Below are 279874 nucleotides of genomic sequence, written 5' to 3' on the forward strand. Positions count from 1 at the left end.
AGGGCTCGAGTTAAGGCAATGAGTTCGGCTTGCTGAGAGGTAGTGGAGGGGGGCAGAGTAGTGGCCTCAATGACAGATGTGGAAGATACTATAGCATAGCCTGCAGGCCAGGCGCAGGCAGAGGCAGGAGAATTGTTTGAAAGCAGGAGGCAGAGGTTGCAGTGAGCCGAGATCGAGCCATTACACTCAACCTGGGGGATAAGAGTGAGACTTCTCTCTTAAAAACAAAAGAAGGCTTAAATTTTATTTTTCTTTTTTTTTGAGACGGAGTCTCACTCTGTCACCAGGCTAGAGTGCAGTAGCGCCATCTCGGCTCACTGCAACCTCCACCTCCTGGGTTCAGGTGATTCTCCTGCCTCAGACTCCCGAACAGCTGCATGCCACCATGCCCAGCTAATTTGTGTATTTTTAGTAGAGATGGGGTTTCACCATGTTGGCCACGATGGTCTCGATATCTTGACCTCGTGATCCACCCACCTTGGCCTCCCAAAGTGCTGGAATTACAGGCGCAAGCCACCACGCCGAGGCTGGAGTGCAGTGGCGCAATTTCAGCTCACTGCAACCTCTGACTCCCGGGTTCAAGCAATTCTCCTGCCTCAGCCTCCCAAGTAGCTGGGGTTACAGGTGCACGCCACCATGCCCAGCTTATTTTTGTATTTTTAGTAGAGACGGGGATTCACCATGTTGGTCAGGCTGGTCTCAAACTCCTGACCTCATGATCCACCCGCCTTGGCCTCCCAAAGCACTGGGATTACAGGCGTGAGCCACCGCACACGGCCTTAAAATATCTTAAATGGAAAGTACATGTATCTTATCTAGGTAAGCATACAGATTTTTTTCCCTTTCCAAAAAAAAGGTTTTTGTGTGTATGAGTAAATTCTTTAGCTCACTAATTCTCTAATACAATTTCTGAAGGCCTTAGGGACAGAGTGGCAGTATTAGCAATTCTCTTTCTCCTTTACTCTTTTAAGGGTTGAGCTTGTTTGTTTTCTAGAAAGAAATGTTGGTCTCAAATTCTGCATTATCAAGAAACAAAGATTATCAGATATAGGTCTTATACCCTAAATCAAGTTAACCCATATTTCAAATAAAAGAACTAAAACATAATTTTTTTTTCCATGATTCTATGAAGTAAAAAAGTCCCCTGCAAAAGCAACTAGGGGACAAAAGTACACCTACTTTCCCAGTTAGAGGTCTAAACTATTTACACGATTATCTCCCTTTATCTAATGAAGCCAAGGTTTAGTCTTCCTCCACACGGCCCAGAACACAGGCACTTATGGGTCTGTAGAATATATGATGAATGAATCAATGAACAAAAGTATGCTTATTCTTATTTGAAGGACTAACTATGATCTCTGTTACACTTGGGACTCTAATCACCAGGCAAAAGGAAATAAACCTCTTCACAGTGGTTAAAACCTCTTCCACAGAGGTTAAATCTTCAGCCTCAGCTGGACAGGATCCCTTTTAGTCTGAAGGGGTGCGTCAAGGGTCTCACAGATCACCCCTACACTTGGAGATTTTCTAGGACTTACACAACTCAGCATATAGTTGTACTTATGGCTGTAGTAAGAATGTACAAGTCGGTCAGGCAGGGTGGCTCACACCTGTAATCCCAGCACTTTGGGTCAGGAGTCCAAGACCAGCCTGGCCAATATGGTGAAACCCCATCTCTACTAAAAAATACAAAAGTTAGCCAGGTGTGGTGGTATGTGCCTGTAGTCCCAGCTACTCAGGAGGCTGAGGCAGGAGAATTGCTTGAACCCGGCAGGCAGAGGTTGCAGTGAGCCGAGATCACACCACTGCACTCCAGCCTAGGCGCCAGAGTGAGACTCCATCTCAAAAAAAAAAAAAAAAGAAAAAAAAAATGTACATGTCAGGTGCAATAGCTCATGCCTGTAATCCCAGCACTTTCGGAGGCCGAAGCAGGAGGATTCTTTGACCTCAAGAGTTTAAGACTAAGGCCGGGCACGGTGGCTCATGCTTGTAATCCCAGCACTTTGGGAGGCCGAGGCGGGTGGATCACGAGGTCAGGAGATCGAGACCACGGTGAAACCCCGTCTCTACTAAAAATACAAAAAAAAATTAGCCGGGCGTGGTGGCGGGTGCCTGTAGTCCCAGCTACTCGGAGAGGCTGAGGCAGGAGAATGGCGTGAACCCGGGAGGCGGAGCTTGCAGTGAGCCGAGATTGCACCACTGCACTCCAGCCTGGGCGACAGAGCGAGACTCCGTCTCAAAAAAAAAAAAAAAAAAAAAAAAAAAAAAAAAAAAAAAAAAAAAAAAGAGTTTAAGACTAGTCTAGGTAACATAGCAAGACCTCATCTCTACAAAAAAATTTTTAAAAACCAGCCAGGCATGGTGGTACATGCCTGTAGTCCCAGCTACTCAGGAGGCTGGGGTGGGAGAATCACTTGAGCCCAGGAGATCAAGGCTTCAGTGAGCCATGATCGCACCACTGCACTCCAGCCTGAGTGACGGAGCAAGATCTTCTCTCATATATACACACACACACACACACACACACACACAGAGCAGGTCCTAAGGGAAAAATTCACAGGTGGAATCTGGAGGAACCATTTACAGACTTCCTTATGATCTCTCCTTCCCATGAGAGATCACACAGTTACTTTTCCCTTAGCAACAAAAATGCAGCAACATGGCCAGGCGCGGTGGCTCACGCCTGTAATTCTGGCACTTTGGGAGGCCAAGGCGGGCAGATCACGAGGTCAGGAGATTGAGACCATCCTGGCTAACACGGTGAAATCCTGTCTCTACTAAAAATACAAAAAATTAGCCGGACATGGTGGTGGGTGCCTGTAGTCAGTTACTGGGAACACTGTGAGAGCCAAGTTCTCAGATGCCAGCCAATGGCCAATCTTGCAAGCAGACCTTTCTAAGAATAGCTATCTCAGACCTACTATGTTAACTCTTTTCTGCACAGCAAGGTATTTATCTTCTCCAGATCTCAGACTCATGTGTAAAAAGAGAATAATAATAGAAACTATTTCATGGAGACCATAGTACAAGTAATTTGTAATCCTGTACGAAATGACAAGACTTCATGACCTAAAGATCAGTTGATAGTAGTGATGAGGAAGATTACAGAAAGTTACAAACAAGATAAAACAACTCAAAACATAAATTTCAACCCCGCAGCAACTTTTAGAGGACAATAAAACCATAATCATCAGGAATGATCTTGAAAAAGGGTCAGTGGAAGAAACACTGACCCTGTCTTTCCCTCACAAAATATACGGGAGATTTAAAATATTTTATCATATTGGCCAGGGGTGGTGGCTCACACCTGTAATCCTAGCACTATGGGAGGCCGAGGCGGGTGGATCACTTGAGATCAGGAGTTTGAGACCAGCCTGGTCAACATGCTGAAACCCCAACTCTACTAAAAATACAAAAATTAGCCGGGCATAGTGGCTCACACCTGTAATCCCAGCTGCTCCAGACGCTGAGACAGAAGAATGTCTTGAACGCGGGAGGTGGAGGTTGCAGTGAGCTGAGACAGTGCCATTGCACTCCAGCTTGGGCAACAGAGTGAGACTCCATCTCAAAATAAATAAATAAAAGAAAAGAAAAATAAAATTCTAAAGTGAATGCAGTAAGATCTCTCTGTGTGTGTCTCCATGTGTGCATACACACACGTGTGCCTAGATATGTTTAGGAGTGTTTATACCTATGTACATATATTATGTTGCGTATTGTGTATACAGCCAGAAATTCCTTAAGGAATTCTATTCAGATTGGTTTAGATAAGTGAGTGCTTACATAAATTGTTAAAATATATAGGAATTAACCCAAATGCCTTTTTAATTCACATAATTTAAATCTTTGATAAATAAGCTGGTTTTAAATTTGTTGAAATAAAAATAAGAACATCTTCAGAACTGTCAGCATACATTTTTGCCTGGTTTTACTAGTTAGAATTTGTTTCTGTTAAATGTTTTAGGGTGTCATGATTGACACAGGTTACAAAACTATAAAACCAGCCTAAAAACAGAAGTCTTTTATTTGTGAAGCTCTTTGATAAGACTAATTAAATAGTGTTGATTTAATGAAAACAGCTGTATCTTCTGAGTTATCAACAAAATCTCCATACATTTAACTTTAAGGTTCTTTCTTAGGTTAACATGTGATATCCTTAGGCTATGAAAAGGGCGAACAGGAAAGTAACCTGAATGACGACTAGCTTTGTCTAATATCTCAGTTCTCACAAATAGTCCACGTAAAACTGTTAAAAAAAAAAAAAATTATGAGTAGGTCGTGCGTGGTGGCTCACGCCTGTAAACCCAGCACTTTGGGAGGCTGAGGTGGGCGGATCACCTGAGGTTGGGAGTTCAAGACCAGCCTGACCAACATGGAGAAACCCCATCTCTACTAAAAATACAAAATTAGGCCAGGCGCAGTGTAATCCCAGCACTTTGGGAGGCCAAGACAGGTCAATCACAAGGTCAGGAGATCAAGATCATCCTGGCTAACACAGTGAAATCCCAACTCTACTAAAAATACAATAAATTAGCTGGGCGTGATGGTGGACGCCTGTAGTCCCAGCTACTCAAGAGGCTGAGGCAGGAGAATCGCTTGAACCCGGGAGGCAGAGGTTGCAGTGAGCTGAGATCGCGCCACTGCACTCCAGCTGGGGCAACAGAGCAAGACTCTGTCTCAAAAACAAAATTAGCCGGGCATGGTGGCGCATGCCTGTAATCCTGTGGTGAGCCGAGATCGTGCCATTGCACTCCAGCCTGGGCAACAAGAGCGAAACTCTGTCTCAAAAAACAAAAAATTAAAATTAAAAAAAAAACAAATTATGAGCCAGGCACGGTGGCTCACGCCTGAAATCCCAGCACTTTGGGAGGCCGAGGAGGGCAGATCACAAGGTCAGGAGTTCAAGACCAGCGAGTTCAAGACCAGCCTGGCCAACACGGTGAAACCCTATCTCTACTAAACATACAAAAATTAGCTGGTGTGGTGACGGGTGCCTGTAATCCCAGCTACTTGGAAGGTTGAGGAAGGAGAACTGCTTGAACCCAGGAAGTGGAGGTTGCAGTGAGCCAAGATGGTGCCACTGCATTCCAGCCTGGGCGACAGAGCAAGACTCCGTCTCGGAAATAAATAAAGTATGTAAATGCAAATGGGATAAATGTTTATAAATGAACTTTTCACACAATTTGAAATATTAAAATCATGTTAAATTTAGTGATAAATACTCATTAAATGTCCAGATCATTTCCAAATAAGGAAAAATACTGAAACACCAATTGCTGAACATAAATACATTTGTTCTTGCCTTCTTAAATCTTATAGAAAGACTGAATATATTTCAGTCTATTAATACACACAAAATTATGTTATGGAGAATGTTTGTAAAAAATATTTAAAAGTCTAGGCATAGTGGCTCACACCTGCAATCCCAGCACTTTCAAAGGCTGAAATAGGAGGATTACTTAAGGCCAGGAGTCCAAGACTAGCCTGAGCAACATGGCAAGACTCTGTCTCTACAAAAAAAAATTTTAAATTAGCCAGGCATGATAGCACACTCCTGTAATCCCAGCTACTCCAGTGGCTAAGACAGGAAGATCCCTTGACCCCAGAGTTCAAGTTATAGTACGCTATGATCATGTCACTGCACTCTAGGCTGGGCAATAGTGAGAGACCCTAACTCAAAAAATAAAAAAATATACAAAATGATTCTCATCTATAAAATACTGATATATGATAGACAGTTCAAAATTTCTTGCTTTCTAGGTTTTCATTAAAAATCAAGATTACTAAGTTAGAAATTCTAACTAACGTATATAATTCTGTATATGAAGTGTAACAAAAAACATGTGGCTTTGATGAGAAAAATTATGAGAAAAGCATAAGAATGTATTATTCATTGAGAAAAAAGAATAACTAAATTCAGAGGTTATTTAAGGTTATTTCAAAACATAATATTTAGGAAGGAAATAATATAAAAAGGACTCAGTAAGCAGGACAGAGAGATATAAAAAAAGTTATATGTAATTTTGGTGAGGAGGGTTAAAAGGAGAATAACTTTTCAAAATGATAAGGAAAAAAGAAAGTAAACTGTGTCCTAAAGTAAAATAACAGGTTATTTAAGAAAGTATAGGACAAAGCTAAAGGCCCAAGAATGTTGTGGAAGATCTGATTAAGCTGTGGAAGGCTTGTGAAAGATGAATTTATTAAAGAAATTTTGTGTGTCGGCCAGACACAGAGGTTCATGCCTGTAATCCCAGCACTTTGGGAGGCAGAAGCAGCCAGACGACTTGAGCCCAGGAGTTCAAGACCAGCCTGTTCAACACAGTGAAACCCTGTCTCTACAAAAAATACAAAAACTAGCCAGACACACTGGCATGTGCCTGTAGTCTCAGCTACTCAGGAGGCTTAGGTGGGAGGATCACTTGAGCCCGCAAAGTTGAGCCTACAGTGAGGCGTGATCGCAGTGGAGACAGAATGAGTCCCTCTATCAAAAAAAAAAAAAGAAGTAGGAAGGAAGGAGGGAGGGAGAGAAAAGAAAGAGAGAAAAGGAAAGGAAGGAAGGGAGGGAGGGGTGAGAGAGAAGGAGGGAGGGAGGGAGAGAGGCAGAGACAGAGAGAAAGAAAGGAAGGAAGGAAGGAAGGAAGGAAGGAAGGAAGGAAGGAAAAAGAAAGAAAGAAAGAAAAGAGAAAGGAGAGAAAGAAAGAAAGGAAGAAGGAGAAGAAAAAGAAAAAGAAAGAGAAAGCGGGGGGATGGAGGGAGGGAAAGAGAGAAGGAAGGAAGAAAAGAAGGGAGGGAGGGAGGAAGGAAGGAGGAAGGAACGAAGATCTTTCATATGATTAAGTTGGCTATAAATAAAAGAAAATTAGTTGCAAGTCTTTCTAAAAGTTTAGCTTTGGTCAGGCACGGTGGCTCACGCCTGTAGTCCCAGCACTTTGGGAGGCGGAGGCGGGTGGATCACTGAGGTCAGGAGTTCCAGACCAGCCTGGACAACATAGAGAAACACCATCTCTACTAAAAAAAATACAAAAATTAGCTGGGCGTGGTGGCATGCGCCTGTAGTCCCAGCTACTCTGGAGGCTCAGTCAGGAGAATCACTTGAACCTGGGAAGTAGAGATTGCAGTGAGCCAAGACTATGCCACTGCACTCTAGCCTAGGCAACAGAATGAGACCCTGTCTCAAAAACAACAACAAATACCTAAAATTTTGGTCTCCTGTGTTAAAACAAGCTTTTCTTGAAGTCTTGATCTGTTCTTAGTAAAAATTGCAAGAGGTTTTTATGTTTATTTCAGAAATCTGTTTCTTTAAATTTTTAAACATCTTCTGAACTGCAGCTTTACAGTTTAGAGCAATTCTGTATTGGCTTTTCCTGATGTGTCTGAATTGCTCCATTTAACCCAGAATTTCCCATGATTTTACTAAGAGCCATGTATTTCCTGCTCAAGGTACTAGTTTTCTTGTTTACATTTCTCTATAATATGGTGTACACTCATAACCCTGGACACACATTCTTCCTGTGTCAAGTAATTTTTCATCAGGTCCAACTGCCAGATTATCTAAATGGGTTTCCCATTAGGAGAAGCGATCTCATTGCAGGAAGTTTTCTTTGCCTTTTTGTTAACTGGCCCAAGAAACAAATATTTTGCAGTTTATGAAGATAATCCCTGTATTTCATGCTGTCTTTATTAGAGTTTTTGGTTACTTAGGAAAACTGGGCTTTAGAAGGGTTAAGGGTTTTGGTTTTTTGTTTGTTTGTTTCCCATCCATGTAACTTTCTGTATTGCTTTTGAAATCTTTTGATTGTTACTGTGGTTAAATTAATGACTATTATTTCAGTGACCTATGATTCTGTTTTGATCAGGTGATTTACACCTTTTGACATCTTTGGTAAACTTCCCCAGGATGAAGTTCTAAATTAAGTCTTCTGGCTTGGCGCGGTGGCTCATGCCTGTAATCCCAGCACTCTGGGAGGCCGAAGTGGATGGATCACCTGAGGTCAGAGTCCGAGACCAACCTGACCAACATGCAGAAACCCCATCTCTACTTAAAATACAAAATTAGGCCAGGCGCAGTGGCTCACGCCTGTAATCCCAGCTACCCGGGAGGCTGAGGCAGGAGAACCACTTGAATCCCGGAGGCAGAGGTTGCAGTAAGCTGAGATTGCACCACTGCACTCCAGCCTGGGCAACAGAGCAAGACTCCGTCTCAAAAAAATAAAAAATAAATAAGTCTTTCTTGACCTCAAACTAAGGATGTTCCACAAGGCACTGGACCTTCTCAAAGATTTCTGAAACAGAGACACTGAACTAAATCAGGCTTATTTGATATGCTGAATTATATGGAAAGCATTGACAAATAAGTGATTCTAGATCTTCTTTCAGTTACATTTATTTATATGATATTAATATGAATATTCCAAAAGTATATAAAACTCTTGGAAATCTAGTATGTCATCAGTCATAATTCTAGTACATGTTACATGCCACAAAAATAACTGAATTTCTTTGTCAATTGCTGATTATAATGAACTTCATCAGATTTTTAACCATGGCTATTCTAAACCTTCATCATTCACAGTTTTGATTCTTCTCTAAAAACAGGCTGGGCATGGTGGCTCACGCCTATAATCCCAGCACTTTGGAAGGCCGAGACGGGCGGATCAACCAAGGTCAGGTGTTCAAGACCAGCCTGGCCAATATGGCTACTAAAAATACAAAATTTTAGTCTTTAGTCTCTGGTCTTTACTTAAATTTTAGTCTTTGGTCTCTACTAAAAATACAAAAATAAGCCAAGGTAGTGGTATGCGCCTGTAATCCCAGCTGCTTGGGAAGCTGAGACACAAGAATCACTTGAACCCGGGAGGTGGAGGTTGCAGTGAGCCGACATCAGGCCACTGCACTCCAGCCTGGGTGACAGAGTGAAACTCTGTCTCAAAAAATAAATAAATAAAATTTAAAAATAAATAAAAATAAAAATATCTGCAATCAGATTCACGGAAAAGACTTGTACTCTTAAATATACATTTCCAATAACTTTAAGCTCAATGGACTGAAAATTTTCCAGAATTCTAATGAAGAAACTGATTAGTTAGAAAAACTGCTAATTAAGATTAAGCAACACAAAATATGAGATTAGGCTGGGTGCGGTGGCTCACACCTGTAATCCCAGCACTTTGGGAGGCCGAGGCGGGTGGATCACAAGGTCAGGAGATCGAGACCATCCTGGCTAACACGCCTCTACTAAAAATACAAAAAATTAGCTGGGCGTGGTGGTGGGCACCTGTAATCCCAGCTAGTCAGGAGGCTGAGGCAGAAGAATGGCGTGAACCCAGGAGGCAGAGCTTGCAGTGAGCCAAGATGGCACCACTGCACTCCAGCCTGGGCGAGAGTGCGAGACTCCGTCTCAAAAAAATAAAATAAAATAAAATAAAATATGAGACTAAATAATCAATGATGTTTTTATGACTTTTATTTGAAACATTGTTGGTTCTTTACTTAAATGTTCAATTTTCCAGATTTAAGAAAACTTTTTCTCTTAAAGTATCAATCATTTACAGTAATTTGGTAAGATAATACTTACCTCAACAAAAGTGAAAGCATTTACTTTTTCTCCCTACTTGATCCCTCTGCATTAGATATTGGTTAAGTAAAATTCAGAAACTATTCATGAGTCTTCTTATTTTTATGATAATATAGGGTTGTTAGCACAAGTTCATAAAAATTTGCTCTCTTTGTAACAGGATACAGTTAGAAACATTAGTTATATTACCAAGACTTTGACTGGAATATCATATTTAAGAATGCGCACACAACGTCTGGGTTCAGGTGTTCCCATCCCTACAGTGAGAGAATATAATCTGTCACTTCTTGGCCAGCCCAGGAACCTTAAGGCTGTAGGTGAAATCTAATGCCTGCCTCGGTTTGGCTTCCTAGTCTTGAAAGGTTTGTAAATCTGAGATTTCTTTGTGGTCAACAGCTATTCTTGCTGCATTTATGTAAATAATCAGACAAAAAATTAATAAAACTATTTTATAAACAAATTTGTCTTATTCTGATTATCTCTGGTAGAAACTGGCATGACTATAAAAAGTTATGTTTCTAAAGAAAAGCTATACTGTATCTGTTATTAAGACTGTAGCCCTGTACACTGTATTTGAGTTTTTATTATCTACCTGCAAACTAGCCTAGATCCTAAATTATTCTAGGTTCCTCCAATCCAACTTTCTTCCACAGAATTATTAAAACAGAAATTGCTCTGTTCCTGAGGCCCTATAAGCTGAAACTCGATGAATTTTAAGGGACAAGTCTGGTACTCGAAGTCTGAGCCACACAGAAAAGTTCACCAAACTGCCCAATGCCTTAACCAGAGACATTCAAACTGCAAGCCAGGATGAGAAGTCGATGGTTCTGCACTGTAGACAGCTTTTCCCAAGATAACTGAACAAGGGGAGACTCTTACCCCTCTTAAGGCGTAGCTTTTTCACTTGGCAAGATAACGTTGTAACTGAAATTTCATAATCAGTAGCTTCTGCTGGTAACTTGACAGAACTTGACCTAAGAGATCCTTCAGTCCACCTAGTGGGTGACTCTGGCAACATCCCTAAAAAAATTATTCACACTCTGCTTTAATTCAACCCAGTTATGGAATACCAAATGATAACATTGCTCTGCATTCGCTATTGGTTAAGTAAAGAAATGTCTGTGCTATTACTAATACTACATGATTTACCTGGATAAATTCCTTTGAAGAAGTTGAGACTCATATGCAAAATAAGAAAACGGATCACATGGTTACAACAGGTCTGATCTAGTTCTCCATGGTCACTTGGTTTATTCAACTGACTGCCTTTAGGTCTAGCTTCATGGCTCAAAACCATTATGTAAACTGGTATTACATTACTATTAATTTTACTTTGTATTTTCCTTTTTAAACTTTGTACATGTTATTTGTTACATTTCTGTAGAAGTACAGAGCTATACTGACCCAACAGAATTATACTGGGCTGGCCCTAAACCCTGAGATGAAAGCCTACATTTAAGGAACAGACAAAAACTGATCTTAATAATGGATTCCCGGCAGACTTAGCCTGAGAATCACTCCCTCCAAATTTCCTTTGTCGCTCAAATGTGACTGAAAGGGTCCTGACACTGACTCCTAGTTTGACAAGCACTCCCTCCAACATGGGACCATACCAACAACCCAGGACAGGTCCATCCTGGCATCTAAAGATAATTAAAACCTAACTACAAGATGATTGATCAGTGATGCTTCCAAAGAAAGATCCCTTTTGTTTTATTTGTTTTTTTAGAGACAGGGTCTTGCCATGTTGCCCAGGTGGGTCTCAAACTCCTGGGCTCAAGCAATCCTCCTGCCTCTGCCTCTCAAAGCGCCAGGATTACAGGCATGAGCCACTGTGCCTGGGTCCAAAGAAAGATTTTAATCAAAAGGGGGAAAAGTGAAAGTTGTTAGAATTAAAATTGGGTCATTTGTGTTAAAAGCCCTGACAAATGGAGCCAGGGAAGGCCATCAAAGGAGGGTTCTCATGCATGAATAACTGATTAAAAAAAAAATAACTATTGCCCGGGCGTGGTGGCTCACGCCAGTAATCCCAGCACTTTAGGAGGCCGAGACAGGCAGATCACGCTTGTAATCCCAGCACTTTGGGAGGCCAGGGCAGGCAGATCACTTGAGGTCAGGAGTTCGAGACCAACCTGGCCAAAATGGTGAAACCCCATTCCTACTAAAAATACAAAAATTAGCCAGGCGTGGTGGTGCAGGCCTGTAGTCCCAGCTACGTGGAAAGTTGAGGCAGGAGAATCACTTGAACCCAGGAGGCAGAGGTTGCAGCAAGCCGAGATCACACCACTGCACTCCAACCTGGGCAACAGAGCGAGACTACATCTCAAAAAGAAAAAAAAAAAAAAAACTATCACAAAAAAACCCATAAAGGCCATAACCCTACACAAAGGCAATCAGGCAATCGCAGTCTTACACAAAAAAATACTTCTGCAAGGATATCTGCCCAGTAACTTCATGTCCAACCTCAGACTGGCACCACTCTTGTCACTGATCTTCATAGCCAAACACAACTGATTTAAAACAATGATGTAATCTTCCTCATTTTTCCTTTAAAAATCTATGTCTTGGCCGGGCACGGTGGCTCATGCCTGTAATCCCAGCACTTTGGGAGGCTGAGGCGGGCGGATCATGAGGTCAGGAGATCGAGACCATCCTGGCTAACACGGTGAAACCCTGTCTCTACTAAAAATACAAAAAATTAGCTGGGCGTGGTGGCAGGCACCTATAGTCCCAGCTACTCGGGAGGCTGAGGCAGGAGAATGGCATGAACCCGGGAGGCGGAGCTGAGATCTCGCCACTGCACTCCAGCCTGTGCGAAAGAGCGAGACTCCGTTTCAAAAAAAAACTATGTCTTCCTTTACTTCCCTGAATATGCACATAGTTTACTTGAATATGCACATAGTTTACTATGATATGCATATTCCCATTATAATGCCCATTCCTGAATAAATATTGTTTTCTTTCAGAGGGACTGTCTTTTATTTAGGTTGACAGAACAATCTGTATGTAAAAGATGAACTTAGAACCTTATTTCTCACCATACACAGAAATTAATTCAAAATAGCTGATAAAATCTAACTGTTAAGAGTTAAAACTATAAATCTTCTAGAAAGCAGAAAAATCTCAAGATCTTGGATTAGGCAGAGTTCTCACATAAGACAACAAAAATATGATCTACGAAAGAAAAAATTTAGATACCACACTTCATCAAAATTTAAACTAATTACACTTTAAAAGCTCTCAATCACCCTTTTTTTTTTTTTTTTTTTGAGATGGAGTCTCACTCTGTTGCCCAGGCTGGAGTGCAGTGCCGTGATCTCAGCTCACTGCAATGTCTGCCTCCCGGGTTCAAGCGATTCTCCTGCCTCAGCCTCCTAAGTAGTTGGGGCTACAGGTGCACACCATCACACCTGGCTAATTTTTGTATTTTTAGTAGAGATGGGGTTTCACCACGTTGGCCAGGCTGGTCTGGAACGCCTGACCTCAAGATCCGCCCACCTCAGCATCCCAAAGTGCTGGCATTACAGGTGTGAGCCACCACGCCCAGCCACCAATTTTTTAAGCAATGAAAAGACCAGCAACAGACTGTGAAGAAATATTGGCAGATCATATATCTATTAAAGAACTTATATCCAGAATATATTTTAAAAAAAACTTCTTACAACTCAATAAGTCAAACAACCCAATTTTATTATATTTTATTTTATTTTTTTGAGACAGAGCCTTGCTCTGTCGCCCAGGCTGCAGTGCAGTGTTGCAATCTCAGCTCACTGCAACCTCCACCTCCCAGGTTTATGCAATTCTCCTACCTCAGCCTTCTGAGTAGCTGAGATTATAGGCATGTGCCACCATCTCCGGCTAATTTTTGTCTTTTTAGTAGAGACAGGGTTTTGCCATGTTGACCAGGCTGGTCTCGAACTCCTGACCTCAGGTGATCCACACACCTCAGCCTCCCAAAGTGCTGGGGTTACAGGCATGAGCCACCGCACCCAGCCCAAACAACCCAATTTTAAAAGGAGCAAAAGATCTGAATAGCGATATCATCAAAAAAGATGGGTCAGACACGGTGGCTCATGCTTGTAATCCCAGAACTTTGGCAGGCCAATGCAGGAGGACTGCTTGAGCCCAGGGGTTCAAGAGTAGCCTGGGCAATGCAGTGAGACCCCCATCTCTACAAAAATGGCAGGGTTAATAAAAAATTAACCACGCATGGTAGTATGCACCTGCATTCCCCATTCCCAACTACTCAGGAGGCTGAGGCAGGGGGACTGCTTGAGCCCAGGAGGTCAAGGCTACAGTGACCTCTGGTCGCACCACTGCACTCCAGCCAGCCCATTTATGCCAAGTGTTCCATTATTGGAATGCTAAGCTTGTAGGAATTATTAATATCCTACTGCTCAAGGTCATCACCAAGGTCTGATTTTTCACAAAAAAAATTGCAACTTCAGGCATAAATGGGTTAAGAAAAAAGATACATGCAAAGATGCTCAATACTATGAGTCATAAGGAAAATTAAAATTAAAATCACAATGACTCCACTAAACAGTATACAGAGAAAAAAAGAAAAAAAAAAAAAAACAACGAATTAACAAAATCAGGCCGGGCACGGTGGCTCACGCCTGTAATCCTAGCACTTTGGGAGGCCAAGGCGGGAGGATTGCCTGAGCTCAGGATTCAAGACCAGCCTGGGTAACATGGTGAAACCTCATCTCCACTAAAAATACAAAGAATCAGCTGGGTGTAGTTGTGCTCGGCTGTAATCCCAGCTACTCCTGTAATCCCAGCTACTCGGGAGGCTGAGGCATGAGAATTGCTTGAACCCAGGAGGGAGAGGTTGCAGTGAGCTGAGATTGCACCACTGCACTCCAGCCTGGGCGACAGAGTGACTCAAAGACAAACAAACAAATTCATATCCATCAGAACAGCTATAATTTTAAAAAAAGACAATAATAAGTGTTGGCAAAGATGTGAAGAAAACTGGAACTCTCAAACATTGCTGTTAGCAATATAAGATGTTATGGCCACTTTGGGAAACAGTTTGGCAGGGTCCTAAAAAGCTAAACGTATGATCCTGTAATTCTACTCCTGGATAGCTAACCAAGAGAAACAAAACCATATGTCCACATAAAGACTTGTACTCAAATGTTTGAGTATTATTCAAAAGAGTCAAAAACTGGAAATAATCGAAACAGCTATATAAACTGGTCAACAGCTAAAGTGTGTTACAGTAATCTCCCCTTACCTACAGCTTTACTTTCCAGTTTCAGTTACCCACAGTCAAACATGGTCTGAAAATGATAAATGGAAAATTTCAGAAATAAACAATCTATGTTTTAAATTGAGTGCCATTCTGAGCAGCATGATGAAACCTCATACCATGCCCGCCCCTCTGCCTCGGACATGAATCATCCCTTTATCCACCATATTCACGTTGTCTACACTACCTGCTCGTTAGTCACTTAGTGGCCATCTCAGCTATCAGATCAACTAGTATCGTAGTGCTGGTAACCCTTATTTTACTTAATAATGGCTCAAATGCTCAAGAGTAATGAGGATGACAACTGGATATGCCAAAGAAAAGCTGTAAAATACTTTTTAAGTGTAAAAGTGGAAGTTCTCAATTTAATAAGAAAAAAACTTTATGCTGAGTTTGCTAACATCTACAGTAAGAAATCTTCTATGAAATTGTGAATAGCATATTGTTGTAACTATTCTATCGTATTGTTTTTAATCTCTTATTATGCCTGATTAACAAGTTAAACTTTATCACAGGTAATACTACCTGAGATTTCAGGCATCCACTAGGGGTCTTGGAATGTATCCCACACAGATAAGGGGGGGACTATCATATACCTATACAAAGAAATACTATTCCAAAGTAAAAAGGGACAAAAAACTGATAAAAACTACAATATGAATGAATCCCAAAAACATTATGCTAAGTGAAAGAAGCCAGATACAAAAGACTACATATTGTACAATTCCATTTATACAAAATATCCAGTAAAAGCAAATGGATTAAGACAAAACCAATCAGTGATTGGCTGGGGGTGGGAATAAGGGTTAACTGCAAACAGGCTGGAGGGAATTTTGGAGGCAATGGAAATGTTCAAAAACTAGCTCAAGGTGATAGTTTCACAATTCTATATATTTACTAAAAATTATTGAATTACTCAAAATGGATTTTTTTGGTATCAGGTAAGTCAAAAGCTAATTTATTAAGAAGTGTACATACCCAAAGAAATGACAACACATCTAAACAAAAACATGAATATTCATAGCAACATAATAGCCCAAAAAAATAGAAACTTAAATGTCCATCAACTGATGCACAGATAAATAAAATGTAATATATCCATAAATAGAATATTACTCATGAATAAAAAAAAAAGACTATAGGGTGGGTGCAGTGGCTCACACCTGTAGTCCCAGCACTTTGGGAGGCCGAGGCGGGCAGATCATGAGGTCAGGAGATCAAGACCATCCTGGCTAACACGGTGAAATCCCATCTCTACTAAAAATACAAAAAATTAGCCAGACATGGTGGCACGCGCCTGTAGTCCCAGCTACTTGGAAGGCTGAGGCAAGAGAATCGCTTGAATCCGGGAGGCGGAGGTTGCAATGAGCTGAGATCATGCCACTGCACTCCAGCCTGGGCAACAGAGCGAGACTCCGTCTCAAAAAAAAAAAAAAAAAAGACTATAAAAAATTTTTTTAATTAAAAAGGATCAGGTGCAGTGGCTCACGCCTGAAATCCCAGCATTTTGAGAGGACAAAGAGAGAGGATTGCTCGAGCCCAGGAGTTCAAGACTACCCTAGGCAATATGGTGAAATCCCATCTCTATAAAAACTAAAATAGATTAGCCGGGCGCGGTGGCTCACCCCTGTAATCCCAGCACTTTGGGAGGCAGAGGTGGGCAGATCACGAGGTCAGGAGATCGAGACCATCCTGGCTAACATGGTGAAACCCCTTGAGAGGACAAAGAGAGAGGATTGCTCGAGCCCAGGAGTTCAAGACCACCCTAGGCAATATGGTGAAACCCCATCTCTAACAAAAAAAAAAAAAAAAAAAAAAAAACATTAGCCAGGTGTTGTGGCATGCACCTGTGGTCCCAGCTACTCGAGAGGCGAGGCAGGAGAATCGCTTGAACCGGGAGGCAGAGGTTGCAGTGAGCCAGATCGCACCACTGCACTCCAGCCTAGGCGACAGAGCGAGACTCCGTCTAAAAAAAAAAAAGAAAGAAAGGAAATAGATTAAGTTAAAAAAAAAAAAAAAGAAATGAAGTACTGACACATATTACTTTGTCATGGATATACTTTGAAAGCATTAAGCTAAGGGAAAGAAGCCAGTCACAAAAGACCACATATATGGTTTCACTTACATAAAATGTCCAGAACACTCTAATCTATAATGATAGAAAGTCGATCAGTGGTTGCATAGGACTGGGAGTGCTGAGGGAAAATGAAAAGCGACTGTTAATGGATATGGGGCTCTTCTAGGGGATGATTAAAATGCTGTAAAATTGATTATAGTGATGGCTGCACAACTTTGAATATACAGTCGGCCCTCCATACCCGTAAGTTCTGAATCCATGGATTCAATCAATGAGGTACAGAAACTGCTCAAAAAAAAAATTATGTCTGTAAATGAACATGTACAGACTTTTTTCCTGGTCATTATTCCCTAAACAATACACAGTATAACAACTATTTACATAGCATCCACACTGGATTAGGTAGTATGAGTAATCTGGAGATGATTTAAAGCATACAAGAGGATATGCATAGTTTATATGCAAATACTATGTCATTTTTATTCATTTTTCCTAAGAGACAGGATTTTGCTCTGTCACCCAGGCTGGTGTCCAAACTCTGGCCTCGAGAGATCCTCCCACCTCAGCCTCCTGAATAACTGGGATTACAGGTACAAGCCACTGCACCCAGCAACTATGCCATTTTATTTTAGGGACCTGAGCATCCATAGATTCTGGTATCTGAGGAAGGCCCTAGAGCAAATGCCCAACAGATACCGATGGACAATTGTACTAAAAACCACTGAATTGTTCACCTGCAAAATGGAGCAATTTTTTAAAAAATTAATAAACCCACCAAACTCTACACTTTAAACTGAACTGAGTATGTGAACTATATCACAGTGAAGCTGTTACCCCTCCAAAAATGGTATACAACATGAGCAGGTAAAGCCATTAACATTAGCAGACCCTACAGGCCACAGGTACCAATCTGTTTCCTTAGGATAGAAAAATCCCAAAGTTACAAATTGTTTCCAACCATACTCAAGCTATTTTGTAAATGAGTATTTATGTCTGAAATGAGAGGCAATGATAAATCCAATGAGTTAAATCAGTAAACTTAAAAATAGGTTGACATAAATATTCAAATTTCAAATGCCCAGGATATTCCAATTTTCTATTTCATGTGTTTAACTACTAGATATCGTCTCAATAATATTTACATGAATGTACTCTGTAAACTGTAATGCTCTATAAAAAGTTTTATTATTCCTAAATTCCCTTAAATGTAATTTAATGGTTTCCGGTCCTATATAAGTCATTCTACCTTTTGAAGAAACTCTGAAACACAAATATCCAATCCTTTCTTAGTAAAGCATGCATCCTTCCATGATTCTGGCACCAAAGAAAGTGCATAATTTACTTCGGGATAGAGAATCACAGATAAAAAGGAAAACAAACCTGATTATCAAACAGACGATTACTATTCTCTCATCACCGGATTACAATTTAAACCATTAAGCTGAAGTAAATGTTCATGAACACAAGAAAGGGGGGAATTTTTAACAGTTTTACAATGACGTGTCCTCCTCTTCCTCATTTAATGAAGTACTAAGAACTTAAAGGCTATTCTGCAGCGAATCTGACTCCTAGAAAGAGTCCATCCAGGATGCTGGCAGAGGGAAAAGATTAGAAACTGTGCGATCTGGATTATTCTTGGTGTTACCGAATATTTTTTCGGTCCTTTATGGACATGGAGTAAAAATGCCCAAATGGAGCAGGAGAGAGAGCTCGGCTGCCCTGATCACAAAGCTCCTGGGGTAGAGTCAGCATCCAGCCCTGGCAGAGCCCTCCCTGTCCTCCTTCCGCGCCCCTAGACCATCCCGTCGCGCGGTCCCTGAGGGCCAGCTTCGCGAAGATCCAGAAGGCGGTCACTGGACCGTGCGTGTTACGAGCCCGTTTTTGTTTTAAGAAACAGATTCCGATCCGAGCCAAGCCTCCCTACCTCCCGGGGAACACGGGGAGATGGCAGCACGGTGCCGGCGTGGAGAGCGAGAATAAAAGAACTGCCGAGTACAACCTGTAGTGCAAGCTAGCAGCGCCGGGAAGGAAAGGTACGCGGCGGCGATAAGGCACGACAGCGAAGGAAACTGGTGTCCAGCCCCCGCCCCGCCCGCCACCCAGAGCGGCCGGAGCCTCCCAGGTCCCGCCCCGAGCTCGCCGCCCAGCCCCGGCGCCGGCCGCAGACTCCCGCCCTACACAAACCCTCCCAGGACGCGCTTCCTCCGGAGCCGGACCCCCGCCCTGGCCTCCCTGCGGGATGAGGCGGGTCAGTTCAGTCCGCTTCTCGGCAGAGGTGACTCGCGCAGAGATGTAAACACGGCAAGACCAGCTGCGCTCGGCCCATCCCCCCCCGCCGGGGTCTGTAACCTCTTCCCTCAGCCCTGCCCCGCGCCCCCAGCTCCCCGCGGGCAGGCGCGCAGCGCGCCTTCCCCTTTCTCGAAGTCCCGCTCCGCGACCGTTGCCCGGGGACACTCAGCCCCCTTCCCCCAGCCTCCCGCCGGTGTCACCGCCGCAGCCGCCGGAAAACCCCTCCGCAAACCCCGAAGCAAACAACACAAGCGCGGGGCGGGGGCGCGGAGGGAGGCGCCGGCACTCCGGACCGCCAGGCTTTATCGCCGCGCCCTTCGCGCTCCCTCTCACCAGCCTCGGCTGCCCGCGCTCTTACCTGCTCTCCGCGACGCCTGGGAAGACCGCGGCGTCCTTTTCCCTCTCAGCAGGGCCGCGGACTAGCAGCCGCCGCCGCCGCCGTTGGCCGAGCGTCCGGAGGGAGCCGGGGCCTCCCCGGCAGCCAGAGCCGCTCCACAGGGAGAGGAGGAGACAAAACAGAGGCTCGCCGCCCCGCGCAGCGACCCCCGCCCGCGCCGCCCCACCGACCCCCAACCGCCTAGGCGACGGCAGCGACACAGCTCGGCGCGGGGAGCAATGGTGGCCCCCGCCCCGCTCCGCTCCCGGCCCCCTCCCTCCACCCCCCGTCTCGGCTCCTCCCCCTCGGCCTCCTGCCGCCGCCACCAGGACACTGGAGTCCGCCTCCCCCTCCCCGCCAGCTCAGAGTGCTCCTCCCCTCCCCACGCGGCGGGGGGGCGGGGGCGGCACCGCCAGTCACCGCAGCGCCTGTCAAACGCGGGCCGGCTATTTATACCCCGCGGGGCCCCCGCCGCCCTCGGGCCCCCACCAGCCTGCCGAACCTGCCTCTTTTGCTCTCTTGAATCCCGCCCTCCTCTCCTCGCCCAACTTCTCCCAAACCCGCCTTCCCAGGTAAAGACGCTCGTCACTTGTCCGGCTCCCTGCCCAGGGCTCCCCGATCTCGCTCTCCACTCCAGCCCTGGATTGGTGCAGGGGGCTTTGCCACACGGGGCAGGTGTGTGAGGACGACGGGGCCGCGCGTGCACCTGCAGCGCCCGCCGGCTGGGACCGCACGCACACACCCTCGCCACTCAGGGCCCCCGCAGGCCCCACCGTCACCGCATCCCCAACTCAGGACTCTCGCCCTTCTCCGGAGAGGGCCCCATAGTCGGGCAGTCTGACAGTTACGGGGGGGCAAGGTTTTGCAAAAACTCCTAGCCTGGTCCTTCCAGTCCCCACTCCTCAGCCTTGGCTAAGTGAAAGGTGGGGGTTCGGGCAGGAGCGCGACGCCGGCCAGGAGCGCGACGCCGGCCCCGCCCCGGCCGGTGACGCACGTGGCGCACCGCCCCACCAGCCTCGCGCCCCTCGGCGCCGCCAGCTCCTCCTCCCCGCTAGCAAAAGCCTAGCGTAGTACACCCGCGACCCCGCCCCATTCCCAGAAATTACCACCCGCCCAACAGCCCGGCCGCGCGGCGGTTGGTGCTGGCGTTTGCTGGCGGTCGGGTGGCGGGGCCCAGCGCGCAGCTGCGGAGCGCGGCGGGCGGCCCCTTGGCGCTGCCCGGGGAGCTGCGGGCACCCGCACCGAGCCATTGTCGCTCTTTGCGCGGTCCGCAACGGAGAAGTAACTCAAGTCTGAGTGTTGTTGGTGCGAGAATGAGAGAGTGTTTTGGTGTGGGAGTATTTTGGCCCAAGTGCCTGCGAATTCGAAAACGAAAACCCAGCAGTGGCTGCACGCTTCTGGTTTCCACACTTTCACACAAAGGGGAGCCTTCGAGCGGGGCACTCTCACGCGCCTTCAAGTGCACAAAAGCCAATGACACGGTGCCGTGGGTTGCCCTGTGTAGAAGCGTCTCTTTAATGGGCTTTCTTAGGCACAGTTAATGCATACAAACGCCTCAGTCTATTCCTTCATCCCCACCATTCCCCGCTGCGGCGTTTTCTGTATTTGTTTAACAAAGAGCACAGCCTGTCCGGTGCGCGCGGGGCTGATATTGCTCCCCTCCCGGGCTCCTGCAGCCTCGCCGCGATGGACCTGGCACCTGGCGCGGTATTCACCAGCTGATTTCTGGGCTCCAGCGTTACCCTTTTTACGGCTTCACAAACCAGTCTGGAGCAAAGAAGAAACACTGAGGAATATAGGTGATAGCTGTTTTCTTGAAAGGGACGTGGGAACCGTGGAAATCACCCTAGAGTAAGGCTCAAATGTCAGAAAGCTGCAGGAGGCTCCAGATTTAAATCCCTGAAGAGCCTGAGAATGTAACGATCTCTTTCTTTTGTTAATACTGTTGTTGCCTCTATTTTCTTGGGGGTGAGTCTTCTCTTCCTTTCTTAAAAAGCAACTCTGGGCCGGGCGCAGTGTTTCATGCCTGTAATCCCAGCACTTTGGTAGGCCCTGAAGGGTGAATTAAGAGGTCAGGAGTTCGAGACCAGCCTGCCTAACATGGTGAAACCCCGTCTCTACTAAAAATACAAAAATTAGCCGGGCGTGGTGGCACACGCCTGTAGTCCCAGCTACTCGGGAGGCAGGAGAATCGCTTGAACCCAGGTGGCAGAGGTTGCAGTGAGCCAAGATCGCAACACTACACTCCAGCCTGGGCGACAGAGCAAGACTCCTCAAAAAAAAAAAAAAAGAAGACCGGGCGCGGTGGCTCACGCCTGTAATCCCAGAACTCTGAAAGGCCGAGGCGGGCAGATCACCTGAGGTCAGAAGTTCAAGACCATCCTGGCTAACACGGTGAAACCCCGTCTCTACGAAAAATACAAAAAATTAGCCGGGCGTGGTGGTTTGCGCCTGTAATCCCAGCTACTCGGGAGGCCGAGGCAGGAGAATCGCTTGAACCCGAGAGGCGGAGGTTGCAGTGAGCCCAGATCGCGCCATTGCACTCTATCCTGGGCAACAAGAGCGAAACTCCGTCTCAAAAAAAAAAAAAAAAAAAAAAGCAACTCTGAGGGCTCCTATTCTTGTTTAAGAAATTTTTGCTCTTGAACACAGAGGAAACCTGGAGACCATGATTGTTAATCAAAGATCCTCTTAACTCTTGACAAAGTTTTCTGGATTCCTGAGTTTTAAATCATGGGACTATTGACACCCTTTTGAACTAAAGAATTTGTAAAGCTTTGGTAACATTCAAATCTTTAATACACAATAAAAAGGATTCTGCAAACAGAGCACCCTAAGGGAGTCTTTTTATCTCACTTCTTGTAAAATAACTTACCACTTATGGGAACCATTGCCCACTTTGATATTTGTAAGGAATTAATTAATAATAATATTGTATCTTCATAACATAACATAACATAGCATACTAAGGAGCTGGCAAAGACAAAGCCTGATTCCTGTTGTTAGGGACAGATATCACCTGCCAAGTCATATAGTTTCTGTTGTCAGCCACGTTGAGAAGAAATTCTCTCCCACTGCCAATTGGCAGTAAGCTGGAAAGTCCCAGGTGGATAACAGTGGTAGATAACATTACTGTTCTCAATTTTTCACTACTCCATGCATGCATGCCCTTTGAAATACGGGCATGCATCCCTTTGTAGTTCTCTCAGTAGAGATAGGATGTTTCTCCACCCTGTTCCTGTTGGGCTTAGATCAGTCGATTTGCTTTTGGCCGAAGGAAGATAGGCAGAAGTGACAGTGTGACAGTTCTGAGCCTGGCCTCAAGAGGTATTTCATTTTCTCCTTCCCTCTCTGGCACTCTTGTTTTTCACAATGTAAAGAACATACCTGGCTAGTTTGCTGGTCGAAGAAGTATGAAGCAGGTCTGAAGCCAGTCCCAGCGTGGGGTCAGCAACCCAAAGAATAAAGGATTTTTTTTCAAGCCATGTTTTGGAGTAATAGCGTTTTGGAGTAATAGCGTTTTGGAGTAATAGTGTTTTGGAGTAGTTGGTTCCCGGAATTAGTGTTGTGATAGCTGACTGAAACAACAGCAGAGAGAGCAATCTGCTTCCTTCGTATTGGCCTGCAAGGTGCCTAATTTGATGTCTCTCAGGCAGGTCTTTGGCTATGGTTCTTAGACACATCCCTTATGGAGGCCAGCGGAGTAAGGAACCCAGAAATTTTACATCAAGCTTGTCCAACCCAGGGCCTGCAGGCTGCATGCGGCCCTGGACAGCTTTGAATGCAGCCCAACACAAATTTGTAAACTTTCTTAAAATACTTTTTTGTGATTTTTTTTTAAGCTCATCAGCCATCATTAGTGTTAGTGTATTTAATGTGTGGCCCAAGATAATAATTCTTCCAGTGTGGCCCTGGAAAGCCAAAAGATTGGACACCCCTGGTTTACAGCAAAGCATTCTAGAGAACAGGGGTCAGAAGGAAAAGTCTAGTGTGGCCAGTAGTCCTAGTAGCAAGCTAATGATCATGGAATAGGAAATCTCTGTGTTGTAACTAGATTGCTTTTGCTTTTGTTTTTTATGTTATATAGTTTATTTTTTAATTATACAAGTGATTCATTAATACATTCTCATCATCAATTTTCAAATAATTCAAAATAAACTTTTTAAAACCCAAGTTCCCCTTCCCTCTCCATTTCCCTTCCCACTCCTTACTTAGCCTTCACACTTACCCAGCCATCCCCTACCTCTACTTTTCCACAGATAACCATAAATGAAAATTTAGCCTTTAAGCTTCTAGACCTTTTTCTGTGCATGTATATACATATACATATATTTATATATTAAATATAAATATGATTATATGTGTATTAGGTATAATGCTTTTATACTTCTTTTCTCTGTGTTATTTCTCCCTTTGTTTTCTTCAATATATAGGAAAGTGGTTGTTTTTTTTTTAATTATTTCATCCTTGGCTGGGTGCTGTGGCTACATCTGTAATCCCAGCACTTTGAAAGGCCAAGGTGGGAGGATCACTTGAGCCCAGAAGTTCGAGACCAGCATGGGCAGGAGGATCACATAGTTTGAGACCCCATCTCTACAAAGAAAATAAAATAAAGTTAGCCAGGTGTGGTGGTATGGATCTGTAGTCCCACCTACTGGGGAGGCTGAGGCAGAAGGATCACATGAGCTCAGGAGTTTGAGGTTGCAGCGTGCTGTGCTCACACCACCCCACTGCAGCCTGGGTGACAGAATGAGATCCTGTCTCAAAAATAAATAAGTAAAATAAAACAAATAAAATTTCATTCTGCCTTCAGTATAATAGACTAACCAAAGGAAGAGATTTTCCTGCTTTTATATCAGAATATTAAATGGTAGGAGGACACTTTAGGGCTCAGTATGGGGGTGGCAGTGACGATCAACATGAGGAACAGAAGAGAAAACAAAATTCTGAGTAGTGGCCAGTAAGTCATTTCCCTCTCCCAACCTTTCAACTTCACATTCTCAGGCAATCCTTGGAAGTACTGAGTTATGTTTGATTAAATGAGGTAATTGTCCCTTATGACATTCCAAGTCCAAGAGAATATAGTGGAAGCTATGCTGCCTTTTCTGACCTAACCTCTGGAGTCACATACCATCACTTCTGTTGTATTCTCTTGGTCACACAGATTGATCCTAATTCAGTGTGGGAGAGTACTACACAAGGACACTCATACCAGGAGATGAGGATCATTGAGGGACATGTTGGAAGCTGGTGGCCACAAGGGCATTCACTCAGTAGTGAATTTTGAGTGATTGACACAATCTTTAAACAGATTCCCTCATCACAGGTCAGCAGATTCCCTGGTTAACAACTACTAGGTAGATTTTAGAGGAACAGCCAGAAAAATCTCTTCTTTGCCTCTCCTTAAGGAAAGAGAAGTTCTGGACAGCTATCCAACAGCAATATTTTGTCGTTAACCTATCTTATTTGTGAAACACTATATCCAACCCTCCATACAAAGATTATTCATACCTCTCCCATACTATGGGTCTGCAAAGTAATCTAGTCCCCCAAACTCACTTTTTCTTTTAGATATTGTTTTGCCTTTTAAAAATCAGAATCTTTTAAACATTGTATATTAAATAAGTTATAAGAGGGCTGCCTTAGAATAACCAAACCCAAAATAATTTGGAGGGCATGGGTTAAGTTTCCGGAATCCAATGAAGTAATTTTGAGGATGAAATTTGAAGCATCCAAAAAATAAATAGAAATTTGTATCATCGGCCGGGCGCGGTGGCTCACGCTTGTAATCCCAGCACTTTGGGAGGCCGAGGCGGGCGGATCACGAGGTCAGGAGATCGAGACCACGGTGAAACCCCGTCTCTACCAAAAATACAAAAAATTAGCCGGGCGTGGTGGCGGGCGCCTGTAGTCCCAGTTACTTGGAGAGGCTGAGGCAGGAGAATGGCGTGAACCCGGGAGGCGGAGGTTGCAGTGAGCCGAGATCGCGCCACTGCACTCCAGCCTGGGCGACAGAGCAAGACTCCGTCTCAAAAAAAAAAAAAAAAAAAAAAAGAAATTTGTATCATCGAATGCAATCAGATAGATAAGCAGAAAGTATAAACTTTTGAATATAGAAGGAAGTTAAATCCTCATGAGTTGCATCTGTAACTTCATCCTGTAATGTTTTCTAGTAAAATAAGTACTTAAAACCATTTCATAATTTCAGTTTTTGATATATTTTAAAAGCAACGTTCTCTTTAAAATAGTGCCTTAGTTGGAAGAATTCTATTAATTCTGTCTACAAATTTATTACTTTTAAAGGATATTTTATTGCTTTATTAAAATATTTGAAATGTTTAAGATGAATTACACTTTAGTTAGACTTTTTAATGTTTTTGATGTTAAAACCAACTTTTGTTAGCAGATTTCACTTTCATATCTTTATTATAAGTTTAAAAGTCAAAATTAAATGAACATCAAGACATTTTACTAGTGATTTAAGATCATGTTAATCTTTTTTTTTTTTTTCCAAGGCAGTTTTGCTCTTGTCATCCAGGCTGGAGTGCAGTGGCACAATCTCGGCTAACTGCAACCTCTGCCTCCTGGGTTCAAGCAGTTCTGCCTCAGCCTCCCGAGTAGCTGGGATTAAGGTGCCTGCCTCCACACCTGGATAATTTTTGTATTTTTAGTAGACACGGGGTTTCACTATGTTGGCCAGGCTGGTCTCGAACTCCTGACCTCGTGATCTGCCTGCCTCGGCCTCCCAAAATGCTGGGATTACAGGCGTGAGCCACTGCACCTGGCCGATCAGATTAATCTTTACAGTTTCTGAATAAAATAGTTTACTTAATAAAATTCAGGATAAATGCTATATTAGCTAATTAAAGCACAAATATAAATATCTTCCATGGGAAACTACTTGAAACAAACTTTCATATTTGTGCCACATAATTTTTAAAGGCATTTAACTGGCCGGGTGCAGTGGCTCACGCCTGTAATCCCAGCACTTTGGGAGGCGGAGGCAGGCGGATCACCTGAGGTCAAGAGTTTGAGGCCTCTACTAAAAATACAAAAATTAGCCAGGCACGGTGGCGGGTGCCTGTAATCCCAGTTACTCGGGCAACTGAGGCAAGAGAATTGCTTGAACCCGGGAGGCAGAGGTTGCAGTGAGTCAAGATCATGCCATTGTATTCCAGCCCGGGCGACAGAGAGAAACTCGGTCTCAAAAAAAAAAAAAAAAAAAATTAATAAATAAATAAGGCATTTAACCCTGACTCTCTCACGCTTCTAAGTTAAAATGAGTTAATAGAAATGTGTCTTTCCATTCACTTTCAGATCACCCTAAAAAAAAGAAAAACCAAAAGGCTTTCCCATTATTTATTTGCTTTCTTTTCTAGGGGTTTTGCCTGTTTGTCAGCTAACTACTGTAGGTAGCATTATTTTAATAAGAGTAAATAATAATGACAGTAACACAATAATATTGACCCTCTATTCATATACTGCTAGGTTTTCTGTGTTTATTCATCTTACGAGTATTATCACCATTTCATAGTTGATGCTGAAACTGAGAGAGGTTAAGTCACTTGTTCAAAGTTATACAGTAGGTGGCAGGGTTGGATATTGAATCCATCTCCAGAGCCTGTACTCTTAACCACTAGTACAGCATATTATTAAAATACTGTTTTCATTTTCTTTTCTTTTTCTTTTTTCTTTTGTTTTTTTTTAGATAGGGCCTATCTCTGTTGCCCATGCTGGAGTGCGCTGGCTTCACCCTCCAGAATGGCTGAGACTACAGGTCATCATGCTCAGCTAATTTGTATGTATGTATGTATGTATGAATTTATTTATTTATTTATTTTAGAGACAGGTTGGTAGTCAAACTCATGGCTTCAAAAGATCTTCCTGCCTCATCCTCCCAAAGTGCTAGGATTACAGGTGTGAAGCATGGCACCCAGCCTAAAGTGTTTTTTTGACACATGTAGGGCAGTCCTGTTATAACTGTTCATGTCCAAACATAGAGAATGAAAAGCATTGGCCGGGCGCAGTGGCTCACGCTTGTAATCCCAGCACTTTGGGAGGCCAAGGCGGGCGGATCAGGAAGTCAGGAGATTGAGACCACGGTGAAACCCCGTCTCTACTAAAAATACAAAAAATTAGCCGGGCGTGGTGGCGGGCACCTGTGGTTCCAGCTACTCGGAGAGGCTGAGGCAGGAGAATGGCGTGAACCTGGGAGGCGGAGCTTGCAGTGAGCTGAGATCGTGCCACTGCACTCCAGCCTGGGTGACAGAGCGAGACTCCGTCTCAAAAAAAAAAAAAAAAAAAAAAGAGAATGAAAAGCATTGCTCTCTGTTTCGCCTCTTGTCCTATTCCCCCAAATTTATAGGGGGCTGCTGTCACCTCGTATTCTGACTCACTTGTTTGGCTTTTTTTTTTTTTCCTTGAGACAGGATCTGTCTGTCACTGTCACCCAGGCTGCAGTGCAGTGGTGCAATCACGGTTCACTGCACCCTCGGCTTCCCAGCCTCAGGTGATCCTCTCACCTCAGCCTCCCAAGTAGCTGGGACCACAGGCACCTGCTACCATGCCCAACTAATTTTTGTATTTTTTGTAGAGACAGGGTTTTGCCATGTTGCCCAGGCTGGTCCTGAACTCCTGGGCTCAAGTGACCTTCCCACCTTGGCCTCCCAAAGTACAGGCAAGAGCCACCATGCCAGGTGTGTTTGGCCTTTATGTTCTGCCTAACATGCCAGGCACTGCCAAAGTGCTTGGGTGCTTCTGACCATGTTCCTTATATCCCACTCTCCAGACATTCCCTTCACTAGTAGATGCCAACTAATTCCCTCTACTCCAGCCTGTGGCTTCTGTATGCTGCTCTCCCTGCTTCCCTTCTTGTCTGCCACTTTAAGTTTGAGCAGACCTTCCATATCTGCTGGTGACACTGACTACTAAGCAAAAGAGAAAGAGAGAAATTTAAAGCCAGGACAAGAAACCAATCAATATGGAAGGTAAAAGGGCCATGGAAGGACCATTATTAAAATGTGAATACCAGCCAGGCGGTGGAGGCCCACCTGCAGGCTCAGCTACTCAGGAGGCTGAGGCAATAGGATCGCTTATGCCCAGGAGTTCTGGGCTGTAGTGTGCTATGCCCATCAGGTGTCTGCACTAAGTTCAGCATCAATATGGTGACCTCCCAGGAGCAGGGGACCACCAGGTTTCCTAAGGAGGAGTAAACCAACCTAGGTCAGAAACAGAGCAGGTCAAAACTCCCATGCTGAGCAGTAGTGGGATCACACCTGTGAATGACTAGTGCTAAAGTGCTCTCCAGTCTGGGCAACATAGTGAGACAACTCCCCGTAAATAATTTTTTTTTTTCTTAATTCAGACAGAGTCTTGCTCTGTCACCCAGGCTAGAGTGCAATGGCGTGATCTCAGCTCACTGCAACTTCTGCCTCTTAGATTCAAGCAATTCTCCCACCTCAGCCTCCTGAGTAGCTGAGAATACAGACATATGCCACCACGCCCAGCTTTTTTTTTTTTTTTTTTAGTAGAAGCAGGGTTTTGCCATGTTGGCCAGATTAGTCTCGAACTCCTGACCTCAAGTGATCCGCCCATCTCAGCCTCCCAAAATGCTGGGATTACAGGCATAAGCCACTTCACTTAGCCTCTCATAAACAAATATTTTAAAATGTGAATACCAGAAAGTGGAGGATGGAAGGCTGGGCATGGTGGCTCACACCTATAATCCCAGTACTGTGGAAGGTTGAGGTGGGTGGATAGCTTTTGCCTAGGAGTTCGAGACCAGCCTGGGCAACATGGCGAAACCCATCTCTACAAAAAATACAAAAATTAGCCAGTGTGGTGGCATGCACCTGTAGTTGCAGGTACTCGGAAGGCTGAGAAGACAGAATCACCTGAGTTAGGAAGTGGAGGCTGCAGTGAGCTGTGATCGTGCCACTGCATTCCAGCATGGGCAACAGAGCAAGACCCTGTATCAAAACAAAATTTTCTAATTAAAATAGAAAAGGAGGACAGGCGCAGTGGCTCACATCTGTAATCCCAACACTTTGGGAGGCCGAGGTGGGTGGATCATTTGAGGTCAGGAGTTCAAGACCAGCCTGGCCAACATGGTGAAACCCTGTCTCTACTAAAAATACAAAAATTAGGCCAGGCACAGTGGCTCATGCCTGTAATCCCAGCATTTTGGGAGGCCAAGGCAGGCAGATCACGAGATCAGGAGATGGAGATCATCCTGGCCAACATGGTGAAACCCTATCTCTACTAAAAAAATTAGCTGGGTGTGGTGCAGACGCCTGTAATCCCAGCTACTTGGGAGGCTGAGGCACAAGAATCACTTGAACCCAGGAGGCAGAGGTTGCAATGAGCCGAGATCGTGCCACTGCACTCCAGCCTGGAGATAGAGTGAGACTCCATCTCAAAAAAAAAAAAAAAAAAAAAAAAATATATATATATATATATATATATGTATATATATATATACACACACAAAAATTAGCCAGGCGGTAGTGGTACACACTTGTAATCCCAGCTACTTGAGAGGCTGAGGCAGGAGAATCGCTTGAGCCTGGGAGATGGAGGTTGTTGTGAGCCAAGATCACGCCGCTGCACTCCAGTCTGGGTGACAGAGTAAGACCCTGTCTCAAAAAGAAAAAAAAGAAAGAAAGGAAAGGGGCCGGGTGCAGTGGTGCACGCCTGTAATTCCAGCTCTTTGGGAGGCCAAAGAAGGTGGATCACCTGAGGTCAGGAGTTCGAGATCAGCCTGGCCAACATGGTGAAACCTCATCTCTACTGAAAATACAAAAATTAGCCAGGCATGGTGGCGGACACCTATAATCCCAGCTACTCAGGAGGCTGAGGCAGGAGAATTGCTTGAACCAGGAGGTGGAGGCTGCAGTGAGCAGAGATCGCACCATGCACTCCAGCCTGTGTGACAGAGCTCCATCTCAAAAAAAGAAAAGAAAGAAAGAAAGAAAGAAAGAAAGAAAGAAAGAAAGAAAGAAAGAAAGAAAGAAAGAAAGAAAGAAAGAAAGAAAGAAAGAAAGAAAGAAAAGGATGGAATAAATGGGAAGAGGAGAGGAGATGAGAATTTAAAAATACTGTAAATCCACATACAGACTGGAAACTCCCATAATAGAAAGGAAAATGGGAAATGAAAATTGGTTTATGGTTAAAATTAATATCTAAGAGCTCATGAATAGGTATAGGTTGGGCGCGGCGGCTCACACCTGTAATCCCAGCACTTTGGGAGGCCGAGTCGGGTGGATCACCTGAGGTCAGGAGTTTGAGACCAGCCTGACTAACATAGTGAAACCCTGTCTCTACTAAAAATACAAAAATTAGCTGGGCGTGATGTCGCATGCCTGTAATCCCAGCTACTCGGGAGGGCGAGACAGGAGAATCGCTTGAACCTGGGAGGCGGAGTTTGCAGCCAGCCGAGAGATCACGCTATTGCACTCCAGCCTGGGCAACAAGAGCAAAACTCTGTCTCAAAAAAATAAATAAAATAAAAATAAAAAATGAATAGGTATAGTAATTGATAATATCTATAATTATATGTGGTCAGAGGCCTAAATGCCAATGAAATACTTTTGAAATTTAGCATCTTCTTAAAAAGTTCCTTTTCTTTCGTATTACAGATTTTGGTGGGTGAGACAGAGTTTTGCTCTTGTTGCCCAGGCTGAAGTGCAGTGGCGTGATCTCGGCTCACTGCAACCTCTGCCTCCCAGGTTCAAGCGATGCCCCTGTCTCAGCCTCCCGAGTCGCTGGGATTACAGACATGTGCCACCATGCCCAGCTAATTCTGTATTTTTTAGTAGAGATGGGGTTTCTTCATGTTGGTCAGGCTGGTCTCAAACTCCCAACTTCAGGTGATCCTCCCGCCTTTGCCTCCCAAAGTGCTGGGATTACAGGCGTGAGCCACCGGCGGTGCAGTGGCGTGATCTTGGCTCACTGAAAGCTCTGCCTCCCAGGTTCACGCCGTTCTCCTGCCTCAGCCTCCTGAGTAGCTGGGACTACAGGCGCCCACCAGCCACCACGCCCGGCTAATGTTTTGTATTTTTAGTAGAGACGGGGTTTCACCGTGTTAGCCAGGATGGTCTGGATCTCCTGACCTCGTGATCCACGTGCCTCAGCCTCCCAAGGTGCTGGGATTACAGGCGTGAGCCACCGCGCCCGGCCATGCACTTTCTTTTAATCCTCACAATCACCCAATCAGGAAGATATTATAGTATTATATTTTAGATTATGAAACTGACCTGGCTAGGTATGGTGGCTCATGGCTGGGCACGGTGGCTCTTGCCTGTAATCCTAGCACTTTGGGAGGCTGAGGCAGGCAGATCACTTGAGGTCAGGAGTTCAAGACCAGCCTGGCCAACATGGTGAAACCTTGTCTTTACTAAAAATTCAAAAATTAGCCGGGTGTGGTGGCACGGGCCTGTAATCCCAGCTGTTCATGATGCTGAAGCAGGAGGTTCGCTTGAACCTGTGAAGAGGAGGTTGTAGTGAGCTGAGATCGCACTACTGCACTCCAGCCTAGGTGAAACAGCAAGATGCCATCTCAAAAAAGAAAGAAAGAAAAAGAAAAGAAAAAGAAACTGACTTTTCCCAGGATCACCAGTAAGTGAGCAGGGGAAACTAGCTGACTCCAGGCTCCAAGTTCTTAACAGTCTGCCCATCCTCCTCCTCCTCCTCCTCCTCCTCCTCTTCACATCCCCAGGGCGTCAGGCCAGCTTCTCCCTATAGTGTGGTCTCCTATGGATAGATAATACCTCTGCCTAATACAGCTGAGCAAAAATGGAATTTGAATCCAGTTTTTCTTATTTTCACAGGCTCCCTTTTTGAGGTCACTGAAGTGAAAAGTGGGAAAGAGGAAGGTCCTTAGGTGATGCCCTTGAGCCTAGAGGAAGGGATTTAGCAATAACAGGCTCTCTTTAATTAACTTGCTGAGTCAGGGCAGGAGGCAAGCAAACTAGCGAAGCTGAGGGGAAGAGAGGAAGTCAAGAATAGATTGACAGAGGCAGGCTTGGATCTAGTGAGGCAGGGAGAGATTAGGGAAATTAGGAAGCTAAGGAAAATAGGAAAGAGCTAAAATTCATTAGCCAACAGTGGACTTGAATGTGGACAATTATCTACTTTATAACTTGGGGGTTTTTTGATTTGGTCTGATTTGGTTTGGTTTTGTTGATAGAGTCTCACTCTGCCACCCAGGCTGGAGTTCAGTGGTACGATCATGGCTCACTGCAGCCTGGATCTCCTGTGCTCAAGCAATCCTCCCACCTCAGCCTCCCAAGTAGCTGGAACTGCAGGTGCATGCCACTATCCCTGGCTAATTTTTTATTTTTTGTGGAGACAGGGGTCTCACTATGTTGCCCAGGCTTGTCTTGAACTCCTGGACTCAAGGGATCCTCCTGCCTCGGATTCCCAAAGTGCTGGGATTGCAGGCATGAGACACCACACCCAGCCTACTTTATAATTTTGACTATAGCTAGCCGTGTCTGTATGTTCAAAATTATTTTGCTTTTCAGTTTTTCCTCAGGATGTCTTGTGTATTTTTATATGGTAGTTGACATTTACTATTAGCCAATTTTGGTATTTTTCTAATATTTATGTGATAGAAAATTTAATTATTTTTATATTATTTATTAAAAATTTCAGTCTTTAATATTTTTTATTTATCATTAGCCCAAAGAGCCCTTCAATCATTAATGTAATACTTGTTAAATTAGGCAGGAACTAGATATTAGGGTGTGCCTGTAACATCATTCCCAAATATCCAGATTAGATAAACTATTAGTGCCTCTCAGGCCCTAATATACTGAACTCCTAAATGCCAGTATGCTAAGAACAGCAGCAGAAAAAGTTTTACAGAAGATGCACATGTGGTTATCAGCAACAAGTGAATAGCCCTGAGCTTTTTTTTTTTTTTTTTTTTTTTCTATTTGAGATGTAGTCTTGCTCTACCCCCAGGCTGGAGTGCAGTGGCATGATCTCTGCTCACTGCAACCTCCACCTCCCAGGTTCAAGCGATTCTCCTGCCTCAGTCTCCCGAGTAGCTGGGACTACAGGCACGCACCACAACGCCCAGCTAATTTTTGTATTTTTAGTAGAGACAGGTTTCACCACGTTGGCCAGGATGGTCTCGATCTCTTGACCTCGTGCTCCACCCACCTTGGCCTCCCAAAGTGCTGAGATTACAGGCATTGAGCCACCGCGCCCAGCCAGCACTGAGCTTTTTGAGTGTAGAGTTTTCAGATGACACAGAAGGTTTTGGTCTAAATGGTCTAGATACCTTGAAATGAGATTAAGAAGTAGTATCACGGACTGTAATATAAGTGACTGAATTTGTGGAATTCTCTTCCCACTGCAACATCTTTACAGTGATCCTGTTTTCTACAATCAGATTTTTGGGATGAAATGAATGGAGTGAAAGGATGAAAAAGTAAGACAAAAAAGCAAGACTTTTTTGTATATTCCAGGTATTCTAGCTGTTTTTATTTTTGTAGGATAAACATTTCAAAGATGTGATCAGAGGAAAAAAAGAGAAGACAGATTACAATAAACATGCATATATTTACCAGGGCTTAAGGCCATTTAGTCTACCAGGTAACAAACATTTTTTTTTAAACTTTAGAACTTACAAAGTTCACATCAGTCTGAAATGATAGCATTATAAGGGTAGCATATGAAAAATCTCCTTTATAAAATTTTATTTATTTATTTTTTATAGAGATGTTGGGGTCTCACTATGTTGCCCAGGGTGGTCATTGAATTTTTTTTACTTTAAAGAACCAAACGGGCTGGATGCAGTGGCTCATGCCTGTAATCCCAACACTGGGAGGCCGAGGCGGGCAGATCACGAGGTCAAGAGATTGAGACCATCCTGGCTAACACGGTGAAACCCCATGTCTACTAAAAATACAAAAAATTAGCCAGGCGTGGTGGCACACACCTGTAGTCCCAGCTACTCGGGAGGCTGAGGCACGAGAATCACTTGAACTTGGGAGGTGGAGGTTGCAGTGAGCCGAGATTGTGCCACTGCACTCCAGCCTAGGCGACAAAGCGAGACTCCAACTCAAAAAACAAAAAAAAAAAAAAAGAAAGAAAAAAAAGAACAGAAAAAAGAACCAAACTTGCAGTGAGCTGTTATTATGTCACTGTACTCCAATCTGGGTGACAGAGTTGAGACCGTGTCTCTAAAAAGAAAAAAAAACAAACCAAACCACGGGACAGGCAAGGACAACTGTAATAAAACCTTTCATTTTCGGGATGCTCCCTCCGCATTGTCCTCTGCTTCTCTTGATAGCTTCAGTTTCTTCTCTCAACCTAGCTTGCTACATAAGAGATGTTAAACCTTGGCTGGTCGAAAGGTAGTGTAGTTATTAATATCTCAACTGATTGTTCAGAGGCAGTTATAGATCGAACTTCTTGTTCTCCTCTCTCCCTCCTTCTCACTACTACACTTGACTAGTCTTGAAGTTTAAAAAGAGATGTTACAGTCCTCAGACCCACATCCTCACATGGACCTTGTGGATAGAGTGAGAGTGGATCAATTCTCACCAAAAACAGGAGTGTTATTTTTAGAAGAAAAGAAAAATGTAGAGAGGGAAAAAAAATGTTCAATAAAGTTTGTTCCTTGGCTGCACGCCCCCCTCCACCATCACCCACACTCATAGACATACACTTTATCCCATACATACAGTTTCAAAACTTCCTTGTCTAGCCACTATGTGGCCACCCATATTCTTGTCCCAGCTCCAGAATCTTTATGTCATGTCAATTCATGGTCAAGATGGATGAATTTCCTTACTTCCTTACAATCTACAAATAAACAATAAATCTGAATATTCTCAATGCACCAATATATACAATGGTGGAGAAAAAAATAAGCATTACTTCAAAAGGAATGTCCAAAAGGGGAAAACGGAAAACTACACTGAGAGCGTAGACCACTTCTTTCTGGAAAGGGATAGCATGTATTTTGTAGACTCACTTAGACTATCTAACCTTGGAGAGAGTTTTGTAGAGGATACAGTTAAGGTTCTAAATGTCTACAGATATCCTAGTTCGATGGGAAGAATCACAAATTTATAGATAGGTTACAGTTGCCGCAGTTTACGTGTGGTGACTTTTTGAATCCCAAATTTTTCAGAGGCTGCTTGGACATTACTGAATCCAGTGGCATTTAAATTAAATGGAGATTAGAAAAGCAAAGGAAAAAAATGAAGGAAAGAAAGAAGAAAGGAAGAAAAGACGGGCCCAAAAAAAGGAAACAATGACTTGTTATCTTTTACAATGATGGGCATCTTAACTTGATTTTTTTAACAACACATTATTATATTGTATGCAAGACTTTAGGCAGATTGACGTACAGGGCAAAGAAACTTCTATTTTATTTATTTATTTATTTATTTTTAAAATGTTCTTTGTTCAAATGGAGTCTCAGTCTGTTGCCCAGGCTGCTCTGGAATCCCTAGGCTCAAACAATCCTCCCACCTCAGCCTTGCAAAGTGCTGGGATTACAAGCATGAGCCACTGCATCCGGCCTAAAGAAACTTCTAAAAGAAAAATAGGAAATCCTTCTTTTCATCAAAGAAATTCTTTCGTGTTCCTTCTTTATTTTTATGAAGTAACAAATTTAAAAAATTGTTGGTCAGTATGAATATTGACCAAAAAAAAGGCAAATCCATGAAATGGCCATTATCAAAAGAGCATCTTGAAAAAAAAGAGACATGTTAAGGTGGCAGCAAAGGCAAGCAGATGAACAGTACAGTGAAGTATTTATTTCTAGATTGACCCCTTTGGTTTTTAGATGTAAGTTCAATGAGTTCATTTCAAGCCAGAGCAACCAGCTAAAGGGGTACTGGACCATATTTAACCCAGAGATTCCTGCTATTAGAGAAGTATCTGTCCAAACTAAAGGATTAGGGTGGAGGGAGGGGAATGGAAACAAGCATGTTGAGTAATTTCTTACTTAGAATTTTAGGGTCAATGGATTAATAAATCATAGTAACCTGCACAGAGCATCACGAGATGGCAAAACTTATTACACACAATTCAAAAATATCAAAATTTTATGAAAGTTAAGTTTATACAACTCAGAAAACATGTTTTTCAAATAAAGTTGACTACTACATTATTCACATATAATTCATTCAATTTGGCCAGGCACATTGGCTCACACCTGTAATCCTAGCACTGTGGGAGGCCGAGGCGGGCAGATCACCTGAGGTCAGGGGTTCGAGACCAGCCTGGCCAACATGGCTAAACCCTGTCTCTACTAAAAACACAAATATTAGCTGTGCGTGGTGGTGTGCACCTGTAATCCCAGCTACTTGAGAGGCTGAGGCAGGAGAATCACTGGAACCCAGGAGGCAGAGGTTGCAGTGAGCTGAGATTATGCACTGCGCTCCAGCCTGGGTGACAGAGTGAGACTCCATCTCAAAAAATAATAATTCATTCAATTCTAAGCATAAAATTGTAGTTAAAATTAAAAATAGAATTGGATTTATAAAAAAAAAAGGTTAACTGGATTATTGGTGCCAAATTTTAAAACTCTGACTATTGTAGCCTCATTTGTATTTATTTAAGAAGAGAAGAATGTAACCAAATGCAAGTCGGTTGCTCACCACTTGTACATACATGAGAAGTAAGATGTAGTGAAAGGAGGCCAGGCACGGTGGCTCATGCCTGTAATCCCAGCACTTTGGGAGGCCGAAGTGGGCAGATCACCTGAGGTCAGGAGTTTGAGACCAGCCTCAACATGGAGAAACCCCGTCTCTACTCAAAATACAAAAAAAAATTAACCGGGCATGGTGGTGCATGCCTGTAATCCCAGCTCCTCGGGAGGCTGAGGCAGGAGAATTGCTTGAACCTGGGAGGCAGAGGTTGAGGTGAGCTGAGATCACGCCATTGCACTCCAGCCTGGGCAACAAGAGTGAAACTCAGTCTCAAAAAAAAAAAAAAAAAAAAAGATGTAGTGAAAGGAAAGCAGCTTTATTATCCAAATGCTAGCAGATGAGAAATGGCAAGGCTGATGCCTCCAAATGACCGTTTCAAGTGTTAGGCTGAGGGAAGGGATTAAAAAAGCAAGCCTTTATATGGGAAACATTCGAGAGTAACACAGGATACAGATCTGCATGTCTTGTTCTAACAGCTATCCTGAGTTGTGGTCTACCTGGAGCATAGGCTAGTGCCATCTCCATGTGGCCAGGCTGCAGATTACCCATTTTGAGGCAGTCTCTAAGTGGGAGCAAATTCTGCAGCTGGGTTTTCGTGCTGGGTTCATTTTAAAATTAGCCCCTGGAATTTCTTAACAAGCATACAGTTAGATAAGTGTACACAGTGCAAGGGAGTGTATGCTGGCAAAGGGAGACAGATGGAACTTAAAGTACACTTAGTGGCTATATATATATATAGATAAATAGGAGAATAGGGTAGTTTTTTCTTTTTGTTTCCTTTGAGACAGAGTCTTGTTCTGTCACCCAGGCTAGAATGCAGTGTTGTGATCTCCACTCAATACAACCTCCCCTTCCTGGGTTCAAGTGATTTTTTTTTTTTTTTTTTTTTTGAGACGGAGTCTCGCTCTGTCGCCCAGGCTGGAGTGCAGTGGCGCAATCTCGCCCGGGTTCACGCCATTCTCCTGCCTCAGCCTCTCCGAGTAGCTGGGACTACAGGCGCCCGCCACCACGCCCGGCTAATTTTTTATATTTTTAGTAGAGACGGGGTTTCACCGTGGTCTCGATCTCCTGACCTCATGATCCGCCCGCCTCGGCCTCCCAAAGTGCTGGGATTACAAGCGTGAGCCACTGCGCCTGGCCGGGTTCAAGTGATTCTCCTGCCTCAGCCTCCTGAGTAGCTGGGATTACAGGAGTGTGCCACCATGCCTGGCTGACTTTTGTATTTTTAGTAGAGACAGGGTTTTATGTAGGCCAGGCTGGTCTTGAACTCCTGACCTCGAATGATGCTCCTGCCTTAGCCTCCCAAAGTGCTGGGATTACAGGCATGAGCCACTGCACCTGGCTTTTTTCTTTTGTCTTTTTTGATATAGAGTCTTGCTCTGTCACCCAGCTGGAGTGCAGTGGAGCGATCTCAGCTTACTGCAACCTCGGCCTCCCAGGCTCAAGCAATTCTCATGCCTCAGCCTCCGGAGTAGCTGGGATTACAGACGTGCACCACCACATCTGGCTAATTTTTGTATTTTTAGCAGAGACAGGGTTTCATCATGTTGGCCAGGCTAGTCTCGAAGTCCTGGCCTCAAGTGATCCACCCAACTCGGCCTCCCAAAGTGCTGGGATTGCAGGCATGAACCACTGCACCTAGCCTTCATGGCTGTATTTTAAGACTAAGGAAAAAAAATTTCCGTAGTTTGCTTCAAGGTTACATCTTGAGACTAGAGAGAAAGGAAAAAATAATTTTAAATGCATTTTGAAGCTATGCTACTAAGTTACTAGAATAGAGAAACTGTAGCAGTTAAAAGAAAAATTGCGACATTATGTTGATCTGTATGGAGAAATGTGCATAACAGCATTGTCACTATAAAATATAATTTCAATATTTACAAAAGTAATGTAAATCACTTAAATTTTTTTTCCTGTACTTCTGTTTTTAGGCTATAAAACAACTGCTATTCCTCAGACACCAGCCTCTCAGATGTGCTTTTGAATATTGTCTTTGCAATTATTAAAGACAGTGTGCAAATGACTTCCCTGATCCCCGAATACATATATCAAAAGTAGTTTAATGACTTTGTTGGAAATGAAAATAAAATTACTTTCACATTGAAACTTTCCTTTCTTATTCTTATATCCAAAGGCAGGTGGCGGGGGAAGGAATCTGTAAACATTTGGAGTGAAAAGGATATTCAGTAATTTTAGTAACTGTTAATAAATTATTGTAAAAGTTAACATAAAATTGGGCTTATTTAAATTAGGTGGCTGTGCATCTTAGACACATTATTAAATTTGCCACTTAACTGATTGGTTGCATATTTTTCCATGACCAAAAAATATGTTCTGGACGTATGATGTCCACTAGCAACTTAGCCATATGTGGCTTTTGAGCAGTTTTAATGTAGCTTGTCCAAATTGAGATGTGCTATAAGAGTAAAATACTCCATATTTCAAAGACTTAGTACTAAAAAAAGAAGGTAAAATAGGTTATTAATAACTGTTCATTGATGACTTGATGTCAGGTAATATTTTGAATTTCTGAGTAAAGTAAAATATACTTTAAAAATTAATTTCATCTCTTTCTTTTTACTTTTTAAAAAATGTAGGCCAGGTGCGTTGGTTCATGCCTGTAATCCCAGCACTTTGGGAGGCCGAGGAGGGCAGATCACGAGGTCAGGAGTTCGAGACCAGCCTGGCCAACATAGTGAAATCCCATCTCTACTAAAAATACAAAAAATTGACTGGGCATGGTGGCAGGCACCTGTAATCCCAGCTGCTTGGGAGGCTGAGGCAGGAGAATCGCTTGAACCCGGGAGGTGGAGGTTGCAGTGAGCCGAGATTGTGCTGTTGCACTCCAGCCTGGGTGACAGTGCAAGACTCCATCTCAAAAAATAAATAAATAAATAAATAAATAAATAATTTAAAATGTGACTACTAAAACATTAAAAATTACCCACAGAGTTGGCATTCCATTTCTGCTGGACAGTGCTGCTCTGAACAGGCTTTCTTACAGCAGGAAGAGCTTAGCCCTTGTTCAAATGTCCTGCAGTGGGGAACAGTATGGGCAGTTCTCTCGGAGAAGGAAAATCTCAGATGTAAAAATCAAGAAATTATTCTTACAATGGGATATTGAAATATTTGTTTTGAACTGTATGACCCTAAAATTTGTTCTATCATGTTATGAAGTTTTACTTTATTGATTTAACCAGGAAAAACTAAATTCCCTGACCCTCCTCCCAATAATTTACCTACAACATTTGAAAAGTAATTTTCCAATGTAGAAAAAAAGCATAAACTATGATATTTTTCCTTCTAGAATAGAATTTTATAAAATTTGTTGAAAGACTTTCATGTTAAAAAAATTAAAATGGAAGGAAATGTCAGTAAGACCAAAACTATTTGCTTCTTCATGGTCCAGGCTTTTTTGTCCATTTCTCTAGAAAATGAAACACAGAGCTGGGCACAGTGGCTCATGCCTGTAATCCCAGCACTTTGGGAGGCCAAGGCAGGTGGATCACTTGAGGTCAGGAGTTCCAGACCAGCTTGGCCAACACGGTGAAACCCCGTCTCTACTAAAAATACAAAAATTAGCCGGAGGTGGTGGTGCACGCCTGTAATCCCAGCTACTCAGGAGGCTGAGGCAGGAGAATCACTTGAACCCGGGAGGTGGAGGTTGTATTCAGCAGAGATCACACCACTGCACTCCAGCCTGGGTGGCACAGCAAGACTCCATCTCAAAAAAAAAAAAGAAAAGAAAAGAAAAGAAAATGAATAAAAGAAAAGAAACACAGAAAGGACCTTTTCAATTACTTGTTTCCTTTGTTTACGCTTGGCACTTATATTTTGTGTGCAGTCTACCTCTTTCAGTCCTCTCAAATCCACCCCTCCTTTGCAACATCATTCACAAATTCTACCTTATGCACCAAATCCCAGTTGCTTTCCAGCATGGAAAGAGAAATCACACAAATATTCACTTCCTTCCTGACTTGCAGTTTTCCTTTACAAATTGCAATTGGGTTTAATTATAAATCCCCATCCACCAATTGTCCCTCTATCTTTCTGCTTCAGTTTTCTCCCTCTCCCTCCCCTTCATGCCATCTTCTCTCTCCTTCTCCCCTCCCTCTGGTGAGCATGGTGTTTGAAGCTCTCTGACTTGGTGCCCTCTTCTGTTTAAATCTTTCAGTACACACCTAGGCAAGTTATTCTCAAGCAGCCTGAAAGAGCTTTAAACTGTTGGAAACAAAACTAGTAGAATTCAAAAGGACTTCATTTGTATTACCCTGACAACAGCATGTCTGAAAATTAGATTTGTCTCAGCCAGGCGTGGTGGCTCACGCCTGTAATCCTAGCATTTTGGGAGGCCGAGGTGGGTGGATTGCCTGAGCTCAGGAGTTCGAGACCAGCCTGGGCAACACGGTGAAACCCTGTCTCTACTAAAATACAAAACATTAGCTGGGCACGGCAGCATGTGCCTGTAGTCCCAGCTACACAGGAGGCTGAGGCAGGAGAATTGCTTGAACCCAGGAGGCGGAGGTTGCAGTGAGCTAAGATTGCGCCACTGCACTCCAGCCTGGGTGACAGAATGAGACTCCGTTTCAAAAAAAAAAAAAAAGATTTGTGTCATTTTCCTTTTTCAATATCTTTTAAATTCCTAATATTTCTGATTTAGTGACTGTCAACAGTCTTTTATAGGTCAACAAAACCAAGTTTGCTTGCTTTCTCCTGAGACAGGGTATACTACCTATCTTGTTACATCAATGTTGAAATTTCTTAAAGTTGTTCTGACAAGAGAATGCTTGTTTAAATTTGTACCATGTCTTTTTGATGACAGTCCCATTGCCTCCTGTCTTTATTTGCTGCAGTGGTGGAGGGGAACAGAAGAAAACATATTTCTTTCTAATCGGACTATAACTGGGTAGGAAGGGGTAAAAATGCTAGTTCAGAAGCATGTGGGGCAGAGACACTCATAAAATAGAGAACGGAAGTGCTGTCAAGGACACTCTGTGAATGGCCACTCAGAGTTCCTTCCTCAGCATGCCCTTGACTTCACTTCTGTCCTCCATGACCCAAACTCACATGGACAAAGCAGACTCCCAGAACTGACAATCTGCACTGTGAGAAGTGAAGGTAAATTAGCCATCACTTTACAGGTTTCAGTTTGTAAAGTGTCCTTGACACTTGACCAAATTTAACTATGTTGTCAACAGTGGAACCAAGGTGTCTTGGTTATGTCTTAAACCCAAAAAGTGGTAATTCCTATAGATAATGTCAACCTAAATAAACACAGAGAGGCTCTCTAAAAGAAAATGATGTTTATTCAGGAATAGGACATTGCAGTGGGAATATGCATGCCATAGTAAACAATATGCATATTCATGGAAGTAAAGTGTATTAGGGTTCTCCAGAGGGGCAGAACCAATAGGATACATATATGTAAAAACAGGAGTTTATTAGGGAGAATTGGCTCACACAATTAAAAGGCAAAGTCCCACAATAGGCCACAATAGGCCCTCTGTAAGCTGGGGAAAGAGAAAAGCTGGTAGTGTGGCTCAGTCCAAGTCTGAAAGCCTCAAAACCGGGAAAGCCAAGAGTGCAGCTCTCAGCCTGAGGCCAAAGGCCCAAGAGCCCCTGCAACGCCACTGGTGCAAGTCCCAGAGTCTAAAGGCGAAGATCTTGGAGTCTGATGTCCAAGGGCAGGAGGAAAGGAAGCAAATATCTGGTATGTGAAAGGAGAATGAGAGAGAGAGAGAGAGAGAGCTCAGCAAGCTGAACATCCCTTCTCCCGCCTGCTTTGCTCTAGCCGCTCTGGCAGCAGATTGGAAGGTGCCCACCCACATTGAGGGTGGGTGGGTGGGTGTGCATCACCCTCTCCCAGTCCACTGACTCACATGTCAATCTCCTCTGAAAACACCCTTCAGAAATAATGCTTCACCAGCCATCTAGGCATTTCTCAATCCAGTCAAGTTGACACCTAATATTAACCATCACATAAAGAAAGACAAAGGTTTTTAAAGAAAACGTGATAAGGATTACATAATTGTTTTGAGATAATTATCCTTGGTTACAAAGATCAATAACAAGGGTGATGTCAATCCAAGTTTGGAGAGGCACTTGCTGAGCAGATGTCCTCACAGAACATCTGCATGATGGCCTTTGTGCAAGACTGTGGTTTTTGCAGAGTCTTTTGTAATAGTTTCTGTCATCCAGCATTTATTCATGAGAAAACACTTCCTTCATGGCCTTTCCTAGCCCTCTTTGTCAGGGTTTGGTTTTTTGGGGTTTGTTGTTGTTGTTGTTGTTTTCTTTCTTTTTTTTTTTAACAAAAGCGACTCCATTTTGATTCTGACAGTTTTCACAATAGGATTCTCATGGTTAAGAGATAAGTTTGCTTTCTTTTTTTTTTTTTTTTTAACAGAGTCTCACTTTGTCACACAGTAGCATGATCAGGGCTTGCTGCAGCTTTGCTTCCACCATCCGGGCTCAAGCATTCCTCCATCCTCAGCCTCCCAAGTAGCTGGGACTACAGGGGTGCACCACTATACTTGGCTAATTTTTTTTTTTTTTTTGGTAGAGACAAGGTCCCACTATGTTGCCCAGGCTTGTCTTGAACTCCTGTCCTCAAGCAATCTTCCTGCTTCATCCTCCCAAAGTGTCAGGAGCTCTACCACTGTGAAAGTAATAAGTATAGTACACAATGGTTAACATCATTTTAGCAATCTTAAAGTGTGTATTTTGGTAAAAGCCACAATTTCATAAGAAAGCAGTCAGGCATAGTGGCTCACACCTATAAATCCAGCACTTTGGAAGGCTGAGGCAGGAAAATCACTTGAGCCCAGTAGTTCAAGACCAGCCTGGGCAACACAGTGAGACTCTTTCTCTACAAAAATTTTTTTTAAAAATTAGCCAGGCACAGTGGCTCAAACTTATGGTCCCAGCTACTTGGGAGGCTGAGGTGGAAGGATTGTTTGAGCCCAAGAGATCAAGGTTGCAGTGAGCCGTGATCCCATCACTGCACTCCAGCCTGGGGAACAGAGCAAGACCCAGTCTCAAAAAATAAAATAAAATAAAAATAAATATGAATAATTTAAATGTTTTAAATTATGGTAAAAAAATAGATAATATAAAATTTACCATCCTAACCACTTTTAAGTGTTAATCAGTTCAGTAGGGCTAAGTAGGTTCACACTGTTGTACAACAGATATTCAGAACTTATTTAACTTACGAAACTGAAACTCTGTACCCATTAAACAGTAACTCCCCATTCCCTCCTCCCCCTAGCCTCTGGCAGCCACCCTCTACTTTCTGCCTCTATGAATTTTACTATTCTAGATACCTCATATAAGTGGAATCATACACCAATTGTCTTTTCGTAACTGGCTTATTTTACCTAGCATAGTGTCCTCAAGACTTATCCATGTCGTAACACGTGACATAATTTTCTTCCTTTTTAAGGCTGAATAATATTCCATTGTATATACACATATGTGTATGTATATATGTATATATGTATATATGTATATATGTACATATATATGTGTATATATGTGTGTATATATATACACACACATGTATATATATACATATATATATACCACATTTTATTTATCCATTCATCCATTGATGCACATTTGGGTTGCTTTCACCTGGTCTATGTAAGATTTTTTTGTTGTTGTTTTGGTTTTTTGTTGTTGTTGGTTTTTGAGACAGTGTCTTGCTGTCACCCAGGCTCAAGTGCAGTGGCATGATCATGGCTCACTGCAGCCTCAACCTCCCAGGCTCAAGTGATCCCTCTGCCTCAGCCCCCCAAGTAGCTGGGACTATAGGCGTGTGCCACCATACCCGGCTAGTTTTTGTATTTTTTGCAAAGATGGAGTTTCGTCATGTTGCCCAGACTTGTCTCGAACTCATGAGCTCAAGCAATCTGCCCACCTCTGGCTTTCCAAAGTGCTGGGATTACAGGCGTGAGGTACCATGCCTGCCTGGCTATAACATTTTTTGTTATAGCAATATTATTAGTATGTTCTGAATTAGCTAGCTTGTTTAAGATTGAAGGAACACATACATGGGTTATCATCAATGACAGAGTGTATTGCAAGGATATATAAGGATTTGGGGTTTCAAGAAAGGCAGGTAGCTCTGGAAATTGCCTCATCCAGCTGCCTTATATTTCATGAGATTGTGCAAAAGGTACTACAGGAACCAGGATCTTTATTCATAACAACAATCTTATCTAAAACTATTCATCTTCTTCGTGGTATATCTAGTATTTACATTTCCCAAAAGAGATGTTTTATTTGAGTGGACTTGTCATCATTTATTGCAGAGTATCATCCTTGGACAAGAGTGCCTGCCAGACTGCTGCAAAGCCAGCTGGCCCTCATCATGCTTTATGCTACTGCCTTCAGCCTGTGCTTCAGTCCTTAATCCCATTTGCTATGACTAGGAGAGTGGAGATGGTTTTTCTTTTTTTCTTTCTTTCTTTCTTTTTTTTTTTTTTGAGACATGAGTTTCACTCTGTTGCCCAGGCTGGAATGCAATGGCACGATTTCACTCACTGCAACCTCCACCTCCCAGGTTCAAGCAATTCTCCTGCCTCAGCCTCCCAAGTAGCTGGGATTATAGGCATGTGCCACCATGCCCAGCTGATTTTGTTTTTTTTTTTTTAATTAGAGATGAGGTTTCACCATGTTGGACAGGCTGGTCTCAAACTCCTGACCTCAAGTGATCTACCCGTCTCAGCCTCCCAAAGTGTTGGGATTACAGGCGTGAGCCATCGTGCCCAGCCTAGGGCATGGCTTTTCTTAAAGAGCATACCATAAGCCAAAGTAGCTCAGACAGGAAGCAACCATTTAGTCTCTACTTTAGGATGGAGCTCTAAATTTGTGTGCCTATACCTTATAGAATATATACACACACACACACACACACACACACACACAAATTTGAGTCTTGTGTTTCCCCCATTCTTCCCCTTAGCACCTAACATTTATTTATTTATTCATTTATTCACCCATTTTATTTGTACTGACATTGAACAAAAATATGTCAAGTCCTCTGGTGTTCAGTGCACTTTATTAACCTCCTCCCACCCATGCTCTCAGAGACCCTGGGAGGCAGGTAGTATTCATGCTGTCAACCTAGTCAGGATGTTTTTCCACATCAAAAATCAGAGATTTGGCTGGGCACAGTGGCTCACACCTGTAATCCCAGCACTTTGAGAGGCCAAGGTGGGCGGATCACCTGAAGTCAGGAGTTCCAGACCAACCTGGCCAACATGGCGAAACCCCGTCTCTACCAAAAACACAAAAATTAGCTGGGTGTGGTGGCACATGCCTGTAATCCCAACTACTTGGGAGGCTGAGGCAGGAGAATCACTTGAACCTGGAGGTCAGAGGTTGCAGTGAGCCGGAGATCGCACCACTGCACTCCAGCCTGGGTGGCATAAGACTCCATCTCAAAAAAAAAAAAAAAAAAAAAATCAGAGGTTCTATGCTTCAATCCTTCAGAGTGCTGATTTCTTAATTAACTAATTAACACATTAATTAATGTGATAAAATGTGAATGTGTTAACTAGTATATTATTAACATGGTATGTTTTCCAGGTAAATTATTTGCTCTTAAAATAAGGTCCTTCTGGGCCGGACGCGGTGGCTCACGCCTGTAATCCCAGCACTTTGGGAGGTCAAGGCGGGTGGATCACCTGAGGTCAGGAGTTTCAGACCAGCCCGGCCAACATGGCGAAACTCGGTCTCTACTAAAAATAGAAAAAAATTAGCCAGGTGTGGTGGCAGGTGCCTGTAATCCCAGCTACTTGGGAGGCTGAGGCAGGAGAATCGCTTGAAACCAGGAGGCGGAGGTTGCAGTGAGCTGAGATCACACCATTGCACTCCAGCCTGGGTGACAAATCGAGACTCTTTCTCAAAAAAAAAAAAAAAAAGACCCTTCTGAAGACAATGCTTTCACCCAAAAGACTGGCTACATAATTTATGGCACCTAAGGCAAAATGAAATGCAGGGCCCCTTGTGTACTAACTCAAAAATTATTAAGAATTTTAAGATGTTGGCCAGGCACGGTGGCTCACACCTGTAATCTCAGCACTTTGAGAGGCTGAGGCGGGTGGATCATAAGGTCAGGAGATCAAGACCATCCTGGCTAACACGGTGAAACTCCATCTCTACTAAAAATACAAAAAAAAAAAAAAAAAAAAAAAAAAAAAAAAAAAACAACTTATAAAACTGTGTTTACCAGGGTAAAGAAAAGAGTAAAACTCTCTGGAGATCACTACAATGTATGGTGAAAGAAGAATCAAGCAATAATAGAACACAGAGAGGTTAACTTGCCCAAAGTTACATATTCATTATTCAATATATGTATTCATTATTCATTATGTATTTGAGCTAAGACTACAGAAACCCTGTTCACTTCTCTCCATCTCCTGACTGCCTCGAGCACTACAGTGTCCACAAAGCTTGGAAATACAAGGAAAATAGTATATTTATTTTGGTTTGCTCTGATTAACGTTTGGACCCATTGCTTTAAATGTAGAGGTCCTTTACCTGAAATGGTATCTGGAGGTTGAAAAAATATATTGAGAATATTATTTGAAAATGTAAATTACCTGCTGTCTAAAAATAAGTTTATCTTGGTAGTGATAATTGCACATTATGAATGTACTTAATGAACTGTTTGCCTAAAAATGGCTAAAAAGGCAAACCTTAGGTTATGAATATTTTACCATAATTTTTTAAATAAAATAAATTTATCCCAGATTTTCCAACTTTTTAAACACCCAGTACACGTTTGACATTGAAAGACATCTAATATATGTTATTGAGTGAAGAACCATATTATTCCACACTATAGATAGGTTGTATCTTTTTTTTTTTGAGATGGAGTTTCATTCTGTTGCCCAGGCTGGAGTGCAGTGGTGCGATCTCGGCTCACTGCAACCTCCACGCTCCAGGTTCAAGTAATTCTCCTGCCTCAGCCTCCTGAGTAGCTGGAATTATAGGCACCCACCAACACACCTGGCTAATTTTTGCATTTTCAGTAGTGACAGGGTTTCACCATGTTGGCTGGGCTGGTCTTGGACTCCTGACCTCAAGTGATCCGCCCGCCTCAGACTCCCAAAGTTCTGGGATTACAGGTGTGAGCCACTGCGCCCAGCCAGGATGTATCACTTTTATGTAAGAATACCGAAACAGAGAGTAGACAGGAGCAGACAGTCTTTTTAGTTCACATACTTTTGCATTATTCTAATTGTTTATAGGGTGCATATATACTGCTTTAAAAATCATTTTTGACAAGATATTTCTGTTTGGGGGGATGGAAAAAATGAAGAAACAAATACAGAAGAAACAGTCCTCATAGTTAGGAGTTAGAGAGAGCCTTGATCTGCGGGTGTCTGGCTGCCTCATGGGCCGCTGTTGGCCACTCTGAGATCCACTTCATTACTGTGAACACAGACCAAGGTCCTGCATTCAGAGCACGCTCTAACCAAAAAGCCAGGTTCTGGTGAAGGCTCTCTTACTGGCGTTTACATGTCTGCCTGCTTGGCGTGTCCTCATATGGCCTTGCCTCTGGGTGCATGGGAAGAAGCAGAGCTCAGGTTTCTCTTCCTCTTCTTACAAGGACACCAGTCCCATCAGATTAGGGCCCCACCTTCTGACCTCATCTAACCTTATTTACCCTTTAAAAGCCCTGTCTCCAAATATAGTCACACTGGGGTTAGAGCTTCAACATATGAATTTGTGAGGGGTGGTAGGGGGACACAATTCAGTTAATAGCAAACCTTTTATCAAATTGTCTTTCAGAAAGATTATACAAATTTATACTCCCTTTAACAGTATTTGAGAGTGGCTATCCTGCACTCTCAACAAAGATTTTAACATTTTAAAAATCTAGATTATTTTGAAAATGGATTTTGAGGACCTCCAAGGACAAATGTTCATAACTGTACAAATAGGAGGCTTGGCTAAGTGACTTGGGTCAGGATAAATATTTCAATATTAAATACTTCAGAGACTCTCAGATTCATTTCCCTGCCTGTGGATTACGTAACATTAAGAACCTTGGTTCGTCTTTGAGCCTGGGAGGTACCCATGCTTCATAACTAGGAAAAAGCTTACCTGTGCACGTACATACTTTGCTAAAACCTAATGGAAGCAGTGCCCTAGTGCAAGGTTTAGAGAAAATGAAAATGAGTTGCTGAGAAAGGAACTAAAAGTATTCTGGTAGAAGAATTGGGTGGAATGTTGAAAAAATGTGAAGGGAGAAGTCATCTTGAGTACTGGGATTGAGAAGAATTCTTTGATATTAAGTTCCATAGCCTTTGGGTACTTATTTGATCACAGCTGCTTTTCTAATCCCTAGTGGTAGCTGAGCCCTAGGGAATCTTTTTTTACTGAAATCAACCAGGGAAATGATGACCCCTTTCTCTGTGTATCTCCTTGTCAGGCAGGAATAGACCACATCTTCCAAACTACCAGACAAGAAGAAAACAATAGATTTTTTTTGCGTGTACACTAAAGTCCTACTACAGACTGCAGGAGCTCCACTGCTTACAAAAGAGGAAAATGTACAACCATGGTCTGCTCTTTCCTTGCTTGCCCTTTGCTTCCAGGTGCAATGATTTCATAGACTTCTTTGCTAATGGATAGAGACCAGGGGGAAATAGAATGAACAAAAAGCCTTGCACTTTTTTAGCGTTTATATTTAAGCATAGCTTTAACTTTTTTTTTTAAAAAATAACTTTTTAAATGAAACATGCCCATTTAGACCAATCTAAATACAGAAAAGTATAAAGTACAAAGTAAAAATCACCTAGAGTATTATTACCCAGAGACAACCGTGGTCATAATTATAGATATAGTAAAATGATTTTATATAAAGAGCTCATATATGCATTCTGTAACCTATTTTACTCAATCACAAGCATAAAATGTTTCTAAGTCAATAAATATGAAAGAATATCATTATTCATGATTTCATAGAATAACTCTAAATATATAGTATCATAATTCACTTAGCCAGTCCCCAATTAAGTCATTTACAATTTGTGAAGCTACTATAAGCAATGCTGAGATAAACATCTTTCTGAATATATTTTTTACCACTTTTAGAAATATTTGTATAAGCATGTCTAATGTCTTTGGGACTAACAAGACATTAAAAATTATGAAGTCGCACTTAGAAACAAAATATCTCAGATGAAAGCATGAAATTTTTAAAAAGAAAATATGTATAGCTTCTCTATTTCTATTTATGTCTACAAAAAGTAGCTATCACTACCCCTTTTGCAGAATATAGGGCCTTGAAATTCATTAATTTGACCACCCCTTCATCCTCTCTCCTGTCTCATGTGATACTGTGTTCAGAATTTGAGGTTTATATTGTTGTCATTTTTGTTGCTATTTTACTGTTTTTTTATTTGAAAATTTTCAAGCCCACAGCAAAGTCAAAGAATAGTTTAAAGAACACCTGTATACACGTCATTTAATTTTTCAATTATTATTAACAATTCAAATTGTTAATAATAACAATTTTCTTTTTCTTTTTCTTTTGAGACAGTTTCGCTCTTGTGGCCCAGGCTGGAGTGCAATGGTGCAATCTCAGCTCACCACAACCTCCACCTCCCGGGTTGAAGCAATTCCCCTGCCTCAGCCTCCCAAGTAGCTGGGATTACAGGCATGCACCACCACACCCAGCTAATTTTTTGTATTTTTTTAGTAGAGGTGGGGTTTCACCATGTTGGCCAAGATGGTCTCGATCTCCTGACCTCGTGATCTGCCTGCCTTGGCATCCCAAAGTGCTGGGATTACAGGCCTGAGCCACCGTGCCTGGCCTAATTTTGTGTTTCTTTTTTTTTTTTTTGATTCCTGACCGGGTTATATTTATTTATTTATTTTTCCTTAGTATTTATTGATCATTCTTGGGTGTTTCTCAGAGAGGGGGCTGTGGCAGGGTCATAGGATGGATAATAGTGGAGAGAAGGTCAGCAGATAAACACATGAACAAAGGTCTCTGGCTTTCCTAGGCAGAGGTCCCTGTGGCCTTCCGCAGTGTTTGTGTCCCTGGGTACTTGAGATTAGGGAGTGGTGATGACTCTTAACGAGCATGCTGCCTTCAAGCATCTGTTTAACAAAGCACATCTTGCACAGCCCTTAATCCGTTTAACCCTGAGTTGACACAGCATATGTTTCAGAGAGCACGCGGTTGGGGGTAAGGTTATAGATTAACAGCATCCCAAGACAGAAGAACTTTTCTTAGTACAGAACAAAACGGAGTCTCCTATGTCTACTTCTTTCTACACAGACACAGTAACAATCTGATCTCTCTTTCTTTTCCCCACATTTCCCCCTTTTCTTTTCGACAAAACCGCCATCGTCATCATGGCCTGTTCTCGATGGTCGCTGTCTCTTCGGAGCTGTTGGGTACACCTGCAGAAAGGCTGTCACTTCACACTTGGAAGGTTGCACAGCGGCCAGGCAGAGGCGCTCCTCACTTCCCAGATGGGGCAGCCGGGCAGAGGCTCTCCTCACATCCTAGACGATGGGCGGCCAGACAGAGATGCTCCTCACTTCCTAGATGGGGTGGCGGCCGGGCAGAGGCTGTAATCTTAGCACTTTGGGAGGCCAAGGCAGGCGGCTGGCAGGTGGAGGTTGTAGCGAGCCGAGATCACGCCACTGCATTCCAGCCTGGGCAACATTGAGCATTGAGTGAGCGAGACTCCGTCTGTAATCCCAGCACTTCGGGAGGCTGAGGCGGGCAGATCACTTGAGGTCAGGAGTTGGAGACCAGCCTGGCCAACACGGCGAAAGCCTGTCTCCACCAAACATGCAAAAACAGCCAGGCGTGGCGGCGCGCGCCTGAGGCAGGAGAATCACGGGAGTCTGAGGCAGAGAGGTTACAGTGAGGCGAGAGCATGCCACTGCACTCCAGCCTGGGCAACAGAGGGAGATTGTCTCCAGGAAGGGAGGGAGGGAGGAAGGAAGGAAGGAAGGAAGGAAGGAAGGAAGGAAGGAAGGAAGGAAGGACCAAATTTTGTGTTTCTAAGTAGAGATGGGGGGTTTTCTCCATGTTGGTCAGGCTGGTCTTGAACTCCCGACCTCAGGTGATCTGCCCGTCTCAGCCTCCCAAAATGCTGGGATTACAGGCATGAGCCACTGCAGCTGGCCAATAATAACAATTTTCAATAGCTAATGTTCTCACTCTTCTTTCTCTTGCCACCTCCTTTCCCTTACAGATATTTCTTTCTTTTGCAAAAGTTCAGCTACATATTTAAAAGAACATCTGGCTGAATGCAGTGGCTCACATCTGTAATCCCAACACTCTGGGAGGTCAAGGAGGGAGGATTGCTTGAGCCCAGGAGTTCAGGACCAACCTGGGCAACATGGCAAAACCCCATCTCTACAAAAATTTAAAAACATTAGCCAGGCGTGGTGGTACATGTCTGGTCCCAGCTACTCAGGAGGCTGAGGAAAGAGGATCACTTGATCCCAGTAGATTGAGGCTGCAGTCAGTGGTGTTCACGCCACTGCACTCCAGACTAGATGACAGAGAAAGACCTTCTCTCAAAAAACAAACAAGCAAACAAACAAGCCCAAAAAACTCCACCACATTTATTATATTTTCTAGATGTTTTATAGTAAAAAGTTTTTCAGGATATACAGTTAGTTGTACTGCCAGAAATGACAGTCCAATTTTATCAATTTGTATTCTGCTATTTTTTCACAGAATATTATGTATTAATGACTTTTTCATGGTTCCTGCTATGAACTGACTTGTGTCTCCTCCCAAATTCATATGCAGAAGACTTAATCCTCATGGGACTGTGTATCTGGAAATAGGGTTTTTAGGAGATAATTAAGGGTAAATGAGGTCATAACGGTAGGTTCCTAATCTGAAAAGAATGGCCTTCTAAGAGGAAGAGATCTCTCTCTTTCTTGCTCTGTGCCATGTGAAGACATAATGAGAAGGCAGCCAACTGGAAGCCAGGAAGAAGTGTTCACCAGAGCCTGACCATCATGCTGGCATCCTGGTCTCAGACTTCCAGGCTCTAGAACTGTGAGGAAAGATTTTTTTTTTTTTTAACTTTTTCATGAAACAGGCTCAGAAGGTAAATTTCTATTTTTATTTTTTATTTTTTTTGAGACGGAATCTTGCTCTGTCATCCAGGCTGGAGTGCAGTGGCACGATCTCGGCTCACTGAAACGTCCTTCTCCCAGGTTCAAGCAATTCTCCTGCCTCAGCCTCCCGAGTAGCTGGGATTACAGGCGCCCGACACCACACCCAGCTAATTTTTGTATTTTTAGTAGAGACAGGGTTTCACCATTTTGGCCAGGCTGGTCTTGAACCCCTGACCTCAAGTGATCCACCCACCTCAGCCTCCCAAAGTACTGGGATTACAGGAGTGAGCCACCGCACCCAACCTCCAACTTTTTCTATGTGTGACTTGTGTGATACTATTTTCCTTCAGTATTTTAGATGCCTATTTATACTTTGTACATGTTTTAAATTTTTATTTTTTTAATTTTTTATTTTTTTGAGACAGTCTCGCTCTGTTGCCAGGCTGGAGTGCAGTGGCACGATCTTGGCTTACTGCAACCTCCACCTCCCGGGTTCAAGCGATTTTCCTGCCTCAGCCTCCCAAGTAACTGGGATTACAGGTGCATGCCACCACACCTGGCTAATTTTTTGTATTTTAGTAGAGATGGGGTTTCACCATGTTGGCCAGGATGATCTAGATCTCCTGACCTTGTGATCTGCCCTCAGCCTCCCAAAGTGCTGGGATTACAGGCATGAGCCACCGTGCCCAGCCTAAAATTTTATTTTAATAAAAGTTCTGCCCTCTGACCTATATTTTGCTTAATTTTTTTTTTTTTTTTTTTGAGACGGAGTCTCAACACTGTCACCCGGGCTGGAGTGCAGTGGTGCAATCTCAGCTCACTTTGACCTCTGCCTCCCAGGTTCAAGTGATTCTCCTTGCCTCAGCCTCCCAAATAGCTGGGATTACAGGCGCCCGCCACCACGCCTGGCTAATTTTTTTGTATTTTTAGTAGAGACGGGGTTTCACTATGTTGGCCAGGCTGGTCTCGAACTCCTGACCTCATGATCTGCCTGCCTTGGCCTCCCAAAGTGCTGAGATTACAGGCATGAACCACTGCACCTGGCTATTTTGGTTAATTTTTAAAAAGAAGAATTGCATTAATTGATGGAAATTTAGACTATGTTAAATAAGGAAAAACAAGCAAACACACACCAACTTGGGTCATGCAGAATTTCTCAGACATAGAATGGATTTGAAAAAGTTCCCAGGCCGAGGCAAATGCATATTCAAAATCCTGTGAAAGGGAGAAACAAGGAACGTTTTCTAGGAATAGAAGGAAGACCACTGTGTTAGATCACAGTTGAGTGAAGGGAATGAACTTAAGCTGAAGAGGGAGATGGGAGTGATCCTCAGGATCTTGAAGATGATGTCAACAGCTTAGATGTGTATCTTTTGTTTTGTTCTGAGTCGGAGTTTCATTCTATCGCCCAGGCTTTATCTGGGCTCACTGCAATCTCCGCTTTCCAGGTTCAAGTGATTTTTGTGCCTCAGCCTCCAGAGTAGCTAGGTCTATAGGCCCCTGCTACCATGCCTGGCTAATTTTTGTATTTTTAGTAGAGACAGGGTTTCGCCATGTTGGCCAGGCTGGTCTCAAACTCCTGAGTTCAGGTGATCTGCCCACCTCGGCCTCCCAAAGTGCTGGAATTACAGGTGTGAGCCACTGCGCTTGGCCTGCGTGTGTATTTTAAGAGTGATGTTGGGTTCGGCACGGTAGCTCGTGCCACTTGGGAGGCCTTGGGAGGCCGAGGCAGGAAGATCACTTGAAGTCAGGAGTTGAAGACCAGCCTGGGCAACATGGAGAAACCCTGTCACCAATAAAAATACAAAAATTATCCAGGAATAGTGGCACAGGCCTGTAATCTCAGCTACTTGGGAGGCTGAGGCAGGAGACTCGCTTGAACCTGGGGGGGTGGGGATGGCAGTGGGCCAAGATTGTGCCACTGCACTCCAGCCTGTGCAACAGAGTGAAACTCTGTGTCAAGAAAGAAAGAGAGGAAGGAAGGAAGGAAAGAAGGAAGGAAGGAAGGAAGGAAGGAAGGAAGGAAGGAAGGAAGGAAGGAAGGAAGGAAGGAAGGAAGGAAGGAAGGAAGGAAGGAAGGAAGGAGAGAAGGAAGGGAGGGAGGGAGGGAGGGAGGGGGGAAGGAAAGAAAAGAAAAGAGAAAAGAAAAGAAAAGAAAAAGAAAAGAAAAGTGGCTGGTAAATTGGAGCTTCTCTGCTCTGGAAGCCTTTGAAGCTCAACACTTGGCTTTTCCTTTCAAGAAAAAATCTGTTGTTCAGCTGCAAGGAGCTTATTCACCTCAGCTTTCAATTTGAGGCCATGCTCTTCATGGGCAGCCCCAGACAATAGTCGTGCATGGCAAGGGTAAGTAGGACTGGTCGTTTCTGCCCAAAGCTGGCCTCTTCTAACGATCTTTGCTCTGGAGCTCCCTGCTGAACTGACTGAGACTTTGTCAAATCTGCAATGGCCCAAGGCTCTCTCTGCCTCATCCTGCTTACTACCTCTTTTATCTCTCACAGGCTAAATTTACCGATAAACCTCTTTCATTCCTGTCTCATTTTCTGATTTCCATAGGCCTGTTTACACACCTGGTAAATAATGAGGTTAGGAATATCTGATCAAGGATATCTGATTGCTAATGACTGAAAGTTTGTCTCCCCGAAATGTATATGTTAAAACCCTAATCCCTCATGTGATGGTATTTGGAGAAGGAAACTTTGGGAAGTAATTAGGTCATAACCCTAATGAGTGGGATTAGTGCCCTTAGAGGAAGACAGGTGAAAGCATCCTCTTTCTCTGCTCTCCACCATGTGAGTATACAATAAGATAGCCATCTATGGGTAGGTGCTGGCTCACACTTCTAATCTCAGCATTTTGGGAGGCTGAGGTGGAAGGATCACTTGAGGTCAGGAGCTTGAGACCAGCCTGGGCAATATAGACCAGGCAATGAGACCCTGTCTCTACAAAAAAAAAAAAAAAAAACACTGTGTTTTTGTGTTTTTGGTTTTTTTTGAGATGGAGTCTCACTCTGTTGCCCAGGCTGGAGTGCAGTGGCATGATCTTGGCTCACTGCAACCTCTGCCTCCCGGGTTCAAGCAATTCTTCTGTCTCAGCCTCCCGAGTAGCTGGCACTACAGGTGCGTGCCACCACACCTGGCTAATTTTTTGTATTTTTAGTAGAGATGGTGTTTCACCATGTTAGCCAGGATAGTCTCAATCTCCTGACCTCTTGATCCGCCCACCTTGGCTGGGATTTTGTGCTGGGATTACAGGAGTGAGCCACCGTGCCTGGCAAAAAAAAAACCAAAAACATTTTTTAAGAAAAATTAGCCAGGTGTGGTGGCATGTGCCTGTGGTCTCAGCTACTCAGGAGGTTGAGGCAGGAGGTTGAGGCTTCAATGAGCCATGATTGCACCACTGCACTTCAGCCCGGGCAAAAGAGCAAGATCCTGTCTTGGAAAAAAAAAAAAAAAAAAAAGGCCAGGCACGGTGGCTCACGCCTGTAATCCCGGGACTTTGGGAGGCCCAGGCGGGCAGATCACTTGAGGTTGGGAGTTCAAGACCAGCCTGACCAACATGGTAAAACCCCACCTCTTCTAAAAATACAAAAATTAGACGGGTGTGGTGGCGGGCGCCTGTAATCCCAGCTGCTCAGGAGGCTGAGGCAGGAGAATCGCTTGAACCCAGGTGGTGGAGGTTGCGGTGAGCCGAGATCACGTCACTGCATTCCAGCCTGGGTGACAGAGCCAGATTCTGTCTCAAAAAAAGAAACAAACAAAAAAAAGAAAACATTTAGGCCTAAAGTCTTCAAGCAGAAAGAAAGGGAAAGAAAGGATCTGGAGGAGGCTTGATATAGTTCCCTGTGGATTGTTTATCAATTGTTTTTTCATCCGTGATGTTATTTAACACTACATAGCCCAGATTTTTGAAAAATGTACTTTCATACTGCATTGTAAGCTGAACCACAGGGGCTGGGAGCGGTGGCTCCTGCCTGTAATCCCAGCACTTTTGGAGGCCGAGACGGGAAGATCACCTGAGGCCAGGAGTTCGAGACCAGCCTGGCCAACATGGTGAAACCCTGCCTTTACTAAAAATACAAAAATTAGCCAGGTGTGGTGGTGGGTGCCTGTAATCCCAGCTACTCAGGAGGCTGAGGCAGGAGAATCACTTAAACCTGAGAGGCGGGGGTTGCGGTGAGCCGAGATGGTGCTACTGACAGAGCGACACTTCGTCTCAAAAAAATGAAACAAAACAAAAAACAAACAAACAAACAAAAAACAGACAAACAAAAAAATAAAACAACTATAGGGCCAGAATTCACACTTACATATGGCAATGAATTTTTCTCTGAAAGAAAAATATGTTCCCACTGTCGCTCAATTTGGAAAGAGGTCAGTTCCAGGACAATAATTGAGGATTTGGAGAGGTGAGCTGTGGCTCAGAGGAGAGATGGTCTTCCTCTTCTCCATGGCTCTCAGCATGGTCTGGCTGGTTGGTAGGGTCTAGATTCTGAGGCAGAGATGCTGGAGATTACAATGGCAAAGTAGGTTTGCGGGATAGCGTGAGCTGCTTCAGACTAATTACAATGGTGCAAGAGCCAGGCAGAGAGCTAACTTGGCCGGAGACTCCCAGGGAATATCTGGACTTGAGCCATAGTTACAAGTTATTTTCCGTTTTCCACTCCCTCCCTGAGCCTCCAGTGAAACCATGGTTTAAATTGTATTATGGAGAATTAGTTAAAAGTTGTGCCCAGACGTGGCCACATCTATGAAAGAAGTACAATATTCAAACCATATGCCCTCGTGAACCTCATCCACCTTGCATGCTAGGACTTAGAGGGCCCAGTGAATGATATCCCTGTTTCATGTCCGTATGTGGAACCAACTGAGAGAAAAGTGAAAGAGTAAGGCAACAGGAGAGCAAAAACTATCACCTCTACTGCCATGAAAAGCAGTTGAAGGATGTCGATTAGGTGTGTTAGCCAAGTGGGCTACCTATCATCTCACCCGTGAATCGAACTTACCTGCCTCATTGCAGGCAGTAGTGGACAACCACATGGAAAAGCAGAGCAGATTGTGTATCCTGCAGACAGACAATACTCAAAGAGAAAAGGAGGAAGAACCTGAGCGTGCTCAGCTCCTTCTCCCAAACTCTCCATTCAAATCCTTTGCTGCTCCTTTAGGGACCAGTAAGTGAAGGAGGTTGAGAAAGGCCAGGAAGATTAGACATGGAGTCAGGGGAAAAGGAGATTTCTCTGTTCCCCAAATGGTATGCAACAGTCAGTGTCAAGGCTAATAATTGCTGCTCAGGGCATATAAAAACATTGATTTCCTCAATACAGCCAATCCTGTTTATCTTCTTCACTCTATTATTCTTTTTTTCACAGAACCTGGACAATGAGTCCACTTGCAGTACCAGCTTTAGGCCCAGGTGAGTGGTGGCCTCTGCCCTGGGCCCTGCACTTTAGACGGCCACACATATCACAAAGGCACATGTATTTGTTAAACAACACATGAGTGCCTCTGGCACTTGGGATCCAGTGTTCAGTGCACTAGAACCCAGGCCCTAAATATCCATTCTTCTGACCAACGGTGTTCAGGCCCCAGGGCCCATTCTGTCCCCATTCTGCATCTCTTGTGCCATGTGCTTGAAACAACACAACTGCCTCTAAATGCTGACAGATTGGCCGGGTGCAGTGGCTCACGCCTGTTATCCCAGCACTTTGGGAGGCCGAGGCAGGCAGGTCACGACGTCAGGAGATCGAGACCCTCCTGGCCAACATGGTGAAACCCTGTCTGTACTAAAAATACACAAATTAGCTGGGCATGGTGGTGCGTGCCTGTAGTCCCAGCTACTCAGGAGGCTGAGGCAGGAGAATCACTTGAACCCAGGAGACGGAGGTTGCAGTGAGCCGAGATCACGCCGCTGCACTACTCTAGCCTGGCAACTCAAAAAAAAAAAAAAAAAAGAATGCTGATTAGATTTATGTGGTGCTGCTGCTGACATTGGAGATAGATGATGATCTGTGCTGTGGGGAGGATTTGAGTAACAAAAGTTCTTTTTTTTTTTTTTTTTTTTTGAGACGGAGTCTTGCTCTGTCGCCCAGGCTGGAGTGCAGTGGCGCGATCTCGGCTCACTGCAAGCTCCGCCTCCTGGGTTCACGCCATTCTCCTGCCTCAGCCTCTCCGAGTAGCTGGGACTACAGGCGCCCGCCACCACGCCCGGCTAATTTTTTTGTATTTTTAGTAGAGACGGGGTTTCACCGTGGTCTCGATCTCCTGACCTCGTGATCCGCCCGCCTCGGCCTCCCAAAGTGCTGGGATTACAAGCGTGAGCCACCGCGCCCGGCCCAAAAGTGCTTAAGTAAAAGAAAAGACAAATTAATTTACCTTTCAGATATTTTTTTTTCTCAACAGCATGAATGCAGTAAATTCCTTCACTAAAAAAGGATTGGTTCACAATAGAATAAAAAAGTATTTGTCCTGCTTTTACTCAAGTTTCAGTGTGTGGCTCTCGAGCTATTCATGAATTGGTGTTTTATTTGCAGTAGTTGCAATGGCAGCTGAGAAACATTTTGCAATGAAAAAAATTCATTTCACTCATATATGAATATGTGTGAGTTATGTTCATTATCTAATGCTGCATGACAAAATCATCCTGTAACCTAGTGTCTTAAAACATCAATAATCATTTATCATCTCTCACCATTTCTGATCATCAGAAATTCAGGAGTCGTTTGGCTGCAATATTCTGGTTTTAGATGTCTCATGAGATTGTAATCAGATGTCAACTAAGTCTATAGTTATCCGAAAGTTTGACTGAGGCTGGAAAATCTACTTCCAAAATGACTCACTGACATATCTGGCAAGTTGGTGCTGGCTGTTGGCAGGAAGCCTCAGTTCTTCTCCGTGTGGGCCTCTCTTCTTGAGCTGCTTGAATGTTTTCATTTCGTGCTTGCCAGCTTCCCCCAGAGCAGGCAATCCCAGATTAAGAGAGAAGCTTCAATGAATTCTATTATCTTGATTTGGAAGTCATGCAGCATCTTTTCCACCATATTCTATTGGTCATACAGAACAGCCCTGATTCAGTGTGGCAGTAGACTACACAATGGTATGAATACCAGGAGGCAAGGACAATTGGAAGCCATCTTAGAAGCTGGTGTATTAGTCAGAGTTCTCTACAGGCACAGAACTGATAGGATAGATATATATATGAAGGGGAGTTTATTAAGGAGTTATTATTGACTCATGATCACAAGATGAAGTCTCACAATAGGCCACCTGCAAGCTGAGCAGCAAGGAAGTCAGTCAGAGTCCCGAAACCTCAAAAGTAAGGAAGCCAACAACGCAGCCTTCAGTCTGCGGCTAAAGGCCCCTGGAAAACCACTGGTATAAGTCCAAGAGTCCAAAAGCTGGAGAACTTGGAGTCTGACGTTCAAGGGCAGGAAGCATCCAGCATGGGAGAAAGATGAAGGCAGGAAGACTCAGCAAGTCAAGTCCTTCCAACTTTTGCCTGCTTTATCCTAGCTGCGCTGGCAGCTGATTAAATGGTGCCCACCCAGATTGAGGGAGGGTCCGCCTCTCCCAGTCCACTGACTCAATGTTAATCTCCTTTGGCAACACCCTTACAGACACACCCAGAAGCAATACTCTGCATCCTTCAATCCAATCGAGTTGACACTCAGTGTTAACCATCATAGCCAGCTATTGCATAGGTTTAGATACAATATTAACCATGACAACAGTTAAAAAAAAAATCTTTTTAGAGATGAGGTCTTGCTATATTGCCCAGCCTGGAATGCAGTGACTATTCACAAGTGCAATCATAATGCACTACAGCCTCAAATTCCTGGCCTCAAGTGATCCTCCATCTTCAGCCTACCAAGTAGCTGAAACTATAGGTGCACGCCACCATGCCTGGCCTGACATCAATTTTTTATATGGGAAAATAGATATTGAGCACAATAATACAAAATATTAGCTGGGCCTGGTGCATGGACCATAGTCTCTGGTACTCTAGAGGCTGAGGTAGGAGGATTGCTTGAGCCCTGGAGTTTGAGGGTGCAATGAGCTATGATTGTGCCACTGCACTCCAGCCTGAGTGACAGATCAAGACTCTGACTCTAAAACAACAACAATAATAATAATAAATAATTGATGATTTGCTCAAATGAACACCAGAAAACAAATATACAAAATATATGAATTATTATTATCTTTATTATATCATTCCTGGGCTCAAGTGATCATCCTGCCTCATCCTCCCAAAGTGCTGTGATTACAGGCGTGAGATTGCCTGTACCCAAATGCACTCAACCTCAAGTTGTATTTGTATATTTAATTTATAATTGTTGATTCAAATGTACTCAAATTTTGTATACTTTGAATGCAGTTACATTTTATTTTGAATCCTTTTTTTTTTCTTTTTTTCGAACAGGGTCTTGCTCTGTCGCCCAGGGTAGAATGCAGTGGCACGATCTTGGCTCACTGCAACCTCTGCCTCCCGGGTTCAAGTGATTCTCATGCCTCAGCCTCCCGAGTAGCTGGGATTACAGGCGCCCGCCACCATGCCTGGCTTATTTTTGTATTTTTAGTACAGATGGAGTTTCACCATATTGGCCAGGCTGGTCTCGATTTCCTGACCTCAGGTGATCCGCCCACCCCAGCCTCCCAAAGTGCTGGGATTACAGGCATGAGCCACTGTGCCCAGCATTAGTTTTGAATCTTTTAGATCATGGTTATCATTAACATACAAATTTTGTTAAAATCTTGATTATAACAGCATAATTGGCTGGGCACAGTGACTCATGCCTGTAATCCTAACAACTTGGAAGGCTGAGGCAGGAGGATCGCTTGAGGCCAGGAGTTCAAGACCAGTCTAGGCAACACAGAGAGACCCCATCTCTATAAAAAATACAAAATATTGGCTAGGCGTGGTGACTCATGCCTGTAATCCCAGCACTTTGGGAGGCCAAGGCTGGCGGATCACGAGGTCAGGAGTTCGAGACCAGCCTGGCCAATATGGTGAAACCCTGTCTCTACTAAAAATATAAAAGATTAGCCGGGTGTGGTGGCACGTGCCCGTAATCCCAGCTACTCGAGATGCTGCTGAGGCAGGAGAATCGCTTGAACTCGGGAGGCGGAGGTTGCAGCAAGCCAAGATCACGCCACTGCACTCCAGCCTGGGTGACAGAGAGATTCCATCTCAAAAAAAAAAAAATTACCTGGGTATGTTGACATGTGCCTGTAGTCTCTGCTTCTCAGGAAGCTGAGGCAGGAGGATTGCTTGAGCACAGGGGTTTGAGGCTACAGTCAGTGAGCTATGATTGTGCCACTGCACTCTAGCTTGGGTGACAGAGCAAGACCCTGGCTCTAAATAAAATAGTAAAAAATAATTGGTGATTTGCTGAAATGAACCTCATGAAATAAATATATAAAAATTTGTGTTTATTGTCTTCATTATATCACTTATCAATAGACTACCCAGACAATAACAATTAGATGGCAAATGTGCAATAATAACTAAATTCAGTCATCTAATAATTTGCCAATTTTGGCCAGGCGCAGTGGCTCACGTCTATAATCCTAGCACTTTGGGAGGCAGAGGGAGGCAGATCACTTGAGGTCAGGGCTTCGAGACCAGCCTGGCCAACATGGAGAAACCCCATCTCTACTAAAAATACAAAATTAGCCTGTAATCCCAGCTACTCGGGAGGCTGAGGCAGAATTGCTTGAACCCAGTAGGCAGAGGTTGCAGTGAGCCAAGATCGTGCCATTGCCCTCCAGCCTGGGCAACAAGAGCGAAACTCCGTCTCAAAGTAGAAAAAAAAAATTGCCAATTTGTGCTTGTATGAAAAACCACAGCTTTATATACATTTCAATTTTATTGCTCTGAAGGTATATTTTCCATGGAAAGAGGATAGATTTTATTAAACAGTCTGTTAGCTTGGTTTACATTTTACACATATATAGATAAATAGTATGTGGGCATATGTTTGAATTTTTTTTTTTTTTTTTTTAGACGGAATCTCACTCTCACCCAGGCTGGAGGGTAGTGGCGTGATCTCGGCTCACTGCAACCTCTGCCTCCTGGTTCAAGTGATTCTCTTGCCTCAGCCTCCTGAGTAGCTGGGACTACAGGCCCCTGCCACCACGCCCGGCTACTTTTTTTGTATTTTTAGTAGAGACGAGGTTTCACCATGTTGCTCAGGCTGGTCTCGAACTCCTGACCTCATGATCCACCTGCCTTGGCCTCCCAAAGTGCTGGGATTACAGGCATGAGCCACTGTACCCAGCATATTTGAATTCTTGAGCCGCTTACCTGACTTGCAGCCCTCTTGGGGTAAGGGATGGAGGATTAGAGCCTTTCCTGGTCAGTTTACCATGTGTGAACACTTATGGAGGGACAGGGCTAGGAGAGGAAATAGACCTATTATATGTTTTTGTGGCAAAATAAAATCTGCACCATGGAATTTGCCCAATCACGTATGTCTAAATTGAGGGGGCATAAGCCCCCACAATACCCAAGGAATTCTAGTTTGGCAGGCAGGGCATATCAGCAGGCGCCTCCTGGCAGGAAGATGTTATTCAGAGTTAGGTAAATGGCAGTATTGGGTGGTCTGTCTAGCTCCAATAGGACCCAGATCAATTATACGGGATGAAGACTCAGTCCAACCCCAGGGAAAGAAAAGTGGCAAAACTTAAGCATATAATGAATAGCCACATCCAATAAGTTTTTTTTTTGTTTTGTTTTGTTTTGTTTTGTTTTGAGACGGAGTCTTGCTCTGTCGCCCAGGCTGGAGTGCAGTGGCACAATCTCGGCTCACTGCAAGCTCTGCCTCCCGGGTTCCCGCTATTCTCCTGCCTCAGCCTCTCCGAGTAGCTGGGACTACAGGCGCCCGCCACCACGCCCGGCTAATTTTTGTTTGTATTTTTAGTAGAGACGGGGTTTCACCATGGTCTCGATCTGCTGACCTCGTGATGCGCCCGCCTCGGCCTCCCAAAGTGCTGGGATTACAAACGTGAGCCACCGCCCCTGGCCTTTCCAATAAGTTTGTAGTCAGGAAAGATTCTACTTCCTGTAGAGGATCCTGGTGCCTAAAGCAGACACTACAGTGAAAGTCTAGGGACATACAACCTGTGCAAGCACAGAAGGTTATGAGAAGGATGAAACTCAGAGGGTGGGTACTAGGGTCCCAAAGCTAGCACAGGAATGCGGTAGTGGAAGTACAGGGCTGCTAGTCGAATTAATCTCAGATACCACCTGTGAGTAAAAATAGGTTCTTGGTGAGGGCTGTCTCCAAAATTGGAGAGGCAGTGGTTACAGGGCTGGCTCTGGAAAAGCAGACTGTCAAGCTTCAACAGTTGCCTAGGAAGGAGCTTTTTTTTTTTTTGAGATGGAGTCTCGCTCTGTCGCCCAGGGTGGAGTGCAGTGGCGCAATCTCGGCTCACTGCAAGCTCCGCCTCCCGGATTCACGCCATTCTCCTGCCTCAGCCTCCCGAGTAGCTGGGACTACAGGCGCCCGCCACCACGCCCGGCTAATTTTTTTTTTTTGTATTTTTAGTAGAGACGGGGCTTCACTGTGGTCTCGATCTCCTGACCTCGTGATCCGCCCTCCTCTGCCTCCCAAAGTGCTGGGATTACAAGCGTGAGCCACCACACCCGGCCGGAAGGAGCTATTTTTGAGTAGAAAGCCTTTCAGCACCCATCACATACAGCATCTGAATAACTCACTCACACAAAACCCTAGTTTTTGTTTTTGTTTTTTGAGACAGGGTCTTGCTGTGTTGCCCAGGCTAGAGTGCAGTGGTGCCATCATGGCTCACTGCAGCCTCAACCTCCCAGGCTCAAGAAATCCTTCCACCTTAGCCTACCATGTAGCTGGGACTAAAGGTATGTGCCACCATATCAGGTTAATTTTTTTATTTTTTGTAGTGTAGTGATCTCATTACATGTCCAGGCTGGACTTGAATTCCTGAGTTCAAGAGATTCTCTCACCTCAGCTACCCAAAGTGCTGGGATTACAGGTGTCAGCCACCACACCTGGCCAAAACATTAGTTTTAAGCAGAAACGAATTCTGGTTTGTGTTTTTAAAATACTTTTTTTTTTTTTAAATACTCACGTTGCTGAATGACAGTATGCTTCAGTGGTACTATTCTAGGAATTCCATGTATCTTAATGTATTTAATGCTCACAACAACCCCATGAAACAGGTATTATTATCATCCTCATCTTACAAAAGAATAAGACACTTAAGGCCGGGCACTGTGGCTCATGCCTGTAATCCCAGCACTTTGGGAGGCTGAGGCAGGAGGATCACAAGGTCAGGAGTTCGAGACCAGCCTGGCCAATATGGTGAAAGGCCATCTCTACTAAAAATACAAAAATTAGCCAGACATGGTGGAGGGTGCCTGTAGTCCCAGCTACTTGGGAGGCTGAGGCAGGAGTATTTCTTGAATCCAGGAGGCGGAGGTTGCAGTGAGCCGAGATAGTGCCACTGCACTCCAGCCTGGGCAACAGAGCAAGACTCTGTCTCAAAAAACAAAAACAAAAACAAAAACAAAAACAAAAACAAAAAGAAGACACTTACCTGCTGAGTAAGGTCCCCTAACTAGCAAGTAACAGAATTAACATTTGAATATGGGCAAGTTGTTACCATACCTTAAGCTCTTAACTACTATTCTTTTTTCTTTTTTTTTTTTTTTTTTAGACAGAGTTTTGCTCTTGTTGCTTAGGCTGGAGTGCAATGGCGCAATCTCGGCTCACCGCAACCTCCATCTCCCAGATTCAAGCAATTCTCCTGCCTCAGCCTCCCGAGTAGCTGGGATTATAGGCATGCACCACCACACACAGCTAATTTTGCCCCTTTTTTAGTAGAGATGGGGTTTCTCCATGTTGGTCAGGCTGGTCTCGATCTCCCGACCTCAGGTGACCTGCCCGCCTCGGCCTCCCAAAGTGCTGGGATTACAGGTGTGAGCCACCGTGCCCAGCCTCTTAACCACTATTCTAAATCCCTCTTTAAGGAGAGGCTGGTGGATTCAGCAGTGGGAAGAATCACAGAGAATGATTAATTATGCCTCCCAACAAATTTGCCTTATAAAAAAAAGGCCTCCAATAAACGGAAAGGAAATATCTTTCATATAAAACTCCAAGTGTAAAATACCTCTCACTTAGCAGCACTTGAAGAATCTGAGATGCTTCCTAACAAACACAATATACAGTACTCTTTTTGTCCTGGCCACTAGGGGGAAGAGTGGAATGTCAAAGAATTTAAATCTCTTCCACAGATTCACAATAGTTGACTGGTTTTAGTTCTTTCCCTATACCAGAATGTAAAAGTTCTTTTGTATTTTTTGCTTGTGAGAGATCGTTTCAGATAAATTTATTAAGCATCCATAAACATTTTTCTCTAGTTTCTTTTTAGAAATAAATGGATTATGCTGAGGGAAAGAAGGCAGACAAGAAATCTATACTGTATGATTCCATTTATATGAAATGTCCAGAAAAGACAAATCTATAAAGACAAAAAAAAGATTAGTAACTGTCTAGGTTAAGGGCTCAAGAGAACAGCGGTTCACAGTAAATGTGTATGAGGGATCTTACTGAGTGACGAAAGTATTCTAAACTGACATGGTGATGGCTACACATGTAAAATAGAATAAATGTACTAAAAATTATTGAATTGTACACTTGAAACAGTGAATTATATATAATATGTAAAATAAGCCTCAACAAAGTTGTTAAAAAACAAGAAATGTGCCGGGCACGTTGGCTCACGCCTGCAATCCCAGCACTCTGGGAGGCCGAGGCAAGTGGATCACCTGAGGTCAGGAGTTCGAGACCAGCCTCAACATGGAGAAATCCCGTCTCTACTAAAAATACAAAATTAGCCAGGCATGGTGGTACATGCCTGTAATCCCAGCTACTCGGGAGGCTGAGGCAGGAGAATTGCTTGAACCCGGGAGGCGGAGGTTGCAGTGAGCTGAGATTGCACCATTGCACTCCAGCCTGGGCAAAAAGAGTGAAACTCCATCTCAAAAAAAACACAAAAAACAAAAAACAAAAACCAAGAAACGTATTATTTTTTGAGTCAAACAAAAACCTATTTATTCAAAAAGTTTGAAAATATGTTTAATAGACACATAAAACTGTCTACAGGGATAACAGTGATTAACTCAGAAATGCTGTTGTGGGGGAAACTGGGAAAATTTTTATACTATATGTCTTTCTACATGATTATTTTGATGATAATGAAAAATTTAAAAATGTAATAAAAACTAACTTTTAATAGATGGGAAGTTAAGATGTGTAAAATGCAATGAAATTTGTAAGTATTACCTTTGGATGGTAGAATATGGCTTGTATTTTTTGTCTTTCTACGTTTCTTTCTTTTCCAATTTTATGTTTTTTTTTACTTTTAAATTTTTAAATTGACACATAATAATTACATACTTACGGGATACATAGTGATGTTGTGACACATATGTGTATAGCGATCAGATCAGCGTAGTTAGCATACCCATCATCTCAAACACTTATGATTTCTTTGTGTTGGAACTTTCAATACCCTCCAGCTAGCTACTTGAAACTGTATAATATATAACTATTAACTATAGTCATCCTACAGTGCTACAGGAAAATACAGAAGGCTTCACGAATTTGCATGTCATTCATGCTAATCGTCTCTGTATCATTCCGATTTTAGTGTTTGTGCTGCTGAAGTGAGCACATTTGCCAATTTAAAAATGAGTATATATTACTTTTCCAACAAAAACTGAATGGGTTTAATTTAAAATAAAAGGCCAGGAAACATCTGAAGGTTTTTGTTTTCTTTTTTGTTTGAAATAGTCTCGCTCTGTCACCCAGGCTGCAGTGCAGTGGCGCAATCATGGCTCACTGCAGCCTCGACTTCCCAGGCTCAAGCAATCCTCCCACCTTAGCCTCCCCAGTAGCTGGGATTACAGGTGCCCACCACAAAGCCCAGTTAATTTTTGTATTTTTTGTATGAGTTTTCATCATGTTGCCCAGGCTGGTCTCGAACTCTTAGGTTTAAGTGATCTGCCTAACTTGACCTCCCAAAGTATTGGGATTACAGGCATGAGCTACCACGCCCAGCCTTGAATTTTTTTTTTTTTTTTTTGAGACAGAGTCTTGCCTTGTATGATTTTTATTTATTATTTATTTTTTATTTTTTATGTTTGAGACAGAGTCTCTCTCTGTTGCCAGGCTGGAGTGCAGTGGCGCAATCTCGGCTCACTACAACCTCCAACTCCCTGGTTCAAGCGATTCTCCTGCCTCAGCCTCCTGAGTAGCTGGGATTACAGGCACGCGCCACCAGGCCCAGCTAATTTTTTTGTATTTTTAGTAGAGACAGGGTTTCACCATGTTGGCCAGGATGGTCTAGATCTCCTGACATCGTGATCCACCCGCCTCGGCCTCCCAAAGTGCTGGGATTACAGGCATGAGCCACTGCGCCCGGCCTGTATCATTTTTAAAGTCAACTTTAGCACAATATTTATGGTATTTCATAGATAACAGAACTTTTTTTTGTTTGCTTTTGAAGGGGAATCTCGATCTGTCACCCAGGCTGGAGTGCAGTGGCGAGATCTCAGCTCACTGCAACCTGCGCCTCGCAGGTTCAAGCGATTCTTGTGTCTCAACCTCCAGAGTAGCTGGGACTACAGGCATGCACCACCACACATGGCTAATTTTTGTATTTTTAGTAGACACTGGGTTTCACCATGTTGCCCAGGCTGGTCTCGAATTCCTGAGCTCAAAGGGATCCCCCTTTCTCGGCCTCACAGGTGTGAGCCACCTGCCCAGCCAACAACAGGACCTTTTTTTTTTTTAGCTCAAGAAAGATCTGTGGCTTAGACACTTAAACAAAAAGAAGTAAGGTCTACTGGCCTTTAATCTTGAATGCGGTCTAGTGAAGCTGGAGGGTATTTCTTTCCTTCTTCTTTTTTTTTTTTTTTCTGAGACAGGATCTCACTCTGTTGCCCAAGCTGGAGTGCAGTGGTCTGATCACAGCTCACTGTAGCCTCAACCTCCCAAGCTCGAGCGATCCTCACACCTCAGCTTCTGGAGTAGCTGGGACTACAGGTGCGTGCCAACACGCCCGGTTAAGTTTTTGCATTTCTTGTAGAGATGGGGTTTTGCCATATTGCCCAGGCTGGTCTCGAACTCCTGGGCTCAAGTGTTTCACCCACCTGGGCCTCTCAAAGTGCTGGGATTGCAGGCATGAGCCACTGCACCCGGCCAGGTATTTCTTTTCTCATTTTCATTTGCATCTACAAATTTATATAGGATGGGAGGGAAAAAAACTCATGAGATTAGAAATTGGGGTCTTTAAGATTCAAGTTCATCAGCATGTATCTGATGACGAATGTGGCCATAGAGAGCCTGGTAGGAACAAGACAGTTAAAATGACAATGGGAGTGGAGTAGGGGTGAAATACCCAACAGGAAATTTACTATAAGGGCAGAGCTATCTGAATGGATGACTCAGACCATTCTGCAGGACCTGAATCATCGAAGGCAGATGTTACCTTGAGGTGCAATGTGTAGTTGAACTAGAAATTTCTCCCTACTTAGATACTATACAACGTCTTGAAGAAAATGTCTGTATTTGAAGAGTTTGAAGTGCTGTACTGAGAAAGCCGCTTCTAAGAGTGACACTGGAGCAAGTACCTGGAAGAAACACTGAGTCCCAGCTGCACTGGCAGAGACCTGTTTCAGTTGGCCTAGAAACAAAGAGCAGGGCACCAGTGTTAAGGAAGAACGATGCCAGGTGCGGTGGCTCACGCCTGTAATCCCAGCACTTTGGGAGGCCGAGGCAGGCGGATCACAAGGTCAGGAGTTTGAGACCATCCTGGCTAACACAGTGAAACCCCATCTCTACTAAAAATACAAAAAATTAGCCAGGCGTGGTGGCGGGTGCCTGTAGTCCCAGCTACTCGGGAGGCTGAGGCAGGAGGATGGCGTGAACCTGGGAGGCGGAGCTTGCAGTGAGCTGAGATTGCACCACTGCACTCCAGCCTGGGCGACAGAGTGAGACTCCATCTCAAAAAAAAAAAAAAAAGAAAAGAAAAAGAAAGAAAAAAAGGAAGGAGAGTGTCCATGTTCTTGGCATCTTGAACAAAGAATTGGGCAAAATGCACAAAACAAGGAAGAAATGAAGGATTTATTGAAAATGAAAGTACACTACACAGTGTGGGAGCAGGCCCGAGCATAGGGGCTCAAGGGCCCCGTTACAGAATTTTTGGGAGTTGAAATACCCTCTACTTGGGGTACATCCTATGTAAATGGAGAGGATGAAGTAAAGTTACAAAGTCATCTACTTGGTCTACGCTTTACGGAGAGGATATTTCCTGTCATAGTTGAAGTGTGAATGGGCCTTATGTTCCCTGCCTCCAGACCTTGTTTTCCTGCCTCATCTCCCCACTAAGAGATGTGATCCTCATAAATCTTTATAGGAAGCAGAGGGACCGGTGGTCTTTTTTCTGTAAGTGCTTCATGCTGACTTGGGGCATAGTTCCTACCTATTGGAGATCACAGAACTCTCGCCCTATTCTGTCTAGTAGAGACAGGGTAGCTTCCTGATGACCAGGGGTGGTGTCTTCACCTGGAACTGGCTGGAACCTTTGTTGCATGATCATCTGGAGCTTGATGGTCTCTAGGCAAGAGGAAATGAATTTGGTTAAAAGATTTAATGGGAACCTCAAGGGGTAGATACCCATGCTGTCAAGAATGTTACAGAGATTTGCAGAAGAAAAGACAAAACTGATCTGTTCTAGGATTCGTGTGTTTCCTTTTTTTTTTTTTTTCGGAGTCTCGCTTTTTTTTTTGAGACGGAGTCTGGCTCTGTCGCCCAGGCTGGAGTGCAGTGGCGCAGTCTCGGCTCACTGCAAGCTCCGCCTCCCGGGTTCACGCCATTCTCCTGCCTCAGCCTCTCCGAGTAGCTGGGACTACAGGCGCCCGCCACCACGCCCGGCTAATTTTTTTGTATTTTTAGTAGAGACGGGGTTTCACCGTGGTCTCGATCTCCTGACCTTGTGATCCGCCCGCCTCGGCCTCCCAAAGTGCTGGGATTACAAGCGTGAGCCACCGCGCCCGGCTCGTGTGTTTCCTTAAAGTCTTAGCACAACCAACTTTATTTTGGTTTGGTCTGTTGGGGCCTAGTGCATGAGCTTAGTCCAAAACGATGGCCTCCCAGAATTTTGTTTACAAAAACTCCCCCTTCTCACTTAAGTGAAGAACGTGACCAAAAGTTAAGGCCTTAGTGCCACTCTCAGTTACCATCATTTTGTGTTTCCGGTCGCAGCATGTCATTTGTAGGTTACAGTGTCCTCATGGTTGCACATTTCTTTCAGCTCCAGTTACTCCAGTTGAAGAGAGACCATATGACATTCTAGAGACAGCTGCATGCAGCATTTAAAACCTTTGAGAGAAAACAGCACACCAGGGAGACTATTATTATGACTATTGGGAGGATAATAGCAAGAGTTTGGAGTATGCTTCTTACTCAAGGTCCCCCAAAAACCAAACCTCCTAAAATCAAATAGATCAAAGAATGAGCTAAAGAGTTTACTCACTTAACTAGGCAGTCTTTTTGTTAATCCCCTACCACTGAATTTTTATAATCTTCATTTGGTGTATTTCTCCATAGGCCAAAAGTGCCAGCAGCTGCAGATACTTCCTTGTTCAGCCAATTCTATCGTAACTTTCACAAAAGAATTTAAAGATTGTTGTATAACTGTAGCCTTTACAGTAGAGTTTGCTATAGAGCCTATCATGAGGGATACATTTCTTTCTTTTTTTTTTTTCTGAGACAGAGTCTCACTCTACTGCCCGGGCTGGAGTGCAGTGGCACAATAATCTTGGCTTACTGCAACCTCTGCCTCCCCAGTTCAAGTGATTCTCCTGCCTCAGCCTCCCAAGTAGCTGGGATTACAGGCACCCACCACCACGCCCGGCTAATTTTTGTATTTTTCGTACAGACGGGGTTTCACCATATTGGCCAGGCTGGTCTTCAACTCCTGACCTCAGCCTCGCAAAGTGCTGGGATCTGCACTGCCTCGGCCTCGCAAAGTGCTGGGATTACAGGCATGAGCTACCGCACCTGGCCTGAGGGATATATTTCTAATCGTTGCTTCTTTTACTTTAAACCACGGAAAAAGGACCTAACAAATGATGCCCTTTTAGAAGAGTGAAGGCCTCCTGGCAGTGTTTTCTTTAATCCATGATGTGGGTTAAGAGGAATGAACAGGCCGGGCGCGGTGGCTCACACTTGTAATCCCAGCACTTTGGGAGGCCGAGGCGGGCGGATCACGAGGTCAGGAGATCGAGACCACGATGAAACCACATCTCTACTAAAAATACAAAAAATTAGCCAGGCGTGGTGGCGGGCGCCTGTAGTCCCAGCTACTCGGAGAGGCTGAGGCAGGAGAATGGCGTGAACCCGGAAGGCGGAGCTTGCAGTGAGCCGAGATTGCACCACTGCACTCCAGCCTGGGCGACAGAGCGAGACTCCGTCTCAAAAAAAAAAAAAAGAGGAATGAACAAATGTTTTATTTTTGACTGATTATGAGGCAACGTATGTATCATTAAAGTTTCTTACCTACATTGGGCCTTCATCTTTTATCTATCAAAGTACAAGGGTATCCATGTATAAGGCTGGCTGCAAACTCCTTCACAATAAAAGTACACCACATTAATGCACATAACAGACCCCTTTTCTACTTCTATTGTTCATAGAGGCATAAGAAAAAATATTCAAAGATAAGAGTTTCATGACAGTAGAAGTCTTAATCTGTGAATTAGGGAAAAACTGTTCATATCAAGGATGCTATCTGCTTCTCGGAAGACATTTCCCTGGCCAGCTTTACCTCAAGGGTTCCAATGGATGCACAGTTCCAAAAGCGTGGAGGGACCCAGGACCCTTCTCAGTTGTGAGACCATAAACCCAAAGCCCAAGGTTCTGAAGTTTTGTTGTAGTGTGGATGACAAAGACAGTCTTTCTCTGATGTTTCCAGAAGATCCAAACCACAAAAAAGCTTTTTCTTCACCTGGTGAAAATACACTGTAGCATAATAGTCTACTGTTATAACATCAGCCCTCTTGCATGGGAAAGCTTTTATACAACCAGAAAACATACATTGAAAATAACAATTGAATGAAATCCCTTTATAAAATGTTTAAATGGCCCACCAGGTGATCAAATGTACGTGAAACTTTATCTTCCCAGGAATATGGAACCAAGCTTTGGTTATAAAATGTTTTAAACAATTTCAGTATCAGCTGGTTTAATATGAAAATCTGACAGTATTTTCTTGGTATTTAATTAATTTTTGTTCTACTCGAGTTAGTAGCTTTATACAAGGAAATTTGGTTATTTCTGTGGTTTGCAATAACAATTTAATAACCATAATTATAATTGATAGCACATACTACTTTAGAAATCCCATATAATTTTGGAACATATATTAGTAATATTCACAAAAATATAACCTAAAGAAGACTGAACATCATTTTGGCAATCCCCTGTACCTGACATGTCAGAAAATCCCGTTTACCTCTTTTCTGAATGTTTTCAGGGCCCTCATCCATCCAAAAAGTCAGGGATTAGGAAAGACAACTTTGAAACTGAAGTTTGATTTTAGAATTCCAGATTACCATAAATTATCTATTTTGCCAAAATGACTCAGAAATTTTAAACCAGTAAAAACCTTTTATAACCTTTTACAAAAAAAAAAAGCCACATTCAACTGTTCTTACACACCTTGCAGGTAAAACTGTTTCTTTTTTTTTTTTTTTCTGAGACAGAGTCTCGCTCTGTTGCCCAGGCTGGAGTCCAGTGGCATGATCCTGTCTCACTGCAAGCTCCGCCTCCCAGGTTCACGCCATTCTCCTGCCTCAGCCTCCCGAGTAGCTGAGACTACAGGTGCCCGCCACCACGCCCGGCTAATTTTTTTGTATTTTTAGTAGAGACGGGGTTTCCCCGTGTTAGCCAGGATGGTCTCGATCTCCTGACCTCGGGATCTGCCCGCCTCAGCCTCCCAAAGTGCTGGAATTACAGGCATGAGCCACCGCGCCTGGCCTGTAAAACTGTTTCTAGTAGTCTTAATTGCATGTTACAGTGGCAACTCTTAGCAATTTTAACTTTAATGTAAAACCTGGTAAGTTATGTTCTGATAAGGTTCGACTATTTTCAGCATAGCAGGAGCGTGGCCAACTCCACACATCCCCAGGCCTTACCTAGCTGGAAAGCAGGCAAGTTAAACAATTTTCAAAAGCCAAAGAAGCAATTTATCACCTTAAACCATTTAGCAAACCTAATATTTGAATATAACTTAGACCACATGTTTACATTTTGAAGATACTGTCTTTTACCAATAATCTTTAAAACCATCTTTACTTCCCAAAGATTGCTAAAGTCATGTGAACTAAAAGGCATTACACTTTCTAGTTTTCTGACAAAATATTTGATTTAAGCTCTTCTTCATATTAAACCAATTAATTTAAAACTTTACACAGGAGATAAACAGTGACTTTTACTTTATATTTAGCCAGTTTGCACAGAGAGAAAGAGACCAGAGACTGACTGGTAAGAAATTCTTACGCTTTTGCCAGCCTGCCAGGTTTCTGGGTTCTCTCTGCCTGAGCAGCCCTGGCGACCCTGCTTGACCACATGCGAAGAGACACATTGCTATGAATTAAGAATATTCATAGATAGTTTACAAATTTTGGAGAAACTAAAAAGAGAGAAATATGACTCAAATTCTATTTGTGAGAGTATACTCAACGAACTTAAAATATCAGGAAGCCTAAAATCCAAAATGTTAGTTTAAGGCTAGAAAGCTGGTGTGCTCCATTAATTCTTGCAGGCCTAACAAAGGTAGCTTGGGAATTCCAGATAAATGGAACTAATGATGACTTGCTAGAAATGCATAGGAAACAAAATAACTATTCACAGAACCAAAGGAAAGCCTTCCACTAGAAACTAAAAAGCATCATGGTTTTATATATATTGATACACAACCAGTCAGAGGTGAATAAGCAGCAAACGAACAGGCTGGGCGTGGTGGCTCACGCCTGTAGTGCTAGCACTTTGGGAGGCTGAGGTGGGCAGATCATGAGGTCAGGAGTTTGAGACTAGCCTGGCCAACATAATGAAACCCCATCTCTACTAAAAATACAAACAAACAAAAAAATTAACTGGGCATGGTGGTGGGCACCTGTAATCCCAGCTACTTGGGAGGCTGAGGCAGGAGAATCGCTTGAACCTAGCAGGCGGAGGGTGCAGTGAGCCAAGATCACGCCACTGTACTCCAGCCAGGGCGACAGTGTGAGACTCTGCCTCAAAAAAAAAAAAAAGAAGAAGTAAAAACAAACAGGAAACCAACCCTAAATTTTCCTACTCAGTTTACCTTAGAGGTTACAGTGTTACCTAGGGCCCCAAAAAACCCACGTAGTGAATATTTTGCTCTTGATACATAATTCAATATCCCTACATTCACCAATATTTTATACATTCTGTGCAATCAAGAAATCCATTTTAGGCACATGACCAATAAGTACTCTAGGCACTATCCACACAAAACAGTAAACATAGTGTGAAGCAATGCAAGCATGTATGTGAAATTTGGCTTTACACTAAATCCAGTTTCATGCTTAACTATATTAAAAAAAGAATTGCCGGCCGGGCATGGTGGCTCACGCCTGTAATCCCAGCACTTTGAGAGGCAGAGGGGGGCGAATCACCTCAGGTCAGGAGTTCAAGACCAGCCTGGCTAACATGGTGAAACCCTGTTTCTACTAAAAATACAAAAAATTAGCTGGGCGTGGTAGTGAGTGCCTGTAATCCTAGCTACTTGGGAGGCTGAGGCAGGGGAATCGCTTGAACCTGGGAGGCAGAGGTTGCAGTGAGATCACATCATTGCACTCCAGCTTGGGTAACAAGAGCGGAACTCCATCTCAAATAAAAGAAAAGAAAAAAAACAATTGCCAAACTGCCAATGCATTTTTTACAATACTTCTTATTTTACTTTAATCAAGACTAAGAGCTTTAACTATGAAAATGTTAAATAGCCAAATGTCTCCAATTTTTTATCAGGTTTTAAAGAATATTTTATTATTTAAACTTTTTCCACATCTTTCTCCCATACTTAATGGCTTCTTACTACATTGTTTCATAAATAACCTTTGCAAATCTGTAATTTGAACTAACTTTTAGATAACTTCTGAATTAGACAAAATTATTTTTTTTTCCACTAATAACAGATTCTGGCACATTTTGTATACAGAATTACGTGTTAACTAGAATTTTTATCCTTAGTAACCTAAAACTTTAGTGAAACCCTAAAAAGCAAGAAATCCTGAACTATCAGATATGGACATTTACAGATAAGAACAATTCCACAATTTCAGAAACACATTCCTATATTACAACCCTTTCTTAATTGGAAATGACTCAGATATTAAATAAGCATTGTTAGAAATACGAAATATGTTAGAAATAGATAATCAGTGCCACAAAGAAAAGTCAGCAGAGAGACAAAAGATCTCTCAGCAAGGCAATCTTCACTTTCTGCAGAAAGGGTGCTCAATCACAGATGGAACAATGGCGAGAGCACACATGAACAAAGGAAAAGCAGGCATATTTATCCCTTAATGCATTTGGGTCCACCTTACTGCTGTGCCCTGTATCCATTGACCGGAGCAGGACCTCACACTCTTAAACTGATACCCGATTTGCTAATAGCTAAAACTTTCCTAAATAGGTAAGTGCAGGGAAGAACAAAGAAGTTGCTTACGAAAGGTTGAAGGAAGCAATAACATTTCCAAATAAGGAAGGGGCATAGGCTGTGAGCTGGAACGTGACTGTGAGCATGTCCAACAGTTACATAGGATAGGGCTTAACAAGAGTTATTAGCACAAAGCAAGGATGCTTGAAGAAAGTTAGTCTTTAAAAGAAACTATTATTTCTAACACTTATGATTTATGCTTTAACAAGAAGGGGAACTTTGAAGAGGAAACTTTTTACTTTCCACAAGCATTAAAAATAACTTTAAGATTTTAATTTATGGGCTGGGCGCGGTGGCTCACACCCGTAATCCCAGCACTTTGGGAGGCTGAGGTGGGCCGATCATGAGGTCAGGAGATCGAGACCATCCTGGCCAACATGGTGAAACCCTGTCTCTACTAAAAATACAAAAATTAGCCGGGCATGGTGGTGTGTGCCTATAATCCCAGCTACTTAGGAGGCTGACACAAGAGAATCGCTTGAACCAGGGAGTCAGAGGTTGCAGTGAGCCGAGAGCATGCCACTGTACTCCAGCCTGGCGACAGAGTGAGACTCTATCTCAAAAAAAAATTTTAATTCACACAAAAAGTCTACCTAAAACATTTATCCCATTCACTGTACTTTATTTTTTACTGTTAACAGGGGAGACATGAGACATCAATCAACATATGTAAAATGAACATTGGTTTGGACTCTGAGGTGAGGAGGGAGCTTGGGGGCTTTCAGATCACACAGGTAGGTGAGAGGCAAAGAGTTGCATTCTCCTGAGTTCCTGATTAGCCCTTCCCAAGGAAGCAATCAGATATGCATTTATCTCAGTGAGACTTTGAATAGAATGGGAGGCAGGCTCGCCCCAAGCAGCTCCCAGCTTGAATTAACACTGACATTTTAAAATATCTAGCAAAGACAAACATAAAATTCAGACAAAATGTATGCTGACAATTCTGAAGGCATTTCTATTTTTATGTCACCAATAATTTTAAAGCTAGCTTGTTTATTAAAGTTATACTTTATTTATTTATTTACTTACTTATTTTGAGACGGAGTCTTGCTCTTGTCACCCAAGCTGGAGTGCAGTGGTGCCATCTGGGCTCACTGCCAGCTCTGCCTCTCGGGTTCATGCCATTCTCCTGCCTCAGCCTCCCCAGCAGTTCGGACACAGTTCCACGCCACCGTGCCCGGCTAATTTTTTTTTTGTACTTTTAGTAGAGACGGGGTTTCACCGTGTTAGCCAGGATGGTCTCGATCTCTTGACCTCGTGATCCACCCGCCTCAGCCCCCCAAAGTGCTGGGATTACAGGCGTGAGCCACCGCGCCCGGCCTAAAATTATACTTTAAATCATGTGAACTTGAAAATTGCTTAGACCTAGGCTGGGCGCGGTGGCTCACGCCTGTAATTCCAGCACTTTGGGAGGCCGAGGCGGGCGGATCACGAGGTCAGGAGATCGAGACCATCCTGGCTAACACGGTGAAACTCTGTCTCTACTAAAAATACAAAAAATTAGCCGGGCATGGTGGTGGGCGCCTGTAGTCTCAGCTACTTGAGAGGCTGAGGCAGGAGAATGGCATGAACCCGGGAGGCAGAGGTTGCAGTGAGCCTAGATAGCGCCACTGCAGTCCGGCCTCGGCAAAAGAGTGAGACTCTGTCTCAAAAAAAAAAAAAAAAAGAAAATTGCTTAGACCTATTTACTTAATTTATAAGTTTTTTTTACTTATAAGCCAATTTTGGTAGACACAACATATAACAGTAAGTGTACATACAAATAAACACATCTAGACATGCATACACACACATAAATGAAGATCCAGTAGCTTGGAACCTTAGCCATGAGATAGCAATACCAGCTTGCTCCAATAGATAATCCAATGAAGGCTGTGAACCAAAATTTCAGTTAAAGCAGTTTCCATGGCAGCTTGATTTTTAAAGACCAAACCTTCCCAGACTCCAAAGAGCATTGGGGCCAAACCCTACCAAAGGAGGGTGTCACACATTAACCAGGCTCCCTGCTTAGAACCGCAGCACAAAAGCCTGGATACATGCAATGCCATTCCACTTTCCCTTTAGACAGCAAACTCCAGATTCCAAACAATGTTTGGGCCAGACAGCATTGCAATTGCGAGAGAAAATTCTAAGGTAGGCCTTGGAGGGGAAAACCTGCACGTGGTACCAGTGCCGACCTAGGGTTAGAGACATCTGACACTCTAAGATTGGACCCCACAGGAGGATGCTCCGTGGGTCCTGTGGACCTCAACCTGCTCAAAGGGGATGCTCTTAGCAGAGGCTCTGAGGTCTAAGGAGGATTTAGTACTTAGACCTCTCTACTAAAAATACAAAAAAATTAGCCGGGCGTGGTGGCGGGCGCCTGTAGTCCCAGCTACTCGGAGAGGCTGAGGCAGGAGAATGGCGTGAACCCGGGAGGCGGAGCTTGCAGTGAGCCAAGATCGCGCCACTGCACTCCAGCCTGGGTGACAGAGCGAGACTCCGTTTCAAAAAAAAAAAAAAAGGAAACCCCTCAGTTTCACTGACCACGGCCAGAAACCTGCAGCTGTCTCCATGTTTAGGCCCTGCCCACCAAGGGTCCCCAGTTGGATAGGAAAAGAGAGAGAGCGCCCCTGTATGGTGCGGAAAGGAAAGGGAGTAAAATGAATCCCAAACTTTTCGGCTTACCTCTTCCTCCCGTCTGATTCGCTGAAATGTTAGTGGTGGAGAGTGTCCCGGTTCTTGGCTTCCTGAACAAAGAATTGGACAAAACGCACAAACAAAGAAAGGAAGGGATGAAGGGTTTTATTGAAAACGAAAGTACACTCCATGGTGTGGGAGCGGGCCTGAGCATAGAGTCTAAAAGTCCCTGTTGCAGAATTTTTGGGAGTTGAAATACCCTCTACTTGGGTACGTCCTATGTAAATGGAGAGGATGAAGTACAGTTACAAAGTCATCTACTTGGCCTATGCCCTATGGAGAGGATATTTCCTATCATAGCTCAAGTGTGAATCCGCCTTATGTTCCCTGCCTCCAGACCCTATTTTCCTGCCTTATCAGGGCTAATGAAAATGTACCTTAGAATAGAAGAAGACTGTTGAAAACAGATTTTAGTCTATTTTGGTGTCTGCTTATAAAAGTGCCTGACATGTAGAAGGCACTCAATAAATACTTGTGGAATGATGAATGAATGAGAGGATGAACGTATGAGTGGGAACCCAGCCAAGCCCTTGACCTGTGGTTTTCTCTGGGTTTCAGCACCCCAGCAGCTCTCCTGGCAGGGAGGCAGAGCCCCTGGGGGCCACAGGGCAGGGCAGGCAAGATCTGGAAGTCAGTGATCAATGTGACTAGAAGGAGTTACCCATAAAAGGAAAACTTTACACTAACTCATCTAGAAAGTCAAGAGTGAGGGTATTCTGTCACCGCACTGATGACCAGGAGTGATTTCACTGATCCTCCTGCTCCACGTGTGCCAATCTAGAGCCGTGACTCCTGTCCAAGAGAGCGACCTTTCCACATACAAACGGAGAGAGTTCTAGACAGACCATATGCTGAGTTTCAGAAATAGAAATAATCACTTTGTGTGGTCCAGAAACACAGCTGTAATCCTGCTTACAGTTGCTTTTTTTTCTTTGTTTGCTTGTTTTGTTTTTTGGGGGACAGGTGTCAGGAAATAGCCTTTACAATAATGACATTAAAAATTTTCTTCTCTTAGGGCCGGGTGTGGTGGCTCAGTCATGCCTGTAATCCCAGCACTTTGGGAGGCAAAGGTGGGCAGATCACGAGGTCAGGCGTTCGAGACCGGCCTGGCCAACATAGTGAAACCCCATCTCTACTAAAAGTAACAGCAATTAGCATGGTGACATATGCCTGTAATCCAGCTACTCGGGAGGCTGAGGCAGGAGAATCACTTGAACCCGGGAAGTGGAGGTTGCAGTGAGCCGAGATCGCACCACTGCACTCCAGCCTGGCGACAGAGCAAGACTCTATCTCAAAAAAAGAAGAAAAAAAAGGCAACTTTCCGTGATTGAAAAGTAGTACAATGCAATCCAGATGGGTTAGCTGAGACTAAAAGCAGTCAATAAAATATTTGATTAATGGCATAAGAGTTGCCTCCAGGTACTGGTGTTCTGATTACATAATATCTACGTTTAAAAAAAAAATCTAGTTCATGTGAAAGCATGGACATGCTTTAGGCATTAGGCAGCAGTAACTGTAATAGGACCAATAAGGCAATGGACCAGTCCGAACATGTCCATACGCTGTGATTTATTATTGTTCTGTTCAAAAGGGTTAGAGCTCTAGATAGCACTGAAACTCAACCAGCAGAAACTCTCCAGTAACCAGAAACTCTAACTTTTTATTTGTTTGTTTTTTTAGATATGGGTCTCACTGTCACCCAGGCTAGAGTGCAGTGACTCACTGCAGCCTCAAATTCTAGGCAATCCTCCAGGCAATACGAGCTTGCCCCAATAGATAATCCAATGAAGGCTGTGAACCAAAATTTCAGTTACAGCAGTTTCCATGGCAGTTCCATGGCTTCTCAAATTGCTGGGATTATAGGTCTGAGCCACTGTGCTCAGCCACGAAACTCCAATTAAAATAGAAGGCCGGGCACAGTGGCGGCACATGCTTTTAATCCTAACACCTTGGGAGGCCAAGGCAGGAGGATTGTTTGGGCCCAGGAGTTCAAGACCAGCCTGGCAAACATCGCAAGACCCTGTCTCTACAAAAATTAAAATTAGTTGGGTGAGGTGGCACTCACCTTCAGTCTTGTGACGCTAAGGGTAGGAGGATCGCTTGAGCACAGGAGAGCGAGGCTGCAGTGAGCCGTGATTGCGCCACAGCACTCAGCCTGGGCGACAGAGTGGGACTTTGTCTCAAATAAAATAAAATAATTCTAGTAGTGTCCACAAGAATCACCTGCAGACCCCGAGGATCTTAGACTTTGAATATTCACCCTGACTGCTCCCTTTACCTAGAATGCCCACTGATCTTAAATTAGTCTAACTCCCCGCCTCTCCATTTGGCTACCCCTGCTCATCCTTCAAAACTCAAGTAAGATTTTCTCCTTAGCCAAGAGCCCTCTTTGAGCATAATTCACTTCCCCACTTCTCCTATAAGCCCCCACAGCATCTTTCAAATTTCTGTGTAGTTAACACATTACATGGCATATTTTGTTTGTCTTTCCCTCTGCCCAGAAGGTAAACTCAGTCTATTCACACACCTAGTATCTACCATAGTAGGCAGCTCAACAAATATACACTAAGAAATGTTATTCAGAGTCTTGAAAAGTAGTGAATTGGCCGGGCACAGTGGCTCACGCCTGTAATCCCAGCACTTTGGGAGGCCGAGGTGGGGCGGATCACCTGATGTCAGGAGTTCGAAAGCAGCCTGACCAACATGGTGAAACTCCATCTCTACTAAAAATACAAAATTAGCCAGGTGTGGTGGCAGGAGCCTGTAGTCCCAGCTACTTGGGAGGCTGAGGCAGGAGAATCGCTTGAACCCAGGAGGCGGAGGTTGCAGTGAGCTGAGATCGCGCCATTGCACTCCAGCCTGGGCAACAAGAGCGAAACTCTGTCTCAAAAAGAAAAGAAAAGTAGTGAATTAATTTGATCAAATAAAAGGAGCTTAGAGAGCTCTATCTACAATAAGCTTTGACACTACAAAATTTTCCAGTGATGTTTAAGAGGAAAAAACTGAGAAGCAGTGTTCACTTTTCTTTCAGTTTCTTCTTTCCAGGAGGATACTAAGAAGTAATGATGTCTCTTTTTTTATGCTCAGAAAAATCTCAGATGAGGACAATCATCTTTATTTCTATTTTCAGCACCAGTTCTTGCTGCGTGGCTGTGAAAACGACTGACAGAAATTATAACCAGGTACCGACTGCTCTGTACTTTTTCTTTCTCTTCCAGGTTCGGGATGGCACATTCCTAATTCCCTCTTGACCACAAAATGTGAGGATCTAGGCTCAAATCTGCAACGCTTGTGTCTAAGAAAAAAATTGTTTTAAAATTTCCATTTAACAAAAATACAGATGCCGAGCCATATAATCATCGGTCTTTGATCACTCAGCAAATCACAGAACAAGGAACAAATCCTAGAGGGGATGACAGGGAAGTTTTTGACCCTATAGCCCGGCAACCTCAACATGGAGCTGGAACCCTTTCCCACATTAATCGCAAGGCAAGCAAGTGACAGATTTTTACTTTTTAGTCCAATCTTTTTAAATCAATTATAAAAGATGACAAATATACACCTCTCTTGGGATACTTTAGATAGGGCCTTATATAAGTATTATGTGTCCTAAAATCAGGCAGATCTTTCTTTATCCCCATCACATATTTTACATTTCTGAAAGTAAAACAGGAAATTACTTCAAGAAAATGCCTGGAAGAAAATCAAATATTTTTCAAACTATTCAGAAGAATGGAATTCTTCAAAAATTAAAAGTTGCCAAAGGGAGCCAGGCAGGTTGGGTCACACCTGGAACCTCAGTACTTTGAGAGGCTGAGACAGGATGATCACTTGAGGCCAGCAGTTTGAGACCAGCCTGGGTAACATAGTGAGACCATGTCGCTATAAAAAAATAAAAAAATTAGCCGGGCCTGGTGGTGCATGTCCGCAGTCGTAGCCACTCCAAAGTCTGAGGTGGGAGGATCACTTGAGCCCAGCAGTTTGAGGCTGAAGTGAGCTATAATCACGCCACTGCACTCCAGCCTGGGCAAGAGAGCAAGATCATCTCTTTAAAAAAGGGAAAAAATAAAATAAAATAAAATAAACTTGCCAAAGGGGAAAAAAAGCAAGTAATGTCTAACTATTTAAAGCTCAAAGAGAGAAAAAACAGCTGTTATTCCACTATTATGCTATCATATTTGGCTACCCCTTTCACTGGGTTATTATTATTGGTATCTGGGAATATACCCGGACCTTCTCTGATCTCCTGTGTCCCAACAGTCCAAAGGAGAGGGATAGCCAGCTGCTTCTCCTTGTCTCATTGTCTGGCCATGGGGAATGCTTTGGCTGTCACTTGCAGCTCCTTTTCTGAGTCTGTAGTGACTGGGGAAGTGCCTAGGTGGTTTTATCTTTTCTAGATGCAGAGGATGCAACAGGGAACCAGAAACGCCTTCCTGAAAATGTCATTTGTTTGTATTTTCTGGGTCTCTTACAGAGTCTCTGAGACTCATGCAGAGGCAGAAAAGGATACTCTCTATCTCCCTGTGACTTTTATTAAATCCTAAGATTTTGAAATGTAGTAACTGGGACTCATTCTGATCTTAGTTGAATGAATTCTCTTTTTTTTTTTTTTTTTTTTTTTTTTTGGGGCAGAGTCTCGCTCTCTCGCCCAGACCAGAGTGCAGTGGCGCAATCTCGGCTCACTGCAAGCTCCACCTCCCAGGTTCACGCCATTCTCCTGCCTCAGCCTCCCTAGTAGCTGGGACTACAGGCGCCTGCCACTGCGCCCAGCTAATATTTTGTATTTTTAGTAGAGACGGAGTTTCACCGTGTTAGCCAGAATGGTCTTGATCTCCTGACCTCGTGATCCACCCGCCTTGGCCTCCCAAAGTGCTAGGATTACAGGCGTGAGCCACCGCGCCCGGCATGAATTCTCATTACTGTGTTTCTTTTCCATGTTAAAGAAATATAATATTTGTGCTTCCTTAAAACTAAAATTACAACTGAAATCAGCGTAGTGAGTGGTTCACTTAGAGTGGAAGGTTTAAAGCACTAGAAGAGTTTATATTTAATAAAATTACTCACTTGGCCCAGTGCAGTGGCTCACGCCTGTAATCCCAGCACTTTGGGAGGCCAAAGCAGCTGGATCACCTGAGGTCAAGAGTTCGAGACCAGCCTGGGCAACATGGTGAAACCCTGTCTCTACTAAAAATACAAAAAAATTAGCCGGGCCTAGTGGCAGGCGCCTGTAATCCCAGCTACTCAGGAGGCTGAGGCAGGAGAATCACTTGAACCCAGGAGGCAGAGGTTGCAGTGAGCTGAGATTGCGCCATTGCACTCCAGCCTGGGCGACAGAGCAAGACTCCTTCTCCAAAAAAAAAAAATTACTCACAAATCTATAATTGCCTCCTCTTTCTACTTGGCTTTACATTTTCCTATATCCTGTGATTTATTGCAAGTTACTGCAAATACCTTTTGAAGTCCATATGAGTAAATATTATAAGTAAATAACTAACATAAAACATTTCCTTTTTTTTTTTTTTTTTTTAGAGATGGGGTCTCTCTCTGTCACCCAGGCTGGAGTGCAATGGTGTGATTACAGCTTATGGCAGCTTCAACCTCCTGGGCTCAAGCAGTCTTCCTGACTTAGGCTCCCAAGTAGCTGAGACCACAGGCACATTCCACCATGCCAGATTAACTTTTTATTTTTTATTTATTTATTTATTTATTTTTTTGTAGAAAAGGATGTCACTATGTTGCCCAGGCTGGTCTCAAGCTCATGGGCTAAGTGATCCTCTTGCTTCAGCCTCCCAAAGTGCTGGGATTACATGCATGAGCCACCATGCCTGGCCTAAAACATTTTCTTAATCATCACTGTGTGCTTATGTGTTCTGGTACTGTTCTGTATGCTATGGGGAAAGGCTAATAAGATATTTTGGGTCCTTTATTTATTTATTTATTTTTTATGCTGAAGCCAATTGTTTGGAATATTTTGGGTCCTTACGTAGATTGTAACCCAGAGACTCAGATAAGGAGTGATACCTTATTTATACTATTTATCCACAAGTCAGGCATTATGTTTGAAATGTTTTTCTAGTAGTACTAATGAGCTTGTGCTGCACCAACCACTTATTCCTTAGTGGCCTCTTCTTTGACTCATGCATACATTTTATAGACGTCTTATAGTAGGGACTGTGGGTTTTGTTCTTGAAACAAAACAGAGATGACTAGAACACACCAGTTTCTAATTCCCAAGCCTGGCCTGATTTCTATCATCCTCTAACCTGCTAATCACATCTCCACGAAGAAGAGAGCCAAGTGCAGAGAGGAAAATGTTTCCCAGTTTTAATTGCAAAAATTTATGTAACAGCATGTGACACCAAACTCTAATAAACTGGCAAAGATCAAATCAACAAATACATAGCATGATATATGATGATAAATGATAAATATATAATGCAAGTTTATTTTATTTCTCTTGGGATAATGCTGAAAGGAAGAACAGAGATAATTAAAGGGAGAAAGTAATTTGTTTGCAAATATTAGGAACATCTTCTGAAAAGGCCAAGAGGCAGAAAGGAAACGGAGACTGTGGAAATGATTTATGAAAAATAAGGAAACAAAAGTACCTGATGGACTTACAGACTGTAAATCAGCAAAGACACGATGGGTAATAAAGGTCATTAAGACAGAACTAACTGGTGGAAAGCGCTCGGCCGGGCGCGGTGGCTCACGTCTGTAATCCCAGCACTTTGGGAGGCCGAGGCAGGCAGATCACGAGGTCAGGAGGTTGAGACCATCCTGGCTAACACGGTGAAACCCCACCTCTACTAAAAATACAAAAAATTAGCTGGGCGTGGTGGCGGGCGCCCGTAGTCCCAGCTACTCGGGAGGCTGAGGCAGAAGAATGGCATGAACCAGGGAGGCGGAGCTTGCAGTGAGCCGAGATCCCGCCACTGCACTCCAGCCTGGGTGACAGAGCGAGTCTCGAAGAAAAAAAAAAAAAAAAAGAAAGAAAGCGCTGGAGCCTGCAGTCAATATCTTTAACTTTATTTAGAAAGGTGCTATAGAATTTTTGAGGCCTAATAGACCATAGAAGTGGCATTTGAGAGAAGGATTTTAAGATCCTTAAGAAAATAAACCATTTAGAATCAGCCAGATTGATAAGGAAGGGTAATGTTCTGTTTATGGCAGAAGAGCTATGAGAAGTTCAGAGAGAAAAAAACAACAGTATAATTTAGTTATTAACTGTAGGGGCAGGGGGCAGAAAATAAGGCTCAGCATTCCTAAAAGATGAATTTCATGATCTGCCTTACTCTTCGGTAGGATTTATAGGCATTGCAGCATTACGGTTTTTACATCATAGGCAGTGTCTGCCTTCACGGCGAACATGGGTTTCCAAGTCTCCTGGCAGCTGTTTAGCCTCAGAATAGGTCCCTTAATGACGGCACAAATTTTTTCTTCCATCCATTCTCACAGGTACAGTGGTAATCTCAACTTTTTAGAGTCAGAAGGAAACTCAGAAGACATACTAGTTCAACTTGCTCATTTTACAGGTTGGAGAGGATATATGATTTGTTAAAGGCCATACAGTTAGTTTAGTGCTGAAGCAGAGTAAAACCCAGGCTTACAAGTTCTCAATAGTGTTGCCAAATGTATTTGTTTCTATTTCAAATATGCCAAATGTATGTTTATCCTATTTTGAAAGGACCAGTTAGCCAATTATTCCTCTAGTTTTTGGAAAAATGATAAAGTGCCATGTTAAACATAAAACAGTGAAGTTATACCACTTTTTTTTTAATTAAAAAAAATAGAGGTCGGGCATGGTGGCCTATGCCTGTAATGCCAGCACTTTGGGAGCCCGAGGTGGGTGAATCACTTGAAGTCAGGAGTTTGCAACCAGCCTGGCCAACATGGTGAAACCCTGTCTCTACTAAAAAATACAAAAATTAGCTGGGTGTGGTGGCAGGCACCTGTAATCCCAGCTACTTGGGAGGCTAAGGCAGGAGTATCACTTGAACCTGGGGGACGGAGGTTGCAGTGAGCCAAGATCACAACACTGCACTCCAGCCTGGGCAAGAGAGTGGGACTTGCCTCAAAAAAAAAAAAAGAGAGAGAGAGACGGGTCTCACTCTGCTGTCCAGGCTGGTCTTGAACTCCTGGGCTCAGGCTATCCACCTGCCTTGGCCTCCCAAAGTGCTGAGATTACAGGCATGAGCAATTGCACTCCTGCCTTTTTCTTTACTTTTCTTTTTTCTTTCTTTCTTTCTTTTTTATTTTTCTGAGACAGAGTGTCACTCCCTTGCCTAGGATGGAGTACAGTGGCATGATTACAGGCGTGAGCCATCATACCCAGCTTTATCTCACTTTTTTTTGAGACAAAGTTTCACTCTTGTCGCCCAGGCTGGAGTGCAATGGCATGTTCTCGGCTCACTGCAACCTCTGCCTCTTGGGTTCAAGCAATTCTCCTGCCTCAGCCTCATGAGTAGCTGGGATTACAGGCACCTGCCACCATGCCCGGCTAATTTTGTATTTTTAGTAGAGACGGGGTTTCACCATGTTGTCCAGGCTGGTCTGAAACTCCTGAACTTAGGTGATCTGCCTGCCTTGGCCTCCCAAAGTGCTGGGATTACAGGCATCAGCCACCGCGCCTGGCCTATCTTACTTTTATCTAATATTCTTATTTCAAAATATTTCAGACATACAGAAAAAGATATAGTATAATAAATACACATGTACGTACTACCTTGCTTGAAAATATCCTAACATTTTGCCATTTTTTTGCTTCACATCCTTCAAAACAAATAATACAATAAAAATACAGGCAAAGTTTCCTGTATTCCTCCCCATCTCATTCCACTCTCTCCCTTCCTCCTCAGAGGTAACGGCTATCCTAAAATACATATCATCTCCCTTCATATTTTTATACTTTTGTAATACACATAGGTATCTACAAACAACAGATAACATTTTTCTTATTTTTAGGTATATGGCATCATACTCTACATATCCTTTTACAATTTGCTTTTTCCATTCAACATTATACTTTTGAGATTTATCCATGTTGATACATGTAGCTCTATTTCTTCTGTTTTCACTGATATATAGTATTCCCATTCTTTCTTTTTTTCCTATTGATTTTCTGCTTACAAAAATAAAAATATATAAACTTCCAATTTTTGGATTCATTATTGTTATAATCAGTAAGTAGAAAACCAAGTCACTCTGACATGAAGAGTCAGGTTTAAATGCTTGGGAAATAAGGAGGTGCAGGTTGCAGTGAGCCAAGATCACGCCACTGCACTCCAGCCTGGGTCACAGAGGGAGACTCCATATCAAAAAAAAAGAAAAAAAAATACCTGGGAAATAATTTTTAGAAACAGTGAAGCTAAAGCAAAACTGAAATTGTAAGTCCTGCATTTCAATGACACAATGAAAAAGGTTAAGAAGCCATTAAAATGAAATTTTTAGAGTGTCAAACACGAGATGAACAATTATCTTTTGTTCAGAAAAAGACAAGGCAGAATATTATATTTGCATACCAGTTACCACAAAATTCAAGTGAAATCTATATGGTTATTCTATCTCAGCAATAGAAAATTGCTTTTCTAAGCCTATTTATTAAAAACGGCAAAAAACAAATTTTCTATAACCTCAAAAGTTTTATTTTAGTAGCTTCAACAAGAATAATTTTTTATTACAGGTAATTACATTGATTATAATGATTGCTATAGAAAGTTTGTTTACTCTAAGTTTAAATTATAAACTATGTGTCAGCACTGTCCTGGGTACAAGAAGAAAAAAAAAAACATAGAAAAAAATTATAGACTATGTTTGATCTAGGAGGTTGATTTTTCTTAGTAATGTTATAATTAAACCAAAAGTTTAGTGTAAAACATTAAACTTTTTCTTGTTAATTTAGATGCACAATTAATATATAAAGCTTATATAATATATAAGGGTATTCTTTTTAAGTAAGTTGCCTTCCTAGAAAAATAAATAAATGACTTAAACACATTAAAATCCATGTAGAATCTGACTTTTCCAGGACACAGTTGTATCAACAAACCATAAATTATTTCTCCATTTTCTATCAATATTAATTTAGGTCTTTTTTTTTTTTTTTTTTGAGATGGAGTTTCACTCTTGTTGCCCAGGCTGGAGTGCAATGGCATGATCTCAGCTCACCACAACCTCTGCCTCCCAGGTTCAAGCAGTTCTCCTGCCTCAGCCTCCCGGGTAGCTGGGATTACAGGCGTGCGCCACCACACCGGGCTAATTTTGTATTTTTCGTAGAGATGGGATTTCTCCATGCTGGTCAGGCTGGTCTCAAACTCCCAACCTCAGGTGATCCGCCCGCCTCGGCCTCCCAAAGTGCTGGGATTACAGGCATGAGTCACCGTGCCCGGCCTAATTTAGGTCATTTCTAATTTTTTTGCTATTACAATGTTTTTGGTACTGTTCTGGTACTTACCATCTTGAGCACATGTCAGAGTTTCTGTAGGGCACATACCTAAAAATGAAATGTTAGGTCATAGGGTATGAATATCTTCATCTTTACTAGATATTGTCAAATTCCTTTTCAAATCAGCTCTACCAATAAGTACTATGTATACAAACGCATTGCTTGGCATTGTTAGATTTTTGAAATTTTTGTAAAGATGATGGGTATAAAATGTTTACATATTACATATTACATTATTATTAATATTAAATATTACATATTTTGTTTGCATTGCCCTGGTTACCAGTAAAGTTGAAGATCTTTTCGTATATATGTATTAGCTATTCAGCATTCTTCTTCTATGAATTCTTATTCTTTGTGAATTTCTATTTAGTGTTTCTCTTTTTCTTGTCCATTGGTAGAAATTGTTCAAATATTCTGAATCTTAGTCCTAGTCCTTGCTAGTTTTATATCTTGCATATATCTTCTACCTATGGCTTATTTTTTCACTTTCATTATGGTGACTTTTGTTGTATAAAAGTTGTTTACCTGTAATCCCAGCACTTTGGGAGGCTAAGGCAAGCAGATCACCTGAGGTTGGGAGTCTGAGACCAGCCTGACCAACATGGAGAAACCCCGTCTCTACTAAAAATACAAAATTAGCTGGGCATGTGGTGCGTGCCTATAATCCCAGCTACTAGGGAGGCTGAGGCAGGAGAATTTCTTGAACCTGGGAGGCGAAGGTTGCAGTGAGCAGAGATCGCACCATCGCACTCCAGCCTGGGCAACAAGAGCGAACCTCCCTCTCAAAAAAAAAATTGTTCATATTAGTATACTCCAATTTATCAATTGGTTCCTTCTGTTTTGTAATTTTGTGCCTTGAGATATCCCTCCTTATCTGAAGTCACAAAAATATTTTCTTTAAAAAATTTTGGAATTTTTCATTTTTTAATTGTTAATTCATTTGCAATTTTTTCTGCTTATATTATGAGGTAAGAGGCTAACTTTATTTTTCCATATGGGTACCCAGTAGTTTCCACATCACTTACTGAAGAGCCCATCATTTCCTCTCTGGTTTGTAACCAGTCATATACTAATTTACATATATGTATGAGCATTTATCTCAGTTCCATATTCTTTTCTATTAGCTATTTTTTCTCTACCAATTATCTTAATTCTTAACAGCTTTATAAGTCTTTATATTTAGGAGGGTAAGTCACCCTCCTACACACACCCTTTCCTTCAGTTTTATTTGTTTGTTTTTTGTTTTTTTTCTTTTGAGATGGAGTTTCGCTTTGTCGCCCAGGCTGGGGTGCAATGGCGCAACCTCAGCTCACCGCAACCTCCGCCTCCCGGGTTCAAGTGATTCTCCTGCCTCAGCCTCTCGAGTAGCTGGGATTACAGGTACTTGCCACCATGCCCGGCTAATTTTGTGTTTTTAGTAGAGACCGGCTTTCTCCATGTTGGTCAGGCTGGTCTTGAACTCCTGACCTCAGGTGATCTGCCCACCTCAGCCTCCCAAAGTGCTGGGATTACAGGCATGAGCCACCATCCCTGGCTTCTTCAGTTTTTAATGGTATATATTTTAGCCTTATATTTATATTAGACTTCAAACTATGGGAAATTGACTAGACAAAAAATTCATTCATGCGAAGAAATTGCAGACAGTCCAGATGAAGTCCAACTGTGTGTGCTGACAAAAATATGAGAAACTGCCTCCAATTAATGCTGAGTTGTGAGGAAACAGGAAATTGAACTGTAGGGAGAAGCAGGAAATATTACTGCAACCAAATAGCCAACAGGTAAAAGGGAGTTAAGATGGTCCTGGGACCCTGCTTCATTGCCGTTGTTTTCCTGCATAAGTCTTTTGAAATGAGATGATTGGATAAGAAAATTCTTTGCAAGATCTTATATAAGCTCTCATATCAACTTTATTCATGTATTTTATTTTAATTATTTTAGAGAGAAAGGTTTATTGCAAGATGGCTGAGCAAGGAGACAGAAGATGGGCTCAAATCTGCCTCCCCTCCTCAGCTCACAAGCTCACAAGCAGTATATTTAAGGACGGTGGTTTTGGGAGCTCTCATATCAACTTTATTATACTGACTTGATTCCTGAGCAGGTTTAAAGGAATAATATAAGGATATTGAGTATTTGTCAACTTTCAGCTTAGGAGAAAGTTAGTCACTCTTATATGAAGAGTCAGGTTTGAATACTTGGAAAACAATCTCTTCATGAACAGTGAAGCTAAAATAATGTGAGGTGGCACATGTAATTGCACTGGAATCTGCCTGCAGCTACAGTTCTCATGTAAACTGATTAATGTGATGATGCTTGTTCCAAAGCTCAAAAGGCTTCCCAGAGCACTACTGAACCCCAGTCCTACATTTGGCCTCTCTAGTTTGTTAACAAAGATTTGAAGGACAACAGTCTAGATGGAAACCTGAGCAAGATATCAATAAATAGAATGCTCCCTCCCCACCTCCCCGCTAACACCCCCAGCAAAAAAAAAAGTACAAATGGAATGAACATTCCATTCAGCATAACAATTGGGCTTTGTACTGAGAAACAAACAATAGGCATATATATATATATGTGTGTGTGTGTGTGTATATATATATATATACAGGCATATATATATATTTATATAGGCATATATGTGTGTGTGTGTATATATATATATACATACACACATATATATGCACACACATATATATCTATATATATATGCCTCGCTCTGTCATCTAGGCAGGAGTGCAGTGGTGTGATCCCACCTCACTGCAACCTCTGCCTACCCAGTTCAAGCAATTCTCCTGCCTCAGCCTCCTCAGTAGCTGGGATCATAGGTACCCACCACCTTGTATTTTTAGTAGAGACGGGGCTTCACCATGTTGGCCAGGCTGGTCTCGAACTCCTGACCCCAGGTAATCCACCCACCTTGGCTTCCCAAAGTGCTGGGATTACAAGTGTGAGCCACTGCACCCGGCCAAGATTTACCTTTTGGAATATAGTTAGGTTGAACCCTATGAAATGGCTGTTGTGGTAGGTCAGAAATGGCCAAATACCAGCAGATTCATAGGGTTCAGCTCTATAAAACAGGTCACAGTCTCACAAGTCTCACAATTTCATTCAGTAAACATTTACTGAAGGCTCTAATGTAGCTTTTGTTTTCAGGCAACTTTCTAGTGAGGGATTCTAAAATATAAACAAATATTTGCAAATCAGAATGATGAATGCAATAGTAAAGGCACAGGATAGCACAAAGGAAGGTGTCATCGCGTAAGCTCAATCAGGCAAGGAAAGACTTTACAAAGCAGGTGATGTTTAGCTGAGTAATTAGAAAGGAGTTGGGTTGGTTGAGGGATGGACAGTGTCTTTTTAGATGGAGTGAACTACCTATGCAAGATCTTTGAGTCACAAAACAGGATGGCAAGTTCCAGGAATAATGCTGTTAAATCATTTAGGATGTCTGGATCTATAGGGGAGGGAAGGTAGCTGGAGGCTGCAGGAAAATAGGAGTAAGGACAGAAAATAAGTGTGGAGAGAGATTAAACAGATATGGATTGTGGAATGAACAATTATAGGCCGCCTTCAATGTCATACTATAAGAATTTTGACTGTAAAGATGTAACAATTTTTTTTTTTTGAGACGGAGTTTTGCTCTTGTTGCCCAGGCTAGAGTGCAATGGCGCAACCTCGGCTCGCTGCAACCTCTGCCTCCCAAGTTCAAGCATATTACAAGCATGAACCACCATGCCCAGCTAATTTTTGTATTTTTAGTAGAAACGGGGTTTCACCATGTTGGCCAGGCTGGTCTCAAACTCCTGACCTCAGGTGATCTACCTGCCTGGGCCTCCCAAAGTCCTGTGATTACAGGTGTGCCCAGCAGGATATAACAAATTAAGTGTCTTCAATCAGATTATGGTAGGCTAGTGAAGCTTTAGCTGGGAGTTAACACGATCAACTTACCATTTTAGAAGGTAATTCTGTGAACTTAACAGTAGGGAGATTTGCTTAGAGTTTACAGGTATGAAGAAGTGAACTAAGGTAACAACCTGGAGATGCAGAGAATGGGAAGGAGTGAGAGATGTGGTAGAAGTAAAATTGAAAATGCTCAGCATACGTCTCTGGTCCTTTAGTTCTTTTGAAAAATGTGACATATTTTCTTTTCAAAGTTCTATATGACTAAAATATCTGCTTTGTGACTTTAAAACAACTGTTATTCTGGACATCTTAATAACAATAAAATCACTGCATTGTGAATTTAATTAATTACCATCTAATCTTAAAATGAATTTTAAAACTTGGGTTAATTTTTCATTCTATTTGCTTTCTATTTGAGACATTATAGATATAACCACAATCTTCATAGAATCTTCTACTGCAAAGGAACATTCTTTTTCCTAGTTCTGAATGAAAGCATTTCTGATATGTGAAGAATTCTCATTCCTAAAGGGGAAGTAGTAATGCCCACAATCTTCTCATCGTTATGCCACTTGATAAAGGGAAAAGCTCATTTAATTCTTTTTTAATTTGTTTTTAAAAACATAGAACACTTCACGAATTTGAATGTCATCCTCCTGCAGGGACCATGCTAATCTTCTTTGTATCATTTCAATTTTAGTATATGTGCTGCCAAAGTGAGCTGCTAATATACTCGTAATCCATTTTTTCCCCGGAAATCACTATCCATAAGAAATAATGTCAGAAAATGAGATTTTTATTAGTTTAATTATTAAATTGAGCAATGAGTATTTGAAATTATATATCCATGTGTGAAATTCAAATAATATTTAACTTTCATAATTCTTCCAACTTATTCACTAAAATCTTACCCTAAAAGCTAAATAAAATAATTTTTTTCTAGAAATTTTTTTAGTGATTCTATTCACTGGGGAAAAACATTATATAATATGTTTTATTATACTAGACAGTGTTGTTTCCAGTCATTGAATGCTATCTGACAGGACAAATAGTTGGCACCAAAACCACTAACACATTCAGAACCTAATCTCCCCTGAATCCAGCCTGAACTCTCAAAAACTGGCTGCGGAGTATACTGTACTTTGTAATAGAAAATTCACACTTTAACAAATGGACAAAAATAGTTATCTCAGCTCCGTTGTTAAAGACTGCTCCATACGTTTTTTTTTCACAATTAAGGTAATATTTATTTATTTATCTGTTTATTTGAGACAGGATCTTGCTCTGTCGCCCAGGCCAGAGTAAAGTGGTGTGATCGACTCTCTGTAAACTTGAATCCTCAGGCTCAAGTGATCCTCCTGACTCAGGCTCCTGAGTAGCTGGGACTACAGGCGTGTGCCACCACACTCGGCAATTTTTTTTTGTAAAGATAGGGTCTTTCTTTGTTGCTCAAGCTGGTCTTGAACTCCTGGCCTCAAGCAATACTCCCACCTCAGCCTTCCAAAGCCACTGGTATTACAGGCATTAGCCACCATGCCCAGCCATTAATACATTAATATTTAAATTTTATGGTTATGTCAGTGTTTGGAAAATGTGTTGGATTTTCTAATTTAGGCTTCCTTTATATATCTCGTCTACATCAAAAAGAAGTAACTGAACTATTTGATTCTGTGCCTGATTTTTTAATCAATTAATTTTTTATTTTTTTATTTTTTTGAGATGGAGTCTCACTCTGTTACCTAGGCTGCCATGCAGTGGCACAATCTCGGCTCACTGCAACCTCTGCCTCCCAGGTTCAAGCAATTCTCCTGTCTCAGCCTCCCGAGTAGCTGGGATTAGAGGCATGCACCACCACACTGGGCTAATTTTTGAATTTTTAGTAGAGACAGGGTTTCACCATGTTGGCCAGGCTGGTCTCGAACTCCTGACCTCAAGTGATCCACCTGCCTTGGCCTCCCAAAATGCTGGGATTACAGGCGTGAGCCACCGCACCCAGCCTTCTGTGCCAATTTTTATCTTTTGCAATCATTTCATAGTCTATACCTCACACTCTATCTCACTTTGACTTCTTCAATATATAGTACATTTTTATTACATTAAGATCAGTCAGGCCAGGTGCTGTGGCTCATGCCTGTAATCCCAGCACTTTGGGAGGCTGAGGCAAGAGAATCACTTAAGTCCAGGAGATGGAAGTTGCAGTGAGCCAAGATCATGCCGCTGCACTCTAATCTGGCTGACAGAGCCAGACTCCATCTCAAAAAAAAAAAAAAAAGAAAAAAAGATCAGTCAATGGTATAACAGTAAAAATGCTTTTTATGGAATACTGTTGTTAAACCTTCATTATACTGGTTGTTAAACTCAAAAAACATCAATAAAACATAGGCTGCTTTTGGATTTACAGCTGCTGTTTCAAAGCGTCATTTTATCTTATTTTATTTTGAGACAGGGTCTCGCTCTATTGCCCAGGCTGGAGTGCATTGGCGCTACCACAGGTCACTGCAGCCTCGAACTCCTGAGCTCAAGTGATTCTCCCACCTCAGCCCCCTGAGTAGCTGGAACTACAGGCACATGCCATAATGCCTAGCTAATTTTTAAATTTTTTGTAGAGATGAGGTCTTGCTATTTTGCCCAGGCTGGTCTTGAACTCCTGGCCTTGAGTGATCCTCCTGCCTTAGCATTTTAAATAATACTGAATTTTAAAATGAAAAAAAATTCTTCTATATGCAGTCACATTTCAGCATTTAGCAGCTCTGAAAAGAATTTAGAAAAGGTACCAACTGGCCGCAAGGCTAAGCCAGACAAAATCTGTTTCTGATAGGCACAGCTAGTTCTTTCTTCATTCCCACTGAGGAATGTGAAAAGCAATGATACTAAATCTAAACAACAACAAAAAAAAGTGTGTCAAATTCAAAATTGTTTTATTTCCTAAGTATTTTTTTCTTTTTTTTTTTTGAGACAATTTCTCTTTTGTCACCCAGGCTGGAATGCGATGGCGTGATCTGGGCTCACTGCAACCTCCACCTCTCAGGTTCAAGCGATTCTCCTGCCTCAGCCTCCTGAGTAGCTGGGATAACGGGTGCCCACCACCACGCCCAGCTAATTTTTGTATTTTTAGTAGAGACAGGGTTTCACCATGTTGGCCAGGCTGGTCTCAAACTCCTGACCTCAGGTGATCCACCTACCTCGGCCTCCCAAAGTGCTGGGATTACAGGTGTGAGCCACTGAGCCTGCCCTATTTCCTAAGTATTTTAACTACATATTGCTACTTAACAAACTACCCCAACTTCATGGCTTAGAACACAACCATCTTATTTGCTCACAATTTAGCAGGTCATCAATTTGGTCTGTGTTCAGCTGGGTAGTGCTTTTCTGGTCTCCCCTGGGGTCATTCATATAACTGCAGTCATGTGGCATCGTGGCTGGTGCTCGATGGTCTGGGATGGCCTCACTTACACATCTGGGGTTAGTGTTAGCTGTAGATGGGGCACCTCTCTCCATATGATCCCTCATTCTCATGGAGGGTAGATCAGGCTTCTTCACATGGTAGTCTCAGGATTTCAAGAGGGTGAGAGCTCAGAAAGTCACTTCCATAGCATTCTGTTGGTCAAAACAAAGTACAAGGCCAGCCCAAATTCAAGGGAATGAAGAAACAGTCTCTATCTTTTGATGGGAAGAGATGTAAAGCCACATTTCTTTTTTATTTAAAAAAATTTTGTTAAGTAAAAAAAAAATTTTAAGTAGAGACAGGGTCTTGCTATATTGCCCAGCCTGGTCTCAAGATCCTGGGCTCAAGTGATCCTCCTGCCTTGGCCTCCCAAAGTGCTGTTACTACAGGTGTGAGCCACCATGACTGGCCTAAAGTCACAATTAACAGGAGTGTATACAAAAAGGTGGGAAGAAGTAGTGACTATTTTTTTTCAATCTACTATGTTAACAATGGCCCAAAATTCAGAAACAATACATAAAAAGATTGATCAATTTGATTACACTGAAATAAAAAAATCTTATACTACAAATATACCATAAGTAAAATAAAAAGATAAATCACAAACTTGGAAGAATATTTGTAATTTATATCACAGACCAAAGTTTAATGTCCCTAGCATATAAAGAGCTTCTAAAAAACAGAAGAAGGAAGGGCTGACACACTGCAGGAAAATGCACTAGAGATATAAACAGACAGATTGCAGCAAAAGAAATGCAGAGTCCTTAACCATTAAAAAAAACGTTTTTATGGTCCCTAACCATAAAAAAAAACCAAAACTCCAGGTGTGGTAGCTTATGCCTGTAATCCCAGCACTTTGGGAGGCTGAGGTGGGAGGATCTCTTGAGGCCAGCAGTTTGAGACCAGCCTAGGGAATATAGTCACACCCTGTAGCTACAAAAAAAAGTATATTAAAAAAATTTTTTTGGCCGGGCACGGTGGCTCACACCTGTAATCCCAGCACTTTGGGAGGCCGAGGTGGGCGGATCACAAGGTCAGGAGATTGGGACCATTTTGGGTAACACGGTGAAACCCCGTCTCTACTAAAAATACAAAAAATTAGCTAAGTGTGGTGGCGGGCACCTGTAGTCTCAGCTACTCAGGAGGCTGAGGCAGGAGAATCCCTTGAACCTGGGGGGAGGAGGTTGCAGTGAACCAAGATCACGCCTCTGCACTCCAGCCTGGGTGACAGAGCGAGACTCCATCTCAAAAAAAAAAAAAAGACAATTTTTTTTTTAATGTCCAACCTCACTTTTTTTTTTTTTTTTTTTTTTTGAGACAAGGACTCAGTCTGTCACTCAGGCTGGAGTGCGGTGGTGTAATCATGACTCACTGAAGCCTTGACCTCCCAGGCTTAAGCAATCCTCCCACCTCAGCCTCCTGAGTAGCTGGGACTACAGGCGCACATCATCATACCCTGCTAAATGTTTTGTATTTTTTGTAGAGACAGGGTTTCACCATGTTGCCCAGGCTGGTCTCCAACTCCTGGGCTCAAGCGATCTGCAACCACAGGCTCCCAGAGTTCTGGGATTACAGGAGTGAGCCACTGGGTCCAGCCCGACCTCACTCTTTTTTTTTTGAGATGGTGTCTCGCTCTGTCGCCCAGGCTGGAGTGCAGTGGCACGATCTCGGCTCACTGCAAGCTCTGCCTCCCGGGATCACGCCATTCTCCTGCCTCAGCCTCCCCAGTAACTGGGATTACAGGCGCCCGCCACCATGCCCAGCTAATTTTTTGTATTTTTTAGTAGAGATGGGGTTTCACCATGTTAGCCAGGATGGTCTCGATCTCCTGACCTCGTGATCTGCCCGCCTCAGCCTCCCAAAGTGCTGGGATTACAGGCGTGAACCACCGCGCCCGGCCCCGATCTCACTCTTAATAAGGGAAATGCAAATTTAGACTGCACTGAGATATTTTTCGTCTGTCACATGAGCAAAAACCCAAATGTTAGGCCACTCACATACATTGCTGTTTCTGCGTGTAAAACAGGAAACAGGCACACACATACATTGTTGTTTTGGGAATGTAAAATGGTAGCCCTCCTATGAAAAGACTTTTGTAATAGCAGCAAAATTACATATGTATTTGACCTAGTAATCCCTCTTTCAGCAATCTATCCCAATGATACAGTGGCAAAAATACATATGCATGAAGCTATACATTGCAGCACTATTTGTAATAGCAAATACTAGACACAAGTCAAATGTCCATCAATAGGAGACTGTTGAATAAACAATCCATGGTATCCACACAACGTAGTTCTACGCAACCATGAAACACAATGAGAAATATTACTATCTACAATTTAGAGTACTCTCCAGGCATATACTTGAATGCAAAAAGCAAGGTAGAAAAATGTATGCGTATAGTAAATTACTGCTTATTTAAGAAAAAAAAATATATGTAATATATAGTTTATATATATTATATATATAAAGGATGGGAAGAATTTGTGACTAAATTCTTCTTATATATATTCTTATATAGATATGAGAAATTCTTATATTTTTTTTATATATACATATATATATAAGCTCTCTGTCTATATATATATAGCTAAGAAAGGATTTTGGCCTATCATTTTTTCCATTTTTTCTTTGTATAAGCTATATATATGCTATATATAACATATATATTATATATGCTATATGGTATATATAAATACATATATAACTTATATATATTATATATGCTATATGGTATATATAAATACATATATATATAGTTTATATAAAAAATGGAAAGAACGATAAGCCAAAATGATTCTGTATTGGAAAGTGGAAGGAACAGATGGAAAGAATATAGAGAAAGGGTATCACTATCTAACAACTCCTAATACAATCAGGAATCAATGGCTTCTAACATAATGAAGAGAAAAGCACCAAATATTATGCACCTGCTGATGGATGTATGAACATGAACTACAAATAATTCCCGCCAAAGCCAGGCACAGTGGCTCACCCCTGTAATCCCAGCACTTTGAGAGGCTGAGGTGGGAGGATCACTTGAGACCAGGAATTCAAGACCAGCCTGGGCAACACAGAGAGACATTGTCTCTATAAAAAAATTTTAAAAATTAGCATGTGCTTGCAGTCCCAGCCACTTGGGAGGCTGAGGTTGGAGGATTGCTTGAGCCCAGGAGTTGGAGGCTGCAGTGAGCTATGATAGTGCCACTGCACCCTGGTCTGGGCAACAGGATAAGATCTTGTCCCTAAAATAAATAAATAAATAGGATTTTGATCAAACCTCTAAATCTAAATACCAATTTATAGGCAGTATGGGGGAGAGGAACCTGTTAAAACAAGACAAACACATGTGGTTGCAATAAGCAAAGTCCAGAGTGAAAAATTCTACAGATCAAATGAGTCATTTTATTGAAACCATAAATTGCAAAGAAAAGTAGAAGAGAGATGGAGGAGCAACCTATAGAAAAAGAGACTTAAAGATGTATTTACCATTTGTGGACTTTTTTTTCTTTTTTGAGATGGAGTCTCACTCTGTCGCCCAGGCTGGAGTGCAATGGCGTGATTTCGGCTCACTGCAACTTCCGCCTCCCAGGTTCAAGCAATTCTCCGGCCTCAGCCTCCCAAGTAGCTGGGATTACAGGCACTCGCCATCACGTCTGGCTAATTTTTTTATTTTTGTAGAGATGGGGTTTCTCCATGTTGGCCTGGCTGCTCTTGAACTCCTGACCTCAGGTGATCTGCCTGCCTCGGCTTCCCAAAGTGTTGAGATTACAGGCGTGAGCCACCACGCCCGGCCACCTATTTGTGGACTTTAATTGGATTCTGACTTAAGAAACAAACTGAAGGGAGAGGGAAATCCTTTATGAAACAGTTGAGGAAAATTTGATCATTGACTAGATAATTAACAATAGTAAACAATTACTATTATTTTACAGACATATATCCAGTATCATAGATTTGACTTTATAACCTTACTCACATGTCTCAAGTTAGTGTTAGCTGTAGGTGGGCCCTCAGTTGTGGTGGTCAAAGGTAATGGATAGGAATATGAATACAAGATTTGCCATGAGTTGATAATTGGTAAATCTGGGTGTAGTGCACATGAGGATTCATTATACTATTCTCGCTACTTGTGTTTGAAATTTTATACAATAGAACATTAGAATAAAAAAGTATGAAGTTTTTTTAAGATGAGGAAACTCTTTTTTTTTTTTTTTTTTTGAGACAGTCTTACTCTGTCACCAGGCTGGAGTGCAGTGGCACAATCTCGGCTCACTGCAATCTCTGCCTCCCGGGTTCAAGTGATTCCCCTGCCTCAGGCTCCTGAGTAGCTGGGACTACAGGTGCGCACCACCACGCCCGGTTAATTTTTTGTATTTTACTAGAGACGGGGTTTCACCATGTTGGCCAGGATGGTCTCGATCTCCTGATCTTAGGTGATCCGCCCACCTTTGCCTCCCAAAATGCTGGGATTACAGGCATGAGCCACCTTGCCTGTCCTGTGGTTTTTTTTTTTTTTTTTCAAACACTCCTAGTAGACTCTATAAAATACCTAGAACTGTGGCAATTCATCCTATGATTATGAGAAGGATAAAGCCAAAACATTCATTTTTTGACACAGGGGGTTTGTCTGTCACCTAGTGAGTGCAGTGGATGAATGATCATGCAGCCTGATTCCTGGTCAAGTGATCTCCTGCCTCAGTTCCCATGTATTGGGACCACAGGATTGCCACCACATTTGTATTTTTTTAATTTTTTTTTTTTTTTTTGAGACAGAGTCTGTGCAGTGGCGCGATCTCGGCTCACTGCAAGCTCCGCCTCCCAGGTTCACGCCATTCTCCTGCCTCAGCCTCTCCGAGTAGCTGGGACTACAGGCGCCCGCCACCATGCCGGCTAATTTTTTTTGTATTTTTAGTAGAGACGGGGTTTCACCGTGGTCTCGATCTCCTGACCTCGTGATCCGCCCGCCTTGGCCTCCCAAAGTGCTGGGATTATAAGCGTGAGCCACCGCACCAGGCCAATTTTTAAATTTTTTTGTAGAGACCAGGCTGCCCAGGCTGGTCTCAAACTCCTGGGTTCAAGTGATCCTCCTGCCTTGGCCTCTCAAAGTGCTGGGAATACAGGTGTGAGCCACTGTGCCTTGGGCAAAACATTCTTGATAGAGCAGGACAACAGATAACAACCAAGGTCTTGATGACTGAGCCACAAAATAAGCCAACCCTGGATATCTAGTTATATAATAACAATCTATCTAGTTATGTAATAACGATCTTTGTCATTTAATCCCTTTTGAGTATGTTTCTGTTATTTTTAGTAGAAAATGGAGGAAAATGCATTTGTATGTGTGTGCAAGGTCTCATTGCCCTCTAGCTGAAGAATATACAACTCCAGAATCCTATTCTTAGAGCCTGCTTCCGAGGATCACATCCAGTACCAATGATCTAAAGTGACGTTCCCTAGAAACAGGGATTCTTTGGCCAGTCTTTTATGAGAGGAATATTCCCCGGAGAATGGAGGGAGGAAAGCAGAAAAGGGCAGGGGGAAGAACTAAGCAGGGAAGTCATCTCAGCTGGAGACCAGCTTCAACCTGCTCCTTGGGGTGGGCTGGAGCATAAACTATTCAATTGTACTGCAGAGTCGGTGCCACCTTTTGTAATACTATGGCAGTCAGTCGTTGGTTGTGAACTGCCTATGGTGAGGGTGGGTTGTGGGGTGTAACACTCATAGCAGCTGGGGATAAATGTACCCAGTTAAGGGGCTCAGTTAAGGGGATCTAGGCAGAGCATCGGCAGTGTCCACTACAATTTCCCAACTTACTCCATAGCCGAAACCTTACATGACCCTGCATGATCTAGCCCACCCCACCTACCCACTCCCTTTCTCTCTGAGACCATCTCTGGCTACTCTTCCTCTTTTTCACTCCACTTTAGCCACACTGGCCACCTCGCAATTCCTCAAATTCCCAGCAGCATCCTGTTTTAGATCCTTTGCCCGTTTCTGTTCCCTTACTTGGCTGATTCCCCTAACTCCTACCATTAGATGGTCCCTTATACATCTTTCAGGTTTCTACGCAAAAGTCACCTTCCTAGTAAGGCTTCTTTTGGCCACCCTATCTAAAATTACAACTTCCACCTCGAACTAACACTTACAATCCTTTTATTTTCATTACTTTTATCCTTAGCACTTATCAGTACCTAACACACTATATCATTTTCTCATTTGTCTTCTTCCCCGGTTCCACTCTAGAATATAAACCGGGAGCACTTAAAACAATACCTATTATGTTGTAAGTGCTCAGCTAATATTTGTTGAACACGTGAATGAATGAATGATTCCTGGCACAAAGTGCTAATCCTCAATAAATATTGTTTGATCTGAACTGAAACAGAAAATATCTACATAGTCCCCTATGTAAGTTCTATAGATGGGAGAGGGCATACATATTGTTATATGCAGGGTTCTCCATAGATTATATGCTCTTTCTTCAATAATATTACGAAAGCTTACATTTCTCATGTGATGTTATGTATCTGTATATTAATATGTATTATTTGTACATGCAAATATTAGTGAAAAAAGTAGAAGCACCAAAGCTTTTCTAATTTTATTTGACTCAAACTATATTTTAGACCTACATACCGTACAATAAAGTAAGCTGAAAGCACAGTGAAATTAAAGTAAATACAGGTTGTATGGATAGCTCAATTTCTTTAATATAAAATGTAAATTCAGAGATGACTGTAATAAAAGAAAAATGTCTAGAAAAAAAAAAACCAAAGATGAAACTATTTAAGCTCTTTACTGCAATGTCATATTCTGATCTCAGACAGTAGAAGAGTAGTAAGAAATGTACAATCTCAAGTCTCTCAGTCCTAAAATCTATCAGTGGATGCCAAAAATCTTCAAGACCCATTAACGTTTTCTAGAGAATAAGTCTTTTTTGTTTTTAAACTAAGTGTACTAAAAACACAAAAGCACTTATCAGACACTCTATGGCATTTGTTGCTGAAATGTCTACCAGCTGGAGATTAGCCTTGAGCCGAAGCAGCCTCAGAGCCAACACTGGCTTCCTCCTGTAAATCATCTCCTGACTCTGACTGAGCTGGAGAATTTTCTTCTTCTAGTTCAGCATATTCATCAGAGCTTTCGTTCTCTGTTGTATCTTTATCATTATCGATGGTGACAGCTTCATCCAGGGCAGCATTTGTAACCTCTGGGGTTGTTTCAGGGTTTACTTCCGCGGTTTCCCTCGCCGCTGCATCTGTGACCTCTGGCCCAGTTTCAGCACTGACTGCTGTGGTCTCTGGAGCAGCCTCCACGTGACCTGGACAGGCAGATGCCTCTTTTATGACCACAACTGTAGCACTGGGACTTCCTTCAGCATCTACCACCTCAGCTTCCACTACAAGTTCTTCTGGGGCTTCTGAACTTGCTTTCTCAGTTTCCGCAACATTCTCCTTTTCACCTTTAAGAATTAGTCATTAAGCAAGGTATTAATTTAAAGATCGTGGGAAGGCAATGAAACACTGCGGTCATTTAAACACGTAAGACAGAACTACATGCACTGATGTGTAACAGTCTTCAAGGTAGATTCTCAAGTGAAACAGCAAAAAAAGAACAATGTATACAGTCTGCTACTATTGTTAGGGCAAAATGAGGTTGGAGCAGGAGGAGGGTAAGTTGTATGCCTAGATAATTGTATTTGCAAAAACTCTCCAGGAGGATTCCAAGAAACTGGTTCTATTGGTTGCCTCTTGGAGGGAAAATGGGGGATCTGCTTTTCTGTAAACTCTTTGAACTTAAAAAAAAAACACACTTGAATATATTACTTAGGCAAATATGAAGAATACAAAAATAAGTAGCTATCCTATTCACCTTTCATATGAGATAGCATGGAAGAGTAGCCAAGTTCCTAGCAGGTGACTCAGAAATCACTAATCCTCTCTCAACCTCATTTTTGTCATCTGTAAAATAGAGTATTGATAATATCTACTGCACAGGGCTATTGTAAAGATTAATTAAAATGCTGTATATGAAAAGGGGATTAAAATAAAAAGTTCTATGCAAATGCTTATTAGTATTATAAACAACCGCAGGATTATATTCAATAATATGTATTGATGATATTCTGTTTCTTATTATTGTCATGACAGGTTAAAACTGATTCATAAGCCCCTAATATCTCTATCCCTAGTGATCATAGTAATTGATAATAATAGCTTGGAAAAAAGTATGGTTTAAAGCAAGAAGTGGCTAGGCATAGCGGCTTATGCCTGTAATCCCAGCACTTTGGGAGGCTGAGGCAGGAGGGATCATAAGAGGCCAGGAGATCAAGACCAGCCTGGGCAACATAGTGAGACCCTGTCTCTGCAAAACATAAAAAATAAATTTGCTGGGCGTAGCGGTGTATGCTTGTAGTCCTAGTTGCTTGAGAGGCTGTGATGGGAAGATTGCTGGAGCCCAGGAGTTCAAGGCTGCAGTAGGCTATGATTGCATCACTGCACTCCAGCCTGGTTGACAGAGGGAGAGCCCGTGGAGGGAAGAGGGAAGGGAAGTGGGAAAGGAAGACAGGAAAGGAAGGAAGGGAGGGAGGAAGGGAAAAAGAAGTGTAGGAAGGAAGGAAAGAAAGAGTGAAAATATAAAGTTTCTGTTCCCATGGTCACCATTTTATCAACTGAAGGACTCATTATACACAACTGATTCTATTATGTCAAATGTTCCTTGGTTGCACAAAAGCACACAGGTGGTCTTAGCCAAAACTGAAAGATAATTAGTTATATTATTATTTTTAAATAATGAGGAAAATGAAAGCTCATGCCTGCATAGGTGGATGCCTGAGCAGGGGAAAATAATATTACCACACAAAGGAGTCAAAAGTCACTGGTCTGCAATATAAATGTAAAACCTTCATTTGTCAAATGCATTCATCCAAAAGGTGTAACAGTATTCTTCAGGTTTCAGTTGAGCTTTTCCTTTCTAAATGAACTTTTACCCAGAGTCATTCTGGATTAAGCTAGGAAAGAAGCCAAAAGCAAATAGTGTTCATTGCTAGACTAAGTGGATAGAAATTAGTGCCTAAAAAAAAAATAAAAATAAAAAATTAAGAAATTCATTTACCTTGAAATGGATGTATCTCTGCTTTTGTTTTTTCTTTCAAATTTGTTGTGTGTTCTGTGTGTTTGGCTTGGTCTGATGTGACTGTCTTGTAAGCCTGAAAGTAAATGCATGCTTAGGTTTATTTCTTGAGCTTTAAGATTTGTCACGCCACATCCAAAGGTACGCTCAAGTCTCCCTGTAATCACCATTGGAAGTTTAAACCATAATCCCAATGTAGCAAAGAAGAGAAATCAGTGCACACCACTTACTCTTTTACTTCCCTTTTGGAAACCTGTGTTATTAAATAGAATACTTTAAAAAGGAAGAAAGGTGAGACAGGGGGTGAGGAGAGAAAAACTACCTATTGAGTACCATACTTATTACCTGGGTGACAAATCAATCTGTACATCAAACCCCCATGACACACAATTAACCTATTAACAAACCTGCACATGTACACCTTAACCTAAAATAAAATTTTTTAAAAAGGGAAGGAAATAGATGCACTATCTTAGCCAAAGATAACTAAAAACAAGAAAGAAAAAAATGAATTATGCTACAACCAGAATATCCTGACAGGCATATACAAATATTCTCTAGCATTTATCCTTGAGAAATGGAAATCTAGGTTCACATGAAAACCTGTACACAAATGTTCATGGTACCTTTATTTGTAATAGTCAAAAACTGGAATCAGGCCGGGCACGGTGAGTCATGCCTGTAATCCCAGTACTTTGGGAGGCCGAGGCAGGTGGATCACCTGAAGTCAGGAGTTCGAGACTAGTCTGGCCAACATGGTGAAACCCCATCTCTACTAAAAATACAAAAACAGCCAGGCATGGTGGCGTGCGCCTGTAGCCCTAGCTACTCAGAAGGCTGAGGTGGGAGAATTGCTTGAACCCAGGAGGTGGAGGTTGCAGTGAGCCGAGATCGCACCATTGCACTCCAGCCTGGGCGACAGAGCAAGACATCATCTCAAAAAAAAAAAAAAAGAAAGAAAGAAAAAGAAAGAAAGAAACAGTATTGGGAAGAAAGCTATTTTAATCATAGACAAAATGTGCAGGTTTCCTTTCATTTTATATTTAAGTAGTCTTCTTTGGCCTATATTCATATTAGAAAATGATATTAAAAAATGAAAATCTCATTATTCAGTTACTATTGTTTGTATTAATTTAGCTTTTAAGAAAATGTTGGTAGTGGTTTAACTTTTAATGGTAAGATTATAGATTTCTAAAATTTATTTATATATAGTGTCTTCTAAATTTTTAATAATCAGAAACCAAGTAACTTATTTAAAAATTGTACTGCTTAATTACAAACAATTTTACAGTATAAAAATTATGCTGTGAAAATAGAAAGTCTGTAATGTTGGGGCCGGGTGCAGTGGCCCACACCTGTAATCCCAGCACTTTGAGAGGCTGAGGCTGGCAGATCACCTGAGGTCAGGAGTTTGAGACCAGCCTGAACAACATGGAGAAATCCAGTCTCTACTAAAAATACAAAATTAGCCGGGCGTGGTGGCACATGCCTGTAATCCCAGCTACTCGGGAGGCTGAGGCAGGAGAATCACTTGAACCCTGCAGGCAGAGGTTGCGGTGAGCCCGCACCATTGCATAACAGCCTGGGAAACAAGAGCAACACTCCATCTCAAAAAAAAAAAAAAAAAAAAGAAAATCAGGGCTGGGCACGGTGGCTCAAGCCTGTAATCGCAGCACTTTGGGAGGCCGAGGCAGGCGAATCATGAGGTCAGGAGATTGAGACCATCCTGGCTAACACGGTGAAACCCCATCTCTACTAAAAGTACAAAAAATTAGCAGGGCGTGGTGGCGGGTGCCTGTAGTCCCAGTTACTCAGGAGGCTGAGGCAGGAGAATGGCGTGAACCCGGGAGGCGGAGCTTGCAGTGAGCAGAGATCGTGCCACTGCACTCAAGCCTGGGCGACAGAGTGAGACCCTGTCTGAACAAAAAAGAAAAAAGAAAAGAAAATCTGTAATGTCAGGTAGAAGGGTTGTAAAGTGACCCTTTTATAGCAAGCTTCCCAGGGTTTAGTGAACTCAGACTTGAATCATTTGGCTTTGAAACATACAGAGCAAATATGATCAACAGGAATGATAATCAACATTTTCCGTATAAAAGCAAGGAATATTTTCCGAGTAGGGTGCGTGTTCCTGACACCTTATAGGACCAATATGGTAAGTCAGTATCCCCAGTTCTCAGTACACTAAAACCGAACCAGTACACAAGTTCACATCCCTGAAATGATCATTCCAGGAACAACATTCCAAGGGACATTAGTCTCATTGCTCAAGGGGCTGAAACACAAGGCAAGGAAAAAGACTAACTTTAGAGAGAACTGAAGAGATACAATACTAGAATAATTCACCCTAATGTGTGGCCCAAAGAATCTAGGTTTTCCAAATCCAGCACAGTCGAGCACAGAGTAGAATAAAGGTCTATTAAAAGAGAGGGTCTCAAATTTAGACTTTGGCAGTTATTTACAAATGATATTAAGTATTTATTAAGTATGAGCATTTAAAATATACTACAATTTTTATAAGCCAGTCTGGTACTACTTTTTAAGATATACCAGACCAGGCCGGGCATGGTGGCTCACACCTGTAATCTCAGCACTTTGGGAGGCCGAGGCGGGTGGATCACCTGAGGTCAGGAGTTCAAGACCGGCCTGGCCAACATGGTGAAACCCCATCTCCACTAAAAATACAAAGATTAGCCTGGCTTAGTGGCAGGCGCCTGTAATCCCAGCTACTCAGGGAGCCGAGGCAGGAGAATCGCTTGAACCCAGGAGGCGGAGGTTGCAGTGAGATGAGATCGTGCCACAGCACTCCAGCCTGGGGGACAAGAGTGAGACTTCGTCTCAAATAATAATAATAATAATAATAATAAAATAAAATAAAATAAAATATACCCAGACCCTCAAAAAAACTGAAGCGATCGGGGCCTCTTTCAGATTCCAATGACCCCTAATAGTCGAGGATTTTGATTCGAAATGGAAAACTGCTTTTGGCTACTAAGCATCTGTGGGGTCAATTCATAAAAATCTAATATAGAGATTATTTTAGTACAGGACATGGAATGGAAGGGGATAACTAGTATACAGGTTTTGGAGTGCCTCACATTCAGCATTTCCTCCTGAAAGTAGCCGAAGATTCCTGGCAATTAAGGCTTCCAACATTTGAGACTAAAATCACATAATCTAGCCGGGCGCGGTGGCTCACGCCTGTAATCCTAGCACTTTGGGAGGCCGAGGCAGGCGGATCAACTGAGGTCAGGAGTTCGAGACCAGCCTGACCAACATGGAGAAACCCCGTCTCTACTAAAAATACAAAATTAGCCGGGCGTGGAGGCGCATGCCTGTAATCCCAGTTACTCGGGAGGCTGAGGCAGGAGAATTGCTTGAACCCAGGAGGCGGAGGTTGAGGTGAGTCGAGATTGCGCCATTGCACTCCAGCCTGGGCGAAAAGAGCGAAAACTCTGTCTCAAAAAAAAATAAAATAAAATCACATAATCTTAGAAATGGAAGGGAACAACTTCCATCCCTACTGTGAGAGAACAATGCCAGAAAGGGTTCTCAGGGATGGCTGGTTTACAAGTGTATAACCTTTTAGTTTAAGATTCCTTTTGCAACGAATGAGTTAGCAGTCTGGAAAGGTTTGTTTTTGGCACTGGTAAATATTAATATAATCAGGGGTATAGTGGTGTCCAAATGAAATTCATCCTTCTAGCTTCCCAGCCTATCACATGGCCTAGTCCCAATCTCTGTTTTTTTTGGTGGCCTACACCTCAACTAGAGTGGGTCTGAGCAATGAATTCAACATTAAACAGTAGAAGATGACAGAAACAAAGCAATCTGGGCACGAGTGAAAGCTGGCAGATTAGTAGAGGACAACAATATAAGCGACAAGTTTGCAGTTTCCTGACTTCTTGAGGCTCTCAAAATTCTGAAGATTATGACTAGCCTTTAAAAAATTTCTAGGCTGGGCTTGGTGGCTTATGCCTGTAATCCCAGCACTTTGGGAGGCCGAGGCGGGAGGATCACAAGGTCAGGAGATCAAGACCATCCTGGCTAACACAGTGAAACCCTGTTTCTACTAAAAATACAAAAAAATTAGCCGGGTGTGATGGCGGTGGGCACCTGTAGTCCCAGCTACTCAGGAGGCTGAGGCAGGAGAATGGTGTGAACCCGGGAGGTGGAGCTTGCAGTGAGCCGAGATCGCGCCACTGCACTCCAGCCTGGATGAGAGCGAGACTCTGTCTCAAAAAAAAAAAAAAATTTCTGAGGATTAGAATATGTATTTTGGTTTGGTTTGGCCATCTTACATAGTCCTATGAAACTGCTTCTAGTTATGACTAAACATCCCTTTATTCATATTTCTTTTTCTTTTTTTTTTTTTTTTTGAGACAGAGTCTCACTCTGTCACCCAGGCTGGAGTGCAGTGGTGCAATCTTGGTTCACTGCAACCTCCGCCTCCCAGGTTCAAGCAATTCTCTGCCTCATACTCCATAGTAGCTGGGATTACAGGTGCCTGCCACCACATCCGGCTAATTTTTGTATTTTTAGTAGAAATGGGGTTTCACCATTTCTTGGCCAGGCTGGTCTTGAACTCCTGAAATCGTGATCCACCTGCCTTGGCCTCCCAAAGTACTGGGTTTACAGGTGTGAGCCACTGGCCTGGCTTTATTCATATTTCTGTAGGTCTAAACCAAAATATAGTGACTGTGTACTCTTATAGTTTACAAAGAATTTCTGCTTATTCTACTTTTATTCTTTACATTTTTTGTAGAGATGGGGTCTCGCTATGTTGGCCAGGCTGGTCTCAAACTCCTGCAAGCAATTCTCCTGCCTTGGCCTCCAAAGTGCTGGGATTATAGGCATGAGCCACCACTCCAGGCTCTACTTTTATTCTTTTTTATTTTTATTTTATTTTTTTTTGAGATAGGGTCTTGTTCTGTTGCCCAGGCTTGAGTGCAGTGGTGCAGTCTCAGCTCACTGCAGTCTTAACTTCCCAGGCTCAAGCAATCCTCCCATCACAGCCTCCCAAGTACCTAGGACCACAGGCACACACCACCACGCTGGGCTAATTTTTTTATTTTTTTTGTAGAAATGTGTTCCCCAGGCTGGTCTCAAACTCCCGGACTCAAGCCTCCCAAAGTGCTGGGATTACAGGCATGAGCCACTGCACTACTTCACTACTTTTATTCTTTTTTTTTGAGATGGAGTCTGGTTCTCTTGCCCAGGCTGGAGTGCAGTGGCACAATCTCGGCTCACTGCGACCTCCACCTCCTGGGTTCAAGCCATTCTCCTGCCTCAGCCTCCTGAGTAGCTGCGATTATAGGCGCCTGCCACCATGCCTGGCTAATTTTTGTATTTTAGCATAGATGAGGTTTCACCATGTTGGCCAGGCTGGTCTTGAACTCCTGACCTCAGGTGATCTGCGCACCTTGACCTCCCAAAGTGCTGAGATTACAGGCATGAGCCACTGTGCCTGGCCTACTTTTATTCTTAATAAAGATTATATTTTGATTTAGAAAGTTTATGACAAAATGGTGAATGACTCAACAGTCTTATCTTAACTAAAAAATGTCTGTTATTTTAGTCCCAAAATCTCACTATTAAAACCTTTGTTTTACAGTGTTTACCTGGAGGGAATGGACATGGGGACTGGGAAGGAAAATATGCTTTTCATTTTATATATGTCTATGTTGCATTTTTTAAAAACTTATGAACAAATATGAATTTTTCAAATAATCAAACTGTGTGAAAATTTAAAACTAACAAAAATTATGGAGACAGTAAAAAGATTGGGAGGAGAGAGGGAGAAATGAGCAGGTAGAGTAGAGGGATTTTTAGGGTGATGAAACTACTCTGTATGATACTGTAATTTATTCTGTATGATATTGTAATATATTTGTAAAAACAGAACATACAACACAAAGAGTGGATCCTGATGTAAACCCTGGACTTAAGTTAATAATAATATATCAATACTGGCTTGTCAGTTTTAACAAATGTTCCACATCAGTGCAAGATTTTAATAGGGGAAAGGAGGAGGGGGTGTGAGGGGGTATATGGAAGTTTCTGTACTTTCTGCTCATTATTTTGTAAACCTAAAACTGCTCTAAAAAATCTATTAATTTTTTAAATAGTTATATTAATTTATTATTTTTTTTTTTTGGAAACAGAGTCTCACTCTGTCGCCCAGACTGGAGTGCCATGATGTGATCTTGGCTCACTGCAACCTCAGCCTCCCAGGTTCAAGAGATTCTCCTGCTTCAGCCTCCCGAGTAGCTGGGATTACAGGCATGCACCACCATGCTGGCTAATTTTTGTATTTTTAGTAGAGATGGGGTTTCATCATGTTGGCCAGGCAGGCCTCGAACTCCTGACCTCAGGTGATCCACCTGCCTCAGCCTCCCAAAGTGCTGGGATTACAGGCGTGAGCCACTGCACGCGGCTCCTATATTAATTTTTAAGTTAATCTTTCAAAATAATTCTTTAAAAATGTTAATAATAGTGCCTACCTTGTAGAATTGTTGTAATTATTAAATGATCCAGGAGTCTGGCATATGATAAACAGTCAAGTATCAGCTATCACTATTAGCATTTATAATACAATTATTTTTACTGAAAATCATCCATATTAATGGTATTAAGAAATGCTGACTTTACACATACAAAAATCTTCATAATTTAGAAAGCTGAGGTTCAAATGAAATAAAACTTAAACTAAAAAAGAAAAACCTTCATAATAGTCTAGTTAATATATTCTTATGAAAACCCTGTATTTCTAATGATTGCCAGCTATTCTTCAGATGTGTATGCTTAATGACACTTAAATCTATATAATTCCATGTCCTGATCTTGACGTTGCTTTGAGCTTTACCATGAGTTGTAAAATACATGAATTCTTGAGCACTGTGGTTATATAATCACTTACATAATATCCACCAGCACTGACTGTGACGCCTACAACCAGATAATAAATCATATTTGATCCAGATGATCCTGGGAATCTGTTTGATGACATCCGGCGCAGAGATGCTAGGAAAAAAAACGTTTAAACACAGTTAGCTTCACTACTTGAGCAAAACTATTATAAATAATTACATCTTTTAAAATTTTTCTACTCAGTGAACCTAGAATCTATTAACATCAAGTGATTTTAGCTTAAGGGAGTACAGTATTACAAGGCTGGGTAATAATTCCACTTGACAGTCTCCCAATCTAATTTGATAAACACTCATGAAACCTGTCATCTTGATGCTGAGCATCATGCCTTCTTGAAAGGGGTGCAGGTGTGGGTAAGGAGAAATGACAAAAGCACTAAAAATTTTAACAGCCAAATGAAGTGCACATTAGCAAGAGAAAGCCATGTACTGTATGTACTCCACTACAGGATTCAGTGAAAATATTATTTTTTAAAAAATGAATTCAGTATGTTTATACCTAAAATGTAATACAATTTGTATTTATATGTTAAATCAAGCATTTATGTTGAAATCATCATATTTCTATAAATCTATAATACACACGTAGATATAGGAAGAAATCTCAATTTTTCTCTCATAAAGCAAAGATGGGCAGATAAAAAGTTTTTAAGCCAAATGTTGCAAAAAGGTTGTATCTGAAATGGAAGTACAATTCTGTATAAACTAATAGAAACAGATAAAAGTACTATATTATTATATTTAAACATTTATTTTGTAGTACTAACATTTGCATATCCTATAATGCCCTGGAACGGAAATTTTTACAATAAACTTAAAGTTGGAAGGAGCTTAAAAACTCAAATTCTTTATTTTAAAGATAAAGACATAAAGACATTTATGTATTCTTTCAACTAACACAGCTGAGCATCTACTATGTATTTGGAATTGTTAGAAGCATTAAGAATATAACCGTGAACAAGACAGACAAGGTCCCTAGTCTCAAGCCATTCACAGTCTAGAAGGAGGGTATGAACATACAGACAAATAATTGTGATGCAGCATGACAAATGTAATAAGTGTTAAGCCAAGCTACATGCAGAGTAAAACTCAGCTAGCTGGCCAAGGTAGTTGTCATAATAGAAGAGACCTGAGTTTTGAAGGAAAATAAGGGAAAGAGGAATGGCACTGGAGGCAGAAGGTGTAACGTATAAAAGCATGAGAGATTTGTGACCCAGAAGGTACAAAATACAGGATGAATATCCCTTATCTAAAATGTTAGCAGTGGGTGCAGTGACTTATGCCTGTAATCCCAACATTTTGGGAGGCAGAGGTGGGAGGATCACTTGAGCCCAGGATTTCAAGACCAGCCTGGGCAATGTGGTGAACCCCATCTCTACAAAAAAATTTTATATTAGCTGAGAGTGGTGGTATGTGCCTGTAGTCCCAGCTACTTTGGGAGGCTGAGGCAGGAGGATCACTTGAGTCCTGCAGTGAGCTGTGATTGTACCACTGCACTCCAGCCTGGGCAACAGAGAAAGATTCTGTCCCAAAAAAATAATTAGAATAAAATAAAATGCTTGGGACCAGAAGTGTTTTGGGTTTTGGATATTTTTTATTTTGGAATATATGCATACACATAATGAGATATCTTGGGGATGGGACTGAAGTCTAAACACAAAATTCATTTATGTTTCATATACACCTTACACACATAGCCTGAAGGTAATTTTATACAATATTTTGAATAATTTTGTGCATGAAACAAAGTTTGTGTTAAGTACTTACATGTGAAATTTTCTACTTGTGGCATCATGTCAGTGCTCAGAAAGTTTCTAATTTTGGAGCATTTTGTGTTTTAGATTTTTGGATTAAGCATGTCCAACCTGCAATTTGATGTGGCCTAACATAAAGTATAGGGGTGCAGGGACTAGTGGAAGACTATGATTTGCACAGGGCAAATCTTAAGACATGCTTACAAACCTTCATAGCAGCAAAATCACAACGATTTCCTGTTTATGTTCTTAGTTTGGATATAAATGGCCATTTCTTGGAAAAAAAATTTTTTCCTCCAAATGTGCCCCAAAGGCTATGAGAAGAGGTTATCGCTTTGACTTGTGATGGGACTTCTGATGGCTTAAAAGTATACCTGTGATCAAATAGGGAATATATAGCCTTCATATTTCTCAAACAGACAAAAATATCAGAAATATTTTTTTAAATAGAAAGAACTAAAATTACCAGAGATTTAAGTAGACTTAAATACAAATACAATGATGGACAAGTTACTTAAAAAGGCAATGAAATGAGAAATTTTTCAATAAGGATTAATTAGACAAATTTTAGCACATTCATAAAATGTGAAACAAATAGACATAACTTTTGCAGAACAATGTTTACTTACATGAGAAAATATTTACAATCTATTAGGTGAAAAGTCATAGCAAAATACTCTGTATGGGACTATCCCAGATTTGTGGAAATAATGTGCATAAGGAAGGAATGAGGAAAAAAATGGTCTGGAAAACTAAATATACTAAAATGTAATTAGTTGTGTTCACTGAGTGGTAGGATTACAGGTGAATTCCATTTTCTATTTTACCTGTTTTCCCCCAATTATCTATTATAAACCTAAATTATTTATTCATTAAAAAGTTACCCTTTTAAGGCTGGGCTTGGTGGCTCACACCTGTAATCCCAGCAGTTTGGGAGGCCGAGGCAGGTGGATCACCTCAGGTGGGGAGTTCAAGACCAGCCTGACCAACATGGAGAAACCCCATCTCTACTAAAAATAAAAAATTAGCTGGTTGTGGTGGCCTGTGCCTGTAATCCCAGCTACTCGGGAGGCTGAAGCAGGAGAATCACTTGGATCCGGGAGGCGGAGGTTGTGGCCAGCTGAGATCACGCCATTGCACTCCAGCCTGGGCAACAAGAGTGAAACTCTGTCTCAAAAAAAAAAAAAAAAAAAAATTACCCTTTTAAAAGCAAAAAGGAGAGAACAAAATGTGATGAGACACAGTTAAAATTTTTTCCTTCAATAAAACTGAAAAAAATATTTTTCATCAAAGTAGAACGTATCAACAAAAGGTTAATTAATGTCCACGACTGAAGACAAATTTGTTTCCAATCAATAACAGTTCTTAAATCCATTTTAAGTGCTGCAAAAATAGTAGTTAGATGAAAATCAGAGAAAGACCAGTACCTTTACAAGCAGCATTGCTAGATACGTATTTAAAATTTTTAAACTACTTCTATTTTGCCGCAAATTGGGAAGAAAATTATTTGGAATTTCTGCAGCTACAAAAAAAAGGTGCGTGTGTGTATTTGTGTGTGCGTGCACGCGCGCATGATGTCGGTGGGGAACGCAGACAGATAAAACGAAAGGCCACGGTCAGAGGACTAATCTTTCTCCCCATTCCCAACAGAACAGTCCCGTTATCTTCCGAAGTTTAAAATAAATGGCTTCTCCCTACTTCATCAGTGTATATATATATTTAAAAGCTCTATATCATTTGGTATAAAGGTCTAGAAAAATAAAGGCAATAAAGATCTAGGAAAACGAAGACGTCTTATTTCTGATACTTGAGGGGTAACTTCCTTCCACCAGCGTTTTACAAGAAAAATGAAGCGAGTTAGTCAGACCTCCGTCCTTCCCTCCCACCACCACCAACACAGGCCTAATCGACGTGAAAAAAAAATCGGCCCATGGAATTCTCCGCGCACGTCTTTCTCTCCGGCTGGAATCCACCCTCTGGGCTAAAATTACCTCGGAAGCCTCAGAAAGTGAGGCTAAGCGAAGAGAGCATTCAGAACGCTTCACAATGTTGTCTAAGAGCCGTCCCCCAGTCGGGAGTGGAAGAGAGAGGGGTGACGGATGGGGACTAGGGAAAAGCGGCTGGGGCAGAACCGCCGAGGAGCGCAAGCCTGGTCCCAGAAGAAAAACAATCTTCCTTGCTCACACCTGTTAAGCACCTACTATGTTCCCAGCACTATACGAAGCGCTTTCCTCTATGTCCGTTTTTATTTAATGAGCTTCCAGTTCACACTAACACCCCCCACCCCTTATTTAATTTCTGAGTATCCTGCTTTTTCTCGCGTATCCTCAGAACCAAAGGTGTCGATATTTGGACTACAGAGCCAAGCAGCTGCAGGACGACCTGCAACCTCAAAGGAAAGTGCCCCGAAGGCCGCTGCCTTTTTGGGGGTTGTGGATCTCAGAGCCAGGCGCTCGCGGGGTTCAGGCTGCTGAGACCCTGCCAAGGGCTAGGTTCATTTACCCCACGAACATTCGCCCAGCGTCCACTGAGCGGGCCCTGCCTCACTGCCTCCCAGCGCTTCCCGGGCCGGCTCGCAGATCGGCGTCCGCCTTCCCACCGTTCCTCTGCTTCCTCAGGAGGTTGTTGAGCGAATGGTGCCTCTAACAATAAAAGTGGTAAGCTGCGACTTTGTCAGCCAGGCACGTTTTTAAGTGCTTTTAACCATACATTAACTCATTAAAAAGCAAAACCATCATCACCCTCATTTTACAGATGAGGAAACAGGTTAAGCCATTTGTCCAAGAGCAGGATGCGAACCCAGATAATCTGGACTCAGAGGCACCCTGGAAAAGTTCCCTACTTCCAAAGTCTGCAGGAGCTTCGGGACGTCTTCCCGGGAGTCTCCCCCAATCTCCTCGACCTCCCATCCAGGCTTCTGCTGCTTTGGGTCGGGTTTAGCCAGCTGGGCGCCGGCCGGTACCCGGGCGCGGGCGAAATCTGCACCGGAGGCGCCCGTCCTCCTCTCCGGGCTAGACCTCCTTACTCACCGTCCTTCCCGAGCGGCGCGGGGTTGGGGGGCGCCCTCAGCGGCAGCGCCAGGGTCTTGGAGACCGCCCTGCGGAGATACATCGCGACCGCTGTCCGCCGCGCAGCAGCCTCGGTACCCAGGCGAGGGCTGCCCTTCCACAGAGAGGCTGAGAGCCTGGCAGCGCCCCGCCCGGAAGAGGCACGTCGACCTTCATCCAGCCCCTCCTCCGCGGCCCCCGGGAGGTGGGGAGACCTTTGTAGTCCTCACCATCCTCCCCTAACCCATCTCCAGCTCTGTTGCTTTCCCTGAGGTCTCTAGAGCTGACCGCGGCATCTCAGAAAAGGGATGGGGAACCTATAAGTCGCCGTCGCCTGCCTGACTCATTCTGTACCACTCAATGTAACTCCTCACAGCACGCTGGAAACGTTTTAGGAATTGGACGAGATTAAAACAAGGACACAGTTTATCGTGCTGGATGTAATCTGAACCCACTTTTTCTCCTGCATTCCGTTAGCTTTCCTAGGAGAGGGAAGGATAGCTGGAAGTGTCTTACAAATGCGAAGAGCCTCAGCCTTCCATTAGCGCACTGGGTGATGCTCAGAATCGTAAGAAAATCTGCAGACAATGGTTGAATTTCTAGACAGCTCACTGTTACAACGACTTTAAAATATCAAAAACACTGTATATTCCTCTATGGGATGTAAAATTGATATTTCCACATCAGCGGCCGGGCGCAGTGGCTCACGTCTATAATCCCAGCACTTTGGGAGGCCGAGGCAGGCGGATCACTTGAGGTCAGGAGTTGGAGACCATCCTGGGCAACATGGTGAAACCCCGTTTCTACTAAAAATACAAAAAATTAGCCGGGAGTGGTGGCGCGGGCCTGTAATCCCAGCTATTCGGGACGCTGAGGCAGGAGAATCACTTGAACTCGGGAGGCGGAGGTCGCAGTGAGCCGAGATCATGCCACTACATTCAAGCCTGGGTGACAGAGCAAGACCCTGTCTCAAAAGCAAAACAAAACAAAACAAAAACCCAAAAAACAAAACAAAACAAACAAAACAAAAAAACACATCAACTAAAAATACTAAATTATTAGTTTCTTCCGTCTAATCGTGGCTACAAGAACTTGTCATGGTTTGAATATGGAAACCAATAATTTATTACGTTTATAACATTGTCTAAATGATTACTCTTTGGAAGACACCATTTCCTACTATAATAATCCCTTATGTGTGTTTGGCACTTGAAAAATTATAAAGCACTTTCACATCTATTATCTCTTTTAATTTTCACTGCAACCCTCTGAGGGAGGTGGCAATTATTCCCTTTAGCAAATGACACCACTAGGTGGTGGGTGGGAATGTCCAGGGATTTACTGGTGGTCATGAATTAAAAAAACAAAAAGGACATGAACATAATACTTCTAGCTTAAAGTTCTGTTGACATGTAACAGGCACAATATTTGTTCATTTGCTATGTAAATAGACGTTTCTCAGAAGTTATAGTCCTGAACCCAATTATAATTATATTTAACGTATTCTCATAAGAAGAGTACAAGCCAATGATCAGATTGGTTTTTTGATACTCAGAAAGAGAGTTAACTAATTTAATCACTAGGGTGACAGAGCGAGACTCAGTCTCAAAAAAAAAAAGTTTACAACATAGATGGGTGTGGTGGTACATGCCTGTAGTCCCAGCTACTCCGGAGGCTGAGGTGGGAGAACTGCTTGAGCCCAGGAGCAGTGAGCTGAGATCTTGCCACTGCACTCCAGCCTGGGTGACATAGTGAGACCCTGTCTCAAAAAAAAAAAAAAAAGTCACACACAGTGGTTCACAGCAGTTTGGGAGGCGGAGGCAGAAGGATTGCTTGTGCTAGGGAGTTCAAGTCCAGCCTGGCAAACATGGCAAAACCTCATCTGTTTCTTTTTCAGAAAGAAAAAAAAGAGGCACATTAGATATGAAATGTAAAAAATAAAGTAAAAAAAAAAAGGATATAAAATGTGCTCAGCCATTTGGAGGAGGCAGTGCTAGATTCTGACTTCGAGCCTAAGGTGAAGCTCAAGGCTCTCCTGCTACACTCTGCTGCCTTTCAGTGTGGCACATGGCGGGATTCATTGTATCCCACCATCTCTTATTAGATGGTAAGATCCAGGGGGAGCTTATCATGCTCTCTAGGTTGAATGTGGCCATACCAGCTGGGATAGAAAAGAACTGTGAGATAAATAGTGCCATTTCTCCAGATTATTTTCCTTAGTTAAAAGCTCATGCCTTTCAAGTTGAAAGGAATTTCTATCTACTCAACTGCTCCTGTGGCTTTCCATTTTGACGGCAAATTCTTTTCAAATCTTGATGAAGCATTTTCCAAGAGAGGACATACCCACAAGTTGTCAAATTCACTCCATAGCAGACTGTTTCTTCCAAACCCCAGATAAATTTAACACACCTTTGCTATGGAAGACTCTGTAAGGCTCAGCCAATAGTTTCCTAACTATTAATCATACTGATCATAAGGCTGCCCTTGAGCACATCCTTGAAATTTTTCTTCGTTTCGTTGGAAAAACAAGAATTTAGGGCCAGAGATAACTCGGCTTATCTTAGATGACCTCCATCTAACTGTGATTATTGACAAAGATTATATTAGTCTTGAAAACATTATTATAAAGGTCCTCTACTGGCAACATTAATTATACTTTCAAGGCTTAAGAGCTATATAAATAAAAGAAATTTTCAAAGTCTGAGTGGTTTCCTGGATTTCACAGAAATATCAGCTAAGTTTTTCTGAGCACTCAATTCTTAGGCTATTGCCTATATGTTTTGAGAGAAAAATACTGACACACACTTAAACAATTTAGAGGAGCAACTAGGAGGACAAATTGGTAAACAGTTAAGAAAGTCCTGATAAGCATATTTTTCATGGTTTAAACTACTTAAAGTGAGGGAGAAAAGATAATCAAGATGGTCAATTCTCAACTTTTTTTTTTTTTTTTTTTTTTGAGATGGAGTCTCGCTCTATCACCCAGGCTGGAGTGCAATGGTGCGATCTCGGCTCACTGCAACCTCTGCCTCCTGGTTCAAGCGATGTTCCTGCCTCGGCCTCCCTAGTAACTGGGACTACAGGTGCGTGCCAGCACACCTGGCTAATTTTTGTATTTTTAGTAGAGACAGGGTTTCACCACGTTGACCAGATTGGTCTCAAACTCCTGACCTTGTGATCTGCCCACCTTGGCCTCCCAAAGTGCTGGTATTACAGGCGTGAGCCACTGTGCCCAGCCTGACTATTCTTGAAAGTCATTCAGTACTATCCCTGTCTATTAACTATCTCTTCTGTCACAAAATAAACATCAGATTTCCTAACACTTCTGTATTATTTTCCTAAGGATACAAACTTGGATGGTTTAAAACAATTTATTCTCTAACAGTTTTACGGATGATAGAAGTCTCAAATGAAGACGTTGGCAGGGCCATTCCCTCTCTGAAACCTGTAGGGGATATAAACTAAAAATAAAATCCTGAGCTCCCTGCCAACTGAATAGACCTCCTCTTGGCCAAGGGGACCCCAGAAAAATCTTAAAAACCGACTTCCTGGCCATGATGGGATGGGAGGTCAGACAACTCTTGTTACACCCGCTCCCTTTTGCACTTTAGATACAATAACTGGCCAGCATAAATGTTAAAATAGAGATCCTAAAACTGACGGAATAGACTTTGTGGCAATAAGATACCAAATTATAAATGGAAGTTTAAGGCCATGCTAGGCAAGGGTTAAGTCACTCACTCCTACACTTAAAGAATAAACTATTTCTAACTGCCACAGGTTTTTCTTTTTCTCTAGCAGCTAAATAAGCACTGGCCTCCAGATAAGGAATATTAAAACAACTGTCATTCATCACTAGACACTAGCTGACCCCGTTTCACAAGCTATAGCTACAGCTTTGATTGGACGAGAGACTGATTTCAGTAACTTTCTCCTGATAAGACCACTGGGCTGGTGTGGTGGCTCATGCCTGTAATCCCAGCACTTTAGGAGGCCAAGGCAGGAGGATCACTTGAGCCCAAGAGTTCAAGCCCAGCCTGGGCAAGATGTTGAGACTCCATCTCTATTAAAAAAAAAAAAAGAAAGAAAATTGGCTGGGTGTGGTAGCACCCACCTGTATCACTTGAGGCCAGGGGTTCAAGGATGCAATGACCTGATTGTGCCACTGCACTGCAAGGCCATGTTTCTTTGGGGAGGAAAGGAAAAAAAAAGACCACCTACCAGGGACTGGCTCTGGCCTGTTTACAGATGCTGAACACTTGAGTCCTTCATATCCTAAAAAGATCTTTTGACATATAGGGCCTAATTATAATAAATTTAAATGTTAAGTCTCTACTCCAAAGCGAACATAAGTTGTATGTTACATGCATGTTTGGTCAATATGCATGCATATTGTAAGTTGCATGTTACATGCATGTTTGGTCAATATGCATGCATCAGGACTAATATCATTTGGCTCTGTGTTCCCACTCAAATCTCATGTTGAACTGTAATTTCCAATGTTGGGGAAGGGATCTGGTGGGAGGTGATCGGATCATGGGGATGGGTTCCCCCCTTGCTGTTCTCATGATAGTGAGTTCTCACAAGATCTGGATATTTGAAAGTGTGTAGAACTTTTCCCTTCGCTCACCCTCTCTCTCTCTCCTGCTGGCCATGTGAAGAAGTGCTTGCTTCCCCTTTGCCTTCCACCATAATTGTTAAGTTTCCTGAGGCTTCTCTGAAGCAGAAGCCTGTACAGCCTGTAAAACCATGAGCAGATTAAACCTCTTTTCTTTATAAATCACCCAGTCACAGGTAGCTCTTTTTTTTTTTTTAAGACAGAATTTCACTCTTGTTGCCCAGACTGAAGTGCAATGGCATGATCTCAGCTCACTGCAACCTCCGCCTCCCAGGTTCAAGTGATTCTCCTGCCTCAGCCTCCCAAGTAGTTGGGATTACAGGCATGCTTCACCATGTCCGGCTAATTCTGTATTTTTAGTAGAGACAGGGTTTCTCCATGTTGGTCAGGCTGGTCTTGAACTCCCAACCTCAGGTGATCCACCCGCCTTGGCCTCCCAAAGTGCTGGGATTATAGGTGTGAGCTACCATGCCTGACCAACAGGTAGCTCTTTATAGCAATGTGAGAATAGGCTAAAACAAGGACCTTTGTGAATATTCATAGCTCCTCCTGTAATCTGTTGAATATGAATGCTTAGCCAACTGTTCAGCATAAAGCTTCTACCCCAATCCCTTCTCCTCCAAAGTGCCTGTCTCTGGGCTCTGCTGGAGGCTATACTTTCCAGTCTTTAGGATGGCCACCTTGTAGGCTATAATCCTTTACAAGAAATAAAGTTTCCATTTCCAAACTTGTAGATCTTGTGATTTTTAAGTTAATGGAGAATCCTTCTTTGCCTTTTCTAGCTTCTGTTGTTTGCCAGCAATCCCTGGCTGTAGATTCATCCAGTCTCTGCCTCTGTCATCACATGGCCATCTTCTCCTATGTGTCTCTTCTCTTAAATATACTAGTCATACTGGATTAAGGGTCCACTCTACTCCAGTATGAACTCATCTTAACTAATTACATCTGCAATGACTCTATTTTCAATTAAGTCCACTTTTTGAGGTACTACGGGTTGGGATCTTAACATATCTTTTTTGGGGAAACAATTCAACCCACAACTTCTTATATCAGAAACTTAGTTTATATAGCCTGTTTTTCCAAGGCAACTTAATAATTTCAAGTGTGACTACCTAAATCTTGAAGAAAGGTCTACCCGATTTTGATTATTAAACTATTTGACTATACTTCACATATTTTTTTGTCTGCATCTTTCTTTATATGGGAACTTTTTTTTTTTTGAGATGGAGTCTTGCTATGTCGCCCAGGCTGGAGTGCAGTGGTGTAATCTTGGATCACTGCAACCTCCGCCTCCTGGGTTCAAGCAATTCTTCTGCCTCAGCCTCCTGAATAGCTGGGATTACAGGTGAGTACCACCATGCCTGGCTAAATTTTTGTATTTTTAGTATAGATCGTGTATTTTTAGTATTCTTAGTATTCATATATAATATTTTTAGTATAATATTTTTAGTATTCACCGTGTTAGCCAGGATGGTCTTGATCTCCTGACCTCGTGATCCACTAGTCTCGGCCTCCCAAAGTGCTGGGATTACCGGCGTGAGCCACTGCGCCTGGCCTGGAAACAATTTTATTACTGAAAGAATCATCCCTTGACCACAGGCAGCTCTAAATTCCTTTGGGGAAGAATCAGAATGATTCTTGCTCAGTCCAGCTACTCTCTTGAATTGAGAAGTAACTCAGGAACCATTTGCTGTGGATTTCTCTTTACAATGTGGATTGAGGAAGAGAAGGTCCATGTGCCAAGAAGATAAGGTAGACTCACAGATAGCTGAGTCAAGAGCAAGAATCTTAATGACATTTGGGTCCCAGGCTTCAATTGCTCCTGGGCTCAGGTCCACTCTTATTCTTGGGGTCTGTGAGTCACTCTATCCTCATTTTTTTTTTTTTTTTTTTTTTTGAGACGGAGTCTCGCTCTGTCGCCCAGGGTGGAGTGCAACGGCTCAATCTCGGCTCACTGCAACCTCCACCTCCTAGGTTCAAGCTATTTTCATTTCTCAGCCTCCCAAGTAGCTGGCATTACAGGTGCCGGCCACCACGCCCGCCTAATTTTTGTATTTTTAGTAGAGATGGGTTTTGTCATGTTGGTCAGGTTGGCCTCGAACTCCTGACCTCAGGTGATCCACCTGCTTCAGTTTCCCAGAGTGCTGGGATTACAGGTATAAGCCACTGCGCCCGGCCTATCTTCACAATTTTTTTTAAAAAAACATAGTTTGAGTTAGGTTTCAATTATTTAATTTAGGAAGCATTTTTACCAGTACCACTATGTGGCACAACTCTAAATGGTGCTGTTCAGTACAGCAGCCACCAGCTCCATCTAGCTAGTTAAATTAATTAAAGTTAGGCTGGAGCGGTGGTTCAGGTCTGTTCATCCTAGCACTTTCAGAGGCCGAGGCGGGAGGACTGCTTGAGCCCAGGAGTGTGAGAACCAGCCTGGGCAAGATAGTGAGAACTTGTCTCTTTACAAAACATTTTTTCTTAAATATATTAACAAATAAATATTTAAAATTAATTAAGGCCAGACACGGTAGTTCACACCTGTAATCCCTGCACTTTGGGAGGCTGAGGCAGGCGGATCACCTGAGGTCAGGAGTTCGAGACTAGCCTGGCCAACGTGATGGAACCCTGTCTCTACTAAAAATGCAAAAATTAGCTGGGCGTGGTGGTGGGTGCCTGTAATCCTAGCTACTCAGGAGGCTGAGGTAGAATTGCTTGAACCCAGGAGATGGAGGTTGCAGTGAGCTGAGATCACGCCACTGCACTCTAGCCTGGGTGACAGAGCAAGACTCTGTCTCCAGGAAAAAAAAAATTAATTAAAATTAAATACTAAACATTCAGTCACAGTAATCACATTCCAAATGCTTAATAGCCACAAGAGGCTAGTGGCTACTGTACTGGACAGCACAGACAGAACATTCCCATCATTGGAAAGTTATTTTGGACAGCCCTGGTCCTCCATGAATGGCTCCCTGGAGTTAAAGGGGCATAATCAAGAGGAAGGTCCATCATCAGTTGTGCGAAGACAAGGAAAAGAGAAAAAAAAAAAAGGCCGGGCGCGGTGGCTCACGCCTGTGATCCCACCACTTTGGGAGGCCGAGGCGGGTGGATCACGAGGTCAGGAGATTGAGACCATCCTGGCTAACACAGTGAAACCCCGTCTCTACTAAAAATACAAAAAATTAGCCGGGTGTGGTGGCGGGCACCTGTAGCCCCAGCTACTCAGGAGGCTGAGGCAGGAGAATGGTGTGAACCTGGGAGGCAGAGGTTGCAGTGAGCCGAGACTGCGCCACTGCACTCCAGCCTGGGCGACAGAGCAATACACTCTCAAAAAAAAAAAAAGAAAAAAAGAAAAAAAAAATAGAGGAAGGTCCATACAACACAAAGTAGCTATATTCTCAAAGCCCAATGTACACTAAGTTCTATTTATTAAAGGTGTACTTTATTTCCACCTACTAAGGCTGTAAGTTTCCAAAACTTCAAGTGTCTTAGTTTTCTGTTCCCTTTAGAGATGTGAATTTTTAGGTGTTTTAGTGAAAAGTGCTTGAACTCTTATTCTGTTACTATGTGACAAATCATATTAGCTTCATATTGTTGCTATAACAAACCTATTTATTGTAACAAAACAAATGTATTATCTTACAGTTTTGTAGGTGAGAAATCTGACAAAGGTGGGCTAAAATCAAGGTGTTAGCAGGGCTGTGTTCCTTTTTGCAGGCTCTAGGGGGGAATTCGTTTTCTTGACGTACCTTGGCTGTTAGCTTCATCTTCAAAGAAGCAACGGCAAAGAAAACTCTTTTCTCACTCACATCACATCACTCTGACACATTCATGTGCCTCCTTCTCCCACTTATAGGGACCTTGTGATTACATTGGGCCCAAGTACATAATTCAAGATAAATGTTTAAATTACAAATTAATGAAGTGGCAACTGAAACAAGTTTTAAGTGATTCACAAGAAAGGGCTTTGCCGGAATGGTGGCTCACGCCTATAACCCCAAGCTTTGGGAGGCAGAGGCAGGCAGATTGCTTGAGCCCAGGAGTTTGAGACCAGCCTGGGCATCATAGCAAGACCCCACATCTACAAAAACTTTTAAAAATTGCCGTGCACGGTGGCTCACTCCTGTAATCCCTACACTTTGGGAGGCTGAGGAGGGCAGATCACAAGGTCAGGAGTTCGAGACCAGCCTGACCAACATGGTAAAACCTCGTCTCTACTAAAAATAAAAAAAATTAGATGGGTGTGGTGGCACACACCTGTAATCCCAGCTACTCATGAGGCTAAAGCAGGAGAATCACTCGAACCCTGGAGGCGGAGGTTGCAGTGGGCCGAGACTATGCCACCGCACTCCAGCTTGGGCAACAGGGCAAGACTCTGTCTAAACAACAACAACAAAACAAAATTAGCCAGATCTGGACTGGCCTGTAGTCCCAGCTACTTGGGAGGCTGAGATGAGAGGATCACTTGAGCCCAGGAGATTGAGGCGGCAGTGAGCTGTGATCGTAACACTACACTCCAGCCTGGGCAAGAGGAGATCCAGTCTCAAAAAAAAAAAAAAAAAAAAAGGAAAAGGGCTTTCCTGACGGTCAAGTGTACAGTTCACCCTTGAACAACATGACTTTGAACTAACTACACAGGTTTTTATGCATGAATCCACTTATAAAGAATTTTCTTCTCTCTCTTCCACCCAAGACAGAAACACCAACTCTTCCTCTTCCTTCTCGGCCTACTCAGTGTGAAGACATGAGCATGAAGATCTTTATGATGATCTACTTCCACTTAATGAATTGCATGTTCTCTTCCTTAAGGAGTGCAGTGGTTTCTTGGCTCAGTGCAACCTGCTTCCCAGGCTCAAGAGATTCTCTTGTCTCAGCCCTACAAGTAGCTGGGACTACAGGCATCATCCACCATGCCTGGCTAATTTTTGTATTTATTTTTTTGTAGACATGGGATTTTGCCATGTTGCCAGGCTGGTCTCAAACTGAACTCAAGCGATCTGCCCACCTTGGTGTCCCAAAGTGCTACGATTACAGGCTTCAGTCACCATGCCTGGCCCTTTAAGGTTTTTTTTAAAAAAACATTGTTTTCTCTAACTCACTTTTTTGTAAGAATACAGTATATAGGCTGGGTGTGGTGGCTCACGCCTGTAATTCCAGTACTTTGGGAGGCCAAGGCAGGCGGATCCCAAGGTCAGGAGTTCGAGAACAGACTGGCAAACATGGTGAAACCCCATTTCTACTGAAAATACAAAAATTAGCTGGGCATGGTGGTGCATGCCTGTAATCCCAGCTACTGGGGAGGCTGGTGGGGGAATGGCTTGAACCCAGGAGGCGGAGGTTGCAGTGAGCCAAGATTATGCTACTGTACTCCAGTCGGGGTGACAGAGCAAGCCTCCATCTCAAAAAAAAAAAAAAAAAAAGAATACAGTATATAATACATATACATACAAAATATGTGTTAATCGACTGTTTATGTTATTGGTAAGGTTTCCAGTGAACAACAGGCTATTAATAGTTTTCTTTTTTCTTTCTTTTTTTTAAAGAGATGAGGTCTTGCTATGTTGCTAAGGCTGGAGTGCAGTGACTATTCACAGGCATGATCCCTCTACTCATTAGCATGGGAGTTTTCACCTGCTCCGTTTCTGACCTGGGCCAGTTTACCCCTTTAGTCTGCAGAGGTTACTGCTGTCTTTTTGTTAGGCAACCTGGTATCCCCCGTTCCTGGGAGGTCACCATATGGATGTCAAAATTAGTGAGGACATCCGATCCGCATAGTGCACTATATCCTGAGCTCAAGAGATCCTCCTGCCTCAGGTTCCTGAGTATCTAGGACTACAGGCTCATACCACTGTACCTGGTAATAGTCCAGGTTTTGGGGAGTTGAAAGTTATGGTGCTCCTACTGAGGAAGTCAAATGTGTATTTGTCTACTAACCCTCCATCCTTTTTTTAAAAAATCAATAGTCGCTGGGCACGGCGGCTCACGCCTGTAACCCCAGCACTTTGGGAGGCTGAGGTGGAAGGATCACTTGAGTTTGAGAGTTGGAGACCAGCGTGGACAATATAGAGAGACCTCCTCTCTACTAAAAATATAAAAAAAATTTAGCTGGGCATGGTGACACACACCTGTAGTCCCAGTTACTCCGGAGGCTGAGGTGAGAGAATCACTTGACCCTGGGAGTAAGCCCCTGTCTCAAAAAGAAGCCCCAAACAAACAAAACCCTCCAAAAAAAACAATCAAGAGTTAGAGGTTTCTAGGCCGGGCGCGGTGGCTCACGCCTGTAATCCCAGCACTTTGGGAGGCCGAGGCGGGTGGATCACGAGGTCAGGAGATTGAGACCATGGTGAAACCCCGTCTCTACTAAAAATACAAAAAATTAGCAGGGCGTGGAGGTGGGCGCCTGTAGTCCCAGCTACTCGGAGAGGCTGAGGCAGGAGAATGGCGTGAACCCGGGAGGCGGAGCTTGCAGTGAGCCGAGATTGCGCCACCGCACTCCAGCCTGGGTGACAGAGCGAGACTCCGTCTCAAAAAAAAAAAAAAAAAAAAGTAGTCACCCAAATGAAAATCACTCAAATTAAAGGAGTCAGAAAAAAACTATGGTAACAGGATTCATCCTTCCTTTCTAACTTACCAAAATGACTCCTCTAGAGAAAACAATCTTTGTGATCCTGTTTTTTGAGTAACAAGGTAGTTCTGCCTTCCTAATATACTAAATAAATGTTCTGATCAGAAATTAAGAGGTGATAACAAGAGTAAATCCTTCAGCCCTGATTTTTTTTTTTTTTTAAGACAGTTTCACTCTTGTTGCCCAGGCTGGAGGAGTGCAATGGCACGATCTCGGCTCACCACAACCTCCGCCTCCCAGGTTCAAGTGATTCTCCTGCCTCAGCCTCCCGAGTAGCTGGGATTACAGGCATGTGCCACCATGCCCGGCTAATTTTTTTATTTTTAGTAGAGATGGGGTTTCTCCGTGTTGATCAGGCTGATCTTGAACTCCCAACCTCAGGTGATCTGCCTGCCTCGGCCTCCCAAAGTGCTGGGATTACAGGCGTTGAGCCACCGTGCCCAGCCAGCCCTGATTTTTGAATCTGTGTTCACGCCAACTTTTCTTACCAATGTGTCCTTAATTACCACTGACCTTCTTATCAGGTGGTACCTTCCATACTGAAATACTTCTATTAATGTACCTTAGAATTGACATTTTTTACAAGTTGTCACAATATGCTTTATCTGAAGAATACAGAAGTATTTTTATTTCTTTTTATTTAATGATGCAAAATACAAATGCTGACTTGATATATATTCACATATAACTTTTTCTCTCACATTTACAACTCAACAGATGGTGAATCCAGAGGAACAGCTACAATCACTATACGGAGCATACCTATAATGAAGAAAAAAAAAAAAACTGTAGCATTAATCAGCAGAAATAATACTAAAATTAAACTACTCTGAATTCACCTTAGAACATCAGAAAAAGTCTAGAAAAGACCCACAAAGAGTATCAATACCTTATTTTATTTAATTTTAACAAAAAATATTTTGCCTTAACTATGAAAGAATAGCAAAAGCCATCTGGTTTGTATTTAAATGCCTATTTCATTTTTATCTCTTTTTTTTTTTCTGGTAGAGACAAAGTCACTATGTTGCCCAACCTCCTGGGCATATGCTATTCCACTGCCTTGGCTTCCCAAAGTACTGAGATTACAGGCATGAGCCACCAAGCCCAGCCTCATTTTATCTCTTGACTGGCTGATTAGAGTAGTGAAATGGGCAGGGTGCTAATAGAAAAAAGGCAAAAGATTTGGATAATCAACAGTAAAGAGCTCAGTTTCAGAGTTATAAAATATGGAAAACAAAGGATAGTCTGTGATCGCTATATTTATTATACAGCAGATATAAGTTACTTAATCAACCCAATTATGAAAGCTGAGATTTTTAAGTGACTTTTCACTTATAAAAGGATTAATATAGGATTTTTTAAAAAGGTTTTCAGAAATACACCATATATATATATACTGTATACTTATATATATTTGATACATATCAATAGATGTATATATTATTTACTTATTTATTCATTCACTTATTTTTGAGACAGAGTCTTGTTCTGTTGCCCAGGCTGGATGGAGTGCAGTAGCCCAATATTGGCTCAATGCAACCTCCCAGCCTCCACCTCTTGGGTTAAAGCAATTATCATGCTTCAGCCTCCCAAGTAGCTGGGACTACAGGCACGCACCACCATGCCTAGCTATTTTTTGTGTATTTTTAGTACTGATGTGGTTTCACCACATTGGCCAGGCTGGTCTCTAACTCCTTGCCTCAAGTGATCCACTCGACACGGCCTCTCAAAGTGTTAGGATTACAGGCGTGAGCCACTGCGCCCAGCCAGATGTATATATTTTATATATGTGTAATAAACTTTCTCTTTTAAATCACAGACCATGCAGAATACACTATCTTGTTCATAACTAGGTTTTTACCAGGAACTGTCCAATTGGACATTAGTTGACAATCATGATGAAATAGTCATGCAGAAAAAAATTTAAAAAATGATTGCCCTGGCCAGGCGCAGTGGCTCACGCCTGTAATCCCAGCACTTTGGGAGGCCGAGTCGGGCAGATCACGAGGTCAAGAGATGGAGACCATCCTGGCCAACATGGGAAAAGCCCGCCTCTACTAAAAATACAAAAATTAGCTGGGCGTGGTAGCGCGCGCCTGTAGTCCCAGCTACTTAAGAGGCTGAGAGGCAGGAGAATTGCTTGAACCTGGGAGGTGGAGGTTACAGTGAGCCAAGATTGTGCCACTGCACTCCAGCCTGGTGGCTCCGTCTCAAAAAAATAAAATAAAATAAAAAGAATCGATTGCCCTTATACATTCATCACTTCTACAAATATTAAACTCCTAAATGGACCAGATGAGCAAGTTGCTGAATAAATGATACTTAATAAAATAGGTTTCTGTTCTCATTGAATTCACACTCAAGTGTACAAGATACCAAACAGACACTAAGAAATACACACACAAAGAATAATAATTTGTCATAAGTGCTATGAAAGCAAAGTGTAAAGCACTATTAGATTTAAGAAAATAATATGATTTTGGTTTCATTCTTTTTTTTTTTTTTTTTTTTTGAGAGGGAGCCTCACTCTGTCACCCAGGCCTGGGTGTCACTACAGGCGCCCGCCACAACACCCGGCTAATTTTTTTGTATTTTTAGTAGAGACGGTGTTTCACTGTGTTAGCCAGGATGGTCTTGATCTCCTGACCTCGTGATCCACCCGCCTCGGCCTCCCAAAGCGCTAGGATTACATGCGTGAGCCATTGCGTCTGGCAGATTTTGGTTTCATTCTTAAACGTACCTTTCTTTGAACAGAGTCAAAGACTAATGATTAAAAATGATTATGCTAAAAGATTTTTGAGGCTAGCAAAGTGACTCACACCTATAATTCCAACATTTTCAGAAGCTGAGGCGAGGAGTTTGAGACTAGCCTGGCCAACAGGTCTACAAACAAACAAACAAACAACAAACAAAAAAAACCCCAACCCCCCCAAAATGAAACCAACTGCTTGAGGCAAGGTATTACAAATTTATAAATTTGTCACAGACAGACATATGGGTGCTAAAATGTATAAACCTAATACAAAACAAAAAACAAGCTTGTTTTTCAGTATTTAAAAAAGAGGTCAAGTTAATTTGCATAATCTATTCATCCAATAAACTTGTATACTTACTACATTAGTATTTCAAAAGTTTATTCCAGCCCATTTCTTCTTTTGTACTCTAAAATATCTTCATTGTGTTGTTTGATGAGCTACAAAGAGTTAAACAGTTAAAATTAGAAATGTAATCTTCCTGGCTGGGCGCGGTGGCTCACGCCTGTAATCCCAGCACTTTGGGAGGCCGAGGTGGGCGGACCACCTGAGGTCGGGAGTTCGAGACCAGCCTGACCAACATGGAGAAACACCGTCTCTTCTAAAAATACAAAAAATTAGCCGGGCGTGGTGGCACATGCCTATAATCCCAGCTACTAGGGAGGCTGAGGCAGGAGAATCGCTTGAACCTGGGAGGCGGAGGTTGTGGTGAGCTGAGATCGTGCCATTGCACTCCAGCCTGGGCAACAAGAGTGAAACTCCGTCTCAAAAAAAAAAAAAAAAAAAAAAAAAAAAGAAATGTAATCTTCCTGGATACTTATATTTTGTAAAAGGAGTAAAGATAGAAAAAATAAACAACTATTCTAGTTAGAAATAAAAGGCTAAGAGATCCAAAAGTTCAAAAACCAGGAATGGTATAAACTTGCTCACCACAATGTGACACACTAAATTTGAGAAGGGAGCCCTTAAATATTTATTTATTTATTTATTTATTTATTTATTTATTTAGAGACGGAGTTTTGCTCCAGCCCAGGCTGGAGTGGAATGGCGTGATCTTGGCTCACTGCAACCTCCTTCTCCCAGGTTCAAGTGATTCTCCTGCCTCAACCTCCTGAATAGCTGGGATTACAGGTGCCCGCCACCACGCCTGGCTAATTTTTGTATCTTTAGTAGAAATGGGGTTTCACCATGTTGGCCAGGCTGGTCTCGAACTCTGAGCTCAGGTGACCGACCCGCCTCGGCCTCTCAAAGTGTTGGGATTACAGGCGTGAGCCACCGCACCTGGCCAAAAACTTAAATTAAACTACTGCCAAAAAATTTTACCTCATTTGGTGGGTAATAAATGTAATGAAATGGCTTATCATGAAGGGGTAAATCAACATGATACAACAGCAGAACTTGGTTATTAAGTGGGATCCAGGCTGGTTGGTGGGTGCGTGTTATGCTTCTAATCTTAGAAGTGGGATACCTTGATTGAATGACGGACCCCACCACAAAACTGTATATGTATTAATTAGATGTCATGGAGGACAGTCACATTTTTAGAACCACTGTCTGACAGAATATGCAACTGGAAAAACGGCTTATATATGATGACATTCATGGCAATCAAAGATCCAAGTTCAATCACTAGTGCTCTCAGCAGTAATTAAGCTTCTTATTAGAGAAAACCTTAAATTAAGAATGTATAAAATTCATTATAAGCAACATTATTCAAAAAGATGAGTTACTATTAAGTTGTAAGTGACTCGAAATCTCTCACCCCCTTCCAAGTCAAAAATCTGAACCACTTTAACAAGAAAATTTAAAATAACTAAGAGCTGGGGGGACAGTGGAGGAAATCTCAAACCCATTAGATAAAAAACAAAATTTTAAATATTAATATAGCAGATACTTTAACTTTAAAAAGAAATTTTATCCCCACAGAGGCAGTATTTTACAGTGTTTTGTAGGATAGTGTGGCCTCTGAAGTCAGGAGAACTGGGTTCAGCAAACTAGTTTCTCCAAGTGTGTTTCTTATGTGTAACGGGTCAACAATAGTAGGTACCACATAGTGTTGTTGAAATGATTAAACGCAAGTTTATGTGTAAAGCACGTGGTGTGAAATATTTTTATTTTTATTTTTTTTGAGATAGTCTCGCTGTGTCTTGGAGTGTGGTAGCACGATCTCGGCTCACTGCAAGCTCTGCCTCCCGGGTTCATGCCATTCTGCTGCCTCAGCCTCCTGAATAGCTGGCACTACAGGCGCCCTTCAGTACACCTGGCTAATTTTTTTTGTATTTTTGGTAGAGATGGGGTTTCACTGTGTTAGCCAGGATGGTCTCGATCTCTTGACCTCGTGATCCGCCCACCATGGCCTCCCAAAGTGCTGGGATTACAGGTGTGAGCCACCACGCCCGGCCTGAAAATTTTTTTAAAAAGGTCGCTACACACTATGTACAATTTCCAACAATGTATTTATACAAACATTGATTAAAACCTAATGGAAGTCTACTGGGATTCAATTTGTACAACTTGCACACTGCCGGTTTGTCCTTACAGCATGTGAAAAAGGTACCTTCATAAAACTCCAATTAGCCTCAATTCTCATGAAGAAATAAAGTATAATTACTATTGCCAGGCGCAGTGGCTCACGCCTGTAATCCCAACACTTTGGGAGGCCAAGGCGGGTAGATCACAAGGTCAGGAGACTGAGACCATCCTGGCTAATACGGTGAAACCCCGTCTCTACTAAAAATACAAAAATTAGCCGGGCGTGGTGGCGGGCGCCTGTAGTCCCAGCTACTTGGGAGGCTGAGGCAGGAGAATGGCGTGAACCCGCCAGGCGGAGCTTTCCCTGAGCCGAGAACACGCCACTGCACTCCAGCCTGGGAGACAGAGCGAGACGAGTGAGACTCTGTCTCAAAAAAAAAAAAAAAAAAGAAAGAAAGTATAATTACTATTTAGTAAAACTGCCATTCCTTACAAAACCATGTTAAGGAACAATAACAGAAATTTTAGTCCCATCATACTTTTTCAATGTTGCTGACATCTTAATTTCTTTTTAGTCCTTGGGATTACTCTTATGGAGAAATATATATCAGTGATTATATAAATATTTTACTGTTATGAGAGTTTCACTGCCATACAACATAAGAGCACCATTCAATCTTGCAATGTTATCTCATTCCCTTACCACGCTGGCGTAGTCTCACGACATCCGGGAGTAAAGTACTTACATAGACCCACAAGAAGACGGTGGTGCCCAAGGTGAACCCAACTTTCAGCCAGTCAGGTTTGGCATTCGGCGGCTCTCGCACGTAGAACTTTGATCGCGCTGAAGCTGAAAGGGGAAGAGGGTCTGTAAATTTGTAACTTACTGCCTTGTAGGGAAAAAACCCTAACATTTACGTGCGTATTATCGCATTTAATTTTCCCTTCAACTCCTCCATCTCCCACTTAAACAGCCAAGGAAATAGAGGTTCAGAAAGATCAAGTACCTCGCCCAGGGCCACTGGCGAGTTAGACAGGACGCACCTGTCCTGCCCGAGGCTTTCAGAGCCTCGTTTAAGGGCTTGCGGACCCTCAGACGACTCGGGAGTGGTCATGTAGGAGGCGCCCCGGGGAGGATGTCTCTTCTCCCGGTTTACGGGACCTAACGTACAGAGGTGGGGAAGGCAAGGACCCAAAGTCCATTTACAAAGGCCAAGAGTGGTCAGGTTGCACTTGGGTAAGTGCTAGAGGCGGGTGATGGGGAAGTCCTGCGTAGGGAACAGGCGTGGGCTGGGCCTTGGGTCGTCGGCCGGCGAAGGTCACTGCAGGACGAACCCGGGCCGCTGCCGCCTCCTGCACCCGTGGGCTGGGTCCGCCTTAGGAGGGGTAATCTGAGGGTCGAGTCGGCCTGCACGAGGAGGATACTCACGGCCGCTCGGGAGCCTGGCGGGGGCCAGCAGCCTGGAGAGGGGACGCAGCAAGGCGGACGGCGCCATCTTGCGTGGCCTAGCTCAGTCTTTCCGACTTGGCAACAGAACCAGCGCCACCTGGCGGCCGGAAGTGCGGGACTCGCAGGCTCTGCAGCAGAGCTCCGTGGGGGCGTCAACGTGAATCCAGCACGGCAAGGTTCTCTAGCACCTCGGCCTCAGCCTTCTGTCTATAAAGTGGAATTAGGAAGAAAGTAATTAAAAGAAAAAAGAATTTACCTATTCTCTGTCCTCTGGGGGTTTTTCACCCCATCTCTACGGCTATTCATCAAGAGGTTTATTAAAATTTTCCTACATGAGCCAGAAAAAAGAAAAGTGTCGTGCTGAATAAGAACTAGCACTTGGATTGAATTCTGTGGTCCAGGCATGGTGCATTAATGTATCATATTGTTTACATTCATTGTCTTATTTCATCTTCACAACGAGCACATATCATGCCGTGGTTATAAGCCTCAATTTACAGATGAAGCTTAAAGAAGACAGCTACTCATCCAAGGTGAAATATTATATTTTATAGTTGAAAAGATCTCTTAACACTTACCATTTACACCACGATCATACTGAAGCCTCACAAACCTGTGAAGTAGAATTAGTGCCTTAGGTAGGCTTAAGATCACATAGATGGAAGAGGTGGGATACAGTTTGAGGTCTTCTGACTCCAGATCTAGTGATCCTCGTTAGTCCACCTAACAGACTTGGACCACCCTAGACCATAAGCTGTAGAATCAGCGTTCAAAGCCATTCTGCTCACCACTTTTTAGCTCTATGATTTCTAGGCAAATTACTTAACCTCTCTATACCTAAGTTTTACATCTGTAACATAAAACCTATAGGGTTGTTGAGAAGCTTAAACAAGTGTCTGGTAGTAGTAAACTATTTGGTTTTGCCTATTAAAGACATTATTCTGAGGAATAGGTTTTATCTTGCACAGTTGAGCCAGATCTTTGTACATTCAATTCAGTTCAATCTGATGTCTAAAGACCAGTAAAAATGTTTATAGGTAACAGACAATACATTTTGACCCTTTAAAACTAATCCTTTAAACTTTATGTCATTAATTTTAAAACCAAAATAAATGTTAGCAAATCTCCTATATTCTCTTTAGCAATGTTGTTTTAAGATCTTTTTTTAACCAAAAATTATTGACCAAAAAGTCAATTAATTGCACTGTGTTTTCTGGCTCATTTTAACATGCAAATGGTGGCTAAATGGATTGCTAAATTGCGAGTCACTTTAGTTTGTAACCTAGTTTGAGCCTCCTGGACTCAAGTAAGTAAACTACCCAATGAATGTGCTGAGCCAGTTGTTGGTTCTCAACTTATTGTCCACTCAGCAACCTGTCAGTTGTATATCCTTTCTACACCATCCGTTGGAAGCTTGTCCTGACGAAGCTTTTGCTAGTATCCAACAAGTTGAAACAGATGCTACCTTTAGTCAGAGTATACAGAACCAGTAAGCAAATTACTAATTTCAGTACTGCTATTGAGAAGGACTGCTTTGTTCTTTTTCAGAGCTTTGGCCCTTGTATCCTTTTACTAGTGTGTATTTTGGGAAGGTGATGAAGTATAAGCACATTTTTCTCAGCATATTAGAGTTGATGGGAACTGTACACTTGGAGTACTCAGCTTGGAGTACTCCATCTTGAAAAGAATCCTGATTAAGTAATTCCAGCTAGGAACTAATGTCTATAATATTTTGTTAGAAGTTGCTTCATAACATTCATGTAAGCATCTTCAGAATTTGAACACTAAAATCTTATTAATGATCCAAGTGAAAAGAGAGAGGATTTGAGTTAGCAGCCAGAAAAGCAAAGTTTCAGTCCAAGATTTTTCCACTGGGAAAAAATCCCATCTCCCAAGGAAGGTAAAAAAAGAGCAAGAATTGAAAAACAGTATAAAATGCAAAAAACAAAACAAAACAAAACAAAAAAACCCATTTTTTAAATTGATATAGCATTCATGAGAATACTATGAATCAAACTTAGGACTTGGGCCAGTCACAGTGGCTCAGGCCTCTAATCCTAGCACTTTGTGAGAACAAGGTAAATGGACTGCTTGAGTCCAGGAGGTCAAGACTGGCCTGTGCAACACAGGGAGATAACTATCTCTACAAAATGATTTTTTTAAAAATTAGCTGGGTGTGGTGGTGCATGTCTGTGGTTCCAGCTACTCGGGAGGCTGAGGTAGGAAGATCGCTTGGACCTGGGAGGTGAGGCTACAGTAAGCCAAGACTGTGCCACTGCACTCCAGCCTCGGTGACACAGTGAGACCCTGTCACAAAAACAAAACAAAACAAAAGAAAAAAAACAACAACCTCCCACCTCCCCACACACCAAGATGTATCTATAAGTTTTTATTTTTTAAGACTCAGCAGCTGGGCGCCCTGGCTCACGCCTGTAATCCCAGCACTTTGGGAGGCCGAGGCGGGCGATCACCTGAGGTCGGGAGTTCAAGGTCAGCCTGACCAACATGGAGAAACCCTGTCTCTACTAAAAATACAAAATTAGCCGGGCATGGTGGTGCATGCCTGTAATCCCAGCTACTCGGGAGGCTGAGGCAGGAAAATCGCTTGAACCCAGGAGGCAGAGTTGTGGTGAGCTGAGATCGCGCCATTGCACTCTAGCCTGGGCGACAAGAGCGAAACTTTGTCTCAAAAAAAAAAAAAAAAAAAAAGATTCAGCAACAGGCCAGTGTTGGGGCTCACACCTATAATCCCAGCACTTTGGGAGGCTGAGGTGGGTGGATTGCCTAAGCCCAGGAGTTCAAGAGTAGCCTGGGCAACATTGAGAAATCCTGTCTATACACACACAAAAAAAACCCAGAAGCAATAGCAAATTGTTAATATTTGTTAAATCTGGGTGACAAATATGTGAATTTCTTTTATATTGTTTCTTTTTTTTTTTTTTTGGAACAAGGTCTTAGCTCTGTTGCCCAGGCTGGAGAGCAGAGGTGTCATCACAGCTCACTGCAGTCTTGACCTCTGGGGCCGAAGGAATCTTCCCACCTAAGCCCACAAAGTAGCTGGGACTACAGGCTCACAGCACCATACCTGGCAAATTTAAAAATTTTTTTGTAGACGGGGTCTCACTATGTTGCCCAAGTTGGTCTCAAACTTCTGGGCTCAAGCAATCTTCCTGCCTCAGCCTCCCAAAGTGTCGGGATTATAGGCATGATGAGGCATTATGCCTGGCCTATGTTTTTTTTTTTTTTTTTTTTTTTTTTTTTTGAGATGGAGTCTCACTCTGTTGTCCAGGCTGGAGTGCAGTGGTGTGATCTTGGCTCACTGCAACCTCCACCTCCCAGGTTCAAGCGATTGTCCTGCCTCAGCCTCCTGAGTAGCTGGAGTTACAGGCGTGCATCACCACACCCGGCTAATTTTTGTATTTTTAGTAGAGACGGGGTTTCACCATGTTGGTCAGGCTGGTCTTGAACTCCTGACCTTGTGATCCGCCCGCCTCAGACTCCCAAAGTGCTGGGATTGCAGGCATGAGCCACCATGCCCAGCCTTTTTTTTTTTTTTTTTTTAAATAAGATCCAAATACTTAATAAGATGTAACAGTCTCAATAGAGAACATCTTACATATATGGAGAAATTTCACTCAACATATCCCTTTTGTGGAATTAAAGTTTGCAAGGTAAATTATTTTATTTCCTTCTTTTTGGTTAATATTTTTTAGAGTTGGCATTTGGAACATAGTGACGTGCAAGCACATGGGGTAAGATGAATTAACTATCAGCAGCAGCTTTGGCGGCGGCAGCATATAGCCTTGGATATATTAACTTTCTGAAAGCATGGCTGTTACTTACGGTATAACTCAAATGGGATCTCTATTTGTAAAATTGTGGTGATCAAATATATATATTTTTATTCAATTCAGGCTACTGTGTAGACAGACTGTTATCTGTAGGTGCATTTTAACTAGCGAATGAATCAGTTAAATGTTGAATCAGACTAGTATTTGCCGAGCCTTTAAAATTGCCATTTCTTTGTCATCACCCAAAAAGAATGTAACATTTGCCAAACTCTATTTCTGGCTCATCTAATCAGGTACTCAGGTTCTGGTGGAAGCTACCGATTGTTTCAAAGGCCAGAAATTTTCTTCCTCTGAAAGAAAATACAATATTCTTTACAGGAGAAATTTAGAGAACTATAGCAAATAGTATTGCTGTAGGGATTTTTGGATATGAAGCCAGAGATTTGGAAATCCAAGCTAAAATTATCAACTGCATTTAGACTATTTTTCTGTCTTTCAATAGTTCAGACAGTTGAAAGACCTCTTGGGGCAGTGAATTTTGCAGGTTATTACTAAATAACAGCTTAAAAATGAATTATAAGCTTGCTCTTAGTTTTATAAAGTTAAGGTTAAAATACTGGCCATATTTCAAACTGAAACATAGTTTCCTGTATATATGATTTTCTCAAACTTTTGAAGAGAGATCACAGAATTTAAGGAAACTCCAGGATTTGACTGTTAAAAACCTTATTTATGACCCCGGTGAAGGGAGAGGACAATCAATATAGCAGCTAGAAAACCCAAGTTTATATTGGGAAACATATTTCTCAACTCACACCTTTCAGGGACAGTTAAGAGAAGTTTGAAAATTAAAATATCTTTGTAAATAAATTTAAAAGAGTAAAAAACATGCACATAACATATTGTTTAATAATTCATGATGCAAAGAATGCTACAGAGTGAAATCAGGATTTGGAAAGAGGTAATCAAAAACCAAAGGTTAAAAGTGGCTCATATAACTTGAAAATTTTTAGATCAGTGGAATGCCACTTTGAAAAAGTTTTACTGCCAGCTGTTAATGAAATGACTTACATTTTTGGAAGGAGTCCTATTCGGTATGTAGTCTGACCTCGCCTACTCGAGTAGTTCTCTCTAGTATCCCTGCCAGTCTTTGGCTTCTAAGATCTGAGAATTTCTGGGGATGGGGAGTTCGAGTCACAATATTAAGCACTAGTTTGAAGCCAGCTCCAGGGTAGTCTGTTTTTAAGTCTCCACTACTCCACTCCAAGGTGACTCATAAGGTCGGTCCGTCAACTCTGCATTATATGGCCTCAACAACGAAATTAAAACACATACTTTAACCTCCAGAGGCTCCTTTGGCAGTGCAAATATGTCACTTCGGATCTGGCTAACTACCTTTCCAGGCTGATCTTAAGCAACATTCACCAAATTACCGATACGACAGCCAGGCCCATTTCATCGGTCAAGCTCTTTCACGATTTTCAGACTCTGTTAAGCCCTTTCCTCCCCAGGACTATTAACAAGTCTCCACTGCGGTGAAGCTTTTTTCATTTTCCACTCCGCCTCTGCTCCTTAAATTAGGCATTTCGTCCATAATCAACTACAGCGCTTCTCAAACACCTACACCTGTATTTAGCACTTTGGGCTCAAACGATGACCACACACTGTGCGAGACTCTTTCCAAGGAATGAAAGGTCAATCTAGCAGGAAGGCGCCAGAGGGGCTGTTTTTGATGAGGAGGCGGTCTGAACCGTACTTGCCTAGCCTCCCCGTAGCTCTGCGGGCGCTTCGAGGGCACCACGCACTGAAATGATGGGCGGGGCCTGCCCCGACCCTCCCGGCCTCCACAGAGGGCCAGCCTCCAGGTTTCCCGGCAAGCTCCGAAACCCAGAGGAGGTGGGGAAAGGAGGTCACCGCGCCTGCGTGTTAGGAAGCGTGACCCGGGTGGGAAAGCCCTCCGCGTCCGCCATTTTGGCTGCCTCTGTCGGTCTGTTCAGTTACCACGTGAACCGCCGACGGAGACCCGTAGTGGGGGAGGCGGCGGCAGCGTTAAGTGAGAAAGGAAAAAAGACAACGAGGAAAAAGGAGGTGTCCGGGTAGGGCAACGCGGCGACACCCAAGGCCTGGTGGTGGCGGCGGATCGGGATATTCAAGGCTGAAGCAGCTACGGAACGGCAGCGGCGGCGGTCGGACAAACTGACTGACCGAGCCGGGTGGTGGCGGGAGCAGCGGGAGCAGCCGGAACGATGCCGGCCGTGAGCCTCCCGCCCAAGGAGAATGCGCTCTTCAAGCGGATCTTGGTAAGTGTGAGGCTCTGGGCAAGCAGTGGGGAGGATTTAGCCGGTAACCGGGCCTGTCACCCCTAACCTCGGCCCGGCGGGCACTGAGCCACTCCCGCCCGGGACCCCGCCTTCATAGTCCTCGTCAGGCCGAATGCATTGCTTTGCTCCCTCTCTGTGGTTCCTACTATGGCCCGCGCGCCAGGGACCACAGGCTTCTTCCTTCCATCCCCACGCTTAAGGCCCTGGTTCCGGACTAGGCCCCGACCTCCCGGCTTCTGGACTGCTGGTTCTCATTCTCCCCGATCCGGGGGAGAAGAGGCCCGGCCTTTGGCGGGCAAGTGGGCGACACCGGCAGGAGTCGCGGCCCAGTTGGTGTAGGAACCCTGCCGGCAGGCCGTGGTGGCACCCTTGGAAGGAACAGGTGGTGCGGATGCAGCAGGCTCATTCATTGCCTAAACGCGGTTCTCCCTCCATCATCTGTCCCTCCCTCTTCCTCTCTTGGGATTCACCTGTCTCCGCCCGGCCCGGGGTCACCGAATGACCTGAGAGGAGGGAAAGAAGGAGTTCAGAGAAGGAAAGAAAGCTTTTCAAACGACTACCTCCTTGTAGTCAGTTGCGTACTGGAGTCTTCAGCTCCTCTGCCTCCCTTGTTCTCTGGTTTCTGGAGTAGGGATGAGGCATTTATTTCTTAGTTTCCGAGCGGGAAACAGCCCCACCCCGTCACTCTTCTCGGGAGGTGGGGCCCAGTGCGAGGGGGCGGTTCGGTAGGAAGTAAAAAGTTGAGTCTTCAGTTGAAACGTTCCAGACCTAGACCTTTCTTATACACTGAAGTATATTAACACATGCAAAAACTTACCAGAGAAAAGACATATGAGAACTTTTGAGATGGATTTTGTTGACGCTAGCTCAGACTTATTCCCTACATTTCAAATGTGTGCAGTTTGCATTTTTTTAAACCATAAATGCATTGATGTTTGTAGGAACTGTTTACATTGTAAAATGTGTCGTGTAGCCTTGGAGCTATAATTAACACATTGTAGCACATTTTTTGTTTGGCATTTAGTATGTGGGTTGCCCCTTTCACGCAAACGTTTCCTTATGATAGAATTAACTGTGTTTGCCAAATTTAAGACTTTTAAGATTTGGGATGTGTGTGTGAAACTGTTAGCCTTTTCCCCCGCAGTTATAATTTATTTCACCTGTTTGAAAAGTAGAACAACTCTGGGGATTCAGTTTTTCTAGAAATAAATAATCATCCATTTGAACTAACTTTGATTTTACAAAAGTGTCCATATGCCCTACAGATTTAGTGAATTCATTTTGAAAAACATTAGAAAGTCACATCTAGTGTCGCAAAACTGTTACCCTGAAATTCTTACTGGAATTTTGTTTTGTTTTCTTTTAAGACTAAGAGTGTAGGTGGAGCTGTAAAATAGTTTTAGGAAAAAAGTTACTTTTAAACGCTTAAAAAGACTAATTGGTGTGCAGATAGAACTATAACATAAGTTTAAAATAGCAATTTATCTTTAACCTCTTCTTCACAATTCTTTATTTTGAAAAAAAAAAATGAAACTGGAAAGTTGAGAGAACAAGGAACACTCATAAACCTTTACTTAAATTTAACACTTGATATTTTGCCGTATATGCTTTCTTTCTCCCTGTGTATATGTATATATGCATTTGTATAAAAGTAAGTTGTAGACGTAAAACTTATCTCTAGGCTGGGCACGGTGTCTCATGCCTGTAATCCCAGCATTTTGGGAGGCTGAGGCAGATGGATCACTTGAGGTCAGGAGTTCGAGACCAGGCTGGCCAACTTAATGAAATCCTGTCTCTACTAAAAATACAAAAATTAGTCAGGCGTGGTGGTGTGCGCCTGTAGTCCCAGCTACTAGGGAGGCTGAGGCACAAGAATCGCTTGAACCCGGCAGATGGAGGTTGCAGTTCCAGCCTCGGCAACAGAGGAAGACTGTCTCAAAACAAAAACAAAAAACTTCATCTCTAAATACTTAAGCAAGCATCTCCTGAGAATAAGGACATCGTCTTGTATACTTCTAACAATCATTCTCTAATATTGTCTAATATCTGGTTCATATTCAGATTTTCTCAAGTGTTAGCACTTCTTTTTTTTTTTTTTTTTTTTTGAGACTGAGTCTCGCTCTGTCGCCCAGGCTGGAGTGCAGTGGTTCGATCTCGGCTCACGCAAGCTCTGCCTCCTGAGTTGACGCCATTCTCCTGCCTCAGCCTCCCGAGTAGCTGGGACTACAGGTGCCCACCACCACGCCCGGCTAATTTTTTGTATTTTTTAGTAGAGACGGGGTTACACCATTTTAGCCAGGATGGTCTTGATCTCCTGACCTCGTGATCCGCCTGCCTCGGCCTCCCAAAGTGCTGCGATTACAGGCGTGAGCCACCGCGCCTGGCCAAGTGTTAGCACTTTTTAAATAAGTCAAACTTTTAATTTTGAGAAGACTGTAATAATCACGTAGTTTAAGGAATAATACAGTACACTTTACTCAGTTTTCCTAACAGTAACACCTTGCAAAACCATGGTTCATTATTATAACATTGATACAATCCATCAATCTTATTCAGATTTCCCCAGTTTACTTGTACACACGTGTGAGTGCTCGGCGCACGCGGGTGCAGTCATCCCTTGGTATCTGTTGGGGGTTAATTTCAGGATCCCGTGAGATTCCAAAATTTGTGGGTGTTTGAGTCCCTTATGTAAAGTGGTGTAGTATTTGCATATAAACTATGCAAATGTATACTTTAAATATCTCTAGATTACTTATAATACCTAATGCAATATTACTGTTATATAGTTATACTGTATTTTTAAAATTTGTATTTTTTATTGTATTTTTAAAAATAGTTTTTACCTGTGGATGCAGACACCAAGGATAATGAGAGCTGACTGTATTTACTTCTATGCAGTGTTACCCCATGTATAGATTGCACCACTACAATTAGGCTACAGAACAGTTCCTTCAGTCCAAAGTACCCCTCCTCTGTTGCCCTTTTAAAACCACATCCATTATCTCTCCCATCCCCTCTCGCTGCAGGCTCCAGCAACCAGTACATGTTCTCTATTTGTATAATTTTGCCATTCTTTTGGGTTTAGAGATAGAGTCTTCCTCTGTTGCCCAGGCTGGAGTGTAGTGGTTATTTATAGGCTCTATCAATAGGGCACTGTAACCTGAAACTACTGGACTCAAGCAGTCCTCCCGCTTCAGCCTCCGGAGTAGCGGGGATCACTACAGGGCTACTACATCCAGCTAATAGTTTATTCCTTTTTATTGCCGAGTAGTATTCCATGATATGGATGTACCACAGTGTGTTTAACCATCCGTAGAATAGCAATTTTTAATTAAACATCTAATTTTTTTGTGGTAGTGTTAGTGGGGCAAAAACCTGTAAGTTTATTGCCAAAATCACAGTGCTGAAGATCTATTGATAAGTTATATGTGAGAGAAATGTGGAAGTCACTAAATGAAAGAAAAGTAAAGGAGCTAAAATGTCCTTACTGTTGTCATACATTAGGAATGAAGAAAGTATTACTGACCAAAAGGATAGTATTGATTTTTTGAAATTGCTTCTGTTTCTTGAGATTCGATACTAAGTTAGTGCTTTTGATTTTAAGATTTTTTTTTTGCCCTGTCTGATAAAGGAAATGTTGGACATAATGTGATGTGTGTGCCGTATGTAATGATGAAGTGTTGCTAGGTTGGTAACTTGTTTTTTTTTTTTTTTTGAGACGGAGTTTCGCTCTTGTTGCCTAGGCTGGAGGGCAATGGCGTGATCTCGGCTCACCGAAACCTCTGCCTCCCGGGTTCAAGCAGTTCTGCCTCAGCCTCCCGAGTAACTGGGATTACAGGCGTGTGCCACCACGTCTGGCTAATTTTGTATTTTTAGTAGAGATGGGGTTTCTCCAGGTTGTTCAGGCTCGTCTCAAACTCCCAGCCTCAAGTGATCCACCCGCCTTGGCCTCCCAAAATGCTGGGATTACAGGCCTGAGCCACTGCTCCTGGCCGCTTGGTAACTTGTTAAATCATTCCTGCAGCATTCAACTTTTGAGCTGCTACTTTGTTAGTTGTACTGTACTTGTTATGATAAACTTAAGTAGGAAATGCAGTTAGTTTGTATTTCAAAATAAACTTTTTTGTTCCTTAAGTTTTTAGTGGAAACCTGCTTTACACATAAGTTTGCAAAAATTTTAGAGTTTCTGCAGCAGATTTGCCTGGCTTGATCTAGTATAGTTGATCTCTAAAATTCAGTTTTGTTGTATATTTTTCTCTTTTTTTCCAACATTACTCTTCTGTTTTCTGACTAAAGCATTGTCCTCAGTTAGTCAAAATGCTTGCATAATGTTTCTTGCTGATAATTTGTCTAGAAAAAGGACAGGATGAATTTAATGTGACATATACTATTTAAGAGTTTATTTTATTTTGTTTGTTTTTTGAGACAGTTTTGCTCTGTCGCCCAGGCTGGAGTGCAGTGGTGTGATCTTGGCTCACTGCAACCTCCACCTCCTGGGTTCATGCCTCAGCCTCCCAAGTAGCTGGGATTACAGGCGCCTGCCACCACACTTGGCTAATGCTTTTTTTGTATTTTTAGTAGAGATAGTGTTTCACCATGTTGGCCAGGCTGGTCTTGAACTAGTGACCTCAAGTGTTCTGCCCACCTCGGCCTCCCAAAGTGCTGGGATTACAGGCATGAGCCACTGTGCCCGGTCCTATGTAAGAGTTTAAGGAAGACTTGTGTTTGTCAGAAGCTGGGGTTTTTTTTGTATTTTTTTTTTTTTTTTTTGTAATTACAAACTGTTTTAACTTATATGGAAAATTAAGTCATTAGAAAATTGTGGCCTTTGCCTACTGTTGATGCTATTTGTTTATCTAAAAGTTTGAGGATGTTACCAGATATTTACACCACTTTATTAGGATCTAGGTTAAGGGTAGGAAATATGAGGTTGCCAGAGTAGAACAAAATCCACACCTTAGATTTTAACTCGCTTGGAAAAGGTGGACATGCCCTAATGCCTTTCAATCAAGTGTTGGTAGGTTGGTTGCTGTTGCTGCTGCTTCCTTCTCTCTTTTTTGCTCTTCAAATGTTAATGTCAGTTATAAGAAAAATCTAAGTTGGGAATAGTTAAAATACTGTACATCAATAAATGTAGTTTTGGACTTTAGCCTGAATGATTTATATTGTTAGTTGTAAGTGTTAAAGGACAGAATTTTTCTTTCCTAGAAAAGTGGTGAGAGAAGTTAAAATAGCGTGATGATTATGTTTGTGATTTGTCACTATTTGCCAGGTAAAATGAGAAGTCTACCATTTGCCAGGCTCTGCTCTAGGTGCTTTAGAATAGCACTGCACAGTAGAATTTTCTGTGATGATGGAAATACTTGTTATCTGCTCTAATATGATAGCCATTGGTCATGTGTAGGTTTGTTTGTTGTTGTTGTTAAGACAGAGTCTAACTCTGTCACACAGGCTGGAGTGCAGTGGTTTGATCACGGCTCACTGCAGCCTCCACCCCCTGGGCTCAAGCTATCCTCCTAGCTCAGTCTTCCGAGTAGCTGCAACTACAGGCGTGCTACCACACCTGGCTAATTTTTGTATTTTTGGTAGAGATGGGGTTTCGCCATGTTGGCCAGGCTAGTCTTGAACTCCTGGGATCAAGCAGTCCTCCTGCCTTGGCCTCCCAAAGTGCTGGGATTACAGGTGTGAGCTACTGTGCCTGGCCTGGCCACATGTAATTATTGCACACTTGAAATATGGCTAGTGCAACTGAGGAAATGAGTTTTTAATTAATCAGAATTTAAATTCAGATAATCACATGTGGTGAGTGGTTACCATTTTGGATGCAGCATGCTTTATTTAGAGTCCTTTCTTCTCAAAACTTTTCAAGGTGGGGACATTTTTATTAAGCAAACAGACTGAGATTAAGATCAACAGCTAGTGTTAGTTACAGTCTGGAATAAAACTTTTTTTTCTTTTCAGGGCACTTAACATCACACCTGCCTAGTGTTTAACTATTTAGGGGAGGGGTGTGGGAGGAGGGTAAGGGAATTCTTTGTTAGGCAAAGGAGTAGTAATACTTATTAGGTGGCTGTATACATTGTATAATAGGTAAATTATTATTATTATTATTATTTTTTCAGATGGAGTCTCGCTCTGTTGCCCAGGCTGGAGTGCAGTGGTGCAGTCTTGGCTCATTGCACGCTCTGCCTCCCGGGTTCACGCCATTCTCCTGCCTCAGCCTCCCGAGTAGCTGAGACTACAGCGCCCGCCACCATGCCCAGCTATTTTTTTGTATTTTTAGTAGAGATGGGGTTTCACTGTGTTAGCCAGGATGGTCTCGATCTCCTGACCTCCTGATCCGCCCACCTTGGCCTCCCAAAGTGATGGGATTACAGGCATGAGCCACCACGCCCGGCCCATTGTATAATAGGTGAATTATTTTATGTGATTTATTTTCTTTGGGAAAGTTAATGTTTCTGCTAGTTAATGATACTTAGTTTAGCTTTAGTTGCTGATGAAATTTAGATTAGGAATTGTTAGCAAGTAGGTGTCCATATGCACATGAAAGTTTAACTGATTAATTAAATTTCTTTGTGACAGAATTCCAGTTTTGCAACTAAGAGTGGACAGTAACTTTGAAATTGGTTTTAATATACTTTTGCTTGTACTTTATGTATTTAGAATATAACAAAAAATCAAAAAATGGAAACAAAGTTTGGTCTGTTCTGAAATCCCATTCTGTACATAGTAGTTAATCATAAGTTTGTTTATTTTTTTGAGATGGAGTCTCGCTTTTGTTGTCCAGGCTGGAGTATAGTGGTGTGATCTTGGCTCACTGCACCCTCTGGCTCACTGCAACCTCCGCTTCCCAGGTTCAAGTGATTCTCCTGCCTCAGCCTCCCCAGTAGCTGGGATTACAGGTGCCCACCACCACGCCCAGCTAAGTTTTGTATTTTTAGTAGAGACGGGGTTTCGCCATGTTGGCTAGGCTGGTCTCAGACTGCTTACCTCGGGTGATCCACCCACCTCAGCCTCCCAAGTGCGGGGATTACAGGCATGAGCCACTGCGCCCTGCCGGTAGTCATAAGTTTAAACTCGGATAAATTATTCCTTAAAAGTATACCAGAAAACAAAATGCAGTTTTGCTATTTTATATATGTATATATAATGTGTATATAATTATTATAAAAATTACAAAATGATTTTTCTGTAAAAATCTAGTGAGGGCCATGTGCGGTGGCTCACGCCTGTAATCCCAGCACTTTGGGAGGCTGAGGCGGGTGGATCACCTGAGGTCAGGAGTTCGAGACCAGCCTGGCCAACGTGGTGAAACCCCGTCTCTACTAAAAATACAAAAATTAGCTGGGCGTGGTTGCAGGCACCTGTAATCCCAGCTACTCGGGAGGCTGAGGCGGGAGAATCGTTTGAACCCAGGAGGTGGAGGTTGCAGTGAGCCAAGATCACGCCATTGCACTCCAGCCTGGGGGACAAGAGTGAAACTTCGTCTCAAAAAAAAAAAAAAAAAAAAAAATCTAGTGAGAAGTGAAAATCTTTTAATAATGTGGTAAATTTATTCTTCGCTTGCTTTTTAAATTTGTGTGTGTGTGTGTGTGTGTGTGTGTGTGTGTGTGTATGTGTGAGACCAGGATTTCACTATGTTGTCCATGCTAGTCCTGAGCTCAAGTGATCCTCCTGCTTCAGCCTCCCAAGTAGCTGAGATTATGGTACATGCTACTGCGTCTGGCCTGTTTGCTTACTTTTTAATTTTTGTCTTTCTGGAGTGAGATGCAGTATGAATGAATATATGTTTTTGTTTTAAACTGACAGCATATATTTTTAAAATTCTGTATTGTGTTAGAAACCTGAAATGTTTTAAAAAGTAATTCTTTTGTGTCAAGAGAGTGGGTTAAAAATACTTGTTTGTGCAGAGTGACCGCAGTTCAGTTTTCAATAGTAGTAGATGGACAACATTGTATTTTCGGAAAAGCAGACTAAAGCTTAAAAGGGAACTGAATTTAATGTTCCATTTTTTAGATGTGTCAAAGTCTTGCAGTCCTGGGTCATTATTGGGGCTCAAATTAGTTATTTGATGATAATAGAATTGCCATCCAAACTATTGAAGCGCTGGTTAACTAACAGTTTCCAGAGAGGCAGGCATGGTGCTGTGATTGGGGGACTGGAGAGATACTGTCCAGCTGGCCTCAACTGAAGGGATCTCTCTCCTTAGTGTGCAGTCTTATATATCTTTTAATATTTCTGCTTCTGACAATGCAGTTCTGACAGAGCATTGATTCAAATATATCTTCTTTCTTCATAAAAGCATTTTTGGACATAAAAAGCTAGGTCATATAAAGGATCATGTGCAAAGGACTGTTCAGAATTTTCTCCCCCAGATACCTGTGTGACTCATTTTTCTTATTTGTTTTAGGACTTCTGCTCAGGTGTCCTTTATTTATTTTTAATTTTAATTTTATTTTTATTATTATTTTTTGAGACAGGGTTTTGCTCTGTCACCCAGCCTGGCATGCAGTGGCACAATTTTAGTTTACTGCAGCCTCTGCCTCCTGGGTTTAAGCGATTCTCCTGCCTCAGCTTCCTGAGTAGCTGGGATTCCAGGTGCCTGCTACCACACCTGGCTAATTTTTGTATTTTTAGTACAGGCGGGGTTTCACCATTTTGGCCAGGCTGGTCTCGAACTCCAGACCTCAGGTGATCCACCTGCCTCGGCCTCCCGAAATGCTGGAATTGCAGGTGTGAGCCATCATGCCTGGCCTAATTTAAAAAAATTTTTTTGAGACAGGGTCTCACTCTGTTGCCCAGGCTGGAGGGCTGGAGTGCAGTAGTGTGATCTCGACTCACTGCAACCTCTGTCTCCTGGGTTGAAGCGATTCTCCCACCTTAGCCTTCTGGGTAGCTGGGACTACAGGCACATGTCACCATGCCCGGCTAAACAGTGTCCTTTAAATGTTATTTAGAGGCCTTCCTTGGCTAGCAGTCAGTCCTTCTCACCTTATTTTCTTATTTCTTACTTTATTCTCATTTATCAGCTTCTGACATACATTTACTTGTATGTTTATCACATATTTTCCACAATTGAAATGTAGGTTTTATGAAGATAAGGACGTCTGTTAATGGCTCTATTCACATTGGTTAAAATGATGTACCATAGTAGATGTTTAATAAATATTTGTTATGTGAAGTGAGTGTGAAAACAGTGATTACAGGGCAAGAGAGAAAGATCTTTGGATTGTGTGCTTGCATAAATTTTTGGAGAAGGGAGTTAAGCTGGGCTTTGGCATTACAGAGTACATTAGTGTATGAAGTAATTGTAGGATATTGGGCAGAGCCTATATTATGGTAAGACTTTGAAGTTTAATTTATAAATGAATTATAGTATTTGTTTACATAGCCTTTCTTTCATCACAAAAGCATAATAAGAGGAAAATTTATTATTGTTTCTTTGGTTTTGGCATTGGAGGAGAAATGGTATCAGGATTAAATGAGTTTGTTGTGAGGAGCCTGCTGCTGTATTAGAATCTTCAGATAGTAGGGCTCAGTCATAAGTCGTTTCATAAAGCTTTACAACCGATTCTGACACGAAGTCAGGGTTGACGACCACTATATATGATATTAAGAAATAGGCCTGTTATAAAATTTAAAATATAAAATGTTAGAAGAGCTGGGCGCAGGGATGCATGCCAGTTCCTCAGGAGTCTGAGGCAGCAAGATTGGTTGAGCCCAGGAGTTCAAGGCTATAGTTTGTGATTATTGCGCCTGTGAATTGCTACTGCACTCCAGCCTGGGCACCATAGCGAGACTCCATCTCTTTAAAAAAAAATTAGAAGGAAAATAATTGTAGTATTAGAGTTGCTTTGTGTTTTTCAGAAAATTTAAAAATCAGGTTTAATTCTTGGTATGCTGGGAAGCTGATGTGGAAGAGAGAACAAGTCACTTAACAGTGAGCTTAGCCAGCAATTAGCATTCATATCTAAATACAACTTTGCTCTCTATTTACAGGCAATATCCTGTTGAGGAGACAAACTTAAGATTCTTAGTGAAAAATAGTTCTGAAAAGAATGTCAATTGCCAACTCTGATAGTAAGAAGGGCGAGTGAAGAGACTTCAATTCAGTGATAGTTCTCAGTGTAAATGTCAGGGTGTGGAAGGAATTTTATGCTGTGGTTGTATTCTTGACTTTTGGAAATTTCCCTGAAATGCCAGCTGTAGGCTTAAACATCTAAGTTGTTTTATGATACGTGCTGTACAAACTTGTATTAAAGTTGTAACTTTAAGAACACTAGTCTAACTTGTTGCATATGGGTTTTTTTCCTCCTAGGTAAGATAGGAAAATTATATTGTTCACTACTTAATATGGCATTAAAATAATCCCTTACACTTTTAATTTAATTAAAGCAATCTTTTCTTTCCTTGTTATTTAGAAGTAAAATAGCTTGTAATCCCAGTGCTTTGGGAGGCCAATGTGGAAGATCTCTTGAAGTCAGGAGTTTGAGACCAGCCTGGGCAACATAGCAAGGCTCTGTCTCTGTAAAAAATGAAAAAGTTGGCCGGGCGCGGTGGCTCATGCTTGTAATCCCAGCACTTTGGGAGGCCGAGGTGGGCGGATCACGAGGTCAGGAGATGGAGACCACGGTGAAACCCCGTCTCTACTAAAAATACAAAAAATTAGCCGGGCGTGGTGGCGGGCGCCTGTAGTCCCAGCTACTCGGAGAGGCTGAGGCAGGAGAATGGTGTGAACCCGGGAGGCGGAGCTTGCAGTGAGCCGAGATCATGCCACTGCACTCCAGCCTGGGCCACAGAGCGAGACTCCGTCTAAAAAAAAGAAAAAGTTACCTGGATGTGGTGGTGGTGCAAACCTGTAGTCCTAGCTACTTGGGAGGCTGAGGTGGAGGACCACTTGAGCCTAGGAGTTCAAGACTGCAATGAGCTGTCATCATGCCACTGCACTCCAGCCTGGGTGACAGAATGAGACCTTGTCTGGGGGGAAAAAAGGTAAAATAAAAATTGCAGTGTAAGAATTAAATGATGGACAGGTTGATGTTTTTGTTATCTGATGGGCTCTACTGCACTTTCTTTGGTTAGTATAATATGAACAAATCTTCATTTGAAATAATATGAAATTTCTACTGAAACACCTTGGGGAAATATTATTTGAAGCCAGTAATATTTTTAATCTTAAAGATTCCATTTGATTTTATTACAGAGGAGATTGTGTAAACATTCCTGAGTGGCATCTGTAAGAGTTGTTTTATCTGATTACATAAAAGGAGAAGTGAAAGTTTGCTTTTAAAAACAATAGACGGAGGGAAAAAAAGCCTGGCCTTGGTTGGTTGTCTGCTTTTATACATGGTTGCTGTTCAAATTCAAAAACTTTTTTTTCCTCTCACAATAAAATGGCTTACACTTAAAATGTTACTCTATTTTTCAAAGAGAACTCCTTGGATAGTACAAGATTACATTTAATTATCAATGCTTGAGGACCAAGTTAGAATTTTTAAGAAGGGGAACATTAAGCAAAGCAGTATTTATTTGGTATTTATTTTGAGCCAGATTTTATGCTAGACTTTTTACATGTTAGCTGATATAAACTTTGTGACACTCCCTTAAGGAAATTGTAAGTATAGCCAATACTTAATGACTACATTGTTACAGTATATTTGTTTTCTTTTTTGTTTTTTTGAGACGTAGTTTCGCTCTTGTTGCCCAAGCTGGAGTGCAGTGGCGGCGCGATCTCTGCTCACTGCAACCTGCGCCTCGCTGGTTCAAGTGATTCTCCTGCCTCAGCCTCCGGAGTAGCTGGGATTACAGGCATGTGCCACCATGCCCGGCCAATTTTGTATTTTTAGTAGAGACAGGGTTTCTCCATTGGCTGGCCTCCAACTCCAGACCTCAGGTGATCTGCCCGCCTCTGCCTACCAAAGTGCTGGCGTTACAGGTGTGAGCCACCGTGCCCAGCCTGTTACAGTATATTTCTAAATGCTTTATATACAGGAAATTCCACTGTATTGGGACATAGAGATTCCCAAAAGTCGCTGCGCTTTGCAAAGTCACGCAATAAAAACCACAGGGCTTATGGGAAAAATGAGTTTGACCACAACATTAAAAAACATTATTAGTGACAGATTAAAAACAAAGATAAGAACTTAAAATGGTAGTACTGTTTTACATATGTTAAATGGTTAACAAATACATAATACTATGATGTAAATATTGCAGTTTACCTTGAAAAAGACAGTGCTTGCTTGCAGAAGTGGGCATCTGAAGGATTACAGTTTGTAAATTATTGTGAAGTGGAGAAAGGCAGGTTATCTGAAATCTGATGGAAAGTTGTAACATCAGATGTAGATGGGTGTGGCTCACAACATACAAGGGGAACTGAGGTAGTTGTTTGAGGTGTGTGTCTGGGTGCTGCTGTGCATGCCTATGAGACGTGTTTTGGCTAGATGCTGTTTTCTGTGTTCATCTAGAGTTTCTAACAGATGAAATTCACAGAAGCAAACATGAAATTTGAAATGCTCAAAATGCTCCCCATCAATTGTGTTGGAGCCAATGTGTGTTTTCAAAACAAGCATTGTAACAGAATTTAACTGTACATGATTTAACTTAGAGTTGTAGAGATCATATATCCTGTGTTTGAGTAGTTCTTAACTCAGAAGTGTGACTGTTTACTAAGAGCCCTGGTCTTGCATCTAATACCTGAGATAGTGCCACATTCTTTGCCATCTTAGATTGCCACTGCCACTAAATGAAAACCAAGGAGACTTAAGCATCTTCCAACTTTTTCTTTGTTAGGGAAGCTTTTTTGTTGAGATGGAGTCTCGCTCTGTCACCAGGCTGGAATGCAGTCGCACGATCTTGGCTTACCTCAACCTCCGCCTCCTGGGTTCAGACAATTCTCCTGCCTCAGCCTCCTGAATAGCTGGGATTGCAGGCGTGTGCCACCACGACCAGCAAATTTTTGTATTTTTAGTAGAACCGTGTTTCACCATGTTGGCCACGATGGTCTCAATCTCTTGACCTTGTGATCCGCCTGCCTCGGCCTCCCAAAGTGCTGGGAATACAGGCGTGAGCCACCGCACCCAGCCTACCTAGGGAAGCTTTTATTTTATTTTATTTTATTTTGTTTGGTTTGGTTCGGTTCGGTTCGGTTTCGTTTTTGAGACGGAGTCTCGCTCTTTCGCCCAAGCTGGAGTGCAGTGGCGCGATCTTGGCTCACTGCAAGCTCTGCCTCAGCCTAGGGAAGCTTTTGATAGAGGCTAATTCATTTTAAAGATTTCTGTGGGGAGAGCAAGTGACATTTTAAAACCCAGGAAATAGGCCAGGGACTATGGCTCACGCCTGTAATCTCAGTGCTTTGAGAGGCAGAGGTGGGAGGATCACTTGAGCCCAAGAGTTCCAGGCCAGCCTGGGCAACATGGCAAAACCCTATCTGTACCAAAATACAAAAATTAGCCAGGCGTGGTGGTGCATGCCTGTAATCCCGGCTACTTGGCAGGCTGAGGTGTGGGGGATTGCTTGAGCCTGGCAGGTCCAGGCTTCAGTGAGCAGTGTCATGCCACTGCACTCCAGCCTGAGTGACAGAGTGAGACCGCGTCTCAAGAACAACAACAACAACAACAACAAAGACTTGGCAAATCTGAGTAAAAGAGAAAAGCAGTACTTTTCTAAACTACCTCCCAGATTAGGTAGTGAGATACCTATACAAGTGCATGCCAAATAGTAAAGCACGTGTGTATTATTAGTACTTGCTCTTTTGTAGATGCAGTCTGTTTTAAACCTTAGCTTTTTCACTGAATTGATCTCATCTTTGGTGTATGTTATACTTACTCTGGGTCTTATATTCTGTTTGATGGTTTTATTTGCTTATTTTTTATTTTTATTTTTTACTTAAGAGAGTTTATATTTTCGTTAGTTACCTTTATATTATACCTTTAAAAATCCTCTTAGTCTCTCTCTTTTTTAAAAAAAAAATTTAGGTTTCTTCTATTTGGTTTATTAGCTTTATATTAGAGCCATTTCGTTTCATTTTCTTACGTGTGAGGTCTTATTCCAGTTTCTTTTTTTTCTGTCTCTTTTCCTGTGATTTTTTGAAGTTATATTTACTTTGTGAGAGTATGTCATTTTACATACTATTCTTCCTCATCAATACGTTTGTTTTAAATTTAGTACTATAATATCGTTAAAGATTTACAGATCTTTTCTTGAAATTCTCAATCACTTCTTGGTTGGATAAAGCTCATCATCTAGTAGATTCCTCAGGTATGCTTGTGGAACAATTTCTTAAATTTTTACATGTTTAAATTGTTTCCTATATCCTTGATATTTGAAGGACAGTATGGCTGGATATAAAAGATTTGATTCACATCTATCACCTGTTCTCTCTCTTCTATGTATATGACTTTTCTTTGATTCTTGAAATATTTCTTGGAAATACTACCCTGCTTGTATCTTGCTTGTGTTGCTAATGCCCACCTGATTTTATTTCTTAGTATATGACTTTTTTTTCTTCGACATCCAAGAAATTTTCTTGAGTTATAGCTTTGAGTATTGGTAGTTCTGTTCTATTATATTCTTCAGTAATCTTTGACTATTGAATCTTATTTGCCTCTCTTTTTTTTTTTTTTTTTCCAACACAGAGTCTGGCTCTGTTGCCCAGGTTAGGGGGGAGTGGTGCCATCTCAGCTTACTGCAACCTCCATCTCCCAGGTCCAAGCGATTCTCCTGCCTCAGCCTCCCAAGTAGCTGGGATTACAAGCATGCGCCACCATGCCCTGCCAATTTTTGTATTTTTAGTAGAGACGGGGTTTCACCATGTTGGTCAGACTGGTCTCGAACTCCTGACCTCAAGTGATCCACCCGCCTTGGCCTCCCAGAGTGTTGGGATTACAGGTGTGAGCTACCGCACCTGTTCTCTCTCTTCTAAATGTATGACTTTTCTTTGATTCTTTTCACATCTATTTCTTTTTCATTTATGTGAAAGCATTCCTATTTTCTATCTCTTTAGATGATATCTGTTCTCTCTAGGGCATCTTTTGTAATTTAGTCTTCATTTAAGTTCAGTTCATGTTTTACAAGTTCCTGTTATTTGTCTACTCTGTTTAAAATTTTGAGTTTCTCATTTGAGGTGTTCTTTTATGTCTGCATTTGTTATTTAATTACTTTAAATTTGCGATGGATATGGTGATATTACATCTTTTCTCTGTAAGGGTTTTTGGTGTATTTTCGTCTGCCCAAGTATTTTACTTTTTATTCCTTATAAGTAATTTGGTATGAATGCTGAGTCCTTTTTTCTGTTCAGGTTGTTTGTGCTAGATTTTACTGTACCAACAATATTGTTATCTTATGTTGTCTTATTTTGGTGATGGGGTTAGGGTGGCCTTCTCAGTCTCTTAGTTCAAGAGCACTCTGATTTGTTGCCACAGTGAAATGTAGTTTTAAAAATAAATTAACACCTCCCCCCACCCCCTGCCATAGTTCTGTCTTGTTTTAGTAGGCCATTTATGCTCTGGTCACTTCCTTTTTTCCCTTTATCATCAACCCTCCAAATGACACCTCCTTCTCTCCCAGAAACTGTGCCTTGCTAAAACTGTTGCCTTTGATCTTACATACTTTCTAAGTGTATTATTTTTGACTTCCCAACAGCCATTGCTCTCACTGTCATGTCTCAGATGTGCCGGTACTTTCTCTCAGATGGGGCCCTCTCCTGATGGTAAATCCTCGGTCATATTACATGTAATTCAGTTACCACTAGGACCCTGCTATATTGCTCTTCTGGACAGTTCCCATTGAAGCTTCTGGTCTTCAATGTTTATGCTCCTATACGTAAATTGGAGTTTTTAGTCATTTCATCTCCTTATAATGCTGTGGGGTCAGCTATGGATGATTTTATTTGCTCTTTTTCTTGGCCTATATGGTTTTTATGAGGATTTGTGGAGTGTGTAGAAATTAGAGGATGGTGGGCTGGGCGTGGTGGCTCACGCCTGTAATCCCAGCACTTTGGGAGGCTGAGGCAGGCAGATCATGAGGTCAAGAGTTTGAGACCAGCCTGGCCAACATAGTGAAACCCGTCTCTACTAAGAATACAAAAATTAGCTGGGCTTGGTGGCACATGCCTGCAATCCCAGCTACTCAGAAGGCTGAGGCAGGAGAATCTCTTGAACCCGGGAGGCGGAGGTTGGAGTGAGCCCAGATCATGCCACTGCACTCCAGCCTGGGCGACAGAGCAAGACACTGTCTTGACAAACAAACAAACAAACCCAAATTAGAGGATGGCCATTAACCTATAGGGGACTTAATCCGTGTTTTTTATGTGCTGTACTTGAAAATATTTGTGTTTGCTTTAAAATAATTTGCAATTCAGGTTTTATATAATTGGATAATTGGTTATACTTCTGTTTTACCCCATTGTTCTCTCTTCAAACTCCCTTGGAAGTATTTGTCATGGAAATAACTATGAGGTTATATTTTATAGCTGTCTGTCAATCATGTATATAATCCTTGTTTTGCAGATTTCTACTCTTATCAAGCAGGAATCCGAAATGCCCCTTTAATGTTCTTTCTTCAAGTGACATAATTTCATGCTACAAAATAAATGAAATATAAAATCTGGCACATTTTATGATACATTAACAAGAGTATAATATTTAGAAAGTGGATGGTGATTGTTACACTCAATTTTGCTTGCTAGTAAGACCATATATGTAATTTTCACTTCTGAGTCCAAAACTTCCAAAGATACAGACCAATGACACCCTAATGCTTGTACTCCACAAAAATATTGGTGCAAAATTCCTTACAGATCTTTCTTGTCTTTTTTATTCTGAGACTGAGTATTTATTACCTTTATAATATTAAGATGCTTTGTGTGTGTGTGTGTGTGTGCGTGTGAAATACTAACGCCAAAATTTTTTTAATGGCTTATTTGGAAAAATAAAAATTTAGCAATTCCATTTCAGTTCCTCCGTTTGTTTTTTTGAAACCCTACTATATTAGTTTTTTTAATATAGAGTGCTTCTTTGGCAGCACATATACTAAAATTGGAACAATACAGAGAAGATTATTAGCATGGCCCCTGCACAAGGATGACATGTAAATTCATGAAACATTCCATATTTTCTTAAATATAAAAAAATTAAGTAAAACATAGAAATATGGGAATAATATTATATCAACTTCATAAAGTGGTCTAAAATGTCAAAGGAGGCTGAGCATGGTGGCTCACACCTGTAATCCCAGCACTTTCAGAGACTGAGGTGTGCTGATCGCTTGAGGTCAGGAGTTCAAGACCAGTCTGGCCAACACAGCGAAACTCTGTCTCTACGAAAAATACAAAAATTAGCCTGGTGTGGTGGCATGTGCCTGTAATCCCAGCTACTTGGGAGGCTGAGGCAAGAGAATCGCTTAAACCCAGGAAGTGAAGGTTGCAGTGAGCCAAGATCGCGCCACTGTACTCCAGCCTAGGTGACAGACCCCATCTCAAAAAAAAAAAAAAAAAAAAAGGAACTTAAAACTTTCATATAAGGAACAGCTAAAAGAACAAAGCTATTTAGCTTGAATAAAAGAAAACAGAATTCTCACAGAGCTATACTCCCTTATCCAGTTAGAGGGTGATAGTTTGGATCAGTATATCTAAACACGTTTTTGTAGGCCGGGTGCTGTGGCTCATGCCTGTCATCCCAGCACTTTGGGAGGCCAAGGCTGGTGGATCAGCTGAGGTCAGGAGTTGGAGACCAGGCTGGCCAACATGGTGAAACCCCGTCTACTGAAAATACAAAAATTAACCAGGCATGGTGGTGCAAGCCTGTAATCCCAGCTATTCAGGAGGCCGAGTCAGGCCAATCGTTTAAACTTGGGAGGCGGGGGTTGCAGTGAGCTGAGATCTTGCTACTGCACTCCAGCCTGGCTAAATTTTGTATTTCTAGTAGAGACGGGGTTTCAACACGTTGGCCAGGCTGGTCTCGAACTCCTGACCTTGTGATCCACCCACCTTGGCCTCCCAAAGTGCTGGGATTACAGGCGTGAGCCACCGCGCCCGGCCAAAAGTTGTATTTCTTTTATTTTATTTTTGCTTTATTTATTTATTTTTTGAGACAGGCACTCGCTGTTGCCCACACGGCAGTGTAGTGACATGGTCACGGCTCACTGTAGCTTCAACCTCCCAGGTTCAAGCGATCCTCCCACCTCAGCCTCGTGAGCGGCTGGAATTACAGGTGTACACTACCATGCCTGGAGAATTGTGTATTTTTAGTAGAGATGGGGTTTTGCCATGTTGCCAGGCTGGTCTTGAACTCCTGGGCTCAAGCAGTCTGCTCATCTTGGCCTCCCAAAGTGCTGAGATTGCAGGTGTGAGGCACCACACCCAGCCAAGTTCTGTTTCTTAATATTGTGGGTTTCAGATGCCATGATCTCATGATACGGTGTTTCAGCTCAGCCGTGGTGCTGATGCACTGTGCCTGGCCACTGAGAATGTCTCTTTCTGGGATTCCTCTTACCAACAGGTTCCTAAAGCTCTGTTTCGCCGGGCGTGGTGGCTCACGCTTGTAATCCCAGCACTTTGGGAGGCCGAGGCGGGTGGATCACGAGGTCAGGAGATCGAGACCACGGTGAAACCCCGTCTCTACTAAAAATACAAAAAATTAGCCGGGCGTGGTGGCGGGCGCCTGTAGTCCCAGCTACTGGGAGAGGCTGAGGCAGGAGAATGGTGTGAACCCGGGAGGCGGAGCTTGCAGTGAGCCGAGATTGCGGGCCACTGCACTCCAGCCTGGGCGACAGGGCAAGACTCCATCTCAAAAAAAAAAAAAAAACTCTGTTTCTTTAAACATCTTTCTCTGTGTTTTTCAGATTGGATAAATTTTGTTGCACACTGATACTTTCCTGTTATCTGTTATCTTCTTTCTGCTCTTGAGTCCATACAGTGAGGTATTTTCTCCTTAAAAAAATTGTTTCAAATTGTTCACTATTGCTTCCTTGAGCATTTTTATGGCACTGAATAGAAAGTCTTAGATATCTCTTTCATCTTTGCATTGGTGTCTGTTTCTTTTCCCAGGCAAGTTGAGATTTTCCTCTTTGCATACTATTTTATTAGACTCTGGATCTTACTTAAATCCTGTGGAAAATGTTGATAATTTTGTTTTAGTGATTTGATTAGGTTCAAGCTTCAAGTCTCAACTCCTCTTTGGGATGTTATTCTAATGTCAGTTTATTTTTCAACATCTTTGCAGTCCTATTTGGGTCTATTCCATGTATGTGCTGCTTCATAGCCAGTCTGGTTCCTGGACAGAGTATCTGTTAGTTCAGTTTTCAAAGGCTTTAATATTGTGAGTAGGGTCATATTCTTGCATGTATAGGTTAGGGGGCAAACCTAGAGATTCATAAACAACTTCGTGGTGTTGCTTTTCACAGTTCTTTCTCTGTGATCTTCCTGAATGTTTCCCCGGGTTATTTATTTATTTATTTATGTATGTATGTATGTATGTATGTTTGGACTCGGAGTCTCACTCTGTCGCCCAGGCTGGAGTGCAGTGGCACGATCTCGGCTCACTGCAACCTCCACCTCCTGGGTTCAAGTGATTCTCCTGCCTCTGCCTCCTGAGTCGCTGGGACTACAGGCACATGCCACCACATCTGGCTAATTTTTGTATTTTTAATAGACGGGGTTTCACCATGTTGGGAAGGCTGGTCTCGAACTCCTGACCTCAGGTGATCCGCCTGCCTCGGCCACCCAAAGTGTTGGGATTACAGGTATGAGCCACTGCGTCTGGCCTCCCTGGTGTTTTTTGAGACTGAGACTCATCATGTTGCCCAGGCTGATCTTGAACTCCTAGCTTCAAGCAGTCCTCCTGCCTGGGCCTCCCAAAGTGTTGAGGTTACTGGTGGGAGCCACCTCGCCCAGCCACCTCTTTTTATCCTCTGGCTAGAAAGCTGGGCCTTTAATAAGCCATTCTGTGCTGTGCCCTTTTGTGACTGTGTCTGGCTAGAGATTTATTCATTTTTTTGATCTTCTCAAAGAAGCAGCTTTTGATTTCACAAATTTCTTCTGTTTTTTTTTCGTATTTTTTCTTTTTGCCAAAGCCAAATATTTCTAAATTTTTTCTATTTAGTCGATTCTGTTTTTATTATTTGCTTCTGCTTATGTTGGGTTAAATTTGCTCTTATTTTTTCTAATTTCTTAAGGTGACTTCTATTAAACATTTCCATTTTAAAAATAGTTTCCAATTTTTCATTGATATTTTCTATTTCTTCTTAAAGAAAATTTATAGCCTTTTACTTACTTTTTTGTAGAGATGGGTCTCACTGTGTTTCCCATACTAGTTTCAAACTCGTGTCCTCAAGTGATCCTCCTGCCTCAGACTTCAGAAGCACTGGGATTACAAACTTGAGCCACAGTGCCTGGCCCTTATTTGTTTTTTTTTTTTTTTTTTTGAAATGGAGTCTCGCTTTGTTGCCCAGGCTGGAGTGCAGTGGCAAAATCTCTGCTCACTGCAAGCTCCGCCTCCCGGGTTCATGCCATTCTCCTGCCTCAGCCTTCTGATTAGCTGGGACTACAGGCACCTGCCACCACGCCCGGCTAATTTTTTTTGTATTTTTAGTAGAGATGGGGTTTCACCGTGTTAGCCAGGATGGTCTCAATCTCCTGACCTCATGATCTGCCCACCTCAGCCTCCCAAAGTGCTGGGATTACAGGTGTGAGCCACCATGCCTGGCCCCCTCATTTGTTTTTTTGTTGCATTTGTGTTTTGCTTTAAATCCTTTAGTGTTACATATAGTAACTTGTTTTCAAGTCTCAGCTACTTAAGTCATTGTTATTAATATTTCTGACTCTTTTTTTTTTTTATTGATTTCTTTCTCCTGTAGGTCATGGGTTAGTTTCCTGCTTGGAATTTATAGTAATTTTCCTCCCATAATTTTGCATAGTATGGATCCTAGGATATTTAATGTCTGGATCCTCTTGCCTTTCTTAATAGAGTTTTGTTTTGGCAGACAATTTGCTTGTTTATTAGCTTGTTCTTTTTGAAGCTTGTTTTTAAGTTTTAATAAAGATGGGTTGATATGGTTTGGCTGTGTCCCCACCCAAATCTTATCTTGAATTCCCAGGTGTTGTGGGAGGGACCTGGTAGGAGGCAGTTGAATCATGGGGGAGGGTCTTTCCTGTGCTGTTCTCATGATAGTGAATGAGTCTCATGAGATCCGATAGTTTTAAAAAGCGGAGTTTCCCTGCACAAGCTCTCTTCTCTTGTCTGCTGCCATATAAGGCATGCCTTTCACCTTCTGCCATGATTGTGAGGCTTCTCCAGCCTCATGGAACTGTAAGTCCAGTAAACCTCTTTGTTTTGTAAATTGCCCAGTCTCAGGTATGTCTTTATCAGCAGCACGAAAATGGACTAATACATGGGTCTAGATTAATCTTATTCCTAATGTGTGAGCTTTCTGGATCTCTGCTGAATTCTGCAGTCTTTTTTTTTTTTTTTTTTTTTGAGACGGAGTCTCGCTCTGTCACCCAGGCTGGAGTGCAGTGGCGCGATCTCGGCTCACTGCAAGCTCCGCCTCCCGGGTTCACACCATTCTCTTGCCTCAGCCTCCCGAGTAGCTGGGACTACAGGTGCCCACCACCACGCCCAGCTAATTTTTTGTATTTTTTAGTAGAGACGGAGTTTCACCGTGTTAGCCAGGATGGTCTCGATCTCCTGACCTCGTGATCTGCCCGCCTTGGATTCCCAAAGTGCTGGGATTATAGGCGTGAGCCACCGCACCCGGCCTGAATTCTGCAGTCTTTAACGTAGTCTCTTAACTTGATACTTGGAATTCAAATGTCTGCCAGCCATGCATGAGCACCAGTAGTTGTTAGGCTCTTGCTACTTGATAATTGTTCTTTGCCCAGCTTTCATAGACCTTTGCTGTGTACCTGTTCAACTTAGAGTGTGTGTGTGTGTGTGTGTGTGTGTGTGTGTGTGTGTGTGTGTATGTGTATTTTTTATTTTTATTTTTTGAGACGGAGTCTTGCTCTGTTGCCCAGGCTGGAGTGCAATGGGGCAATTTTGGCTTACTGCAACCTCCACCTCCTGGATTCAAGTGATTGTTGTGCCTTAGCCTCCCGAGTAGCTGGGATTACAGGCATGCGCCACCATGCCTGGCTAATTTTCATAGTTTTAGTAGAGATGGGTTTCACCATGTTGGCCAGGTTGGTCTCGAACTCCTGACCTCAAGTGACCCGCCCACCTTGTCCTCCCAAAGAGCTGGGATGGCAGGCATGAGCCACTGCTCCCAGCCTCAGCTTAGTATTTGACAGAGGATGGAGGATTCTTGTGGCAGATTTCTTTTTCTTTTCTTTTTTTTTCTTTTTTTATTTTTTTTGAGATGGAGTTTTGCTCTTGTCACCCAGGCTGGAGTACAGTGGTGTGATCTTGGCTCACTGTCACCTCCACCTCCTGGGTTCAAGCGATTCTCCTGCCTCAGCCTCCTGAGGAGCTGGAATTACAGGCGCCTGCCACCATGCCCATATAATTGTTGTATTTTTAGTAGAGATGTGGTTTCACCATGTTGGCCAGGCTGGTCTCGAACTCCTGACCTCAGGTGATGCACCTTGGCCTTGGCCTCCCAAAGGTCTAGGATTACAGGCACGTGCCACTACGTCTAGCTAATTTTTGTATTTTTAGTAGAGACGGGGTTTTGCCATGTTGGCCAGACTGGTTTTGAACTCCTGACCTCAAGATCTGCCTGCCTCAGGCTCCCAAAGTGCTGGGATTACAGGCATGAGCCACCGTGTCCAACTCCTGTGGCAGATTTCTGAAGCCTCTTCTGTATATAGTTCTCTCTAGCACCCTGCCCCATAAATTCCAGGTGTCCCAGCTGTTTCTAATTCTCATATCTACTCAGGTCAGTGAGACTGCTAAGCTCTGTTTAGGTCCCCCACCCACACCCCTACACCTCTTACACCTATTCTGCAGTCTGGAAGATGCTTCTAGACAGAAATAGGGATTTTTCTTGGGATTTACCCTGCTTCTCTTCTGAAACCGTAGTCCTGTATTGGCTTTTGTCCAACAACTGAAAACAGCTATTTTATGTTTACTTTCCAGTTTTATAGTTGGTGGAAACCTCATCTAGTGTCAGTTATTCTTATACATTTGAGAGCAGAAGTCTCAGAGTGTATGGTGCCAGAATTTAGCACATGCGACTTTATTATCTATTAGAACAATTCAGTCTCTTTTATTTTTTGAGACAGGTCTTGCTGTTGCTCAGGCTATAGGGCAGCAGCCTTGTCCTCCCAGATTCAAGCAATCCTCCCACCTCAGCCTCCCCAGTAGCTGAGACAACAGGTATGCACCACCAGGCCCAGCTAATTTTCGTATTTTTTGTAGAGACAGGGTTTCACCATGTTTCCCAGGGCTGTCTGGAACTCCTGCTCAAGCAGTCTGCCCACCTCCACCTCCCATAGTGCTGCAATTACAGGCATGAGTCCAGCCCAGTTTGTTTTAATTATATGCTGGTTTGCTTCTTTGCTTTATTGTTTCTGTAGCAGAGTGTTAAAATTTTAAATGTTAATTCCTGTTGAAAAACAATAGCCTGTATTATTCTTCTACTATTTTTGAAACTATTATGTTAGATTTTGAACTAACGTATGCAGGTGTTATAGCTAGGAAGACAAATAGATACTCTGGCATTCCTTCCATAGCAAGGGAAATCCTTATTCACAGTTTTGAAATTTCAAGAACTCCCCAAACACAAAAAGAGTTTCAGATGAGGGAATGTAGACCTGTATTTCTGTTTAATGCAATGATTCTTCTGTGGAGAACTGAAAATGTCTGTCCACTGTGTCATTTTATAAAACCTGTTTTAAGTGAATTGAATGTAAAACATATGTTGAAAGTATACCGTATGTAGTATTTTGCATTTCACTTTCCCTAAATGAAAGTAAAGTAAGTTCCCTAAAAAGTTAGTTTAGGGCCGGGCGCAGTGGCTCATGCCTGTAATCCCAGCACTTTAGGAGGCCGAGGCAGGGGGGTCACCAGAGGTTGGAGTTCAAGACCAGCCTGGCCAACATCCAAATTGGATATTTTTTGTTACTTTTTCCTTTCTATTCTCATTTGTAATAAGTGACCTATTATAGAAGTAGTGCTTTTCGTGAAAAAAATTGAGATCTATTCACTTAAATGCACGTTGGTTCTTGTTGAGTAGTTATTTGGAGGGGCCTGCCATTCTGAATTATTTTTACAGCTCACATTGACAGGAGATAATTGAATTAATGGCATTGAATATAATTTCAATAAGGACATAGCTGAATTTCATTAATTGAGAACATAATCATTAGGATCTAAAACTTAGTTACTTTCTAAGTATGATAAAGTAAAAAGCTAAGTGCTGTAATACAAACATACCTCATTCAAAGAGAGGGGGTTTAGTTTTTAATTTTCCTGTCAGTTATTTGGAGGGGATTATCTAGTTTAATTTTGTGTGTTCGCTTCTCACTTTATTTTGGGCATCTTTATTGTCCATTTGATTGTAAGACTGAGTAAGCAATGTAACAGTTGAATTTGTTGATTAGAAGATCTTTTAGAAGATAAAAATTTTGGCTTTAATAACCTTTAACATTTAATAAAATTTCTGTACATGATGGAAAGAGCTTTCAACCAGAAGTCAGAGAACCTAAATTATAGTCTTAAATTTTGCCACTAGTTAGGTATGTAATCTGGAGTAAGTTACTTGTTTTCTAAATTTTACCTCTACAATAAGGATTAAACCTTTTGTGTTTATAGGATTATCATGCTGATTAAATGTTACCGAGGAGTCTCTTTGAAAAATATACCATAAACAAATAAGGATATTTCCAGTCACACCACCAAAAATACCAATTGGAATCCTGAATATTTTTAAAATCAGCTATGTAAAATAAAGTTACATTGTACATGTCAAGTAAGAATATCAATTTTATTTATTTTTTAAGAGACAGTGTTTCGTTCTTTCGCTCAGGTTGGAGTGCAGTGTCACCATCACAGCTCACTGCAGCCTTGGACTCCTGGGCTCAAGCCATCCTCCCACCTCAGCTTCATGAGTAGCAGGGAGTACAGGCATGCCATCATGCCCAGCTAATTTTTAATTTTTTTGTAGAGACAGTGGGTCTCAAACTCCCGCCTCAAGCGATCCTCTCACCTCAGCCTCCCAAAGTATTGGGATTACAGGTGTGAGCCACCATGCCCAGCTGTTGTCTGTTTTTATATGCTAGTTTGAATTATATTTGTATAGGTTCACATTAGTATTGTAGAATAGTAAACTATTCCATAAGTTTTGGGTGAAAACTTTCTTGTTAAAATCAGAATGTGTAATAGCAGTTGTGTCTGCAATGAGATTATGGGTTGATTTTCTTTTTTCATTTTTTTAAAGCTTTCTGCAGTGGCTGTTACTTGTGTTAGCAGTTTTATGGTTTTTTTTGTAAAATGTTCTAAGCGCTAGATTAGGGAAGTAGTTACAATGGTTAGGTGTTATGGTTCTGTATCTGGATTGTCTGGGTTCGGATTCTTTTTCCATCACTTAATAGCAGTGTGACCTTGGCCAAATTATATAACCTCCTGGACCTCAGTTATCTCATGTAAAATGAAGATAGTAAGACTATCTGCTTCATATCATTAAGATTAAATAAATTTTCCCTGTAAAGCACTTAGCACAGTGCCTGAGACTCAGTAAATGCTCATTAAGTATTAGCTGTTATTATTGCTAAGTGTTTTACATGTCTTTTTCTCATGATTGCTCTCCATGATTTAAGGATTCTTTTTGATACTCAGCAAAGTACTACATAAGATTATAGAATTAAAGTCCAGAGTCACTGTTTGAAACCAGAGCCTTTGATTCCAAAGGCGGCCCTTTTCACTACTTTGTTAATTCCTCAAAGTAAATTTTTTCCGTTCATAGTATTTCTGTTATATAAAAATTACCTTGGAATGTAATGCTAGGATTATTACACAGTGATGATACTTTATCAATTCTATACTTTTAACAGATGAGACCTAGATTTCCTTTTATATCATATTTACTGTATTAGTTTTGGTAATTTAAGCCTTTGGCATAAAGGCCATTAATACAAAGTCAATTAAAAGAGATTTTTACTTAGTCTTATTTAGTTAAAAGAGACTATAAGTTAGTACTTTTAGTTTAGGTATGTCATTAATTTTGGGTGTCCTTTTTGTCATTTTAATTTTTTTTAACCAGTTACTAATAAATATTTTTTCCTTTTTTTGAGACAGAGTCTCTCTCTGTGTTGCCCAGGCTGGGGTGCAGTGGTGTGACCATAGTTCACTGCAGCCTCAACCTCCTAGGCTCAAGGAATCCTCCTGCCTCAGTCTCCTGAGTAGTTGGGCCTAAAGGCACACACCACCATGTCTGGCTAATTTTTTGATTTTTTTTGTAGAGACAAGGTCTTACTATGTTATGCAGGCTGGTCTTGAACTTCTGGGCTCAAGCAATCCTCCTGCCTTGGCCTTCCAAAGTGTTGGGATTATAGACATGAGCCACTGTGCCAGGCCAGTTAGTCTTTGTTTGTTTGTTTGAGACAGTCTTGCTCTGTCACCCAGGCTGGAGTACAGTGGTGCAATTTCTGCTCACCACAACCTCCGCCTCCTGGGTTCAAGTGATTCTCATGCCTCAGCCTCCCAAGTAGCTGGGACTACAGGTGTGCACCACCACGCCCAGCTAATTTTTAGAATATTTTTAGTAGAGACGGGGTTTCGCCATGTTGGCCAGGTTGCTCTTGAACTCTTGACTTCAGGTGATCTGCCCACCTTGGCCTCCCAAAGTGCTGGAATTACAGGCGTGAGCCACTGCGCCTGGCCTGACCAGTAAATCTTATTCTCATTCTTTTTCCTATCTTATGGCAAATATATGTTTCTGTTTCTGTTGGGTGTACACCTAGGTTGGAAGGATTGGATCAGATAGTATGTGTATTTGTTTTCATTTTGTTTTGTTTTGTTTGAGACAGTCTCGCTCTGTTGCCCAGGCTGGAGTGCAGTGGCACAATCTCAGCTCACTGTAACCTCTGCCTACTGGATTTAAGCTATTCTCCTGCCTCAGCCTCCCTAGTAGCTAGAATTACAGGCATGCACCACCACACCCCGCTAATTTTGTATTTTTCGTAGAGACAGGGTTTCGCCATGTTGGCCAGGCTGGTCTTGAACTCCTGACCTCAGGTGATCTGTCTCAGCCTCTCAAAGTTCCAGGATTACAGGTGTTCTAGAAGCTTTTTCATTTGAACTTACACATTTAGATCTGCAGTGTTTTAAATTTTTTTTTATTATGAAGAAAGGTCACTGTAGTTCCACTAATTATATTTTTCTACATTATCTTTTCTCTGTCTTTCATTGAGGTGGTTTCTGTTGCTATGTCTGTCTTCTAGTCCACTGATGATTTTTTTCTTCTTCTGAAGTGTCATAAAATCTGCTTTACTCTTTATCTGGGAAAGGTTTCATTTTTAAAAAATTAAAATTAAAATTTTATTTTATTAGTTTTTTCAGATGGAGTCTCACTCTCTTGCCCATGCTGGAGTGCAGTGGCATGATCTCGGCTAACTGCAATCTCCACCTCCCAGGTTCAAGCAGTTCTCCTGCTTCAGCCTCCCAAGTAGCTGGGATTACAGGTGTCTGCCACCATGCCTGGCTAACTTTTGTATTTTTAGTAGAGACGGAGGTTTCACCATGTTGGCCAGACTGGTTTTGAACTCCTCACCTCAAGTGATCTGCCTGCTGTGGCCTCCCAAAGTGCTGGGATTACAGGTGTGAGCCACCACACCCGGCTGGTTTCATGTTAAATTCTGTATTTTCTTTTTTCCTTTTCCTTTCCTTTTCTTTTTTTTTTTTTTTTTTTGGGTTGTGGGATAAATTAATATGTAGTTTTTTTTTTTTTTTTTTTTTGAGACGGAGTCTTGCTGTGTTGCCAGGCTGCAGCCTCTGCCTCCCGGGTTCAAGTGATTCTCCTGCCTCAGCCTCCCGAGTAGCTGGGACTACAGGTGCATGCCACCACGCCCAGCTAATTTTTGTAATTTTAGTAGAAATGGGGTTTCACCATGTTGGCCAGGATGGTCTTGATCTCTTGATCTTGTGATCCGTCTGCCTCAGCCTCCCAAAGTGTTGGGATTACAGGCGTGAGCCACTGCGCCCGGCCTTCTTTTTTTTTTTTTTTCCTCAGAGTGTTGCTCTGTTGCCCAGGCTGGAGTGCAGTGGTACAATCTTGACTCACTGAAACCTCCGCCTCCCAGGTTCAAGCAATTATCCTGCTTCAGCCTCCCAAGTAGGTGGGATTATAGGTGTGCACCACCATGCCTGGAAATTTTTTTTTTTTTTTTTTTTACCATGTTGGCTAGGCTGGTCTCGAACTCCTGGTCTCAAGTGATCTGCTCGTCTTGGCCTTCCAAAGTGCTGGGATTACAGGCATGAGCCACTGTGCCCAGCCTTAATACTGTATTTTCACCTTTACAAATTTTATTTGTTTTTTAAAATATATTTCATTTTCCTCTTCATTTGTTTATCCATTGCTTAAATTTTGAGCACATTTATAATAGTTGCTTTAACTTCTTTATTGTAATTCCATCACGTTTGTAATTTCTCCTGGTTATAGATGATGTTTTCCTGCTCTTAGGTGTCTAGATATTTTCTATTGGATGTTATACATTATAGGTTTTATATTATTTTACTAAATTTAACTGTCTTTAAAGAGTGGCGTCGGACTTTGTTGTGGTGCACAGTGAAGATGCTTGTCTGTCAACCTGATTTTTTTTGAGGGTTTGTTAGGGTGGGTCTAAATTTATACTCTAGGGCTAGTGTATGTCTACTCTTAAGGAATGACCTTTTTGCAGTATTTACTGAATTCTACAGCTGTTCGGTGACACTCCATTCTGGCAAGTTGGAACTCTCACTACCATGTGGGCCGTGAGAATTGTTAAACTTAATGCGTCCTGATCATTCTTTGTCTGGCCTTGTTATGTTTCACCCTACATATGCAAAACTTAATACTCAACAGTTTTCAACAACAGACACATTTTGGATCTTCTTTGGATTTTTGGATCTCTTTCTCAGGGTAGTTCCATCTCTTGCAGAGTACCTCAGCCTCATTGAACATCAGTCTTTGTTTCTTAACTGTGGACTCCTGTAGTTTGCTTAGGATCCTTCTTCCTGTGCTGTGAGCTAGAAAATGCCTCCAGGAGTAAAGTGATGGCATTTCTAGAGCTCATCATGTTTGTTTCCCTTTCTCATGGTTCACCTTCTTGCGCCACCTGTTAGCACCACCTGTTGAACCTGTTATTTCATATATTTTGTCCAGTTTTCTTTATGACGAAAGAACAAGTTCAGCTTCACCTACTCCATCATGCCAAAAGTGAAAGTCACCTAACTACATTTTTATACACATAAAATTTAAGAAAGCTGATGGTTTTATGAACAGTGACACTTAACCCTCTTCTTTATAGGTATAAGTTTTCATAAACAGCAAGAAGTCAAGAATATTCCTTTTAATTATGTTAGTCTTTACATCATAGCTTCCTTTAGTGCTTTCTTATTATAAGAAAAACAAGTTACTTTTAGGCTTTCTGCTAAGTAAATGGGAACACTAAATTTAGTTACTTAGTCTTACTATGTTTCTTTGGCTACATATGATGAATGACAGCTCTCAAGTAACTGCTTCTGCTTTCTCCTCCTCTTATCCCGGAAATCACTGTGCCTGCTGAATGCATAGTTGATTGTGGGAGACAAAGAAAATATTCAACCAGTTAGGAAGCTATTGCTGAGAAACTGGGTCTGATAGGACCTACTAGAGGACAGAAGTAGAAGGGAAGAAGAAGCACCAAAGATGATTAGATTTTTTTGCATAATCATCTGGTTGATTGAGTTGAAGGGGGGAGGGCATCAACTCTGTCTTCAGGATGGTGAAGACTTGGTGCAGAATACATTTTGGGCGAGAAAATCAGTTGTATTTGGATATATTAGGTTTCAGATGCAAAACAACAGCATTGGAAGGCTGAGGCAGGAGGATTGCTCGAGCCTATGATTGAGCCACTGTACTCCAGTCTGGGCCACAGAGTGAGATCCTGTCTCAAAGCAACAACGAAGTGGAGATGATGAGTATATAGTTGGTTGTAAAACAACTCTAGTTTGCCGTAGTGTGAACTTAATTAATTGATTTCTTCATGCTAAAAGGTAAAATTTTACATTTTTTTCTGTTTCTACACATTTTCTACCGTGATTTTTGTCATCACTTGCATTAACTTCTTTCCCAGATTTTAAATATATTGCCTCAAAAATTATGAGCAAAATGTTTAAAATTTATATGAATGTATTCTGGCACGAATTGTATCTTTTAGAGCACTTTTTTTTTCTGTAACAAATACAATGCTTTTTTTTATTTTTTTTTTGTTTTTTGAGATGGAGTCTCGCTCTGTCGCCCAGGCTGGAGTGCAGTGGCGCAATCTCGGCTCACTGCAATCTCCGCCTCCCGGGTTCGCACCATTATTCTCTTGCCTCAGCCTCCCGAGTAGCTGGGACTACAGGCGCCTGCCACCACGCCCGGCTAATTTTTTTGTATTTTTAGTAGAGACGGGGTTTCACCGTGGTCTCGATCTCCTGACCTCGTGATCCGCCCACCTCGGCCTCCCAAAGTGCTGGGATTACAAGCATGAGCCACTGCGCCCGGCCAACAAATACAGTGCTTTAAAAATAAATTTTAACATGAAAGCATATGTTGATGTCTAAAAGTCAGCTAGCACTAAAAGATTTATGATGAAAGAAATAATGTTCCCTATTTTCTCCCATCCCCTTGCTTTCCCACTCCAGAATCAAGCAACTTCAGTCCTTTATTTTGTCTGGTATTTGCCTTCTTGTTGCTTAGTAATATCACTATTTCTTCTTGATACATAGCTTTTAAATATTTGTTGACCTCTAGTTTTTGAAAATGAGGACTCAGAACTTATTCATTCACACATTTGCCCACTTTCATCTTCCTCATTCCTCAATATAATTAATACACAAGTTTTTTTTTCTTCTTTCTTTTTTTTGAGACAGAGTCTGGCTCTGTTGCCCAGGCTGGAGTGCAGTGGCATGATCTTGGCTCACTGCAGCCTCTGCCTCCCAGGTTCCAGTGATTCTCCTGCCTCAGCCTCCCAAGTAGCTGGGATTACAGGCGCCTGCATGCCATTATGCCCGGCTAGTTTTTTTTTTTTTTTGTATTTTTAGTAGAGAAAGAGTTTCACCATGTTGGCCAGGCTGGTCTCGAACTCTTGACCTTAAGTGATCCGCTCGCCTCGGCCTCCCAAAGTGCTGGGATTACAAGCATGAGCTACCATGCCTGGCCATATCACAAGTTTTTTATAAACTGGTACAGAATGTTTACATTTTTATAACTATGCATATATTGTTCAGTATTGAGCCAAATTTGTACTAAATCCAAGTCTTATACAAGCTTTTGTTTTTTCTGGAGTTAATACCTATTATTTAGGCAGTTGCCTGGTTTTCTGTAGACCTATTGCTCGTTTCCTGCAAATGTGCCTATATTTCTGTCATGAGCTTATGATTAACATTTTCCATGTTAGCAAGCACACTAGTTCGATTTTTGCTCTTGCTGGAAACCTATTCCATAGTAGCTTTTGACTCTGCTCCAATCTGGAGTGGCTGTTCTCTAGTTCTTTTTTCTCTATTAGATTCCTTATTTACTAAGTCCTATAGTGCTTCTTTTTTTTTTGAGATACAGTCTCACACTGTCACCCAGGCTGGAGTGCAATATCGCGATCTTGGCTCACTACAACCTCTGCCTCCCGGGTTCAAACGATTCTCCTGCCTCAGCCTCCCGAGCAGCTAGGATTACAGGCGCCCACCACCAAGCCCAGCTAATTTTTGTGTTTTTAGTAGAAACGGGGTTTCACCATGTTGGCCTGGCTGGTCTCGAACTTCTGACCTCGTGATCTGCCCGCCTCGGCCTCCAAAAGTGCTGGGATTACAGATGTGAGCCACCATGCCCGGCCCTCAATAGTGCCTTTTTAAAAATTTATCTTAATTTCTTTTAATGGCTTCCTAAGGAGGAATACATGGACACAAAAGTTTAGCTTTTTGCAAAGCTTTAAAGTGTCATTTTGCTCTTATACAGTCTTGGTATTTGGGTTTGTTTGGTTTTTTTTTTTTTTTTTTGAGAGATTCTCACTCGGTTACCCAGGCTGGAGTGTGGTGGTGTGATCTCTGCTCACTGCAACCTCTGCCTGCTGGGTTCAAATGATTCTCCTGCCTCAGTCTCCTGAGTAGCTGGGATTACAGCTGATGCCAGCAGGCCTGGCTAATTTTTGTATTTTTAGTAGAGACAGGGTTTCACCATGTTGGCCAGGGTGGTCTCGAACTGCTGACCTCAGGTGATCCACCCACCTCGGCCTCCCAAAGTGCTAGGATTACAAGCATGAGCCACCGTGCCTGGCCTCTTATATAGTCTTAATGTATGGGAGCAAAATGATGTTTTGCGAGATTGGTTCCAGGATCTCCCTTGGGTACCAAAATCCAGGGATGCTCAAGTCCTTGATATATAATGGCATAGTATTTGCATATAACCTATGCACATCCTCTTGTATACTGTAAATTATCTCTAGGTTATTTATAATACCTAATACAATATAAATGCTGTGTAAATAGTTGTTATACTGTATTGCTTAGACATTAATTACAAGAAAAAAGTGTACGTTTGTATAGACGCAGTTTTTTTTTTTTTTCCTTATACTTTCTATCTGTAGTTAGCAGAATCTACGGATGTAGAACTCATGGATATGGGGACTGACTGTACTTGATTGATGACTTGGCTGGGTATAGAATTATAAGTTGAAACTTAATTTTCACTCTGACTTTTGAAGGCCGTATATTTGTCTTCTAGATTTCAACAGTATTTCATTTTTACTTTGAAATAAGAGTGCACTGCCATTCTGATTATAGATCTTTTTTATGTGACTTTTTTTTTTTTTTCCCTCTCTGGAAGTTTTTAAGGACCTTTTTTTTATTTTCAGGCTTTGAGATTTCACTATGATATGTTACAGTCTGGGTATTTTTTCCATGTATTTTGCATGGACTTTTTTTGGCCCTTTCAGCTTGAAAGCTTCAGTAAAAAGAAAATATTCTTCAGTAAAAAGAAAATGTTCTTTAGAAAACTAGCTGGGCATAGTGGCTCATGCCTGTTATCCCAGCCCCTGGGGAGGCCGAGGCGGGAGGATTGCATGAGTGAGTCTCCAAGATTGAGAATCTTGGAGTTTGAGACCAGCCTAAGCAACATAGTCACTGTCTCTACAAAAAATAAAATAAAATATTAGCCAGGTATGGTGGCGTGTGCCTGTAGTCCCAGCTACTTGGGAGGCTGAGATGGAAGTATTCCTTGGGCCCGGGTGGATAAGGTTGCCGTGAGCTATGATCACGCCACTGCGCCCTGCCTGGGTGACAGAGTGAGTCTCAGTCTTAAAAAAAAAAAAATAAAAGAAATTCTATACCATTTATTTTTCTGTTCTCTTTCTGCATCACTCAGTTGTTGGACTTTACTAATCTATATTTTGTTCCTTTGTCTTTCTTTTACTTCCTGTATTTGAACCTTTTGTATTTTTTATTGGCATTTTACCGAGATTTAGAAGCATATGGAAATAACATTCTGTTGTATTTAAGAGTAGAGAAATTTAGCGTTGAATTTAAAGTTGTTTGCATTCCTTGCTAAACTTAAATTTTTCTTTTTTGTTTTGACAGAGGTGTTATGAACATAAACAGTATAGAAATGGATTGAAATTCTGTAAACAAATACTTTCCAATCCCAAATTTGCAGAGCATGGAGGTAAGTGCAAGTAGATAAAGCTTTACTACATACCTGTCTGGCCTCTCTTACTGGACTGTATTCTTCCCAGCGGCCTTAACTGTTTTCCAGAGAGAACAGACCCTCTCATCTTTGACTTCTGTGAGAAAGTGAAATTTAATACTGAATTTTGAATTTAATATCAAGAAAATGATAACACATTCTACTTGAGTTCTGATTTATTCTTAGTTTGAATATTATCTCTGTAGGAAAAGAGAAATAATAGGGTAGAATACTAAAATTTACTTTAGAACTTTGGTTGAGCTGTATAAATTGTATGCTTTATAATCTTATTCAGAAAGTGACCATTTGCTCCTTTGCTCATAAACTATCATATTTTTCATTTATGTTTTTCAGTTTCTCAAGACCGAGTCATGTTTAAGACATGATTTGTATATTGTAATGTTCTGAATCTTCCTTTAGGCTTTATAGAATACATATAAAATTAGAATTTAGTTTTCCTCTTTTCTGAAAACTTAATATTTCTTTTAACTCTCTTTTAATCTTTTGGTTGCTAATGATAGATTTCTGATGTCTTTTTCTTGTATATTTAATAGTAATCTCAAAGAATCATTTTAAAATAAATTTAAGAAAACAAAAAATGTAGGAAATTTGTGTGTATTTTTTTAATCGCTGATGAATTTAACCCGTGTATAACCTATGTTCACAGAAATAAAGTATGTTTTCAAGATAAAGTTTTTATATTTTAATGAAGTAGATATGTAAGGTTATCCCTTGGAATTCCCCTGAAGAATGAATTACTAGATTATCTTTCTAGTCAAATAGCATGCATTTTGTGTCTTTTATCTTAAAAAAAAAAAAAGAGTCTCTTTCCAATAATAGAGTCTGGAAATCTGTGTTTACTTGGATTGCCAATTTTAAAAATGTTTTAAATCTGCAAGAAAGTGGAAAGTATCTTAGTAATCTCCTTGACATTTTTAATTCTTAAGGCAGTGTAGCATTTGTTTCTGAGATTATGGTTTTGTTGTTATTTGTTTTTAATGTTTAATTTTTTTTAAATGTTCCTTTTCTTCTTTGTTTTTGAAAATAGAAACCCTGGCTATGAAAGGATTAACATTGAACTGTTTGGGGAAAAAGGAAGAAGCTTATGAATTGGTTCGTAGAGGTTTGAGAAATGACTTGAAGAGTCATGTGTGTATCCTTTTTGAGATATATTTAAGGTTTGAGTGGGGTGTTTTGAGCTAAGGCAGCAGTTTGAGAGTCAAAGTTTTAGATCTCTCTTATTGTGCAATTACAGAGGAAATTATTCTTTTTTAAATAGGGTAACAGCAACTGCCTTCATTCAGGGAACATTTTTATATACCTAACCATGTTTTAACATTCTCTTATTTCACAGATAAATGGAACTTGCCTTTAAAAATATCTGTGAAAGCTTTTCTCACTCTTAAAAAGGGGGCATTGCTGGGGTCTGAATATTTGTGTGGCACTCCCCTACCCCATTTGTTGAAAACTAATCACCAGTGTGATAGTGGTAGGTGGTGGGTCTCAAAAAGAAAAAGGATATAAAATAAGGAATATTAGAGCGGCATTATAATACCCTGGTTTAGAGCACAAGCTTTTGGAGTATAGGCTTAGAATGTGCCTCACTTAGGTTCAAAACCCATTTCAGCTTCTTTCTGTGTGATCTTAGGGCTCAGTTTCTTCATGTGTAAAATGGGGATAATCATACCCACCTAACTGTGTTGTTTTAAAGATTTAATGATGAGATATATAACATAGCCCCTGATAATGCTAAGTACCATATTGGATAAATATTTTATTAAGGGAGAGTAAGAGCAAATAGAAATATCTGAGGGAGGATAGAGAAAAAATTGTGGGTTGCTATTTTTAAGATAGACTTTAGCAAATATTTCTATACCAACTTTGTGGGCTGACACAATTTTAAGTGCTGAAATAATTAGCAATTTTTCAGATGTTTACCAGGCCCTTGGCTTAGTACAGACAAAGGAAAGATAACAGATTTTGCCCTCAAAGAACTAACAGTCTGGTGAAGGAAGATACTGATTAGAAACATTTACAAAACATTTAGGAGTATTACATAAGATGTTATGGTTTATTCAAGTAATTGTCACTAATCCAGTAAGGCGGAAGTATGTGAATTGAGAGTGACTAGAGGACTAGAAAGATAAGCAAAGGCTTAACTATTAAGACTGTCGTAGATAGTTGTCTTTCCATCATTTTTAATGATTGTATAGTGTTCTGCCAATGTTTTTATTATGATTTATTTGAGTTCTTCTTGATGGACATAATTTTCTTTAAATTTTTGACAATGTTAAACTCCTTGAGGATAGGATTTTTAGGAGGTGAAGATGAGAGTCAGTTATGTGGCTGTTGTAATATTTAAGAGAGGTAAAGTCCTGAAATACAGGGTATTAGTGATAGAAATGGGAGGGAGTGGAAAGATAGGTAATGGGAGCTAGATTTTAATGGGTAGTGTTTCCTAGTTTATAAAACCATGATCCATACAGCTGAGAGGATTTGATCCAGTTGTACTTTGTCATTTATATTACGGAAATCAAGATTATTTTTCAAATAAAATTTGTAATATTTTGACTTGCTTAAAAAATGTGTAATATTAAATATGTGTTTTTAGTTCATGCATGCCATCCTAAACATTCTGGGGTTTTTTTGTTTGTTTGTGCTTTTTTTTTTTAGATGGAGTTTTGATCTTGTCACCCAGGCTGGAGTGCAATGGCACGATCTCAGCTCACTGCAACCTCCGCCTCCCTGCTTCAAGTGATTCTCCTGCCTCAGCCTCCCAAGTAGCTGGCATTACAGGTGCACACCACCAAGCCTGGCTAATTTTTGTATTTTTAGTAGAGACAGGGTTTCATCATGTTGGCCAGGCTGGTGTCAAACTCCTGACCTCAAGCCATCCACCCATCTTGGCCTTCCAAAGTGCTGGGATTACAGGTGTGAGCCACCATGCTCGGTCAACATTCTGTATTTTATTGACTCTGTTGAGGACCTCTGGCCTAAAAGTTGTTAGATCGAAGGTTGTTGTTTGTTTGTTTTTGAGATGGAGTTTCACTCTGTCACCTAGGCTGGAGTGCAGTGGTGTGATCTTGGCTCAGTGCAGCCTCCACCTCCCGGGTTCAGGTAATACTCCTGTCTCAGCCTCCCGAGTAGCTGGGAATACAGGTGCATGCCACCATGCCTGGGTGTTTTTTGTATTTTTAGTATAGACGAGATTTTGCAGTGTTGGCCAGGCTGGTCTCGAACACCTGACTTGAAGTGATCCACCTACCACTGCCTCCCAAAGTTCTGGGATTACAGGTGTGAGCCACTGCACCTGGCCAGATTGAAGTTTGAGCTTGATCTCAGAAAGAAACATTTTAAGTTTCTGGAAAGGGAAGTGGACTTCCTTATTTCTTTTGAGTGTGTTTTAGAAAGATGATTTTGGGCCAGCCACAGTGACTAATCCCCATAATCCCAGCACTTTGGGAGGCTGAGGCGGGGATCACTTGAGGCTAGCAGTTCAAGACTAGCCTGGGCATCATAGACCTCGTCTCTATAGAAAATAAAAAATTAACTGCATGTGGTGGTGGCATGTGCCTGTGGTCCTAGCTGCTCTGGAGGCTGGGGTAGAAGGATTGTTTGAGCCCAGGAGTTTGAGGCTACAGTGAGCTATGAGCATGCCACTGCAGTCCAGCCTAGGTGATAGAGCGAGACCAAAAACACAATAATTAGGAGGTGGGCGGATCACGAGATCAGGAGATCGAGACCATCCTGGCCAACATGGTGAAACCATGTCTCTACTAAAAATAAGAAAATTATAGCTGGGCGTGGTGGCAGACGCTTGTAATCCCAGCTGCTTGGGAGGCTGAGGCAGGAGAATTGCTTGAACCTGGGAGGCAGAGGTTGCAGTGAGCTGAGATCATGCCACTGCACTCCAACCTGGTAACAGGGCGAGACTCCATCTCAAAAACAAACAAACAAAAAACAACAACAACAACAAAAACACAACAAAACCCAATTACTTTGGTAGGAGAATAAAAGAAGACAGACTGAAGATAGGTGGGTTGGGTAGCTGGTACAGTAATCAAGACCTAAAGTGAAAAAAGGGCTGTATTTAGGAAGTGGACTATTCTCCTCCTTGATAGCAGTTTTTACAACCTACTTTAATTTTGCTTATTTATCTGTCCTTTACTAGACTTTAAGATCTTTTAATATAGGAGGGTATTTTGATGACCTACATCTTAGTTATTAAGAAGTTTTAGGCTGGGTGCGGGGGCTCATGCCTGTAATCCCTGCACTTTGGGAGGCCAAGGCAGCTGTATTGCTTGAGCTCAGGAGTTTGAGACCATCTTGGGCAACATGGCGAGATCCCATCTCTACCAAAAATAGAGAAAAAAGCTGGCATGCTGGTGTGTGCCTGTAGTCGCAGCTACTCAGGAGGCTGAGGTGGGAGTATCACTTGAGTGCAGGGAGTGGAGGTTGCAGTGAGCAAAGACCACACCACGACACTCCAGACTGGGTGACAGAGCAAGACCTGTCTCAAAAAAAGGAAAAGAAGTTTTAATAATTACGGTTAAATGAATGAATGTTTTTATTTTATATGTGGCTGAGTTTTAGAAACTTTGTATTACACTAAGGGTTGTCCTAAGGATCTTGTTAGTTCAAGAAAATAAAATCTTCATGACTTTACATAACTAGATTCCATGAAGGCCCATTCTTTCTTTTTCCTTTTACTATTAATAATATAGTAACTGTTTACATATATATATATATATTGACCTTGTGCCAGCCAGTGAGCACTTTATGTTATCCCATTTAGTTGTCAGTAGTATGATTCGCTGCATAGACTATTTGTTTACATTTTAGTAATGAGGAAACTTAATGAGACTGATTTGTCCAAGGTTACAGAGCTGATAAGGCAGGCTAGACGTAATTTTCTCTGGCTCCAAAAGCTGTGCCCTTTTCCACTGTATTAAACTGCTTTGTATCTTTGAAATCAATCTCCCCTTCCCCTTCCCCTTCTTTTTAAGCTTGTAATTTTATAAATGGCTGTAGTTCTCCAAGTTTCTTGGGAGGTCATTTGGAATAGTAATTTTTGACTTGTAGGTTGTATCCTTAACTAAATTCTTTAGGTTGGCACGTTTATGGCCTTCTTCAGAGGTCAGACAAGAAGTATGATGAAGCCATTAAGTGTTACAGAAATGCACTAAAATGGGATAAAGACAATCTTCAAATCTTAAGGGACCTTTCCTTACTACAGATTCAAATGCGAGATCTTGAGGGTTACAGGGTAAGTAAAATAGAGACCTTTTTTTCATTCTAAGGGGAAAATATGTACAACTTTGGGTACTTTCAGATACAGGAATTTTTTATTTCATTTTGAAGATAAATTTAATTGAATTTTTTTTTCCTCCTACCATAGTGGTTGTGTTTATGATTGGAATAATCAGATCTTTAAAAATAAATTATTTTATGGTGAGGCAGATTTGGCCTACTGTATAGGGTTGACTTAATTTGATAAAAATTAACATCAGGCCGGGTGTAGTGGCTCACGCCTGTAATCCCAGCACTTTGGGAGGCCGAGGTTGGCGAATCACGAGGTCAGGAGATCGAGACAATCCTGCCTAACACAGTGAAACCCCATCTCTACTAAAAATACAAAAAATTAGCCTGGCGTAGTGGCAGGCGCATGTAGTCCCAGCTACTCGGGATGCTGAGGCAGGAGAATGGCATGAACTTGGGAGGCGGAGCTTGCAGTGAGCCGAGATCACGCCACTGCACTCCAGCCTGGGTAACAGAGCGAAACTCTGTCTCAAAAAAAAAAAAAAAAAAAAAAGAAGAAGAAAGAAAATCAGTACTCCTCAAATAAACAATGCCTTTGTCTAGTATTGACATGTAACTCTAACATTTACTTCCCACATTTTTCTGGAAAGCAAAACAAAAAAAAAAATTTTTTTTTTTCTTGGAGACATTAGAGTCTCACTCTGTTGCCCAGGCTCACTGCAGCTTCCACCTCCTGGGTTCAAGCAGTTCTCATGCCTCAGCCTCCTGAGTAGCTGGGGCTACAGGCATGTGCCACCATGCCCAGCTCATTTTTTATATTCTAGTAGAGATGAGGTTTCACCATGTTGCTCAGGCTGGTCTCAAACTCCTGAGCTCAGGCAGTCCACCCCACCTCATTCTCCCAAAGTGCTAGGATTACGGGCATGAGCCACCGCACCTGGCAAAAACAAATGTTTTGTTTCTTCTTTCTACCTCCGCTGACTCTAATATATTTTTGTAGCTTCAGTTTTGACCCTTAAATTAGTGTTAGATCTATTTAGTTCCTCTTTCATGTTCTTTCCTCTTTATATGATAGTACCTGCTGAATTGTTCTCCAAATATATCTTAACTCTGTAGTTGGACACTTAATTTTTAAAAACATTTTTGAATATTTTTCCTTTGCTTTTCTTTCCATCCTGCCTCTTTTCTTGGACTAAGCAGATGAAGAAATAAAGAAGGGTCTTAAGTTTCGTCTTGTTTTAAAAACTTAAATCTGGTCTTAAGTTTTAAAAAAATTCTAAGATTAGCTTGGAGGCTTCATTATGTTCTTAACAAATATTTCTTTGCCTCCATAAAGCTCCACGATATGGATGTTTGAAGTATTTTCTATTATTGTTCCCATCATTGTGTTGTAAAATGCTTAGGGTTGTGGGATAAATTAATATGTAGTTTTTTTTTTTTTTTTTTTTTGAGACGGAGTCTTGCTGTGTTGCCAGGCTGCAGCCTCTGCCTCCCGGGTTCAAGTGATTCTCCTGCCTCAGCCTCCCGAGTAGCTGGGACCACAGGCGTGCACCACCATGCCCAGCTAATTTTTGTATTTTTGATAGAGACGGGGTTTCACCATGTTGGCCAGGATGGTCTCGATCTCTTGACCTCATGATTCACCCGCCTTAGCCTCCCAAAGTGCTGGGATTACAGGCGTGAGCCACTGCGCCCGGCCTAATATGGAGATCTTTTAAAGGAGCACTTGCTGTTACTGAAAGCCTAAGAAAAAGTGTTTATTTTTTTCCTTTTAAAGGAAACGAGATATCAGTTACTTCAGCTTCGACCTGCGCAGAGAGCATCATGGATTGGTTACGCTATTGCTTACCATTTATTAGAAGATTATGAAATGGCAGCAAAGATTTTAGAAGAATTTAGGAAAACACAACAGGTAATAACTAGAAGCCATTTTACTAAGTCTGATCCTAAGTATAACTAAAAAAAATGTGCATAGTCTGGCTTACTTTTAATTTTGAAATAGTTTCAAACTTACAGAAGAGTTGCAGGAATAGCACAAAGAACTCTACATAGGGGTTCATTCATACTAAACTAATTGTTAATATTTGGTGCATTTACTTTAAAAGTCTGTGTATCTATTTTAATTTTCTTCCTTAAATGTTTGAGAGTAATTGCAAGACGTCATGCTCCTTTACCCCTAAATGCTTTAGTGTGTATTTTCTAAAAATAATTGTATAGTTGTCAGTTCTCTAGATAGTATTATAGGGACAGATTATAAAAATTAGGAAATTTAACACTTGATAGACTGTTATCTAATCCCCAGCCCATATTCAGAATTTACTAATTGTCCTAGTTATAGCCTTTCTAGTGATTTGATTTCATTACAGGATCCAATTAAGAATCATACCTTACATTTAGTTATCATTTCTCTTCAGCCTCTTTTAATCTGAAACAGTTTTGAAAACTTCCTTTGTATTTTATGACATAGACATTTCTGAAGAAGGCTGTGCTTTTGTAGGATGTCCCTCAATTTGGATTTTTCTGATGGGTCCTCATTGTTAGATAGCGTTTTGTAATTTTGGCAGGAAACCATATAAATGATGTTGGGTCCTTCTCCATTCATTACATCAAGAGGCACATGCCATCAGTTCATTCCATTTGATTACATGGTGAAAGTTGTATTTGCAATTGTAAACTTATTTTTCTCTCTTTGTGTTTAATATGCAATTTGAGACTGAATAGCCTGTTGCTCATCAAACTTTCACCATCTAGTTTTAGCATTCATTGATTATGATTCTTGCCTGAATCAATATTACTATGATAGTTGCAAAATGGTGATTCTCTTAACTCTTGTCATTCCTTGTAGGTTTATTATTTGGCATTCTACTGCTGAGTAAGCTTTCCCTTCTTCCCCCTATTTATTGTGTGTATGGACTTATGGATTATTATTTTATTCAACCTGTTATATCCTAATATTGTCATTATTTACTTAGTTGCTCCATAGATACATAAGAATTGTTTTAAAATTAGTTTTATCAATCGGATGTTATCCTTTGACTTCTTACATGTTTTTGAGTATTGTGAACAATTTTCTGATACGAAAATAAAATTCTTACTGTCAGTATTCCTTATATCCATATACAGACATCCCCTGATAAGGTGGATTATGAATATAGTGAACTACTCTTATATCAGAATCAAGTTCTTCGGGAAGCAGGTCTCTATAGAGAAGCTTTGGAACATCTTTGTACCTATGAAAAGCAGATTTGTGATAAACTTGCTGTAGAAGAAACCAAAGGTATTTTTAAGAGAATGTCATTTATTCTAATATTGAAATATGACAGAGCAAGGCTGAAAAATGTAGTTGCTGCTGACAGTTTCATATAATTCAGCTTTTTGATGATAGAAAATCTATTTCTTACTCATGTACTTTTAATAATTTATGATGTGGGAAAATGTACCTTTAAACAGTATTGTAGATAGAGGAGAAAGTTGATTGTGAACAATAAAAAGTAGTTGAATGAAATGACTCATGTAACATTCTTTCTTTAAATAAAGTATCTTTGTATTAAAAATATTATGGAATTTGATCAAAACACAAGAGAGTTTTATAAGACAGAGGATTACGTTTCTTAGAAACAGTTTATTAATAAACTACAGTGTATGTAGTATGTGCCAGATTTATTGCTAATAATATATATTGATGAATCAGTCTTTACTAAAATACATATAGGATATTTCTGAGAGTCTTTATGGTTAATCTGAATGTCTTCGATGACACAGAAAGAATATGAGTTCTGGAAGAAAGGGAGACCAGAGATTTGGGTTCATAATGTGTAGATTGTGATAGGAGGGGTAGGTCCCACTCAGCAGAGGGCTGAGAAATCAAGCCTTAACAGTTTTAGAAGTTGAGGGCGTGAGTATAGAAAATAAAAGAAGAATAACAAGTAATGAAAGGACAAGTGATTTTTTAAAAAATTACCTTCTGAAATGCTGCTTTGTCCTTGCTAGTCTAGGGAACTGAAGTTTGCTGGTTTCAAATTCCCTTGGCTCACCTTGAGGTTGAACACAAAAAGTATAATATACATCCATGTGCACAATAGGTATAGCCATTGTTTGCCAGATAAACGTTTGTCGGAGGATAATGGTACTGATAAGAAAAACTGGAAGTCTAAGGCGTCTGGAGGGAGCTCTCTTGTGAACTGCAGATCCAAGACAACCTTCTTTCATTTGAAGTGGTCATTCTTTAGTACTCTGTTAATCATAAAGGAAGGAAATTTCTGACTTACTGGAAAGATCACAAGTCTGGAAAAAACTTGTCTCATTGGCCACTAGGTAGCTCTATGACCAGGGTCAAGGCTTGGACCTCAAGTTTCTTTGTGGAAATAAATGACAAATTATTTCATTTGATCCCTTTGATAACTTTATTAATGGGGAAAAATGACAGATAGGTAAAGTTAGATAAAGGACTCAGAGCTGACCAGTGGATTTTTAGCAATTTAGAAGTCATTGGTGACCTTAACAAAAGCACTTTCTGAGCCTCTGGAAGAAGGATGGTAAAAGCCCAAACATCAAGTCTATTTAAAAGAGACTGAGGCCGGGCGCGGTGGCTCAAGCCTGTAATCTCAGCACTTTGGGAGGCCGAGGCAGGCGGATCATGAGGTCAGGAGATCAAGACCATCCTGGCTAATCCAGTGAAACCTTGTCTCTACTAAAAATACAAAAAAATTAGCCGGGCGTGGTGGCGGGCGCCTGTAGTCCCAGCTACAGGCTGGGGCAGGAGAATGGCGTGAACCTGGGAGGTGGAGCTTGCAGTGAGCCGAGATCGCGCCACTGCACTCCAGCCTGGGCGACAGAGCAAGACTCCGTCTGAAAAAAAGGAGAGAATGGGAGTAGAGGAACTGAAGATAGGAAGCATACATGACTCAGTTGAGGAGTTTTGCTGTAAATGAAACAAATGGGGTGCTGGTAGATGAAATGGGATGCAGGCTCAAAAGAAGTTTTTGTTTGTTTGTTTTTTCATGGCATGTATTTGTGCTGACTGGGGAGTGATCCAATAGAGATAGAATATTTGATACAGTAGAGAGGATGTCATGTGGTAGATTGATGTCATGTGAAGGATTAATTTAGGTAAGAACATGAATAGTTCATCCACATCAACAAGTAGTGGTGGTGTATAAGTGGCGGGCAAGTAAATGTGTAGATGTAATGCGTATTTTGGAGTTTCCTCTAATTGCTTGCGTTTTCTACATGAAATAAGAAATAAGGCTATCAGCTTATTCCACAAAATATGTATTGAATACCTACTTTGAGTTAGGTAATGGGACAGGGTGTATAAAGAGAATAGAAGGGAAGTGAGGGTAGAATCAATCTTTGGAAATTCTGGCAATCTTTAGAAATTCAAGGCAGTGTTGCTGGTAGGGATAGTTGGTGGGAGAAGATAAGATGGTCAAGATCACTCAGGAACTTCTTAAAGTGGATCAATGGGCACAGTTAGGCAAAAAAAAAAAAAAATTTTTTTTTTTTAGATGGAGTTTCACTCTTGTTTCCCAGGCTGGAGTGCAGTGGTGCGATCTTGGCTCACCGCAACCTCCGCCTCCCGGGTTCAAGCGATTCTGCCTCAGCCTCCCGAGTAGCTGGGATTATAGGCATGCGCCACCATGCCTGGCTAATTTTGTATTTTCAGTAGACGCGGGGTTTCTCCATATTGGTCAGGCTGGTCTTGATCTTCTGACCTCAGGTGACCCGCCCACCTCAGCCTCCCAAAGGGCTGGGATTACAGGTGTGAGCCACCGCGCCCGGCCTAGGCAAAATTTTTTATTGTTTATTCTTATACCACCAGTTCCTCCTGCTCAGAAAAGGTAGAAGATAGAGGGAAGGAAAAGAGGATGAGTGTAGTGTAGAGGGGAGTAAAGGTGCAGGTTATTTTTATTTTTTATTTTAGAGGTGAGGTCTTGCTCTGTTGCCTAGGCTGGACTTGAACAAGGCTCAAATGATTCTCCCCCCAAGCCCCACCCCCAGCCTCCCACTACAGGTGCGAACCATCGTACTCAGCTACGGGTTATTTTTAGTGTTTTTGATGAAGTTGACTTTGGTTAGTATAGTGCAGGCTTTGTTAACCTTGGCACTGTTGACATTTTGGGCCTGAGTTGTTGAGGGTGGAGATCTCTTCTGTGCATTGTAGGATGTTTAGTAGCACTCCTAGCTTATTTAGATGCCAGTAGTACTCAACACCCTTACTGAGACAAGCAAAATGTCTTCAGACATTGCTAAATGTTGGTAAAACTGCCCCTGGTTGAGAACCACTGGTACAGATACTAAGAATATGGGCTTGTAAGGCATGGTGGCTAATGTCTGTAATCCCAGCACTTTGGGAGGCTGAGACCAGAGGATCACTTGAGTCCAGGAATTCGAGACCAGCCTGGACAAAATAAGGAAACCTCATCTCTACAAAAAATAAAAATAAAAAATTAGCTGGGTATGTTGGCATACATCTGCAGTCCCAGCTATTCAGGAGGCTGCCGTAGGTGGAAGAATTGCTTACGTCCAAGTGGTTGAGGCTGCAGTGAGCCAGGATTGCACCACTGCCTGGGTGACAGAATGAGATCCTGTCTTCAAAAAGAAAAAGAATGAATGAATATGTGCTCTTTCAGATAAATTGCTTAGATTCAAATCCTAACTCCATCACTATCTGCAAGACTCTTAGGAAGTTTACTTAAGTCCTCTCAGTTTTAAAGTGATGAAAGTAATAATAATCTATCTCATAGAGTTCTGAGAATTGAATTAGTTAATGCATGTGAAGCGTTTAAGAGTCACTGGTGGCCGGGCACAGTGACTCATGACTATAATCCCAGCACTTTGGGAGGCCGAGGTAGGTGGATCGCTTGAGTCTAGGAGCTCAAGACCAGCCTGGGCAAAATGGCAAAAACCCATCTCTACAAAACATACAAAAATTATCCAGGTATGGTGGCACATGCCTGTAGTTCCAGCTACTAGGGAGGCTGAGGTGGTAGGATCGCTTTAGGAGGTCGAGGCTGCAGTGAGCCATGATCGATCGCACCACTGCACTCCAGCTGGGGTGACAGAGTGAGACTGTATCACAAAAAAAAAAAAAAGTCACCGGCACATGGTAAGTACTCAATAAGTGTTCATTTTTATTATTGAATGAGAACGAAAGGTACAACAGAGAGTGAAGGATGCAAGGGTGAAGTAGTGGCTTAAAAATAATACCTTGGGATGAAGGGAAGCACATTAAGAATAGAGAAAAGGAATCCTGAGTATTTGAAGCTTATATGGCTTTGGAACTCATATATAATAGTGAAACCACTGTGTCTCTCTCTTCGTCTGCCTTGTTTCCTTCCATGAAAAAGTGTGGAGCAAATAAACAGTTGGGATGATCTGGGCTTTAAAATTAGTAAACAAAAGAGTCTAGGTTTTAAGATTGATTTTTGATAATTGGGGCTGCTAATATTCAGGGATGATGTGATTGGTCATGCAGTCCAGGGAAGGCAACAGTGAGTCGACAAGTTGCTGATAGGCTGATAGTTTTTTCTCTAAAGTTGAATAGTAGGATTAGTGAGACAGAAAGAAAAGACAGTTAAGCTTAAAATAGGGTGCTTATTTGCTTCTTGGAAGACATTAAAAGGTAAAGTCTAGATAGTTTTTAATGTAGCCAGATTAAGGGCTGCTATGGCAGAATTGTTTTGTAGCTGATTAAGGGATCATAAGGTTAGGATATTGGATTGAGTCATTAATTTCGATGCTGAAGTTGTTCCATGTGATATCAGGATAATTGAGGAGTAGAAGATGGCTTGGTGACAGTGTGTTGAGTGAATGTGAGAAACTGGCCTGGCATTGGACAGATTTTCTGAATAAATTGAGGATGTGAAGAGGATGGCATTTCTAAATAATGTGAACTTCAAAAAAGGAAGGAGACCATAAAATAACTTGGTAAATAATCTTAAGTGAACTGGGAACTCAGCAGGATACCAGGTCCATCCACTTAGCAGCACTGATTTATAATGAGATTTTAAGAGAAATTTTGAGGAAAAGTTAAAATTCTAATTGGAAGGTTTTCTCAGATATTTAATTTTTTTTTTCTGTTTTTAATCAGGGGAACTTCTGTTGCAACTATGTCGTTTGGAAGATGCTGCAGATGTTTATAGAGGATTGCAAGAGAGAAATCCTGAAAACTGGGCCTACTACAAAGGCTTGGAAAAAGCACTCAAGCCAGGTAGTATTGTTTAAAACTTGCTAAATTTTGTTGTTTCTTTTGTTAATATATATTTTATTTACTCATTGAAAAGCACAACTAGAATAATAGTGGTTAAGAATTGGTTCAAAATCTGAATACAGGCCAAGCGCAGTGGCTCACGCCTGTAATCCCAGCACTTTGGGAGGCCGAGGTGGATGGATTGCCTGAGCTCAGGAGTTTGAGACCAGCCTGGACAACATGGTGAAACCCCGTCTCTACTAAAATACAAAAAATTAGCCTGGCGCAGTGATGTGTGCCTTGTAGTCTCAGCTACTCGGGAGGCTGAGGCACGAGAATTTCTTGAACCCAGGAGGCAGAGGTTGCAGTGAGCCAACATAGTGCCACTACATTCCAGCCTGGGCGACAGAGCGAGACTGTGTCTCAAAAAAAAAAAAAAAATCTGAATACAAAAGTAAACTTGCAAATTTCTATTTAATATGACAGATTGAGCATGTTCTGAAATTTCTCTTTTATAGATTTATAGAATGGTTGAGAAAATAATTTTAGGAACAACTTTAGAAAAAAATTCACAAATGCATAGTAGCATCAGAAACATGAAAGGAAACCAGGTGTAGGGGCTCACACTTGTGATCCCAGCACTTTGGGAGGCTGAGGCAAGAGGATTGCTTGAGCCCAGGAGTTTGAGCTCAGCATGGACAACATGGTGAGACACTGTCTCTTAAATAAAAGGAAATTTCCACTGACAGAAACGGAGATATATTCTTAAAAGCAAGAATGAGCTCCGTGGTAAGCTGTGGCTGCATCAAAGTGACTTGCCAGGGTCACGTAAACGTAGCCAGGCTGAATGAGCATCACTGTTCCTTTGTGGGAAGAGGGGTTAAATTTCTGTCACTCAAACTTGGATTCAGACTGTGCTCCCCCAGTCACCCTCTCCCATAAATAGGGTCCACTTGTGGGAACAGGCCTAGAAACAAATAGGCAGGATCCTCAGCAGAGGTGATCTGATTTGTTTCCTTCAAGCCTTGTTGTGAGCCATTGAAATATACAAGAGAAACCTTGTTGCAGATTACTTTGTAACAAAGGTTCTCAGACTGTTTTAGGAACACCAGCAAGGAATGGTAATCACCACTGTCTGCAAAAGGAAGAGTAGAGATGATGGAGGAATCTAAGATAGAGGTAATTGCTGCCATGAAACATGAATAGTTAGGAGAAGTACCAATTAGGAATCTGAAATGAAAAACCTACTTACTGAAATAAAAATTTTAATTGAATGGAAGAGAGGCCATGGCCAAAATCAGAGGAGAGGAGTTAGAGGGGAGAAGCTAGGGAGAATAGTAGGAGAAGCAATATATGGAAACATGATAACCAAGGCTTTTTCAGAACTAAAGAAGTTCTCAGGTTTTAAAAGCGTACCTAAAGCAGAACAGAATAAAGATAATTATGTACTTAAGATAAAAAAAATTGAAAAGAAATAGTCTAAAATAATTGTTGAAATAGTAGGCGTAAGATTACAAATAATTCCAATTTTCTTTTAAATATTAGAATTTTAATATACTTTGAGAAGTTCGTAATTTTCCAGAAAAAAAATACAGTTTATAATTACATATAACAAAGAATTTTTCTTTGTCTGCAGCTAATATGTTAGAACGGCTGAAAATTTATGAGGAAGCCTGGACTAAATATCCCAGGGGACTGGTGCCAAGAAGGCTGCCATTAAACTTTTTATCTGGTAAGTGAGAATAATTGCAAAGGAATAAAAATGCTTTTATGATTTAAAGTTTATTTTCTTGGTTTTAAGTATGAGTATGCATATTAAGTTTAAGCTATACATTGTTAGACTTGTCTAACAACTCTACTAAATGTAAGTTGGTGAATGTAAGTAAATACTTTGGTAAATGTAAGTAAATACTTGATAAATATAAGCGAAAAGGATTTTTTTCTTCCAAGGTGAGAAGTTTAAAGAATGTTTGGATAAGTTCCTAAGGATGAATTTCAGCAAGGGTTGCCCACCAGTCTTCAATACTTTAAGATCATTATACAAAGACAAAGAAAAGGTAAAGTGAAATATGATATTTTCTTTTGGCTACCATTTCTTTGCACGGTATTTGGAATTATTGATTCTTGATTATCTCTGCACAGTAGTACATGTTTTGTGAATCTCATGTCAGTCTTCCCAGTTTGCAATTTAAATGCCTCTGATTCCTCTTTTTTCCATTTCATCCTCTTTTTTTTTTTTTTTTTTTTAGCCCAGTAACTTATTGCCTATTTGTTTTTTGTTTCCTTTCTGCTGTAAACTTTTAATGAGTCACGGTAGGCTATAAAAAGTTGATAAGGTAATAATTTCTTCACCATTTTCTTTAATCTTGTTCATGGTCAGAAGCCAGAGTGTTTTTTTTTTTTTTTTTTATAGGTCAGCTTACTCTTTCAGCTACATGTTAATAATATTCAGAATGCTTCTTTAGAGGTTATTTTATTTTTTTTTTTTTTTTTTTTGAGACTGAGTCTTGCTCCATCACCCAAACTGGAGTGCAGTGGCACAACCTCGGTTCACTGCAACCTCTGTCTCCAGGGTTCAAGCAATTCTTGTGCATCAGCCTCCCAACTAGCTGGGATTACAGGCGCATACTACCATGTCTGGCTAATTTTTGTATTTTTGATAGAGACAGGGTTTCACCATGTTGGCCAGGCTGGACTCAAAGTCCTGACCTCAAATGATCCGTCCACCTTGGCCTCCCAAAGTGCTGGGATTACAAGCGTGAGCCACCGTGCCTGGCCAAGGGTATTTTAATTTTAATTTAGATTATTTTGCTTATAAGTACAGGGTCATCAAGACATATTGGTTGGATTCTAAAAAATCAGTTACATTGAAGAGTCAAAGATGGAGCAAATGAGACATATGAAACACTTTAACCTGAATTACATAATGTGCATTTATTTGCCGGTCTTTTGTTGGAGACCCAATGTATGGGCTTTTTGGATTGCTGTTTCACTTGTTTTTTCTTGCATAAATCACATCCATAAAATATCTTTTTTTTTTTTGGAGACGGAGTTTCACTCTTGTCGCCCAGGCTGGAGTGCAATGGTGTGATCTCAGCTCACTGCAACCTCTGCCTCCCAGGTTCAAGCGATTCTCCTGCCTCAGCCTCCCAAGTAGCTGCGATTACAGGCACGTGCCACCATACCAGGCCAATTTTTGTATTTTTAGTAGAGATAGGGCTTGATCATGTTGGCCAGGCTGGTCTTGAACTCCTGACCTCAGGTGATCCACCCGTCTTGGCTTCCCAAAGTGCTGGGATTACAGATGTGAGCCACCATGCCTGGCCAAGTAGGATCTTTTGTTTCCAGTTTTGAAAGAGTCAGACTTTGATGCTTATGAAGTGGTCTTATGTATAGAACCCTATATTTTTATGATTTTCTTGTACTTAAGATATTTTGATTTAGATCTAAACTGGTTAAAAATACCTAATTTATCTTTTTAGTCTTTCCTTTGTATTCAACTTATGGAACAGTCATTTTCATTCTCACATCTTAAGTTTACACAATACTGAATTCTGCCATTAGAATAATAAATGCAACTGATTCAAAGATGTTTGAGAAAACAAAACAGTCTTAGTAGGCTTGTAGCTCAACTTGTAGGAGGGAACATGGGTGCACCAGAATAACCTAGCTGCAATCTTTAGTCCTCACAATTTATTGAGGTTTTGGAGAGAGCTGATATTAGTCTGTTGAGTCAGTTAGGTTGAGGTCATTCAATAAAGCCATAATAGTAATAGAAATCCCCTAAACATGGATTAAACAAAAAACAGAAGTAGTAAATAAAAAATGCTCAGAGATCTCTCATGAAGCCAGGAGCGAATAGTATAGTCAAGACTCGAGAAACCAGAACCTGGATGGCCACTCATTCTCCTGGACCTAACAAACTCTCAAAGTATTCTTTGAGTTTTACTAATGTTTTACCCTGGATTGTGAAATTGAAAGTTGATTACTGTCATCTACTTAGAGAATTTCTCTTTTCACGTAGCATTTAATTCTTAAGTGCAAATGTTTACTGTGGGTGTTTGTTTATACAAACTTTGATAAAAGAATCAAGATATAAATCATCCACAATATTGCCTGACTTTGTCCAACTCTTTCCTGATTTCTGGTTCAGCTGAAAAGGAGTAACCAGTAAGTTTTTATAAAATTACATCTTAATGCACACCTCTGCAAAAGTATGATGTATTTTAAAATTTGTATCTAGAGGTTAAGATATTTTTAATAAAGGAGGGTGTGTGTGTTGGAATGTTTATTTAGTGTTTTAGTAGAAAATAACTCATTTTGCGTAAGAATAGTAAATGTGTGTTGTTTCTATTAAAGTGTGTTTGTGTGTTTGTACTCTAGGTGGCAATCATAGAAGAGTTAGTAGTAGGTTATGAAACCTCCCTAAAAAGCTGCCGGTTATTTAACCCTAATGGTAAGTCCTCAAGTTTTATGTTTTAAAAACATCTTGAAAATGTTAATACATTGTGAAATTCTTAATCAGAAGGTCAGTATTATTACTTAGGCAGTAAGCATAGTGCATTAAATTTTTTTCCCTTTAAGAGGGAGATCCATTAATTTGCACATTGTGTGATGATACTTGGTTAGAAGAGAATTACATTATCTTTGTTTTTTGTGTTTTGGGTTTTTTTTGAGGCATGATCTTGCTCTGTTCCCCAGGCTGGAGTGCAGTGGTGTGAACACAGCTTACTGCAGCCTTGACCTCATGGGCTCAAGTGATCCTGCTGCCTCTGCCCTCTGTGTAGCTGGGACCACAGGCATACACCATCATGCCAGGCTAATTTTTAAATCTTTTGTAGACTTAGGGTCTCACTTTGTTGCCCAGGCTGGTCTCAAACTCCTGGGCTCAAGTGATCCTCTTGCATTGGCCTCTTAAAGTGTTGAGATTATAGGCATGGGCCACTGTGTCCCGCCTCACATTAGTTTATTGAAAAGAATGTTATGTAAAATTTTAAAAACATCTACAAAACCAAATGCAACAGTATAATAATCTTCTCTTTACCCAGCACTCAGCTTCAATAATTTTTAATTCATGATTGAATTTATTTATAGCCTCTCCTACTTTTCTCTACTCCCATATTATTCTGAAGCAGATTCCAAACATCACATCATTTTATCCATGGATATTTCAGTATGTCTAAAGAGAAGGACTTAACCTAAAACATAACCTAATACCATTCTCATACCTGAAAATTAATATATTTATTTTTTGAGATGGAGTCTTGCTCTCTCATCCAGGCTGGTGTACAGTGGCATGATCTCAGTTCACTGCAACCTCCACCTCCCAAGTGCAAGTGATTCTCCTGCCTCAGCCTCCCGAGTAGCTGGGACAGGTGCCTGCCACCATGCCTGGCTAATTTTTGTATTTTTGGTAGAGATGGGGTCTCACCATATTGGCCAGGCCAGGCTGGTCTCGAACTCCTGACCTCAAGTGATCCGCCTGCTTCAGCCTCCCAAAGTCCTGGGATTATAGGCATGAGCCACCATGCCTGATGAAAATTAATACTTTCTTAATAATAACTCTTCAGTCCGTGTTCACATTTCCAGTTATGTTATAAATGTCATTTTTTTTTTGGCTTTCCTTTTTTGAGTTTGTTGGAATGAAGATTCAGATAAGATGTGTACTTTGAATTTGGTTGATGTGTCTCTTAAACTCTTTTTATCTTTTGGGTTTCTGTCCTATCCCTTTTTCTGCAATTTATTTGTTGAAGAAATTTTTTTTTTTTTTCACTTTTCCCAGTCTAGAGTTTGCTGACTGTACCCCATGTGTTGCTTAACACATTATTCCTTGCTCTCTGAATTTCCTATAAACTGGTAGTTTGATGTAGAAGTTTGTTGCTAGTATGATAGCCAGTAGCACAGTGGCTAACTAAAATTTTTAAAAATTAAATAAAATAAATTCCATTCCTCGGTTGCAGTAGCCACATTTTAAGTGCTGCTCAGTAGCTATATATAGCTAATGCCTACCATGTTGGAAAGGGAAAATATAGGACACTTCTGTCATGACAGAATCTTCTAATGGACAGGTCCAACTAGAGATTTGATGAGATTCAATATTGTTTTGATGGTTTTGCTTTTGTTTTTTAAACAGAAGAGTGAGTGAGTTTCTTACAGGTGGTGGCATATTCTTCTATTAGTAGGCATACAGTGTTTGTTTTATATGTTAGCAGCTGTTAAGAATTACCAACTGGTGATACTCTATTATTCTTCATTATTTTAAAAGAGAAAATTTTCTTCCTCTATTATCTGTTTACACAATGTTTCAGTTTGCATAGGAAAAGCATGATAAATGGATTTTTTCTCCCCACTCTCTGCTTTTTAAGATTTCTTTACCAGTTTTCAAAATAATGAATTGTTGGTTCAATAGCATCCTTCAAAGACAGCAAATACATTTTTAAAAAGTATTATGAATTCATGGATTTAAGCATATTTGATGTTTTATATCAAATATTTGATGTTGCATATTCAGCATATTAAAATATATTAAGAATATAATCACCAAATTCAAAATAACCATATTACAAATCTCAAATGCTCCCATTCTTTACATACCATAGTAGTAGTTGATAACTTCTTGGGTGTTAATAAGACAAGACGTTCCAGTTTATTGCTGCCACTGCAGATCTGGAATCAATTGTTTTTCCTAGGACTTCTGGTTCCTGTAGTGGGAAAGCCCGGTATGGGACCCTGGGTGCATATTGCTATTGGGTTGGTCATTGTTTCTAGGTCTCAGATTAATTTAATAGTACTTTTTTCCATGATTTCATTGGTTAATCATCATAATGTTCCTTTGATTATCAGCATTTTCCTACATATTTTACAAATGTGGAAGAGGTTCAATGACATGCCCAAGAATATGCAGCACTTTTGTTGCAGATCTGTCAGATGGGGAGTTGGTGAGTTCCACTCCTATTATTTGTCCACTGAGCCATCCTGCTTTTACTAGGAAAAATTTTAAAAAAAGCAATCTGTTGCTTTCTTTGAAAGCACATATCAGTTCTCAGATTTTAGAAATTTGTATTAAAAAAGAATTTTTTAATGTGTGAGTTGTATATTTAACTTACACATTTTCTCGTCAGTATATTAAAATTAAATCATGAACTAAAATATAAAAATTTTTTTACTTGTCATCTCATTTTTGGGGTATAGTTTCTATTTGACTTAAATTATGCATCTTTGCATATTCAGCATATTAAAATATATTAAGAATATAATCACCAAATTCAAAATAACCACATTACAAGTATATTTATAAACAGTTTGGTGCATTAGCTAGAAACTCAATTAAGCAGCCAGGGCTTTTTTTTTTTTTTTTAACCTCACATGAATAGAGGACATTTTTAATTTTTTCCCCCTTTATAAATAACATCCTGATCAGTATGCTGTCATAGTTCTAGTACAGCTTGTCTCCCCCTACCTGTTTCAGTTTTCTTTCTACGTAGTTAGACCTTATTTATCTCCCATGTTTGTTTCATAAAGTTATTATATGAAAGGGATTGTTCTAGGGGTTATAATGATGCAGAAAAGAAAATATGGACCTTTCCAAAGATCTTATAAACTTAGGGGGAGTTTTATAGCTAGATACATAAATAAACTCCTTTCATAGTACCTCCCTTGTTAATAAACATAGGGACCATTTTGGGGGGTGCTCTTAATATATGTAATGCCTCAACTTGGTTTCTTCTCCCTCTTCTCCTAAGATGATGGAAAGGAGGAACCACCAACCACATTACTTTGGGTCCAGTACTACTTGGCACAACATTATGACAAAATTGGTCAGCCATCTATTGCTTTGGAGTACATAAATACTGCTATTGAAAGTACACCTACATTAATAGAACTCTTTCTCGTGAAAGCTAAAATCTATAAGGTAAAAATCTTTTTTTCTATTTTCTTATAAGGTAATGAGACTTGTCATGAACTTTTTCTCTGTATTTTATAGATTCTAAATATAGGAAAAGTGACATTTGATAACTCAAAAAAATGAAATAACAAGTATAGTACATTTCTCAGTCCAATTACTTTGAGACTTGTCGTGGTCATGCTAATTCGGACATTTATCTGTATCTGTATACACACACATACTTACGTACATACATTAATGTGTATGTATTCACACGTATCTGGTAATTCTCTTGGGTTTGGAGAGTAAGAGTATATAGGTAATCCAAAAGAAATTTTATTTGCTGTGAAATGTGTATTTCTATTAACATTTGAGTATGATAACATATCAGTATCTGGCAATGTTAATGAGATGAAACTGTGAAGATTCTATTATGAATTCTACAGATTATCTCTTTTGACTTCTCAACTCTTGGGCCTTGCTTGAGAATTTTTAGTCATATATCTTAGTATCATCTTAAAATAAAGTTGGCTTTTCTCTGTCTTATTGCAAATAAAATTTAGTAATGAAAGCTCTTGAGGGACTAATAAACCAGTAATTTATTTAGCAAGAAAATAATAAAATTAAGTAATATTTAAGAAGTTTTTTATTTTTTTTTGGTTTGGTTTTGTTTTGTTTTGTTTTGTTTTGTTTTGTTTTGTTTTGAGAGATTGAGAAAGTCTCACTGCGTCACCCAGGCTGGAGTGCAGTGACGCGATCTCAGCTCCCTGCAATGTCTGCCTCCCAGGTTGAAGCAATTCTCATGCCTCAGCCTCCGGAGTGGTAGCTGGGATTATAGGCATGCACCACCATACCCAGCTAATTTTTGTATTATTTGTAGAGATGGAGTTTCGCCATGTTGGCTAGGCTGGTCTCGAACTCCTGGCCTAAAGTGAGCCACCTATTTTGGCCTCCCAAAGTGCTGAGATTATAGGCATGAGCCCCTGCACCCGGCTAAAGAAGCACTTTTTATTTTTTATTAATTTTTTTATTTTTAGATTTTTTTTTTTTAATTATACTTTAAGTTCTAGGGTACATGTGCACAACGTGCAGGTTTGTTACATGGGTATACATGTGCCAAGAAGCATTTTTTAAAACTAGATTATGGCTCATTAGTTTTGAAGCTTTGCCAAATGGACTAGTTAGGTAACTTAGAATGAGGAACACTGGGGAATGTCTACTAATGGTCCTAATCAGTAATGTTTCCATGGTTCCTTTAGCGTAGAGATTTGGCCGTGCTTTTTATGATTTTCACATTTAATTATGTTTTGACTTAAAGATTTCTAGTATTGGCCGGGAGCTGTGGCTCATGCCTGTAATCCCAGCACTTTTGGAGGCCAAAGTGGGCGGATCACAAGGTCAGGAGCTCAAGACCAGCTTGGCCAATATGGTGAAACCCCATCTCTACTAAAAATACAAAAATTAACCAAGCGTGGTGGCAGGCCCAGCTACTCGGGAGGCTGAGGCAGGAGAATTGCTTGAACCCAGGAGGTGGAGGTTGCAGTGAGCCGAGATCGCGCCACTGTACTCTAGTCTGGGTGACAGAGTGAGACTCCCATCTCAAAAAAAAAAAAAGATTTCTATTATTATTTATTCTTTTTTATTGACATGGAGTCTTACTGTCACCCAGGCTAGAGTGCAGTGGCACGATCTCGGCTCACTGCAACCTGCACCTCCTGGGTTAAAGTGATTCTCCTGCCTCAGCCTTCCAAGTAGCTGGGGATTACAGGCATGCGCCACCACCCTTGCTTTACTTTTGTATTTTTAGTAGAGATGGGGTTTCACCATGTTGGCCAAGTTGGACTCGAATTCCTGATCTCAGTGATCCACCTGGCTCGGCCTCCCAAAGTGCTGGGATTACAGGCATGAGCTACAGCACGCGGCCTTATTTATTCTTTAACAATTATTTTTGAGTATTTTTACTATGTGCCAGGCACTTTTAGGCAATGGCAATATTAACCATAGACAAAACTTAAAATAAGTGTTTACTGTCAGACAGCTTACATTCTAGAAGGCTGGAAAAAGAAATCAGAACTTATATTATGGAAGAATGCATTATTTTATATTGATTAGCATCTAAGAGTCACAAGAATGCCTTTACTTTCATTTGTTTTTAAATTATTTATCGACAGATAATGAATTACCTGCACAGTAAACTTAGCATACTAACCGGTTTATTTTGCTTTTGTACCTTATAAGCATGCTGGAAATATTAAAGAAGCTGCAAGGTGGATGGATGAGGCCCAGGCCTTGGACACAGCAGACAGATTTATCAACTCCAAATGTGCAAAATACATGCTAAAAGCCAACCTGATTAAAGAAGCTGAAGAAATGTGCTCAAAGTTTACAAGGGTTTGTACCGCTGGTGTTCTTAATTATGAATAAAGAAGACATGAGCCAGTTCATACTTGTATACCATGCTTATTTTTCAAAGTTTGTCTTTAATATTTTTGACACCAAAATAGCCAAGATTTTAATTAAATCACCGTATCAGAAGATACTGGAGTCAACACTGGTATAAAGGATTTTCCTTTTAGAGGGTTGTACAATGGACTTTTAAACTGGTTTATGTTGATGTATGTTCAGATAAATTTTTTAGGGGTCAAGGGAACTAATATTTATTGAATACCTGCTGTGTGGTGGTGTTCTTTTTCTTGTATTTATCCCTACCCTCAATTATGTAGACCTTTTGTTTAATCACTTGTGAAACTACAAATTATTTTTAGTAGTTAGAGAATTTCAATTGCTTTCCCATGTTAACTATTCTATAAGAATGTTTTAAAAAATTTTTTGAAAGAGTCCAAATCAGCTTAACATCTTTGTTTTTTAAAATTCTGTGGTAGAATGATGTCTTTGATAAAAAATGATCTTGAAAATATTTGATTTTTGTATAGGAAGGAACATCAGCGGTAGAGAATTTGAATGAAATGCAGTGCATGTGGTTCCAAACAGAATGTGCCCAGGCTTACAAAGCAATGAATAAATTTGGTGAAGCACTTAAGAAATGTCATGAGATTGAGAGAGTAAGTACCTTCTGCATAAAAGTTTTCTTGTTTTATTCTGTTGATGGTTTTGGACAGATTTCATAGTTTTTTTCTCTTCTACCTCCTTATAATTCATAATAGGTGCTTTTTAAAATCAGTATTCACTTTTTTCAGTTTTCATAATGGAAATATAGACTACATTTTCAGCCAGGGTCTCTATTGTCTTTCAGTAAGAACTCTTTTTTAAAAAACTTTATGGAAATTTTATATCTTGGCTATGTTTTTATTGATTTTTGAACCTTTCAAATTGCTGCTGCCGCTTTAGTAGTACATACACAGCTGATTAAAGTACTCCTAGGACCCTGTTCGTTGTAGAATTTATTGATGATGCCATATACCCTTGGTAAGATATAAATGTTGGAAGACTTTTCACAATATTTCTTCTGTAGCTTGTCTAATTTCATGCTTTTTGATAAAATTGTTTTCTTAATCCTCTTCTCACGTTTGACTCATTACCATGACTGGTGGTTGGTTTTTCTTTTTTGTGTTTTACACAGATAAACATAGTTTATATAACTAATTTCACATTTGTAATATTGTCAAGTATAGCATACCAAAGCTTAGTTGAAATGCGTCAAGTTCCTGATTGCTTGACTTACTTGCTAATTGATTTCTTTTCCACATACCAGCATCACATTGCATAGGATTCAGATTTGTATCCTCAAAAAAAATTACCAAATACATCTTATAATCCTTTGCAAATGATTCTAAATATAAAAACTCAATGTTTAACATGTGAATCTACTTGCACTACTATGTATGTTAATAAATTATGTTTGATGTTGTCACAATAGCTTTAAGTATAATTAAGGAAGGGATAATGAATAAACATTTTTAAAGCTTCCTTTTTCAACAAATGATTCTGTGCCTGCAGTATGCCATATCCTGTGCTAGACAATGGCTAACTGTATTTGCTTATTTGAAATACAAGATATTCCTGTTAAATAATTGTAATTGTTTTTTTTAAATTTTACTAGTTTTTTTCATGCCAAAGTAACAAGTATTCCAAGGCTTTGATTTTGTAGTTTTCTTAGCCATTGCTGTACTTCGGTATAATAATAAAAAGATAATTTTGTTAGCATTTTATAGAAATCACTGATGACCAGTTTGACTTTCATACATACTGTATGAGGAAGATTACCCTTAGATCATATGTGGACTTATTAAAACTAGAAGATGTACTTCGACAGCATCCATTTTACTTCAAGGCAGCAAGAATTGCTATAGAGATCTATCTGAAGCTTCATGACAACCCCCTTACAGATGAGAATAAAGAACACGAAGCTGATACAGGTATAATATTCAAGAGTTCTTCTTGTGCTCTGATGTGTTTATGTGTATTTATGTGTATTATGTTTTTCATTTAATAGTATTGCTCCATGTCTTGAGCACCACGAGGGAAGATATTATACAAGGTTCTCTAAACAACAAAAGAAAAATGTTTACTTTTATGCTTCCAAAGTTAAACAAGAATTTAATTTGCAGTTATTCATTATCATTTAAGAAGTTTGCATGTTATGAGTTTTACATTTAATATCTGGTTTACCCAAAATTATAAATTGCTAACTATTTTACAGGTACTAGATTGCTAATTGTATAATTAGTATTATAATTCTACATTAGTGTTGGCTATTAGTATTACTAGTTATTTTTTTGAGATGGAGTCCCGCTCTGTTTCCCATGCTGGAGTGTAGTGCATGATCTCAGCTCACTGCAACCTCCCAGATTCAAGCGATTCTCCTGCTGCAGCCTTCCGAGTAGCTGGGATTACAGGTGCCCACCACCACGCCTGGCTAATTTTGTGTTTTTAGTGGAGACGGGGTTTCACCATGTTGTCCAGGCTGGTCTCGAACCCCTGACCTCAAGTGATCTGCCCACCTCGGCCTCCCAGAGTGCTGGGATTGGCCTCCTAAATAAAGTGCTGGGATTACAGGCATGAGCCACTGTTCCCAGCCTATTACTCTTTTTAATAGTAATTTATAATTAACCTACTAAAAATGAATATTGCTTGAACATTAAAAACCAGCTTGGGATAAAGCTAGGAAAACTGCACAGTGACTTATCATTTGACTCATTTTTAATGTACTATTTTTATAGCAGGGTATCGGAATGACTAGGGAGAAGTCTTCCTTAGACAGTTATTTGGGGAAGAACCTGAGAATGAGTGATCTCATATGTAGAAAAATACAAATTTTGTGACTTATTCATGGCAAAAATGTTGTAGGAATTGTGGCATAAAAAGTGTGTTAGATTTTTTTTTTTCTTTTGAGCCTATTCCTTTTTTGGGGATATGGTTGGCTGCTTTCTATATCCTTCTTCCTGCTAAACAGCTTTTGAATTATTTTGCTAATTTGTCGTTAATTTTTACTTCCTGTTGCCTAAGGACAGTTTAGAAATTTCTAAGGTCACATACTGAAGCCTTTGTACAGATATCACTTGAATCTCTCTCTACCTGTTGGTGTTGCTTCAACTTAGAAGAAAACACCAGTAAGAAGAATCTGCTGGACAATTTACTGTTAAAGTTGAGAGCTATGACCCTCTGGCTTCTTTTGTTTTTCTTTCTTTTTATTCTTCTGCCTCCCTCCTTCTCTTCGAATTATACAAATAATACACAATTTACTTTTCAAAGCTGAGACTATTAAACAGAAGTATACTTAGCAAATATGAAGATCCCCTTTCACTTTTCTCCCACCCATTCTTCATTCCAGCAATTATCCCTGTGAAAGGATCAATTCCCTTTATGCACGACTACGATTTCCAGAGTTCTATGTGTACATATACACATTCATTTCAGGATGGTTCTTTGCAGGGTTTCTTGTTTGATTTATTTTTCTTTAGTCCATAATTGGGTTTATATCATACTCAGTGTTCTGCAACTTAGACTTTTTACCCCATTTAATAGTATTGTTCCATGTCTGCATATCATAATTATTATTTTTCACTGTTAACATTTTAATGACTACGTAGGAATCTATGTGAATTTTTTCACCATTATAGTACTATAGTAAATGTCCTTGTACATAATTATGTGCATATTTATTTAGCGTGGATTATTAGAAGTGGAAATCGGTGGGTTGAAGGGTATGAGAATTTGAGATAAAAGGTTCATCAGTTTTTATTACCACCAACATGGGTATTGAGATTTTCTTTTATTTTACATTATTGCCAGCTCTGAAGGTTATTATTCCTTCACATTTTTGTATGTTGGGCAAAATATCTGTTTACAATTTATATATTTTGTTTGTTTGTTTTGTTTTGTTTGAGACAGGATCTCATACTATTGCCCAGTCTGGAGTCCACTAATGCGATCATAGCTCACTGCAGCCTTGAGCTCCAGGGCTCAGGCAGTCCTCCCAACTCAGCCTCCTCAGTAGTTGGGACTACAGGTGCATGCCACTGCACCCAGCTAATTTATTTTTGTAGAGACATGGTCTTGCCGTGTTGCCCAGGCTTGTCTTGAACCCCTTGGCTCAAGTGATTCTCCTGCCTTGGCCTCCCAAATTGTTGGGATTACAGGCATAAGCCACTATGTTTGGCCAATTTCTAGATTTTTAATGGAGTGGATTATATGTTTTCTTTTTTTCACTTAGGTTTTATCCTTTAAGATGAGTGTCTTTCATTATATACAAGTTTTAATTTTTAATATTTAGTCTTTTTTGTGTCTTCTAGATCTTGCTTAGAAAGGCTTTTTCTACTTAAAAATTTAAAGTATATTTATGAATATCTTGTTTTTATTCTAATACTTCTGCTTTGCAGTTTTTTAGATTTGGCTCTTTAAACATTCAGAGTTAATTTTTATATATGTTGTGAGGTGGAGGGTGGCTTTCCACCTCCCTTCCTCCCCAAAATAGACTGCTATTTCCTCAGTAATATTTATTGAATAGGTTTTTGTATTCCTCACTGATTCAAATGCTACCTTTAACATGGTAAATTCTGAAAAAAATAATGTAGTAGGTCATAGGCATGGTTTCTTGGTCTAACATATATTAAAGATATGATTAAAACTACATGGTATTGACATCAGTACACAGATAGTTTTCTGTTGTTATGATCCATTTTTCTCAATCTAACACTGTGTCTTTAGAATTTTCGTGTTTTTACATGCAGATTTTTGCTTATGCATACATGGTAGAATTGGATTGTCTTGCAGAAAGTTTCTGATACTAGGTTGAATCATTTTTCAGTTGATTTTTGAAAATTTTCTATGTAGGCCATTATGTTAATCTGTAAATGGCAGTAGATTTATTTCTTTCAATATTTATACCTTTCCCCCTTATGTCTTCTGGTATGGTTAGAGTTGCTAAAACAGTGGTGATTAGTAGGAACAAAAGTGTACTTGCTGCCTTTTTTTCTATAGAGGTAGTACTAATAATGCTTCATGATAAAGTTTAATATTTATTTATTTTTGAGATGGAGTTTCGCTCTTCTCACCCAGGCTGGAGTGCAATGGTACTATCTTGGCTCACTGCAACCTCTGCCTCCTGGTTTTAAGCAATTGTCCTGCCTCAGCCTCCCGAGTAGCTGGGATTACAGGCACCCGCCACCACTTCTGGCTAATTTTTGTATTTTTAGTAGAGAACGGGGTTTCTCCGTGTTGGTCGGGCTGGTCTTGAACTCCTGACCTCAGGTGATCTGCCCACCTCGGCCTCCCAAAGTGCTGGGATTACAGGTGTGAGCCATCACGTGCGGCCTACATTTGTCTTTTTAATCATCTGGAGTTTAGTATAGCATAGAAGAAGCCTAGACTTTGGAGTCCAAGTGAAGTAGATTTACATCCTTGCTCTGCCTTTTACCATGACTCTGAGTTATTTTCCGCTGAAACCTCAGTTTTCTCATATATGAAATAATATTATACTCTAATTCATGAGATTGTTGAGGACATCAAATGAAATACAATGTATGGGGTATGGGCTGGGTGCAGTGGCACACACCTGTAATCCCAGCACTTTTGGAGGCCAAGGCAGGTGGATCGTTTGAGTCCAGGAGTCCGAGACCAGCCTGGGCAACGTGGTGAAACTCTGTCTCTACAAATACAAAAAAAAAAAAAAAACCAACCAACCAAACAAATAAAACAGGCATGGTGGTGAGCACCTGTAGTTCTAGCTACTCAGGAGGCAGGAGTGGAAGGATCATTTGAGCCCTGGAAGTCAGAGCTGCAGTGAACCATGTTCGCCACTACACTCCAGCGTGGACGACAGAGTGAGACCCTGTTTCAAAGAAAAAAAGAAAGAAAAAATACAAGGTATGCATTATATCTATCATGTAGCAAGGCTACAAGTGGTAGCAATTATTTTACCAGTTTTTAAAAAGATCAGTGCTTATGTTGCCATCCATTTATAGTTTTGTGTTTCCAGAATGTAATTTTTTGGTCTGTATTAGAATTTTTTTTTTTTTTTTTTTTGCCTTTTGTTTTTAGTATTAAGGGATTCTTCACTAGGAAAAAGATAAATAATGCATTTGTTTTTGTTGGCTTTATGTTATCTATTGCTGCATCATAAATTAATCCCTAAATTTAGCAGCTTAAAATAACCCTTTTTTTGGGTCAGGAATTCAGAAGTGTCTAAGTGACTCTGACTCAGGGTTTCTTAGGAAGTTGTAGTTGAGATTTTGGATGGGCCTGCCATCGTTGGAAGGCTTGGCTAGGACTGAAGGGATCCATTTCCTAGATGGCTTACTCAACCTGGCTGGTGGCATGAGACCTTAGTTCTTAGTCTCTCTGTAGAGTTTCTAAAGTTTCTGAAGACATGGTAGCTAATGATGACAGACAAAGGAAGAAGCTGCAACACCTTTTTAATGTTCTGTTCTCCTGACATCACACCATTACTTCCTTCACATTCTAATTGGTCAGAAAAGAGTCATCAAGCACAACCTACATTTGAGGGGAGGAGAACTGAAGAATTTGTAGACATAATTTTAACTGCTGTGGTCTGCATTTTGGTTACAAATTATTTACATTATCATTTTTGGGTTTTGTTTTTTTTTTTTTTAATTTTTGAGACAGGGTCTCACTCTGTCTTCCAGGCTGGAGTGCAGAGACTCAGTCATAGCTCATTGCAGCCTCAAACTCCTGGGCTCAGCCAGTCCCCCAACCTCAGCCTGCCACGTAGGTAGGACTACAGGCACATGCCACCATGCCCAACTAATTTAAAAATTCTTTGTAGAGGTGGGGTCTTGCTGTATTGCCCAGGCTGTTCTCAAAGTCCTGAGCTCAAGTGATCCTCTTGCCTCGGCCTCCCAAAGTGCTGGGATTACAGGCATGAGCCACCACGCCCAGCTTACATTATTCTTATATGCAAAATATAGTTAGCCTTTTCAAGGCCTTCAGAAGTCTATCCTATTGTAACATTAGCTTAACACCCTAAGTGCTTAGAAGTTTTATTGTTTGAGAGAATCTGTGAGTCATACTCTTAAATTTTTTAGAGAGCCTTTCTTCAGACTAAATAGTGAGGCACCACCATATTCTGAGTAACAAAAGATTGTAACGCCAAGCCCTTTGCCTTCTCTCTTGACATATTTTTTGATCTTTGCCCAGCAAGCCATTTCTGGAGAGGCTGAGAGTTTTCAAAACCATCAAGCCCCTGTCTCTTTTCTGTAGTTTCTTTCTCCTCTTGCATTTTTCCTGGGCACTTTGCCTGAAAATCCCTTCAGTTAGTTAGTTAGCTCACTGAGTTCATTTGACACATTTTATAACACTGTTGCTAAACTTTCTGCTACTCTGTGGCTATAACATATCCTTCACTTCATTTTAAGGGCTCACCTGCAGCCTCCTCAAAGTCTAGACTTCTATGAATAGTCCAAGGCTCTTCAAACTTCCGCTAAAGCCCTACTCAAAGTGTGTCCACCTTTTGCAACTCCCTGGCTCCAAAGTTACTCCCACATTTTAGGTTTTTGTTACAGGAGTATCTCATGTCCAGGTACCAAAATCTATGTTGTTTATCTATTGCTGCAAAACAAATTACTCAAAAACATAGCAGCTTTAAATAGCAACCATTTATTATCTGACTGTTACTACGTGTCAAGAATTCAGAAGTCACTTAGCTGTATGTTTCTGAAGACTCTGGGTCTCTCAGGCAGCTGAAGTCATGATGTTGGCTGGGCATGGTGGTTCATGCCTGTAGTCCTAATGCTTTGAGAAGCTGAGGCGGGTGGGTTGCTTGAGTCTAGGAGTTCGAGACCAGCTTCGTCAACATAGTGAGACCCTGTCTCTGTTTATATTTTAAAATTAAAAAAGAAAGTTGCCAGCTGGAGCATCTGAAGGATCGACTTGGCTTGGAGGATCTCCTTCCATGATGGCTTACTCTCATGGCCAGAGGCATCAGTTCTTGGCCACACATTGGTCTTTCCATAAGATTGATTGAGTTTCCTCATAATATAGGAGCTGGCTTCCTCTGAATGATCCAAGAGAAAGCAAGGAGGAACCTATAGTCCATTTATGTCCTAATATTAATGTTACATACCTTGGTGTATAATGCATGTTACTCCTTACACATGAGTCACTAAATATAGCCCACGTTTAAGGCGGGGGCGGCGGGGGGGTCTGCCTTTTTAAAGGAAGAACTTGTGGGCATATTTTGAAATCACCACAGTGGTAATGTATTTTGGAATTACTTTTTTCATTTCTCAATATTAACAGATGTTATCCAAATAAATACAGGATGAGCCTTTAGCTTTCAAATTTGTTCCTTGAAATCAAAACAATGTAAATATTTCACTATATTGTAGCAATTTGTCAGTGATTTCCAGTCTTTTGAGACAGTCAATAGTTTATACTTATAGGGATATTGTTAATTTTCAATACTAAATTTTTAATTTACTGTAGAGTTATTCATTTATTCTGTTAACAAATATTTGAGTGTTGTCTGTATGTTTCGGCATGCTGCTAGGCCCTGAAAATAAAAAGGTTACAAATGAGACAGGATCTCCTTTACCAAAGAGCTCACCGCTTAGAAGAGAGACAGCTGTATAAACAAACTATTGTGACAAGCAAAATATATTAGCCATAGTGGCAGCACAGAATGAATAATTGTTTGGCCAGGTTAGAGAAGGCATAACTAAGTGAGCATAGTCCTCTGAAGCCATAGAGATATGCAGCAGCTTATTATATTCATAGATTGCAAATAGTTTAATATTGCTGTTTAACTTGTATGTTTTGCTGTGATCATTTGTTTACATGCATATCCCATACGGTTTCAAGAAAGTTTTCTCAAGTGGTTCCATTATTTGCTATCTGATGTTGAACCATTAAAAGGCTATGTACTGCTGGGCGCGGTGACTTGCGCCTGTAATCCCAGCACTTTGGGAGGCCGAGGCAGGCGGATCAGGAGGTCAGGAGTTTGAGACCATCCTGACCAACATGGTGAAACCCTGTCTCTACTAAAAATACAAAAATCAGCTGGGCGTGGTGGCGCATGCCTGTAGTCCCAGCTACTTGGGAGGCTGAGGCAGGAGAATTGCTTGAACCTGGGAGGCAGAGGTTGCAGTAAGCTGAGATCGCGCCACTGCACTCCAGCATGGGTGACAGAGTGAGACTCCGTCTCAAAAAAAAAAAAAAAAAGGCTACGTACATATAGGGACATTTACATCCATACCATGCAATATTTTTTTAAATTTGTTTTTTGAGACAGAGTTTTGCTCTTGTTTCCCAGGCTGGAGTGCAGTGGTGTGATCTTGGTTCACTGCAACCTCTGCCTCCTGGGTTCAAGCAATTATGCTACCTCAGCCTCCTGAGTAGCAGGGATTACAGGTGTGCACCACCACGCCCAGCTAATTTTTATATTTTTAGTAGAGACAGGGTTTCACCATGCTGACTAGGCTGGTCTTGAACTCCTGACCTCAGGTCATCTGCCCACCTCAGCCTCCCAAAGTGCTGGGATTACAGGCATGAGACGCCATGCCCAGCCTCATGCAATATTTTTTAATGGGAGTTTGGTAGTATCAAATAATACTTAAAATTACTAATCTGATTAACATGCTTGTTAATTTTATTAATTAACTTATTGCCTGCAGCAAACATGTCTGACAAAGAGCTAAAGAAGCTACGTAATAAACAAAGAAGAGCTCAAAAGAAAGCCCAGATAGAAGAAGAGAAAAAAAATGCAGAAAAAGAAAAGCAGCAGAGAAATCAGAAAAAGAAGAAGGATGATGATGATGAGGAGATTGGAGGTCCAAAAGAAGAACTTATTCCAGAGAAACTGGCCAAGGTACTTAATAATAGTGTTTAGCACAATTGAGTGACATTTTATGATCAGCTGTTGTCATTTTTATACTCTTATTTGACCAATGTGATTATAGATTTTAGAGCCAAAAATTATTTTTTAGTATTCTTTAATATTTTGTTTCTGATCGTGTTTCATGTTTAAAACTTGAAATAATGATCCTGTTCCAAAGTCATATAGTATAGTATGGTGGAAAAAATTGTGACTTTTGAGTCATTCTGATCTGGGTCCAGATATTAGCTCTTATATTTTCACTGTGTGCCCTTGGACACTGTCTAACCTCTCTGATGGTTTTCTCATCTATAAAATGGAACTAAGAAAATCCTTATTTAGGGCTGGAAAAAATATATAGGTAAAGCATCTAGTGTCTGTTACAGTGGTAACATGCAAGTTTTTATGTCTAGGCTAAATTGAGTTTGTTATAAACTGAGGACTATACGTCTATCTCCCACTTACCTCTGTTGTCAGTTTACATTATTTCTTTTCTAGCCTAAGGCTGTAAATATTTTCCCTAGGCCAAAATCTGACCTGCTGGTTTTAACCATTAAGCTGAAACCAAGATACTCATTGTCACATGAACCATTTTGATTAATAACATTCCTTTGTCCTTTCTTTTGACCCTAGACATCTTCCTGCTTTGTATGAAAATAATTGCATAATTTGTTATGTTAAAGCAATATAGTAAGCAGTCGCCCCAGACTTTAATTTTAGCCTCACTAGTAAGGAAAAGCTCAAAATCATTTCCCTGACTGCTTTATAACCAAGGAAAATTATAATGCCAAACAAATAGAGTTGGAGAATATGTTTAGAATTCTGTCAACCAGAGCAGGTGGACAGTAGTATCACATAGACATAGTAATATTGCTATGAGAAATATAGCCATGTGCCTATAGTTCCAACTATGTAGGAGGCCGAGGTGGGAGGATCACTTGAATCTAGGAGTTTGAGGCTGCAGTACACTGTGAGCTATGATCATGCCTGTGAGTAGCCATTGTACTCCAGCCTGGGAGACATAGCAAGACTCTGTCTCTTAAAAAAAAAAGAAAAATAGCACACACACACACACACACACACACACACACACACACACACACACGAAATATAGAAAAATCCAGTTGGATTCTACAAGGATTTATTGACATCTTTTTACAAATAATTGTATACCTGCTAGGAACAAACACAATACCTTTTTATTGTTGGGAATTTATTGGAAGATTACACAGGGAAGCAAGAAAGCACAGAAAATGGACCTTTCAGGCCTCAGAGAATTTCAGTCATTCAGGGCATAGAACTTAAACTTTAGACCTTCCATCTCTATGCCCCCACTTTCTTTATTACTACTACTTTTACCACCTTCACTGCCTGCCTGCTGCCATCATCACTTTGTCTACTTGCTTTTCCCTTTATCCCATGACTTTCCTTAATGACATTTTTCATTATAACTCTTCATGTTTTCATGTGTTTCTTTTTTTTTTTTTTCTGTTTGAGGCGGAGTCTCGCTCTGTCACCCAGGCTGGAGTGCAGTGGCGTGATCTCGGCTCACTGCAAGCTCCACCTCTGAGGTTCACGCCATTCTTCTGCCTCAGCCTCCCAAGTAGCTGGGACTACAGGCGCCCGCCACCACGCCTGGCTAATTTTTTTGTATTTTTAGTAGAGACGGGGTTTCACTGTGTTAGCCAGGATGGTCTCGATCTCCTGACCTCGTGATCCTCTCGCCTTGGCCTCCCAAAGTGCTGGGATTACGGGCGTGAGCCACTGCGCCTGGCCCATGTATTTCTTAAGGAGAGGATCTCTTTTGATTATTTAGTTACTGTTTAATAAAGAGTACACCTACAGAGCAGAATTCTTATACTAGGTTTCCTTAAAGACTGTTAGGTTTTACTTGTGTCCAGGGTGTCATAATTGCCTTCAAGCCAGATAACAACCTGTGGTCTAATTATTTGTAGCCAGGATTGTAGAGTCTGAGAACAAAGTAATGGCTACAAATGGTGCTTCTGACTGCTTTGTTTGGAAGAAGCTTAGTGCAAGGTACCCTTTTTCATGGGCTGCTCCTCAGTACATATTATTCTTACCTGTTAGGTACATAAGACGTTTTTCCTCCTCAGCTAACTTCCTCCAAGATGCCCCTGTCTAAAAGCATCTATACTTACCAAGATCTCCAATGTGGTAACAACATCAAATTATACCAAGCCATCATAATTAGGAGTGGCTTTGTAGGTTATTTTAAAAGCTGCCTGCCAAGTCTGGTTCTGCAGTATATAGATCTCCCCCGCCCCTCAACCCCCGCCTTTTTTTTTTGGTGATCCTGTATTTCAGCTTTCTTCTATGTGGTAAATGGCAAATTTAGTGTCACCAGTTCAGGGTAATATTCAGTCATGTGTCATTTAACAGGGATACATTCTGACAAATGCATGCTTGGGTGATTTTGTTGCTTCGTTTTGTTTTTTTGTTTTCTTTGAGACAGGGTCTTGCTCTGTCACCCAGGCTAGAGTGCAGTGGCATGATCTTGGCCCACTGCAGCCTCTGCCTCCTGGCCTCAAGTGATCCTCTCACCTCAGCCTCCAGAGTAGCTGGCACTACAGGTGCCCACCACCATGCCTGGCTAATTTATTTTTATTATTATGGCAATGGGATTCTACCATGTTGCCCAGGCTGGTGTCAAACTCTTGGGCTCAAGGGATCCACCCACCTCAGCCTCTCAAAGTGCTGGGATTACAGGTGTGAGCTACCACACCAGGCTTGGGTGATTTTATTGTTGTGCAAACATCATAGAGTATATGTACACAAATCTAGATGGTAAAATCTACTACACACTTAGGCTATATGGTATAGCTGATTGCTTCTAGGCTACAAACCTGTATAGCATGTTACTATACTGAATACTATAGGCAATTGTGATACATGGTAAGTAGTTGTGTTTCTAAAATGCCCTAAAAATAGGGCAATATAATCTTATGGGACCACTTACGCAGTTCATTGTTGACCAAAACATCGTTATGTAGCACGACTATATAAAATAAAATCAAAGCCAGTAATTCCAGTAAAGAAGGAGAAGAGGAAAATGGGAATTAGTAAGGTCAGTATTCAGTCAACTTGAGTATAAATCTCAGGTCTTGGCAGAAGCTGTATCACTTGTTTCTCCAACTTACCATGAGGCATTAGTTGGTATTTATGAATTCCCTTTTGTACCACTCATCACTCATCCTATCTTCCTCCTTGCCTTCACTCAGCATTTTTTTTGTTTGCTTTTTTTTTTTTTTTTTTTGAGATGGAATCTCACTCTGTCACCCAGGCTGGAGTGCAGTAGCATGATCTCAGCTCACTGCAACACTCTGCCTCTCAGGTTCAAGCAGTTCTCCTGCCTCAGCTTCCCCAGTAGCTGGGATTACAGGCACGTACCACCACACCCACTATTTGTTTTGTTTTGTATTTTTAGTAGAGATGGAGTTTCACCATGTTGGCCAGGCTGGTCTTGAACTCCTGACTTGAAGGGATATGCCCACCTCAGCCTCCCAAAGTGCTGGGATTACAGGTGTGAGCCACCGCACCCAGCCTAGCATTTTTTTTCCTGTTGTATATACACTTTTCCTTCCAAAGGCTATGATTCCTTAGTAAGGTAGTCTTTCTTTAAAAAGTTGAATCATTTTAAACTTTTTGTTGCTGTGCTGGGAGTTGCTATGCTAGAGAGATATACTCCTTCACAACATATCTTAATATGAGGATTAGATTTCAAGTCAGTTTATAAATTTGAAAATTGCATATGATTAAAATTGCCCTTGGAAGTGTCTTAAATTGCCCATTAAGTGCAGTGCAGTCTCATCCTACATGCATTTAACTTAAGTGAATTCAACTCTTCATGACTGGATGTACTTTTTTCTTTAAGGGAGACAAAGAATAATATGCATAATGATGGTTAATTCTATCCGGTATTTCCCTCAGTGAACACTGGACCCCAACTGAGTATGAGATGGGAGGCATGAGTGCCACAGTCCATTTCGGTTCTTGTGTGCTTATCTTGGTGTGAACATCTTGCTATGATGATTGTCAGTTTGGTATTGAAAACATGGTTTTCATACATGTAATACAAAGTATTTATATTTTTATATCTGCCTGTCTTCAGCTTAAAGGATTTTCAAGGGATATTTTGACTTTTTTTTCCTGAAATACTGATTTTAGACTTGCATTTCTGATTATATGCTTCCATGTACATACAAAACCTTGTTCTGCACGATGTATGAGTAAATATAGAGTGTAGTTAGATTTCTTGTGGTTATCTACGTATATTTAAACACTTAGATTTACCCTGACAAAGTTTTACCTATGAGAAGTAAACAGAGACTGAGACTACATATCGGAATATCAGACCCAACCCAGATCTCCTTTGGGAGAATATGTTCTTGTTTATTAAAGTTGGAAACATAATTAATTTCTCTGTTTCCTCTCTCCAAGTTCAAGTACTTGATTTAACTAAATATAAATACTTGTATTGATTCACCTGCCCTATAGTCCTTGTTTCCCTTTGTAATAGCAGCCATATCTCTCTGATAGTAAATTACCCTGGTCAATACACTGACCCTCATTTCAGTCTGTATCCTAGAGGCATGAAAGGCATGATACAGCTAGGTGGCAGGTTTGGTTTCCAGTTCTCTGCCTTTCTCTGATACAAATATTTCTCCCCTTGTACCAGAAATTCCTATATAGTAGAATATGGAGTCATGGGAGCAAGAAGTAAAATATGTACAAATGTGTGGGGAAGTCGTACCTATGAGGGCCTTTATTTTCTCCTCTATCTCTTGGTTCCTGAATCCACAGTTATTAGAGTGGCAGAGCCATATATTAATTTCTAGTTCTGGTTTAGAACATGTATCCTTCAAAAGAAAACATTCTGGCACTGGAGCTGGGCTTTTAATGGGTTATTTTATTGTCATGTAAGGCCTTCTGCTTTACACACTAGGACATGGTGAATCCCATAGAATTCACTTCACTGCTTTTCTTTCTCTTTTTTTTTTTTTTAAATGCAGTGAAACAATTTTCTTGCCCAGAAGCTGTTTTGGTGAAATCACAATTACTGTACTGACAGAGGCACATTGACCAGTTGTGGCAAATTCATTTTCCATTAGGGTTAATTGTTACTGCCTCTGTGATGAGAGAAAGCAAATATAGAATCCAGATGTTTAGTGCCCTTCTGATAAATATGGTGGTGGTTTCCAGCCCTACCTGAGATAAGACAGGGAATAGTCTTGTCTTTTTTTTTTTTTTTTTTTTTGAAACGGAGTCTCGCTCTGTCGCCCAGGCTGGAGTGCAGTGGCGCAATCTCGGCTCACTGCAAGCTCCGCCTCCCAGGTTCACGCCATTCTCCTGCCTCAGCCTCTCCGAGTAGCTGGGACTACAGGCGCCCGCCACCATGCCTGGCTAATTTTTTTGTATTTTTAGTAGAGACGGGGTTTCACCGTGGTCTCGATCTCCTGACCTTGTGATCCGCCCGCCTCGGCCTCCCAAAGTGCTGGGATTACAAGCGTGAGCCACCGCGCCCGGCCTAGTCTTGTCTTAATATTCAGTCCAGGAGTAGAATAGTAGCACAATTGCATTATACCTGCCTAGTAATGATTTGCGAGTATATAAATTACTATGACATTTATGTAATTAATAAAAATTGGTAGGAACACAGTTCTATAAATATTAATATTTTAAAATGCCACCTCACCATTAATGCCATTTGAATAAATATGAATTCCTGTAGAATTTATAGAACAAAGCAAGACAGAATGGATAGTGTAAGATTTTGAATAGCTTGATTATACTTCACTTCGTTTGAATTATAAAGAACATTCACTCATTCTGTCATGGTCTCTGTAGTCTCCTTTGTACTTCTTCTGTCCTAGTTCACATCTCTTCTTTCTTCCCCCTTGGCTATCTGACCTGTTTCTCTTTCTGTCTTTCTTTCTCTGGTTCTATTTTATCTACTTCCTTCTTTTTGGATAGTTTCTATCCAGCAATAATACAGTATCTAGGGTTAAAAATCAGTTAAGAATTCTAGAATTCAAAATCCCCTTCATTTAGGTTATAGGAGGTTAAAATATGACAGTGTTTTTCTGGGTGACTGGTAAGTGATTTTATTTTTTAAAAATAAGAATTTTTAGTAGAATAAAATCACATTCCCCAAGAACCTTACTTTCATTTGTATAATATCTTTTATTTTTGTTAGGTTGAAACTCCATTGGAAGAAGCTATTAAATTTTTAACACCGTTGAAGAACTTGGTGAAGAACAAGATAGAGACTCATCTTTTTGCCTTTGAGATTTACTTTAGGAAAGGTAGGCAATTAGGGTACAGTGGCCCTGATAAAGCTGATCACTGTATTTCTTAGGTATAGTCACCCAACTCTGATAGCCTTACCACTGTACGATTATTTAGCAAATGCCAATGAAGCTTTCTCACAGAAATACCTGCTATGAACAGAATGTGTAGGGAGATACAATGATACGATCACTTCTTTTAGGATATTAGAATCAATGATAGATGTACATACATAACTAGGATTCAGGTCAGATGTAATTACCATGTATATGGTTCAAAGAATTGATGATCGTGTGGATAAAATTAGTTAATACACAGAGCTTAGAACTAGTACCTGGTATATAGTAAGCATTAAATAAATGTTAGCTATTATTAGCTATTGTTATAAATAGAAGATAAAATTTTGGGTCTGGATCTTGAAGGATGGATCATATTTCTAAAGGAAAAGATACATAGAAGGCAAGAGTATCTGTTAAGAAAACACAGGAGTGTGTAAATAATGTTGAGGTTGTCTGAATTGCCTGGAGCAGGTAAAAGATGAATGAAGGGTCTTGGTTTCCAGGTTTAGAATGCTTAGACTATATATGTAGTAGATAATCAGATTTTAGAGTACTGAGTTAATATTTTCCAAGTGGTTAATTGAAAAAAGAGTTCATCACAAAGGTGATGCATATTAAAGGAAAGAGAAACTGTTTAATAAAATCAAAGAGAAGGTTATTGCTCTAAACAGTATACCTACTAAAGGAAATTGAATAACATGGTACTTCTCTATATGAGTATCCATTTAAAAAGTCATGTTTGGCCAGGCGCAGTGGCTCATGCCTGTGATCCCAGCACTTTGGGAGGCCGAGGCAGGCGGATCACCTGAGGTCAGGAGTTTGACACCAGCCTGACCAACATGGAGAAACCCTGTCTCTACTAAAAATACAAAAAATTAACTGGGGGTGGTGGCGCATGCCTGTGATCCCAGCTACTCGGGAGGCTGAGGCAGGAGAATCTCTTGAACCCGGGAGGCAGAGGTTGTGGTGAGCCTAGATCACACCATTGCACTCCAGCCTGGGCAAAAAGAATGAAACTCCATCTCAAAAAAAAAAAGGTCATGTTTATCAAAAGTAAATGATGTTGGGGAAAAGTGGCTATATTATATTATTCCAAAATAGGATACAGAACTACCTATAAATTGAAATTTTATTAATATATTTACATAGGTATATAATATAGAAGTGGCTGGAAAGAAATAGATCAAAAGATAACAGATTGTCTCTTGATAGATTTTGAGTGATTAAAATATTTACTCTATTTTCTACTTCCCACAATTATTATAATGTGGAAAATAAGTTTAATAAATAGTCCAATAGTTTTCAAACTTTAACAGTTAATACAACTCCCACTTTTAAAAAATTCTTAAATGGAACCCCAAAGTATAAAATTCGAAAGCTGCTCTGCTTAAAGTAGGGAAAGGCAATCTAAAGCCCCATTCAGTTGGCTTCTTGGCTGTGTCCTAACCTCTAAAGGACCCTAGCATTTGGAATCCACTGCAGTTGTGTGAAATTGGTAATGACAAAGGCATGGCAGTATTTTTGGCTTTTTTATTATTGGGGACAAGGGAAAGAGTGTTAGGAGAAGAGACTGGGGTTTTGAACTTTGATATTGGAAAAATGGTACCAAATTAGGAAAGTCTTATCAAAGAGGTGGTTATAGATAAAACTTGGAAGTGGACTGAGTATGCAAGTGCAAATTTCCATTTAACAGGTGGAGATACTACTGAATCTTGGGAAATACAGGGAATGGGAGTGGGGATCGCATAGGGAAAGATCAGAGAATGACTGAAAAGATAACCTTGGTAACTATTCTACCTTTAGAGGAGAAAGGAGTCATGGATTGACAAGAGAGGAACAGTCAAACAGAAGGGAAGCTGTTTCACATGTCACAAAATAAAGAATACCTTCAAATATACACAATGAAATTTTCTAAGTAGTGGGAAAGGTTGCTTTATTTTGAAATAAAGGAGGTTAGGAAATGAAGGCACTTTAAATTTTCTTTGCTTATATGTCATTAGTTTAAATATTACTAAATGCCACCTAAATTTTCTATATTTCACAAAGCCTTTCTTAATGTTATGTGAAAAATATTAACTAATGTTGCTAAATTTGAGTAAAATCGTTTGCCTCAATCATATGTTTGTGGTTCTGATGGGATCGACTCTAAATTTACTTTTTCTATTTGTGAAGTCTTGGCCCTCCAAAGGAGGCCTCTTATCCAATGATCAAAATATATCTTACTTTCTCTTTTTATAGAAAAGTTTCTTTTGATGCTACAATCAGTAAAGAGGGCATTTGCTATTGATTCTGGTCATCCCTGGCTTCATGAGTGTATGATTCGTCTCTTTAATACTGGTATGTTTTTGTTTTCCATTACTTAAGTATTTGATACAGTGATTGATGGTGACAGTATAAGTGGTGTGTACAAGTTTATCATAAACCAAATGATTTTAAAGTTGTCCATATTAAATTAGCTAAGGGAAAAGCAGGGCTTTTTTCTTTATAATGAAGGTTTTTATTTTAAGGATACAAGTATTACCTGATTTTGACATAGAATTATTCAGTCTAGATATTTGAGAATCATCTTTGTTTCTGTTTCTAAAAAGTTACATGTAAGTTGAAATTTTGAACCATATTTTGTTATGTAAAACTTCCTTAGTAAATTGTTTTAAACTTGAAGAATCTCTTTGAAATGGACTGTTTTCTCATTTATCAGTATTGTAGATCGGCATTTGCATGAATTACGTTTTCTTAGCACAATTCGAGTCATAAAATTTTTTGTTACTTTAAAACAATTATCTATGTCTTCAAATATTTTGACAATCAGATCAGTTTTATATTAGTTTTAATGTAAAGTAGAACTACAGAATTTTAGACCTTGAAAGGTAGAATGTTACAGTAATTGTCTCTCATTTCATAGTGGGAAAAATCTGAGACCTTAAAAGATGACGTATTCTAGGTAACACAGATAGAAACTTAATAATGCAACAGTGACTAGAGCCCACATATTCATATTGTTCTTTCTACTGTAAGAACTATAAATTTATAATAAATTACTCCTGTAGTCAGGTTATACTGCTGTTTGGATTTTTAAGTGACTGGTGGGGGAGAAATAGAACCTTTAACAGAATAATCTATAGAATTTGGAAATAATATTAACTATCTCATTGCCAACTCCATACATTTAAAACTGAGGAAATTAAATCAGGCATCTCAATCACCAAAAAAATGCTAAATTGTCCCAATTGAGAACATCATTTTGGCCGGGTGCAGTTTCTCACACCTGTAATCCCAGCATTTCGGGAGGCCAAGGTGGGCGGATCACTTGAGGTCAGGAGTTCGAGACCAGCCTGGCTAACATAGCGAACCCCCGTCTCTACCAAAAAATACAAAAATTAGCTGGCTATGGTGGCACACGCCTGTAGTCTCAGCTATTCAGGAGGATGAGGCAGGAGAATCGCTTGAACCTGCGAGGCGGAGGTTGCAGTGAGCCGAGATCATGCCACTGCACTCCAGCCTGGGCAAGAGAGTGAGACTCGGTATCAAAAAAAAAAAAAAAAAAAAAAATCGTTTTGACTTTCAAGAAAGATTAGACTTAAATTATACTTACGCTTGTCCAAAAAATAATTTGTGTTACAAAAACTGAATTGTAGAAGTGTTTTTCCTCAATTTTTAAAAATTATGAAAGTAATAATATAACCATATTGTAGAAAGTAAAGGAGAGAATTACTGTATTTAGTAGTTTGTTTCTCTTTAGTTTTTCTTGGGGGGGGAGTATGAAAAATAACTTTGCAATCATGGGTCAGAAAATTAAGGATAGAAATAATAGTTTTAATTTATTCTCAGTTAAGATGGAGTATATGTAAAGTATTTTCAAAATGAAGTATTTTCAAAAATAACATACACACTGTTATATACTTTATGCGTATTTTCCTGAAAGGTAGTAAAATAACCTAAATCCTTTTGAGTTAGATTCTTTTGAAATACAAATTAAAAGTGACATATTTAAATGTATTTGCTTATAATCAGTATGTAGATTGATTAACATGAGTTTTCTTTCAACAGTTGGTTTCAGAAAATTAAAATACACATGGGCTTAGAATGATTAATAATTAGTTAGAATTACTGAGTATCTATACTGGCTATACCCATTGCTCTTTGTGTTCAGCTGAAATCGTCATCACTTTACAAAGTGATCTAATTTTGACTGACTTTAGGCAGTGAAATTAGGTTGTGATTATTTGCATTGGTAAAGATCTGTCTCTTAAAAAGCCTTTAAGAAGTTGGGTAGACTGCTTCATTGCCTTTATTGAAAACGGGTGTTCTATAAAGGCATATGTGAAAATACAGATATCCAAATAGTGGCATCTTTGTTATACCCCAAGGGTTTCTTTAACTAAAATATTCGGTACTTTAAAAAAATATTTAATTTAGAAGTAATTTTTCAGGAATACATTTGTCATGTTAAGATATACTGTTGTAACTGCTTCTTTACAAAGAAACCCTCACAGACACCTTTCTGGAGAGTATGGAGGAAAACAGTGCCTCCACACCTATTTCATCAATTGCGGAAGCTTTGCTGAGTGAATGTGGATTTTAGCATGGTTACTGGCACCCTCCAAATCTCTAGAATATGTTGTTGTAATAACAATGTTATTACTAAATGCCGCATGCAGTTATTTACCATATAGGAGCACTGTCTTATTATGAGGATGATATATTTAATACCCTTTTAAAGTTTTTTTATGATTTTAAATTTTAAAGTTGTAGGACTTAATTACATTTCTGGTCAGTGCTAAGTAAAAGATAGGTGCTTTTATATTCTATTTGTCTTATTATTTTCTTAAATGTTTATATTCTCCTAAGTGCTTTTAAAATTAGCAGTATTTGGCTGCCTTGATCTACAGTGAAACTTAGGTCTTTTTCCTCCCCCATTTGCACAAACTCATTTTTCTTTTATCTGCAGAGATGTTTTTTATACTTATGTATGTCTCCTCCAACCTTCTTTAATAATCTAATTTGTTGTTTATTAAACCTTTTTTAATACTTACTAAATTATTAAATTTTTTTTAAGCTTTGTTTAATTTTCTCATTTATTTTGCCATTTTGAGTTGTAATCACTTACTAGGTTGTACTATAACCTAGTAGTGAACAGTCATTACCTTACACAAAGTAAGAACGTTTTCTACCCAAATTATTAACAATGCCAGCTAGCCTGAGAACCCTGTGCAATCCCTTTTGCTAAGAATCAGCCACCTTTTCATTGTGTGTTTTAACCATTGGTGCTTGCTTAATTTATTCATTCTATTAATAAGCTAATAGCATGAACCAAACATTCCAGTTTAAGGTGTCAAAGGACCCAAATCAAAAGCCCCTTAGAAAAGGTTTTATTCCCCTTCTCGCTCATCAGTTACTACTTTTCCTTGATTCTCAAGACTTATTACTCTTTCATGGAAGGTAATTGAGTTAGTAGGGGATTTGCTACTTTCCTGAGGCCTTGATGTTTTTGTCAGTTTTATCATGTTCAAAGGCTTTTTAGAGTTTTTCTCCCCTGCCCACTAGTCGTTAGCAGTAAATGGACATCTGATAATCTGTGACATTCACGTTGCTCCTTTTCTTAAGGGTACACATAAAATTTCATTACACAGAATTCCATAGGACATTTTGGGTTTTACTGCAGTAGAATTTTTTTATCCTTTTTGTAATTGATATTTTCCTGGAAGTTACAATTCTAGTTTTCTGGAACTGTAATTTCTAGGAAAATAATCCAGAAAAGTTTAGGAGAAAATTAGTAGGCCTCAAACTTTTTGGAATCAGCTATTAGTGAAGTTATTTGCGTCAATTTTGGTAGAGTTTTTTTTTAGTAGTTTTAATTTTTCTGGGAGATTGTTTAATCTGATTAAAACAAGTTAAAAAAGATAATGAAAACCATAAAAACCCCTTGCCTACCCCTCTCTTCATCAACTATGATACAAACTATGTAGATACTTTCTACATGTAAAGTATCCTGAAAGCATTTCAGGCAAACCAACAAGGCCTATGTAAATATTTTTTATTGTACAGAAGATACATTCTTTTTGAGATAATTAATGTTCATTGCAGTTGGCTGTAACCTATTTTAATAACTTTTTTTCCTGTTCCCTCTCTATTCCTGCTTCTCCACTGAAAAACAAGTATTGATAAATTGCTAAAACCAAGTTGAAAGTACAGCCATAATAGAGGTTAAGCTAAAGTATTTCACTATAGCTCGTTTACTTGAACCACCCAGTTTTATAGAATAATAGAAGAAATGCTATTTAACCAACAAAGAGCATGTCAGTGAATTATTCAACTAATAATTATGTATAGAATATTTCACTTAGAAAATGTTTCCTACTGAGTTCATTATATTTTTTAAACTTAGATTAATGATCCATTAGCAGGACAGTGGGTCATTACCAGCACTCAGAATCCCAATATAAAAATAGAATAGTGTAGAAAAGATCAGCATATGTTGCACACAGTGTTCTGTGAAACTTTTGCTTCACATAAGTTATGGATATGGAATATGTATTTGTCACAGTACAAATACCTGATTAAAGTGAAAATTTGAAAGCCATCACCATAGTTCCCAGCCATAAGGAAAATCTACTTAACGTTTTCACACTATGATAAAAATAGTAACTATGATTTATTGACTACCTATTACATAATTAGCACTTTTACACAGTAGCTTTTCCTTATTGTAAACCTTTTAGATTAGATATCACCCCAGTTTTATAGATCAAGAAATAGGTTCAGAGAGGTTATGACTTATCCAAGCCTGGATCCATACCCAAGTCTAACTGGCTTCAAAGCTCCAGACTCTCTCTTTATACCAAAATGATAATGAAACAAAGTGTAACTTGGATTCAATCCAGAGGAATCATCTCTAAATCCCAAGGCCTGGGAATGTGATGACAACAGTACATTTATTTATTTATTTATTTAGAGACAGCCTCACTCTGTCACCCAGGCTGGAATGCAGTGATGATCTTGGCTCACTGCAACCTCCGCCTCCCAGGTTCAAGCTGTTCTCCTGCCTCAGCCTCCTGGGTAGCTAGCTGGGACCACAGGCGCACACCACCATGCCAGGCTAATTTTTTTATTTTTAGTAGAGATGGGGTTTCGCCATGTTGGCCAGGTTGGTCTCGAACTCCTGACCTCAAGTGATCCACCCGCCTTGGCCTCCCAAAGTGCTGGGATTACGGGTGTGAGCCACCGTGCCCAGCCTGTTTATTAATAGGAAAATGCTTTGGTGGTCCTTGGGAGTTTATTATACAGTGATAGCTCAATTTACATAGTTCCTGAAATAAAGGTCAATGACATCAACCATGTTTTGTTTTGTTTTTAATTGAAACGTATGCCTTACTTGGGTATAGAGGAAGATAGGGAGGGCGAGGAAAATTTGTTGTCTTCAGCACTACGTAGTTGCTGTGATACTATTTACCAGGTAGGTACTCTCAAGTTGCTGCTTTGCAGACCTTAAGGTTGAGGGGGGCAGCTCTAAGGGTTTAGAAGGCTGTGAAACTACATGTTTTGTTATCTCCTTTGCTTACAGTTCCTTTCTGGAAATGAATCTTGTGTTAATAAAATTATTTGAATGCCTTTAGAACATTAGATTGTTCTGCTGACATACATTCTTTTAAATGTGTATTGCTGGGCATGATGGCTCATGCCTGTAATCCCAACACTTTGGGAGGCCAAGGCGAACAAATCTCTTGAGCCCAGGAGTTGGAGACCAGCCTGGGCAACATGGCGAAACCCTGTCTCTACAAAAAAATAGAAAAATTAGCTGGACGTGGTAGCTTGCACCTGTGGTCCCAGCTTCTCAGGAGGCTGAGGTGGGCGGATCACTGAAGCCTGGGAGGTTGAGGCTGCAGTGAACCATAATTGCACCACTGCACTCCAGCTTGGGTAACAGTAAAACCTTGTCTGTCTCAATCAGTCAGTCAATTTATATAGGTAAGCTCTTTCTGCAGATGTTAAATTATCAGTAGGTTTTATCTTGTCTTTGTATATAATTGCCGTGTTTCATTGGCCTCATCATTAGGTAATTTAACTCCTACAGGCCAGGTGTGGTGGTGCACACCTGAAGTCCCAGCTACCTGGGGGGCTGAAGTGGGAGGATTGCATGAGCCTGGAAGGTTGAGGCTACAGTGAGCCATGGTTGTGCCACTGTACTCCAGCCTGGGTGATAGAGCAAGACCCTGTCTCAAACACAAACAGAAATAAACTTTTATAAACTTTATCAGAGTATTCAACTGCTAAGATTTTATTTTTAATTTATTCAGCAGTGTGTGAAAGTAAAGATTTACCTGATACAGTTAGAACAGTATTAAAACAAGAAATGAATCGTCTTTTTGGAGCAACGAATCCAAAGAATTTTAATGAAACGTTTCTGAAAAGGAATTCTGATTCATTGCCACACAGATTATCAGGTAATCACTTTATTTTATTCTTAGCCTTCTAAACCAACTTCAGTAATTTTAATGAATCAACCATAATATAAGGTACATGTTTTTAGAATGGAAGAGGCAGTGTGTATATGTTACATTGTGATCCTATGAAAACAGGCAGCTTAAATAAGCTTCCTAAGCTGGGCACAGTGGCACATACCGGTAGTCCCAGCTACTCAGGAGGCTGAGGCAGAAGGATCACTTGAGCCCAGGAGTTTGAGACCAGTCTTGGCAACATAATGATACCCTGTTTCAAATCAAAACAAAAACAAACATATATATATATATGCTTCCTATACATTTTTAAATTTCTTACGGCAAAATAATCACTACAAATCAAGGTCAGTGGTCTCTTCTGGTTCAGCATTGGCATTACAAAGAAGCAGGTGTAACTGAACTTAAATGTATATCATAAAATGAAGGTAGAGCTTTCTTTTATTTCTTTTTTCATCATTGGGCTCTTAAAATTCACTCAGATAGGACCATCCTGTTCCATTTCTCATTCTTATGTAGGTGTCAGACTTGACAATGCTAAACACCTGAAATTATCTTCACAGTTTGTGAGAAATCTAAGTCAAGGGTCTGTGCCAGTGAGCCAAAATCTGACCTTTATGGGACCATATGGGTAGTACTTTTCAAATACCTGGCTTAAGCCCAGCAGCTTTGTATACCTTTGTGGAATCCTGAATTCAGCATTTTGGCTCACACTGTTGAGATAGGATAGTCCCCCAACCTCCAAATTATTCTGCTTATTTCAGAAAGAAGACTATCATGGTCCTACCACAAAAAGACAAGTATTATTAGAATGCTTATGTTTCGTCATAGTCTCCTTTACTGTGCATGTGTTGCATATACATTCTATTTTATTGGGTAGATATACGTGGTATACCTCTATCATTCTCTTACTTTGGATGGTTAAGATAATCCCCTTAGAATTATTATTTTTTGAATAACAGTGTCTCAAGTAGCTGTTCCCGTTCTTCTAATAAAGTGCCACACCCTCTGTGCACATATATCTTGTTTGCCTTTTATATTTAAATAAGTAGAGGATAAGATGTTGGTTTTACCTTGAAATAAATTTCCCATTTCCCTCTCATTTAGCTGCCAAAATGGTATATTATTTAGATCCTTCTAGTCAGAAGAGAGCTATAGAGTTGGCAACAACACTTGATGAATCTCTCACTAACAGAAACCTCCAGGTAAAGAGTTTTTCATAATCTCTCTGTAAGAATACTGAACTACTTTTTTCACCAAGAGAAATAATTGGGTATTTATACACACTGTTTTTTAAATCATTATGAATCTGGGTCAGAAACAACTTATCTTAAAATTTGTTTGGACTGCTCGGCATTCAGTAACTAGTTTCACATACGTAGCTTGGGATAACTTTTTAAGAAATATGTTTTAATAAAATCATATACATTCCATCGTCATTTTTGGATTTCACCTCGTATCTGTGCATTTCGGAGCAAGCAGTGGTCTCAGTGAAGATTCTAACATGTTTAAAATGTATTTCGGCTAGGCGTTTTGGTTCATGGCCTGTAATCCCAGCACTTTGGTAGGCCAAAGTGGGCAGATCACTTGAGCTCATGAGTTCGAGACAAGCCAGGGCAACATAATGAGACCCCATCCCTTAAAAAAAAAAAAAAAAATCAGTCAGATGTGGTGGCACTGTATTCCCAGCTACTTGGGGGACTGAGATTTGAGGATCACTTGAGACTGAAAGGTTGGAGCTGCAGTGAGCTGTGATTGTGTCGCTGTACTCCAGTATGGACAACAGGGCAAGACCCTGTCTCAAAATAAAGATGTATTTACTAGGGGCTAAATAAAAATACTTATTTTGTAACTTGTAATACAATATGAGATTAAGTTAAATAAAAGTTAATATGGGTGTATTGTAAAATACTGTAGTTTAAACTAGAAACAAATGGATAGTTACCTCATGTTATAATTTGTCAGATAAACATGTATATGCTGAAAGACAGTTATTAATAAATATATTCATTTAATAGCAAATGAAGGCAGTATCTTTAAGAAAGAAAAATTAGACTTGTTAGTTGTACCATTTAGATTAGAACCTGGATTTAAAGTTCTAATCTAGGTCCTTTGTAACCTGGATTTAAGTTGCCTTGTAGCCTGGCAAAGTTTGTAGGGATTTTTGTATCTGGAAACTAAGTAGCTTTTCTAAGTGAAAATACTAACAAAGCAAACATGAGAAAGGCACATCAACATGAACCAACAAAAAAGATAAGAAGCAGACTTACTTAGGGGTTTGGTTGAAAGAATTATTCATTTTCATGAACTAATTTTTCTTGCAAATAATCACTTCATGTTTGAGACACTCTTTTCTGCTTAGTTATTGGATGTGCCTTAAGATGCTCTTTAATTTGAACACAAGGTTGAATACAGTGTTTGAGTTTGCTGGCTGGCTCTAAGCTTTCAAAAATATTAAAAGGTATATGTGCAGTAATTGATATTGGCATTGTAAATCTGGATGTTTATACCTAGGGCCAGGCAAGGCTGAGGTAACATTGCTGCCTAAGGTCATACACTTGCTGAGAGTGAGTGGCTTTTTAAATATAGCACTCCGTATACCTTGCTTGCCTCATCACCATAGTCCCATTCCTGTTTCCGCAGTCATCCCTGTTTAGCCTTTTGTATAAATCCTGCAATTCTGGAGAAATGGTTAAATTAGGCCTTGAAGAACATTCTAACAGAATGTATATGCAGGAGTAAATAGCTAAATATGTGTTTTTATTTCTTATTTTAGAAATCTCTTGCTGTTGAAATGTCTAATAAATTCACAGTAAGAACCTTTTTTTGACCAGTTATAACATGACTTTTTTTCTTTCCTTAGACATGTATGGAGGTATTGGAAGCCTTGTATGATGGTAGCCTAGGAGACTGTAAAGAAGCTGCTGAAATTTATAGAGCAAATTGTCATAAGCTTTTCCCTTATGCTTTGGCTTTCATGCCTCCTGGATATGAAGAGGATATGAAGATCACAGTTAATGGAGATAGTTCTGCAGAAGCTGAAGAACTGGCCAATGAAATTTGAACATCACTAAACAAGCAAATGGAATGACTTTGGACCATATCTAGTATATAATATTTTTGTCACGCACCTGCTGCATTGCTCTAACTTACACAGAATGAGAGGAGTAAATGTTCTTGCCTTCAAATAGTGTTTTACGTTTTTTATCCTGCTGAAAAAGTATATATAAAATATCTAACATTACAGGATAGAGGTTCAGTTTCTTAAAAAATTAAAGCTGCTAAAATTGAGTGGTTAAAAAGATACCTTATCCTATTCCTACCCACCCACCCATGTTTTTAAACTAATTTATATAAAATCAGGAGGCTGTTACAGCTAACAAAGCAGGTGTGTGGCAGAAATATTACTTTAAATTTGTCTTGTGAGATTTTACTATATCTCAGACAGCATAAATGCTGTTTTAGCACTGGATTCTTTCACTGAGCACAAAGAGTTGTTGGGGCTTTAGCATCTGACTGATTTTGTTACGGGGTTGATTCTGACCATAGGAAGTATGCAATGTGAATCACTATTTACAGAGAAACCTACAACAGATGCTTGATGTTGTAGAAACTGGGACATATAAATACCAAGCAAAATTATAAGAAACCTATAAGGTGTTCAATACGCTTGTGTTTCCAAAATTCACTGTACATGATCAGTTTGGTGTTCTTGTACCACAGTTTTTAACTGAAGGAACCAGTTGTAACAGTCTCAATTTTAACTAAAACTTGAAGAACTAAAACAACAATGCAAAACTTTCAGCATTGTTTGGCCAAACTTGTTAAAACTGTAATGCAAGAACCAAATGCACTGTGATGTGGCACCAACTAATTAGCAAGCATGAATTTTTCACCCAAGAGTGAAAAAAGGAAAATCTACCATGGCTTGAAGTTAAAGAGCAGAACTCCTGACTACCATTCTATGACTGATCAAAAGACTAATAGTTAAAAACCTCAGCAGGCCTTGTTCATGATATGCAGAAAAAAAAGTGCTGCAGTTTAGATACCTCTGGAATTTTTCCACAGTGTCACAGGTTTGTAATACTTGAAGCCCTACATTTCTAAGAATATATTTCTTGCTCAGTTGTTTCAGGCAAGCCCAAGACTTTGTAATTTTTAAAGGGCCCAAGATTTTTTTTTTTTTTTTCAAATAACAGACCAGCTTCTTTTTCTTGCAGTTACAGATGTAATTTCCTTTTTGTTGTCAAACATAAGGTACCAAATATGATGCAATAAATTGTTTTGAAAAACAGTTGTGTGAATATTTCAACTAATCTGTGTTGGGCTTCTGTGAAATACACAGGTGGAAACAGAGGTGCAAGCCAGAGGCAATGTAATATGCTGTAAGGCTAGTGCAGATGGGAGCTTTTTAGAAGGGGCTAAGTGCTGGTGTCAGGGAAATTCCATAATGAAGTAGAATGCTGCTCCTGCATTAAGATTTCATTGAGGGCAAGGATGGTGGCAGGTACTATGAATGTAATTCATAATTTAAAAGGAAAACTAAAAACTATTTTGATCGGGAAAATGAGCCTTAATTTGTTAAACCTATACACTGAGGACTAGCCTCAGGCTTAATATTCTCATTGCATTTGGAAGATCTGAGCAAATAAGATTAAGTAAAACGAATCGATTGTATATATAATTGACCTTTTTGTGGAACATGTAGTTTATAGAAAGTATACTCTAAAGGGAATTTGCCGAAGACCTTTTACTGATTGAACAGTTGTGCTGCAATCAACCTTTCATAGTACATGACCTGCATTCCACATCCCAGTCTAACAGTTTAGAAGTGATGTAAAGAGAAGTACAAACCGAACTCCAGTGCTTTGTTATGTTTTATTAACTGGCCCTGTCTCAGGAACATCTTAACAGATGGCAAAAAAAACAAACTTTTTTTCAACTCCTGTGAGTGGCAACTGAAGTTCTTATTGTTGGGAAAGAACACTAGTCCTACCTCTGCCACTAATGAGGTGTTTGGAGGAGGTACCAGCCATATAATAGGGGGTGTATGTGTGAATTTTGTTTAAACTCTACTGTATATTGAAATGAAATTCATTTATTTGTCTTGACAATGTTCAAATGATGTAGATTGTCTTAGAATGAATATTCATAAGTACTCAGAACTCTTAAGATGCAGATGCCACCCGTGAGGAGCTAAATTCCTAACGTGTATTGTATTCCAACCCAATTTTACTGGAACTATTGAATAAATCTTTTATTTTCTTTCAGGTTTACTTGATAGTGGATACATTGGTGTCAGAGGACCTTGACTGGGTTCATTTTATGTCCAGACATCACCCCTGAAACACTGTACTGTACTATCTTGCTCTGAGTAGTATCAACTGGATCGTCTCATATTTGCCTCATTCATCCTATTAATTTCAAATGATACTGTGGGGGAAAAACAGGGTTAGAAAAACAAGTGGAAAAAATGGAGTGATGTTGTAATCTAAACAAGTGCCTTATGTTTATTGCTAAGAACTGGTGTTACCAACCCTTTTGAGAAGAAAGGGTCTCTTGACCTGTATTAACATAGGAAAGTAAAGTTCTTTTTGTTTTTCTTTATATTCAGCTACTCTTGTCATTTCTTGTTGAAAAACTAAAATCTGACTAGGTTAGTTTACTCAGCTTTAATTAGATAGTTGAGTCATATATTTTCACATTTTTCTGTATCTTATTTATTATACACAAAAACAAAGTGTGATCTCTAATAGCATGGCTAAAGGTAATGCCAATATTGGTGAATAGCTTTGCTGTGGGCTTTATCAGGCCCTTGTTTTTCACAGTGTTGTTTGTATTCCATGGTGTATTGCTATTAGAGCTGTGAAATGAAAGCTGTGACTTTATGAAGAGATCAAAAAAAGTGTGGTCCAGATTCAGGTAGGTTGTGATAAGTTCAGGGAAGTCTTTTGTATGATTTCTAAGAATATTTCAGTTACCATGTATAGTATTTGGGAAAAGCTGTAACGTAAAATATTGGACTTTGTTGCAAGATAGGTATATACTTGTGTCAGATAATTAAAGCCTTAAATTTTGAAATGAATCTTTGAGATTTCAAAGAAAGATTGACCTTTCAAATAGAAGGCAGTCTTTCTATTCTAGCTCATGCCCCAGTTCTTTAAGTTATAGACAAAGTTTCATGATACCATTCTGCTATCATCTAAACTTTGTTGAACTCTACTGCCAATCTACATTAAAAACAAAGTCCCACAAAATGGCTGTGTTACACCATAGTGAGCAGAAACTTAAATTTTGTTCTAATTTTGATGGTTGAAAAATTTCAACCTGTAGCAATAAAACATTTTTGGAAAAGATTACTGAATTGCACTTTTACCTTTCAGTATGCAATCTGAGATCATTGTTGAAATTAAAATATTGGTAATGTACAGGAGGTTCTGGAGAAAATAATGCTGGTGTTTTTTTGTTTTGTTTTGTTTTTGAGACAGAGTTTCGCTCTTGCTGCCCAGGCTGGAGCGCAATGGCGCAGTCTTGGCTCACCGCAGCCTCAGCCTCCTGGGTAGTTGGGGCTACAGGCATGCGTCACCATGCCTGGCTAATTTTGTATTTTTAGTAGAGATGAGGTTTCTCCATGTTGGTCAGGCTGGTCTCTAACTCCCGACCTGAGGTGATCCGCCCACCTCGGCCTCCCAAGGTGCTGGAATACAGGTGTGAGCCACCGCACCCAGCCAATAATGCTGTTTTAATAAATCAGAAGAGTATCTTTTATGTACTGTCTTGGTTATATACTGTATTCAAACCTGCTGCCTACATCAGGGCACACCTCCTCTTTTGTTGTTGTTGCTGTTTTGTTACAGAGATGGGCTCTTACTATGTTGTCCAGGCTGATTGATTGCGAACTCCTGGCTTCAAGCAATCCTCCCACCTCAGCCTCCCAAACAGCTCGATTATAGGAACAAGCTACCATGCCCAGCTTAGGACACACCCACTTTTATGAAGATATATTAAAAGTAGGGAGAGGGAGCAGCATATTACAGGAAAGAAGATCTAAAAGTTTCTAGTGCCTCAGTTTATCCAGTTGCCTTTGAAACAATGCTCTCTTGGGATTGTAACCAGAAGAAAGAAAAAACTGATACTATATAAATTAAAACTTTTACTAACTCGTAGTCTTAAATTCTATGTGCCAAAACCAAAATACAGACTTTGATTCAAGGGTGCTTGTACCAAAAGTAAAGTTGATACTTGGCAATCTAACAAAACCATACTGTGGTTCTTACATTTTAAAAATTAGGCCTTTGTCCTTAGTTTAAGGGTCTGCATTATCTTATAAAAGTGGTATAATTCTTCCTAACTGAAAAAAAGTTGTTGGTGGTGAAGATGTGATGGAAAATTTTCTCTGATATAAAGGTTTCTGCTGTTGCTAAATCTTCAACTAGGTCTCAATAAGTACAAATTACCCTCTCAATTAGAAACAAGGCAGGAAGTGAAGGGATTTTTGGAGTATGTTCTGGATCCCAAGGCTTGCTTTCTGCTAATACACTTCTAATTTAGTTACCGTGCATTGTCCAACAAAAACAAGAAGCCTCTCCTTATTCTATGGCTGTCTTCCCAATCTACCATGGTTTTCCAGCTTTGGGCTTTTATAAGTACTGCTTGTTTACTTTGATCTGCAAATTTACCAGGTTCATTGTCCAGTGATTAATGCCTCATCACAAATGGGATAGGAACTGGTTTCTTTCTAAAGTGGTCTTCCAAAGCTATCTGATATTTATCAGTAGTGAAAAATTAAATTGGCTGCCACTTCTTATCTCTTTTCGAACTACTTATTTGCCTTCAAGTAATCATGCTGTCACTTGATATCTTTAAAAATGAAAAGGGAACCATTTAAAGAAGTAGATAATAACAAACCTGTCTCTTAGATTCTTCCCTTTCCTTTCAAGTTCTGAACTCTGGAGTACTAAATACTAATTCATTCCTTCAGTGACTTAATACATTTACTATGCATTAACAATAAAAGTATTTAGAAACATGTATTTAACTAGCATTATTGTACAACTAACATTTGTTCAGGAGTTCATAGAAAAGGACCTACGAATAAGGCAATTGCTTCACTTACACCTTTTTATAACTTAAACAGTTTTAGTTAAAAAGCCTACTTGGTATTTCAAGCATTCCATTTCATGTCACATTTCTCATTCACCTGCCAGGATGCTTTTTATTTGAGAGAAATGTCCATTTACGATATGAAATTAAATGTTTCAGACTCATCTATTTTTAATGTGATGTATGATATCTTAAGGGTTTACACTGGGTACATTGTGGTATAAAGGTATAGTGACTATGACAGTATATACAGATTGTATAATAGCTATAAAAGACTTAACTTTTAGGTCATCTGCCAAGGCAATTTTTTATCCTTTATCTGTTAATGTAGAATATTCCTATTCATCTTCTCTTGTCCTTCTCTGTTGTTCTTAAGGAATTCCTTCAAAATACTATCGATCCATTTTAGTCTATTTATGCTAAGAATATATTGCTCACATCTAAATTTTGCTTTTTTCCTATAGTTTGTCAGAGGAATGGCTGTGAATGGATGCCTGGAAGGACCATCCTCTAATTTTCTCAGTTGTCTGTTCATTGTGGCATTGGTTTGCAGTGAATCTACTCATCCTTTATGTCTTTAGCAACCAGCCACCCAGGTAACATCATGCCATTGGAATTAAGTTACTACAAGGATTGTCACTCAGTTTTCATCTTTCAGACAATATAAGGATATTGGTAACATACACACCTACTAGAAGGCTCTGTTTTTCGTAGCCCAGTATCTCCACTTTTAATCGTTACAAGAAGACAAAAGGTAGGGATATGCTATGGTTCTTTCTAGACACTTGGCTCACGGTGTCCATCACAACCAATAGCTGTGGTCCACAGTTAATCTCTACTGAGGCTAGGCAATTGAATCCTTTAAGTCATAAATTTAACATTGGTTGTGTATTAGAATCTGAGGTGAACTGTAGAAAATAAACCTTAATGCCCAGGCTCACTAGCAAAGATGTCTGATTTATCTGGAATCAGGACTAGGCATTGGTCCTCCTCCTTTATTTTCTGTCCTCTCTTTTCCTCCTCTCCTCTACTTCCTCCCTTCCCCAGTGATTCTAAGGTACATGTAAAATTGCGAGCTATTGTCTGATGATGAAGTTGTTAACAAAATACTTTATACTATTGGTTTTTCTCCTTAAAAAGATCAGAGGACAGAGGGGCCAGGCGCGGTGGCTCACGCCTGTAATCTCAACACTTTGGGAGGCCGAGGTGGGCTGATCACCTGAGGTCGGGAGCTCAAGACCAGCCTGACCAAAATGGAGAAACCCCGTCTCCACTAAAAATGCAAAATTAGCCAGGCGTGGTGGCGCATGCCTGTAATCCCAGCTACTGGGGAGGTTGAGGCAGGAGAATTGCTTGAAGCCGGGAGGCAGAGGTTGCAGTGAGCCGAGATCACGCCAATGCACTCCAGCCTGGGCAACAGGAATGAAACTCTGTCTCAAAAAATAATAATAATTGCCATAGATAGACACTTGAGTTTTTAAGTGAGTATCAGGGCAAGGCAACGAGTCAGCAGGCTTTTAAATAAGGATCAGCAGTAGATACTACTCTCTGAAAATACAGACATACCTAACCCCCAAATACATATTCTCTTGTTATCCCTACAAGACTGCATTATCCATAAATGAATGAATTACTACTACAAATCTTACATGTGAAAGGATCCATAATTCTGGGACAGACAGAATTCAAGCTGAACATGTTGGCCTGATAGGGTAGAACCTGGAAAGGAGATTTATTTGCTACAGAATGATATGTCAAGCTAAAATTTACCTTATGAGATTTGTTGAAATAACATTCTGGATAGAACTCCCAAGTCTGTCCAATCTAGTTTGTTTCTTAACTGGTTAAAGAATATTTGATAATGAGTTAGGCTATGTTGATACTGTTGATCGCCATTCTTGAGTTTACAGATATTGATAGTTTTCTCTAATTTTACATACTGGGAGGTCTATGTTTTTTAGTCTGTCTTCACATAGGTGCCTTGCCTTATGCTTTAGTTACTTTTCTTTGATCCTTGTGACTTAGCTGCTAAATATCTGGTATAAATACTTGGTGCTTTGGTACAACAGTAGTATAATGTAGTTAAAGCTTTTAGGTCAGACAGAACTAGGTTTAAATCATGGCTCAGGTCCCTTAGATAAGATACTAAGAATTTATAGGTCATACAGCTGTTGGAAGGATAAGTAATATACTGCATAGAAAGTGATTACCACAACATCTGCACAATGTCATTATGTTTATAAAAGGTTCCTTTCTGTTTCTCAATGTTATACTTGATTATTCTTATTTGTCTACTGCAGCACATTTGGCCAGTGTTTCAGGAAGTGCCTTTTTTTTTTTTTTTTTTTTTAAGACGGAGTTTCACTCTTTCTCTCAGGCTGGAATGCAGTGGTGCGATCTCCGTTCACTGCAACCTCTGCCTCCTGGGTTCAAGTGACTGTCTGCCTCCCGGGTTCAAGCGATTCTCCTACCTCAGTCTTCCAAGTAGTTGGGACTACAGGTGCCTGCCACCATGCCTGGCTAATTTTTGTATTTTTAGTAGAGACGGGGTTTCACCATGTTGGCCAGGCTGGTCTCAAACTCCTGACATCAGGTGATCCACCTGCCTTGGCATCCCAAAGTGCTGAGATTGTGGGCGTGAGCCACCATACCCAGCCAGGAATACTTCATAATTCTTTCTTAGATACTAACAGGTCAAATTTGCCTTTTTTATTTTTTAGTAGTCATACCTTGGGAGATACTGTAGGCTCAGTTCCAGACCACTACAATAAAGTGAATGTTGTAATAAACTGAATATCACATTAAAGCAAGTCATACAATTTTTTCGGTTTCCCAATGCATATAAAAGTTACGGTTATACTTATAGCATAGTCTGTTAATTGTGTGATCGTATTATGTCTAGTAAAACATTGTACATACCTTAATTTTTTTTTTTTTTTGAGATGGAGTTTTGCTCTTGTTGCCCAGGTTAGAGTGCAATGGTGTGATCTCGGCTCGACGCAACCTCTGCCTTCCAGGTTCAAGCGATTCTCCCACCTCAGCCTCCCAAGTAGCCGGGATTACAGGCATGTGCCACCACGCCTGGCGAATTTTGTATTTTTAGTGGAGACGGGGTTTCTCCATGTTGGTCAGGCTGGTCTCGAACTCCCGACCTCAGGTGATCTGCCCGCCTCGGCCTCCCAAAGTGCTGGGATTACAGGCATGAGCCACCGCACCCGGCCTTAAAAATATTTTATTGCTAAGGAATGCTGATGACTGTGTGAGCCTTCAGCAAGTCACCTTTTGCTGCTGGAGGGTCTTGTCTCTATGCTAATGGCTGCTGACTGATCAGGGTGGTGGTTGCTAAAGGTTGGGGTGGCTGTAGCAATTAATATAAAACAACAAAGTTTGCTGCATTAATTGACTCCTCCTTTTATGAAGGAATCTCCAGCGTGTGGTGCTGTTTGATAGCTTTTTACCTGCAATAGAACTTTCAAAATTAGAGTCAGTCCTCCCAAACGCTGCCACTGCTTCATCAACTAAGTTTATATAATATTCTAAATCCTCTGTCATTTCAACGGTGTTCACAGCATGTTCACCAAGGGTAAATTTCATCTTAAGAATCCAATTTGTTGATTGTTAAGAAGTAACTCTTTACCAAAGTTTCATCATGCGATTGCAGCAATTCAGTCGCAGTCGCATCTTTACGCTCCACATTTTTTTTTTTTGGAGACAGAGTGCTAGAGTGTAGTGATGTGATCTTGGCTCACTGCAACCCTCCACCTCCCAGGTTCAAGCGATTCTCGTGCCTCAGCCTCCCAAGTAGCTGGGATTACAGGCATGTGCCACCATGCCTGGCTAATTTTTGTATTTTTAGTAGAGATAGGGTTTTGCCATGTTGGCCAGGCTGGTCTCAAACTCCTGGCCTCAAAGTGATCTGCCCACCTCGGCCTCCCAGAGTGCTGGGACTACAGGTATGAGCCACCAGGCCCGTCCATGCTCCACTTCTAATTCTAGTTTTCTCTCTCTCTCTGTCGTTTTTTTTAAATGAGACAGGGTCTTGCTTTGTTGCCCAGGCTGGAGTGAGTGGCACGATCTTGGCTCAGTGCAACCTCCGCCTTCTGGGCTCAAGTGATTCTCCCACCTCACCCTCCCAAGACCTAAGACTACAGGTGCATGCCACTATGCCTGGCTAATTTTTGTATTTTTAGTAGAGACAGGATTTTGCCATGTTGCCCAGGTTGGTCTTGAACTTCCGAGCTCAAATGATCCTCCCGCCTTGGCCTCCCAAAGTGCTGGAGTTACAGGCATGAGCCACCACGTCTGGCCTTTCTTTTTTCTTTTTGAGATAGGGTCTTGCTCTGTCCCTGGGCTGGAGTGCAGTAGCACCATCACAGCTCACTGCAGCCTCTACCTCTTGGGCTCAAGTGATCCTCCCACTTTAGCCTCTCAAGTAGCTGGGACTACAGGTAAACGCCACCATGCCTGGCTAATTTTTTGCATTTTTTGTAGAGACAGGGTTTCACTCCAGGCTGGTCTCAAACTCCTGGCCTTAAGCGATCTGCCCACTTTAGCCTCCCAAAGTGCTGGGATTATAGGCTTGAGCCACCACACCTGGCCTAATTCTAGTTATCTTGCAATTTCTATCACATCAGCAGTTACTTCCTCCATTGAAGTCTTGAACCCTTAAAAGTCATCTCTGAGGATAGGAAACAACTTCTAAATTCCAGTAAATGATATTTTGCCCTCATCCCATGAATCATGATTGTTCTTAATGATATCTAGAATAGTGAATCCTTTCCAGAAAGTTTTCAATTTACTTTGCACAGATCTATCAGAGAAATCACTGTTTATGGCAGCAATAGCCTTACAACATGTATTTCTTAAATCATAAGACTTGAAAGTTGAAATTGCTGCATGGTCTATGGGCTATAGAATGGACATTGTGTTAGCAGGCTTGAAAACAGCATGAATCTCCTTGTACATCTCTGTCAGAGCTCTTAGGGTACGAGATGATTGTTAATGAGCGGCAATATTTTGAAAGGAATCTTTTTGCACAGTAGATCTCAATGGTGGGCTTAAAATATTCAGTAAATCATGCTGTAAACAGATGTGCTGTCTTCCAGGCTTTGTCCCATTTATAGAGTACAGGCAGAGTAGATTTAGCATAATTGTTAAGGGCCCTAGGATTTTCAGAATGGCAAATGAGCATTGGCTTCAATGTAAAGTCACCAGCAGCATTAGCTTCTAACAAGTCGGCCTGTTCTTGGAAGCTTTGAAGCCAGGCACTGACTTCTCTGTAGCGGTGAAAGTCTAAGGTGGCTTCTTCCAATAAAAGGCTTGTTACATCTACATTGAAAATCTGTTACTGAGTATAGCCACCTTTAACAATGGTCTTAGCTGGATCTGGATAAATCCTGCAGCTTCTACATCAGCACTTTCTGTTTCACTTTGCACTTTTATTTATGGAGATGACTTCTTTCTTTAAACCTCATAAACCAACCTCTACTAGCTTCAAACTTCTGTAGCTTCCTTACCTCTCAGTCTTCATAGAATTGAATTTAAAATCTTGCTCTAGATTAGGCTTTGGCCTAAGGGAATGTTGTGGCTGGTTTGATTTTCTATCCAGACCACTAAAACTTTCTCCATATCAGCAATAAAGTTTTCTTAGGTGTTCACTGGAGTAACACTTCTAATTTCCTTCAAGAATTAATGGTTTGGCACAAGACTCTAGCTTTTTTAGCCTGTCTTGGCTTTTGACATGCCTCTTCATTAAGCTTAACCATTTCTAGCTTTTGATTTACAATGAGAGATGTGCAAGTCTTCTTTTAACTTGAACACTGGGAGGCCATTGCAGGGTGATTAATTGGCCTGATTTCAGTATTGTGTCTCAGGGAATAGGGAGGTTTGAGGAAAGGGAGAAAGATGGGGGGATGGCCGGTTGTTGGTAGAGCAGTCTGAACACACACACCATTTATTAAGTTCGCTGATGTTATATGGGCACAGTTTGTGGTGCCCACAAATGGTCAAAATAGTAACATCAAAGATCACTGACCACAGATCACTGTAACAGAAATAATAAAAAGTTTGAAATATTGCAGGAATTACCAAAATGTGACACAGACACAAAATGAGCACATGACTTTGGGGTGGCATTAACAGACTTGTTTGATGGAGGGTTGCCATAAACCTTTAATTTGTAAAAAATGCAGTATCTGCAAAGTACAGTAAAGCAAAATGCAATAAAATGAGGTATGCCTGTGTTTATACTTGCTAGTACTTTATACTATTTTACCTTTCCCACAGTCGAGAAAACCACCTATCTGCCACTGTTTTGACATTCATTGAAACCTTTAGTAGTGTTAACAACTTGGCAAACTTCATAATGCTTCCATCCATCCAGTAGTTATTGAATGCCTGCTATCTCCAAGTGCTATGCTTCACACTGGGGGTACATGACATTGCCCTTGCTCTCACATTTTTCACAAGCTCCTAAAGGAGACAGACAAGTGAATGCAACAGCAATATCTAAACTCCTGGGAGTCAGCACTCATTTCTGTTAGGATGGGCTAGGAAGAGCTTCAGAGAATGTTGAATTTAGGTATGTGAAACAGAAAAGTGTATTCAGGGGCTTTATGTAGCCTAGTGTGAACAGAATCTGAGAAATGAGACTGGGGCTGAGATTAAAGAATTAGGTGATTTAGGGGCTGGGCACAGTGGCTCACGCCTGTAATCCCAGCACTTTGGGAGGCCGAGGCAAGTTGATCACTTAAGCCCAGGAGTTCAGGAACAGTCTGGGCAACCTGGTGAAACTCCATCTCCCATCTCTACTAAAAGGACAAAAAATTAGCCAGGTTTAGTGGTGCGCGCCTGTCGTCCCAGCTATTCAAGAGGCTGAGGTTGGAGGATCACCTGAGCCCAGGAAACTGAGGCTGCAGTGAGCTGTGATTGTGCCCCTGCACTCCAGCCTGGGTGACAGAAATCAGACCCTGCCAACCAAAAAACAAACAAAGACTATACGTGTTTGAAATAATTCTGCTAGTAATGTGATGGTGGGGGAAGGGGAGCAAGATTGGAAGCATCAAGACTTAATAGTTGAGCTAATAAATAATAACTATCAGTATCATTCACGGAGCTCTTACTATGTGCCAGGCAAATTCTACATTTGTTAGCACATTTAATCCTTGAAGAAAACCACGAGGTAGGTATTGTTGCCCTTTAAAGGAAAACTGAGGGTCAAAGAAGTTAGGTTTGTAACTGCCAAAGGTCATACAGGTTATAAGTGACAAAATCTGGATTCAAACCTAGGTGTGTCTAACTCCAAAACTGTTTGCTTCTAAAAACTGGACAATCTAGGTAGCCTCAGGCAAGAAATGGTAAGGATAACAATAGTAAATATGGAGAGTAAAGCAAGAATATGAGGGATGTTAAGGTGGGACAGATCAGCTGACTCTGGGGGAAAGAGGGTGGTGAATGGAGAAGGAATAGTTAACAATGATGTCCAGGTTCTGACTTAAAATGTTTTGTTTTTAAACAGAGTAAGAATTGGGTAGAAGAAATTGAGGGAAGAAGAGAGATCCATTTCAGACATGAATTTTAGGAGCTAATAAGATCTCTAAGTGAAGATGTCTAGTAGGCAGCTAGGTATGGGTGAAGAATGAGTTGTGTGTACTATGGCCTGAACAAGACTACTCAGATGAAACAAAGATGGTGACTCTGGCAAACACCAACAGAAGTGGCTATAGGAAGAAGCTAGCAAGAGATCAAGAGACTAGTCAAAAGGCTAAGAGAAGTAGAAGATAACGGTGTTGAGCAACTGAAGTGTTTCAAGCCTTCAAAATTAAGATGAGATAATTAACACCCATCAAGTTGTTAGCATTTTAAAAGTCTGAATATCAAATATTGATGAGGATGTTGTAAAACAACAGCAATTCTCAGGCACTGTCTTCAGGAGTATACATTGGTACAATTGTTATGAGGGCTATTGGCAATATTCATTTAGTAAAATGAAACATGCATATCCTGTGAACCAGTAACTCGGCTCAGGTATATGCCCTGTTTAAACATTCCACACATTTGCCAGAATGACGTGTGCAAGAATGTTCAGTGCAGCATTGTTCATAATAAAATCTGGAAATAAAATGTCAACATAAGAATGGATACATTGTGCTATGTTCATCTAATGTGCAGTTAAATAAGTTAGCATTAAGTGAAGCAAGGATTACCTTCCAAAACAATGGTTCTGCCCAAAGGCAAGTAAAATGGCATTATATATCCTTCATACAAATTTTTTAAAATGCAAAACAATATTAAGTATGGTTTATAAATATATTCATCTAAAGTAAAACTTTAAAAACAGGCTTGGGAATTATAAACAAAATTCAGAGCAATGGTTTTCTTTAAAGGAGGGAGAGACACATTAGTGGCTTTACCCCTATAATCTTATCTCTTTTTTTTTTTCCTGAGATGGAGTCTTGCTCTGTCGCCCAGGCTGGAGTGCAGTGGCGCAATCTCGGCTCACTGCAAGCTCCATTTCCCGGGTTCACGCCATTCTCCTGCCTCAGCCTCTCCGAGTAGCTGGGATTACAGGCGCCCGCCACCACGCCCGGCTAATTTTTTTGTATTTTTAGTAGAGACGAGGTTTCACCGTGGTCTCGATCTCCTGACCTCGTGATCCACCCGCCTCGGCCTCCCAAAGTGCTGGGATTACAAGCGTGAGCCACCGCGCCCGGCCAATCTTGTTTCTTAAAACATTTGAGGCAAGTGTGGCAAAATTATAAGATTTGTTCTCTGTTAATTTGGAGCCTGTTTGGGGTTTTTTTTTAACTTAAATTTTGCATTCCCCAATGACAGTGTGGGTGGGCAATAATGGATAATGCGAATTCACTCAGCAGGGAAACTCTGTAATTGAACCAAATGATTACTTGGTTTCTATACATTCTCAAAAAGGTCAAGGGTACTTTAACTGATTTATCAAGAATGGCCAGAAAATGAAAAAAGAATTTTAAAAGCATGGGGGAGGATTACTAGGATGTGTAACATAATTTGTCAGGAGGAAAAGAGGCTCAAATAATACCTAAAACATTACTGCCCTTTGTAATTTCCAAGGTGGTCATATGTAGGTATTATTATCCTTTCCTTATAGATACCTGTCTCTGAAATGTTCAATAACTTGTTAAAGGGTATGCAGATAGCAGTAGAGAGAGCCAGGTCAAAGGATCCATATACATATAGGTGTATATATATATACACACACACACACATACATATACACACACATAAACACACACACATATACACACACACACACTAATTTTTCCCTGTTGCTCCTCCTGTTATCAGCTGGTTGTTCAAGGTCACTGAACTGTAGATGTTAGAGCAGGAACTTGAAGCCAGGTTTTTAGTTTCAAGGCAAAGTAAACTGCACTATGTTCCTGGATCCTATTATTTTGCCTAGGGAATTATAAGTGAAGTTAAATGGCTTATGCTATTTAGGACTTCCTTAGAAGAAAAGAATGTTGAGATTTTAAATATCAGTATTTTTAAAATTATGTATTACACAGTGTTTATCCACTTTGACATATATATCATAATTTATGTTGGCACTGCTTTGTGTTTCAAACTTAACTTTTCTTCATAACCCCCTGTTAGGCTGGCATTTAGATTTCCTCTTAGGTAGGTAGTTCTTGCACTTTTTTTTTTGAGACAGAGTCTCGCTCTGTCGCCCAGGCTGGAGTACAGTGGCGCGATCTCGGCTCACTGCAAGCTCCGCCTCCCGGGTTCACACCATTCTTGTGCCTCAGCCTCCCGAGTAGCTGGGACTACAGGCGCCCACCACCACACCCGGCTCATTTTTTGTATTTTTAGTAGAGACGGGGTTTCATCGTGTTAGCCAGGATGGTCTCAATCTTCTGACCTCGTGATCTGCCTGCCTTGGCCTCCCAAAGTGCTGGGATTACAGGCGTGAGCCACCACGCCTGGCCAGGCACGAGGTAGTTCTTTAAGATGGTGAATATAAGTGCCTAAGATCATTTACCAAATCTATGAATTAGAAATTACAATCCCTGTATCTCTTAAGTGAAGTACAGTGTCCTGCAAAATAAACTATTCCAGTGAATAATATGCCAGTAGGTAAGTAACTAAGAGCTGTCTGTTATAGATGTATTCATTATTAGAGATTGCTGGGTTGTCTTGTTAACGTATAATTAGAAACCAAGAAAGTAGGATCTATCTGCACTTACCTTTACCCCAACTACAATGTTATACTCAGGCCAAAGATCAACTCCTCAGTAAAATGAGGGAAAACATTGTTGCAAACTATTATAAATTCACAAATTTTAATGTTTATTCAATTTTGCAATTAGCAAGTCCTCTGTCAAGTTAGCATAGTTTCCACAGAGTAGTGAGAACAGAAGCCAGGCATATGAGTTGAACAGTAAATGAGAGGAGAAGATAGAGACAGCAAGAGAATACCACTTTTCCAAAAAGCTTTAAATAAGATGATAAGGAGAGGTGGAAGGGAGAAACCAGAAGGAGATCTCATAAAAAGAGGGGTCATGATATTTGAGAGGTTTGAGGATGATTGTATTTGAATGAAAGAAACTAGTACAGAAGGAGGGAGAAAATTGATGGAGTCAGGTCCCAAAGGAGACCGGAAAGGTGGTCCTTGAAAAACACACCTTAGGCCGGGCGCAGTGGCTCACACCTGTAATCCTAGCACTTTGGGAGGCCGAGGCGGGCACATCACCTGTGGTCAGGAGTTCGAGACCAGCCTGACCAACATGGAGAAATCCCATCTCTACTAAAAATATAAAATTAGCTGGGTGTGGTGTTGTGTGCCTGAAATCCCAGCCACTTGGGAGACTGAGGCAGGAGAATCACTTGAACCCAGGAGGCGGAGGTTGCAGTGGGCCAAGATCACACCATTGCACTCCAGCCTGGGCAACAAGAGCAAAACTCCATCTCAAAAAAACAAATGAAACCACACACACACAAATTAGCTGGGCATGGTGGCAGGCGCCTGTAATCCCATCTACTCAGGAGGCTGAAGCAGGAGAATTGCTTGAGCCCAGAAGGTGGAGGCTGGAGTGAGCCGAGATCGTGCCACTGCACTACAATGAGACTCCATCTCAAAAACAAACAAAAAAACACCTTCACACCTTTTCTCAAAACTAGAAGGAAGGGAATAGTTATAAGTTTGTAGATGTGAAAGGAGAGATTTATATTAGATGTTCTCCAAATTTTTTGTGAAGTAGGAAGTGATAGGTGATATTATTTATGAAGCAGGAGGGGGCAAAAGGTTAGTTTGGAGGCCTGAAGAGAATAGAGATGGTTTGGAATAGAGCTGATGAAAGACAAAAACATTAATAAATAGGGTTAACCATGGAACTGAATTTGGAAATCATGAAAGTATGGTGATTTTGTGATTCTTTCTAGCATCTCATCTGAATGGCCTACAGGGCCAGGTAGATTATAGGACTGATCCATAATTGTGATTTGGATAATGGATATAGGAGAAAGACAAGGATAGAAGAGAATTGAGACAACATGGGGAAACTCCATCTCTACAAAAAACACAAAAATCAGCCAAGTGTGGTGGTGAGCTCCTGTAGTCCCAGCTACTCAGGAGGCTAAGATGGGAGGATGGCTTGAACCCCGGAAGTGAAGGTTGCAGTGAGCCAAGATCAGGCCACTGCACTCCAGCTTGGATGACAGAGCAAGACCTTGTCTCAAAAAAAAAAAAAAAAAAAAAAAGAAGAAAAAAAGAAAAAGAAAGAAAAAAGAAAAGCACTAGAGCCGGTCATATGACCAATTTAAGAGATTGAGGCCAGATACAGAAGGAAGCGGGATCAAGAATAAACTGGAAGAAGAGGTGGCATTATAGGAATGGAGGTCTCAATGAGGTTAATGATCAGGTGCACTGTGGGTAATATGAATGGAAGCATAAGGGTATGAAAATCACCAGAACCACTCCATAACAAAGTGGGGAGTGTGACCAAGGGAATGAGGTTGAACTGGCGTTGGAACTGTGATGGTTGGATGTTCAACCGACATTCCACATGAATGTTGAAATCTCCTAGGAAATGATTAAATGAATTTGGGGTTTAAAGGAATAACATGATATAGGTATTAGGGACAAAGCAAGGTAAAGGGTGACAAAATTGAATGGAATGAACTTCAAAGGAATTAAAGTTTTTATAAGTGCTGAGGGTATAGGTGGATTTATTTATAGTGGAATAGGTTGCCAAAGTCCATACTTGAAAGGTTGGAGGGAGGGCATTGTGTGTTGGCAGGATGCTACCCAGTACACAGTTTGGAGACAAGAAATGAGAGGAAGCTGATGGATGAGACGGAGCTGCCTTCTGAGCAGTGACCAAGCATAATTGGAATGAAAAGTTTATATGGTACTAAAGTTTCTCAGCTTTTGGCCAAGTTATTTTGAGCAAAACTGACAAGCTGAAGGTCGCAGGCAGTGTTTGGCCTATCTTTGTGAGGGTGTCTTAGATCCATGGTGTAGTGGTAATTGCTGGATCCTTGCAAGAGCTGCTGTGCAAAATGGTAACTAGTTGCATTTTGCTTAGTCTGTATGAACTTCCTTATGGTTTAGGACATGCAGCCATTTACTTGCTATACTTTCTGGCATGCATGGCATGTAACCCCAGGAGACAGAACCCAAGGATTTTCTCTACAGGACTTCACCGTGTTTAGCATAAGAATCAGTATCTGTGCCTTATATAAGATGCAATCCCTTTTTTCCTCTTTTGTTAAAGATAGATTTCATTCACCAGTCTGTCGTAGACAGTATGATATAGTAGAAAAAAAAGCATGGACTCATACAGAGCCAGGTCTGAATCCTGGAAGCTTCTTGGACAGTTCACTTAAATTTTCTGAGTCTTAGTATATCCCAAGTATAACAGATCTTGTATATAAAGTGCCTAGAACACAGAAAGTACTCAATGAATTTTTTCTATCATTAGTTATTAAATAAAAGTCTTATGAAAGACTATCTGCCAAGCACTGCTGTAAGTCCTGGGAATCCAAATATGAATATGACACGATCCTTGCTCTAAGATCCTTATAATTTAGTAGAAGGAGAGAGAAAGATAAGTATATTCAATGACATAACAGATGCCTTGGTAGATGCATAGATGGAAAACAGTGGGAGCCCAAGGGGGCAACAGTAAGTTCTGCTTGCCGACCTGAGGTGGAGTGAGAAGGTAGGGAGCCTCCTTAACTATTCCTTCTCAATTTTCTCTACTCTTCTTCCTTCCACTCTATGTGCACATCTATTTTAAGTCTAGGCACATTTCCTGAAATAGACTCAGCGTGCCTTATGTCTACCCCAGGGTGTCAGTGATAATGTATGTGCTGAAGCGTCCAGATCTCTATAGTGAGCATCACACCATATATTCAGTTGTCAAACAGATGTTTGTTCTTAGATACACCATGAGTGCCTCCAGCTCAATAGGAGTAAAAATGAATTTTATTATCTCAAAACCTCCTCCACTTTTTGGACACCACCATGCACTCAGTTGTCAAGTCAGAAACATGGAAGTCATCTTTGGTGTTTCCATCTTTCTAATTCTCCACAGTTGGCTTTTGGCAAGTCATATTTATTGTATCTGCAGAACATCTTTCAAACCCTCCAACTTCTCTCCATTTCCATGTTTATAATCCTAGCTTAGTACCATCATCTCTTGCTTAAATTACTCTAACAACCTCTCTCCCTGCCTCTAATCTTATCTCCTTTTAATCCATTCTCTATACTAGAACCAGAATATTATTTCTAACGTACAAATTTAATTACCTCCTTTCCTTGCTTAAGATCTTTCAAAAAGTTCAAAGCTTTCCATTGCTTCTAGAATAAAATAGCTTACAGGACACTGCAGAATCTCATCTCCTCTTATCCACTGCTTTCATTTTAGTAAACTTCCCACTAATTTTCCCTAAAACTTTAACTCCTGCTGGTGCTTGTTGGAGCTTACATATTTTCTGTACTTCTGCTCTTGTAGCACCCACTACACTGTATTCAAATGCTTAGTTGTATGTTTCCCTGACTAAACTAATCTCTATAGGGCAGGATCAAGCAGATTGTTTTATTTTTGTTTTGCTTTTGAGTGAGTGTGTGTGTGTGTGTGTGTGTGTGTGTGTGTGTGTGTAATATGGAAGAGCCTTGAGCATGAGGTAGTCACAGGATACATAATCACCTGCTTGGGTTGAGGCATATAATTACCAGGGGCAGCATGGGCTGCACTATGGCAGTCACATTCATACTCCTAGGAAGGAGATGTAATTGGTTAGGGGCTTCTGTATGTTCCTTGTAAGTCTACAAAAAAGAGAAATAGAACATTGTCAAGAATGTTTCAATAATATACTCAGTATTCAACAACTAGATGGCAATGTCGTCTCTACAGTTTATATCTAAATAAACAAGTTGATTAGGTTTACTCTCAGTGAGTTGCCTGTTTTTACATTATTGCATGAGGTAGTGTATTAATCCATTCTCATACTGCTATAAAGAAATATCTGACACTGGGTAATGTATAAGAAAAGAGGTTTAATTGGCTTACGGTTCTGCAGGCTGTACAGAAAGCATGGTAGCATCTGCTTCTGGGGAGGCCTCAGAGAACTCTGAATCATGGCGGAAGGTAAAGGGGGAGCAAGGCATCTCACATAGTAGGAGCAGGAGCAAGAAAGAAGGGGGAGGTGCCACACACTTTTAAACCAACCAGATCTCATGAGAATTCATCATCACGACGACAGCACCAGGGGGCGATGGCATTAAACCAGGAGAAACCACCCCCCATGATCCAATCATCTCCCACCAGGCCTCCAGCATTGCGGATTACATTTCAACATAAGATTTGGGTAGGGATGGAGATCCAAACCATATCAGGTAACAGGATTATTTATTCCATTTTTTACTTATAATCTGAACTTAAAAGTTCCCTAATTATAAAAATTGAATTATTTATTTTAGAGATAGGAACTCACTTTGTCACACAGGTTGAAGTGCAGCATTGTGCAGTTCGAACTCCAGGCCTCAGCTTCCTCAGCAGCTAGTACTACAGGTGAGTGAGTGCCACTACGCTTGGATAAACATTTTATTTTAAAATTTTTTGTAGAGATGTGTTTTTGCTATGTTGCCCAAGCTGATCTTCAACTCCTGGCCTCAAGGGATCCTCCCGCTTCAGCCTCCCAAAGCATTGGGCTTACAGGTGTGAGCCAACATGCCCTCTAATCTATTATTCTCTAATAAAAAGTTGAGCAATTTCAATCTATAGGAATAAAATAATAATTTTACTTTATGCAGGGTATTTAGTCATTTAACTATGATAGTTTGTAGGTAATCATGTAAGTATTTTTGGCTTAATCACCATGATTATATTATATGTCCTGGAAATTAAGACAAATACATACTCTGATTTTATTAAAACTTTACACTGATCTTTTAGATTCAACATAAGATGGTTTAAAAGACAAAGGTGATGTCTCTCAAAGAGAATTTTTTTTTAAAAAACAGCTTTATAGGGGTAGAGTTTACATAAAATAAGCCGTTCATATTTAAAATATACCACTGACACGTACAGAGTTGCGACCTCATCCTCACAATCAAAGTAGTAAACATATCTATCACCCCAAAAAGTGTCCTCATGCCTCTCTGTAATGCCTCCCTCCTACCCTTCCCAGTACCTGCCCTCAGTTTTCTGTATGTGTAGATTAGTTTGCATTTCCTAGCGTCTTATATAAATGAGATCATATAGAATTTACCTTTTTCTGGGTCTGGTTTCTTTCAGCACAATTACTTTGAGATTCATCTGTGTTGTTGCATGTATCAATGGTTAATTCCTTTTTATTTTTGAGTAGTATTCCTCTAGTGTTGTAGAAAAACTAATTCTGAGCTTCCTCCTGCTAGTGGAAGAAATTACTACGATTTGGGACTTCTGTCTCTTAAACATTTCAATGAGCCTTTCTGACCAAAATAGGCTGATATTAATCTATATTAATATTGTGCCTGTGTGTGCTTTCATTGTTGCTAATGAAAATTTCAGCGTTAACTCTACAAATTGTGTGGTCAAAAGGATCACACAGAGGCTGTTTGTTAAAAATACATTCTTTGAAAGACAAAAGAAAGGGCTACTTTCATTGTCATACAGTATCTTTACCAAGTGGAACATCGGCGTTATCATAAAGACTGGAAATCGGCTTTCCATCCACCTGTAAACAAACAAGAACTGGGTTATTCCTAATCCTTTCCCATGCAAAGCCTTTTCTTGTACCTCTCACTCTGGCTGAAATATTATTTCCTCTCATCAACTGAGCAAATTCTGCCCACTCTTTAAGGATTTTCTCAGCTGGATATAAGTTCTTTCTTCTCTGATCTCTCATAACACATTCCATCTTTCTTTTAGTCATATGTAGTATTATCTTAAACTTTTTTGAGTATTTGTCTTATTTTTATATTGTTATAATCTCTTTAAGGGCAAAGTGTATGCCAGATACATAGTAGGTACTCAAATATTTGCTGCATGAGTAAATAAACCTACCAGTAAGAAGCAAGAAAGTTATAGATAGTTCCATTTTTAGCCTACATGAGAACCGTGGTAAGATTTCAAAAGGAACATATCCATTGAACACTTCAATATATTTGGAGCCACAGGAGCTTTACATAACGCCCCTAACCAACATTAAAAATAAGAGGATGAGAGAATTTTTACCTATACAAGGCTAGGTACACGGATAGGAGGTAAATGATTATATTGTTATATACTGGTTGGATTCATTTTATATTGGATGATTTTTTTCATCTTATATGCCCCTGCCATACCAAAAGTACCTATTCTAGTACTTAGGCCACAAACTTGGAATGTAGTGGAGCACAGTATCATGGTAAAACCCAGGCCGAATTTGGGCCAGGTGAACAAGAGCACAAAGGATTGAGGGTGTTTATGAAAAGTTGGATCATGAAACCTAGATCATGCATCTAGGCTGATTTAAGGAAGGAAGTAGCAGAGGAGGGCTTTTAGTAAGAAAATGGATGAGTTAAAGGAATGGACAAGATTGAAATTTAGGATAAGGAAGTGGCAGAGGAGGGCTTTTAGCAAGAAAATGGATGAGCTAAAGGAATGGATGAGATTGAAATTAAGAGGTGATAAACCACCTGGTTTGTAACAAACTTAGATTTAGCTATAGAATAGACCAAAGAACAGAATAAAGTTGTGACAAACCACCTCATTGTGGCAAACTTAGGTACAGCCATATAATAGACCAAGTGGAATGTGTTAAAGGGTATCAAATTGAGAGGATTCAAGGAATTGGAGACTAGAGCTGTTCACATGGACAGTGAGGTCATCTCAGATGATGATGGGACCATAAACCAGAGAGAAGAATAATTAGTAGATGACAGTAAGAAGCAGTAGAGAGACGGATGGTTGAAAATAAAAGCTTGAGGCTGGGTGTGGTGGCTCATGCCTGTAATCCCAGCACTTTGGGAGGCCGAGGTGGGCAGATCATCTGAGGTCAGGAGTTTGAGACCAGCCTGGCCAACATAGTGAAACCTCGTCTCTACTAAAAATACAAAAATTAGCCGGGCGTGGTGGCAGGTGTCTGTAATCCCAGCTACTCGGGAGGCTGAGGCTGGAGAATAGCTTGAACCTAGGAGATGGAGGTTGCAGTGAGCCAAGATGACGCCATTGCACTCCAGCCTGGGCGACAAGAGCGAAACTCCATCTCAAATAAATAAATAAATAAATAAAAAATCAAAAGTTTGAAAGGAGAGGGTTTTCTACAAGGGTGAGAAAAATTAACAACTTCCACCCAAGATAGCAGTAGGAAGATAATTTTTCTAATGGAAAACAGGTTTCTATTTCAGGCCAGAGATGGAAAGAATATTCTGTTAAAAGGGTGAAAATATGGCTAGGCACAGTGGCTCATGCCTATAATCCCAGCACTTTGGGAGGCTGAGGCAGGTGGATTCCTTGAGTTCGAGATCAGCCTGGCCAACATGGCGAAATCCTGTCTCTACTGAAAATACAAAAATTAGCCAGGTGTGGTGGTGCACACCTGCAGTCCCAGCTACTCGGGAAGCTGAGAATCACTTGAACCTGGGAGGCAGAAGTTGCAGTGAGCCGAGATGGTGCCACTGCACTCCAGTTTGGGCGACAGAGTTGGACTCTGTCTCCAAAAAAAAAAAAAAAAGGATGAAAATATAGGTGAGTTTGTTTTGAATAGGCTGGAGTTCCAGAAAGCCCAGGAAAAAGGAGAGCAGTAAGCAGAAGGGTTTGGGAGAGCTTGCAAAGCTCTCTGGGAAAGGAGAGCCACCTGGAGAGGCTTGTATTTGGAGAAGTGCTGAGTATGATAGGGAACTGGAGATTAACTGGCCTTAGAGATCTCATGGAATTCCTATGAAAAGATGTTTCAGGACTGGTCCAGGCAGAGGCATCAGAATTGTGAGGAAGAGGACAGTTGGCAAGTAGGTCTGGGATGCATTTCTTTCTGCCCTATCTGGTATTAGAGACATAATGCTATTAGCAACCTTTGTTTAAGGTTTTTTCATTTACTCAACATGTAGTGATCGAGCATCTCTTCTATGCCAGGCATTGTGCTCGATTCTGGGAATGGAGTTACAATGGTAATAGAGATACAGCCCTTCCCCAAAGGAAACATAAAATACAGTGTGAGGTATAGACCAGTAAACAGTATTCTGATGGGGGAGTTCAGGGTGTAATGGGAATGTGGGCAGTGAGGGTGGGACATACACCCAGATTTAGGAAGAGTGAGGAACGCTTCTTGGAGGAAGTATTGAATAAACTGGGGCCTAAAGTGTTAGTATGAATTAGCCAGTTGAGAGAGGGTCAAAGAGCAAGGGAAAAGAAAGTAGAGTGTTTCAGGCAGAGAGCAGTGTAAACAGTGTGTGCAAAATCCTGGCAGCGAGAGAAAGGCTGAGACATTGAAAGAAACCTGTTTTCTATCTCACAGGGTTGTTGTGCAATGTAGCCCCTAGAACAGTGGCTGGCACAGAATAAATGCTGAGAAATATCAGAAATTATTACTATGCCTGGAGCATAGAATTGAGAGTGAGTGGGGGCCGGGCACGGTGGCTAACGCCTGTAATCCCAACACTTTGGGAGGCTGAGGCGGGCGGATCACCTGAGGTCGGGAGTTTGAGACCAGCCTGACTAACATGGAGAAACCCCATCTCTATTAAAAATACAAAATTAGCTGGGCGTGGTGGCGTGCGCCTCTAATCCCAGCTATTTGGAAGGCTGAGGCAGGAGAAGCACTTGAACCTGGGAGGCTGAGGCAGGAGAAGCGCTTGAACCTCAATCTGGTGAGCTGAGATCGCACCATTGCACTCCAGCCTGGGCAACAAAAACGAAACTCTGTCTCAAAAACAAACAAACAAAAAAACAAAAAACAAAACAAAACAAAAAACAGAATTGAGGGTGAGTGGGAAAAGAAGGCTACACAAGTAGGCAGGAGCCAAATTATAAAGTCCCATAAACCAAGATACTAGGCATTTAGACTTAATCCAAGTCACTGGCAAACTACTCACAGATTTTAAATAGTGGAATGAATTTCATGCATTTTAGAAAGATGGGCTGAGACTAGTGGCAGGGAGATGAGGCAGAAGATTACTGTAATCATGATCTGAACTAGTTAGAGACAGTGATGGTAGAGAAACATAGATGGATTTCAGAGCTATTCAGAAGGTAGAAAATTAGTTTCCTGAGACTACCATAACAGATTACTACAAACTTCATGACTTAAAAAAGCAGAATTTATTGTCTTACAGTTTTGGAGGCCAGAAGTCTGAAATCAAGGTGTCAGTGGGGTTGGCAATTCTTGGTGTTCTTTGGCCTGTAGCAGCGCCACTCCAATCTCTCTCTCCAGCCTTATAGGGATCTTCACATGGCATTCTCCCCTGTGTCTGTGTCTCACACCTCCCTCTCCTTTCATGTTTAAGGACACCAGTCATTGGATTTAGGGCCCTCCCTAATCCGGGATAATCACCTCTCAAGATCTTGAATTACATCTACAAAGACCCTAAGTAAGATCACATTCATAAGCAGTGGGGGCTGGGACTTTGACATATCTTTCTGGGGGGATACAATTTCTCTCACTGTAATAGAATTAATGGAAGCCAATGGTTGGCTAGATGGGGGAAGGGGGCTGAAGGTGAAGGATAAATCAAGGACAATATCCATGTTTTCTACCTGAGCAACTGGATGATGCTACCACTCACTAAAATAAGTAACACTGGAGGAGAATCAAGTTTGGAGATGGAAGAGGGCATCTTTATTTTGAGGTGCTTGTGGAAATCAAGGTGGAGATCAAGTAGACACTAGGTCAAATAAGTCATGAGCTCAGTACAGAGAAATGTGAGCTGGGCTTCCAGGTTTAGGTGGTAACTAAAGCAATGGATGTGGTAAGATTGCCAAGGAAGAATCTGGAGAACACGAAGAACTTGTATCAGAACGCTGCGATACACAAAATTTGAGGGAGGGACAGGAAAAGTAGCAACCAGGGAAGTAAGATTAAAAAAACAATAAGAGAGTAATATCTCGGAAGAGCTCAGGAAAGAAAGTTTAAAGCAGGAGTGAACAGTTTCTATGGGTTTGGAGAAACTAGAATGAAAGAGAATTGAGGCAATGCAAAGAGTATAAATAAATATTTCAAAAGCTGGTTAAGAGCAGGAGAGACAGAGACTGGCAGCTGACAGGGGATGCCCAGAGAGAATTTTCTCTTTTTTTTGTTTTAATTTAAGATGGGAGAGATGTGTGCTTGCCAGAAAACAAAAAATGTAGCCAGGGAGAATTGAATGTGGAAGATAGGCAATATTAAGGAATGCTGAGGAGGCAGGACACAGGGGAGACATTATAATCTCAGACAGGAAGAAAAACATCTCTTCTACTTAAAAGGAGGGAGAGGGGGAAAGGATGGCTGTGGAAGCAGGTAAGTTTGCTCACTTACTTATTCAACGAATATTTTTGAATGCCTGGCAGATGTAAATGCTGATGATACAAAGTGAACAAAACAAAGTATTGAACCTGTACTTCAGTGGGAAACTTACATTTCAGGTGGGACTACATATAGAGTCAGGTGTGGTGGTGTGTGCCTATAGTCCCAGCTACTTGGGAGGCTAAGGTGGGAGGATCACTTGAGTCCAAGAGCCTGGGCAACATAGTGAGACCCCTATATGAGGGGAGGGGAGGGAGAAGGAAGGAAGGAAGAAAGGAAGGAAGGAAGGAGAGAGAAAAGAATGGAAGGAAGGAAGGAAAAAGAAAAGAATGAAAGGAAGGAAAGAGAAAGAAAAAGAAAGAAGGAAAGAAAGAAAAAGAGAAAGAAAGAAAAGAAAGAAAGAAAAAGAAAAAGAAAGATAGAAAAAAGAAAGGAAGAAAGAAAATCTCAGTATCAATGTGGGGTAAGTGCTATGAGGAAAATAAGCATAAGGAGAGGAAGAAAATCTTGCAGGGGTATCTGTTTAAAATGAGGTACCCAGGTTCAGCCTCTCTGAGTTAGAAAATGAGAAAGCAAGGCATTAAAAATCTAGAAAGAGCATTCCAGGCAGAGGGAACAACAGATGTAAAGGCCCTGAGGCAGGAGTATGCTTGGCACTATCAAAGAACAGGAAGGAGGGCTGGGAGCAGTGGCTCACGCCTGTAATCCCAACACTTTGGGAGGCTGAGGCAGGAGAATGACCTGAGGTCAGGAGTTCGAGACCAGCCTGGCCAACATGGTGAAACCTCATCTCTGCTAAAAATACAAAAAATTAACTGGGTGTGGTGGCAGGCGCCTATAATCCCAGTTACTTGGGTGGCTGAGGCAGGAGAATTGCTTGAACCCAGAAGGCGGAGGTTGCAGTGAGCCAAGATCACACCATTGCACCCCAGCCTGGGCAACAAGAGCAAAACTCCATCTCAAAAAGAAAAAAAAAAAAAAAAAAAAAAGAAAAGAAAAGAACAGCAAGGAGGCCAGTGCTGCTGGAGCAGAGTAAGGTAGCAGGAGAGAGGTCTGAAGTCCAAATGATAGTCTGGGGTCAAATCACATAGATCTAGTAGGATTTGGTAAGGACTTCAGATATTTAGTCTAAAAGTGGTGGAGAGCTCTTGGAAGGTTTTGAGCAGAGAAGTGACATGATCTAATTTATGAAAGAATAACTTTGGCTGCTATGTGAACAATAAATGGCAAGCAGCAAGAGCGGAAGTTGGGAGTCCAGTTAGGAAGTGACTACAGTAGTCCAGATGAAAAATGATGATGGCCTGGACCAGGGTGGTGGTTGTGGAGGAGTAGGAAATCACTGAGTTACGAATCTAGTCTGAAAGCAGAGCTCACAGCACATATTGAGAGATTGAAAGTGGGGTGTGAAAGAAAAAAGCAGAGAGCCTCAAATACCTCAGATAGAACACTGGCTAAGATAGAAATGGTTCCTTCAAAGAAATCCTAGCCTATGTGGATAAGTATATAACAAGGGAGAAGAGAAGGAAGTGTGTATTTGCTAGATGCCTCTAGGTCCTAGTTTTATGTGTCATCCCATTAAATCCTCTCCACGACCTTTGGTGATATTATCCTTAATTGTAGATAATAAAATTAAGTAATTAAAATTTAATGTAATAGTTTCCTCATCACAGCTAACACGTGAATTTTAACTCAAAACTGTCTAACAGTCAAGCTTTTTTCACTAACACTGTTCTCCAAAAAATACAGCTGAAGAATAGGAAATAACACTCTTATAATAATAATACAAATAAAATGATTAATTTTGAAGCAAACTAATACTTAAAAAAAGCAGCTTTAATTAGACAATGATACAAAAGTAAGTATTCATTTTGGGACCAGTTCTGAATGAGACTTTTGGGGACTTCAAGGGTTTCAGAGGCTAACTGCACTCGTTATTTCAGATTTCTAATTTCCCTTTTAAATGGCGGACTTATCCCTAGTACAACTTTCACACTTATTAAGGTTGATGCCATTTGTTTTTTCTTTTGTAAACTGAGGTAATATGTAACATATCATCTTTACCATTTTAGGTGTACAGTTCAGTGGTAATAAATACACTTATATCCTTTTCCCCCTTCATCCCCTACTGCATCCCCTCCTTTCTGGCTTCTGGTAACCACCAATGTACTCTGTGTCATCATGAAATCCACATTTTTAGCTCCCATGTATGACTGACAACATGCAATATTTATCTTTATGTACTTGGCTTATTTAACATAGTGCTCTCCAGTATCATCCATGTTGCTGCAAATGAGAGGGTTTCATTATTTTTTATGGCTGATTAATATTTCATTGTGCATATATACCACACTTTATCCATTCATCCATTGATGGGCACTTAGGTTAATTCCATATCTTGGCTATTGTGAACAATGCTGCAATAAACATAGGAGTGCAGATATCTTTTTGATATATGGATTTCCTTTCTTTTGGATACATATTCAGTAATGGAATTGCTGGATCATATGGTAATTCTATTTTTAGTTTTTTGAAGAACCTCCATACTGTTCTTCATAGTGGTTGTACTAGTTTACATTTCTACCAACAGTGTATGAGGGTTCTCTTTTCTCCACATCCTCACTAGCATCTGTTATTATCTGTTTTTTTAATACAAGCCATTTTAACTTGGGTGAAATAACATGTTGTTTTAATTTGCATTTCTCTAATGATTAGTAATGTTGAGCATTTTTTCATATACCTGTTGGCCATTTTTGTGTCTTCCTTTGAGAAATGTCTGTTCGGATCTTTTGCCCACTTTTTTTTTTTTTTAAGACAGAGTCTCACGCTGTCACCAGGCCAGAGTGCAGTGACGTGATCTCGGTTCACTGCAACCTCTGCCTCCCAGGTTCAAGCGATTCTCCTGCCTCAGCTTCCCAAGTAGCTGGGACTACAGGCACATGCCACCATACCCAGCTAACTTTTTTTGTATTTTTAGTAGAGATGGGGTTTCACCATGTTGGCCAGGATGGTCTCGATCTCTTGACCTGCCTGCCTTGGCCTCCCAAAGTGCTGGGATTATAGGCGTGAGCCACCCCACCCAGCCTGTCCACTTTTTAGATTTGGCTTTTGTATTTTTGTGTGTTTGTTTGTTTTGTTTTTGGCTTAAATTGTTTAGTCTCTTTATTCTGGTCATTAATCCCTTGTCGGATGGATAGTTTGAAAATGTTTTCCCTCATTCTGTGGGTTGTCTCCCCCACTCTGTTGCGTGTTTCCTTTGCTGTGCAGAAACTTTTTAGCTTAATGTAATCTCATTTGTCTGTTTTTGCTTTGTTGTCTGTGCTTTTGAGGTCTTAAACAAAAAAATCTTTTCCCAGACCAAGGTCCTGGAGCACTTCCCCAGTGTGTTCTTCTAGTTTCATAGTTTCAGGTCTTAGATTTAAGCCTTTAATCCATTTTGATTTGATTTTTGTGTATAGTGAGAGAGAGGAATCTTGTTTCATTCTTCTGCATATAGTTATCTAGCTTTCCCCCACACCATTTATTGAAAAGACCATCCTTTCCTCATTGTATGTTCTTGGCACCTTTGTTAAAGATGAGTTGGTATATCCGGATTCTCTATTCTGTTTCATTGGTCTATGTGCCTATTTTTTTTTTTATGCCAATACCATGTTGTTTTAGGTATTAGAGCTTTGTAGCAAATTTTGAAGTCTGGTAGTGTGATGCTTCCAGCCTTGTTCTTTTTGCTCAGGGTTGCTTTGGCTATTTGGGGCTTTTATGGTTCTGTATATATTTTAGAATGATGCCCTTTGTGTTTGATCCACAAAAAGGGAGGCATCCAGAGCTGAAGAGTTTTCCCTGAGAATTTTGTCAAGAGCTAGAAGAGAAAGGGGAAGAAGTACATGAACAACTACATATGGTGATATTCACTCTTAACTCTGCCATACAGAAACTTAAGGGGCAGGGGGTGGGGGTTATAGTGTGGAGCCGGGAACCCAAGGAAGCCTATCCATAGTTCCACATCGCTGATGTAAGATTCTCAGTATATGGACACTTGAACAATTCAATATATTAATAAGTCTAAGTTTCTATCTGGACAAGGGTCTTGGGGTAAGGAGCTGGGGGTATTTTATTTCCTTATATGTTGCGGGAAGTCAGGGACCCCGAATGGAGGGACCGGCTGGAGCCGCGGCAGATGAACATAAATTGTGAAGATTTCATGGACATTTATCAGTTCCCAAATAATACTTTTATAATTTCTTATGCCTGTCTTACTTTAATCTCTTAATTCTGTTACCTTCGTAAGCTGAGGATGTACGTCACCTCAGGACCACTGTGATAACTGTGTTAACTGTATAAATTAATTGTAAAACGTGTTTGAACAATATGAAATCAGTGCACCTTGAAAAAGAATAGAATAACAGCGATTTTTAGGGACAAGGGAAGACAACCATAAGGTCTGACTGCCTGCAGGGTCAGGCAAAAAGAGCCATATTTTTCTTCTTGCAGAGAGCCTATAACCAGACATGCAAGTAGGAGAGATATCGCTAAATTATTTTCCTAGCAAGGAATATTAATATTAAGACCCTGGGAAAATAATGCATTCGTGGGGGGAGGTCTATAAATGGCCGCTCTGGGAGTGTCTGTCTTATGCGGTTGAGATAATGACTGAAATACACCCTGGTTTCCTGCAGTACCCTCAGGCTTATTAGGATTGGGAAACTCCATCCTGGTAAATTTTTGGTCAGACTGGTTCTCTGCTCTCGAACCTGTTTTTTGTTGTTTAAGATGTTTATCAAGACAATATGTGCACCGCTGAACACAGACCCTTATCAGGAGTTCTGCTTTGACCTTGTCCTGTTTCCTCAGAAGCATGTGATCTTTGTTCTGCTTTTTGCCCTTTGAAGCATGTGATCTTTGTACCTACTCCCTGTTCATACACCCCCTCCCCTTTTGAAATCCTTAATAAAAACTTGCTGGTTTTGAGGTTCGGGCAGGCATCATGGTCCTACCGATATGTGATGTCACCCCTAGTGGCCTAGCTGTAAAATTCCTCTCTTTGTACTCTTTATTTCTCAGCCAGCCAACACTTATGGAAAATAGAACCTACGTTGAAATATTGGGGGTGGGTTCCCCTGATAATTATACTTCTCTCTGTAAATGTTTATACTGTCTTTACTGTCTTTTCCCTCCCTCCCTCCTTTCTTTCTTTCCTTCCTTCCTTCCTTCCCTCCCTCCCTCCCTTCTGGAAAAGGGTCTTGGGGCATTTTGTTTCCTTATACTTCTCTCAGCAAATCAATCAATCCTTCCTTTTTTTTTTTTTTTTTTGAGACAGAGTCTCGCTGTATCCCCCGGCTGGAGTGCAGTGGCGTGATCTCGGCTCACTGCAACCTCCACCTCCCAGGTTCAAGCTATTCTCATGCCTTAGCCTCCCAAGTAGCTGGGATTACTTTAGTAGAGATGGGATTTCGCCAGGCTGGCCTCGAACTCCTGACCTCAGGTGATCTGCGCACTTCAGCCTCCCAAAGTGCTGGGATTACAGGCATAAGCCACCACACCTGGCCTATACTGTCTTTTCATCCATGAGAAACATAACACAAAGACTGGGCATATGCTAAGAGTTGTCACCAAAACACTGAAGGAAGGGACAAGGAAAGGGCAAGGGCACTTAGTGGAAGGGGCAGGGGCAATTAATGGGCTAAGAAGGTATAGTACAGAAGGTTCAGGAGAGGGAGGTGAAACTCAGAATCACTGGCTGTATCCCAACTATACAGCCTTGGGTAAGTTGCTTACTTTTTCTGAGCCTCAGGATCCTCATCTGGTAAGTAGGGATAAGTGAGAGTGAAAATAGGACCAACCACATAGGCTCCTGTGACAATAAAATGATATAATCCATTTGAAGTACTTAGCAAAATGGCTCAACAAATGTTTGCTACTATTATTAAATTTCACTAACAGTGCAACTTTAGACAAGTGGCTTAAAGTCTTTGCCCTTTATTTCTTTAGCTATAAAATGATGGATAGAACCAGGTGATACTGAAGATTTCTTTATAACTTTATATAATTATGATGTTATGTGCATTGTACTCAAGGTGGTAGAAAAGAAATTAGAAATCTCCCTTGGTTGCCACCAGGTGGCAGTAATGAGGAATTTAAGTACCATCCCATTTTGGGGAAAGCATACCATTTTTCAGTGTACAGATGCAGAACTATTGTTAACATTTTGATATATAATATTCCATCTAGGTTTTTTTATTCACAGGTATATGCCAATTTTTATTTTACAAAAATGTGGATAGTATTAGGCATCTGTTTTGTAATCAGCTTTAAAAAAAACATAACAATATATGGCAATCACCTTCCGTATCAATTAATGTAGTTCTACAACATCATGCTTAAGAGCTCCGTGGTATTCCACAGGAATTTATTTAAACCATACTTTGTTAAAACCATCCTCTGTCAAACAATCAATGTTTTTAATTGGATTGGCATTATAACATTATAGACAATGTTTCAATAAACATGTTTGCCATATACTATCTAGTTATTTCTCAGGGAAATTTTCCAGAAGTGGAATGTCTGGGCAAAGGGTATGTACTTAAAAAAACCTTTTAATACATACCACCCATTTGTCTTTTCCTATATAGGTTTTTGTGTCTAATAGAGCAAGGTCCCTTATCAATGCCTTTCTTCAAAATATGAATTGGCTATTCTGAAGCATTTATTCTTCATGGTGAAATTTACAATCATTTTGTCAAATTTGCCCCTTCCTTTCCTTCAAAAATTCCACTGGAATTTTGACTGATATTGTGTCCATTTTATAGATTAACTTGAAGAGAGTTTGCATTATTACAATATTACGTCTTTCCATCCAGCAGCATGGTACTCTCCTCCATTCATCCATTTCCTCTGTCGGTAAATTTGAGTATTATTTGCCATTTAGTTTACTTCTGAATATTTTATATTTTTTATTACCATTACTGGGTTTTTGTCATTTTTGTTTTTTTGTTTTGTTTTGTTTTGTTTTGTTTTTTCAGACAGGGTCTCACTCTGCCACCCAGGCTGGAGTGCAGTGGTACAATGTTGGCTCACTGCAACCTTTGCCACCCGAGTTCAAGCGATTCTCCTGCCTCAGCCTCCCAAGTAGCTGGGATTATAGGCACATGCCACCACACCAATTTTTGTATTTTTAGTAGAGGCGGGGTTTCACCTTGATTGCCAGGCTGGCCTTGAACTCCTGACCTCAGATGTTCTGCCTGCCTCGGCCTCCCAAAGTGCTGGGATTACAGGCATGAGCCACCACGCCCAGCGGAATTACTGATTTTTTAATTGGTCACATTACTAGACTTGCTTAATGGTTCTAATATTCTTCAGTTTATGTATTCATCCACTCTACAAATATTTATTGAGTGTGTACAATGTGCCAAATGCTATTCTGGGTCCTGGAAATAGCAATAATAAATCTGTTCTCCAGGTCTTTATATCCTACTGAGAGGAAATACTAAACAGAGAAATATATGACAGGTGGTGATAAGTGCTAAGGAGGTGGTGGTGGGGAAAAGCATAGAAAGGAGGATGGAAAGTGACCAGGAAAGATATTCTTTCAGATAGTGTATTAAAATAAGCCCCCTCTGATGAGCTGAAGTTTAAGGAGACACCTAAAGTGATGTTGCTTTTCTTGGGTTTTCCTGGTAGATATTTATTTATATCACTATGCTCTTTCCCAGTCACAGCAGGATTTCCAAGCTCCTGGAGATTGCCTGTCTAGTGGCAGCAACACCAAAGACTTAGACTGTAAAGAAAGCCTCTAAAATTCCCAGTGTTCCCAGATTTGAATAACACATCCAGAGTTCCTCCCAGTCACAACTCCAACTGGATTTTAGAGGCACAAAGAGCTGAATGTGATCCTGGTAAATCTACCCCCGACCCATCACAATATCCACCTGCTTTATAAACTGCCTAAGAGAACAATTCCAAGAGATTATAATAACACACTACAAACTGCTTAAAAGAACAATCCCAAGAGGCTATAATGAGACCTTCTTTTTTAAAAAATATAGAAATAACCCCATCATACCTCATTTGCCTATTTGCATCTTTTAAAGTCCATTGTATAGAATTGTAACACCATCATGCTTTGCTCTAATATAGCCTAATTTCCCATTCTGTTTGTTTTTTTTTTTTTTTTTTTTGACGGAGTCTTGCTCTGTCACCCACGCTGGAGTGCAGTGGTGCGATTTTGTCTCACTGCAACCTCTGCCTCCCGGGTTCAAGCAATTCTCCTGCCTCAGCCTCCCAAGTAGCTGGGATTACAGGCATGAGCCACCACACCCAGCTAATTTTTGTATTTTAGTAGAGATGGGGTTTCACCATGTAGGCCAGGCTGGTCTCGAACTCCTCACCTCAGGTGATCTGCCTGACTCAACCTCCCAAGGTGCTGGGATTACAGGCATGAGCCCCTGTGCCCAGCCTCCCACTCCTCTTAAATCTGTGTTGACCCTTGCACTGTATTGTCATCAGTCAAATCCTCTAATCCTTAACACCTTTTCTAAACATTCCTTTCATTTTCTTACTCTAACCAAAACCTAACCATCTCCTAATAATATTGCTTTCCCTGCAATACTCTCCAATTGTGTCTGCTTTTAAAAATTACTCAACCCACTTACCAAAGGAGCCTAGAGATGAGGTAGGTGTCCTGCTTATTCCCCACTGCCAATTCCCGACCTTTTTTCTCCTTTGAAAATTCTAGTTCCCTTGCCCATATCATGCATTCTCCTTTTTTTTTTTTTTACAGTCATCTACTGTCCTCCTGGTCTCTCATCCTCATCACAGAAGAGCTTAGCATGCAGTGTCTTGTTTTCCTTTCCACTGCTACTGCTGTCATTATTTTTTTATTATTATTATTTTTTTAGACGGAATGTCGCTCTGTTGCTCAGGCTGGAGTGCAGTGTCGCGATCTTGGCTCACTGCAAGCTCTGCCTCCTGGGTTCAAGCAATTCTCCTGCCTCAGCCTCCCGAGTAGCTAAGACTACAGGCACCCACGACCACGCCTGGCTAATTTTTCGTATTTTTAGTGGAGATGGAGTTTCACCATTTTAGCCAGGGTGGTCTAGATCTCTTGACCTCGTGATTCGCCCGCCTCGGCCTCCTGAAGTGCTGGGATTACAGGCGTGAGCCATTGTGACCGGCCAGCTGTCATTATTTTTAACATTAACAATTCATCTATTACCTTAGCTGTGGATGGTGCTACCTAATTTGCCCTAACTGCTCCTTCACCTTCACATCCTGCCACTCTATCCTGTTAAATCAGAAACTGTGAAGTGTCTTAGATTTTGTCCTTCTTGCAAGCTAATAGGTTAGCTTGCCACAGTTTCATATACATATACTGCCAGAAGACACCAGACTGCTGGGCTGGTGCCGTAAAAGATTTGCTACTGAAAGCACAAAGCATTTACAACACCTTGTGTCATTTCCCCATGCCCCATTTCCCATAAGGCAACAGATGTTTCCTGTGCAGTGCGTTGCATCACAGGAGAAGAATCTTAAATTTAGAAGACTCCAAGCTTTTATCAAAGCTGCTGGTCACCTACCCATTCCTCCCATTCAGGAGAGAAATTATTCATTATCTTGAAATATAAGTGAATTTCATCTGGGAAGAGGAAGAAGGCCCCTCTAGGTTTATTACCCTGGAATTTAATACACACTGGGGTTTGGGAGGTGGATATTAATATCATTATGAGCTTTCTCACCTACAGAAGACTAGTCTGAACTTGTGGCAGGAACCTAGCCAGCTTGATTGCCTGCTAAAACAAAAATATCAACATTCTTAATAGGATTTAAATAAGATCCGGCATCTCAAAACAGAATATTCAAAATATCCATGATACAGTCCAAAATTACAAAGCATACAAAAAAAAAAAACCCAAGAAAATCTCAATTCATATAGGGAAAAAAAGGACAATGCTGAGATAATACAGATGATAAAATTGTCTGATGAAGGCTTTAAAGCAACTACTAATATTTGTTAGGAGACTATTCTCCATTGGTCTCTTGCATTTCTACAGGTGTTCTAGGCAAAGGCATTAACAGCTTTTTCTCTGAACTATCTTTTTTAGCTGTTTGTATCGCAAACATCCTTGGAAGATAGAATGTCTTCCTTTGGGACCAAGGACAGATTTTTTTTCCTTCCAGGATTAAAAAAAAAAAGATAATGTCTCTCTCCAGGGCAAGGCTGGGCAGGTTTGCTGGCCCTTTATTAAAGACTGGTGTTTCCCACAGCATTCATAAATCCCATTACATATACAGGTATCACCAGGCCCTCACAGCATCACTGTGTGGGAACTGAGGCTCAGAAAACTGGGTTAAATGCTGATACTCTGCCTCCTGCTATTCGTGTGGGTAATAAACTGTCCTTTGTCTCTGACCCAGAAGCCTCATGTCTTCTGTCACTTTTCATGAAATTGTGGCAGCCTAACTTGTTAACTTGCAAGTAAGGTAAAATCTCAGACCCTCTAAAGTTCTTGACTTTGTTATAACAATTCTCCTACAAGCAATCACAAGCATTTTTGAAGCCAATAAAAAAAAATAGAAAGTATCAGCAAAGAAATAGAAGACATAAAGAAGAATCAAATGGATATTTTAGAACTGAAAACTACAATAGCCAACATTAAAAAAAAATTCACTGGATGGTTTCAATAGCAAGGTAAACATGACAGAGTCAATGAACCTGTAAATAGATCAATAAAAATTAACCAATCTGAACAGCAGAGAGAAAAAAGATTTGAAAAAACAATGAGTAGAATCTCAGAGACCTCTTGGATAATGACAAAAGGTGCTGAAAAATTTGGAATAATGGAAGAAAAGGTCTCAAATTTGGCAAAAGACAAATCTACAGATTCCAGAAGTTCAACAAACCTCAAACAGGTTTAACACATAAATTTATACCCAAACACATCACAATCAAAATGCTGAAAAATGAAGACAAAGAAAAAAATCTTGAAAGTAGCTAGAGAAATTAAAAGTACTACCTACACACAAACAATCTGAATCACAGCAAATCTCTCAGCAGGATCCATGCAAACCACAGAAGTGGCACAATAATTTTTTTCTTTTTTTCTGAGACGGAGTCTTGCTCTGTCGCCCAGACTGGAGTGCAGTGGAGTGATCTCGGCTCACTGCAAGCTCTGCCTCCTGGGTTCATGCCATTCTCCTGCCTCAGCCTCCCAAGTAGCTGGGACTACAGGCACCTGCCACCACGCCTGGCTAATTTTTTTGTATTTTTAGTAGAGACAGGGTTTCACCATGTTAGCCAGGATGGTCTCGATCTCCTGACCTCATGATCTGCCTGCCTTGGCCTCCCAAAGTGCTGATTACAGGCGTGAGCCACCGCGCCCGGCCAGAAGTGGCAAAATAATTTTAAAGCACTGAAAGTGTCAACACAGAATACTACATCTAGTGAAAATATCCATCAGGAATTCAGGTGAAATAATGGCATTCTCATATTAAGACAAACTAAAAGAATTCATTTCTAGCAGAGCTGTTCTAAAAGAATTGCTAAAGAAAATTCATCAGACAGAGGGAAATGATACCAGAAGGAAACCTGAAAACATCAGGAATGAAGGAAGAGCACCAAAAATGGTAAATATCTGTGTAAAAATAGTAGCCTATTCTCCTATTCTCTTTTGTTTTTTTTTTGTTGTTTTTAAATTATACTTTAAGTTCTGGGATACATGTGCAGAATGTGCAGGTTACACAAGTATACATGTGCCATGGTGGTTTGCTGCACTCATCAACCCATCATCTACATTAGGTATTTCTCCTAATGCTATCCCTCCCCTAGTCCCCCATCCCCCAACAGGCCCTGGTGTGTGATGTTCCCCTCCCCGTGTCCATACATTCTCATCGTTCAACTCCCACTTATGAGCGAGAACATGTGGCGTTTGGTTTTCTGTTCCTGTGTTAGTTTGCTGAGAATGATGGTTTCCAGCTTCATCCATGTCCCTGCAAAGGACATTAACTCATCCTTTATGGCTGCATAGTGTTCCATGGTGTACATGTGCCATATCCAGTCTATCATTGATGGGTACTAAGTTCTTTAAAAATATATTGGATGGTTGAAAATAAAAACTGTACCATTGTCTGATGGGGTTTTAAACATATGTAGACGTAATTCATGACAACTCTAACGTAAGGGGTACAGGATATGTAGACCTGTATGTAAGGTTTCTACATTCTACTTAAAATGGGGGGAAAAGACATTCTAAGCAGATTCAAAAAGCTAAATATGTGTATTTGCATTATGTGAAACTCATGTTCGCCTCAAGGTCTTTCCAGTTGCTTTTCCTTTTGTCTAAAAAAAATATTCCCCTATATATACACATCATTTGCTCCCTCAACTAATTCATGTGTCCGCATAAATGCCACCTCCTCAAGGAAGCCTTCCCTTAACCACCCTCATAAAATAACCACCTCTTCCCATTAGATTCTACCTTTATATTTGATTTTATTTTCTTCATTCATTTATCATTATCCAAAATTTGATATTTTTGTTATTTATCTTCCCACTAGCATGCAGGTGATGGTCTGCCTGTTCACTTCTGTATTCCCAGGGCCTAGAGCAACACACTGGTTTTTGTTTGCTTAACCTATCAAGAACTCTCTGAGAGAGTTGCATAGAAATTTGCCACCTCTTGTAGTTCTAACATTTTTTGCTGTATACAGCTTAAGTCCATTTTATTAGTTACAAACAGGATTAGAATTTTTGTTTTTTTTTTCTGGTGAATTCAACCTTTTATCAGTAGGTAATGACCTTTTTATTCTAATAATCTTTTTTGTCTTAAAATCTTTTTTCTGATATTAATATATGTATGTGAATTCTTTGTATTAAGATCTGCCTGGTATATGTTTTTCTATCTCTTATCTTCTACTGTTTTGCCTGTATGTTTTCAGATTCTTGTATATGTCATACAGCTAGATTTTTCTTTTCATTTCAGTCTGACAAACTCTGTCTTTTAATTGGTAAATGTCATACATTTATGTTTATTGTGATTCTTGATATAGTTGGATTTGTTTATATATCTTACTTTTTTGTTTATATTTGCCTTGCTTCTTCTGAGCTACTATTTTTATAGCCCCAATGTTTTTGCATTTTTTTTTTTTGAGATGGAGTCTCGCTCTGTCGCCCAGGCTGGAGTGCAGTGGCGCGATCTCGGCTCACTGCAAGCTCCGCCTCCCAGGTTCACGCCATTCTCCTGCCTCAGCCTCCCGAGTAGCTGGGACTACAGGTGCCCGCCACCACATCTGGCTAATTTTTTGTATTTTTAGTAGAGACGGGGTTTCACCGTATTAGCCAGGATGGTCTTGATCTCCTGACCCTGTGATCTGCCCGCCTCAGCCTCCCAAAGTGCTGGGATTACAGGCGTGAGCCACAGCACTGGCTGTTTTTGCATTTTTAAAAAACTGATTTTATGGTTAGATTTTTAAAATTCCATTTTTCCTCTACTGAATTGGAATCCATAGCTCTGTATTTGTTCCTTTTTTTTTTAACAACTGTCCCTGCACTTTGTGTCTAACTTAACAAAATGTAAAGGCAAACATATCTTAACCTTCCTTTGAAACGAAGCAATGATCTTAGAATAATTTTAATTACATTGACCCCTCCCTAAATGCCTACTTGCTATTGTTATTGGAGGCATTAGTTCAAAACTTCACAAATCAGACCTTATTTTTGTAGACTGATAATGTTTGTTTGGACTGACAAGCTTGTTCACCATTTTATTCACTCACCATTCTATTTTGTACTTCAGACCATTCTTCTATGATAATTTCCTTTTTTTAAGCTCTGACTTAACAAAGCACTTATACTCCAGGTTTGGTTCTAAGTGCTTTATTTTATATTAATTCATTTAATCCTCATAACAATTCCATGAAGTAAATACAATTATTGTCAAAATTTTACAAGTGAGAAAAAAAACTGAAGCACAGAGGTGTTAACTCACTTGTCCAGTGTTCCACAGCTAGCAAATGGTGGAATAGGGATTCACACCTATGGAGTCTCCAAAGTGCATATTCTTAACTCCTGTGAAATACTATCTCTCAACTACAGTCACACATCACTTAATGATGGGATACATTCTGAGAAAGGTGAAATGTGTCCTTAAGTGATTTCATCATTGTGCAAACCACAGACTGTACTTACACAAACCTAGATGGTATAGCCTACTACATACTTAGACTATATGGCATAGCATATTGCTCCTAGGCTACAAACCTGTATAGCATATTACTGTACTGAATAGGCAACTGTAATACAAGAGTACATATCTGTATGTCTAAACAGAAAAGGTCCAGTAAAAATACAGTATTACAGGTTGAGTATCCTTAATCCTAAATCTTTAGGACAAGAAAATATTGGTTTTGAATATTTTTTTATTTTGGAACATTTGCATGATACTTAGTGTTGAGCATCCCTAACCTGATAATCCAAAGGAATGTTCCAAGGAACATTTCCTTTGAGTATCATGTTGGCACTCAAAAAGTTTCAAATTTTGGAGTATTTTGGATTTCGGATTTTTGGATTAGCAATACTCAGCCAATATAATCTTATGGGACCACCATTGTATATGTGGTCTGTTAATTGACCAAAACTTTGTCATGTAGTGCATGACTATATGTCATTTAGGAGTTTCATGCATAATTCTGAGCTAAACTCTCAATTATCACTTATCTTTAAATGTCTCTATTTCACTCTTGTTCTTAAAAGGCACTCTGGGCAAGTACATAATTCTAGTTGACCATTATCTTTTGGCACTTGAAAGGTATTATTCCATTAAATTCTGGTTTCCATTGATGCTGACAATAAATCCACTGTCATTTTCACTGCTGTTCTTTTGCAAGTGATCTGCCCTTTCTAGCTGCTTGTAAGATCTTACAAATTCTGCAGTTTCTTTATACAATATGTCATTATACATTTCTGTTTATGTATCCTGCTTTCATTATGTTGTGACTCCTAGATCTGTTAATTCATATTTTTCATCATTTCTGCAAAAATCACAGCACTATTTATCTAAATGATACCTCTCATTAGAACACTTCTTACCAGTGGGAGGTAAAGGGCAGGGATTGACTAGCAAGTGGCATAAGGGAACTTTCTGAAGAGCAGTATATGTTTTTTTTTTGATAGTTTGTGTTACACAGGTGTATGCACTTGTAAAAATTTACCAAATATTGCACTTAAGATTTGTGCATTTTATTGTATGTACATTTTAAATACAAAAAAGCTATAAAACAATACTGAATACTAATGATGAACACACTAAAATGTTTAGTGGTGATGTCTACAACTTACTCTGAAATACATAAAAAATAGGATTGATGGATGGTTAAGTGGATAGCTATATGATATAGTAAATATAACAAAATGTTCTAGAATTAACTGGTAAATGTAAAAGTTCACTGTATAATTCTTTCAACTTTTCTGTATGTTTGAACAATTTCACAAAATATTAGGGGGCAGGGAGTATTGCCTCTACTTTTTTCCTTCTTTTCTTCCTTTCTGAGATTTCAATTAGTCATATGTGTGACTTTCTTATCCAAGCTTCCATCTCTTAATATTGTTTTCGTATTTTTACTTCTTTGTCTCTCCTTAGTATACTCTGGGTAATTTTTAAAGATATCTTCTCATTTATTTTTTAAGAGACAAGGTCTCACTCAGTCGCCCAAGCTGGAGCACAGTGGCATAATCATAGCATTCTGAAGCCTCAAACTCCTGGGCTCAAGTCATGCTCTGCTTTAGCCATTTGAGTAGCTAGGACTACAGGCATACACTACCATGCCCAGCTAATTTTTAAACTTTTCTGTAGAGACAAGGTCTCACCATGTTGTCTAGGTTGGTCTCGAACTCCTAGTCTCAAGTGATCATCTCACCTTGGCCTCCCAAAGTGCTGGGATTATAATAGGCATGAGCCACCTCAGTGGCTTCATTTATTAATTCTCTCTTCATCTGTATCAAATTTGCTCTTTAACCTTTCCATTGAGCTTTGTTATTCTAACAATTATATTTTATATTTCTAGAGCACCTCCCCATCTCCCACCTACCTTCCAACCTGTCTGTCCATTCCTGGTAATCTCTTGCTCATCTTTATAACATCCTTTAAAATATTCAGAACACAGATATTCTATACTTTTCATATCTGTCAATGCCACTACCTATAGTCCTTGGAGTTACACATCTACTGAAGTTTATTTCTGCAGACACTCATAGCAGTTTGGCTTTTTGGTGTATTTTTCTCTGTGTGCTACAGCTTGAATAGCTTCTATTGCTGTCTTCAAGGTCATCAATCTTTTCTTCTACATTAAATTTGCTTTAAACTCCTACAGTGATTTAAATTTTTTTCAGATACTGCATTACATAGGTCTAAAAGTTGCACCAATCTTTTCTTCTAAATTAAATTTGCTTTAAACTCCTACAGTGATTTAAATTTTTTTCAGATATTGCATTACATAAGTCTAAAAGCTGCATTTCATTGTTTTTCATATCTTCAATTTTTCTTATGTTCATATTTTCTTGTAAATTCTTAATTATATTAGTAATAGCTGTTTTAATGTAGTTTTTTTGCTAATTCCATGATCTCTCTCATTTCTGATTCTATTGACTGATTTATCTTCTGGTATGGATCACATTTTGTTGAATCTTCATGTGTCTAGTAATTTTTTATTGTATAGTGGTAACTGTTACATTGCTTAGTATCTTGATGTTGTGAAGTTGTGTCCTTCTTTTACACAGTGTTGAATCCTGTTTCGGCAGGTAGTTTTTTTTGTTTTTGTTTTTATTGAAACAGAAGTCATCAACAGTGACATGCTGGATGCCACAGATGGTGGCACTCTGCCTCATGTACGTCTTGACAGTGTGTGTACCTTCTCAGCTCTCCAGAAGGTCAGGTGGGCCAGCAGGTCCACAATGTAGGTCCCCATTGTGTCAGGCCCCTGCTGCCCATGAGCTCGTCACAGACCCAGCTATGGCTGGGGCTCAGCAGGCTGCCTGAGTAGATGCAGGTGTCGCAGATCATCACCACTCCTGTGTAGTGCTTCGAGATTGGTTGCTTCACGTGCACACGAAGGCAGGTAGGAAATGCAGCACGTTCCCCACTAGGCTCATCAGCTGCAGGCAGTAGCACAAGGCCATCACCATCCAAAAGGCATCCACTGATGTTGCTGTGTTCTTGCAAACCACATTCTTCCTGATACCCTGATGGACTGTGTATTAGTCTATTCTCACACTGCTATAAAGAAATACCCAAGACTGGGTAATTTATTTATTTTTTCAAGATGGAGTCTCACTCTGTCGCCCAGGCTGGAGTGCAGTGGTGCGATCTCGGCTCACTGCAACCTCTGCCTCCCGAGTTCAAGCAATTCTCCTGACTTAGCCTCCCAAGTAGCTGGGACTACAGGTGTGCACCACCACACCCGGCTAATTTTTGTATTTTTAGTAGAGATGGGGTTTCACCATATTGGTCAGGCTGGTCTTGAACACCTGACCTCATGATCCACCCACCTCAGCCTCCCAAGGTGCTGGTTACAAGCGTGAGCCACCGCACCTGGCCGAGACTGGGTAATTTACAAAGGAAAGAGTTTAATTGACTCACAGTTCCATGTGGCTGGAGAGGGCTCAGGAAACTTACAATCATGGCCAGAAGGTGAAGGGGAAGTAAGGACCGTCTTTACATGGTGGCAGGAGAGAGAAGTGCAAGCAGGGGAAATGCCAGACACTTATAAAACCATCAGATCTCATGAGATTTCACTCACTATCATGAGAGCAGCATGGGAGAAACAGCACCCATGATCCAATCACCTCCTATTGGGTCCCTCCTTCGACACGTGTGGATTATGGGGATTATCATTCAAGGTGAGATGTGGGTGGGGACAGAGACCCAAACCATATCAGACCAAGGCAGATTCTGTTCACACAGGCTCAGGAGGGGATCTCATCTGGCCAGCTTACAGCAGAAACAATTGTAGACACAGACAACAAATCTAGAGCCTTGACATGTATCTGCTGGGTGAGTGGAGGGGAGATGCTGATGCCCACCAGATCCACATCTTGATGCAGCAAGATGTCATTGGTCTGGCTGACACAGAAGAAGCAAGCTGCTTTGCCTCCTCCTCAGTCTTCCCCCAAAGGATCTCACCAGTGAACCCTTCTGCCCTCAACAGCGAGAGCAGAACCCGGGTGGAGCTGCCAGTCTCAAACTGGCCCACTCCTGGAGGCATCTTCATCCTGGCCTCTCTCTTCACCAATTCATCTCCGCACAAGAACCTCCAGCATGGCTATGACCTTCCCAATGTTCTGGTCAAACATGGCATCTGGCACCCTGGTATCACCCACCCTGTATTGCGCTGAAGACCATGGGTCTGGATGGGTCTCCATGGCCACCCGTCTGCCTTCAGGGAGGCTGGTGGGGATGCGAGAGCCCAGAATCCAGTGTGCCACCACCGGGAATATGCAGCCTGGTTTCTAACGAATGAGAAGCTGTGGAAAGGGTGCTACTTATTTTTGTATGTTTATTTGTATCCTGCAACTTTATGGAATTTATCACTTCTAATACTTTTCTTGTGGAGTCTTTAGGTTTTTCCAAATGTAAAATCATATCATCAGCAAACAACAATAATTTGACTTCTTCCTTTCCAATTTGGATGCCTTTTCTTTCTCTTGTGTGATTGCTCTATCTAGGATATACAGTACTGTGTTGAATAACAGTGGTCACAGTGGGCATCCATGTTGTGTTCCAGATCTTAGAAGGCTTTCAGTTTTCCGCATTCAATATGACACTAGCTATGGGTCTGTCATATATGGCATTTATTATGTTATGTTCCTTCTATACCCAGTTATTTGAGGGTTTTTATCATGAAGGGATGTTGAATTTTATAAAAAGATTCTTCAGCATCAATTGAAATGACCATATGGTTTTTGTCCTTCATTCTGTTGATATGATGTTATCACAATATCACACTGACTGATTTGCATTTGTTGAAACACGCTTGCATCCCAGGGATAAATCCCACTTGATCATGATAAATGATTTTTTTAATGTGTTGTTGAATATGGTTTGCTAGTATTTTATTGAGGACTTTTGCATCAATGTTCATCAGGGATATTGGCCTGTAGTTTTCTTCTTTTGATTGATCTTTGTCTGATTTTGCCTCATAGAATGAGTTTGGAAGTATTCCCTCCTCCTCTATTTTCTGGAATAGTTTGAGCAGGATTGGTAATAGCTCTTCTTTAAATGTTTGGTAAAATTCAGCAGTGAAGCCATCAGGTCCCAGGCTTTTTTAATTTTATTTTTTATTTTTTTCTGAGGCGAAGTCTCACTCTGTCGCCCAGGCTGGAGTGCAGGGCATGATGTCAGCTCACTGCAACCTCCGCCTCCTGGGTTCAAGTAGTTCTCCTGCCTCAGCCTCCCAAGTAGCTGGGATTACAGGTGCCTGCCACCACACCTGGCTAATTTTTTGTATTTTCAGTAGAGATGGGTTTCACCATGTTGGCTAGGCTGGTCTCGAACTCCTGACCTCAGGTGATCCACCCACCTCTACCTCCTAAAAGTGTTGGGATTACAGGCGTGAGCCACTGCACGCAGCCTGATCATTTTTATTGTTCTATTTAAGATATGAGTCATTTACACACCACAATTACAGTTATAATATTCTGTATTTTTCTATTTACTGTTACCAGTGAATTTTGTACCTTCAGATGATTTCTTATTGCTCGTTAACATCGTTTTCTTTCAGATTGTACTCCTTTTGGCATTTCTTGTAAGACAGGTCTGGTGTTGATGAAATCCCTCAGCTTTGTTGTCTGGGAAAGTATTTCTCCTTCATGTTTGAAGGACATTTTTGCTGGAAATACTACTTGAGGGTAAAAGTTTTTTTCCTTCAGCACTTAAAATATGTCATGCCATTCTCTCATGGCCTATAAGGTTTCCACTGAAAAGTCCGTTGCCAGACCTATTGGAGTTCCATTGTATGTGGTTTTTTTGTTTGTTTTTCTTTGAGACAGAGTCTGACTCTGTCACCCAGACTGTGGTGGAGTGGCACAATCTTGGCTCACTGCAACCTTTGTCTCCCATGTTCAAATGATTCTCATGCCTCAGCCTCCTGAGTAGCTGGAATTACAGGCACACACCACCATGCCTGGCTAAAGTTTTGTATTTTTAGTAGAGACAGGATTTTGCCATGTTGGCCACGCTGGTCTTGAACTCCTGACCTCAAGCGATCCACTTGGTCTCAGCCTCCCAAAGTGCTCAATTACAGGTGTGAACCACCATGCCTGGCCTCCATTGTATGTGGTTTCTTTTCTCTTGCTGCTTTTAGGATCCCTTTTTTATTGTTGACCTTTGGGAATTTGATTATTAAATGCCTTGAGGTAGTCTTCTTTGGGTTAAATGGGCTTAGTGTTCTATAACCAGCTTGTACTTGAATATTGATTTTTTTTTTTTTTTTTTGAGACAGAGTCTCACTCTGTCACCCAGGCCAGAGTGCAGTGGCACAATCTCAGCTCACTGCAACCTCTGCCTCCCAGGTTTAAGCGATTCTCCTGCCTCAGCCTCCCGAATAGCTGGGATTACAGGTGCGTACAAGCACACCTGGCTAATTTTTGTATTTTTAGTAGAGACGAGGTTTCACCATGTTGGCCAGGTTGGTCTTGAACTCCTGAGCTCAGGCAATCTGCCCGCCTTGGCCTCCCAAAGTGCTGGGATTACAGGCATGAGCCACTGTGCCCGGCCTGAATATTGATATGTTAAGTTTGGGCTGGTGTCTCACTAGCTCACGTGTCCCCTAAGTCCACTGGTTCCAAGCCCAGCACAGCATTACAACTTTCTAGGCCAGGTGCGGTGGCTCACGCCTGTAATCCCAGCACTTTGGGAGGCCGAGGCAGGTGGATCATGAGGTCAGGAGTTCAAGGCCAGCCTGGCCAAGATGGTGAAACCCCATTTCTACTAAAAATACAAAAATTAGCTGGGCTTGGTGGTGGGCACTTGCAATCCCAGCTACTTGGGAGGCTGAGGCAGAGAATTGCTTGAACCCAGGAGGCGGAGGTTGCAGTGAGCCAAGATTGTGCCACTGCAATCCAGCCTGGGTGACAGAGCCAGACTGTCTCCAAAAAAAAAAAAAAAAAAAACTTTCTAGGAGGTGCAGTCCTTGTGGCCTAGACCGTCTTTCAGGTTTATTTAGGACTGTAGGGCATGTTAGCCCATGGTGGCAAAGCTTGCTGAAACTCATGTTCTGACCTCTGGGATGGGCAAATTCCCTCTGGCTAGGGCTGGTCTAAATGCTCCCTCTGAGGGTGCTGGCTGAGTTCTGCCCAGTGTTGCTCTCAACTGCAACAGGGGAGCACTAAATTCCAACACAGTCCCACAATCACTGTGCTCTCCCTCCTTCAAGTGTAGAGTCTCTCTGTGTGCCACGTGGCCACTGCTGGGGGCTGGGGAAGGGGAGGTGTTAGCAATTCAAGACTGTCTTTCCTACCCTCCTCAGTGTCTCTTTCAGTCATATGAAGTTAAAACCAGGTACTATGAGTGCTCACCTGATTTTTGGTTCCTATGAAGGTGCTTTTTAATATAGATAGTGGTTAAATTTGGTGTCCCTGTCAGGAGACACCTCCACAATTGGTGGAGCCTTCTATTTAGCTGTCTTGCTCTGCCTCCTCCATTTTTTTTTTGCTGTTTTTTCAGACAGATTCTCACCCCAGTTGGAGTGCAGTGGCACAAAAATGGCTCACTGCAGCCTCGACCTCTGGGACTCAAGTGATCCTCCCACTGCAGCCTCCTGCGTAGCTGGGACCACATGTGTGCACCATTGTGCTCAGCTCATTTGTGTTTTTAATTTTTTTGTAGAGATGATGTCTTACTATGTTGCTCAAGCTGGTCTCAATGTCCTGGGCTCAAGGGATCCTCTGGCCTCAGCCTCCCAAAAGTACTGGGATTACAGGCATAACCTGTTATTGTTTATGAACTGTGTGCTCTTTACAATTTTCTCTTTGCAAGCATTTACTCTTTGATTCAACCCACCATTACTACAACCACTTGTCACTCATAGATTTGCCAGAAATTAGGTAAATATTTTACTTGTTTTTATTAATCTTTCTTAGATGTACACGTAGCTTGCATTTATTTCAGTGTTTAAAACTGGAGATGTTTTGGGTCTTTCTTTAGAACTTTGATGTTTTTGTGACCAAAAACATGCTGTAGGAATTTAATTCTTGTTTATATAAATTAGCCTTTTTTTTTTTTTTTTGAGACAGAGTCTTCTTCTGTTGGTTAGGCTAGAGCACAGTGGCTCAACCTCAGCTCACTGCAATCTCTACCTCCTGGACTCAAGTGATCCTTCCACCTCAGCCTCCAAAGTAGCTAGGACTACAGGCTTTTTTTTTTTTTTTTTTTTTTTTTTTGGTAGAGACGAGTCTCACTCTATTGCCCAGGCTGTTCTTGAACTCCTGAGCTCAAATGAACCTCCCACCTCAGCCTCCCAAAGTGCTGGGATTACAGGCGTGAGGCAGTGTGCCTGGCAAGCCTATGGCAAAACTTGCTTCCTGATATAACATTTTGCCTAAAGTCACAGTTTCCAAGTACCTATCAACATTAAGTGATGACTTAAACTGTATAATCCTTTAACTATACTGCTGAATTCTGTTTGCAAGTTCCTTTCTGAGGATTTTTGCATCAGTCTTCATAAGGGATACTGGTCTGTAGTTTTCCTGTAGTACCTTTATTGGCCTTGGTATTAGGTTAATGCTGGCCTCATAGAATGTATTAAGGGTATGTCCTCATCTTCAATTTTTGGGAAGTCTGAAATGATTGATACAGTTCTTCTTTAAATGCTTGGTAGAATTTATCAGTGAAGCCATCAGGTTTAGGGCTTTTCTTTGATAGGAGATGTTTGATTACTGATTGAATCTCTTTAGTAGTTACAAATCTACTCATATTTTTTATTTCTTCATGGTTTAGCCTGGTAGGTTGTTTCTAGGAATTTCTCTATTTCACTTGGGTTATCCAATTTCTTGGCACACAATTGCTGATAGTATTCCCCTATAACCCTTTTCATTTCTGTAGAAATGGTAGTAATGTCTTCATTTTCATTTCTGATTTGTCTCCTTTGTTATGAGTAGATCTAGCTAGAGATGTGCAAAGTTTTTTGATTTTTGAATAGCCAAATTTTGGTTTCATTTTGATTTTTCTGTATTATTTTTCTAGTCCCTACTTCATTTATATCTATTCTAATCTTTACTACTTCCTTTCTACTGCTAGCTCTGGGTTTAGTTTGCTTTTCCTTTTCAGTTCCTTAAATTGGAAAGTCAGGTTGGTGATTTGATATTTTTCTTTTTAAATAATTTTAAATTTTGCTTTCTTCAGAGCAGACTCTTATTTTTTTTTTTTTTTTTGAGACGGAGTCTCACTCTGTCGCCCAGGCTGGAGTGCAGTGGCACAATCTCGGCTCACTGCAAGCTCCGCCTTGCGGGTTCACGCCATTCTCCTGCCTCAGCCTCTCCGAGTAGCTGGGACTACAGGCGTCCGCCACCACGCCCGGCTAATTTTTTGTATTTTTAGTAGAGACGGGGTTTCACTGTGGTCTCGATCTCCTGACCTCGTGATCCGCCCGCCTCGGCCTCCCAAAGTGCTGGGATTACAAGCGTGAGCCACCACGCCCGGCCAGACTCTTATTTTTTAATGTAAGAATTTATAGCTAGAAACCTCCCCCTTGGCACTGGTTTTGTTGTGTCTCATAAGTTTTGGTATGCTGTGTTTTCATTTTCACTTGTCTTTATAAGTATTTTATTATTTGTCTTGTGGTTTCTTTTTTTTTTTTTTTTTCAGACAAACAGCTTTATTTGAAAGTCGGAAGACAGCCGAGTCCCCCCAACCCCGTGGTCCTGGCAATGTAGGTCTCAGGCGTGGGAGGACCAGTGTACTGCGGAGAGAAAACGAGGTTAGGGGTCGGCAGCCTGGGTCAGGAGTCAGGGGCCAGACCACGCGAGCGACCACATCCAGGGGGAGGCCGTGGGGCCTGGGTTTCACCGCCGCACATGTGGCAGCGTGCGGTGAACTGAGGCCCCTGGAGGCTCAGGGTGCCGAATCTTACCCGCGGCCATGGCCAAAGCCGGGGGTGATTTTCAACCAACGCCAGGTGGTTTCTTTTTTGATCTAATGGTTAAGAGTGTGTTAATTTCCGTGATTTTTAAATTTTCCAGTTTTCTTTTTGTTTTTGATTTCTAACTTCATCCCATTGTGGTCAGAGAAGATATTTTGCTGTCTTTTAAAATCAATTCAGACTTAATTTATGACCTCTCTTGGAATTTATCCTATGTATACTTGAGAAGAATGTGTATTTCATTGTTGGGTAGAGTGTTCTGTATATGGTTGTTAGATCTAGTTGGTTTATTGTGTTGTGAAAGTCCTATATTTCCTTTCTTAGTTTTTGATGGTTCTATCCACTATTGAGATTGGGATATTAAAGTCTCCAACTATTAATGTAGAATTGTACTTCTCCCTTCAATTATGTCAATTTTTGTTTCATATATGTTGATGGTTTGTCATTAGGAGCATAAATGTTTACAACTGTTATACCTTCTTGCTGTATTGAACCTTTTATGTTTTTTATTTTTTTAAGACAGGATCATGCTCTGTCACCCAGGCTGAAGTGCAGTGGTGTGATCATAGCTCACTGCAGCCTCCAATGCTTTGGCTCAAGCTATCCTTCTGCCTCAGCCTCCTGAGTAGCTGAGACAACAGGCACGTGCTACCACACTCAGCTAATTTTTAAATTTTCTGTAGAGACAGGGTTTCCCTGTGTTGCCCAGGCTGTCTCCAGCTCCTGGTCTCAAGGTACCCTCATACCTTGGTCTCCCAAAGTGCTGCGATTACATGCCTGAGATAACGTGCTCATCCTGAACTGTTTTTTAGTATATAATGTCCTTCTTTGTCTTTAGTAACCTTTTTTGCTTTGAAGTGTATTTTGTTGTATACTAGTATCACCATCCTTAATATTTGGTTATTAGTTTCATGGAATATCCTTTCCCATTCTTTCACTTTCAACCTGTTTTTGTCTTTGGATCTTAAGTCTCTTATAGACAGCATATACAGTCATGTATCATTTATGTATGGGTATATGTTCTTAGAAATGCACTGTTATGCAATTTCACCATCATGTAAATATCACAGAAGGTACTTACACAAACCTAGATGGTATGGTATAGCCTATTGCTCCTAGGCTACAAAGCTGTTACTGCATGTTACCATACTAAATACTGTAGGCAACTATAACCCAATGGTGTTTGTATATCTAAACATAGAAAATATATAGTAAAAGTATGTTATTATAATCTTACCATTATATTACCATCATATGTGCAGTCCATCATTGACTGAAATGTTATGTGGCATGGGAGTCTTGAATCATGGTTTTTTAAAACCCATTCTTCTAATCTCTGTCTTTTCATTGAAGTTTAACCCATTTACATTTAAAATAATTACTGATGAGGGAATTCCGTCATTTTGCTATTTTCTATATATTGCAGCTTTTTTTGGTTCCTCATTTCTTATCTGTCTTCTTTTGTGTTTAGTTGATTTTTGTAATGAAACTTTTCCTTTCTTAACTTCTTTTAGCTATTTTCTTTGTGTTATCATGGGATTACATTTAACATCCTAAATAAAGAAGCTTCTAACATAAATTTATAGTAGCTTAATTTGAAAAACATACAAAAACTGCTCTTTAACTGCCCTGTCCCCTACCCCTTTCAGCTGTTGATATCACATAATTACATCTCTGTATAACGTGTGTCCAAAACAAACTAAATCTATTAGTCCCTTAAATTAAGTAGAAAACAAAATGTGGAGTTACCTGTTGTGAAAATGTTTTCTGGGTATGTGACCACAAAGTGCATTGTAGGATGCAGTGACCTAAAAATGCACACCAGTGCTAAAATAACTGCTGCTGTCTGCAACATCCCTCCTTTCCTTAGGAATGTTGACCAGACTCTACAAAACCCAAACAGTTCCTGTAATCAAAGAGTAAACAGATTAAGAAAA

General features: G+C 41.0%; 4 protein-coding genes, 3 non-coding genes and 2 pseudogenes across 17 annotated transcripts in view; 2 read left to right on the plus strand and 7 right to left on the minus strand.

Moving 5' to 3' along the window:
- Window positions 1–19828, minus strand: part of ELF2 (E74 like ETS transcription factor 2) — a 134435-nt gene extending 114607 nt beyond the window's left edge. For 2 of the 8 annotated variants that reach the window (XM_032147340.2, XM_058436762.1), the window contains exons 1-2: window positions 19556–19827; window positions 10454–10594 (exon numbers count right to left, since the gene is read on the minus strand). The gene's annotated coding sequence lies outside the window, so the exon portion shown is untranslated. Of the gene's footprint in view, window positions 1–10453; window positions 10830–19092; window positions 19166–19555 lie in introns of those variants that run through there. The other 6 variants (XM_032147352.2, XM_032147348.2, XM_032147331.2 and 3 more) reach the window with 4 other exon arrangements.
- Window positions 19829–67981: 48153 nt separating this feature from the next.
- On the minus strand, window positions 67982–68075 carry LOC116466154 (U6 spliceosomal RNA; annotated as a pseudogene).
- A 26718-nt stretch (window positions 68076–94793) lies between these two features.
- On the minus strand, window positions 94794–94898 carry LOC116466112 (U6 spliceosomal RNA). The gene has a single exon (XR_004247369.1). It is a non-coding gene; the product is annotated as a U6 spliceosomal RNA (small nuclear RNA).
- A 9317-nt stretch (window positions 94899–104215) lies between these two features.
- MGARP (mitochondria localized glutamic acid rich protein) lies at window positions 104216–118617 on the minus strand. The gene is made up of 4 exons (XM_032147422.2): window positions 118469–118617; window positions 113676–113779; window positions 106742–106835; window positions 104216–105089 (listed from the first exon to the last, which is right to left on the minus strand). The coding sequence occupies exons 1-4, from the start codon at window positions 118548–118550 to the stop codon at window positions 104653–104655; spliced, it is 717 nt and encodes a 238-aa protein (XP_032003313.1). The 5' UTR covers window positions 118551–118617; the 3' UTR covers window positions 104216–104652.
- Window positions 118618–130323: 11706 nt separating this feature from the next.
- Window positions 130324–143209, minus strand: NDUFC1 (NADH:ubiquinone oxidoreductase subunit C1). Of its 3 annotated transcripts, XM_058436767.1 has the most exons (6): window positions 143071–143209; window positions 136977–137011; window positions 136378–136605; window positions 135695–135798; window positions 132837–132916; window positions 130324–130485 (listed from the first exon to the last, which is right to left on the minus strand). In XM_058436767.1, exons 3-5 carry the CDS (start codon window positions 136442–136444, stop codon window positions 132857–132859), a joined length of 231 nt encoding a protein of 76 aa, XP_058292750.1. In that variant the 5' UTR covers window positions 136445–136605; window positions 136977–137011; window positions 143071–143209; the 3' UTR covers window positions 130324–130485; window positions 132837–132856. The 3 variants fall into 3 exon arrangements, with proteins under 3 accessions (XP_058292750.1, XP_032003333.1, XP_032003342.1); XM_032147442.2 differs by lacking the exon at window positions 136977–137011; XM_032147451.2 differs by lacking the exons at window positions 136977–137011; window positions 143071–143209 and adding an exon at window positions 141261–142105.
- NAA15 (N-alpha-acetyltransferase 15, NatA auxiliary subunit) lies at window positions 142157–230393 on the plus strand. Of its 2 annotated transcripts, none has more exons than XM_032147428.2 (20): window positions 142157–142489; window positions 176233–176317; window positions 177387–177491; window positions 181447–181604; window positions 183375–183509; window positions 184721–184874; window positions 189690–189809; window positions 191425–191520; window positions 191739–191845; window positions 194172–194244; window positions 197531–197700; window positions 199912–200064; window positions 200607–200735; window positions 201836–202049; window positions 209763–209956; window positions 216177–216285; window positions 218566–218664; window positions 224622–224768; window positions 225888–225985; window positions 227644–230393. In XM_032147428.2, exons 1-20 carry the CDS (start codon window positions 142436–142438, stop codon window positions 227842–227844), a joined length of 2601 nt encoding a protein of 866 aa, XP_032003319.1. In that variant the 5' UTR covers window positions 142157–142435; the 3' UTR covers window positions 227845–230393. The 2 variants fall into 2 exon arrangements, with proteins under 2 accessions (XP_032003319.1, XP_032003324.1); XM_032147433.2 differs by having other exon boundaries at window positions 224625–224768.
- On the plus strand, window positions 159518–159626 carry LOC116466099 (U6 spliceosomal RNA). Its single transcript, XR_004247356.1, has one exon. It is a non-coding gene; the product is annotated as a U6 spliceosomal RNA (small nuclear RNA).
- A 40117-nt stretch (window positions 230394–270510) lies between the features above and the next one.
- Window positions 270511–272072, minus strand: LOC116481166 (glucose-fructose oxidoreductase domain-containing protein 2-like; annotated as a pseudogene).
- A 5770-nt stretch (window positions 272073–277842) lies between these two features.
- Window positions 277843–277968, minus strand: LOC116466231 (small nucleolar RNA ACA64). The gene has a single exon (XR_004247465.1). It is a non-coding gene; the product is annotated as a small nucleolar RNA ACA64 (small nucleolar RNA).
- Between the last annotated feature and the right edge of the window lie 1906 nt (window positions 277969–279874).

Source organism: Hylobates moloch, unplaced genomic scaffold (assembly GCF_009828535.3).
Source record: "Hylobates moloch isolate HMO894 unplaced genomic scaffold, HMol_V3 SCAFFOLD_3, whole genome shotgun sequence".
In the NCBI taxonomy this organism is placed as follows: Eukaryota; Metazoa; Chordata; class Mammalia; order Primates; family Hylobatidae; genus Hylobates; species Hylobates moloch.

Coding starts and splice junctions, on each gene's coding strand:
- MGARP (XM_032147422.2), bottom strand. CDS start 118,550: ATGTATCTCCGCAGGGCGGTCTCCAAGACCCTGGCGCTGCCGCTGAGG. Junction 113,780..118,468: donor CGCGCCGCTCGGGAAGGACG/GTGAGTAAGGAG, acceptor TTTTTTTCCTAG/CATCTCTGCGCCGGATGTCA. Junction 105,090..106,741: donor AGAGATACATCCATTTCAAG/GTAAATGAATTT, acceptor TAATTCTTAAAG/GTGAAAAGGAGAATGTTGCG.
- NDUFC1 (XM_032147442.2), bottom strand. CDS start 136,444: ATGGCGCCGTCCGCCTTGCTGCGTCCCCTCTCCAGGCTGCTGGCCCCC. Junction 135,799..136,377: donor CGCCAGGCTCCCGAGCGGCC/GTGAGTATCCTC, acceptor TTCCCCTTTCAG/CTTCAGCGCGATCAAAGTTC. Junction 132,917..135,694: donor CCGTCTTCTTGTGGGTCTAT/GTAAGTACTTTA, acceptor AACTCTTTGTAG/CTCATCAAACAACACAATGA.
- NAA15 (XM_032147428.2), top strand. CDS start 142,436: ATGCCGGCCGTGAGCCTCCCGCCCAAGGAGAATGCGCTCTTCAAGCGG. Junction 176,318..177,386: donor CAAATTTGCAGAGCATGGAG/GTAAGTGCAAGT, acceptor TTTTGAAAATAG/AAACCCTGGCTATGAAAGGA. Junction 177,492..181,446: donor TGACTTGAAGAGTCATGTGT/GTATCCTTTTTG, acceptor TAAATTCTTTAG/GTTGGCACGTTTATGGCCTT.